At 48.4% G+C, this 240,567-nt stretch overlaps 12 protein-coding genes across 48 annotated transcripts; 8 read left to right on the top strand and 4 right to left on the bottom strand.

Annotated features, from left to right (window-relative positions):
• The first annotated feature begins 6,535 nt into the window (after window positions 1–6,535).
• LOC129503233 (pepsin F-like) lies at window positions 6,536–14,970 on the top strand. Its single transcript, XM_055315224.1, has 9 exons — window positions 6,536–6,588; window positions 7,656–7,818; window positions 8,707–8,824; window positions 8,912–9,030; window positions 10,397–10,596; window positions 12,614–12,730; window positions 14,045–14,189; window positions 14,278–14,376; window positions 14,818–14,970. Exons 1-9 carry the CDS (start codon window positions 6,536–6,538, stop codon window positions 14,968–14,970), a joined length of 1,167 nt encoding a protein of 388 aa, XP_055171199.1.
• A 15,833-nt stretch (window positions 14,971–30,803) lies between these two features.
• Window positions 30,804–39,309, top strand: LOC129503141 (pepsin A). The gene is made up of 9 exons (XM_055315114.1): window positions 30,804–30,859; window positions 31,295–31,451; window positions 33,450–33,567; window positions 34,073–34,191; window positions 34,903–35,102; window positions 36,566–36,682; window positions 37,731–37,875; window positions 37,968–38,066; window positions 39,160–39,309. The coding sequence occupies exons 1-9, from the start codon at window positions 30,804–30,806 to the stop codon at window positions 39,307–39,309; spliced, it is 1,161 nt and encodes a 386-aa protein (XP_055171089.1).
• A 6,252-nt stretch (window positions 39,310–45,561) lies between these two features.
• On the bottom strand, window positions 45,562–72,217 carry VWCE (von Willebrand factor C and EGF domains). 4 transcript variants are annotated; one of them, XM_055315190.1, is made up of 21 exons: window positions 71,851–72,217; window positions 66,714–66,808; window positions 66,500–66,589; window positions 66,044–66,172; window positions 63,613–63,729; window positions 61,215–61,331; window positions 60,189–60,317; window positions 59,007–59,440; window positions 58,832–58,925; window positions 57,556–57,638; window positions 55,869–55,956; window positions 54,846–54,875; window positions 54,532–54,617; window positions 53,310–53,427; window positions 52,982–53,067; window positions 51,645–51,741; window positions 50,507–50,589; window positions 49,371–49,461; window positions 49,208–49,290; window positions 48,827–48,917; window positions 45,562–46,521 (listed from the first exon to the last, which is right to left on the bottom strand). In XM_055315190.1, exons 1-21 carry the CDS (start codon window positions 71,865–71,867, stop codon window positions 45,920–45,922), a joined length of 2,760 nt encoding a protein of 919 aa, XP_055171165.1. In that variant the 5' UTR covers window positions 71,868–72,217; the 3' UTR covers window positions 45,562–45,919. The 4 variants fall into 4 exon arrangements, with proteins under 4 accessions (XP_055171165.1, XP_055171162.1, XP_055171163.1 ...); XM_055315187.1 differs by lacking the exon at window positions 71,851–72,217 and adding an exon at window positions 69,281–69,399; XM_055315188.1 differs by lacking the exon at window positions 71,851–72,217 and adding an exon at window positions 69,281–69,399 and having other exon boundaries at window positions 51,645–51,737; window positions 53,002–53,067.
• A 1,470-nt stretch (window positions 72,218–73,687) lies between these two features.
• Window positions 73,688–105,184, bottom strand: DDB1 (damage specific DNA binding protein 1). Its single transcript, XM_055312692.1, has 27 exons — window positions 104,984–105,184; window positions 103,658–103,806; window positions 102,182–102,298; window positions 101,608–101,829; window positions 98,550–98,664; window positions 97,508–97,605; window positions 96,581–96,739; window positions 95,865–95,948; window positions 94,977–95,093; window positions 94,267–94,369; window positions 90,740–90,815; window positions 90,536–90,644; window positions 88,686–88,864; window positions 88,425–88,588; window positions 88,241–88,348; window positions 87,882–88,089; window positions 86,860–86,955; window positions 86,625–86,736; window positions 85,529–85,652; window positions 85,031–85,195; window positions 84,258–84,352; window positions 77,420–77,590; window positions 76,937–77,046; window positions 76,504–76,673; window positions 76,176–76,278; window positions 75,128–75,251; window positions 73,688–74,507 (listed from the first exon to the last, which is right to left on the bottom strand). Exons 1-27 carry the CDS (start codon window positions 105,042–105,044, stop codon window positions 74,424–74,426), a joined length of 3,423 nt encoding a protein of 1,140 aa, XP_055168667.1. The 5' UTR covers window positions 105,045–105,184; the 3' UTR covers window positions 73,688–74,423.
• Window positions 105,185–105,352: 168 nt separating this feature from the next.
• TKFC (triokinase and FMN cyclase) lies at window positions 105,353–118,675 on the top strand. Of its 8 annotated transcripts, none has more exons than XM_055312753.1 (18): window positions 105,353–105,423; window positions 106,764–106,880; window positions 109,646–109,835; window positions 110,947–111,057; window positions 111,131–111,312; window positions 112,987–113,065; window positions 113,398–113,487; window positions 114,256–114,290; window positions 114,369–114,453; window positions 114,545–114,634; window positions 115,172–115,288; window positions 115,608–115,727; window positions 115,905–116,042; window positions 117,097–117,203; window positions 117,308–117,411; window positions 117,549–117,582; window positions 117,693–117,782; window positions 118,121–118,675. In XM_055312753.1, the coding sequence occupies exons 2-18, from the start codon at window positions 106,878–106,880 to the stop codon at window positions 118,280–118,282; spliced, it is 1,737 nt and encodes a 578-aa protein (XP_055168728.1). In that variant the 5' UTR covers window positions 105,353–105,423; window positions 106,764–106,877; the 3' UTR covers window positions 118,283–118,675. The 8 variants fall into 8 exon arrangements, with proteins under 8 accessions (XP_055168728.1, XP_055168724.1, XP_055168730.1 ...); XM_055312749.1 differs by having other exon boundaries at window positions 105,360–105,430; XM_055312755.1 differs by lacking the exon at window positions 105,353–105,423 and adding an exon at window positions 105,437–105,455.
• A 1,354-nt stretch (window positions 118,676–120,029) lies between these two features.
• LOC129501646 (lysosomal membrane ascorbate-dependent ferrireductase CYB561A3) lies at window positions 120,030–129,588 on the bottom strand. Of its 19 annotated transcripts, none has more exons than XM_055312852.1 (9): window positions 128,380–129,317; window positions 127,474–127,566; window positions 127,129–127,233; window positions 126,703–126,811; window positions 125,483–125,681; window positions 123,995–124,203; window positions 123,183–123,337; window positions 122,290–122,446; window positions 120,030–120,251 (listed from the first exon to the last, which is right to left on the bottom strand). In XM_055312852.1, the coding sequence occupies exons 5-9, from the start codon at window positions 125,664–125,666 to the stop codon at window positions 120,099–120,101; spliced, it is 858 nt and encodes a 285-aa protein (XP_055168827.1). In that variant the 5' UTR covers window positions 125,667–125,681; window positions 126,703–126,811; window positions 127,129–127,233; window positions 127,474–127,566; window positions 128,380–129,317; the 3' UTR covers window positions 120,030–120,098. The 19 variants fall into 19 exon arrangements, with proteins under 19 accessions (XP_055168827.1, XP_055168871.1, XP_055168852.1 ...); XM_055312896.1 differs by having other exon boundaries at window positions 127,515–127,566; XM_055312877.1 differs by adding an exon at window positions 129,404–129,588 and having other exon boundaries at window positions 126,703–127,566; window positions 128,380–128,981.
• A 29-nt stretch (window positions 129,589–129,617) lies between these two features.
• Window positions 129,618–138,517, top strand: TMEM138 (transmembrane protein 138). 5 transcript variants are annotated; one of them, XM_055312987.1, is made up of 5 exons: window positions 129,618–129,692; window positions 131,430–131,691; window positions 133,187–133,358; window positions 134,900–134,975; window positions 135,253–138,517. In XM_055312987.1, exons 2-5 carry the CDS (start codon window positions 131,564–131,566, stop codon window positions 135,360–135,362), a joined length of 486 nt encoding a protein of 161 aa, XP_055168962.1. In that variant the 5' UTR covers window positions 129,618–129,692; window positions 131,430–131,563; the 3' UTR covers window positions 135,363–138,517. The 5 variants fall into 5 exon arrangements, with proteins under 5 accessions (XP_055168962.1, XP_055168944.1, XP_055168964.1 ...); XM_055312969.1 differs by having other exon boundaries at window positions 135,250–138,517; XM_055312978.1 differs by lacking the exon at window positions 129,618–129,692 and adding an exon at window positions 129,700–129,771 and having other exon boundaries at window positions 135,250–138,517.
• Window positions 138,518–151,297: 12,780 nt separating this feature from the next.
• Window positions 151,298–157,184, top strand: TMEM216 (transmembrane protein 216). 2 transcript variants are annotated; one of them, XM_055312993.1, is made up of 6 exons: window positions 151,298–151,324; window positions 151,639–152,137; window positions 152,684–152,785; window positions 153,091–153,183; window positions 156,128–156,329; window positions 156,614–157,184. In XM_055312993.1, exons 2-6 carry the CDS (start codon window positions 152,125–152,127, stop codon window positions 156,627–156,629), a joined length of 426 nt encoding a protein of 141 aa, XP_055168968.1. In that variant the 5' UTR covers window positions 151,298–151,324; window positions 151,639–152,124; the 3' UTR covers window positions 156,630–157,184. The 2 variants fall into 2 exon arrangements, with proteins under 2 accessions (XP_055168968.1, XP_055168971.1); XM_055312996.1 differs by lacking the exon at window positions 151,298–151,324 and having other exon boundaries at window positions 151,329–152,151.
• Window positions 157,185–160,566: 3,382 nt separating this feature from the next.
• Window positions 160,567–184,279, bottom strand: CPSF7 (cleavage and polyadenylation specific factor 7). Of its 4 annotated transcripts, none has more exons than XM_055312788.1 (10): window positions 184,206–184,279; window positions 183,479–183,597; window positions 176,308–176,526; window positions 175,381–175,484; window positions 174,862–175,007; window positions 171,624–172,038; window positions 170,569–170,687; window positions 168,174–168,342; window positions 167,356–167,523; window positions 160,567–162,622 (listed from the first exon to the last, which is right to left on the bottom strand). In XM_055312788.1, the coding sequence occupies exons 2-9, from the start codon at window positions 183,530–183,532 to the stop codon at window positions 167,361–167,363; spliced, it is 1,389 nt and encodes a 462-aa protein (XP_055168763.1). In that variant the 5' UTR covers window positions 183,533–183,597; window positions 184,206–184,279; the 3' UTR covers window positions 160,567–162,622; window positions 167,356–167,360. The 4 variants fall into 4 exon arrangements, with proteins under 4 accessions (XP_055168763.1, XP_055168755.1, XP_055168773.1 ...); XM_055312780.1 differs by having other exon boundaries at window positions 174,835–175,007; window positions 184,206–184,278; XM_055312798.1 differs by lacking the exon at window positions 184,206–184,279 and adding an exon at window positions 184,133–184,190 and having other exon boundaries at window positions 174,835–175,007.
• Window positions 183,531–184,242, top strand: LOC129503193 (serine/arginine repetitive matrix protein 1-like). The gene is made up of 2 exons (XM_055315163.1): window positions 183,531–183,964; window positions 184,047–184,242. Exons 1-2 carry the CDS (start codon window positions 183,531–183,533, stop codon window positions 184,240–184,242), a joined length of 630 nt encoding a protein of 209 aa, XP_055171138.1.
• Window positions 184,280–184,285: 6 nt separating the features above from the next.
• Window positions 184,286–199,982, top strand: SDHAF2 (succinate dehydrogenase complex assembly factor 2). The gene is made up of 4 exons (XM_055312953.1): window positions 184,286–184,471; window positions 187,978–188,198; window positions 188,279–188,388; window positions 199,075–199,982. Exons 1-4 carry the CDS (start codon window positions 184,301–184,303, stop codon window positions 199,203–199,205), a joined length of 633 nt encoding a protein of 210 aa, XP_055168928.1. The 5' UTR covers window positions 184,286–184,300; the 3' UTR covers window positions 199,206–199,982.
• Window positions 199,983–220,512: 20,530 nt separating this feature from the next.
• On the top strand, window positions 220,513–227,580 carry PPP1R32 (protein phosphatase 1 regulatory subunit 32). Its single transcript, XM_055315162.1, has 12 exons — window positions 220,513–220,621; window positions 221,046–221,163; window positions 221,427–221,580; window positions 222,583–222,711; window positions 223,312–223,375; window positions 223,827–223,939; window positions 224,299–224,358; window positions 224,506–224,592; window positions 224,926–225,039; window positions 225,133–225,227; window positions 226,897–227,061; window positions 227,511–227,580. Exons 1-12 carry the CDS (start codon window positions 220,513–220,515, stop codon window positions 227,578–227,580), a joined length of 1,278 nt encoding a protein of 425 aa, XP_055171137.1.
• Window positions 227,581–240,567: the final 12,987 nt, after the last annotated feature.

Raw genomic sequence — 240,567 nt, 5'->3', positions numbered from 1 at the left:
GCTTTTTTTTTTTAAAATTTATTTATTCATGAGAGACACAGAAAGAGAGGCAGAGACATAGGCAGAGGGAGAAGCAGCCTCCATGCGGGGAGCCTGATGTGGGACTCGATCCCATAACTCTGGGATCACACCCTGAGCTGAAGGCAGATGCTCAACTGCTGAGCCATCCAGGTGTCCCAGCAACCAACTCTTGATTTCGGCTCAGGGGATCCCTGGGTGGCGCAGCGGTTTGGCACCTGCCTTTGGCCCAGGGCGCGATCCTGGAGACCCGGGATCGAATGCCACGTCGGGCTCCTGGTGCCTGGAGCCTGCTTCTCCCTCTGCCTATGTCTCTGCCTCTCTCTCTCTCTCTCTCTGTGTGTGTGTGCCTATCATAAAAAAAAAAAAAAGAATGATTTCGGCTCAGGTCATGATTTCATGGTCGTGAGCTTGAACCCCATGTTGAGCTCCATGCTCAACCAGAAGACTGCTTCTCTCCCTCTGCCCTACCCACCCCTTCTCTCTAAAATAAATAAATAAATAAATAAATAAATAAATAAATAAATCTTTAAAAACAGGGAGTGGGTGGGGGGTCAATTATCTTATAGAATGTCCTAAGTATTGGGTTTAAATGATTGCTTCCCTTGTCCCTTTATCTACATACTTCCTAAAGACTGACAGTCAGATTCAGACTTGGGTTGAAAATTTTTTATTGGAATACTTCGTAGACAGTTCCTTGAGTCTCTTACTACATTATTTCAGTAGGCACATCACTGATAGATGCTGGGGTTCATCAGATGTTATCGACTTTATCTGTTGGACTTCCCCCTTGAACCTCTTGTCTTATGGTCCCAATATCCACTGATGCTTTTCTCCTAGATCCTTTGTTTTATTAGGAACTGCAAAAGAATGATTTCCTCATTCTACCATTCCTTCTGAATTTAATTCTGGAATTCTTCAATAAAGAAGAACTTTCATTCAGCATTATTTTTAGTTACCTGGAATATACTTCACTCAGACAAAACTAGCATAAATATTAACCATTATTTCCCTTTCTCTATCAATGTTCAGAATAAGGCAGTGCCCTAGCAATCCCCTATGGTGACAAAGTAGATGTTACATGATATTACATGGAACTCATGGCTTCTTTGTATATTTAGTTTGTTTCTTTTAAGTTGATGTGATGCTCAAAATGTCCCACACTTGGCCAGTGGAAGCTTCTTCCTACTGATTCCTGAGCATTTAGATAGGACTCCAGTGATCTTTGGAGGCTCCCAACTTTCTGGACTTTCAAGACGTGCTAGGCTCACCCTATGCATTTCTCCACCCAGCCCTGGAATCAGTCATCTCTTCAAGAATCCCTGATCCTCTAGTGGTAAATGGTATCTAGAGGCCACAAGCTGGGCCTCCAGATACTCTCTGCTATCACATTTATCATGACTTCTAGGCTTTTTGGCTGCCAGAGCCAGGAGATATGGTCAACTCGTGAGTAGCACAGGTCTGAGCTGTACAGGTCCACTTACACACAGAATCCTTGTAGTACATACGGTGCAGTGCTGTAAATGTGTTTTTCCATCTTTATGAACTTTTTAATAACATTTTCTTTTCTCTAGCTCACTTTATTGTAAGAATACAGTATATAATATATAATATACATGGCATACAAAATATGTGTTAATCGACTTTGTGTGTTATTGGTAAGGCTTCTGGTCAACAGTAGGCTGTTAGTAGTTAAGTTACAGGGGAGTCAAAAGTTATATGCGGATTCTTAGCACCATCGGAGAGGGGGTCAGCCGCCCTAAACCCCACATTATTCTCAGGTCAACTATACATATTTTGTTAGAAACAGAAAAATAATGAATTAGTACAAACTTAGACTTCCAATTCAAGTTTGTAGATGGTGGGGTTTTACTTCAAATTTTTTGTCATGGACTTACATCTATTTTTTCTTCCACTGAAAGTCTTGCATCAGGACAATATTTGCAAAATTAATTACTCACTGGCTTTGACCTCTAACTTCGGGGTTTCAAAATAACGGTGGCAACATCACCAACAATAAGGTTACTAGATGCAGTTCCAGATTTCTTTGGTTTTTTTCCTTGCTGTCCTTATTGATTATCCTTAGAAAGTACCCCCCAGTGAATGTAGAGTTAAAATTCCGCATTTTAAAGCCACTTGAGGGGCCCCTGGGTGGCTCAGTGATTGAGCATCTGCCTTTGGCTCAGGTCATGATCCTGGGGTCCTGGGATCGAGTCCCACATCAGCCTCCCTGCGAGGAGTCTGCCTCTCCCTCTGCTTGTGTCTCTGCCTCTCTCTCTCTGTTTCTCATGAATAAATAAATAGAATCTTAAAAAAAAAAAAGTTAAAGCCATTTGAGGGGCACCTCGGTGGCTCAGTTGGTTAAGCGTCTGCCTTCAGCTTGGGGCATGATCCCAGGGACCTGGGATGAGCCTGAGGTCAGGCTCCCTGCTCAGTGGGGAGCCTTCTCCCTCTCCCTCTGCTGCTCCCCCTGCTTGTGCTCTCTCTCCTTCCCTCCCTCCCTCTCTCTCTCTTTCTCTCTCTGTCAAATAAGTGAATAAAATCTTTTTTAAAAAAATTAAGCCATCTGAGGTAATGTTGTGCTCTGTGTGGCTATGTCACCAACTTGATAACCATTGGGTTCATTTGTTTAGTTTGTTCTCAATTCTGAGAGATGTCTTTCTGACTGATGGATTCTGTAAAACATTTACCTGGTTGCAGAGTCAAACTATAAAACAAGAAAAATCTCACTTCTATCCCTACCTTCCCCTATTAATAATTAGTCTTATTAGTTTTGGGTTTCTCTTTCCACTGATTCTTATTAAAAGTATGCATGTCTTGGGGCACGTGGGTGGCTCAGTCAATTAAGCATCTACCTTCGGTTCAGATCATGATATGGGGTCCTGGGATGGAGCCCCACATTGGGCTCCCTGCTCCACAGAGAATCTGCTTCTCCCTCTCCCTCTGCACCTCCCCCTGCTTGTGCTCTCTCCCTCCCTCCCTCTGTCAAATAAATAAACAGATTCTTAAAAAAAAAAAAGAGTATGCATGTCTGTGTATGTAAAAGCAGCAAGCTATAAATACTGTTCTGTTCCGCCCCCTCTCTTTTTTTTTTTAATTTTTATTTATTTATGATAGTCACACACACACACAGAGAGAGAGAGAGGCAGAGACACAGGCAGAGGGAGAAGCAGGCTCCATGCACCGGGAGCCCGACGTGGGATTCGATCCCGGGTCTCCAGGATCGCGCCCTGGGCCAAAGGCAGGTGCCAAACCGCTGCGCCACCCAGGGATCCCCCCCTCTCTTTTTTTAAACAAACAATATACCCTGGAGATCTCGACTATCCCCTTCTTTTTTCCATCTGCATTATACCCAGTTGTGAGACCTGCTCTGTAGCTTATCTGATTGACATCCCCAGTTGACTGTCACTTCGGGCATGCTGCTAAGTCTTTGCTTTTGCAAATAACGTTGCAGTGCAGAGCTGGTACATACATTTTATTAAAAAAAGAATCACAGGCCCAAAATGGCATCACTTAGGCCAAGTCCCCAATGGTAGCTTTAATACATAATCTAACTGTAGTTTCAACCTCCCCTAGAAATGTAATCTTAACCAGTCAGTCAGGAATTTTCTGATTAACAAATGGGCCCTCTCCATCCCCTAAAGGAAGACGAGGTGATCTGTATGATAAGACAGCTTGGTTTTCCCCCCAAGGGAAAGCGGCCTCACCTGGAACAATTTCTTTTGCTGGTAACTCTCTTGCCCAACCCTACTTCTATGAATTCTTTCCATTTTGTACAACTCAGGAGTTCCCCTCTATTTGCTAGATAAGATGCTGGCTGATTCATGCACTGTATACTAAAGTCAATTAGATCTTAAAAATATATGGGGTTGAATTGTTTAACAGTAGTTTTATGTTTTTGCCAACATATCTTTGGATTCAAAGCCTAGAAGTAGAATCGCTACATTTAAAAAGAGCATGTGTGGGACACCTGGATGGCTCAGTGGTTGACCATCTGCCTTCTGCTCAGGGCATGATCCCGGGGTCCTGGTCCCTTGCATGGAGCCTGCTTCTGCCTCTGCCTGTGTCTCTGCCCCTCTCTCTCTGTCTCTCATGAATAAATAAATAAAATCTTTAAAAAAAAAATAGCACATGTGTGTCATTTGCTAGGTGCTATCAAATCCCTTCCATAAGTCTGGGCCACCAAAACTAAATTGCAGCAATGTGGAGAATTGAGGGGTAAGATGCAGTGCCCCCACTCCTTCTATACCACCCAGCCTGGGCACCGGGCCCACCTCCCATTGTTCTACTCAAGACTCAGACCTAGAGAGAACTCACAGAGGAACACCAGGTCCCCAGCAGTCTTGGAAAGAGCTGTAAAATTCCCATTCTCTTTACTTTGGCTGGAATCATACCAGTTTAATGGGTAGCCTCATACATCTCAGGCTAAGCAGAAGCTGTAGGTAGTCTTTTTTTTTTTTCTTTTTCACCTTCTTTGATTGACACGCTTATTCCTTTGTGTGTTTGGTTTGGCAGAAAAAGCGTTTCAAGCCTTGCTTGGATCCTTTTGGGGAGTTATGTCAGGTGCTCAGCAAATGAAGGTTAATGGTAAGTCTGTTGGTTGATTTGACCCTGGTTGGTGTTTCTTTACAAATGCACAGAAAACTCACATGGCTAGGATGCATTCAGTCTCTTACTCATCCAACCAACACGAATTGAACATCCTCTTAGTCTGCACTGTACTCTTGCCCCTAGGCTAGAAATAAAAACCTGTACAGCCTACATGTTGAATCCAGCCCACAGCTGCTTGAGGTTTGGCTCACACTGTTTATTATGGGTCTGTTTTGTTGTTGTTGTTTTTAATTTTTTTAATTTATTTATTTATGATAGTCACAGAGAGAGAGAGAGAGAGGCAGAGACACAGGCAGAGGGAGAAGCAGGCTCCATGCACCGGGAGCCCGACGTGGGATTCGATCCCGGGTCTCCAGGATCGCACCCTGGGCCAAAGGCAGGCGCCAAACCGCTGCGCCACCCAGGGATCCCTGTTTTGTCGTTTTTTAAGAAAGTAGTTGCTTACATTTGAAAATAAGGATTTCACATAAGCATCCAGACTTCTGACATCTCTTGAAAACTTGGCCAGTCAGGGTAGAGGCTGCCTCCCTGTCACAGGCACGTGCTGCCCTTTGCCCATGCTGCCCATCCAGCCTTTCCATTCATCTCCCTCACCTCCTGGACCATGAGTTCTTGAGCCCTGCCCTAAGCTTCCCAATGGCAAGGACTGCTAGTGTCTTTTTTTTTTTTTAAGATTTTATTTATTTGTTTATTCATGAGAGACACACACACAGAGAGAGGCAGAGACACAGGCAGAGGGAAAAGCAGGCTTCCTGCAGGGAGCCTGATGCAGGATTCAATCCCAGGACCCCAGGATCACAACCTGAGCAGAAGGCAGACGGTCATCCACTGAGCCACCAAGGCGTCCCTTAAATGTATTTGTTTAGGGGATCCTTGGGTGGCTCAGCAGTTTGGCACCTGCCTTCGGCCCAGGGCATGGTCCTGGAGTCCCCAGATCGAGTCCCACATCGGGCTCCCTGCATGGAGCCTGTTTCTCCTTCTGCCTGTGTCTCTACCTCTCTGTCTCTCTATATCTATCTATCTATCTATTTATCTCTGTCTCTCACGAATGAATAAATAAAATCTTTAAAAAATGTGTTTATGTATTTTTTTGGTAATCTCTACACCTAACATAGGGATCGAACTTACAACCTCCCGGGATCAGGAGTTGCATGCTCTTCTGACTGAGCCAGCCATGTGCCCCAAGCACCACTTGTGTCATATTTGACTTTGACTTTTTGACATCCAGCCCAGACCTAGCACACAGTGAGTTCTCAGCAAATGTTTGTTGTGTGAATAACAGGTCTCTTGGATGCATGCATCACATTTCTTCTAACATTAAAATTATGTAAGTGTAATACTGCTCTAACTGGATCTTTGGAGCTGACTGGCATCATGAATGCCCCTGGTCTGTGCCATCCCACCACCTAAAATCATCTGTATGCCAGTGTGCTGTACTCGGTGTCTTCACAGTGACACTTGACCTCCCTTCCTCCTGGCAATCTGCTCTCCAAATGAGGACAGCAACACATGCCTCACAGGCCTGGGGGGACTACACCAGATCAGCAAAGCCAAGCGTAGCACCTGGCACTTATTTTTAGGACATTATTAGCAGCACCTTTATCTCCAAGATAGGAAGAGTCTACCCACTCTTTGTTAGAATTTATGGTTTGGGATTGTTTGTTTGTTTGTTTGTTTGTTCCAGTCAAGCCCCAAGGAAGAGATCATAACAGAAATCTCTGTATTCTGTGAATTTTCTAAATCCCCTCCTCACAAACACTGATGAGGATAGAGATCTTATCAGAGAGGTTCATATGACTTATCAGGTCCACTTAGCGGCCCTCAGGGGGACAACTAGGGCAGGTCAGAGTACATATAATGAGCAACTCGTGCTGGCCATTGCATGCTCGGAACCCAAGAAGAAAGCATGAAGTGGTTTGGGGTCCTCGGGCTGGTGGCCCTCTCAGAGTGCTTAGTCACGTAAGTACAGGGACATCAGGTGGCATCCACTCTTTTTCTGGACTCTTTCTTGCCCTCTTATTCTCCTGCCCCACCATGGGTAGAGAAGAGCATATAATCATTCCCAGACTGTCTTAAAGTTCAAGTATCTATTTATTGATCAGTAGCTTACCACGTGCACCATGGGGTCCAGGTGTCTTGAGGCAGCCCTGCAGGGTTGTACAACTCCAGGAGTGCCAGTCATATCATGAACTATGTGAAATGGCACCCCTTGGAATTGTTCAGTGCACAACCTGTGCAACTGTAAGCATGGCCCTGTCTAGGAACAGCATTTCTCCTACATTTGTTTCTAGGTCTTCTATTTGCTCTCCCTGCTCTCTCTCCATTTCCATATACATATCTATATCTCTATCTATCTCTTTGTCTTTGTCTCTTTGGATGTCTCTGCATGCAAACTCTGTGTTTTTCTAGTTTGTGTCCTTCTTGTTTCTCTGTCCTCTTAATTTCTCTAATTTATTCCCCATCTCCTCACTTCCTCCATAACCCCTCTCTTCTGGTTGAGCCCTGAAAAAAAGATCAAGAGAGCTACTGATAGGCCCAGTTTTGCCTCTAACAAGCAGTGTGACCATGCCAAGTCACCAACTACATATAAAGAGAGGATGATTTCCACTCTACCTCCCCTCACCCCCACCATGGCTTCTTTGGGAAAAACACAATGAGATGACAGTAGCAAGAGGGATGGCTGCCTTTGTTGAGACCTCCTATCGGTCAGATGCATGATAGCCATCATTTTGCTTAACCCCAAACATTCTATGTGAGGGAGTTATTGTCATTCCACCTTTTTGCAGGAACAACAGAGGCACAGAAAGGGCATAGGGCTTACCCAAGATCATACAACAGAACCTGTATTCAAACCTAAGTTTATTGCCATGGTCTTTCCTTTCTGTTGGGTGGCCTGTCTTGATGATGATATCATAAAGATGCCTAGAAAATACACGGTAGGATTACAGAGTGAGATGTGGCAGTTACATGTAACATGGGCAATTACTGTCTCTCATTCATTTCTCTTTCCCAACGCTGGCTTACAGAATCCCTCTGACAAGGATCAAGTCCATGCGAGAAAACCTCAGGGAGAAGGACAAGCTGAAAGATTATCTAGAGAAGCATCCTTACAACCTGGCCTACAAGTTTGTTGAGTCTGTAGATCCAGACACAGGGGTCTATTATGAATCCATGAGGAATTACCTGGATGTAAGTGCAGTAGGCAGAATGGCTCCACAGAGCACACCCTAGGCTCCAGCCAAGCGTTGGGGTTCACATGACTGGAGGTGTGAGCAGGGATGCTGGGGCTGGGGCTCCTGCAGGCAGAAATAAGGGGGAACAGGAACCCTTCCCAGAGGAGAAGGCACCCCCACCCTCAACTCCTGGTCTGTGGCAACCAGGTCTGGCAACGATCTGGTGGCAGGTAAATATCCATTTCAGCACCAGCGATACTTCATTGGGCACCCATGAACCACAGCACTTGGCTTGAGGGATTTTGTTCTTTCTGAACTAATGCAAATCACTGAGTTATAGTTGAAGGGGAGCCATGTCTGCTTAAACGACAAAACCCACTGTGAACCAAGTTTGATGCCCCCGGCAGAGGCAGTGCAACCTCCACAACCCCAAGAATGACACCAGTAAAAAGGTTATTAAGTCCCTACGGTGTGTGAGGCCATAAAAAACTAACATAAGATCATCATTATTGTTAACAAGGGGTCTCATCTCTTCTCCAAGAATGTACAGTACTACCTGAGAGACAGGCAATAAATAAGTAAATGAATGTAAAAGGGTCAACTACATGTTATTGATATTATGTTTTGAGTTTAGAAGAAGGGGCCTGGAGTGACATTAGGAGGGCTGCCTGGAGGGGGAAGCACTCAAGCTGGGCCTTAGAGGGTGGAAGGATTTAGTGAGCTACCGGTGACACTGAAGAGCTTTTCAAACAGAGGCACTAGTCTGAGTAGAGGCTTTAAGGGGAGTGGTTGAAAGCTGATTGCAGGAGACACGAGACACCCAAAAGAGGCAGAGGCACTGGGAGTCAGAGAGGACGAGGGCCTCGTCCAGGCCTCCTTCAGCACCCCTTCTTGGCCCCCGCAGCTAGCCTACGTTGGCACCATCAGAATTGGAACGCCCCCACAGGAGTTCAAGGTCATCTTTGACACGGGCTCGTCTGACCTGTGGGTGCCGTCCATCTACTGCTCCAGCCCTGCCTGCGGTGAGTGCCTCCAACCCCCTCTCGTGCACCACCATCCCTTCCTCTGTCCTTGGCATGCTGACAGACACTCACCTCCTGTGTCTGCAGCTAATCACAACGTCTTCAACCCTCTGCTGTCCACCACCTTCCGGGTCTCGGGACGGCCCATCCACCTCCAGTACGGTTCTGGGACGATGTCAGGATTTCTTGCCTACGACACTGTTCAGGTAAGGTGGAAACCCAAAGGTAGGGCAGGCTGGTCCAGGGAGCAGTGACTGCTTATAGGGCCAGATGTAGGGTCGGGGGGAGCACCTGTCTTTCCCAAAGCCTCCCAGCAGCTGGCTGCCTGCCCTGCAGGGCTGGGTCCCTAGGAAGACAGTACTCTCCCCCCGGCCCCCCTCCAGCTGACACACAGACTCCTAGAACAGCTACCCCAGAGAGCAGGTCATCGTGCTGGTGGACCTTAGGGCCAAGGATTTGCAGCTTCTTTCCCCTCGATTAGCTCAAGGCTGATTTTGCTGGGAACAGGGACAGCAATGCGGAAAACCACCTGCTTTTATATTCTCAGACTGTGCCAGGCATGGTGCTGGGTGCTTTCATTTTAAGAACTTGTTTGACCCTGTGTCAGCCCAATGGGCAGCCACTGCTACTGCCATGAGGCAGATGCAAGCACCGAGGTATGGGGAGAGTGAGTGCCTTTCCCAAGGTACTCCAGTCACGCACCTGCTAAGAGGCAGAACTGGGATGCGAAGCAGGACTCATACCCTTGGAAGATACTTTGGGGGAGAGGGCAGAGAGGGCTCCAGGCAAAAAAGCAGAGGCTGGGGCAGCCTGGATGGCTCAGCCGTTTAGCCTGCCTTCGGCCCAGGGTGTGATCCTGGAGACCCGGGATTGAGTCCCACGTCGGGCTCCCTGCATGGAGCCTGCTTCTCCCTCTGCCTGTGTCTCTGCCTCTCTCATTCTGTGTCTCTCATGAAAAAATAAAATCTTAAAAAAAAAAAGAAAAGAAAAGAAAAGTGGAGTCTGCAGCAGTGGAAGGGCCCTGAGAAATGGGTTCTTACCTTTGGGGGACTTTGAGGCTCTAATAAAAACTGTGGGCTGCCTCCCCTAAAGTGCCTGAACACACACACACACACACACACACACACACACACACAGACAAGCATATTTCCCACACAGAATTTTCATAAAAGCCCTGATGGCTGCATGGTATAATAAGCATGTCTATGTCCTTGGTGGACACAGAATCCACAACGAATTGCAATGAATTTGCTCCATTTCTGTCATCAGAGTAATGCCCAAGAGAAGACTGTCCTCCTCTCTCTTCCTTTTGTCTTCAAATGTGAACAACTTGGCCCCATTCTGCATCTGTTTCTCCACCTGTAAAAAGGGGATGATGTCAGCAAGAGGAGTAGTGTTGGTTAAAACCCACACAGTCCACGCAGACAGAGCCTGTACCTCATGCCAGCGGAGGTCCCGGAGGGCACTACCATGCCTGGGTTTTCCTCTGCGGTGTTCATGGCACATGCCTGCCCACCTCCACCCAGCCCCACTTTCTAGCCCTCTCCCTGGTAACCCTCTCTTCTCCTATAGTTCGAGGGCCTCGTTGACGAGTCTCAGGCATTTGGCCTGAGCCTGAGGGAACCTGGCAAGTTCATGGAATATGCAGTTTTCGATGGCATCCTGGGCCTGGCCTACCCCAGCCTCAGCCTCCAAGGGACCATCCCCATTTTCGACAACCTGTGGAAAAAAGGTCTCATTTCTCAGGAGCTCTTTGCCTTCTACTTGAGCAAGTAAGTCTGGGCTGGACGAGCCTTTTGTCCAAATCAGCTTAAGATGCTTCCAAGTTAAATTGATAGATTGATAAATTGTAGATTACTTGATCTTGAAGTTTCTTGAGACCAGGGGTCAGCAAACTATGGCCTGGGGGCGTCTGGCCCACCACCTGTTTTTGTAAATAAAACTTTATTGAGATGCCACCATGCTCATTTTTTCCCATTCTGTCTGTGGCTGCCATTGCTCTACAGTGGCAGCAGGGAGCAGTCACAATGGATATCATGCAGGCTGCAGTTCCTGAAATCATGATGATCTGGCCCCTTCTACAGGAAGATTTTCCTGGCCCCCTTTTTCCAAGTCCTGCATTTGACCAATGGGAGAACCCAGGCTCAGAGAAGAGCTTGGTACAAGGTTGGCCAGGCAGGTGCTTGTCGTGGCAGGACCTGATCTCAGCCTGTAGGATTCTCCCCCATGGTGGGTGGTCAAGTCATCAGCAGATCTCTGGCCCTGGGCTCAGTAGCAGGAAGAGCTGAAGTCCCCTGTCTGGTTAAGGGTCTGGGGCAGGGGAGAAGCACAGAGTAGAGGAGGACCCTTTTGACAGGCTGTACCTTCCTCACCAAAGGTGGAGTTTGACCCAGAGATATGTGTAGGAGGCAGAGTGTGGTGGAGGCTCTAGAGGGACCAGAGTTCAAACTTCAGCTATATACACGAACAGAAACAAGCTGCTGAACCCCTCTGAGCCTCAAGAATACTAGCCCCAGTCAAAGAAGATTTGTTCAACAAGTATTTATTGAGTGCCTACTATGTGTTGGTGAAGGAGACAGGCAAGAGGCAGAGGAGGCAGGGAATAAATAAATACATGAGTAAAGGGAAAAGATAACTCTGGATAATACTCGATTCTGTGGCCGCAACAAGCCAAGGTGATAGAACAGATGGTGATAAGTGTGGATGTAGAGGGGCAACAGCAAAGGCCTGTCTCTGAGCTGAGTGTCTGTGATGGGAGAGAGCCCGGCTGCAGAGGCAAAGTCCCAGGCAGAAGGGAAAACCTGTGCAATGGCCTGAAGGAGCCCCCAAGGACCAGCAAGGGAGCCAGTGCGGCTGGAACAATGCAGGAGGAGGGGAATGGGAATGGAGCATGGGGGGGCGGGGGCTGGGGCGGGGGGGGGGGGGGGGGCTGGTATTGCAGGGGCGAGGCTACTCTGGGGTTTTGCTCTGTGTAGGAGTGGAGGCCTGGCAGGGATTAGGCCAGGAATAGACAATTTACATTTGTGAAAGCTCACTCTGGGTGTGCCCTGGAAAATGATGCAGTGGAGTGGAGGCAGGGAGGCCAGGGGAGAGGCTTCAGCAGTCTCTTTAGGAAACAGTCTCTTTAGCGTGGCAGCTTGGTCCAGCGAGGTAGAGGGAAGAGGGAAAATAGTGGACATATTCGGGATACGTGTTGGAGGAAGGGGCAACAAGACTTGCCCTTAGATTTGCTGTGGAGGGAAGGAGAGGGGTGGGCAGAGATGTGTCCTCCCTCACTAACATATTAGCGTGCTCCCAGGACCTGCTCCATAATTTGTAGGAATGATGCAAAACAAAAACAGGAGGCCCCAGCAGAGAGGTGGGAACTTGCTAAGCCTGGGGCTCTTTCCTGAAAGAGGCTTTTCTGAAAGAGGACAGGCCAGACCTCTCTGGCTGCTGTGCCCTCCAACTGCATGGCCGAGTGCTCTGATGGCCGAAGGGGACAGGCAGAGGGGGTGGTCAGAGCCAGCCCTCCTGCCTGACTGTGCAGGTTCGAACTCAGCCTCACCGTCCACTAGCCAGGTCCTAACCCCTCCGTGCCTCAACCTCCCTGTCTGTAAAGAGCAGGGGAGCACCTACTCCACAAGACTTTGTGATATGTGAACAAGTAAGCTGTGAGGAGTGAAGGGCACAAGGGAAGAGTGTGCCCTTAGATGGTGCCTGGTGTGTTTGCTGAGCTTGGGAAAAGCATCCTGCCCCCTCCCCCCATCATCTTGCCCACCCAGTGAGCTCTTCTTCCCCCACCCCCAGAAAGGAGGAGGAGGGCAGTGTGGTGATGTTTGGAGGCGTGGACCACTCCTACTATAGGGGAGACCTCAACTGGGTGCCCGTATCCAAACCCTTCTACTGGCAATTATCCATGGACAGGTAAGTTCGTCCCCCTGAGGGTGGCTCCGGGTGATCCTCACACACGCACACACGTGCAGACTCGCGCAGACAGACACACGGACATAGCCCCCTGCCTCATGACAAGGCCCTGACCAAGCTGAGGGCTCAGTCCTGAATCTCGGTGCATGAGGAGAGGGGAAGTGGAGGCCCTACAGACCTGGGAAGCTGAACTCCCTCTGGCAAGAGGGACAGGTGGAGGTGCGCATCCACCTACTGGGAGCGGGCGGAGGTTGAAAAGGGGATGGGGGGGAAGTCCACCAGCCTGACAGGGTTCCTAGTACACGGGACAGGCAGTTTGAAAGCAGGGAAAGTCCTGGGCAAACCAAGATGGCTGGTCACCCTAGGGAGAGGCTGCCCAGCCGGGGAGAGGGGTCATCTTCATTCTGGAGGTCTGAAAGCAAATCACATGAGGCGCCGCCCCCACCACCCCCTGTCTCGGCCTGAACATACAGTGCAGCAGAGAGCATCAGAAAGCAGGGAATCAACCTGAGAACAAGGAGGCAATAACTAATGTGATTCTGTGTGACACCAGCATACAAAAGCTTAAAATGTCCTTTGGAAGCTTCCACAGCTGGTGTCCTGCCCCCTGAGCTAGATAAGGTGTTTCCTGGCCAGGGCCCTGGCATGTGAGCTGGGAGCTGGCGGAGAACAGCCTGTGGCTCTCTTCCTGTCATTCTGAGCACCTGCAGCAGGAGAACCTCCATCTGCCCTGTGTGACCCCATAGTGAGCCAGACACCAGATACAGAGCTCTCACTGTCCCTCTCTCACTTACTAGTTCATTCGTTCATTCAATAAACTCATGTTGAGCATCTGCTATGTGCTAGACACTTGAGGGAGGCCCTGAGGATAGAAATTGCTCTTACATCTAACAGGGCAGATGTACATGAAACAAGTCACACAAATAATGAATTACTGTCTTGATATGTGCCAGAAGTGAGTATAAGTATGCTGAGGTGACCAAGAGAGGAGGCTGATTTAGTCTGGGGATAAGACTTCCCTTAAAAAAGTGACAGTGAAGCTGGAACCTGGAAGACGAGGAGAAATTAGCCAGACAAAGGGAGTGGGGATGGTTCTAGAAAGGGACACCAGCCTATGCAAAGGCCCTGAGGTACCAGAGAGCTTGGGACATTCAAGAACTGAAAGAAGTCAAAGAAGATCAGTATGATCAGAACAAAGAGAAACAGCTGGAAGGCCTGAGCTGAAGGGCTGCTCTGGATCCAGCCAGGGAGGGGGTGGTAGTGAAGGGAGCCCCAAGCGTGATACTGGAACCTGCTTTATTCTCCGTCTCTCAGCATCTCCATGAACGGAGCAGTAATTGCATGCAGTGGTGGCTGCGAGGCCATTATTGATACGGGAACCTCGTTGCTGATTGGCCCATCTAGTGTTGTCCTCAACATCCAGAAGATCATCAATGCCAAGCAGTCCTACAGTGGCGAGGTGACAGGTCATGCCGCAGGGTCCTCTGGGGTTCTCCATACACTGAAGGACCAGTTGGGCCAACCTTCTCTCTCCCTTTCTCTGACAGTACATGATTGACTGCAACACCATCAATACCCTACCCGACATTGTCTTCACCATCAATGGCATCAACTACCCAGTGCCAGCCAGTGCCTACATCCGGGAGGTGAGGGGCCAACCCTGGGGCCAGGTCCTCAAATCTGGGACTTGCAGGAATGTTGGGGTAGCAGCCAGAAGGAGGAGCCCCCTGGAGCCCAAGCCACACCATAGCAGATGTGGCCGAGTGGCAGAGGAGGGCCACGTGGGTCTGGGAAGGCTGCCTAGAGGAGCTGAGTTCGGTCTTAAGGGGTGGGTAGGGGGTGAGGGTAGGGGTGAGGAGAGAAGGAAAGGCCGTCTCTGTGGAGGGAACAGCCGAGAATGTGAGTCACAGGAAAGACACAGGACCCAGGCAGTCCTGGTTCCTGGATGGGCACCCACTTTTCAGTTGCTGGGAGAGCCAACTGGCTCAAAGGAAAGGAGGGAGAGGAAGCGGAGAGGCACTGGTGGTTGAAGGGGAGGCTGCAGGTGTGGGCGCAGTCTGACTGGTGAAAATTTCTGTCTCCTCCAGGGTCAAGAGGGCACCTGCTACAGCAACTTTGATGAGGGCAGAGGCGGCTTGTTTGTCTCAGACTCCTGGATCCTGGGTGATGTCTTCCTGAGGTTGTATTTTACCGTCTTCGACCGAGGGAACGACACGATCGGCCTGGCTCCAGCGGTGTAAATGCTGGGACTGCTCAGGGAAGCAGCCACGCCGTCCCCAAACACACACACACACACACACACACACACACACGGGGCATTCCTGCCCAGGTGCCCGCCTGAACTCTGTCTACGGCTCTGTAAAGCCCTGCTCTCAGTAGAGAATAAAAGATCTCATTTTCCGTGGAGCACCTCTCTCCGGATCGGGGAGGTGCCTCAGAAACAGGCAGGACTTCAGAATCTAGTCTGGACCACGAGTGAGAGGAGCCCAGAGCCAGCTGGCCTCAATGAAGAGGGAGACTAACGCCTGGAAGGCTACTGGGGACCCAGGATGCGGGAATCAGAGCAGGGCCAAGGGCTCGGGAACCCAAGAGATCAAAAGCTGTCAGCTCATTCTTTCTCTCCCTTCCCTCATCTTTGATCCTCTTCTCCTGGCAAGTTTCTTTCCTCAGTCTTCCATGTGTCCTCGGGGCTTTCTAGCCTTAAGGGATGCAGACCGAAAGGAAGAAACCCTAGAAAGGAGCTGAGTACCCAGGAGGGCTCAGATTGGCCCACGTCAGGCTGTGTCCGACCCTGGACCAGCCACTGTGGGCAGGCTCTGGGGTACTCTGACTGGTTCTCCTTGGTCACGTGGCCTCACCAGTGCCAAGGGTGTGATCGACAGTTTCATACCCAACCACGTGGCCCCCTGAGCTGAGGAGGAACAGTCCCCGAAAGAAGGGGCCGAGGTGCATTCTAGACAGCTGGGAGAGAGTTCATGCCAACACCTCCAATATCCGCCACCTCCACATCCAGAGGGATGGTTGAGGATAGTAAAGGTAGATTCTATTTTCCGATCGCAAAAGCCTAGTTGGCAGTGGCCTTCTGCCCCCGGGGGCTCTGAGTGAGGTCCTTAAAACTCAGATGGTCCCACTCTGGCCACCCATGAGTGCCAGGTGGAGAAAATAACAGGCATTAGTAGGAGGCCCGAGGACTATGGGCTTTCTCTTTGGGGGAGTCAGGGAAGGTTGGGTGAGTTGGCATTGACCTCAGTCTTGCCCCAAACCCTGCAGCTACTGTCTGTGTGAGATCTACTCTATGTCCACAGTTCTGTCCTAGTCCCTTCAGGATGGCAGAGGAACATGATGTGAGCTCGTGGAGGGGGAGGCCAGACTTGGTAATGTTTTCAAACAAACAATAAAAATTATTAAAAACTGGGCTCAATGAAGACTCAGGCGAATAGTTTGTAAAACTCATGCTCAAGGGAGTCTTCAGGGACTATAGGCAACTTCTCTCTTGGTCAGAAGCCACCAATAAGAGCAAGAGTAATAGGTCTAGTTAATTACATGTGCTCACTGTCTCCCCATGACCCCCCACAAGGCAGAAAATGTTGCCCCCATTGTACAGATGAGGGAGGCATCCGAGCTCCTGGCTCGGATGGGCTCCAGCTCCCAATGACAGACACATAGTAGACCCTCAGTAAACACACGCTGAATAAGCGAATAGATGAATTAGTAAGTGCTCCCACTAGGGCACACTGCTGCATCCATGGCAGGAGACATGTGTGGTATCACTGTGGCTTCCGGCCACTCCATCAACCATAAAAGGTTGGGCTTTGCTCCCCTAAACAAGCCCAAGATCAAGGCTGGAACTGGTGCCTTTTAATGAACTAAACTTTCCTTAAGGTTCCTGTATGTGTAGCCTGTGCTACCAACATGACCATAAAATCTGATCTTCAAAGCAAAAAGCCCTCCACCACACCCCAGCCCTCCACTTTTATTCTTTGCCAGTTGCATACCGAAGGGATGTATCCAGCCTCTGGTGAGAGAGAATGTAGAGTAAAAGGAAAAAGCTCTTGAACACTTCTTAAAAGAGTGCAAATTGGTACCATCTTTTTAGAGATGATTTGTCCTTAAAGGAAAAGGGGGGTAGGAGCTAAGCTTTATTCTATGAAAGAGAAAGTCTTCTAACAGAGAGGAGATGATGCGGTTGCACCCAGCAAATCCATTCCCATAGAAAAGCCCTCCGGGAACGGACTGTGACGTGCTGTCACCTGGTGGCCAAGATGGGTGTTGCACACGCGCTCTGCGTCCTCTTTCAGGTCGCGGGTGGACCTGCCCCTTGGTCCCAGCTGCTCTGCAAGAATGGCTATTTAGTAACATGAAACCACTGTCATATCAGCTCTCCCACCTTTAGACCTGACTTGGGTCTGACTTGTCTCTCGATAGATCCCCAAGTGCCTAAGTTAGGGCCCGGGACATGGTGGATGCTCCATAAATACCCTGGGGATGAATGTTATGTGAAACCAATGTTAAGAGGACGCCTGGGTGGCTCAGTGGTTGAGCATCTGCCTTTGGTTCAGGTCATGATCCCAGGGTCCTGGGATCTAGTCCTGCATCGGACTCCCCGCAGGGAGCCTGCTTCTTCCTCTGCCTGTGTCTCTGCCTCTCTCTGTATCTCTCATGAATAAATATATAAAATCTTAAAAAGAAAAAACAAAAAGAGGGCAGCCCGGGTCGCTCAGCGGTTTAGCGCCGCCTTCAGCCCAAGGTGTGATCCTGGAGACCCGGGATCTAGTCCCACTCGGGCTGCCTGCATGGAGCCTGCTTCTCCTTCTGCCTGTGTCTCCGCCTCTCTCTCTCTCTCTCTCTCTCTCTCTCTCTCTCTCTCTCTCCTCTCTGTGTTTCTCATGAATAAATAAATAAAATATTTAAAAAAAAAAACAAAAAGAAACCAATGTTGAGAAAACCACATCATCAGTTCACACTGAGCATAAGTGCAAAATCAAGAAATGTGGATGCTAACAACTACTATCAGTTTACTCAGGCTGCCATAACAAATACCATAGACTAGGAGTGTGGTGTGGGGGGTTAGTGCAAGGCCTTACACAATTGAAATTCATTTTCTCACAGTTCTGGAGGCTGGATATCTGAGATCAAGGTGTTAGGAGGGTTGTTTCTTCTGAGGCCTCTCTGCTTGACTTGGAGGTGGCCACCTTCTTCTGGTGTCTTCTCGTGGTCCTTCCTCTTTGTGTGTCTTATCTCAATCTCCTTTTTTTTTTCTTTTTTTTAAATTTATTTATTTATGATAGTCACAGAGAGAGAGAGAGAGAGAGAGAGAGAGAGAGAGAGGCAGAGACACAGGCAGAGGGAGAAGCAGGCTCCATGCACCGGGAGCCCGACGTGGGATTCGATCCCAGGTCTCCAGGATCGCGCCCTGGGCCAAAGGCAGGCGCTAAACCGCTGCGCCACCCAGGGATCCCTCAATCTCCTTTTTTAAAAATTTTATTTATTTATTTATTTATTTATTTATTTATTTATTTATTTATTTGAGAGAGAGGGCTTGAGCAGGATGAGGGGCAGAGGGAGACGAAGAGAGAGAGGATCCCAAGTGACTCCCCGTTGAACACAAAGACCAATGCAGGGCTCAATCTCATGGCCCTGAGATCATGATCTGAGCCAAAACCAAGAGTTGAATGCTAAGCTGACTGAGCCACCTAGGTGCCCCAATCTCCTCTTCCTGTAAGGACACTGGTCAGATTGGATGAGTGCCACCCATATGACTTCATTTCATCTCAACCATTTCTTGGAGGACCTCATCTCCAGCTACAGTCACATTCGGTGATTCTGAGGGTTAGGACTTCAACATATGGAAATACTGGGGAGGGGGGATGTCACTCAGCCCATTACACAGATAAACACAAGAAAATGCTGGGATGTGTCAAAAGAATACAGGAGTCAGCTGAAAGGGGCTTCCAGGGGCCAAACCCAGGCCAGTCTAGGCATGAAAAGTAAGAATAATAATACTGGATTTTAACTCATTGAATAAAACAAGAATCTATGAATCCATATTGATCAATAAATACAAACAGATAAATAAATACATAGGGTGAAAGGATAGCTGTTCCTCACCACAGACTGCCAATTGAAAAATGTAAATGAAAATTACCACTGTGGCCATCACTTTAATGATTGATTCAGGCACATATCCTCAAGGGATGCTTCAACTCAGGTGAAGGTCTTTGGGGGGGGGGGGAACGACAGCTTATCTGCACCATTTCAAAGCACCTCCCCACAGAACACCTAGGAATCCCAGCTTGAGAACCACAGTGGAGGATCTGAGCAGTAGATGCCACCTTAAAGTGACCAAAGTCAGCACCCAGAGTAGGACTGATCAACACCCAGTGCCTCCCGTGACATTCCTGTGAAAAAACACACAACCTGAATCTAAAAATATAAATACCTCAAACTCAAATCCAGGTACATTCTGCAAAATCAGCCCAAACTTTACAACTGCCCATGTCAAGAACAACAAAAGGCAAGCTAAGGAGCTGTTCCAGACTAAAGGGGGGTGAAGAGACCAGGCACAAAATAAGGCATGAGCCTGAATTGAATCTTGCATCAGGAAAAAAAAAATCACCTAAAGGAACAATCTTAGGATAGCTGGTGAACTTGAATAGGTGCTATGTGTCAGATAATAAGATTGTGTCAAAGTTGAATTTCCTAAATATAATCATTGTACTGGGGTTACGTAAGAGAATGTCTTTGTTCTTTGGAGATACACACTAAAGGTTTAGAGTAAAGGGTCATGATGTCTGCAACTGACTCAAATTATTCAACCAAAATAATACTCCGTGTGTGTGTGTGTGTGTGTGTGTGTGTGTGTGTGTGTGTAGACAGAGACAAATGGCAAAATAACAATAAGTTGAATGTGCATGAAGTATATGCAGGAGCTTATTGCACTAGACTGGCAATTTTTCTGGAAATTTGAAATACTTTCAAAATAAAAAGTTTCAAACTTTAGAGATGGTTTCATGTTTAGTGCCAGGGGTAAGGCAGCCCCAGGACAACAGGGGAAGGGAGGGTGCCTTACCTGAGCCAGCCCCGGGATGGAGAGAACATGTGGGATTCTGCTGTCCACCTTCACAGGCACACCTCCGGCTGAGAAGGGTGACAGGTGCTGGGAGCACACCAGCAGTGTGATTTTCAAGCCTCCAGCGAGGCTCTGAAGACTTCTCTACCACCAGTGATCAAAAGTTCAATCCAGAGGGTCCATCAGGAGGCTTAATTCACCTGACATCTACTCTGTGCCAGTTTCAAATATCTATAAAAAGTTGATTCCCCCTAGGAGGGGGAAACACATTCTTAAGCTACTCTCATAAAGACAGCTCAAATGCCTCCTCCCCCATGATGACCTCCCAGATGTTCCCTAGAAGTGAGCTCCTTTTTCTAAATGACCTATAGCGCCTTGGCTCTTTTTGGTATCCTGCTCTAGCTAACTATTGTGATGGTTTTCTGCCCATTATTATAGTGACTTAAGTCTGGGTCTTATTCCTCCCACTCAAATGTGAACCTAATGGAGGCAAAATTAATGGCTAATTTGTCTCTAGAGGGCCTATTGACCAGCACATGGAATGAATGAATGAATGAATGAATGAGGAGATGGACCAGGCAAAGGACTCATGGGGAATCTGGGTGCTCAGGAACCAGGCCAAAGTGGGTGACGCAAAGCAGTAAGAGGGTCTAGAAAGATGGCAAAGGCTTCCACAAGCATCCGTGGCCTCACAGCCCACCCCTAGGCCAAGGCAGGAGGCCACCCACGCTGTTGCTGCAGATCCTCTGGTTGGAGGCCCCTGCTGCTTCAAGAATGTTTTCTTCATCTGGAGCCTAAGGCCCAGGTCAAGGGTTTTAAATACCCTCCGGCCACTTCCCCAGCTCCCTCCACTGTAACCAAACATGATAAAGTCACAGGTCAGAAGCCAGGACCCAGGTCACTGCCAGAAAGAACAGGGCCTCCATCAGATCAGTTTGGATCAGAACAGACAGAGGGTCAGGTCCAGAGGCGTGCTCACCAGGGAGTAAGTAATGTGGCATTCGGAGGATGAAAGAGCTGGTGCCCTATGGGGCGGGACTCATTATCAGTGACCTAGCCCTCTGTCCCCAGCAGGAGTTCACCCCAGGCCACCAGCTCCAGTGAGTTTCCACTGCACCCTCCACCCTGGGCAGATCCAGCTCCAGGGAGGCACCCTGAGGGGGAGCGGGGGGGGGGTGGGGGCTGTGAGGGGCAGAGGGGCTTTCTGAGAATCCCTTTGTCTCTGCTGCGGGACTCCAGGCAAACTCCTTGGTTACACTCCAGCTCCCGAGAATTTTCCATACCCCGGTTAATAACTCCATCCTCTGCCAGCCCACTCCCAGGTTCCAAACATCACCTTGTCTGCTTCCAGTTAACCCTTGTATTGCCCAGTTCCAGATGCCTGCCTCCCTCACGCTCCTCTCTTGCATTCTCCCCAAAGCTGGGTTGGAGGCTCCACATCATGCTTCAGCCTTCTCAGGATTCTGCATGAGCACATCCCTACCCCCAAGGAACCACTACCTCCTTTCTGCTTCCTGACTGTGCTTGAGAGCCTGACCACAGCGCCCAGTGCCCTCGCTGCTCAGGGAACACAGAGTTGGGGCTATAGGGTCCCCATGGTCCTAGCCCCTAAAGGCCAGTGGGCTCCTGCTGCCCTGGGCCAACTCACTCACTCATCCTTTCATGTGTTCATTCACTTCATCTATATGGAAACATCAATTCTGCACCATCTGCAGGGGGCATCCCAGCTTCAGCTTGCATACCTCTCATGGGGCAGAGCTCACTACCTATATATTGCCTTATCCACAAGCAGAACTTTTCCCCAGGTTGGGCCCAGGGACAAGCCTTGGGAGCTCTGAAATTGGGTGTGTGTATTCCTGGGAAAGTGGCAGTAAATGCTTACAAGTGTGGGCTCACATTCCAGACAGCCTGGATTTGAACCTCAACTCTGCCCCCTGCCAGCTGCGTAACCTGTGTAACCTTGAACCACTGAACCTCTCTGCATCCTACCAGTGACACATAAAGAGGAGGGGTACCTGACTCATAGGGTGGTGGAAATGAGACTGAATTCCCAGCACACACTTGCCTTTATACCTGCTAGTCAGTATCATGCTCCCAGGCGTCTATGCATTACTGTCATGCCACTGATCTGCCTCCTTGTCCCAGGGGCTGGTCTGGGTGGGAGGGGCTTGGTTTCACCTGCCCCAGGGAGATGGACTGTGCCTGGACCAGTGTCCTGTCTCCTGTGCGCCATTTGCCAGTCCTCAGAAGTCTGGAAACCAAACCAAACCAATTAGAAATTCACTTTCCTTAGTGAATAAGGAGGATCCAGAGCCAGAGTGAGGGGACTACCTGCTTTTTCATTTTTTTCAATTGTGAAGCATCACCAACATGTAAATAGGTTTAAAGCATAAATACACGATTTAGCATATTGTTATGAAACATTCAAGTAACCCCATGCAGGCCAAGAAATAGAACACATCAGCTCCCAGAAGCCTTGCACATGTTTCCATTCAAGAGAATTTTCACCCCTACTATCCCAAAAATCTCAGGTCCAGTGGGGCAGGCACAGTTGGCATTAGACCCTCTTAGCAGAAGAGTCAAGGTTGCCTTCCACTGCTCTGAACCCTAGGCAAGCTGCTGAACCTCTCTGAGCCTCAGTTTACCAGCTGAGGTAAGTGAAATGGTGCCATATAGTTCAGGATCTATCTCATGGGAAGATCTCATGCAGGTGTATAGGTACCTGGCATGACACAGGTAAGTACTCGACACTTGCAGGCAATTACTTTTGCTAACTTGGGTTGGGACAGCCATGGGGGAGAGATTTTCTAGGGGAGATTTCCTCTGCTCCTGCAAACTCCAAATCTGTAAATGAGGTAAGACACCTAAGAGGTAAGAGTGAGAAGAGCCTCTGTTTCAGGGGTTTTTCAAACTGTAAGTTCAATTTCCAGGGGTTCCATAGGAATGTCTTGTGGAGTTGGCGAGTCTTCATCCCCTCTGCTGCCAAGGCAATTCAGCTTGTTCCCCTTTTCCTATAATGGCATCATATGCATGTAAGATTTTATTTTTTTGTTTTTTAAGATTTTATTTATTTATTTGAGAGAGAGAGAGAGAAAGACAGCATGAGCAGAAGAGAGGCAGAGGGAGAAAGAGAAGCAGACTCTCCACTGAGCAGGGAGCCTAACATGGCACTCCATCCCAGGACCCCAGGATCATGACCTGAACCAAAGGCAGACGCTTCACCGACTGAGCCACCCAGGCACCCCACATTTTATAAAGATATTTTGTCCTTAAACAATTAAATTACTGATGTAAAACTCCTACAAGTTATAATAAAAGACTAGCAACCTAATGGTCTTTTAAATGAGCAAAAGACTTGAGCAGGCACCAATGGCCAGTAAGCACGTGCTTAGCATTACTATTCAGGAAATGCAGATTAAAACCACAAGACGGTACCTTCTTACACCCACTAGAGTAGCTAAAATTAAATGATGGACATACCAAGTGTTGACCAGAATGTGGAGCAACTGGAACTCCCACTATCTGCTGGTGGGAGCACAAAATGGTACAACCACTTGGAAAACTGCTTAGCAGTTTGTACTAGAGCTGAACCTGCCCTATGACCCAGCAAGTCCACTCCTGGTCTACAGCCAATAGAAATGCTACTTATATTCACCAAAAGGCATGTATTGGAACGTTAATAGCACCATGGTTCCTAAGACCCCCACTCTGGAAGCTACCCAAAGACCCATTGACCAGAGAAGAGGTCCAGAAAATGTATATTTACACAACAAAACAATATACAGCAGTGAAAATCACTTATTTGCAGCTGCCCACTATCCTGGGGTAAATCTCATGAACATAATTTGGAGCCAAGAAGCTAGACCCAGAGAGTAGATGTTAGGTGGTGTGGTTTCCCTGAAGTACAGAAACAAGCCAAATTAATCTTTACTGTTTGAAATTAGAGTGGTGATTATGCTTGGTTTGGGGGGGGTGGATCTAGAAGGGGGGCCTCAGGGAGCTCTGTGGGCCCTTGCAATGTTCTATTCCTTGATCTGGGTAGCGGTTACATGGACTTTTTCAGTTTGTGAAATTGCATGAAGCCATTCCCTATGGTACACACCTTATAGTTCAAGAAATGCTTTCAAAATGATGAGGTAGGGGCACCTGGGTGGTTCAGTCAGTTAAATGTCTGCCTTCAACTCAGATCATGATCCTGGGGTCCTGGGATGGAACCCTGCATCAGGCTCCCAGGTCGGTGGAGAAACCTGCTTCTCCTCCCTCTGCTCCTCCCTCTGTTTGTGTGCTCTCTCTCTCTCTCTCTCCAATAAATAAATAAAATCTAAAATAAAATAAAATGATGGTGTAAACTGACATGAAATCACCTGGAAAACGCATGAACATTTCATTTCATTTTTCTTTTTTTTTTTTAAGATTTTATTTATTTATTCAGGAGAGACACGGGGGGGGGGGGGGGGCGGGAGAGACACAGGCAGAGGGAGAAGCAGGCTCCATGCAGGGAGCTCAATGTAGGACTCCATCCGGGGTCTCCGGAATCAGGCCCTGGGCTGGAGGCGGCGCTAAACCTCTGAGCCACCCGGGCTGCCCCTCATTTTTCTTTCAAAAGCAGGCTACAAGAGTATTTTATTGTCTGGCCTCATTTTCGGAAAAAATAAATTTATTCATTTACGACATTAATGGGGGGATCATTCTGGGTGCGGTTGAATCCCTTTAAAACTTTTATTTGCCTATAAGTAATCTTACAAGGGACATGCATTATTTGTAGACTCGGGCCCCAAAAATGTCATTATAAATTTAATTGTAAAACATGTGCCCATCCCTAGAGCAATTCCGCAGGGCTGAAGCTGGGGAGTGGAAGTGTGTGGTCAGTGTTGGAAGATTGTGTGCCTGGGGCAAGGCCTTGATTGAAAGCCCCTAGGGGACCAGCCAGCCCAAAGCCTATCACGCCAGCTTGATAACACTTATCTTGCTTAAATGCTCCATTTCAGTCTTGCCAAGACTGAGTTCTTTAGATCTCATTCCATTGCTTGATTTGATATGTTCACGGAACGTTTCTGAACACCTGTGCCCTTGGCGGGGGGTGCCCTGCCTTAGTGATGCCGTTCTGAGTGCCCCTTAAAGCCAAGTTCAGGGCAGGGCTAATGGCAGTGTACACAGTGTTGTCTAATCTTTCTGCCAGGCCAGTCTGGCACAATGAGATTACCTGGCATCCCCCTTGGCAGCCGAGGAGCGGCTCTGGCTGCTGATCAGACCTGCTCATGGAAGACACGTGGTCCTAGAATCGGGGATCTACTGTCCCTCCCAGGAATTCCTATGGGGACTGGGTGGAGGGAGGAGACTGTGGCCATGATGGAACATCCACCTTACGTTCTAACCAATGGGCAGGAACTAGGTGGGGGGTAGGGTGGGCGCAGAGCCTGCCCACGGCAACGGTCTCCCCAGACCACAGACTTCTGTGACACAGATTCTAGTCCCTAAATAGTGTCACTGTCTGAACTGTGTCAGTAGGGATAATTCAGAGATGACAATAATTCTTAAAAGCCCCTGTATCTCAAAGCACTGAGAAAAGCTTGGAGAGCCTCAGAAGCACAAGCCTTACTGTATGGACGGAGTTTCATATGTCAGCTCCCTTCTTGCCCAATGGCTCACGTTGCCTGGGCAGAAAACTGCCAGGAGGGCTCTGGAATGGCCCCAAATGGAGAAAAGCAGAGGTGGTTATGTCATTCTTAATGGAGTTTTCAAGGGGGTTTATATTGTATTTGTTTCTTTTTTTTTAAGATTTTTATTTATTCATGAGAGATATGAGAGACATATCTCTCATGAATGGGGAGCCCGATGCGGGACTTGATCCCAGGACCCCGGGATCACAACCTGAGCCAAAGGCAGATGCTCAACCACTGAGCCACCCAGGTGCCCTCTATTGTATTAGTTTCTACTGTTGGTGACAAATTAACACAAATTTAGCAGCTTGAAACACATTTATTAGCTCACGGTTGCTGTGGGTCAGGCATCCAGGTTCATTCAACTGGTCCTCTGTTTCAGTGTCTCAGGGTGCTGCAGTCAGGGTGTCAGCCAGGGACATGGTCTCATCTGGCATTCGACTGGATAAGGGTCCACTTCCCAGCTCACACGGTTGTTGGCAGGATCCAGCTCCTTGTGAGTTGTCAGACTAGGGGCCTCAGTTCTTTGCTGGCTGTTGACTAGAGGCCACCCCCTATTCTTTGCTGTTTGGGCCTCTCCATGGGGGCAGCTTGTTCCATCAGAGTGAGCGAGGAAAAACATCTATACAACTGGGTGTTACACTGTATGTTGGCAAACTGAATTTAAATAAAAGAAAAAAGAGAGAAAAAAAGACTCTACTGGCAAGACCGAAGTGATGATGATCCCATATAATATAATCACAAAAAAGTGACATCCCATCTGTTTTCCCACATCCTATTGCCTAGAACAAGTCACAGGTTCTCCTGCATGCATTCAAGGGAGGGGAGCAGGAGGGGCAAGGGTAATTGGGGCTCATCATAGACTGAGACATAAGCTGGGGATTGGTGCCACCGAGCAGTTCAGCCTCTCTCAAGGTGTTAAAATCTCTAATATGGGAAGACTCAACTATCTTCACCCATCTAAGAGCTTCTCTTTAGTGCGATCCAAAGACCTATCCAGGTGGGAAGGAAAGAGCTCCCCACCCCTATCTGCCCTCTCTTGACTTGACTACAAACCCTTGAAGGCTTGGTGTATTTTCCTTTTGCTCATGGATGTACCCCCAGCCTCTTGAACATGCCTGCCCAGCACGTAACAGGTTCATAGTAAAAATGTACTAAACGAATGCGTGAATGGCTCCCTTGGGTTTCTGCCTGAGGAGCCTTCCTTCTGCTTCCTGAACATATTTCTCCTCTATCCAAAATTCCCATGTGGGTCTCACAGACAAGCTATGCCCCCCAGATAGATGCCAGGGAAGCCTGGACACTATCTACCCCTCCTAGATGGACCATGGCCACCCCACTCTCACCCCCAGGATGGCGTGAAAGAGCCAGCCAGCCAGTCACTCTGAGGAGTTTCGGTCCTCACTCGGTTCCCCAGGGCTTCACCACAGTGGACCAGCTTCATCACTGTCACCATTCGATGTGGAAGAGAAAAGCAGGCTGTGACAGGTATTACTCGTGGTTCTGAAGGACCGAAATGGAAGCAGGGGTGGTGAACGCATTGTTCTTTTCTTTTGTGTTTCCTTTAATGGTATTACAACATCTTATTTCAAAGGAATCAAATGGGTCCTCACCAGGGCACCCCCACAAGCAGAACCTAGTACCCAATTTCCCTTCACCACCCCCCCACCCCAGCTTGTGTGGCTGTTACTGGCTGAATGCATCACCTGCTATAAAAGTCAGGTGCATCACGTCTGTTGTAGAGTGATAGAGTAAAGCATTCCTTTTCTTTTCTTTTCTTTTCTTTTCTTTTCTTTTCTTTTCTTTTCTTTTCTTTTTTCTTTCTTTTCTTTTCTTTTCTTTTTAAGCATTCCTTTTCAAGTGTACAATGTAGAGAGTATTTCCATCTCCCCAAAGCCAACCTCTTCCTCTGGACTCTCACCTGTTTTCTGTTCCCATTATTTTGCCTTTTCCAGAATGTCATATAGGTAGAATCTTACATAGGTAGCCTCTTTGAGTCTGACCTCCTTTATTCAGCATGATGCTTATGAGATTCAACCAGCAGCTCTTTGTTTCTGTTGCTGAGGGCTCTTCTGTCAAGTGGCTACACCACCATTTGCATATCCAGGGAACAGCTGAAGGACTTCCAAGTTGTTTCCAGTTTTTGACAATTATGAAAAAAAGCTGTAACAAACATCTGTGTACAGGTCCTTGTGGGGACATATGGTTTTCATTTCTTTTCAGTGAATAGAAACCCAGTATTTCAGTGAATACCCAGGAGGAAGATTGCTGGGTCAAATGGTAAGTACATGTTTACTTTACAAGAAGCTGCTAAGTCATTTTCCAAAGGGGCTATGCCTCTTGCATGTCCACCTGCAATGGTGGCCCAGCATCCCCACCAGCACCCGTAGTTGACAGTTGCTTTCATTTTAGCCATCGTAAGAGTGTGGCTGGTTAGGGGCACCAGGGTGGTGCAGTCGTTTAGGCGTCTGATGCTTGGTATTGGCTCAGGTCATGATCTCATGGTGGTGGGATTGAGCCCCAAGTCGGGCTTTGCACTCATCATGGAGTCTGCTTGAGATTCTCTCTCTCTCCCTCTGCCCCCCCACCCCTGCTCATGTGTGCATGTGCTGTCTCTCTAAAATAAATAATCTTAAAAAAAAAGTGTGTGGCTTGTTAGCACTCCATGTTTTATCCTCACAACGATCCCATGAAAGTGGTAGGACTATTATCCCCATTAGTCCCAGGTCTTACAGACATTCAGAGGCAGTACTAAGGTCCTTACCTAGACCCTGGATCCAGAACTCTTCATAAGATTCACCTATAGCCTGCAGTAAGCTCCAGTCCAGGGACTGAGGGAGAAGGCACAAGGAGCAACAGAGAAGGGCCAGGATTCAAGCTCCCTCAGGCAAGTGTCACAAATTTTCTGTGCCTCAGTCTCCTCATCCATCAAACGTGGATAATAATATTACTTAGCAGAGTGAGCTAAGAGTAAGAGATCAATAAATCCAAGCTCCTTGGTGTCTTCTAACTGCCAATGGAGAGAAACACATGGAACATGCTGCCCCAGGTCAGTTAGCAGAATGGCTAAGTACGGAATCATGACCCCACTTGGAGCCACATTCCCAACCTGCTCTTTTTTTTTTTTAAGTTTTATTTCTTTATTTATTTATGAGAGACACAGAGAGAGAGGCAGAGAAACAGGCAGAAGGAGAAGCAGGCTCGATGCAGGGAGCCCGATGTGGGACTTGATCCCAGGACCCAGGATCACAACCTGAGCTGAAGGCAGCTAGATGCTCAACCACTGAGCCACCCAGGTACCCCCTACAACCTGCTCTTAACTAAGCCCAGCTTTGCCTGGGATTCATCAAAACATGGTGATGAACACTCCATGCACCATATAATCTACTGAGGGAAATGAAAGATGAATAAAACATGCATGATCTTCATTCCTTCATTGCATCTCAATCCTGATGGTCCCTGCTATCGCCCACCCACATTTCCCTTCATGTCTAAATTGAGAAGTGGGTGCAAAAGGCTTGATCCTCCTTTCTTTTTTAAAAATTTATTATGAGGGCAGCCCCAGTGGCACAGCGGTTTAGTGGCGCCTGCAGCCCAGGGCGTGATCCTGGAGTCCCGGGATCCAGTCCCGCGTCGGGCTCCCTGCATGGAGCCTGCTTCTCCCTCTGCCTGTGTCTCTGCCTCTCTCTCTGAAAAAATTTTTTTAAAAAATTATTATGAATGGTTTCAGATACATCAAGTATAAAGAATAATGAGCACCCATGTACCCACCACCCAGTGCAAGACCCTCTTGAAGTCCTGATGAGTAGCCCCCAACCCATACTCCCTCCTGGCCAGTGGCAGCTTTGAGCCTGGGGTTTTATCTAATGCTTCCAGAACTTAGGCAAGCATCTGTCGGACCATAGGCTTGACCACATAAGTGCTGAGATCAGTTTACAAGTCAGGGTGAGAAAGTCTGGAGGGGGAAGAAAGAGAGAAGACAGGAAGCAGATATCAAAATACCTGAATGTGGAGATTATGGTGCAAGGATCCACATTTGGGGCACAGAGATGTCTTAAGAGGTAAGTCTGAAATGCAAGTGTGCTTTGGACTAACCACCCCTGGTCCCAACCTTGATCCACACTGCCCACGGCTCCACACTCACCCAGAGGCACTGGGGGATATTTGGAGCTTTCATGAAATCCATGTCTCCTGATTTGGAAAAAACAGGGGTGGCCCAGGGAATCTGATTTCAAAACAAGACCCACAGATAGGGCTTGCTGCTGACCTCCCTCCCCTACAATTTCTGAATCAAAATTTTCTCTCCATTTTGTCAACTGAATAAATCCCACAAGGTAGAGAATCCTGTGAGTTGGTAAGTATCCTCTTCTAATAAGAGGATCCTCTTTTTTTTTTTTTTTTTCTTAAAGAGGACCCTTTTTGAAGTCATTCACGTGCTAGTATGAATTTGCCCGGATAGCTTTGCTCCACTGTAGCTGATTCGATCATATTTTAAGCATGGAGCACCTGGGAGACACAGACTCTAGATCTTCAAGATGGAGGCTTCCAGCCACCTGAGAGGGTGAGAGAGGAGCCCTAGGGAGAGAAGGGGTAAGAATGTGGAAGGTGCAGATTCCAATGACAAACCCAGCCTGGTTCAAGCTTGCTTCCTCCAGCAAAGGAAGGCAGTATTCTCCCACTTGTTCCTCTCCCTCCTCTTCCTCTGTGCTGCACACACCACTTTCCCAAGAGTCAGCCCAATTGCCATGAGAAACAAGAACATAATAGGGCCGTAGGCTAATTTGACACCCTATATTTCCATATGAGGACATTTCTATGTGGAAATGTGTCCTGAGGTCTGAATCACTGACCTAGGCCCGTGCTTTGGGGTAGCAGCTCCAGAAACATGGTTCATCACTGAGTGGGGAACTGTCCTCCGAGAATCCCACCGTCCATCCCACAGGGGCAGATCAGGGTACAATGAGCCCCCCTTGCCATCTGCTCAATGTTAAGTGCACTTTAGACCAATTCTGTCAAAACATTCAGCTTGTCAAGTTTTAATGAATTCCATTATTTAAGTAATAAGCCACCGCTCCATAGCTTGCTCTCTGCAGGTCCATCCCAACTGTGGGGTATGGTTACAATGGAAATCTACTCAACTGGAAACTTCTCAGATCAGAGCTGAGGGGCGGGGACAATCTTATCGGGAAATTTTCTGTTTGGGGTTACAATTATGGGTGACATTTGAAGGCTGATAAGGCTGATCCCTAAGAACATGGACTGTATATAAGGAGCAACTCCTGCCTGCTTCTGTACACTTTCCACCCATCTACCCTTCTCTGGAGATTGGGACCTGAGAAGAACCATGAAGTGGCTGCTGCTGATCACCTTGGTGGCACTCTCTGAGTGCACTATCATCAAGTGAGTCTGGGGGACTCGCAGCACCCCGAAGAGCTTCCATAGGCTCTTCCTTCTGCTGCCTGTCACCTTCCTTTCTTTTCCCTTGCATTTGTCTTCCTTCTTCCCTCATCCAAATCCTTTCTGTTTCACCACCTCCAGCCTCCCTTCTTGTCTCTCTGCCCTTTGGGAGAGGCAGTGCTGCTGACACAAGTCTAAAGTCCTTCCCAGGCTGGCTTCTCAGCTCCAGCACCGGGCTGGTGACTCTGGGCAACCACTTCACCTCTTTGCATTAGTGTGCCCAAAAGGGAAGCATCTCTCCTCTTGGCTTCCCTCCTTCTTCCTCTCTTGGGCCAGCTTCCTTTTCTTTCCGAGGCTTCCAGAGTACCCCATGAGCAGATTCCTTGCCTAATTACTCTTCCTCCTCCAAACAACCTGTTTGCAACTGCTTTGCCACAGGATTCCCCTGGTCAAAAAGAAGTCCTTGAGGCGGACCCTGATCGAGCATGGCCTCCTAAATGACTTCCTGAAGAACCAGAGCCCCAACCCAGCCAGCAAGTACTTTCCCCAAGAGCCTACTGTGTTGGCCACTCAGTCCCTAAAGAACTACATGGATGTGAGTCCCCAGGGATGGCAGTGGGGCAGCTCCAAGGACGCAGCCTTGGAGGAGAGAGGGGCTCCCAGGGGTCTTGGAGGATGGGCTAGGGTTCCCAGGCAGTAACCTAGGTGGCTGCTCCCAGGATCTCAGAGGCATGGGGGTTGCAGGAAGACTTGCAATCAGAGCCATAGCTTTCATCTGTTCTTTGGTTCATTCATCCAGTGTCTATGCGTCCAGAGCACCTCCTTATGTGTCGGGCACTGTGCTTGGCCCAGTGCAGAGCAAAACCAGGCACAGCCCCTGCCCTCATGCTGCTCACACTCGTTCTATAAGGAGAGACAGACAGTAATCAGGGAGCCTCACAAACCATGCCAAGTAAAGCAGGCCGAGGGCTGCTCGGTCAAACTATGATCTCACTCAAACTTGAGGGTCTCACTCAAACTATGGGGAAGTGGTTAGAGCAAACAGCAAAGGTAGAGCAGGGCTTTCTAGGGGACAGGAGAGAGTCCCAGAGGGTTGACAGCTTGTGCCAGACCCCGTGACAGAGGGGAACAGAGTGCATTTGAGGAAAGGAGGCTGGAGTTCATGGAGAGCAGAGAAGGAGAGAGAGGCACAAGCAAGCCCTGAGGGGTGGGTGAGAGGAGCCAAAGACGAGTCTCATGATGGCTTGCTGCTGAATTGTCTTAACCAGGAGGGTTGACACGCCCAGATTGGAGCTTCAGAAAGATCACTCTTACTCTTTCATTTGAGATTCAATGGCCACACCTGTCCTTCAGTAGATATTATGTGTCCCTAGTGTGAATGGCATTAGGCCCAGGGTATGAAACCAGGTTGCCTGTTGTTGAGAGTTTAGCCTACAAAATCTGCCAGACCTGGTGCAAAGCCAGGCTCAAATGTTTCCTGCCCACATGTCCTTGGGCAAATCATTTGAATTTTGAGTGAGCCTCAGCATCTTTGTAAAACAGAGCCACTCATATCTACCATCAGGGTGTCGCTGCAAGTGAATAAGGCAATAATGTTTTCTGGAGTGCTCAGCCCAGGGCCTGACCCTTAGTCAGAGCTTGGTAAAGTCAGCCCACTTGGTCACTTAACAAATATTTATAAACCACCTACTATGTGCCAGAGGCTCTGTGCAAGGAGCTAAGGAGATGGTAGTGAATAAGTAAAGTTCATAGAGCTTATATTCTAGAGGGCAAGACAAAGAAGAGACAAAGAAATATGTAAGATAATTTCTGGTCATGACAAGGGTCACAAAGAAAAATTAATTAGAGTAAAAGGAAGAAGAAAAATGAGGGAGAGGCAAATTTAGGTAAAGTAATCAGGGAGGGCCTCTTGGCAGAGGTGACATTTGACTGGGGCTCTGAATGAGTGACAAGTAGGAGCCAGCCAAGGAAAGATCTAGAATAAACTTTGCCTAGCACAAGAAATACCAAGTGCCGAGGCCCTGGGAGGGAAATGAGCTTGTTATCATCAAAGAATAGAAAGACCAGTGGGGCTGGAACAGAGCTGGCAAGGGAGATAATGCCACCCCTGAGACCAACAAACCTGACTGTGTCCTTTCTTGAACCTGCTACACATACCTAGATTTAGGAGGCAGACATCTCGAGGGGTTCCCATCATTAGGTGACTCGTTTATCTCCCCACCAGCGATTCAATGAAAAGGCATTTCAGCATCTACCCTGATGGGTACGTGGGGTTCTAGCCCTTTCTGAGAACGTGCATCCTCTAGGCTGACGAGACTAAGATACACAAGACAAGAGCTGAAGAGAGGACAGCAGATTATTATTGGGTGTTTGTGGTGCTTAAAGGAGAACAGAGGGTAGCAGGGGAGCAATCGGGGAGACTCCCAGGAGGAGGGGAGGCCAGGCTGGGTCTTAGAGGATGGATGCGTTGGACAGGGAGAGAAAGGCTAGGAGAACAGTGAAGGGCAAGGCAAGAGGGTGGGCCAAGCAGCAGACCCGGCAGAGTCCCGGGGGAGGCCCCAACCGCGAACTGTACGCTCCCCCGCCCTGACAGATGGAGTACTTTGGCACCATCGGCATCGGCACTCCTCCTCAGGAGTTCACCGTCATCTTTGACACCGGCTCTTCCAACCTGTGGGTGCCCTCAGTCTACTGCTCCAGTCCTGCCTGCTGTGAGTGTTTGGACCTGCCCTGCCCAGGGGGCTCCCTGCCACCACCCCACCTGGGAGCCCAGAACACCCAGGGGCTTCCAATAGATCCATCTTCAAGCCTGGGGGGGTCACTCAGGGATTCACCCAACAGGCGTTTGCTGAGCACCTACTACATACCAGGCACTGGGCTTAGGTGCCCAGGGATAAGGGGTAACTTACACACGGTCCCCGCCCTCGGGAGTTCAGTCCCCGGCAGAGAGAAGTGTGACAGTGCTTAGCACCATGGGCAGCTGGGAGCCTGCTCTGCTCACTGTTTGCCTGGGGGTCCTTGGGAGGACTGGCCCAACGAGCCAGAAGTGGTACCTGGGAACACTTAGGCTCTAAAGTCTGGGGGAAAGGTTACATTTCTCCTCCAAAGCCCCCACCCTCCCACCCGAACCAAGGCACCCACCCTAAGAAGACATTCTCAGCCCATGAGTCTCATTCAGCTTTTCAAGTTTGACTTTGTTACTTCTCTTCCTGGCAGCCAACCACAACCGCTTCAACCCTCAGGAGTCCTCCACATACCAGGGCACCAACCGGCCAGTCTCCATTGCCTATGGCACCGGCAGCATGACAGGCATCCTGGGATACGACACTGTCCAGGTGAACACCTGCCAGCTTGCCCTCCCAATCCTACCCAGCCCTGAAGCCATCTTCCCAGGACCCTGGTCACCACAGCGCACCCCCTGCCGAGCTAGCTTATTCAAGCAACATGGGTCTCAGTGACCACAAAGTAACCTGAGAGGGATCGCAGGAGGGGAAAGTGGAAAGGACATCACAGACATTTTTAGGTGGGGCAGTAGTGGGTAAGGGGGTGGGGCACCAGAAGCCATAAGCCAACCTCAGTACCCCCAAGTCAAGTGTTAGGTAGGGGAAAGGAGCAGAAGACAAAAAGTCTCAGTTCTCTTTCAGCACCTCCTCCCCCACTCATTCTCCTACCTGCAGCCCCCCTGAGTCAGGAGAACTCCAAAGGGCCACCCCCTGCCCCCACAGGGTGCAGCACGGGTCAAGGGCTCTCTGACTAGTCTGTAGTCGGCTTTGCATCCAGTCATTAGAAACATACACATAGAGACCATCTGCAGCAAATCCTCACTTTGCGTCGCAGACTATGGCCATCTGGAGATCCATCGCAATGGTTACTTCCAGCAGAATAACAAGCATTCCCAGGGCCAGTCCTTCTCCCTTCCAGACTGCCACCCTGGAAGCTGGGTCCTACTTGAAATGAAACAGGGACGCTCTGAGCCCAGGGCTGGCACTCCACTGCGCTCAATCAACATGTGCTGATGGTGAAAATCTTGGTTTCCCCCAATTCAGGTTGGAGGCATCGCAGACACCAATCAGATCTTTGGCCTGAGCGAGACTGAGCCCGGCTCTTTCCTGTACTATGCTCCCTTCGACGGCATCCTGGGTCTGGCCTACCCTCAGATTTCAGCTTCTGGAGCTACACCCGTCTTTGACAACATGTGGAACGAAGGTCTGGTTTCCCAAGACCTTTTCTCAGTCTACTTAAGTGGGTAAGTTGGGCAGGGAAGTCATGACCATAGCACGGGGCTGTCCAGGGCTGAGCAGGTGGATAGGATTTCGGCAAGCAAGGGATTTGAAAGGTCAATGTCTAGGTCTCAAGAGGTAAATCTTAGAGACGGTGCCAAATCCCTCCCTGATGAACTGTCTCCATTCATCTTGTTTTACCAGTGTGAGTTTTGTCACCTTGACTTACACAATTGAATGTCATTAGCCGTTTGCTCCCCAGCACCAGTCCTCTCATTGCTGGCCCCCAGAAGTGGATTTAGTGAATCCACTTAAAATGGAGGCCAACATTCCATAGCAAAAAAAAAAAAAAAAGAAAAGAAAATAGGACTTATATCCTGAACAAGGGAACTTTTAAATGATGAAAGCAAATTTCTTCTGTTAGTTAACAAAACCTAGGTTCTGCCAGTGACTTTGAGTTAATTCTAAGGATGAATAAAGAATAAGCCAAGGGTTGGTTGAGTAAAGGTTTATGCAAGAATATAAGAGGGTGTCATCAGTTTTCTTGAGACACTCAGTTTTCCTCTGACAAATCGTTCTCTCTTGAAGCAATTTGTCATGCTCGACATTGTTCTTGAGTTGCTAACTGTTCTGCTGTAATCTCGACCTCACTGGGTTACATTGTAAGGTCAGACGTTTGCAGGGAGGTAGGGTGGGGTTAAGTGAGTGGGGATTGTTTTATCCGTGGCCAGTTCTTCCATGGTTTATTTCTTATCATCACTCACCTTTGCTTCCCTATCTCACCCCAAACTGCAGAGATATAGAAAGTGAATGTCCCCGTTCCAAGAACTCCTGCAATTTACAATAGGAGAAGCCATTCATTTGTTTTTCCTCTTGCCCACTTAATATTCCAATCTGCTCCTACACATAACCTGCCTTTATGGATACTTAGGCATTTCCTTCATCTCTCCACCCGATCAGGATTTTCTCTACCACAGCACTCTGGACGTTACAGACCACAGAATTCTGTGCATTCACAGAGGCTGTCCTGTACATCGCGGGATATTTAGCAGCTTCCCTGGCCTCTGTCTACTAGCTACCGGGAGCACCCCTGTACCCGGCAGAACCATGATGATCAAAAACATCCTAGACGTTAGCAAATTGGAAACTGCTCCTGGCTGAGAGCAGACAAGCGGACACTGCCATGCATTCACTTCTCTCATTGAGGTCCTCACAGCAATGAGAGTGAATATGCTATAGAAACCACACATGTTGGAACCAGAAGGACCTGGGCACTCCCTGGCTGTGTGACCTGGGGCAAGTTGCCTCATGTCTTTGAACCTCACTGTAAAGTGGGAATAAAAATAATGACTCTGTCTGTCATACCCTCGGCACAGCTCTTGGCACTAGCAAGAACCCAATCGAGGGTGGCTCTCAGGATGCACCTAAGAGATGTTCAGGTTGATGAATGAATGAATGAATTTCTATCTCTTACCCCCACTTTCCATAGCGATGACCAGAGTGGCAGCGTGGTGATGTTTGGTGGCATCGATTCTTCTTACTACAGTGGAAACCTGAACTGGGTGCCCGTTTCTGTCGAGGGTTATTGGCAGATCACCGTGGACAGGTCAGAGCACCATGGATGACTAACATCCTGACATGGGCAGATCTCTTTTCCATATAGACTCGTAGGTAACTGAGCTTTCCAGAATCACCCCCCAGAACAGCCAACAAGAGAAATGTACCCCAAGGGAAGAACATACAAGTTGACCAAGCCAGAGAGACCGCAAGGAAAGTAACTCACTGGAGGAGCAGAGCTGCCTGGGACCCCCAGATGCTCTGCAACAGTGAGACAGCCACTTCCCTTCTGGTCAAAGACAACCTACCAGCATACATATCCACACATCCCAGCACTTAAGGGACCTTGAACTGATACATGCCCCTCCCACCCCAGGGTGAAGGGGCTGAATTGTTTCAGGGCATCCTTTCCACTTTCCCCTTTGGGGCCTGCCCCTCCCCCACACAGACTCCTTCCCCAACTGCTCATCACCCAGCTGGCCTGCTGGGGGGACCAACTGCCCAGGTTTGCCCAGGAATGAGCAGTTTCCTGGGATGCCAGACTTGTAGTACTAAAACCAGGATGGTCCTGGACAACCTGGCACATGCTGGTCACCATGTGTCTGCCCCAGCCATGCTAAAACTTCATCACCTCTTTCACCTCCTGCCTGTGCTCCGTATCTCCATCACTCTCTGCCCATGATGTCCTCTTGCAGCTCTGCACCTCCTTAGCAGCCTCTGGGGCTCTGCTTCCCTGAGAAGCCATCCCTAGCCACTCAGCACCACCACTCTCCCCCTGGATTATGCTTCTGTTGCCCTGCCATGTGTCCTGCTCCTCCTGTTCCTACTCAATCATAACCTATCTTTCCAGCCAGATTGTGTGTTCTCTGCAGCCCAGAACCATGTAGCTGTCTGGTTTTGCATCTCCCATGCCTAGCTCAGAGCAGGCACTCAGTCAATATTTGTTGAGTAACAGAATGCATGCATGAATAAGAGCTGCTGGAATTTCATGTATTGGCCAATGGACGGAAGGAGGGACCCTCTGGGGACACCTGGTTCCTCCCTGGGGAGATATACCCTGGGGACTCAGGGGACCCTTACTTGCATCTCATCCTTAGTGTTACCATGAACGGACAGGCCATCGCTTGCAGTGGTGGCTGCCAGGCCATTGTTGACACAGGCACCTCTCTGCTGGCTGGCCCAACCAATGCCATTGCCAACATCCAGAGCTACATTGGAGCCAGCGAGGACTCATACGGCCAGGTGAGTCCAGCCCTGACTTTCCTGTTCTAGACCCAAGTGGTAGGTCTGCCATGTAGAAGAAACAGAAGTCCTCTAACCATCACTCTTTCTAGATGGTGATCAGCTGCTCAGCCATCAACAGCCTGCCTGACATCGTCTTCACCATCAACGGCATCCAGTACCCTCTGCCTCCCAGTGCCTACATCCTACAGGTAAGGAGGCTCTGGTCCAGGCACCACATGTGCCTGCAGAGACTGTGGCCACATACCACCGCACCCTTCTACCCCCAGACTTCGCACAAGAGAAAGTATACTTCCACAGGCTGAAGCTGACTTCTGTTCTGGACAGCCTCCAGAGAGAAAGAATGCATTTAAAATGAATGTATGAATGAAAATGTGGACGCAGGGCCCCCCAAGGGAAAAGGGGAGGCAAAGGCAGGTGGCAGGAAAAGAGAATTTCTGGTTGGACACCTGAGTCCAAGCCCTGGGTCTCAATAACTAGCTCATTGATTCCAAGCAAGTTGCAACCTCTCCCGGCCCTCAGTTTCCTGGTCTAGAAATGAGAGATGTCAGTGTTCTCCACCCTCAGAATGTGGTTAGGGTAACTGAGAAGGATCCACCACATCAAAGCTACAAAGTGTTGAGCAAATGGAAACCATACATTCCATAGGGTCAGGGTTTATGATGCTCCCACTGTCTCTACCAAGTAACAAATCTTTACTTGGTAGAGTATGAGCCACAGGACAATGCTTCACTGACCCAGTGGGTCAATGTCATTCAGCAAGAAGTATGTATTACCAGGCTGTCCCCCAGGGATGCTGATTAATTAGCAGGGGTAGTGGTGGAGGGGGTGGTTCCAAAACTCCCCAGGTGGTTCTAACGTGCAGCCAAGGTGGTGGCCCGTAGGCAGTAGTAAATGAAAAGGACGAACAGTGATCTGTTTTGCCACTGGATGGGGTCAGAATGGGAAAAGGCTGTGTCATCAGGGCTTCCAAAATTCTTCACAGTAGCTGACTTCTCCCTAAACCTCTTAGCTCTTACGCTAATGTCAAGGTTTGGACATCCACCAGAAACACTGAAAAATGTCTAGTAGTACCTGGAAACCAATAGGAGAGAAAACAGCTTATACAGGCAGACCCCCCGCCACCCGCCCCCGGCCAATAAGAGCCAAGTCCCCGGACACAAGCCAGGAAGCTCTTCCGTGCACGTGCCTTGTGGTGGCCCGCCGGCCCTGATGCTCTGTACTCAGCACCTTGTCACTGCTGAGTCTGTGCCCCATCTCCAGCTTTATCCTCCTTTTCTCCAGAGCCAACAGAGCTGTGTCAGCGGCTTCCAGGGCATGAACCTCCCCACCTCCTCCGGAGAGCTGTGGATCCTGGGTGATGTCTTCATCCGCCAGTACTTTGCCGTGTTTGACAGGGCAAACAACCAGGTTGGCCTGGCTCCCGTGGCCTGAGCCTGCATCTCTCCTGCCACGTCCCAGGAGGAGCTAGCCTTAGCTGCCCACTCTAGATGTATATAATTCTCCCGATTATTCTTCCTATGGGATTGTGGAGGAGGAATCTTGACCCAATTTCCTGTCATTACCAATAACGTAGAATAAAAACCTCACCTCCTGAAAAATGTTCTGTGGAGCTGCTTCTTCTTCCCGTACCACCAGGAGCAGAATGCCAGCGCAGGGGGACACAATGACCATGTCCGCTTGGACAACACCAAACAGTGACAGTGGTACCCGGCCCGTAAGAGAGCCAGGGAGATGAACAGCCCTCAGCAGGTCTGGCCGGGAACACCATATATGAAGACGGGCACCAGAAATGCCAGGCCTGTTGCCTCCTGGAAGAACAGGGCCTCTGGGTCCTTGGCAAGGGAGTCAACTTCTTATTTCTCCCAAAGGCAGTAAGGGATAGGGAGAGGAGGAACGAGGGCAAGGGGAGGCAGCATTGCACTGATGGAGATATTCCCTAAGCAGACCAGGCAGGGGCCAGAGGGGCCACCAAAGCTGACACTCCCAAATCTACCAGGCTGCCATCTGTGATTAGCTGGTTGATCCAGATTAACACTTGAAGATCCCTCAATGTTCTGGGTGTAGGACACCGAACGGATCCATTTCCCTGTCGGTAATTTGAAGAGGATGGTGTTCCAGTTCCTGGGGCAGAGATTATGAAAAGGAAGTGGGCATGCCTGTTAGCAAATATGCCCTAGCCCAGCAAGCAGGAAATACTTAGAGCAGTGTTTCTCCCAGTGGGTCTGGTAGCAAAACATCCAATGAAATACAAAGTTACAGAATAAGCATGGAACATGTGGCATTCTGGGCCCTTCTTAGAGGTGCACGAGGTCTGTTTCCCAAGGGCTCTGAGCAGTGCTCCCACAAAGTCATCTGTTTCACCTTGACCCAGCTCAGCCTGATGCCAGAGAGCTGGATTCCAGGCTGAGGGCTGGGCCGGGCCTCCCTGCGGGAAGGGAGTGACTTTGGGGTGCCCAGAACAGGATGGCTTTGGAAACTGTCTTGTCACATCCTCTTCCAATTTGTCATCTGTCACTCATACAAATACTAGATGTTGGACTCTAGGATGCCCTGGGTCTCCCCAATGTCACTGGTACTCTTCCTAGCCCATTTTCCAGAACTGAACATAAACATAAACCTGAAACATAAACCTGATCACATGGCTCCCTTGCTTAAAACCTTCAATCAAGGGACACCTGGATGGCTCAGTGGTTGAGCGGCTGCCTTTGGCTGGGGGCGTGGTCCCAGGATAAAGTTCCACATCAGGCTCCCTGTGAGGAGCCTGCTTCTCCCTCTGTCTGTGTCTCTGCCTCTCTTTCTGTCTCTCATGAAAAAAAAAATCTTTAAAAACAAGAACAACAACAAAAACCTTCAATCAATACCTTGCAATTGCACTTGGAATAAGACAATCCATCTTTCAGGCCCTGGGCGCTCTGGTCCCCGAGCTCCTCCCCTACCTCACCTTGACCCCTCTCACCCTGACCCCTCCTCCAAGCCTCTGTCACCTCCACAAATACCCAGACTTCTTCCCCATCTCTGGACCTCTGTACACACTGTTCCCTTTGCCTGGGTTCCTGCTGACTTTTCTTGACCTTCAAGTAAAAGTCATCCTGCAGATCTCAGCTCACACAGCACTGACCTGCAAAGTGTTCCCTCACCACCCTCTCGTGGAGCCTGGCCCCCTATCTGTTAGGGCACTTGACGCACCCTGCAATCATGTATCTATGGGACTGCCTGTTTTAGATCCATCAAGGCAGGCACTGCTAAAGCCCCGGCATCAAGGGCAGGGCCTGGCACATCGCAGGTGCTCAATGAATATTTGCACACCCAGTGATGAATTCAAGACGACTTTTTGAAAGGGAATAAGGAAGTGGCTCTAGTTTCACTGAGGACATGCTTGACACAGCAGATGGGTCTGCCTCCATCTCCACCCACATTCTGTCCCAGTCCTACTTGGTCCTGAGACAAAGAGGTGGACTTCTCAGGTTTCTGAGGAGGAATTTCACACTGTCTTTGCTGCTCTGCTGTGTTTGTGTTTCTGGCATTTCTCTAGCACTTCCCATGAGCCAGGCAGCATGCTAGGCTCTGGGGAGGCAGGCCCTGTTTTCCCAGACCTCTGCTCCTGCCCCCCGCCCCCCACCAGCTGCAGTTCAGCCCTTCCCTCCCTGCCCCTTTTCCCTTTCCTCGCTCTGGGATTCCTGGATCCAGACAGAATCTAAAAAGACTCCCCTTTAAACAGACCATTTGGACTGGGAAACCCAGAGCTGACAGGTCTGATCTGACTCTTTCCACTCTGCCCCTCGAGATAGATAGGATAGATTCACATTCCCACTCTACAGTCTGGGGCTCCTCCTCTATTCATCTTTCTCCATCACCCGCAGGCCTCGGGGGTCTAAGCACAGCTTGGTCCATCCTTCCCCTTCACACTTGTCCAGGAGTGTATTTTCATCTCTGCAATCTCTGCTCCACCCTCCTCAGGCACGGAGGGTCTCATGCAGTGCTGGTGAGAGCAGAAACTGGTACAGCTCCTAAGGAGCGCCATTTGGCAATATTTATCAATGTTAGAAATGCATATGCCGGGATCCCTGGGTGGCGCAGCGGTTTGGCGCCTGCCTTTGGCCCAGGGCGCGATCCTGGAGACCCGGGATCGAATCCGTCAGGCTCCCGGTGCATGGAGCCTGCTTCTCCCTCTGCCTATGTCTCTGCTTCTCTCTCTCTCATTCTGTGTGATTATCATAAATAAATAAAAATCAAAAAAAAAAAAAAAAAGAAATGCATATGCCTTCCGGCCCAATGACTTCACCTCTGGGAATTTATCTTAAAGCCATACACTTGCACACGTGCTGAATGATATAAGTACGAGGTTATTTTTGTAGCATCTTCTCTGTAAGAGCAAGATTTGAAACGACCCAAATGTCCACCCATGGGGGGATGGTTAAGCAGACTAGGATTAAAAATAAGTGTGCTCACCAGGTACTGGGAAAGCTCTTGAGAAGAGATTGTTAGATGAAATGAATACACACACACAAACAGGTGACTACCAGGCTCATACAATGCTATCTTTGCATTACAAAGAAAGAAAATAAGATTTGCTCGCACTTAGATATGGGAACTGAAAAAGGACATCCAGAATCAGAAACCGTAAAAGGAAGAAGAGGGGGAGCAGGGTAGACATGGGATGGGGGAGAGGTCTCACTGAACACAATTTTACATGACATAAGCGTATTACACATTAGAAATAAGTTAAGGGAGGACATCTAGGTGGCTTGGTCTATTAAGCCTCTGACTCTTAGTTTTGGCTCAGGTCATGATCTCAGGGTCATGAGATTGAGCCCTGTGTCAGGCTCTACACTGAGTGTTGAGCCTGCTTAAGGTTCTGTCTCTCTCTCCCCCACTTCCCCCACCCCTCTCTAAATATATGTATACATATATATGTATATATACACACACACATATATATATGTATATACATATATATTTATGTATAAAGGGAAGGTACTCTTCAACCTCTGAGTTATCCTAATTTGAAACCTACTATAGTTTGTCCTTGAACCTGTTGATCTAAAAATCTCCAAAATCAGGTCTCTTGAATGGGGTCTGGAGAACTCCCTATGCCCAGTGAAACTGGATCACAGACCGGGCTTCCAGGATCCTGTCTTCCACATCCTCTACTGCTTCTCAGAAAATTCCCTAAGTGTGGAATCCCAAGTAAGGGACATTGAAGGGTGTGTTCACCCAAAACCAAACACCTGAGTGTTGAAGTCTGAGAATTCAGACCAGCTGGGAGAATTCAGACCAGCTCCTCCCATTCGTTAAAAGCAGCCCTCACCCATCCTAGGGTCTTGAAGGCAGTCCCCCAGCCTGCTGCAGCCAGTGAGCCCTGGACAGGGGCCCTAGCATCCTGAGGCTTCTTTCAGGCTGGACATGTTCCTCCCAAGTTGGATCCCACTGGGCTTCCCAACATGTCACATCAACCCTGCCTGAAGGAGGACAGCTCTGACGCCCACCCCGCCCCTGCCCAGGTGACCTGGGAAGGGACTACACTGATCACAGTGTGAGGTAGTGAGGGTCTTGGCCAGCCTGGAGGCCCTCTGCAGACAGCTCCCTCACCTCTTCCCTGAGTGCCTGCATGTGGCTGGAAACCAGTGGAAAGGAGACAAGCTCCATCCTCAGCCCCAGGCAACTGGGCATACTGGAGAGCCAACAGCCTGGGAGCAAGAGAGGGACAAGAGTGTGGCATCCTCAGGCCCTTGGGAGGACAATTCTGAGGCATGCGCTACATGGTCTCCCAGAGGGTCTGCAGAAGGACTGGGTACCAACTGCCCACAGACGTGACCCACACTTTAACACCCGGTGATTGATTTTCTTCCTGTCTCTATCTCACCGCCCCCTCCCTCACCGTGCTCCCTGGGATCACTTTCCAGGGCAATGACTCTCCCCCAGATATTTATCTCTGGTCTGCTCTTGGGGGAGCCCAAACCAAAATAGGGTAATCACACTGCCCTACCATAAACTATCTCTGAAACCCCACCAGAAGAATCCAACCAGGAGTGATGTGAAGAGACAAAGCCCAAGCTGGCAGTCAGAGAAACAGGGCTCTCCTCCCAGTTCAGACTTCACCATCCACGCAACCTTAGGGCACTTCTTCTGGGCCTCTGTGGTCCCCACTGTAATTGGGGAGAGGAAGTCTAGTAAGTGTTTTTTATACTTGGACCACCTTCGGGAAAACGTTTACAGCTGTTGTCCTGTCCTTTGTTTTTCTTTTTTTTTTTATCATTCAAAATAAACATGATTTTCTCAAGCTCAAGAGAGAGGGAAACTGGTATTAAAACTCAAACTGCACTTTACTGAATAGCAATGAGAAAATTGGCACTGACTCTCAGCCACTACCACATTGACAGCTGGGTTGTTCAAGAGGTGACAACATGGAGGCAGCCAATATTTCACACTTCCATCCTGAAATTAGATCCCAGAGGGCATGGTGAGGTGGGCAGGCTGCCCTGGATTGCAAGCATAAACCACTGAGACATATGAAGGCACTAGTGCATGCCATTGTCACGGCTCTCTATGGCGGGAGGGTTAGGATCCCCACTACAGAGGTGAGGGAGCCAGACAGAACTAAGGTCCCTGGGCTGGTCACAGCTGAAGGGCATCCCAGCTCTCACTCTACACCACACACCTTAGGTCTTACTGGACAAAAAGATCTCTAAGTCCTCTGCATCTCTCAAGGCTTGGGTTTCCATGCTCCTAACTAGAAATTCATTGTTCCTGCCACCACGCTGGGATTAGGACCTCACAGGCTCACTGGTGTCTGGGCGGATGCTTCACCCTGGCATGTGCTGAGTGGCAGGGCAGAGAAGAGCTAGTGGGGAAGGGGGCAAGCGGGGCTAATGGCGGTGGGGCTGTGCCCCAGGAGGTTGCAGAATACACGGTTCTCAGTGGTAGCAAGCTTGTGACCCAGTGACAGCACAGCTCCCTTCTGTCTTCTGTCTCCATCCAGCCCCCATTAACAATAGCACTATCCTCTTTCCATCTGTTGTGTGAAGTGGGCTCCACCGCCCAGATCCCCCCACCCTTTGGACTGACGATTTTTTTCTTTGGGACTGACTTATTTTCCCAGCTGCTGGGTAGGCTGTCGGCTAATAGGTCTCGGCCTTGGGCCTCTAGGGAACAACCTGGGCTGAAGGGAGCTGCCCTGCCACGGTCACGCCCCTTTCCTGAGGCAGCCCAGTTAGAATTACCGGTCAGCACGGGGCAAGGGGTGGGGGTGTGGCCACAGAGCCAACTCAGGACTACTCAGGACTACTCTGAGGGGCCATCCTAGCTTCCAAGGGGGTTGGCTGAGGCTTGCGATCCTCCCTCGCTGCTGCACTCCCTGCCTTCCACCCACAGGGGCCACTGCTGAGAGGGTGCCCTCAGGAACTGTCGGCTCCTGTCCCATACAACCCCCCACCCAAGGAACCCAACCTGCAAAGCCTCCTCTGTCCAGCTTTTCCTATTTCCCTGGAGAGCCCCCCAGCATCAAAGGTAGCAGGTGCCTCCACAGGAGCCCACCCCACTCCAGTTCAGGTGCGAGTTTTTCTCCCAAGCTGGGAATGGGGGGTTGAGCTGCGGTGCTAATTTACCACCTGGGGTTCGGAGTGAAGTTGCCCCACCTCTCCGAAGGTGAGAAGTGAATGAGCAGGGTAGCCTGGGGGAGACTGAGACAGCCTTTAATCAGGGAACCTCAGGGAGGGACACATGATGGCTGGTGGCACAAGCCCAGGGGAATCCTGGGTCCTCTCAGGCTCTCCTCCTCTTGAGCAGGATCCTCAGTGGCCCAGACCTTCTTCCAAAGGCTGGCCGCAGTGTCCAAGGAGGATCCTGATCGTGGAGAGGGCCGATTGCCTCTTCTCACAGCACATTCCAAATGCTTCTTGGGGACAAGGCTGCATGGGGCCATGCAGAAGCGAGCCCCCTGGTCTCTACCAGCCATGCCCCAGAGCCTCCCTACCAGCCCCAGGACCGCTGGCAGTTTTCTCTGTCCGGCGTGTCCCACGCAGAGTCCTGATCTGGAGGCTGCTTAGCTGGGGGACTCCTCCTCCCGTGAGGTCCCCGCAGCAGTCCACTGAGGGCTGGAGGTGGCCGAGGCTACAAGGGCTGCAGAGAGTCTGGCAGTGGCAGGAGAGAGTCTGCGAGGCCTGAGGAGAATGGCAGGGGTCTCTGAGGGGCTGGGGGCCCTCATGGAATGGACTGAAGCTTCAGTCAGGACAACAGCAGGTGAAGAAGGCCTTCTGGTCAGTGTCTGGGCCCCAGAGAAGGAGGATGAGGGCTCTGGAGTAACAGGAGGAGGCCCAGGAGCCCTAGGAGAGACTGGAGGTAGACTGGAGGCTCGTGGAGGGATCAAAGGCCCTAGTGAGGGCTGGGAGGCCCCAGGGTCCCCTGGGAATGTGCCCCTGGGTCCCAAAGGGGATGAGGGTGAGGTGTGGGCTCCTGAGGGGCTCATGGGTGAAGTCTGTGCGTCAGACAGGTTCGTCCTGAGAAGTTGGAGGACACGAAACACTGGCTTCTGAGCCAACGCTGCTGGGGTGCCCGGGCACGAGCTACAGTTGACCGGGGCCTCTGCATCTCCACGGGGGCTCCGAGCTGCTTTGCCCACCTCCACTGCCTTTCTTTCCAGGGAATCTAGAGAGAGGCAGAGGAAACAAGATGCACAGTGGCTCTGTCAGATGGCCAAGGCAGCTCTGGGATGAGCTGCACTGGGGACAGAGGTCTCTCTGCCCTGGCCAGGACCAGCTGGCCCCTGCCTCCAGGGAACACCAGAAAGGAACCATGAGCAGAGGAAGGCAGTCCGCCAAAGTCACTCTGCTGGGCATTGGCCATGTGACCTGGCATAAGGCATGGAACTCTGCTGGGCTCCTGCGTCCTCTTCTGTAAAATGGGCATCATAAGGACCTGCAGGGCCACTCCAAGCATTGAATGAATGGTGCATGGGAATCTCAGCCTAAACCTGGATGTTAACAGGGGACTTTGGGTGATAACCAGGTGTCAGTGTGGGAGGCTCATTGATTGTAACAAACATCCTATCTAGTGCAGGACGTTGATCATAGGGGAAAGCTGGACCTTCTCACTTTTGCTGGGAATCCAAAACTGCTCTCGAAAATAAAGTCCATTGGAAAAAAAAAATTCTTTTTTAAGTCTCAGCCTGGAGCTGGCACATCATTAAGGGCTTGATGCATGGGAGGAGAACAAACAAAGGAAGAACCTAAGCAAAGAGAACATGGAGAGGGAATAAGCACGAAGGAAGAGTACTGGAGAAAGGTATGGTCAGGAGGAGACAGAGGATGTCAAGCCCAGGAAACCTAGAATGATTTTATATTTCTAAAATCATCCCAAGAATGGTCACCCAACTCTGCATATACTGAAGGCACTGGATTGTACACTCCAAGCCTGTGAGTTGCGTGGTATGTGAATTATACCTCAAGAAAACTATTACTTTTATTAATTACCAAAAGGAGGGCAGCCCGGGTGGCTCAGCGGTTTAGCATTGCCTTCAGCCCAGGGTGTGATCCTGGAGACCCGGGATCGAGTCCCACCTCAGGCTCCCTACATGGAGCCTGCTTTTCCTTCTGCCTGTGTCTCTGCCTCTCTCTCTGTGTGTCTCTCATGAATAAATAAATAAAATCTTTTTTAAAAAAGTACAAAATAGCCACAATGAAGGTAAATTATGGACATGTTAAATCAGAAAAATTAAACTCAAGACACAAAGCACAGAATTGGCAGGAGTATGAGGAGCCAGCTACATCAGGGGGAGTTTCCTGTTTCCAAGGAGCCCCATCTGGTGATGCACTGTCATGCTTAAGGAGGTCCCACACAGCTCCCAACACCCCACGACCCAGTACTCCACCTGCTAACCACAGGGCCCCAATGCAACCCATAAATATTGAAAAATAAGTTGTCTGACCCAAGATTTCTCACAGTAGGTCCATTATGGATGGAAAAAGAAGAAGCAAGAAACTACCTAAATGTCAGCTTAAAAGTTAATGGGTGAGCAAACCAGACTAAATGGGAGCTTTTGACAACAGGTGGCCGTGGGCCTCTGTCAGTACTTCAAAACCACATGTTACAGCAAGTTGTCCACATCCTATTTATACCTCTGCCAAAAGATGAACGTGCGTGGCCACTCATGATGGAGAAAGACAAGACGAAGACAATGGTCAAGACAATGTAGGAAGAAAAAAAAAAGACAATGTAGGAGCTGAAAGCATCAACTTGGGGCACCTGGGTGCCTCAGTGGTTGAGCATCTGCCTTCAGTTCAGGTTGTGACCCCGGGTTCCTGGGATCAAGTCTCTCACTGGGGTCCCCACAGGGAGACTGCTTCTCCCTCTGCCTCTGCCTCTGTCTCTACCTCTCTCTCTCCCTCTCTCTCTGTGTGTGTGTGTGTGTCTCATGAATAAATAAATAGAATATTTAATAAATAAAAGCATCAACTCTGGGCTTAAATCTGGCTCTACTGCCCATCCGTGGTGTGACTTGAGGTCACTTCATTTCTCTGTGCCTCTGCTTCCTCATTGGGAAGACTGAGATGATAATAGGACTGGAGCTGCTGTGAAAAGGAACCTGGCACCTAAAGAGTATTCACATATTAGCTATCACTTTTCTGCAAAGTTGATTCATTTCCTAAACTGTAATTAAAAAATAGAAGAAGAAGAAAGCAGAAGAGATTAGGAAAAGAAGTAAAGAAGGAAAAGGAACAGCAAATAAACACACTTGTCACAGTGTGGCATCGGGAACACTGGATGAGGATGAGCAAGCCCAGGCACAGGCTTGTCCTCAATACAGGCTGGCTGTGTAATCTTGAGCAAAACCCCTTCCCTTTCTGAGCTTGGGTATCACAGTTCCAGCCCTTTATAAGTTCTAGGTTTCTGGGAAGAAGAGCAAAGTGCAAGAAGCCCGTGGAGAGGCTCCAGGACCCAGAGGCCTGCTTACCTGGGCAGGAGGAGCAGCAGTCCCCAGGGGGCTCAGAGGGGTCCAAGCAGGCCAGTTGGCAGGGGACCTTCTCACAGCTCACCTCTCCCAGCTATGGAAGCACAAGGACGCACATGAGGCAGCCCAGATCATCTCCCCTCCTGAAACAGCGCCCCTGCGCATCTCTTCCACCCACAGAAAGGTCCAGGGACAGAGGCTGAAACAGCAGGGCCACTTTAAGGAAACCACAAACCTGAAGGTGTTCTGGCAGATATTTAACGTTGGGCAGGCAGGTGGAAGATGGGCTTACACTGGCTAAGGGGACTCAGAGTTTTGCAAAGGGACAGAAGGCAAGAAGCAGTGCCTGGCGGGGCAGCTTCTGATTTGCCAGGCCCGGCTTACCTGGCACGTGCACTGGGTACAGGGCTCATCGTCCAAGGTGAACAACTGGCCATTCACTACCTTCCTTCCCTCATAGTTGCAATCTGCAGGGCAGAGGAGATGGGGCCGTGAGAGCCATGGCGTGCCTAGGAGCCTCAGATGTGGGGCAGCGGGTCCCACTCACCTCTGCACACCGGGCAGCACTCTCCGTCAGGGTGGAAGGGGTAGGTGCAGGTGATGGGGCAGTCCACGGGGGAGCAGGCCACTGAGCCCAGCTGCACGACACAGAAAACATACAAAGCCCTTTGTTCTGGGCAGCTGATGGGGCGCTTGGGAAGGGCCATCACAGAACCACCGAGTGACCATCAGAGCCCCCATAGGTGGGGGAGATGCTCACTCAGTTAGAGGCTATCTCCTGACAGAACGCAAACCCCACAAAGCCAAGGGCCTGGCCACACCCATGCAGCACATCTGTGAACAGGCCCCAGCTGACCAAATCCATGAATAACCCAGGAAAGGTGAGCACCGAAAACCAAGGAGAAAGAAGGAGCCTGAAGCTTCCTGAAGCAGGTGAATGAACAAGGCCACTCAGAGGCCAAGATGCTCACTCTGAATCTCTCTGATCCTATAGATCTTGTCCTTTCCACTCTGCACGCACTGCCAGCCAAGAAGCTCCACTGGCATCAAATGTCGCCATCATGATAAGCAATAGGGACTCTCCCCCCCAACCCCATTTTCCAAATCCTGGGTGATATTAACAATCTCACATGCTTTTTCAGGCTGAGAGGCAGCCTGGCTTAGGGGCAAAAGTGCACTTCCAGGAACACAGGATTTAATTCTTGGCTCTACAGCTGACCAGTCTTGATCATGATCTTGAAGGAATGACTTTATCTCTCTGTGACTCAGTTTTCTGACCTTAGCAGATGGAGATGACAGTGGCACATACCTCATAGGATTCTCCTGAAGATTAACTGAGCTCTTGCAAAGAAAGGGCAGAGAGCCATACGGGCTCTGTAACGTGAGTACACTAAAGATTCCAGCACAGACCCTGGGCTTGAGTCCCTCATCCACACCCTCAGGGAGCACTCACACGTTAAGTTACAAGGAGCCCCCAAGATGCCCCCAGAAGCAGAGGACTTTCACCAGGCAGGTTTAAAAATATTTCTCTGGCCCTGGATAAAGATTCACCCTGAGGAGGGCTGGAGGGAGCCAACTTTCACCGTGACCAGAGTGACCTTCCTCTTGGAGGGCTCTGGATCCAGGGGCTGGTGTCAATCCCTGGGTGGTTTCCACAGACGGGGTAGGTCTGGTGGTCCGTACCAGACAAATGCAGCTTAGACACGGGTCCTGCACTGACGGGAACGTCTGGTTGTTGTAGAAGATTCTGCCCGTGTAGGTACAGCCTGCCAGAGAGAGCATGGGGGTGAGCGCCAGCCAGGCAGGTGGCTGGTGACCAGGCTCCTTCCAAGGGTGAAGATCTGAGAGTTTTCTGCATTGCAGAGGGCAGGCCAATTGCTTCCCCAGGCAGTCATCCCGGGGGTTTAGGGAAAGGACAAAACACAGGTCTGGATTGGGTGCTGCCTTTTTTTTTTCTCCCTGGATTTAGCTGAAGGATCAGAGTGTCTCCACTTCCAGGGAAGAGAGCATTTCCTTCTCTGCCCCTCACCGGGCAGGATCAAGTCAGAGGGACTAGGAGACACAGTGCCCAGGCACCACAGCCGTCCTCTCTGCTCCCCCACCCTACCCCTACACAGCCAGTCCCCACCTTCCAGGACATTCTCCCACACCTCTGCTTTTGGCTTCCCCAAGCCCGCCAAGGCCTGATCTGAGTGCTGCCACCTTGATGACATTCATCACAGCCTAGTAAGTATGAAAGCAGGTGAGAGCACAACAGGGACATATTTTAGAACATTCATATGTTATTTGTTAGATAGGGATACATGTTACAGATGTGTGACATAGAGATAGAGCTACTTATTTCATGAAAAGAGATTAGGAAAACAAACCAAGAGGCTAAAAGTGATAAGGGGCCCTTTTTAATTGTTTTTATTTTTGCTGTCTGCACGTTCTTCAATAAAATGTTACTTCTGAAATCATGAAAAAAGAGGAAATTAATATAAAAAAATGAAGTATCATTGCTATGTTCTCTCGCTGCCCACTAATTGTTTCACAGGTATGGTTCCTTTGTCACCACACCCAGGCTATAAGCTCAGCATATCTCTGTATCTGCTTCCAGCACCCGCACAGGGCCTGCCTTGGGCAAACTGCTTTACATCTCTGAAGCCCTCATCTGTAAAATGGGCTTGCCCTGTGTGGCAGTGGGGATGAAGCCTGTGTGGCCCATCCTCTGCATGGAGGAGCCTGGTGTAGGGTGATCCCAGATGCGTGGGGGGGGGGGAGGCGGAGGGCGGCCAAGGATCCCCACCGAGGGGAGCAGGGGTGCTATGCAGAAAATCACCTGCAGAACAGTCCGGGCAACACTGTCCAGGGATCCGAATTGGGTGAGGGCAAGAGTCCACGCAGTCTGTCCTCTTACAGCTCACTGAGCCATCTGCCTGAAGGAAGAAAGAACTTCACCAAGACCCCACCTGTAACATCAGGCCCTGTGCCTCCCTGCCCCATTCCACCCTTCTAGCACCATCCCCAAGAAAGGGCAATGCTGTAAACTGGCTGAGGCTTGCCCAAACGGCTCCATGATGTAGCTGGGAGGTGGGGGAAAGGGGGTGGGAGCCTTTCATGAGAACTCCCCTATCTAAGGAGAAGGAAGGTCAGAGCGGGGTTTTGGTCTCTGTGACTTCCTGTCCCTCTCCAGCAGCAGCCAGAGCTCACCACCACCCCATCCAAATTCTTCTCTCAGCCATTCCCTGGAACCCTCACTCACCCCAAACCTATGGAGTACAATAAAATCTTATTTTTGTAGAAAGCTATTCCACCGGAAATGTCTATTTCAGAAGACAAAGGCACCACATATGGTTTCTTTTTTTTTTTTTTTTCTCAAAGAATCTGAACGTCGATGAAGGTTTTGTGTTGCTTTCTCATACTACGAGTTCTCTGGATCAGTCATCAAGGGGAAAGGCGGAGGATGTGCCCTCCTCCCAACTGTAACTCTGATGAAATGCTTTCAAGTTTTGCAAGGGTCTATGGCTTTTTAACAAATGCTGCATCTGGGAGACACTTGAAGGCTGTGCCTCTCTAACACCAATGTGCACACGAGTCACCCGGGATTAAAATGCAGATCCTGAGTCCAGACTCTGCGTGTCCAGCAGGCTCCAGGCATGGACCTCATTTTGAGAAATAAAGCTCTAAGATCCAAGGGACTAAATGCTCTTCTAAAGCAGAAAAGAATGCCAACGTGTACTTAAATGATGAGCTGCAACAATAGCGTTTCTTGGTAAGTGGCTGTGTTTGCAGTTTGCATCTGGGTCCATGTGACTCTCACACCTGTGCACCGTATCCTTATCCACTTCAGATGAGCTGAGGCCACAGATTCAGGCTCGTGAAGGAAACCCTGCAGTATTGCAGGGAAGCCCTGAACTCCAGAGCCTTGGGCTGTCCTGCTCCTTCAGTTACCCATGCCTGGGGAAATCCTGCTCTTGGGACCCCTGACTCCTCACAAGCAGTGGGTCACACCCCATTCTGTACAAATGGAACCTGCCAGCATAGGAGGGAGACAAAGGGCGGGCCAAGGCAGCCCAGCTTCAGGAGCAGCAGGGATGCCTGGCCAGGAGGGCCTGGTCAGGGGTGAGGCAGGGACAGCCTGGGGGAGCAGCCGAAGGCATGCAGGTTGCCATTCACCTGGCAGATGCATAACTCACAGGGGTCACCAGGAGACCAGATCTGTCCAATCGGAAACTCAACCCCGTTGTCATCGAGAGAGCAGCCTGGCCAGGGGACAGTGAGGGAGAAAGGGCAGGTGGGCACAAGTGCCAAGGAGGCCTGGAACACCTGCCAGACCTACAGCACACCTCCTCCCACACCAAGAACAGATGCTTCCACACGTGCCCGGTACACACAGCAGGCTCACACAAACATACACTTACCTGCAAAACCATAAACATATACATTTGTACACAGGCACACACACACTCACAGACACACACGCACGGATGCTGGGGGCCCTCACCTGTCATGGGTGTGGACTCCCGGCAGGTAAAACAGCACTGTCCAGGGCCCAGCCACCACTCCTCGCGGGGGCAGTCCAGTTCTGGACATGGTGTGAAGGAACATTCCACCTCCCCATTCTGGAAGAGAACCGAGGGCACAGGCCAGTGAGGGCAGCAACCCGGGCCTGGGCCATCTGAAAGCTAAAGAAGAGGCTGGCTGGCTGCTGTCCCCCTTCTAAAAGTGACAAAGAATCTCAAGGGAGGGGATGGAGGAAGGGGCAGGGGAGGCCGGGAGCACGTTCTGAGATGTCCTGTCTGTTGAGCTGGGGGCCCCTGCCCAGTTAAGCTGGGGGCCCCTGCCCACCCGGGCTGCAACTCCTACACCTCTTCCCCTCACTTCTGCAATAGCCTCCTGCTCTCACTCCAGTCTGCCCTCACTCTGCAGCCAGAGAACGTTCTCATGTACCAATGTGATTACATGGCTCCAAACCTAAAATCCATCAGCAGCTCTGCCAGGTCCAGAGCCCTCAGCCTGGCCGGCAAAGCCCTTCATGACTTAGTCTGAGGCAGAGACTATAGGGCCCCCTCCTCCCCAAGTCCTACCTCTGGTTAACAGGGACCGAGCCCTCCAGGTACCTGGACGGTTCCCTCCCGGGCACTGCACTCCCCGGGGAGCAGAGAGAATGTGTATAACTGACGATGCCCAGCTCCCTGGCCTCTGGGCACACCCGTCTCTGCCGTGCACCTCACTCCAGAGCTCCCTGTGGGATCTTCACCGGGCTCCCTTCCCTGCCTATCCTGCTTCCCTGGCCAGCTTCTCCTGAGAGCATTCAGAAAATCACTTACGTGAGAATCCTGCACTGAGCCCTGCTTCTCAGATCCCAACCCAAGCACCATCCCTGTTTACAGCCTCTTCTCTTGCCTGACGCCCACATTCTGCGCCCCAGCCAGAGGGACATCTTTAGGCCCTTACAACAGGCCATAACAGAGGGAACTGGGGCTGTCCTGTGTCCAGCTGTGTCCTCAGCACTCAGCATTGCTCCAGGCACACAGTAGATGCTCTATAAAAAGCTCTGCAGCAGGGTGACCTTCAAGGAGACTGTGGGCCGGCCTTGGTGAAGGCAGGTCCCGTTAATGCCTTTGCTGCCTTAGTGTCCCTTCTGCCACATGGCAGCTCCTATTCTCCTGGTCAAGGCATGCTAGGGAAGTCCTGTGCCTGGCCCCCCTCCTGCAGCCACTTACCTGGCAGACACAGGTGGTACACTTGTCACCACCCCCACTGAACACAGCTCCGTCTGCATACCACCGGCCGTGGAAATAGCATCTCACTGCAGAGGAGAAAGGGAGAGGCAGCTCAAGGGGCTTTGGGCTGGGGCAGCTAAAAAGAAAGGGGAACAGTGGGCAGCGGGACCCTCGGGAAGCTAACATATTCCCACCATGTTCCACAGCTTGCCCCACTCAAGGAGCCAATCACTCCCCTCCAAACCCTTGATGAAAACTAAGCTGTTGCTTAAAAACTGATGGAGAATGAATCACATGTAAAATAATGTCCTTACCCAAAAAAAGGGAGGGGACTCTCCAAATAACTAAAGAGTAAGAGAAAAGCAGAAATGAAAAAAGACTGCCCCAGATACCTAAGGCAAGGACTGGGACCTATGCCACCCCTCGAGGCTGGGAGGAATCAGTGAAAGCCTCTCATCTGAAGATCTCCTCTCCAACCCCACTCCAATAAAACAGCCCGAAAGCTGGCTTAGTCAGACGCCCCTGGGTTCAAATACCAGCTACACAACTCACTAGGGACAGATTTGGGGCAACATACTCAATTTCTCTAAGCCTCAGTCTTCCCATCTGTAGATTGGGGTTGATAAGAGATGATAACAGTTCCTACTTCATAGGCAGTATATTACTATTAAAAAACGTCTTAGCAAAAAAAAAAAAAAAAAAAAAAAAAAAAAAAAAAAAACGTCTTAGCTAAAAATAATATTTAAAGGTTAAGAAAAGCATTTTTTGTTTAAAGAACACCAGTTTTGTAATTAGGAGGCTTGATTTCAAGTTCTGTTCTGGTATTTACTGGGCAGTCATCACTGACCTCAGTGAGCCTTGGTTTGGTCATCTATAAAATGGGGCTGTGAATAGTACTCCCTCAAGGCTGAGCCACACAAATGCAGTGAGATCAAGGGCTGGCAGGCAACAGCACAGAGCCATCAGGGAACATTCATGATGATGATGAGGTCATCCCAGGAAAAGAGAACCACATTTTAAACAAAGGACAAACTCGTTAGTGGGGAAAGGGAGATGCCCTCCCAGTCTCAAGACAGAGCCATGCCAGGAGTGGACTCATAGCCCTTCCTGGCTGTGTGGAAGGGGGGGCAGGGCACTGGCTGGGCTGGGAGCCCAATCAAGCTTCCAAACAACTGTGTACATAGTAGGTGCTCACTTAAACTGGCACTTTGAAATGTTTCGCTTGATCTGAGTTTCCGAAGCAAAAATCAATCTCCTTCCTCTGCTCCACTCACCCTGCTCCCAAAATCACACCAAAAAGCAAAATCCTCCCACCCAAAGCCCGAAGAGTCACTGACCTGGAACACAAGTACAGCAATCTGACTTCAGGGAGGTCTGACAGGGGCCCGGAGGACACTCTGGGGAGATGCAGGACACATTTCCTGCCTGAGGAGGGAGACATGGTGGTGGGTGGGGGCAGAGGTGGGGAGGAGGAGAACTAGGTCCTACACCCCATCAGCTCATTCCCTACTTCACACCATCCCTCAGGTCTCCTGTGCAACACCAACGCCTCCTAATGGAAGCCATCCCAGACTGCTGAATGCCACCATGGTGACACAAGGACAGTGTGCAGGGACCCAGGCGCTAGCGTTACATCCTCCTAAAGCATAACAGAAGCTCTGGAAGGATGCCAGGGAGAGGTGAACAGAGATTGCTCCACCACTTCCCTGTGCATCCGAGTTTTGAACCAGGTGACTCTACTGGCTATTCAAAGAATTAAATTTAAGACCAGATTTTAAGTGCACCTGGGTGGCTCAGCAGGTTAAACATCTGCCTTCAGATCAGGTCCTGATCCCAGGGTCCTGGGATGGAGCCCTGCATTGGGCTCCCTGCTCCACAGGGAGCCTGCTTCTCCCTCTGCCTCTGCCTGCCACTCCCCATGCTTGTGCTCTCTCACTCACTCTCTCTCTCTCTCAAATAAATAAATAAATAAATAAATAAATAAATAAATAAATAAAATCTTAAAAAAAAAAAAAGGTAAGCTTTAAAATTTAAAGTTAAGGCAAACTCCTCTCCCCCTCCCACCAGCCCCCAAGCCAGCCAGAGCTGAGCTATAGTGTTTGCTCCTTCACTAATGAGTCCTGGGATTCTGGCCAATGTTCGTCAGCTCACTGAGCCTCGGTCTCCCTATCTGTAAGATGAGCTGGAAACGACCCTTCCATCGGGGATTGCTGAAGATACGTGCTACAACAGGATCCATGAAAGTGCTCAGCCACTGCACATGGGTCCCCATGTGTGGCACCCAAGGGGACCTCGGTACAGGGCGGCGCTTGCTGTCTATGTGCCCTACCCCCTGTCCTGCGGCCTCTGCTGTCACCACCAGGCCAGTGACAGTCAAGAGGATGGCAGTGAGGAGTGGTGGACAGAGCCCAGGCCATGGACGCAGACAGACCCCGGTTCACATCCCAGCTCATGCCTTGGTCTTTTCCTCTGTAGAACAGGGCCAGGAAAGCTGACCCAGAGGAGCTGCCAGGAGCCTCGGGTGAGGCAACAGAAGAAAAGCCCCAAGCCCTGAGCCTGGAACTCACCAAGTACTCCTAGTCGAATCTGTGTGACAGCACCTGGCAGTGTCCGGAACACAGTAGGTGCTTAATAACTACTCTTAGAGAAACGAATTTGCCACAGCAAAATAATCCTCTTAATAAGCTGAGTCTGGTAATAAGCCTCCTCCCTCCCAAATGTGGATACCTTTGTGCTGGCAAATATTTTGCCTGGAGAGGAAAACAGCCTCCCTGGTGGGAAGTTTCCGAGGGAGTTTCATCCCCTCCCCTCCCTAGATGGATGGATCCTGTTTGCCTGCTGGCTCCTGGCTCCTCAGACCCCCATGCCTTTAAATGTGACAGGTTCCGACCAAAATTCACAACCTGGGAACTCTTCCTCCATTTGACAAGCTCACCTTTAACATCGGATGTTTCCCTCTTCCTCTAAAACCCCCAAATGGTTAGGAAAATACCCGCAAGGCCTTGAGGCTCTTGTGATGCTCACCAGGCAGACACAGACAGTGCAGTTCTCGTTGGGAGGGGAAAACACGTCCCCTTCGGCTCGAATGACGCCACTATGAAAACAGCCTTTGAAAGACAAACAGGAGTGGAGGCCTTAGACATCTTCAAAGTAGAGGAAGCCTGAGGTCTCATTACTCTTCCAGGCATAATGTACCTAGAATCTTCTCTCACCGGCCTGGATGCCCAGGAGTGGCAGATCTAGATACCCAGGACTGTGTGGTCCTAGGACCCATGGAGAAGTAAGCAGGAGATACTCACAGAATATGGCCTAGGAGAGGGTCCCATTCATGTCTGTAAACCCAGAACTCTATTGAGAACATGGCATTTTTATTCCCATAAGGCAGGAAGGCCAGTCAGGCATCCCTGGGTTCCAAACCCCGGTCTGTCCATTCCGTTACCTGAGTGACCTTGGGTATGTCACTTAACCTCTATGGACTCAGTTGTTTTTATTGTGAAATGGAAAAACCACCATGTGCCCTTCAGGGACCTTGGGAAGACCCACAGCCTCAGATGTAAGGTGCCTAGGCATTCACATTCAGGGCTCAGGACATAGTGGGAACATGGTAAAAGGTCATGATTATCATTAAGTCTATTCTCATTCTAACCCTTTGGAACATGTCTTTGCTGCTGCTCCACCTGCAGCAGCCTCAGCATCTTATCACCAGGAGCTTCAGAGAACACAGAAGTTTAGGCCCCTTCCCAGATCTACTGAATGGAAGTTGTGTCTTAATAAGATCCCAGGGATTCCTGTGAAGAGCAAGTTTTGAGAAGCTCTATCCAAGGACTCGTTAAGATGCAGGGTCTTTATTGTAAGCAGATTATAGGAGTAAATTGGAAAGGGGGACAGAATTTACAAAGAACTATTCCTCTGGCTGTAGGAGGGGAGATGGGGGAGGGGACGGGGACCACTGGGTTGATCTGGAGAAACTCAATGAATGAATGAATGAAGCTCAAAGAGAATCCACAGATGATGAAAAGTTCCCCTGAGGGATATCACAGCATAGACCAGTGGTTCTCAAAGTGTGGTTCCTGGACCAAAACATCAGCATCACCTGGGATCTTGTTAGAAATACAAATTCCTAGGCCCTGCCCATACCTGATAAATCAGAAGCTCTGGGGGTGAGGCCCAGGAATTACCCTTCAGGTGATTCTAATGTACCCAAAAATTGGAGAACAGTCTTTCAGCCACAGAAGGACTAGGGAAGTGAAGAAGTAGGACCATGTGGGGAACTCACAGCCTTCCCCAGACCAGCTCCCACCTGCACACGACGGACAGCACCCCCCATCTTCAGAGGGAATCGGGTGGGAGCAAGCAGCTTCACACGTCACCTTTTCACAGGTCACCTCCCCATTCTGCAAGCAGAGGCAGGAGTTCTAGCCATCACAAGGTCCTGGATGCCAGACCAGGGCACCCCCAGGGTCTCTCCCACCTACCTGGCACCAGCACTGGAAACATCCAGGCTCTGTCCAGTGGCTCCCTGATTCATACATGGCTCCCAGGTGCCAGCAGGCAGAGGACCTTGGTGCCATCTGTGTGGCTGCTAGGCCCCTGGGCAAGGACGGGGTCACCTCCTGTAGTTGTGAGGGAGGCCCGAGGGTCCCCGGGAGGGAGGCACTAGGTATAGGGATAGGCACCAGGGTGGCCGGCAGCTGAGTTGGGGCAGAGGACAAGGACGTGAATGGTACAGGGGTGGGAGAAGGCAGACTGGTGGTCCTGACCCCAGTTCGGGGCCCCGGAGCCCCAGAAGGGGGACTGTGTCCAGGAAAGAGGGCAGGCCGGCCTGCCTCTGGAAGCAGCAGAAGCATCTTGGGTGGGTGCTGCAGGGGCTGCAGGATGGCCGATGGGGCTAGAGCGGCTTTCGAAAAAGCTGAAACAGAAGCACAGGTGTCTCTTGAGGGAGGCAGTGGAGGCAGGAGGCAAGACAGGGGTGGGGGCGGGGGGGTGTCTGAACAAAGCTCCTCCACCACCAATCACTGAACGTCTCTGGGCCAGGTTCTTCAGCAGCAAAACGGGTCTAATACCACCTGTTTGACCCAAGACCACAGGGAGGGCCACAGTGATGATCACACAAGGTGGATGGAACAACACCACAAGAGCCAGCCCAATGACAAGTTGGGAGTAGGTCCCCTGCTGCTCACCCAGAGGTGGCTTCCCAGGAGGGGATGCTAAGGCCTGGGATGAAGGAACAGCCTGGGGAAAGCTTGCCATGAACTAGAAAGAACACGTTCAGTATCTAGATGACCTTATATGCATGTTAACAGGCACACCACTGATGGATGGCAGTGAGCTGACACCACATTGTCCTAAGTGTCCCTGGGAGCCCAGGTTCCTAGGAGTCCTGCCAGTCACATGCTCCTCTATCATTTGTTTTTCCTTTTTACCATTTGAAAGAAAACAAAAGGGTTAGGGAAACAGTAAAATGACAAAGGATGACGAATGGATAAAAAAAGTGGAAGAGGAAGTGAGAAAGTGATGAGTTGGAAACAACAAGATGAATTGAAAAAGAACCATGGAAAAGGAAGAAGGCGGGAGTGGGCACAGGGTGGGCCGGGGTGGGGCCTGTTGTCGGGGCAGGGCCTGGGGCCAGGGGCCAGGACGGCAGGCTGGTTGCTCACCTTCACAGGACACGCGGTCAGCTCGGAGCCTGAAGCCAGGTCGGCATGTACACAAGAAGCTGCCCACGGTGTTATGGCAGGAGTGGTGACAGACTCGCCTTTCCAGTGGCCTCCGACACTCGTTTACATCTGTAAGAGAGCTTCGCTGCCAACAGCTGCCTTGTTGGGGCTGCCGACCCCTTTTTTCTCCATCCCTGAGCCCAGAAGCCTGGGGCAGTCTCCTCGCCATGTTCTTATAGGGTCCATCCCTGCCTCAGGGTATGGGACGTGACTCAGATGTCTAAGAGGGGCTGAAATCTACGGCTGGTTCCCTTGGAAGGTTCATACACCCAGTTGGCATTTAACGGATGCACCAGGGACTCATCTCCCAGCACTACTAAGGGATGGTTACCTGCTCGCTGGTGGGGATGAGCCCTGCTGGGAATCTCATCTCCAAACCTTCCACCTTCCCACGTGTAAGTAGGGGATAGTGTGGCCCCCTCTGAAAAAGAGTCTCAAGAATCACTGCACTAGTCAACGTAGACTGTGGAACAAATACCAAACTCCGCCAGAACAAGGTCTGTTTTCAGGCCCATGGGACCCCCACCTTCAACTCATGAGCCAAGCTTAAGCCAAACATGCCAATCCCTTTCTGGAAATTTCTGCTAATGGGCTAAGAAAACAGGGGTCTCCTTCTAAACCAGAGGAACCAAGACATAACATGCTTTATTTACCAAGGGGAGCAAAGGCAGCCAAGAAAATGGGTGAGCAGAGAGGAATCCTTGGGGTGTATCTGGGAGAGGGGTAGAAGAGAAACATAACAGGATGAAAGTGGCATGTGGCCAGGAAAAGTCCAAGACAGGGTCTTACATGAGGAGCCACGCCAACCCCAGGGAAAGGCAGGCTCTGAGCAAAGGCTCAAGTGCTTACAGGCTCCAGGCGGCCAGGAGGTCCAGACCGCTGGCCTTTCCCTGTCCCTGGGCTCGCCCTGCCCATCCTTCTGATGGGCAGCCTAAGTATGAAGACAACAGGGTCCCCCCACCTTACCTACACAGGAATGCTGGTTGCCATGGAGATGGAAGCCAGGTCTACAGGAACACCTGTAGCTGCCTACGCTGTTTTTGCATCTCTGCTGACAGGGGGTCCCAAGGCATTCGTCAGTGTCTGCAAGGGACCAGGGCAAGACTGCAGCTCATTTCCCCATGGAGCGTCAGAACTGTGTGCTCCCCTCTTCTTCTGTTGCCATCCCTCCCACTCAGGGCTGTGGGGGACCCTCCTTTTTTTAAAACTTTTTTTTTTTTAATTTTTTATTTATTTCTGATAGTCACAGAGAGAGAGAGAGAGAGAGAGGCAGAGACATAGGCAGAGGGAGAAGCAGGCTCCATGCACCGGGAGCCCGACGTGGGATTCGATCCTGGGTCTCCAGGATCGCGCCCTGGGCCAAAGGCAGGCGCCAAACCGCTGCGCCACCCAGAGATCCCTGTGGGGGACCCTCCTAAACCCTCTCTTTCTCACCACCCACATTCCGCATATTAACGAAATCCTCCCTGGACCAGCCCTCTTCTCTCCATCCTCACTCTCCTACCCCAGCCTGGGCTTCCTTTGCCTCTCTGATCTGGAGAAGAAAAATGGCCTGGTGCCTCTCCTTGCGCTCCTCCCAAGCCATCCACTACACTGCATCCGGGATATTCTGACCAAACATCCAGGCCACTCCCTGCTCTCGCAGACGCCAATGCCACCCCACAGCTCACAAGCCCTGGGCAGCCTTTCCCACATCCTTCCCTCTCCCTCACCTTTGTTCAGCCATCTTGCAAATGCACCATGTCCTTGTGGGCCTCCCTCTTTGCCCATGTTCTTTTGTCTGCCCAGAATGCCTGTCCATCTTGTCTGGGGGAAAACTCTTATACCTCAAAACTCAGCTTGCATAGCACCTCCTTGTCAAAGCTTCCCCATGCCACTGTTTGAAATCGTGAAAAACTGGAAATAATCTCTATGTCCATCAACAAGAGAAGAGTTAGTACACTATGGGATATTTGTGCTGCAGAGCACCAGGCGGCATTTTAAAAAGAGCAAGGCAGGTCTGTTTACCCTGATACGGAGAGATCTCCATATCAGCTCCATTGCTGAGAAGAAGATAGCAAGCAGAGGAACAACTGGATTCAAACCCCCAACTCTAACATGATCTTGGGCAAGTTACTTAATTTCTCTAATCAGGAAAGTGTAAATAAACAGTAGCAGTCTCACAAGATCAGTCTGAGAAGGAAATGAGAACATGCACGTAAAGTGGTTGGCATGATGCAACTGTCAGCTACTCATCCTGTCTCTGTGAGTACATATGTGTGTATGGACATATCGTGGGGACAGGCAAGGAGGGCATGCATCAGAGCAGTAATAACCAGGTGCGGGGTGAATATGTTCAAGTCCTAACCCCTAATGTGATGGGGGGGGGGAGCCTTTGGGCAGTGATTGGGTTTGTTTATTTATTTATTAGTGATTCGGTTTAGATGACGTCACGAAGGGGGATTCCGCATAATGGGAGTAGTGCCCTTATAAGAAGAGCCATCAGAGCTTACTCTCTCTCCCCTTGAAAACACAGCAAGAAGGCGACTGTCCACAAGCCAGGAAGGGGGGGCCTGAAAGAGAATGGCCTGGCACCTTGACCTCAGACTTTTGGGATTTCAGAACCACTAGAATAAATTCTGTTGTGTAATTGGCCCATTCTGTGGGATTTTGTGATAGCAGCCCAAGCAAACTAAGATACCAGGCTTAAAGGGCCTGGAGGTAGCAACTTTTAAAATGTATTTTACAATTTATGACTATTTCAAACAATAGAAAATAATACCAGATTCATAGGGAATCTTTTTCCTTATCTGCCTCAAGAGAGAATGCTTCCTCTGTAAGTAAAAGTCATCTTAAAGGGATAGGTAATTATATTAAAAGATCTCCCTCATCCTCCTCACTCAGGAGCAGACTCCTTCTCTTTCCCAGGCTCCCCCAGCATTTACCCCTCACCCCAACCTAATTCTGCCCTCCCCACCAGACCCAGGCAGCTCAGCCACCGGGGCAGGTGGAGCTAATGAAGGCAGCAGGTGATGGACTGCAGCAGGCATATCCCTTCCATGGAACCTCCCTCACCTCAGTGGCCTCCTCCATCCTGTCCTTGGCTCTCCCCTCAGCATCTCTGGCTGTATCCCACCACCCTGCAGCACCAGTTCAGAGCAGGGGCTGGACATGCCAGGATTCAAGATGACTCCAGTGCTTCCTCCTGGGATGGCCTTGCGTGAGCCCCAGTTTCCCAGTCAGTAAAGTACAGATGATAACAGTATTGCCCACAGAGGACCATGAAATGCAGTAATGCATGGAGTGCACCTGTTGGGCTGGGTGGGGCCACGCCTTCGACTCAGAGCCTGGCCGTGGTGGTATTACCTGTCTCTGGGCCACTCACCTTGGCAGCTGTGGCGGTCGGCAGCCAGCTGCATGCCTGGCCCACACTCACACACAAACCCGCCTTCCGTGTTCACGCACTGGCCCTCGCAAGAGGAGCTTAAGCATTCATCAATGTCTGGGAAGAGAGAAAACATCCTTGCACAGACCAGTCTGCACGTGGTTGGGTTCAGGGGAAAAAAATTGACCCCACAAGGACACTGTTTCAGGAGAAGCCTACCTTCAGCAGGGTGGAAACCACCCCGCCCCACAACACACACACATACCCCGAGGAAGACCAGGCACCACCGGGAAAGTCATTGGCTATGAGTGAACGACCAGATAGCAGAGGTTGAGGGCTGGGCTCCTTTGTGACCCACAGAGACTGGAGGACAGAGAATAGCTAAGACAGAACCATTTCCAATGGCCCCACCACAGGGCAACCCTAGAAGGGCAGAGGAGAATGAGCAGGAGGGCTGATCCAATTCCATTAAAAGTTTATTGAGCACCACTTGTATGTGGCAGATCTGGAGGGGTGCCATGGAGGACACAAATGTGACCAAGACATGGCACAGACTCTCCAGCTGGTTACAGTCTGCTCATGGCACACGCCCAGATGCTGGAGCCCCACCAGGTAATACATGCCCCACAGGGAAATGCCTGGCCCCAGAAGCTGGAGAACAGATGGGTAGAGGACCACGAGGCATCAGAAGGAGGACCACCAGCAGAGGGAGCCTGAGGAGCTTCCTCCTGCCGGCCTGGGCAGTGAGAGGCTGAAGCAGTGGGTTGAGGTTCAGCTGTAGAGTGCCAAGGAGGCCCCAAGGCTTCTGCCCAGGGCAGGGGGACCAAATCCAAGTAGTCCTTTGGGGAAGTTCAGGCCTGTGGGGTGAGGAGTGCCAGGGACAGAACTCCCCACCCCTGGTTCATGGCATCCCTTCTCTAGGAGCCACAGCAGGTCTTAAGGACCTACATAATCTATGCCACCCACTGCGGTCTGCATCTGAGTCTCCCACCCCCTGGCCCCATGCCTGCTGGACACCTCCATCCTCCCCACTTGCTCTCCTCACAGCCAGCCCCTGGGGACCACATGAATGGCCTCTAGAAAGCCCACCCTGACTAAACCCCATCTCACTGGCATCCCTTGTGATAGTGGCCAGTGTCCCCCACCCCCGCTCCTGCCTGGTGCTAACTTTGACATCATTCTCTGGCTCTTCCAGGTCCAGTTTGCCTCTGCAACAAGAAGTGCGTGCAGAAAGTGCTCCCTAGAAAACACATTCATGGGAGGATTACTGCTTCAGCCTTCCCGAAGAGGATGTGGCAATGCGCCCCGAGCACTAAAACTCCTTAGTGAGACCCTTGACCCAGTGGTTCTCCTTCTGGGAATAATGGGAGAGGCCCATGAAAAGCCTCTTTACTGCAGCATTACTTGTCGTAGTGAAGCATCGCAGAGAACCTACACAATGGACAGCAAGTTACAGCAACCACAGACACGGCCGCTAAAAATTACGTTGTGAGGACTGTTCCCCACCCACAATATAAAGTGAGAAAAAGGATGAACAAAAACTTTACATAAGGTATAATTCCAATTTATGAAACACACAGATATACACGCTTCATACACACACACACACACACACACGTGCATACACAAACACACACAGGTGCACACACTCACAAACACATATACATCCAGGGAAAAAAGCAAAAGAAACGACTTCATTTTAGTAAAGTATCTCTGAGTAGGGGCTTTGGGGATATGTCTGTTTTTACCTTCTACCCTTCTTTTATACTTTCCAAATGTTCCAAAGTAAGTTATTTTTTACTTTCATATTTGGGGAAGAAACATTATTTATACAAAGTCAAAACTCAAAAAAAAAAAAAAAAAAAGAAAAGAAAAAGAAAGGCTTTCTTTCAGCTCTCTGGAAAGATACTCAAAAAACTGGTCCCAGTGGTTGCCTCTGAGAAGGCAACAGATCTGCCTGTGAGAACGCTTTTAAAATCACAAACAAATAGCACTGTTACAAAATAATTATTGAGGTTGGCTTTTCTGGTCTTTCAAATACCAGGGTCCCGAGGGAACGTTCCGTGGTCAGCCCGGTCTCCAAGTCCTGGTTCCCTACTCCTCTGTGGGTCTGGCTCCCCGCACTTCACTGGTTACGGCCCCATTATGTGGTTATCCTGACTTGTCTCCCCTCGCCTGTTCAGGAGCAGGGATGGACAACAGCAGGAACCAAGCCACCACTCGTCACCCCAGCCCCTAGCTCCATTCCTGGCTCATAGCAGAAGAGACCTGTTTCTTGTGTTGGCCTGCCTCCCTGCCCACACTCCAACCAGAGCTCGGCCTCGCTCAGCCTGGCCTGGCATCTCTCTGGAGGCTGTACTGGTGGGAGGGATGGAAGATGAGACAGGATGCCCATTCGCCTTGCAACCCACACCATGCCCAGGTCTCTCACCTGTACACCTGATGCCGACAGCTGTCTCTGTCATGGAGAAGCCCACAGGGCACACTCGGGCCACCTCCTGACAGCCGCCATGGTTACAGGTAAGGTCACAGCCATACTCGCCACAGGGTCCATGGACTTCTAAAATGGATCACATCCATGAGCACACACCCTTACCGCAGTGCCAGTTGCCCCCACCTCACCGGGGCTCCTCCTAAATTCTGTTGGTAAGGTGGCTCTAGAGGGAAAGACTGGAACTTAAATCCAGCTGTGCCACTTGCTAGCCATGTAACCCTAGGTGAGCCACTAACTTCTGTGCCTCAGTTTCCTCATCTGTAAAATGGAGATGAGAAGGCCTACCAAGTGGGTTGTTGGAAGATGATACTCTGAAACAAAAGCCCTGAGCCTGGAACATAGTCTCAGTGTCAAAAGAGTATTTCCCACCAGCCACGGCCCACCCCCAGTTACCTGGGCAGGTGGCTCCTTGCTCTCCATCCTGGCAGGAACAGACATTGGGAGCAATGCAGATGCCACTCCCACAGCCAAAGGAGCAGAGGGCTGAGAGGAGAAACGCAGGTGAGGGAGTGGGGGGCCGGGGACCCCAATCTGCCCTATATAGGCCAGCCCAGGGAGTGAGCACCCTGCTGTGGAGGATGTCTGGGGCACAGGGGCAGGCACTTACGAAGGGTACAGTGCCCACTGCCCATGGAGGGTGCCCAGCCAGGGCAGCAGCCACTCCCGAAGCCTGAGAGGCAGACGTGGGGGCCCAGCCGGCGTCTACGAGAGAGGAGAGAGCACTTTCCATATTTCTGTGCTGGCTGAGGGATTGGTCTGCCATGCAGTGAAAGCCTCCCAGCTAGTCAGTAAGTCAGTCAACAGTTCTTGAAACCTGCCAGAGGAGGAATGGGAAGTACCCCTCTCCCCCTGCCAAAATGAGCCAGATGGTCTCTCCTGAAGGCAAGACAAAGACAAAGGTAGCAGAGAAGAGCCACCAGCTTCCTACAGACACCACATGAACACAGAGCAGCAGTTCCCTCTATCAGGAAGGTTCTTCCTCAGAAATGTACCCAGCTCAGGGCACCCAGCTCAGTGGTTGAGCAGCTGCCTTTGGCTCAGGGCATGATCCCAGGTCCTAGGATCAAGTCCCACATCTGGCTCCCCACAGGGAGCCTGCTCCTCCCTCTGCTTGTGTCTGTGCCTCTTTCTCTCTCTGTGTCTCTCATGAATAGATAAATAAAATCTTAAAAAGGAAGGAAGGAAGGAAGGAAGGAAGGAAGGAAGGGAGGGGAGGGAGGGAGGGAGGGAGGGAGGGAGGGAGGGAGGGAGGGAGGGAGGGAGGAAGGAATCCAGGTCACTCGCTCTTTTACCTGGGTCTCTCTGCTCATGCACCTTCTCAGAGAGATCTATCTTACCCACCCTTATCTTGCTTTATTCTTCTCCATAAGAAGAAGTACTTCCTGGGACATTCAAGTACTTATCAATTTGTTGATTCATTCATTGTCTGTCTCCCCTCTCATTCTCTGAGGACCAGGGCTTCATCTCTTTGGTCCACTTCAGTGTCAAGAGGAATGCCTGACACATAGTAGGTGCTCACTAGATGGGTGTGGAGGGAAAGGCTGAGAAAGGAAGCCAGGAGAAGAGACAGAGGAGGAAGGCAGCCCCAGAGATAGCATTCTCCAGGTGACATCTCTGGGGTGGAGGTGAGGGTGCCAGGAAAGGGGAGCCAGTTTGCCTGACACTGGGTGAGGCCTGGCAGTACAGCCATGAACAGGCCTCCCTACCCTGAAGGGACGCTGGGCAGATGAAGAACCAGGTGATAACAAAACAGCGTGACTGGTGCCACAATGGGACAGGCTTTGGAGTCCTGAGGAGGGCCAGGGGAGGTTTTCTGGAAGGACGGAATCTGGGATGAGATGGGCAAGAGGAGTCAGGGCAAGCCATGAGAGTGGAGGAAGGGGGAGGGTGCTGGAGGCAGAGGGAGCAGGTGCTCGTCCTGGAGGGGACCGGTGGGGACTGCAACTGGTTCTGTGATGGGCTGGGCAGAGAGGGGGAGTCCAGCCGGGTTTTAACTGGGAATCCTGGCACAAGGGGAGAGGAAAACCCTCCCCAACTGCACTCTAGCCCTGCCCAGAGGCTGTTGCCCTGCCAGGCAGCCTCTACAGAGCGCCCGTCTGGGGCCAGGTGCCGCAGCAGGCACCCACTGACATGGATGGCAAAGGCCTTCACTGCGCTCCGGGAGAAGAGCTGTCGGACGCGACAAGCGCTCTGGGCAGGGGAACTTTGGGCACAGCGCGGTATGGCGCCTCCGCAGCAAACCGCGCCCGGGCCCCTAAGAGCCTCTCCCTTCTCTGAAGTCCTCACAGAAGCAAAGAAGCCGCCCGGGGGGGTGGGAGGTGTTCCCGGCCGAGCTGTCCCGCCCACTGCCCTTGCTAGAGCGATTCTGGCAGCAGCTGGCAGAGGACCCGGCGGTCCTGCTCCTGGGGCGGGGCTCTGAAGGGGGCGGGTGCCACCAACGCGGCGGGCGGCGACGGGGACGGCGACGGGGACGGCGACGGCGACTGGGACGGGGACGGCGACGGGGACGGGGACGGCGACGGGGACGGCGACGGGGACGGCGACGGCGACGGGGACGGGGACGGGGACGGCGACGGGGACGGAGACGGGGACGGGAGGCGGGCGGCTGGAACGCCGCGGGGCGCCACGGCGCGGGGCCCATCCGGGCAGGGGCCGGCGGGGGCTGCGGAGCGCACGTGGGAGCCGCGAGCCCGGGGGCGGCCGCGTTCGGTCGCTCGGAGCGTCACGCAAGCTCGCGCTCGGCCCGCGGCGGGAGGAGGCTCTAGGGCAGCGCGGCACCAACCCGGAGGGAGCCAAGGGGCAAACACCGCCCCCGCCCGCGCGCGGGCGGGCGGAAACCCAGACGTGCCCCGCGGGGAGCCGGGCGGGCGGTTCAAGGTCCGCGGCGAGCGTGCAGCCGGGACGCGGGAGCAGGGGGCCCGCTCGCCACGACGGCCCTCCCCGGGGCGCCCTCCCAGCGGTCGGCGCCGCGGGGCAAGCTCGGGGGGCTCGGCCGGCGCCTGGGCCCCGCCGCCCCTGCCCCCTTCCTGCCGGGACAGCCCCCGCCCGGGGCGCCGACCGCTGCCCCTTTGTCCGCACCGCCCGGAGCGCCGCCCCCGCGGCTGCCCGAGCACCGGTCGGCCCCACGCCGGGAGCGCCCCGCGGCGGGACAGGGGCCGGGCGCGAGGCGCTTACCTCTCGGCCGCGAAATGCCCGGGCGGCTTCCTCCCGCTGTGGCTGCGGGCCGGGGCCCCCGGCAGGAGCAGCGCGACGCAGGCGGCGCGGAGGATCAGTCCGGCCCACATGACCGGCGGCGGCGGGTCCCCGCTCGGCTGGGCTCGGGCGCCGCGCGGGGGGAGGGGGCGGCCGGCCCTCGCCCCTCCTCCTGGCGCCGGGGGAGCGCGCCGGAGAGCCCGGAGCTGGCGCGCAGGGCCGAGCGGGGCGCCGGGGCTCGGGCAGGAGGGGCCGGGGCCGGGGCCGGGGGTCCCTGGCACCTCGGAGCGAGGCGCACGAAGGCAGCGCCGCTCGCCGGGCGGTGGCCTCTCGAGGAGGCGCGGAGCCCGGGGCGGGGGCAAAGATCAGGGACCCCTGGGGGCGGGGCTTCGGCCTCGGCCCACACCCCCGGCCCGGGCTCTGGAGTCGGCTTCCTGCGAAGGGTTGTGGGCGTCCGACCGAGGGCCGCGGAGGAAAGACTCCCCGAGCAAGGCTGGCGCTGGAGGCCGGGCGCCGGGGCTCGGCTGGCCTCGGGGGAGCCCGAGTTGCCACGGTTGTCCCGAGGAGGTGAAACGCTGGGTCATTCCGCTGCGGGGCAGTTCAAGGCCGGCTTCCCGCCTGCCGGCAGGTCCGCACACTGGTCCAGGGTGTGCGGGTCATGGATCCACCTGCGCCCTGGCCAGAGGACACTAGCGAGGCTTCAACCCAGAGGCTCCTCTTTGCTCCCCTCTGTAGCTGCCCAGGCTGCAACCAGAGACTGGTAGGCGGGGAAGTGGGGAGCAGGCAGTGGAGGGAAATCGGACCGTCCAGCTGGGAGGAAGCAGGAAGGATACCCACACTGTATCCTCTGCCTTGTGCAGGAATCCTCCCTAGCCACCCAGATCCCGTGAGTCAAGCTTTTGCTTGAACACTTCCAAGGATAAGGAACTCACCTGTCAAAAGGTAGCCCAAGCCAGTTTTGAGTAACTACATTTGTTAGGAAGTGCTTTATTTCCCAGCTAAATAATTCCAGTTCCTTTGGTTCTGCCTCTGCAGCTGCCCACCCACTGGCTACCTTAAGCTGTCACTGAGATCCTTAACACTGGTGACCACAAATGACCACGGTGTACCAACAATGGTCTGGACTTTTGTCTCCTTCCATTCCTTGCAGATACCAAATTTTTATTAACACAGCCTAATAGGACTTGGCTTTTCCGGCAACCATATGATGCTGGTGGTTCATAGCGGTTTCCATTACTGGTGTTTCTGGCTGTCCTGCTTTCACGTTGTTACTCTTGTTTCCTGAACTCAAGCTGCTAAACCAATCTCCCTACATGAACCTGTGCACTTGAGTTTTCCCAGATGTTCAGATTTAGGCCCATTATCTCACCTTGTTAGTCTTTTTTTTTTTTTTTGAAGATTTTTATTTATTCATTCATGAGAAACACAGGGAGGGGGAGAGAGGGGGAGGGAGAGAGAGAGAGAGAGAGAGAGAGAGGCAGAGACACAGGCAGAGGGAGAAGCAGGCTCCGTGCAGGGAGCCTGACGTGGGTCTCAATCCCGGGTCTTCAGGATCACGCCCTGGGCTAAAGGTGGCGCTAAACCACTGAGCCAAACGGGCTGCCCTCACCTTGTTAGTCTTGATCCATCTTCAAATCTAAGCAACAAATTCTCAGCAACTAGGTCACCAAAATATTCTGTATTGTAAGATGAGTGCAACTTTCATATTAATGTTCATCCCAAGGGATCTCTGGATGGCTCAGCGGTTTAGCACCTGCCTTCGGCCCAGGGTTCACGTGATCCTGGAGTCCCGGAATCAAGTCCCACATCAGGCTCCCTGCATGGAGCCTGCTTCTCTCTGCCTGTGTCTCTCAAGAATAAATCAAAATCCCCCCCCCAAAAAAATGTCCATCCTGAGTCCTAAGGACCCTCAGGATCCTACAGCAACTTTGCTTTTTGCCTCAGACATCCAAAGGTGCGCTTTCTCTCTGCACCATTCATACCGCATTCCTCGCTGTTACTTAATCTAAGCCTGAATTATTCAAGAATAGGGCTAAACATAAAGGCCTTCCTTCACTTGAGCCCACGAAATCTACCACACCAGTGCCTTTATTATACCTACCTAGGCCACCACTCAGTGTCAAACAGGTGCTCCTTCCCAATCCTGGAAGCTACCCACAAATGCTCAACACAATTACACAGGACTAAAAGTCCCTTTTACACACCTGTCACACCTTGCACCATCTTTTCACACACTCCAACACACCCCAGCTACCTCCTCCCTGAACTCCACAACTCTCTGCCACGGCCTCCAGTCCCGTCTTCTGGCTCACCCCAGAACTATGGCAGGGTTTGCTCCACACTGGCCAGTGAGCACCTGGATAGTTGAGATGCAGCTCTGTGCTTGAAGAAAATCCTCATTTTCCCCTCAAGAGGAGCTCAGGGTATTTAAGACTTAGTAAATTTCTACTGGTCAATTTAAAAAAAAAAAAAAAAAACAACAAAACAACTTTCTAAATAGTCTCTGGCATTTCTTTCCTTTCTCTGGTTCATTTTGACCTGATGGCACTCACCTTGCTCCTCTTACCATCAGTTTGCTTCTTTTGCTTGCTGTTTGCTTTCTTTTTCTTGGCTTTTGGTTTGTTAGACCTTGAGGCTTCTCAGAGTTTGAACTCTGACAGCATCTGACTTAATATTATTCATCTTCAAGAACTAGTTTAGGCATATCCCCTGGTTATATATAGTTCCTCCGTGTTTCTTCCCCGCTTCTGTGGCCTGTGGCTTCTCCATAACAAAAGGGACCCTCCGCTGAGGGCGGAGGATCCAAGTTGTTGTTGGCTGTAGAAAGGAGGCCTCTGGCTTGTGACCCTTCCAAATGGTCATGTGATGAGTCAGTGTTTCTATTATTCTCCCAAAGGTCCACTTGTGCAGAGGCCTGGAGTGAGTAGCTCATCAGCGCCTACATGGAAAGGAGCCATTCCAGCTGGCTGTAGCAAAGCTCCAAAGGCAACCTTTCACCCCTGGAGAGGTGATTAACGGTTTTTAAGAGAGGATGTGGGAATGTGGCAGAATGTTAGTTTCCAAAGGATTGCTGGAATTCAATCCTGACTGAATATACTCAAGATTATAGGAAACAAACAAACTGCAAGGACTCTATGGCTCCCAAAGCCCAGACTGAAGCCACGGATAGTAATAACCTTCTACTCACTGAGGTCTCCATGCTGCAGGTCGGACCACAAAAAAGCACCAGAATAATCATCCTACCACATGCTCTTTCTGATCTTAGCACCTTATATTCAATCCTCCAACTAGGATTAACATTTTAAAATAATCACAATCTGGAGACTGTTCGTTGCTTTGCTGCCTCATTAAAGTTGGTCTCTGGCATGGGGGCAAGCCTTTTCAATTCAAACCATGACTTGAAGAATTCAAATCACAGTATTGAGTTTCAAGTTCAAACTGTGGTTTTTGAGAGATGCTGATGATTTTTTCCCCTTAAGACCCTTAGCTCCCACCCTCAGAAATTCCAGAAAAGGGGGAAAGAACAGTAATGAAACACAAGGAATAAAAAATAAAATAAATACAAGGAACGCTTCTAAGGAAGGAAGCTTATTCCAGAAGACCCCCAAAGCAGAGATGCTTCCTTGCCCTTTCTCCTTTAAGCTAGAATCTCTCAAAAGCACAGTTTGAACTTGAAACCACAATTTTCCTGACACTGTATCAAAGGCTGATTTTAAAGGAGCCTGCCAATATGCCTAGGATCAACCCTACTCTCCGCTGTTGGGACAGAGCAGCCTTTATTCCCACTGGATCACTGGTGGAAATGTGGGTGCAGGCACTCTGACCCACTGAGCTGAAAGAAGACAGGCTCTGTTTGCTGTAGAGAAGGGTGAACCCCAAATGTGTCCTACTCCTGTATTTTCAAACCAAAGGCGCCAAAGGTTTACTTGATTAAACCAGAGGAAATAAAATCAGACTCCAAAGGGCATGTGGCAACAGGAAGCTGAGAGATGCATGAAGAGCTACTTGCCCCAGCCAAGGAGCAGCGCCTGGGAGCTAGTTGGCCAGACATTGTATTCACACCTAAAATGACATAAGGAAAAGCAGCCCAGGCAACTCCAAGGCTCGCCAGGTTACTAACAGAGGCAACTGGGAATCACATGGTGGCTAGAGTCAACAGCAACCAAAGACCACTGAATTTTAAAAATTACCCCTGGGATCTCACCAAAAATGATTACGTGGCAAAGGTGACACAGAGGTCATTTCACTACTCAAGAGGAGCTGTTGTGGCAGCAAAGTGCCTTGCAGCCACTGCCCTAAAGGAGGGAGACAATGGTGCCCTGAATTAGGCGTTGTGTGACTGGGATGCTGGGGAGTTGGGCAGCAAGAAGGAAAGTGGAAGCAAATGGATCTTTCTTCTTAGATTCTACTTTATTTGGTAAAACTCAGAAACTAACAACCAATTCACCGTCCCCACCTCCTTCCCCCTGAAGAAGGCAGTTCCCCAGAGACAAAAAGGCTGTGGCGGCTTGGGTATCACCCACCATCTTCAGGTTTCAGACTCGGGCAGCTCATGGCCTGGTGGTCAGGCCTCCAGACCCAAAGTTCTCAGGCAAGACAGAAAGCAAAAGGAAGCTCTCACTTCAGAGACAATGAACCCGTCCCGCCCCCTCTTCCCTTACCCACAGCCTCCCTGCACCCCCAATCTAAATAAAAAGATAGCAGAGGACAACATGAGTGTGAGATACACACCACACACACACACACACACACGCACGCACGCGCACACACACACACACACACACACACACAGCTTCCTTTCAGCCCAAGAGCTGCAAAATCCCTCCCTGGAAGGAGGACAACTGGCAACACCAATCAAGACTCGGTGGTCCAAAGTGATGGTTGGAATCCTCTGAGACTGGTAAAAATCCAGGGAGAAAATATTCCACCTTCACCCCATTCCCAGGTCTCCAGTGAACTGGTTTTAGTTCAAAGAAATCCCCATTTCCACACAGGTACTGTGGCTTCTGGGACAGCTGGCTCAGGGAAAGGTTTCCCATGGCCAAGAAGACAATGGTGGGGGAGGGGAGCAGGGCAGAGAGCAAAGCCTTCGGGAAGGGCCTGGATAGGGGATCCCAGCCCTGGGCTAATGGATCCGTGTCAGTTCCTCCACAACTTTGATCAGGTCGTCTGCAGTGGCCTCTCGCTTCATCCCGCTGCCATCATCGTACTGCAAGGGGGAAAGGGGAGTGCTGTGAGGGCCACAAGGCTACTCTTTCCTCCCCAGGGAAAGGGGACAGTCAGGAAGAGGCACCTAGCTCCAATGCCACGGCAAGGAGGAAGGTCTCTTCAGAAACCCATACCCCTCTTCTGAAAGGTTCAAGTCAGCAAGACCTACTTACTGACAGCAAAGCTGGCTCAGAGGCTACCATCTGGCATACATTTCTCCCCCTCCCAGGATGTTCCCCAGAGGCACCATCTCCAGTTAGCAATATCCCAAAACTCCACATTGTGGAAATTTCTCTTCCCTGCAGGATCCTGACCTGATCCAAGAGCCTCCCATCTGTGAGTTGCCAGAGATCCCGCACATGCCTGAACATGCCCTTGCTGCTCCAGCACAGAGGTCACATGCGTAAAGTTCCTAGTACAGTGCCATGACCCTCGGCTACATTCCTTTGCCCTCAGACTCCACCTTCCCACAGGGGAAGGAAACAACTTAGAAAGGGCCACCAGCATTTAAGGATCAAGGCAGGAGGCCCCAGTGTTCTGAGACCCTCCAGCACGCCCGGCCTTGCCATGGACTTGTGTCACAGGCGTCACAGGTGCAGGGCCAAGTGCCACACAACTCACCTGCAGGTTTGCCACAACCTCCTGCATCTTGGGCCGGCTGATGTCCAGGAAACTCTCAATCAAGTCTCCATCAATGAAGCCTGTGGCTGGTTCTGTTTTTCGCTCAGTATGAAAGGATCTCCAGGTGGACGGGGGAGTTAAGGAATGTGTGAGATCTGCAAATAGCCTTACTCTCGGTCACCCCCACCTCTGCAAAGACCACAATCTACAGCAATCATCAGATGAGAACAGGAAACATTTTCAAAAATCACATTGCTTTTTGGACAGTTTTGGAACTAAAAGACATTAGGTAAAATTATTATCCAAACTAAGGTTTCTCAACTGTTAATGTTTTTAAAGCTACAGATGAGACCCTCCTTAGCACAAAGCCTGGACATATGTGGACATTTTCTACAAGCGCTCCAGGTAATCAGACATGCACATCGGGAAGAACCATGCTCTTAAGTCTAGCCTGGATCTTCACAGATGAATAAACTGAGGCTTAGTGAGACAAGAGGCATGCCATCAGTCCATCACCTCCCTCCCAGGCTAGAGCAGGAGCCCTCCCACCTCCTGCTTGGAGAGGACCTTTTCCATCTCCTGGAACGAAAAAATGTCCAGCAATACTTGGATCCTGAGTGTCCCGAGGGGGCTGATCCCTGGGCTTCCGGAAGTTTCCAGCTTCTTCAGTCTTCCCCTTCTTCCACTTCAGTCTTCCCCCTCTCTCATGAGGATTCTCAGATACTGCTGTCCCCAACATCTCCCGAAGTATGCTCCTAAAGAAGTCATCTAAACTGCCTATTTGACATGTAAGGCCAGAAAGACCAAAAGCAGATATATTTCAAGAACACAAATATGTATTTCCAAGATGAACCAGGTAAACTGGATGGTAGTACATGGGGATTCACTATACTATTTTCTCTTCTACTAGTCTTTGAATTTTTCCATGAGAAAACTCTATTAAAAAAACAGAACCAAATACATTTCCTAAGTGGATAGCAGTTTCCAGAAGCAGCTTAGGATGATGCGTCAGTCTACCTGTGCTGGGACATGCCTCTGGGAAGGATATAAGGAGTGCTCAATCTTGCCCACACTCTTGATGACTTTATTGAGTCGATTCTGCATATCCAACAGGAGGTTGTACCAGCTCTCTGACAGCGAGGTCACCAGCCCTGAAGAAGCAAAGGGAGCCGGGAGCTACAGAACATGCAGAGCCCACAGCAAGCATCTTCTACCAAGGGCAGCCCAGGAAAGCAGCACGAGGAAGGACGACCTTGTGGCAGCCTCTGCTAGTGAACTCCTAGGTGGTGTCCAACTGCTCTTCCTCACCCCTCAGAATGGTGAGGCCCTAGAAAAGGGGCCCGTGTGGGAGTGCACCCTGCAGGGGCTAGCCTTACCAATCATGCCATTGACTGTGCCAAAGAGCACCGAGCCCTGTGTAGGAGTGGAAGTCTCGCCCAGATTCTGCATGACCAGAGAGCCATGGCAAAAGACGTTGACAAATTCACCCAGATGGAAGAGACCGACCTCCTGGAGGTGTTGCCGCTCCTCATCAGTGGTGGCAGCACTGAAAGGCAGTGGGAGAAACTCATTCCCTGCACCTCCTGTCCCCACCAGTGGACACTGTGTGCTCAGCCTCTCTGGTGAGTTCACAGTGGCAGAGCCTGTCTGAGAGGCTGCCTGTTGTGGCTTTGATTCCCTTGTGAAAGAATTCTACCTCGTGAAGAGGAGCATCGATGCCTGAAAGAGCACCCAATCACCTGAAAGAGGACGCATCACCAGACCCAGGGATGCCTCCTCCTCCACACTATTCCCAAAGCCGCCACTCACCTATCCTTCTGACACACAAACAAGTTAAAGGCATTTTCAGCCCCCAGGAAATTGTCATCATCCAAGATTTCAACAGCACTCATCCAGTTGGGATTGAAGTCTCGAGCAATCTTAAAATAGATAAGGTATAACAAGAAAATATATTCAGCAGTTACATGGAAGCCAGTTCTGGGACCATCTTTTGGCCAAGGCTGAGAGTCTGCCCTGCAGACGATGCAGCTCTGTGTTTTACAACTGCCACTCTAAAGGGATTCTACCCCCAATCTCTGGCCAAAACATCCCATTTGGTTGTAACTGACCAGAAATGGAGCCTACTCAAATTCAAGTTGAGGGGAGGGAGGTCTCTGAAAATACCTATCAATGCAGAATGTACACCCCAGGGAAAACCTTCTGCCCCCACTGGACTTGATTACCCCCATCACCAGAGAAACACTTGCAGGGGCCAGATCCTAAATGAGAGGTCTGCTCCCGTCCCCCAAATACCTCTTCAAAGTTCCCCTCCATGGGCTTGTAGGCAAGCAGCAGCACTGATCGCATCAAGTCACCCACCAGGATGAAGTCGCCCTTGGTCTTCAGGTAGAGGGCCATGATATTGTTGTAATGATTGCACTCAGTGCGAAGCTCCTTTTCTGTTGTCCACTCATAAAGCCGAACCTGGGAGGGACATCTTGTTTCTCTCAACCTGAGGGGCCCAAACTCTCGGACTGACCACTGTCCCCCTCCTCCACCCTCCATCTGCAGCACCATTTATCAAAGGGCACCACCATGGGATGTGATATGGTTTGCTGTGGTATTTGCATGAACATTTTTTATTTTAGTATTATATATTTACGAAATACGAAAATAGAGCGAGCACATCAAAACAATAATACAAAGTTTTCCTTTACATAAAAATATGAGTCAGTGTAAAGAAAAATGCTAAGTAATAAACAGCGATGCTAAGGACACAACAACAAAAGATGGTCTTCTCATGACTGAAGGGTGATAACTGACCAGAAATATTTCTGGAAAAGGAAGATCCATCTCCAGTTTCCTGATCACAAAGGAACAAGATGGCCTCCCAACAAACCGTTTTTTCTGAACCCTTTTGAAAACATACATTTCCAGAACATTCTGATGTGAACGCAACAAGAAGGGAAAATAGAATGGAAAGTCCAACAGATACATTGTCAAATAACTAAAGGACTCTTCAAGCATTAGTCTGTGGCTGCCCAAGGGCTTTCGTCCTCTTTCTGTCTTCTCCACTGCAATGTTTCTTCAGTTACAACCATACTTCCAAACAAACGCAGATGCTTTACAACTAGCATACAGATGAACAGATATTTGGCACAACCCAGTCAGAAAAAGAGAGACTCAACTCCCTGGAGAAGCCTCCACTGGTAGACCCTTCAGGATCCCGGTGGTCCCATCCCTGGCTTCTGCACACATAAGAACTCATGGGCAGAATATATTAAGCCATGATTTTTCGGGGTTGTGTAAAGAACCTGACCTCCAAGATTTATGCATGACAATTACATTGACCACCACACCCCCACTGGCAGGGTCAGGGGTGCCTAGAGCCCCCCATATTTGTTAAGCCCAGACTAACAGAGGAATGAAAATGGGGCCAAATGTTCCATGTGCTACTGGCTACACCCCCTACCCTTCCACTCCACACTCCCAGTCTCCCAATCTGCTGTGAAGACAGTCAAGGCCAAGGTAAGACATCCTCAAAACCCAAGATGCCCATTCTTAACCCAACAGGCTCTACATGACTGCTGTCTAATATGGGAGCCATTAACCACATGTGGCTACAAAACACCAGAAATGTGGGGTGCCTGGGTGGATCAGTCAGTTAAGCATCTGACTCTTGATTTCCACTCAGGTCATGATCTCAGGTAGTGGGATGGAGCCCTGCATCAGGCTCTGCATTCAGCAGGAAGTCAGCTAGAGATTCGCTCTCTCTGTCTCCTCTCTCCCCCTCCTCCTCCCCTTCCCCCAGCACATACTCTCTCTCAAATAAATGAATCTTGGGACGCCTGGGTGGCTCAGCGGTTTAGCGCCTGCCTTCGGCCCAGGGCATGATCCTGGAATACCGGGATCGAGTCCCACATTGGTCTCCCTGCATGGAGCCTGCTTCTTCCTCTGCCTGTGTCTCTGCCTCTCCTTCTCTGTGTCTCTCATGAATAAATAAATATATATTCAAAATTTGAATGCCCTTGGGCAGTCACAGACTTTAATGCTTGAAGAGTCCTTTAGTTATTTGACAATGTATCTGTTGGACTTTCCATTCCATTTTCCCTTCTTGTTGCGTTCACATCAGAATGTTCTGGAAATGTATGTTTTCAAAAGGGTTCAGAAAAAACGGTTTGTTGGGAGGCCATCTTGTTCCTTTGTGATCAGGAAACTGGAGATGGATCTTCCTTTTCCAGAAATATTTCTGGTCAGTTATCACCCTTCAGTCATGAGAAGACCATCTTTTGTTGTTGTGTCCTTAGCATCGCTGTTTATTACTTAGCATTTTTCTTTACACTGACTCATATTTTTATGTAAAGGAAAACTTTGTATTATTGTTTTGATGTGCTCGCTCTATTTTCGTATTTCGTAAATATATAATACTAAAATAAAAAATGTTCATGCAAATACCACAGCAAACCATATCACATCCCATGGTGCCCTTTGATAAATGGTGCTGCAGATGGAGGGTGTATATATATGTAAAATAAATAAATAAAAGGGGGTGCCTAGCTGGCAGTCAATTGAGCATCTAATTCTCGATTTTGGTTCAGGTCGTGATCTCAGGATCATGGGACTGATGATCCCCATGTTGGGCTCTGTGCTTGGCAGAGTCTGCTTGGGATTCTCTCTCCCTCTGCCCCCTCCTGCTCATGTGTGTGCACACATGCTCTCTCTTTCTCTCTCAAATAATAAATCTTTAAAAAAAAACCCAAGAAAACAAAAAACACACTTGAAATGGGCCTAGCCCAGATTGAGCATACTTTTGAGTGTAAAATATAAATCAGATTTTAAAGTCTTTGTATGAAATACATTCACAAAATATCTTCTAATAATTTTTATATAAATCACATGTTGAAATAATAGTTTAGATATATTGGGCTACATAAAATACATTCCTAAAGAATGTATTTATGTATTCCATAAAATACATTCCTCATTTAACTTCATCTGCTTTTTACTTTCATTCACATGGCAATGAGAAAGTCCAAAATCACACCTGTGGCTCCTATGGTATTTCCTTTAGACAGCAATGGCCTAAACACCTGCTACCCTACCTCGTACCCGACCCCTCCAACTCCTGCCCATGAGCTCTGACCCCCCTGGTGCACAGTCACTGGGTAGCCTCTCCTCTGGCCATCCCCTTTCTCTAACTCAAGGGTGGCTTTTTCACAAGGACTCCAAGCCATCTCTCTCAGCCTCCCACTACGGCTGGGACTGGGGGACAGATGTCCTCCCTGCACTTCCTGCTAGCCCTTTCTCACTTCCATCTTGCTTCCTCCCTAAAATACCAGTCCCGAAGCTCACTCTACCAGACTCTGCCAGCACCACCAAGTCTGGAGCAGCTATGCACACCCCCACCCAACATTCTCTCCAACACAACCTCTTGTAATTCTTGGGTGACTTCTACATTCAGAGAAGACCCAATACTGACCTCTTTCCGTTCCTGACCCCCTTCTCCCCACATTATCTTGTCCAACTAGTGGTCACCCCTCAGAGCCTGTCACTAAAAACAACTCCAGAATCTTGTGTCCTCAGTTTCACTGTTTCTCAGATGCCTCGAGTCCCTCAGCATAAACTTTGAAGATTCTCGACCCCATTGCCCACTCTCCCTTGATCCTGCTCACCAAACATAACCCAACTCTGGCATAAGTCTAGTCTTCAACAAAAGTAAGGAAAAACAATGGGAGCCCAATGACTGGTCTCACTTGAACTTCGAGACCACTCATGACAGTGAGTTCCTCAGACTTCCCAGTAACTGGATACTTTCCTGGTCTGTTACACTCCAGGTCCTGAAACAAGAAGCCATACCTCCTCAAACCTCTACTACCTCCACTTCTACCCTTCCTCTCAGCTTCTTCCCAGAGGACGGACACAACCAATAGAGGACCTCCGGTGCTTTCACCATCTGCGGCCCACACGGCGTAGTGGGTCCCCCCTCTCATAGGTCTATTCAAAAACACGGCTCCAGCCCCTCCTCTCTTATAGACCATTTTCATCAGCACAGAAACATAGTCATATTTCCACACTCAAAAAACTAACAACGCCCTTGTCCTGTCCCCCGCCTTCCCCCTCACCCCCCCCCCCCTGCAATCACCAAGACTCTTCTTCACTGCAAAACTTGCCAAGAGCATTTTCTAGTTTTCTAATGCTAGCAGCCCTCTCCTCCCAGTCCTGGTCAAGCCCTCTTCTATCACCCTCCCATTCTACCGCTCAAGTAAAGGAGCACTGGTCCAGGGCAGTATCACCTTCCCTGTTGCTAAAACCAGCGGCCAACTCCAATCCTTAGATTACCTTCTGGCAGCACTTGCCATCTACCAATTCCCTCCTACCTGATAATGCTTTCTTTCCATAGCTTCCAGCTTTCTCTCTTGGTCCTTTTCCTACTTCACTCGTCACCATTCTGTTTGGTGTGATCTTCCTCATCACTCCACCAGGACTCCCCTCTTCCCATCAGCCTTCCCATCTTTCCTCTACCCACTCTCAGTGCGTGGGTGAGCTTACGGCACCCCCATCCAGACTGGTGGCTTTAAATGCCATGTCATAACCACTACCCAGCCATCCTCAGCCCAGCCCTTGCCTGGATTCCAGACCTCTCCTCCAGTAACCACCCTGACATCTTCACTAACCCTGACTACTGAAACTACTGACACATGTCCAAAATCAGGCCTCTGATTTCCCTACTGACACACAGTAAGAAAAATATATTTGAGGATGTCTGGGTGGCTCAGGTGGTGATCCTGGGATCGAGTCACACTCTCACTCTCTCTCTCTCTCTCTCTCTCTCTCACACACACACACACACACACACACACACACACACACACAAATTTGGTCTCTGCCCCCAGTTCTTGACCCAGAGCTCCTAAAACCCTTGTAACTTCCTAGGTGTGAACAGTATTTTACATTGAGCTCCTAAATCCTCCAGAATTTCTTGGGTGCTAGGAGTCCTTTATTCTGATGAGGTGGATCTTGGTGGTTCCTGGATAGTTCAGGACATGGGCTAGTCACCATGACGAGAAGCCTAGACCTGTATGCCCTCCTCCCCAATCCTCTGGGGAAGGGAGAGGCTAGAGCTTCAGTTAGTAGTTGATCATGCTGGGGCACCTGGGTGGCTCAATGGGTTGGGCATCTGCCTTTGCCTTAGGTCATGGTATCAGGGGTCTGAGGATCGAGTCCTGCCTCAGGCTCTGCTCAGTGGAGAGTTTGCTTCTCCCTCTTCTTCTGTGCATTCTCTCTCTCTCTCTCTCACAGATCGACCAATTGATCGATTATGCCTTGGTGATGGAACCTCCATAAAAATCCATCAAGTACAGGTTCAGAGAGCTTTCGAGTTGGTGAACACACCCACACGCTGGGAGGATGGCATACATCAACTCCACAAGGAAAGAAGCTCCTGTACTCAGGGCCCCTGTGGACCATGCTCTTATGTTCATCTGGCTCTTTGTATCCTTTATGATAAGCCAGTAAATATAAGTAAACATTTCCTTGAGTTCTGTGAGCTGTTTCATCAAGTATCAAACTTGAGAGGAGGCTGTGGGAACCCAACTTTGTAGCCATGTTGGACAGAAATTTGGGTACCCTGGAGCCCCAGTGCTGGGGATAATGTCTGAAATGAGGACAGTCTCGTGGGACTGAGCACATAAGCTGTGACATCTGACAGCAGCTCCGGGTAGCCAGGGTCAGAACTGAATCACGACAGCACAGTTGCTGTCTTGAGTCAGAAAACTGGTTGGTGTGGGGATAAAAACCCTACACATATGGTGTCATAGTGTTGAGTAAAGAAACATTTCTCTTTACCTTCCAAACCCACTCTATTCAGTCTCACCCTGTCAATAAATGGCCATGCCACCCACCCTTCCTGTTGCTCAGGCCAAAAGTCTTGGCCCTTTATTCCCCCCAACACATAGGTCATCTTCCATGCAGCATCATAGCCTCTCCGTGTTCACCTCTTCCATCAGCAATCAGCAACCTCCTCCCCGCAACAAGAGGCTGTTGTCTCCATTACCACTACAGCCTCACAGATGTCACCACTCCTGTCCTTGGGCCCCTCCAGCCTTTTCAAAGGTGTAAAGTGATCTTTCCAAGACCAAAGTCTAATCACATCCAAATATTTGCTCAAATCCTCCAGAAATTTCCAACATTCTCAGAGTAAAACTGAAAAGTCCTTAAACAGCCTGTGCATTCGATCCCCTGGCTGCTCCTGATTGACCTCTCTGCATCCTCTGGCTCACTCCCACCTCCGACTCCTTGCACTTGGCTTCTCCCAGACACAGGCATGGCTTATCCCTCACTTACGTCAGGAACCTGCCTGAAGGTCACTGTATCAGCAGAAGCCCTGACCCTGTGATCAAACAACCATCTCCTCCTCCCACCCCATGCTCCTTTTGACACTCCTCCAGTCCCTGTCCCATTTTTATTTTTCACCATCTTGAAAACATATATGTACTATCTGCTCATAAGCCCCAAAGGGCAGCTCTTTGTCCATTTTGTCCACTGCTCTATCTCAACACTGAAATATGCCCAGCCCACAAGTGTTCAACGAATAGGTTGTGAATAAAAACAGCTACCGAAAGTCTTGACTTAATTGATGCTTTTTCACTCGCATACTTCTCAGCACCTTGAACAACCCATGATGCATTGGGGGGCTCCAAGAGGGGACACAGGACACAATATTTCCCAAATATATTTGACTACAAAACTGTTTAAAACTTTTTTGCAAGGGAGGAGGAATCACGGCAGAAGAGAAGCAGACTATTCCACAGGATCAGTATTCTGGGGATATACATAGGATAACGCAGTTTGGCTCACCTTGTTCCATAAGGATGAAATAGTCCCCTGTCACCACACATTTGGGAGTGGTTCTCACCCTTTCCTCAATATCCACAGCACTTAGGATCTGATATGCAAGGGGGCTTCCCATAACGGAGGCTAACACCTGAGCCAACCTGAGTTCCTCCCTGGACTCCCAGTTCCACCTCCCATTCCCAATCTCCGTCATTCCTAAAATCTGTCGCATACCCAGCCTCAGGGAACATAAAGGGGACATGCTCTGTAGACGATGGTGTGCAACCTAGGGTGTGATTCCAAGTGGTGTGGGCCTCACCGTGCTGTTGATGCTGGCTAACAGCTTCCCATTAAATTCCACCATAGAGTACACAGCTCCTTTCACTTCCTTCTCGGCCACAGTCTGTAGCTTTCCTAAAGGGAGAAAGACAGACTCTGAGACTCCTTTCTTAACTCATCCAAAGAATCCTGATTCCCCCTGGCTCGAATTCCTGCTCCCAAACCACACATCAGAATGCAGGAAATGGAGTCAGTGTCCACTGGGGTTAGCCACCACCACAACTGTGAGCCCCAACATGATGTGCAGGGACTGCAGACTGTGCCTAAGATCTGCCTGCCCCCCAAAACTGCTGATCCAAAGTCCAAGATGGAGACCAACTCTCATCTTGGCCATCTGAGCTGAGGTTTTTGGCTTGATAGTGAGTCTTTAGAACCATCTTACGTGGGGGAGATGAGAAGAGATGGATAAATGAACACGCACTAATACTAAGCAACCAAGGGGAAAGCAAATCTAGGACTCCTCTTATCTTGGCAACTAGACTTTCTTACTTATAGTTTACATCTCCCCTCATCTGCCTTTCAAAGAGTAGAAAAAGAAGAAGCACAAGCCAAATTTTACTTGTGTGTCTGCTCACTCCCCTCCCCCAAAATTTATTCCAACCATCAGCAGCCTGAGTGGAAGGAACAAAAATGCTCAGGTCGTAGCAACTAACCCAAGCTCTTCTGCTGCTTAACTAAGCAAGCTCTGAAACCAAAATGGTTACTTTCCCAGAATTTCAAATATCTCAATAGCTGGGGACTGTGCCCACTCACCGTCAGAATACTGAAAGACCACAATTCGACCTTGCTTGGGCTCTGCCTCTTCGGGATACACCATGGCTGTGCCCACAATGAAGTACGTGTTGGGGTCTTTGCCCAGCTTGCAGGAGACCAGGCTTAGAGCATACTCATTCTGCAGAAACTGGTGGGCATGAAGCACTGGAAGGAGAGCCGGAGAACATGATTAGCTGCTACTGATCCCCACACATGTGACCCTGTACTCCAGGGGGGGCCCCAGCTTGGGTTCACGCACAGTGTCCAGCTCCTGTTCTTCCTGTCTCCTCGGCCTGTCCATCCCTCACCAGCCTGTGCTGACAGGAGGCGGCCCAGCACCCTGGATTCCTGGCCAATCCAGAGGCCCCACCCCTCCTTTCTTCTCCTCCTAGAATGGTCTACCACAAGGTCTATCACACTGTGGAATCGATCAGAGCCCAGAATAGACTGGTTCAGGGAGGTCATAGGCACAAAATGAGAGAAAAAGCTCATCTGTACCTTCAAAGGTATGCTGGTCAATGATGAGGAGATTGTGCACCTCCACCTCTTCTCCAAAGGAGGTCTCATGTGGTGCTGTGCTGCTGGAAAATAGCTTGCTGGAGCTGACGCTGCTGGACAAGGCCTGAGAACAGAGAACACACAGTCGCTTTCAAAAGCAGACCAGGCACTGGAAGCATCCAGGTGATGGAGTCAGCCAGGATCAGGGAACAGAAGCCGAGTCTGAATGAGGAAAACTGAAGGTTGGCAGCTCAAGTGGAACCTGAAGAACAGAGAGCTCTGGAGGAGAAGGTTCAGGGATGGAGGATATGGAGCCAAATTCCGTATAAAATTGACACAGCAGTCCAAAACAGAACAATCTAATGGCTACTAATTACCATTAAAACAGTGATGCCAACTCAATCAAACCAAGCTAATGAGGAACTAAGGTAACCTAATAAGGGGAGAGACTCCATATCTCTCAACGGAAAGAGCAGGGTGCACATGAAATAGAAAGGTGTAAGAATCATATAACCTGGATTAAGGAAAGAAGTCTCACCACAGATGTTTGGGAGCAAGAAAAGCATAGAATATGTAATGTAAGACAATCAGCTAATATCTCCAATAAGTCTATTACATGGGGCTGTAAATTGTCCTACTATCCTCTGTATTTCACAAATGAGAATTTTGAAGTTTAGATTTACCCAAGGTCAAATAGGCAGCGATAAACCTTGAAGCCAGTTCTGTCAGACTCCAAATCTCACTTCTTACCTATTATGCTATGCTGTCCCCAATTATGCACATCCCACAAAGTATCCAAATTGATGATGAAAGAGAATTATTCATCCTGCAAGGAAGGCTACAGAGTAGCAGAATCACTGACCACCACACTTATCCCCAGTTCTTTCCCCAACGCTCCGAGGGGGCCAAATCCAGCTCACTACCTGTGTTCACACTGGAACCCAACTACCCTACCTGCTGTCTGTGGCTGTTTCTTTCATGGCACACTGGAGTAGTTGCTCCCTATGGTTGACAATGCTATATATATTACATGATCCTTTCCAGAAAAGTTTGTCATCCCTGCTCTAATGCTATCTTTCTCTGTCTGTGCCCTCACCTGGGTGCTAGCACTGGGCCTCAGGGCCGTTGTGCCGCCACTTGTGTCTTGGACTTCGATCCGGCTGGAGAGGACCCCAAAGCACTGGGACACTTCCTGATAGCAGATCTTCCTGGAGGGCAAGTGCAGACAGTGCCTCTGAGAACAGGTCTGAGAGGGGAAGCACCCCACACCAACAACCAGATCACTGTGTTCTGCGGCCCTCCTGCCCTGGCCCCCCGACCCTGGCCCTCACCTGGGAGACTCATAGAGGGGAACTGTGCGGATGTGCAGTTTCTGGATCTCGTCGATGGTGCCAATGGTGAGAGTGCTGTTGTTGGCCAGTGCCAGGCTGGAAAGAAGGGTCTAGGTTTAGACTGAGTAGACCCAAGAAAAGAAAGGACACTACAAGGTAACTCCACAAGGGGAAGAAAAACAAGACATAATTACACTAGCTTCCTGCGGGCAATGGTTCTCCACCTGGACTCATGCTAAAAATCACCTGGGGAGACATGACATATTCCAGTGCCTGGTCCCACTGCCACCCCCATCTTATTTATTAACAGGTCCGGCTGAGGTTTTTAACTGCTCTCCATTTAATGCTCTTGTGTAGGATTTGAATCTAGAACAGTGATTCTCAAATTACCATTTGCATTAGAATCAGCAGGAGGGCTTGTTAAAGCAGACAGCCAGCCCCTACCCCTCCAAGGTCTGAGTTTAACATTTCTCTTTTTTTTTAAGGACCTTATTTATTTATTCACGAGAGACACACAGACAAAGACAGAGGGAGAAGTAGGCTCCCTATGGGATCAAGCCGTGAGACAAAGGAGAGGCTCAACCACAGAGCCACCCAGGCATCTCCCTGAGTTTACATTTCTAATGAGTTCCCAACTAGTGCGGTGGCTGCAGGTGAGGGACCATACTTTGACCAAGTCTTGCTTTAGGGGAATACAGAATGATCTCTAAATCAGGGATTCTGAAACTTGACAACCCTTTGAATAACCTGGGAGGTTTTCCTGAAAATACAGATTCTATGGTCCAAACCCCAGATCTACTGAATCAGAATCTGAAAAGGATTCAAAAAAATATATACCTTTTAAAAAGTGTCCCAGGGATTTCTAATGGGTAGCCCAGATGTGAGAACCTCTGCTTTACATTTCCCATCTCAGCTACTTACACTGATTTGACTTTGGGAAAAGGCTAGAGAGGAGGGTTTGAGGAAAACACCATGATGTCCTCAATCAATGGCTCCTGCTAAAGAAAGAAAAAGAGGCTCACCTGTCAGGATACCCATCCGAGTTGAGGGGACACATGTAGTTGACCTCCTTGAGGTTGACATTGGAAAAGACCAACTTGTGGTTGCTGCTGTAGATGACAGTGGGGCGGTCAGAGCAAGCAAAGACGTTGGTGGTAGAAAGAGAACGGAAAGTCCTCAATACCGTGGGCTGTGTGCCCAGAGTCACCTTCTTACGGTCGCTCAACAGGCCTATAGAAAGAATGGCATCAGGAGAAAGAAGGAAGGAAAGGAAACAAGACAAACAGCTGGGTTGTGAAGGTTCAAAGCAGTACCCAGAGGCTACGGCAGCTCTACACTCCTTACTTCTCCAAAAGCCCTCCATTCAAAGTGTTATTCTTACCTGTCTCAATGTTGAGCCCGAAGTAGAAAAGTGCCCCATCTCCCAAGGCACAAAGGAGATAGTGGCTACTCTCAAAAGTGGTCATCAGGATGGAACGAGGAATGATCTCTGTGGGAAAGGGGCACATTAAGACTTGCTCCATTTTCTCATTCCAACCTTCAAAAGATCCTTACAAAACACCTACCTCCACCCAGCATCTCTTTGTGCAGCAGCTCAAAAGACGGCAGCTTCAAGATACGTGCAGAGATGTCAGTCCACAGGCCAATGGCACAAAGAGGGGACAGCCCATTGCTGTCTCCCAGTGGCGTGATGTCCAAGCAGGCCACTTCATGTTCCATCTCTGTGTGGCTGAACAAAGATGAATATGGCAGAGGAAGGACCCTAAGGATGAAAGAAGCCCCAGAGAATAGGAGAGGAAAAAAAGAGCAGACAGATAAACACACACCTGATCTGTCGGAGCTCCTGAGGATGGATCTGCAAGTAGTAGAGGGCCCTTCCCACAGCTACTACCACCTGGCTGCTGTTGCAGGAGGCCACACTGATGTTCTTGCCCTGAGGCTCCTTCCACTCACTGACCAAAGCTTTGGGTTCCTGAGAGACCAATCTCACAGATGCTGAAGTGATCTAGAAAAAGAAGAGCAAGGTCTCCCAAGCATCTGCTGGGATCCATACACTAGTGGGAAGGTGGTAAACAGTGCCCTAGCGGAGCCCTAAAAATAGACTACAGAAGTCCTCTCTGCCATATGTATTTTTTCCCTAAACTCCTGCAACGATTAGTTCTGATAGATGCCATTTTTAGTTGAAGCCCCAAATCAGACAAGCTGAAGGCTGCTTCCAACTTACCTACCTGCAACCAGAAAAAAGGCAACTTGTTTTATTCTGATTAAGTCTTGGGAGAGGTAGCAATGGAGGAAGACCCTATGACTACCAGTCTAGCAGTTTTTCTCAACCCAAAATTCAGTCCTCTAAAACAGCCAAGTTCTTTACTGTGCATGAACCATTAAAATTATTTAAACCTTGCAGGTGTCTGGCTGGCTTAGTCAGTGGCATGAGTGTGTAACTATTGAGCTCAAGGTCATGAGTTCAAGCCCCATATTGGGTGAGGTGATTATTTAAAAATAAAACCTTAAAAAATAAAATTCTTTAGAAAAGGCTATGAAAATATCTTGAAATATACTTTAAAAAATCTATTTCATCACTGACATAAAACAAAAAGCAGATTGTTGACACTGTAACATATGTATCAATTCATCTTAACCTATCAAAGCTGACCTCCTATTAATAATAGATACATGAACTGGAACCAGTCTTCAGGCTTTAATTAGAAAAACTCGCAAAGCAATGAATCAGTATCTGGGCACCTCCCACACTTGGTCCACAAACCAAAATAACCTTCCCTCTGGCTTTTATCAAATCTACCACTGCTAAAAGGAAGACCGAAGTGGATAAAAAGACGGAAAGAAAGTGCCATACCTGACACTGGCAAACATGGACTTTGGCCACAGTTAAGAAAAGTCAAGAGTTGAGAAGGGTATGCAGAAGTGAAGAATGCCAGGGGTCATTCCAAACTAAAATCAACCGGAGGTGGGCATGGTGCTAAGAAATCAGGCTCTCATGGCTAACAAGTGTCAAAAGGATATGTGACCCCATACTGCATATAGAGATTTAAAGCAAATTCAAAACAAAGTAAGAGCTCTGGTTCTAATAATTAATGTGAACATGCTGTCAATAGTCAAATATGGATGGGAGCACTAGGCCTAAATAGGTATATATTATTACAAGGTAAGAAACGTGTCTCAGAAAACAGATCATGGTTAGTGCTAAAATGATACCCCAAACCATAAAAAATATTATGATCCCATTCTGTAAGAGAATGTGAATAAATACAACATATGTATATTTGTACAAAAAAAAAAGCTAAAAGGAATAACTCCAAAGTTAAGAGCTGTTGTCTTCTCTGAGTGGTGGGTTATTGGGTATTTTAATTTTTTTTCTAGGATTTGTTACTTTCAGAGGCATAAAAATGGACTGTTGTGAGGCACCTGGGTGGCTCAGCGGTTGAGCATCTGCCTTTGGCTCAGGGCGTGATCCCAGGGCCTGGGATCAAGTCCCACGTCGGGCTCCCCACAGGAAGCCTGCTTTTCCCTCTGCCTGTGTCTCTGCCTCTGTCTCTCCTAAATAAATAAAATCTTAAAAAAAAAAAAAAAAAAGGAACTCATAAAATCCTGCAGTGCTCTATACTGCACTCTAGATCAAATTCAAGTCCATGGAGCTTGCCCCATTCTCAGTTACTACCTGGATGAGTTGTTGATGAGCCACGTTGCCACAGAAGAAAGTCTGCTGATCATCCACAAAACCCATCAGTTCGGTTTCTTCTACTTCCTCTCCGTTTAACATGAGGACTCTGCAGGAGGAGGGAAGACTGGGTCAGCCAGACTTGCTCTCCCACCTTGCAACCTTGACAGGAGCATCTGGAGTAGGTGCCAGACTCACCCTTACCTTGTCTGGCCCACAAAAGAGAGCACCAAAGTGTCATCAGTCTCCCGGTTTGGGTCAGACCGCAGTGGCCACAGACCTGAAACAAAGATCAAGGATAAAGATGCAGAGCAGAGCCCAACACTCGGGTCGCCACATCTAAAGAAAGGCAGCCTGGCCTCAAGAAGGAGCAAGAACTTTGTGGAGTCCACACTGAAGCGAAAAGAGCCACTCTCTTCTTTCCTGGCTTTAAGATTCTGAAGAAGCTATTTTTAAAACTGTTTTGAGCTTAATATTTTAAAGTTTTTCCTTTGATTCCGGATAGGATGATACATTTCTAGGAGTAAAAAACAAAATTTATCTTTAAAATGTGTACATAGAAGTTTCACTCCCTGAAACCCATCCCCCAAATAAGTCATCAATAGTCTCTTGTTCAGGGCAGCCTTAGTGGCGCAGCGGTTTAGCGCCGCCTGCAGCCTGGGGTGTGATCCTGGAGATCTGGGATCAAGTCCCACGTCAGGTTGCCTGCATGGAACCTGCTTCTCCCTCTGCCTGTGTCCCAGCCATTCTCTATCTCTCTCAATAAATAAATAAATAAATAAATAAATAAATAAATAAATAAATAAATAAATAAATAAATAAATAAACAAACAACAAACAATAAATAAAATAAAATAAAAAAAGGAAAAAAGGGAACCCTGGGTGGCGCAGCGGTTTGGCGCCTGCCTTTGGCCCAGGGCGTGATCCTGGAGACCCGGGATCGAATCCCACGTCGGGCTCCTGGTGCATGGAGCCTGTTTCTCCCTCTGCCTATGTCTCTGCCTCTCTCTCTCTCTCTCTCTCTCTCTCTCTCTCTCTCTGTGAGACTATAATACATAAAAAAAAATTTAAAAAAAAAAAAAAGGAAAAAATTAGTCTCTTGTTCATTCTTCAAAAAAAATTTTTAATTTTAAAGAATTTGGTAATCATTGTTTTACAAATACAAATATAGGGGCGGCTGGCTGGCTGAGTTTGTGGAGTGTGCATGTGTGTGGGTCCAAGCCCCATGTAGTATTTAAAAATAAAATTTATAAAAGGTTACACAAGGACACACACATATAAATAAAACCTATCATATACTGTTCTGCACTACGCCTTTCCATTTTATACTAAAGCCCTTATCACAAAGGTACCTTGTTTTTGACAGTGACACAGCATCTAATTGTACAGATGTACCAGTTTTAAGTCTCCACGGATGGGCACTTTTTCAGTATTTTGCATACAACGCCACAACAAATGATCTTGTATTTACATCACTCTGTCTATATGAAGGTCTATGGGATTGATGCTTAGAATTAGAAATGTCCGTAAATCACTAAATTAAATGCAGGTGCAGTTTTGGCAGAGTTTACCAATGTATGCTTATCTCCTCCCAGCCTCACCCACACAGTGTTGTCAAGCTTTTGGATTGGATTCTGGTCACCTAGTATATAAAGAATGGTATCACCATTTGTTTTTTACTTTTAAAGATTTTATTTATTCATGAGAGACACAAGAGAGAAGCAGAGACAGGCAGAGGGAGGACCCCAGGATCAAGCCCTGAGCCAAAGGCAGACACTCAACCACTGAGGCACCCAGGCATCCCCACTATTCAATTTTTATTTGCATCTCCCTTAGTACAAGTGAGGCCTGTTACCTGTCTATGCCTGTCCTTTGCCAATTTGGGGGCAAGAATTTTGGTGATCATGGGATGCCTGGGGGGCTCAGTGATTGAGCAGCTGCCTTTGTCTCAGGGAGTGATCTCGGAGTCTAGGGATCAAGTCCCACATCGGGCTCCCTGCATGGAGCCTGCTTCTCCCTCTGCCTGTGTCTCTGCCTCTCTCTCTCTCTCTGTATTTCTCATGAATAAACAAAATCTTTAAAAATTAAAAACAAATTTTTGGTGATCTTCTTTATAGAAATGTTTCAACATTAGGGAAATGAGGCCTTTATCTATAAGATGGACTACAAGCATTTTTATCTGGATTGCATTTTCTTATGACTTAGCTTTGAGCATTTTGTTTTTGCCGTGAAGTCTTATGTTGTTGAATTAATTAATGTTTTCCTTTGCTTCTGTGCTTTGAGTCATAGTTTAAAAGGCCTTCCCCATTCTAAAATTATAAAGGGGGGGCATCTAGGTGGCTCAGTCGGTTAAGTATCTGCCTTCAGCTCAGGTCATGATCCAGGGGTCCTGGGATCGAGCCTCACATCAGGCTTCTTGCTCAGCAGGGAGCTACAGCTCCCCCTGCTTACGCACGGGCATGCTCTTTCTCTCTGTCAAATAAATATTTTTTTAAATAAATAAAATTATAAAGGAATTTGACAACTTTACTTTCATATAACTTCCTTTTTTTTTTATTTTAAAGATTTTATTTATTTATTCATGAGAGACAGAGAGAGAGAGAGGCAGAGACAGGCGGATATTGCAGCAGGCTCCATGCAGGGAGCCCGATGCGGGACTCGATCCCAGGACTCCAGGACCACGCCCTGGGCCGAAGGCAGGCACTAAACCGCTGAGCCATCCAGGGATCTCCATATAACTTTCTTTTTATATTAAGTCTAATCCATTTGGATTCTAGCAAGGTATATAAAGTACAGTATGGATCCAAACTTATCTTTCCCAGTTGATAACTCGGAACACCATTTATCGAACAATTTATTTTTTTTAAAAATCATCTTTACGGCAGCCCAGGTAGCTCAGCAGTTTAGCGCTGCCTTCAGCCCAGGGTGTGATCCCGGAGTCCTGGGGTCAAGGTCGCCATCGGGCTTCCTGCATGAAGCCTGCTTCTCCCTCTGCCTATGTCTTTGTCTCTTTCTCTGTATCTCTCATGAATAAAATCTTAAAAAAAAAAAAAAAAACTTTCACTATATAGTCTTTCTTTGATCTTTTTGATTAGTATAGCTCTCCTGGAATTTAGGTTTGTATTTTTGTTCCAGAAGTTACTACCTAAAAAAAAAAAAAAAAAAAAAGAAGAAGAAGTTACTACCTTTATACTTACACCTTTGTATGATATTTTATGATATTCTCAGTCTCCTCTTTTTTCAGGGATTCTATCAGTTCCCTTATAAAAATATTAGACTTAACTTACAAATGTTTCCTTTCCATGTCTCTACTCCTTACGCAATTTTGGTCAACAATATATATTTTCAACTTTACTTGCTTGGCACCTTTTTAACTTTTTTAGAGATTTTATTTATTTATTCATGAAAGACACAGAGAGAGGCACAGACACAAGCAGAAGGAGAAGCAGGCTCCCTGCAGGGAGCCCAATGTGGGACTGGATCTCAGGACCCTGCGATCATGACCTGAGCCAAAGACAGATGCTCAACCTCTGAGCCACCCAGGCATCCATTTGCACTTTTAAATATGTTTAAGCTTCTACCATTTATGTCTCATTAAGACTTTTTTTTAAATTCTTCATCTGACCTGCTTTCCTCTAAGCTCTCACTCATGTGCCTTTACAACACCTAATGAGGCCAAAAGCCAAGGTCACTTAAATAAGATTTGCATCCTATGTCTACCAAAAGGTTACCTTTGATGCCTGGTAAGTCAATGCTGGCATGCTCATGGATTCCGATTCCATTCCGGATGATCCGCAAGGAACCTTCCTTGAAAGCCCCAGAGCAAGTAACCAGCTGCAAGCAGAGAAAAGGTTTCTAAAAAACTACCTTCAGAGCCTGGGGCCATCATACTGATGCCTAGAAGATAAACGAGCTATACCTAAACCCAAGGACCCTTTCAGCAGAGCTAAGTTTGAGGAAGCCGACTCAACAGAGGCTGATTTCCAAGTCTCTCAAATTTACCAAGCAGATAGGACATTCTAGTCCAAGAAGCAAAGAGCAACTACCACTGCTCCTAACAAGCAGGCTTCCATCCTTGAAACCTAGTCTACTAGAAAGATCACAGGATCTGGAGTCAGACACACCTGCCACTTGGGAGGTTATGTGACCTTGGGGACAAGTTACTTGATTTTTTCCTGCCCCAAGCCCTCTCACTTCTTAAATGGTCAAGAATTCCTATCTAATTAGGGTACTCATGTGATCACAGACGATGTATATATCAGTATCACAGGCCAAAAGATGCACTCAATAAAAGGTAGTTATCCTTGCATCACTGGGATTAATGAGTTATGCTCTTAAAAGTTATCTTCAGTGGGCATGCCCTACTCCAGACAGGCAAGTCTTAGAGAACATGGTTTGAGTGGGTGTATCAACTATCCATTTCTGGGAATGATCTTCTTACCTGTCCCTGCCCCTGCCTCTCCAGGTCCACCACACACATATCCACAATGGGTCCTAAATTGGTAAAGGTTTCCATGGCCACCACATAGGAGCCTTGTTCATTGCTGTCAACATTGAGCTAAGAAGAAAAAAACAGTTAGTGCTGGAATGCTCCTAAGAGAGCCACCCTAAAGAGGTTTTCATCCAAAAGAAACTCTCAATCCTTTTAGATCTGCCCTTCTTGTCCTCCACTGGATGCTTCAAGAAGGGGAATGCTAACTAAGGAACATGGTTGGCCTATAGGAGATCCACTCATTATTCAGGAATTTCTCATCTGTGAGTCCCATGGATTATTATTATTATTTTTTTAAGATTTTAAAATTTATTTATTCATGAGGGACACAGAGAGAGGCAGAGACACAGGCAGAGGGAGAAGCAGGCTCCCTGCGGGGAACCCGATGCGGGACTCGATCCCAGGACCCCAGGATCACGACCTGAGCCAAAGACAGACACTCAACCCCTGAGCCACCCAGGTGTCCCCCATGGATAGATTTCAAAGCAGCAGGTTGGAAATTAATGTGTTCTCATGCGTTTTTTGGCAAGAAAGGTCCAAAGTTTTTGTCTTCTAGACGGGATCTGAAACATTAGACTATGATCTACTTGAAGCTAGAAGTTGGGTCCCATTTATCACTGTATCCACTATGCCCAGCACCTTGCCTGGCACATCTATTGAATGAACTTTTAAGGCAAAGAGCTAGTCAGGGGAGGATGTGAAATCAGCCAAGGAGAAACCTGCATAGTACAGATGTGGATGAACCGAAGAAATTCTGAGAGGCTCCAAACATAGGAGAAACTTAAGGAAGAAGCAGTGGAGGTGCAAAGAAGCAGCCAGAAAAAAGTGTCTTCTCACCTTCACAAGCTGGGAGTCCCCGAGGCGAGACCCAACAAACACAACACCATTATCGAGGTATGTCAAGCATTCAGCAATAGAAGTCTAGAAGAGAGCCAATGGAATGAGAGACATTAGAACCAATACCCATGACGCAAAAGCAAAATGTCCTACCACCTCGTGAACATCTGCTAAGAAAATGAACAACTGCAGCCATGAGTCCCAAAACGATTCTCCATTTCAAAACCTCAGTTCATACTAAACAAATGTTCCTAAATCTCTGAAGTTTGTGACTCCATTTACCACCTCCTTACTGTCAGGAAAATCTATACTTTATCTTGTAGATACCTGCTCCAAGTCATCATTTTAATCCCAATGGTTCCAGTCTCCTCAAAATAATTAGATACCTCTAAAATTCACTGCATCATTCATAAACTTTGGGGGGAACTTCTTCCTGGAATTGAGTATCAGCATTAGATTAATCTTTAATTCTGAATGGGATCCTTTTTATTTCTCTTCCTTTTTATACTTGAGATAGTGCTCAGCTGTCTGTGAAATTCTTTAACATCTAACTTATTCAAAATCCAACTTCCACAGCAGGACTGACCATTTGTTTGCTGGGTGCTAAGGAGTACAATTCCCAGTCTCACACTGCTCACATTGAGTCGCATTCCCAGACTCACATCTGGGCTCACTAGGCCCCTAGGAGAATGTAGCAGAGCAGGGACAATTCCTACCTCTCCGAGGAGCTCCACACGGAGATCTTTGAGGGTGACAGTGCCATCCATCTGTTCCTCCTTCTCCAAAAGCAGCATGAATAGCCTTCCCTCCATGTCTCCCAGCAGATAGCGGGAACCATTGGGGTCCACACGATTGTGACACACAATTGTGCTTTGCTGCCAAGAGGGAAGACATGGTCATTAGACATTATATCTACCACAACCAAAGAGCAAACCCTCGTGAACCACTCCCTTTACCAAACCCATCCATTTCACGAGCAAGGAATCCACTTAGCTAAGACTACCTGTGTGAAGACAATTTATTCTGAAGACAACTTTCTGAGGAACTCAATATACCTTAAATGTTTATTTACATCATTTCACTGGAAAATGAAAATATATAGAAAGTAGGAAGCAGCCTGAAGTACTTATTGGACTATGGATACTAATTCAGATTTTGTTATTTATCCTCACTACTACTGATTACCTCCCACTGTTAATGTTACCATAGATTTTGTTACTTAGGCTTTAACTTAATCTTTTTATTAATTCTTAAAACTTGAAACGTTAAAGTTTAAAACTTTTATAACTAATTTTTTATGTCTATATAACTTATTGCTACATTATCTGCACATGACTTGAGCTCTGAAAACATTGAACAAAATTTGCAAAATTCTCCCCTCCTTCTTAAAGTTGCCCCAGTCAATGGAAAGGGTAAACCTACTTTCATTACTACTTCTTTCTCATAGTTAGCTAGCAAGCTATCAGTAAGCAAAACCAGGCCAATCTCTTTGTATTCCCAATGACCACCACAGTATCTTTCACACAGCAAACACTACGACAGACATCTTTAAACGTCCCTTTGACGAATGAGGAGAAAGAGAGAAGCAGGGTAAGAACAAGGGTGAAAAACAGAGGAGGGAAAAGTAAAAGACCACTGCTCACCTTGATGATAGGAGGAGCAATTGCCAGGTATTTGTCACCATTGTGATAGGTGATTGATTCCTGTCCAATGATGATGGCCCCTCCGAAGGGCTCTGGGACTGCAGGAGGAAGGGCAGCATTAGAATGCTCAGCACTTTGGACCTGCCAAGCCCTACAGCAACAAGGGCACTAATCCAGCCAGCCATCTCTGAGGCAAACCTTCAGACAATTATAATTTTTTAAAAATACAGCAAAGTCCAGGGAACATGATAGCTTTAACTGAGATTGCTGGCTGAGAAATTTTAGGCTGGCATTATCTAACCTTAGTAGTATTTTAATTGTCACTCTATTGGTGCTTCTGAGTTCCTAGGGATGAAGAGTCTTCTCTGTGCTCTTCCACCTGCATTCCTCCCCTTTTCTCTCCGAAACTTTGATCCTTTCCAGCTCGAAGCTTTTATTTTTCTCCTTGTTCCTTAGCTTAATTTCCCCCATTATGAGGGCCACCATGTAGAAAAACCAATTTTCACTTGAGAGTTTTAAAATTTCTCCCCTAGGTGAGCCACATAACATAATGTTGTGACGGGGATACAGGATAAGAAGCAAAGAGGCCTGGAGTCGGGCCAAGGCTTTGTCAATGAGGCACAGGCATGGGCAAGCCCCACAGGCCAGGCTTCCTCAACTGTGAAACAGTCAAGATTAGATGAGTTCTACAAGGCCCCTGCAGTTTTTAAATGTTATGCCCAACAAAAACATAATGAGAACAATTTCTGCAAGCCACTCTGCAAATCAAACTCAGGGTTTTGTAGCTAATCCCTCCACCCCAGATAAAGGAAAACTGTACTTTTTGGAAGAAGTAAAAAACAGACAATCCCAAAGACAAAAATGGGAAAAGCAAACGAAAGTACATTTAGAAAAAGGAGACCTCAGGACTGCTGAATAATGCATGTGCATAATAATAATAGCACTTGAGCACTGAAATGAAGCAGTGAAGGTGAGGCAGGAACAAGGGTGAGGAACAGGCCCAGACCTTGTGTGGGGGCACATTTCCAAAACCCCAACCAACCTGCAATCACCATGGAAGCTTCAGCTTCTACATTTTCCTGTTTCCAAGGGCCCTTATTGAACTCCTTCTCTCGGAGAGACACCTCGTAAGTTTTCACATGCCGCCCTTGAGGGTCCTAGGAGAGGAAAGGTGGAGGGTGAGTCCTTAGGACAGGGGAAACCTAAACTGGAAAGGAGTCCTGAAAAGGACAGACCACTACCAGCCAGCATCTGACCATCCCATCACGGTGGCCTTAACCATCCCGACCCACCCGTAAGTTGACAGCCACCAACTAAGGCTATGACTGGGTAGACGGAGACTCAGACCTATTGTTTCTAACAATTCAACCAACCAAGACATACTTAAAAATTAGAAAAATCAATCTGGCATACCATACTAATCACCATAAGAAATACAATATACGCACTTATATATGTGAGTACGTACAAGATGTATGTATGGTCTATATTCCTTGGCCTCAAAGAACATATGAAGTAGCTTTAAAAAAAAAAATCCACTGAGAAGCTAACTGCATCTAAGAGATTAAAAAATTTGTTTGAGGGGTGCCTAACTGGCTCAGTCGGTAGAGCTAGCAACTCTTGATCTCAGGGTCGTGAGTTTGAGACCCATGTTGGGTGTAGACTACTTTAAAAAGTTTGTTTGATACGATTCTTAAAAGCATTCTGACAGGATGACAGTAGGGAACAGAACATATTGCTCGTCTACAGTTAACTAAAACATCCAGTCCTAACTTTGTCAACACCATCTTCTCTTCCCCCCTCTCCTTCTGAATCATGACTCAAATCAGTGCTAAGGCTGTCAAAGTCACTTCTGAGAGACTGAAAGAACAGAGAGAGATGGCCTGCACAAAGGCCAGATGAAAGCCTAAGAAGTTATGGAAAGAATTCAACAATGTGTTTCAGGGCAGGGGCCACATCTTAATCACTGTTTATAGCTCCTGACACACTTAGAATGACTGCCTTTCACACAGTAAATCCTCAAATATTTACCAATATTTGACTTTTTTCACAAAACAGGAGATACTCATTTTTAGTTGATGAAAGATCTTCCCATCAATGACCAAGGGTAAGACTGAACTTCAGGAAAAGTTCAAGCTGGGGGTTTGATTTGGGCCCCTGAGAGAGAGAGAGAGAGAGAGAGAGAGAGAGAGAGAGAGAGAGAGAGAGAGAGACCCACACAGGAATGAAGATCGGTCACAAATGGCAGCTCTGAGGCTAGGAACACAGGGTCAGCCTTGAAGAGCCAACATCAGTATTTTAATAACCTGGTATTTACAAAACTGAAGAAGGTAAATTCTAAGTTGTTTTTTTTAAAAGATTGATTGATTGATTTATGATAGACATAGAGAGAGAGAGAGAGAGAGAGAGAGAGAGGCAGAGACACAGGAGGAGGGAGAAGCAGGCTCTATGCAGAAGCCTGATGTGGGACTCAATCCCAGGTCTCCAGGGTCACGCCCTGGGCTGCAGGTAGCACTAAACCACTGCGCCACTGGGGCTGCCCAAATTCTAAGTTTTTATTTCAGCTCTATTTTTTTTATTTATTTATTTTATTATTTATGATAGTCACACAGAGAGAGAGAGAGGCAGAGACAAAGGCAGAGGGAGAAGCAGGCTCCATGCACCGGGAGCCCGACGTGGGATTCGATCCCGACGTGGTATTCGATCCCGTGTCTCCAGGATCGCGCCCTGGGCCAAAGGCAGGCGCTAAACCGCTGCGCCACCCAGGGATCCCCACTGCAGGGGATTTTGTTTGATCTTGCTTACTGTGTTTTAACAGTCAGAGCTGGGGATCCCTGGCTGGCGCAGCAGTTTAGCGCCTGCCTTTGGCCCAAGGCATGATCCTGGAGTCCCGGGATCGAGTCCCACATCGGGCACCCCGCATGGAGCCTGCTTCTCCCTCTGCCTGTGTTTCTGCCTCTCTTTCTGTGTCTCTCATGAATAAATAAATAAAATCTTTAAAAAAAAAAAAAATCCCCTGCAGTAATTTCAACCTCATTCAAATGAACTTCATTTCAACCAGCCTCTGAACTCTTAACACTTATGGTTGACACTAAAAAACATACAAAAATACATCAGTGTTTTCAATACTTAACACAACTATCAAACATACCCACACACACAGCACTTGGATTCGGACTAGGTTTCCTTCCACCATTTATTCAACCATATGTAAGTGAAATGACCTCACGCTGTATGGCTCTTTGTTTAAAAGGGTAAGATTTTACCAAGATACAAGTAAGTTAGTCTGATGCTCTGCCACCCCGCCCCCACTTAACAAATCTGGCTCAGAGAACAGCTGCCCAGGATCAGCTCTGCTAAAGTTTTAGGCACAGACTAAAATAGAAGTCAACAGCCAACAAGTCACCAGAAAGGGAATGCTGGACAAAATGCAAACCTCTCCTTAGAAGACATAAGTAAGGCATGACTGAAACGTTTTTATTTTGTTTTAAGGCCAATTTCTTTCTTTCTTTTTTTTTTTTTAAGCTCTTCAGAGGATTTTATTTTATTTTTTTATTTTTTATTTTTTTTATTTATGATAGTCACACAGAGAGAGATGAGAGAGAGGCAGAGACACAGGAGGAGGGAGAAGCAGGCTCCATGCACCGGGAGCCTGACGTGGGATTCGATCCTGGGTCTCCAGGATCGCGCCCTGGGCCAAAGGCAGACGCTAAACCGCTGCGCCACCCAGGGATCCCTATAAGGCCAATTTCTAGATCATTTCTCTACAGTACGTTTTAATAATCCCCTAGCATGCCGTTAAGAGACTCAAAGTATAAACTGGGTCACCCTATAAAATCTCCAAGATCCACAAGAATGTAATCTCGGGATTAAAACCTGCTACCAGCGCCAGAGAGCTTGCTGCCTCATTAAGTACTACTGCACTAGAGACACAACCGAAATCGGACCCATATTAACTATACCACTTAAAACATTTCTATACGAATACATTAAACTCTCTGCCTACCCTACTACCAAATCCAGACAGTCCAATTAGCGAAAATCAACGCCCACTATGCAAAACCACATAGCTTCTCCCTCTCTCTCCTCCGGCTCTGTACCTGGTAGACAAAGCAGATGGTAGGTGCTTGGCAACCATATAGGAACTTGACATCGATGACATGCAGCTCCTCGAGGCGGATGTTAAAGGCCTTGAGCTCTTTATTGTCCCGGTCTAGCGGAATAACCTTGAAAAGGCCATCATAGAGTCGCAGGCCAATCATCCGGCACTCAGGGTCAATGATGCCAATAATGCCAGTCTCTGAGGGGCGGCCAATACGGTCCTGAGAAGTAAAACTGGGGTTAGGGAAGAACCTCAACATTCAGAGTAATAGAAGATACGAGGCATCTCTTCCCTAAGATGATTTTCAGGGTGGGAATAAAACTAGTGGCATCCACTTGACATGCCAAGGAGCCCACATGTTAGTGCACATCTTTTTGCAAAAACACTGAGTCTCAATGAATTAGTACCCTGTCCCCTGGATTCTTCCTTTCTTTGTAAAAGCTCAAACCCTTAGTGTTATCTCTGTTTCTCTGATCACAGAGAGAGCTGCCCCTAGCAGTTCAAGTTTCTTTTTTTGAAACATGACAGCTCTACCCCCAAAAACTCTCATCAGTTTGAAGCAGCCACCTCACCTGGACATTGCCATGGGCTCGCGTTATGATATCAATGCTCTCGCCACTCTGCTTATATTCCAGGATGCAGGCATTGTATTTAGCTGTCAGGATAAACAGTAGGTCCTTGCTCTCCCCCTGGAAACCAATGTAATATCATCAAAAGAAGTTCTTTTTCAAACAAGGATACCTACCCAGCCTCTAAACGTCTTTCTTTAAACATGCTAAATTCTTTAAGAACTTTCTTTTCTCCCTAAGAGAAAAGTCCATAGTGAGTAGGTAACACACACCCTTAGGGTGTGTGCAAAAGGCCAGAACTGAACCTGGTAAACATCTAGTCTGCACTTTAATGACTGTGCATCTCTGCCCTACCTACAATAATGTCTTGTCTATTTCCATCTCAAGCTAATCTCATTCTGAAAGATGAATATAATGCCTCCTCTAATCTTCTCCAGCTATTTGAAGAGAGAAAAAATAAAACATGAAAACCAAGGGAAGCTAAAATGGACCTAGAAAGCCTTACTTAGTTATTAACAGAGCCCCAAAAGAGTAAGTATTTTGTCCAAAGGGTTAAAATTAAAATTTTGAATCCACTGCTTACTTGTCAGATTCAGTTAGAATACAATGAAGCAATACGGGTGAAAACATTTGTATTACAATAATGATAATACTGTGATAACCACACAAATGCTTGCTATGTAATAGCTCCTGTGTTATTAAAATATTTCATCCTCACAATAACCCAGAGATTTTCTACTGTTATCCTCATTTTGCAGACAAGCAAATAAGGCTCTGAAAGGTTAGGTGACACCTAAAGTTAAAATTAATAAGGAGGAGCACCTGGGTGGCTCAGCAGTTGAGCAGCTGCCTTTGGCTCAGGGCATGATCCCGGAGTCCCGGGGTTGAATCCCACATCAGGATCCTTGTATGGAGCCTGTTTCTCCCTCTGCCTATGTCTCTGTCTCTCTCCCTGTCACTCATGAATAAATAAATTAAATATTTTTTTAAAAAATTAAATAAATAAATAAAATTAATAAGGAATAAAGCTAGGGCTGCCTTAATCTAGAGCCTACTCGCCCAATCAGTATGGTGACCCACATTTCAAACTGCTTTGATTTCCCCTTCTTTTTTAAAAAAATATTTTATTTGTTTACTCATGAGAGAACCCAGAGAAAGAGTCAGAGACTCAGGCAGAGGGAGAAGCAGGCTCCATGCAGGGAGCCTGACATGGGACTCGATCCCTGGTCTCCAGGATCACACCCTGGGCTGAAGGCTGCGCTAAACCGCTGAGCCACCAGGGCTGCCCCATCAATTTTTTCTTAGTGACTCTCTTCTACTTCTAGGAAGCTTGTTCAAGTATACAAATTGAAACCCACCAATCAAAAGAGAAGCTTTTCTCTCCTAAACCTCATTCCACTCATCCCAAGCAAAACTGTAAAACAACATAAAACCATCTAAAACAGTTCTTCATTGCTGGGCCCAACCCAGAGCACTTACCTTGGGCCTGAAGAGCTCCATGACTGCAATCTTCCCATACATGCCCACCTCTTTGACGGGCCGAAGCCCCTCAGCAGTGACCACATAGATCTCCAACCTCGTGTTTTTGGCAATCAACAGGTTCAAGTCTTCAGCTGAAGTAAAGTGTCCTGAAAGGAACAGATCCTCTAACTTTGGAAGCCAGAACAGTATCTAAATAATCCTATCACTTCTACTTAAAAACCTCCAGAAATCTCATTTACTTCATATATTTCTCTAGCTCCCTCCATTCACTTCCTTCTTGCCAAACCCAGCACCTCGGAAGAGTTCACTTCGTACATTGAAGAAAGCTACTTCCCTAATCAGACTAAGAAAACTGGATTGGGCCTGAGGGCAGCATGTCCTTCAGCTGACAAAGACTGTGAAAACCTTTCAGATTTTACTTCTGTGCCCTCACATTTTACTTCTCCTACTGCAGCGGCAGACGCTGGGAAGTGTTCATCTCCACTCAGTCCTTACTTAAATCCTCACAAAATCTTTAACAGCAGAACGAATGCAAATTCTGAGCTTTATATGAAAACACTGTTTTGTCCACACCTCTTGCCGTCCCCACCGGCAACTAATACCCCATCCACACTCCAGAGCTTCCCACTCTCCAAAAGCAGAGTTTCGTTTTGGAATCATGATTAGAGTTCACCTAAACATGCAAATCTGAAGTCTTGGTATTCTGCTAAGACCGTGATCAGGGTGATTATTCCCGGGTTCTGGATATCTGTGTCCTCTGTAATCCCTAAAGAGTCAACAGGCAAACCCAGCACTGGGCTGGGCCATCCAAACCCTCTTTTCCAGCAGCTCCCTCGAGTAAACAACAGCCCCAGGCAAGGAGGACTCCTCTCCTTTGGGTGAAGGCGCGCATTCCTCACATCCCTCCACCTCCTGCACCTCCCAGGCTCTCCTACACGAAAACTCTGACCCTCCAAGGCGCCATCACCCCGGCCCCTTCCCCTGACCACACGAGGCCAACCTCGGGGCCCAAGCACCGGCGCACAATCAACTCACACTTCGCTCTCTGTCCTAGTGGGCCCGTCCCCGTACCCGAAGGCCAAGTGACCTCCCAGAACGAAAGGGGGCCCTCAAACGCAGCTTCTGCCCCCCAAAAGGCGCGTGCGGAAGACAGCTTCTTTAAAGTCGTGGGCCGGGGGGTGCGGGGAGAGCTCGGTCGGCCGCCAGCACCTTCCGGTCCAGGGACTCGGCCCCGCCCGGCCGCCCCGGGGGCCGCGGGCCTCCCTAGGCCTCGGTTCCCCCCGGCTCCCTCCCTCGCGAGGTCTCCGGCCCCGGCAGCCTCACCGGTCACGCAGCCGTTCACGGCGGTGGGCTTCTGGGCCGTTACCACGTAGTTGTACGACATGTCGAGGTCTGGGGCGGCACTCGAGCGCAGCGACAGAGAAAGGGACACAGGCGGAGAGACGGCGGCCCCCACCCGCGCGCGACGAACTCCACTGCCTCTGCCTCTGCCTCTGCCTCCGCCCCGGAGACACGTCGCGGGCCAGAGCGGCCGCGTCGCGGGGCATCACGGGACGGCCTCCCCTGGCCTCTTGGAGGACTCGCGGAGCCCGAGGCGACCAACCGAAGGAGGCCCCGCCCCGGAGGCCCCGCCCCGGAGGCCCCGCCCCCCACCCGAGGCCCCGCCCCCGGAGGCCCCGCCCCGTCTCTTACCGCCGGAGCCCGGAGTGCCCGGATGAGAGCGCGCCGTCGCGGGTAGTGGAGAAGCTGCGGCGGCTACGGAGGTGTTCGGTGCGGGCGCGAGCGGGTGGGGGAGGTGCGCGGGCTTCCTCTCCGCCCTCGGAGCCTACCCGCCACCCTCAGCCCCAGTCCGCGGCCCTCGCTCATCCATAGATTCTGTCCTCTCCGCCTTCCATTGCTCCGGGAGCCGCCGAGGCTCTGCCCTCCTTTGGAACCGGAAGTGCTGCAGAGGTCTAGAAGGGGACGGAGGTGACAGCAGTCTGTGCGCCTCCCTGGCTAGAACCGAGGTCCGGGCCTCCTCCTCCTTAGCACCCTGTTCCTCCAAGCTCAGCCGGTACCTCACCCGACCCTGGAATGATGGATGACCTGGCCCACCTCGAAGGACTCTAGGAGGCTCGCCTCTCCCTTTAAGACTGTTCTATTTTTCTGACTTAGAAGAGCCCACCGGGCCCTTTGCCCAGCAATGTTAGCGTCCCTGCTGCTGTACCAGATTCCGGCCTCAAACACAAAACTAGAATGTTCCTGGTTAATGTTCCAGGAAAGCAGTCAGCCCCGCAATCTCCAGGCCGCTCCACGTCAGACAGGCTTTGCAGAGAGTAGGGGAAACCACGAGGCCTAGAAAAGAAAGCAACCTCCCTTTTACAGATGAGGAAGCTGAGGTTTAGGGGACTTGGTTTACCTAAGATCGCCCGGTCAGTCCGAGGCAGAGCTAGGTGGGGAATCTAGTGCCAACTCTTTCTGTTGCAGACACAGCAGAAGTTCCTGGATGACCCCAAGATACCTTTGCACAGGCTGAAACTGGAGGGAGCTAAGATGTCTTTGTAGTTTATTTGTGTGGTTTCCCACACCAAGGACTCTGCTTGACTTTGGAGGCCCTGCATTACTGGTAGAAAGAACACAGGCTTTGTAGAAAGACTAGGCTTGGTTTTGGGTCCTCCTTCTTACCAGTACGACCTTGGACACGTCACTAGAGCTCTCTGAGTCTGGTCCCCAGAAGTAAAATAGAGTCACAGCTTCAGTTGCCTCCTTCCTGGTGTGGTGCCAAGACCAAGTGTGTGAAGGTCTTCGTAAACTAATTCACTGCCCACAATACCCACGTAAGAGATGAAGTTACTCTGTGGGTAACGGCTCTTGTGATGAGATAGGGTGCTGCTCCCGGGCATAAAGGCAGCCCTATGCCCAACATGAATCAGTCTGTCTTCTGGCAGCCAGGCGCAGGTGTGAACCTTGCTCAGCCCCACACTCTTCCCCATCCCCAGTGCACGTACTAGAGTTTGGACTTGGATCAAAGTCTGGGGCAGCTCCCTCATTACTAGAGCCCTGGAAGCGTGACTGCCAGTAGGCTGCCAGTGCCTCCAGCAGCTCATACTGTCACCCTCTTCAGGTGCTGCTGCCACCTTCACTGTGAGTAGACCCGGAGAGCATCCACAGGATTTCGAATCCTCTGGCAGTTCATTGCGAAGGTGTGGATTCAGCGTGCTTTAGAGCCTTCCCCACCATGGTGAGTGCCCATGAGGGCCAGGGCAGAAGAAGGACACTGTGGTCTTGGAGCAGTGGAGGTGCCAGCTCTAGGCATGCTGAAGTTCCCTACACCCTGACCAAGAGATGCTGCTGCCGCCTGTGATTCAGAGAGGTTAAGAGAGAAGGTCACCCTCCCTCTTAGGGCTAGATCCCTACTTCCCTCCACTGCCCAGGGCTGCAGCTCCTGAGTCCCTGCAGGGGCCATCTGGTCCTGGTCTAGGTAATACATTTAGATTAGAACCTTAGATTACAATGTTAATAATTACTTACTCTGCAATAGACATTATATCAACAGCAGAAGGAGCCATGAAGGATCTGATGCCTGTTCCTGAGCCGGGGACAAGTGTGGGCTAGTCCCAGAGGTAGGATCTACACTGTGGGAGGCTCAGCATGCCCCTGGGCATTGTTCCAGGCCCACTCTAGAACTAGATCCAAACCAAAGCAGGCCTTGGACAGCCTTGGGTTCAAATTTCAGCCTGTCACCAACCAGAGACCTTCATACAAGAGACTGTCTTCTCTGAGCCTTTCCCCACCCGCACCCCCACCCCCATCTGCAATGTGAGGCAGATTAAGGCCCAATCTCCATGTGACTGTGAGCTATTGATCAGACTAGAATCCTGGGGTCCTCACTCAGTGCCTGATCAACTTTTCCTTTTCCATCCTGTCAGGCTACTGAGAACCAGAATTGGTCCTGGTCTCCGAGCCCTCCTCTGACTCAGTTTCAGAAGTGGTTGCAAATCCCAGGCAGGACTGTCAGGGATGGTGGGGGTGGGGGACACATTCTTGGAGGGGATGGCACTGGAGGCTGGGCTTGAAGTTAAGACCAACTCACAATTTCTTTGCATATTCCAGTCCCCGGAGGGCTCTCAGAGCTACAAGCCTATGCCCTTACTAGGCCAAGACCTCTGCCAGTCTCAGCCTCCCTTCAGCCCCTGGGGAAAGCAGCATGATAAGGCTAAAATGGAACTCTCTTTGGAGCCAGGCCGACCTGGACACTTGCTGTCTGTGTGACCTTTGGCAAAGTCATTAAACTATGCCTTGGTTTCCTCTCCATGCCAATCTTTCCTCCATAGGTTATTGGGAATATTTATTGAATGAAATATGTTCAAAAAGCACTTAGACCCCGCACCTGGCTTTTAGTCAATACCTGGAAACAGAGCCAGGAATAACCGGGTTTTTTTTCTGCTTGCTTCCTGCTGACCTGGGCTGCTCTCCTTAGCCCAGAGTAAGTGGGCTCAGCCCACTTTCCTTAGCCCAGGAAAGGCCAGAATTTGCTCAAAGGAACCAAGTGCCTGCAGGGAAATGCCCCTTGACAGGCTCAGCTGTGCTGCCCAGGGCCACCAGGCGGCGCTGGGAACCTGCCCTCTGGGCCTCTGTTGGGCTGCTGTCTCTCTTTGGGACAGAGGCAGAAGCTGCAGCCTGCTCTACAAACCTCGTTCAGCTCACACCAGCTCTTCAGGGCCTGTGTGAGAAAGGGAGTAACCGTCGTTTATTCAGTTCTTTTTCCATAACAGGTATATACTCTAGTTTATTAAGTCAGCGATTCACTAAAGAAGACAAAGGTCAGAACAACAAGGTGGCTTCCCTGAGTTCTCACAGCTGGTGAGAGGCAGACAGGGGATTTGAACCCAAGAGCTCGTGACCGCAAAACCCAAACCCTGTGCCACTCTGGCCCCAAGGCTGCCTACTGCTGTCACCCTGTGTCAGCTCAGCTCTACCTTCAGGCCAGTTGCTCGAGACCCTCCCACCAGAGTTTCGCCATGGCCAGGTTCCACCTTCTGCTTCTGAGGACCTGCCCACCTCTTCCTCGTGGTCTTTGGTCGCTCAAGTCATTCTAACTGGCTTCCTGGCCCGGCTACCGTAGGATTTCACCACCATGGTGTGTACTCTCCCTCTGCTTAGAATATCCTCTCCTTTTTCCCTACCACCCCACACCATGGCTCTCACATTCTTTGCTTTCCTAACTCCTACTTATCCTTTGCAGAGACTCCCAGGATCTACTGAGGAGGTGGTACAAGTGCATTCCTCTTGTGTAGCACTTCCCATAGCATGTGGAAATGATATTTGTGTTTCCATCGAGGGCAAGGCCAGCATTCTGTTATGTCTTCACTCCCAGTGCCTAACACTAGGAACCCATAGAGGCTCAGGAAGTGTTGTTTGTCCAGTACCAGAGGCCCTAGTTGGAATAGCAAATGAGTGTGGGGTCTCTTGTGTACCTTCTGGCACAGGTGCCTCAGGGTGGAGCTTCTCCTCTGACAGGAGAAGGCTGTTGGGCCCTAATTTTATTAATTCTTTCTAGACTCAAGACTCTGGTTCCTTTCTTTTTTTATATTGAGGCTTTTTTCCAGGTAAATTTAAGCCACGGTCCAAAACATGCCATACGTTTTGCTGTCATAAGTAGTCCCAAATATAGAGAACTCACAGAAACATCCAGCTAATAAAGTCATGCCCAATTCAAATTACTGGTGTGTCCCTGGAGTCTTTATGGCTGAGGAGTCTTTTTTTTTTTTTTAAGATTTTTTATTTATTTTTGAGAGAGACAGAGAGAGGCAGAGACACAGGCAAAGGGAGAAGCAGCCTCCATGCAGGGAGCCCGGACATGGTACTGGGCTGAAGGCGGCGCTAAACCACTGAGCCACTCGGGCTGCCCTAGTTCAGGAGTCTTAACCATAGCATTGTGGCTGGGCAGCATGGGAGTGTCCCTGTCACTATACCTGGAACTTCCTCCTGACTCTTCTCTTGTAGAACTCCAAGAAGCTGGTGAACACAGTGGCAGACTGTGCTGATGATGCCCTTGCTGGTCTGGTGGCCTGCAACCCCAACCTGCAACTTCTACAGGGCCACCGTGTGGCCCTCCGTTCTGACCTGGACAGCCTCAAGGGCCGGGTGGCACTGCTGTCAGGTGGGGGCTCTGGCCATGAGCCTGCCCATGCTGGTGAGTAGTCTGGGCCAGAGGTGGGGGCCAGATGCTAGGCAGAGTGGATGGGGGCTCCCAGAAGATCCTCACTGCTGCTAGGACAGAGCCCTGGTCAGGTCCTGATTCCTTTTTGTTTGTTTATTTTTTAAGATTTTATTTATTCATAAGAGACACACAGAGAGAGGCAGAGACACAGGCAGAGGGAGAAGCAGGCTCCTTGTGGTGAGCCCGATGCAGACTTGATCCCAGGTCCCTGGGATCATGACCTGAGCCAAATGTAGATGCTCAACCACTGAGCCACTCAGGCACCGTGGTCCTGGTTCCTACTGTCTCAGTCCCTCAGGCTGTGATCTGGGGCCAGTCATGGTCTTTCTCTGGGTTTCAGTCTGTATGTCTTTAAAAACACAAGGTTGGGCCAAATCATCTCTGAGGCCCTGCCAGTTCTGTGAATCCTGGCTTTCCAGGCCCCCACTGACCCTTTCTCTCCCTCATGAAGCCTTCTTGACATTTCCAACCTAGGGTGGTATCCCTCTTCTGAATTCCCACCCCACATTTTCACATGCAACACAGACAGTCGTGGATTGCTTCCTGTTCAGTGCCAGGCGTGTGAGCCTTCTCAAGAACTTCCGGGGGTGGGGGCAGGGGGGGGACACCAGGCTTTGTCCCCTGTAACCTTTCCTATCTCCCTTGACAAATCCATCCATCCACTAAGCAACCTTACCTGTTGTTACCTGGTACTGTTTGGGGCCCTGGGGGTCTAACAGCAAACCAGAAAGATAGGGGTCCCTCCCTCACAGAGCTTCTATTCTCCTTTGGGGAGACTGTAACCAGGTAAACATGTAAGTGAAAGAAAGCATCCCGAAGCATGTGTAGTGAAGTAGCAAAGACAAGAGAACAGGGAAAAGGAACAGGGAGTTGCTAGGGATGGGGTGATGACTGCCTCAGTTGGGAGATCAGGGGAGGCCTCTCCAAGGAGACTTCTCTTCAGGAAAGGTCTATGGAGGGCGACCCAGATGCTCTTTCAGCACCAAGCACACAGTGGGGCTCACCAAACCATGAAGCCCAGGAGCGTGGGAAGCCCTGAAGATGGCAGGCACAGGTCCCCAGCCAGCATCTCCTCCATTTCTAGGTTTCATAGGGAAGGGGATGCTGACAGGAGTCATCGCAGGGGCTGTGTTCACCTCCCCAGCAGTGGGCAGCATCCTGGCAGCCATCAGGGCAGTGGCCCAGGCAGGCACAGGTAAGCCTAGTGTGTGGGAGGGCTGCTGTGGGGAGGGCAGGCACTGATGGGGCCCTGCTGGCTGCTTCTGCAGTGGGGACCCTCCTCATTGTGAAGAACTACACTGGGGATCGGCTCAACTTCGGCCTGGCCCGGGAGCAGGCCCAGGCTGAGGGCATCCCCGTGGAGATGGTGGTCATTGGAGATGATAGTGCTTTCACCGTCCTGAAGAAGGCAGGCAGGCGGGGACTCTGCGGCACAGTGCTCATACACAAGGTGAGATTTCCCACCTGGGACGCTGACTGGCCAGCACCCCTCACCCCCAACCTTCTCATTCCAGGCAGCACCTGGACCTTTCCAGCCACCCCATCCCCCCAGGACCACTCCTTCCCCCGTGCTCACTGATCCAGGAAGGCCCACCATCCCCTGAACTACCTAAGCTCAGAACCGAAGCATTCTTTCCAGACCCTTCCCTCTACTTCCCCCACACCGAGCCAGTTGCCCTGTCCTAGTGATCTGACTTCCGAATTGCCCCTAGAATGCACATGCCTCTCGGAGCCCTGCCCTTCCTGTCCCAGCTTTCGTTCAGTGCCCATGTGCTCATGCCCAGCTGGCTGCAGCTGCTCCTCCCTGGGCTCCCCACCTGCTTCCTGCCAGGCTCCTCCAACGTGTGTGTTCCTCACACTGCCCCAAAGGTGTCTTTTGAAAATGGGCATCTGACCAGGGTTCTCCGCCTGCTGAAATCCCTCTAGGGTTCCAAGAGTCAACCTAGGCTTCTTGGTCAGGCGCCTACCACACTCTTTTTTTTTTTATTTTATTTATTAAAAATAAAATATTTTATTTATTTATTCATGAGAGACACAGAGAGAAACAGAGAGGCAGAGAGAGGCAGAGGGAGAAGCAGGCTCCATGCAGGGAGCCTGATGTGGGACTCCATCCCAGGTCTCCAGGATCACACCCTGGGCTGAAGGCGGCGCTAAACCGCTGAGCCACCAAGGCTGCCAGCGCCCACCACATTTGTCCCTCCTCCCTGATTTCTTTTTTTTTTTTTCAAAGATTTTATTTTTATTTATTTATGAGAGTGAGAGAGAGGCAGAGACACAGGCAGAGGGAAAAGCAGGCTCCATGCTGGGAGCCTGACGCGGGACTCAATCCCGGGACTCCAGGATCGGGCCCTGGGCTGAAGGTGGGCGCCAAACCGCTGAGCCAGCCAGGGATCCCCCTCCCTGATTTCTAAATCCTTTCTTGTCAGCCCTCATAGGCCCCAGTAATACCAATTCACTCCACACCTGGCTGCAGCTCTGGGACTTTGCTGATACCTAGCCTAAGACTATGAAAATCCTTTCCCTGTCCAACCCCGCTTTGGCCTGGCTAACTTCCACAGTTCCATGAAGGGCCAGCTCTGATGTCTGTCATGCGGGGAGGCTTCCCTTCTCAGTGCTCCCATCCTGTTGTGATGTACCCCCTCCCAGTTAGTGTTGGGTTTGTGTCTGTTTCCCCAACCTCACCCTAGATTCAAGTTTCTCCAAGATTGGGACTGTCACAGTCACCTTTTTTTTTTTTTTTTGGCACACACTAAATGCTTGGTAAAAAGTGGGTGGGTGTGCAGGTTGGGAGAAGCTGCTGCCATGCATGTGCCATGGAGAAAACTCTAGGCTGGTCATCAGGAAACTGGCTGCCAAATAGCTGTGTGACACTGGACCAGTCACCTCCCTTCTTTGGGCCCCTTTCTACATTTGCAAAGTCCCTTCTGGTTCCAACAGATTGGGGTTCTAGAAAATTCCAGGCAGGTGCCCTGTGAATGCAGAGGCTGCATTGTTCTGCCCAAAATAGGGTGGGCCAGGCTGATGGGACAGAACTGGTATGCCTTCTGCCCAGCTGGAAACAGCCCCGGCCCCTTCTCTCCACAAACAGCACACTGACTCCTTCCTCTGATCTGTGTGGGGACAGGTGGCTGGTGCCCTGGCTGAGGCAGGTGTGGGGCTGGAGGAAATCACAAATCGGGTGAACGTGGTTGCCAAGGCCATGGGTGAGTGCCAGCCCAGGGATTTGGAAGGGGAAGGTGGAAGGTCAAGGCTGACCTTGGGACAGACTAGGTACAGGTTCCCTGCAGGTGCATAGAAGGACTTTCTGGGTGATTCCCTGGGGGCTGAGGGAGTCTCCCTGGGGCCATTCCTGGGGTCCCGTAGCCTTGGGTCCCCAAGCTGTGTTTCTCCCTCACCAGTGAGGTGAAGAGTGTGGCAGCCTTGATCAGTGAAGAGGGCTGTGGTGGGCAGGGCCCCCAAGGAATGGCTGCTGCCCAGCCTGACGCCTGACACCAAGAACAGAGTAGTCACCCTTTCCATGCCTCACTTCCCACAGGGACCCTGGGAGTGAGCTTGTCCTCCTGCAGTGTCCCTGGCTCCAGACCCACCTTTGAGCTCTCACAGGATGAAGTAGAGCTAGGCCTGGGTAAGTTTGGGGCCACCCTTGGCCTGGCCCTGCCTGTGCTCTGATTTTCCCTGTATCTTCTACCCTGGGAGCTGTCTTCTTTGTTCACCTGGACCTGGTGCCATAGCGCTCTTAGTATTTTTTTAAGCTTTTTTTTTTCCAGTTTATTTAAGTAATCTGTATACCCAATGTGGGACTCAAACTTACAACCCTGAGATCAAGAGTCATATGCTTTTCTGACCAAGCCAGCCAGGTGCCTCATTGTATTTTTAAGTGGGCACTTGGAGGCCCTTCTGGCGCAGCCTGCGTGGTCTCTTTACCTGCTTTGCTGTTCATACCCAGGGCTCTGGCCACAGGGGCTCTGTGCCCCACCTACCTCCTTGCCTTTGCTCACACCATTTCTGGGCCCTCATGCCCCAGCCAAAATGCAGGCCTCCTCTCAAAAGTGGTTCAGAGGCCACCCATCTCCCCTCTTCCTCCCCATTGTGCTTCCAGAGTGATGAGCAGAGGCCATGGGGCCTCACTGTGATTGCTTCTAGTTAAAGCAATCTTAAGTAGTTAAACTTAACTAGTTAAAAGGTAAGTAGTTAAGGCTCTGGCTGTGTCCACCACCCAGCTATAAGCTCCCAGGGAGTGGAGACTGTATCTTTTTCATTATTCTGCCCATTGCTCCCCACACTCCTCACATCCACGGCGCCTAGCCTAGTGCTGAGCACTTTGTAAATCCTTGAGAAAAACATGATGATTGAATCCCTCATATGGGCCGGTGGTGACTGAGTCTATCCACAGGGATCCACGGGGAAGCTGGTGTGTGCCGCATAAAGGTAAGTGGACTCCCTGGCCTGGGCTGGTCTAAGACCCAAGGCCTTAAAGCACCTCACTCCTGGCTCTCGCTCTGCCAGATGGCAAGTGCCAATGAGATTGTGACGCTCATGCTGGACCACATGACAGCCTCCTCCAACGTGTCCCATGTGCCTGTGCAGTCTGGTGAGGGGTTGTTCCGCTGTCTCCCAGCCTTTCCTCCTACTCTGGGCAGGGCACCTAGCGAGTCTCACATGGGTGTCGTGCCTGCACACAGGTTCCTCAGTGGTGCTGATGGTCAACAACCTCGGTGGCTTGTCGTTCCTGGAAGTGGGCATCATAGCTGATGCTGCTGTCCGCACTCTGGGTGAGCCCCACACCCTGGAAGGGGACTTCCCCAACCCCTGGCATGCCTTTCCCTGCAGCCCTGTGAAGCTGGACAGAAGTAGCCACGATGGGGTCTTGTGATGGCCCAGAGCAAGGACTGTGTGGGCAGACTAGCCCAAGCCAGACCATCATGGTGCCAGCTGATTGCTGGGTGCCTTGAGCCTCTCTCCTCATCTGTGAAGAGGGGACAACAGTAGTTCCTGCCTTTTAGGGTTGCTGTGAGGATTATGTGAGATTACACAGACATATCCCACTTAGCAGCAGGGCCTGGCACCCAGTTAGAACTCAATAAAGGAGACTTGTGATCATCTGTGTGCCCTATAGAGGGGCACCTCCAGGGAATGTGGTTGTTCGGGGCATCCTTGAGGGACGACCTGAGGGAATCTGGCCATCTCACTAACTTTGGGTCCTAGTTTCCAAAGTCCTTGTTTTCCTCTGTTTCCTTCTCTGATGCTCTGAGGATGATCGCCCATCCTCCCCTCCTACCCTCATGGATTCCCATGCTCTGGTATTTCAGAGAGCCGTGGGGTGAAGATCGCCCGTGCCCTGGTGGGCACCTTCATGTCAGCCCTGGAGATGCCTGGCATTTCTCTCACCCTTCTGCTGGTGGATGAGCCTCTCCTGAAACTGATTGGTGAGACCTGGAAGTTGGGGTCATCCAAGCCAGGCCTCCTTTTAGCCAGAAGGAGCCTTAGGGGACTTGGAGATACCTCATCAGGGCTGACCGTGACCTCTACAGAGACACTCTTTGTGGTTTCTCCAGCCTTCAGCTCTCACTTGAGTTGGTATTAGGATCCTCCCTAGGGACCCTCCACGACACTTCCCTTATAAATAGTAGGCACTTGGTACTTGCTTATTGATATGGAGGGAGCCAGACACCAGGTCGGGAGTCCAGGCCCCTTTTGATCCCTGACTGGCTGACCTGTGTCTCTGAGTCATCCTGCTGTCCCTAGATGCTGAAACCACGGCATCAGCCTGGCCTAATGTGGCCAAAGTCTCTGTGACTGGGCAGAAGCGGACCCGAGCAGCCCCTGCTGAGCCTCTGGAGGCCCCTAATTCCACGGTTGCAGAAGGTAACAAGGGTGTTGCAGAAGGTACCTTGCTGTTGTGGAGGGTGGCCCTGGGGCTTTGGCCCATGCCCCAAGGGTGCAGGATATGCAGGGGCTCTTGTACCCACACATTCCCACACTGGTCAAGGTGGGCTGTGAAAGGGCCAAGTGGGCCTCTGTCACACTGTCCTCCATCTGCAGGTTTGGCCTTGAAGCGGGTGGTGCTTGTGATGGAGCGGGTGTGCACCACCCTCCTGGGCCTGGAGGAGCATCTGAATGCCCTGGACCGTGCTGCTGGTGACGGGGACTGTGGTACCACCCACAGCCGTGCTGCCAGAGGTTGGTGCTAGGGTCCCTCTGGGGTGGAGACAGGGGTTGGTGTAGAATATGGGTTCTGAGATTTTGGCATTTCATGAACCAGAACAATTTCAAAAGCATGGGGAGTGTTCACATGGAATGGCCAACATTTATTTTGCCAAGAGATCATTCATAGAAACTGGCACCCCTTTCACTTTTTTTTATTAGAAAAGACTCTCCTAATGCTACAAATGTAGCAGGGTGGTCATTGCAAAATAAAATGTAATCTTTTTAAGATTTATTTTGTGGGGAGAGAGAAACTCAAGCTGACTCTGTGCGGAGTGTGGAGCCCAACACTGGGCTCCCCATCCCATGACCCTGAGATCATGACTTGAGCTGAAACCAAGAGTTGGTTTGCACCACCAGCTGTACCGCCCAGGGGCCCCAAATGTAATATTTTTAAAATTACGTATTTATGTAGGTATATGTGTATGTATATGCCCCAAGATCAAGAGTCGCATGTTCTACTGACTGAGCCAGCCAGGCATCCCAAAATGTAGTTTTATAGTGAATAACTTTAGGTTCAAGGGAAACTCAATATAATTGTCCTTATTTTTCTCAGCTGAGACTAATGAAAAGCTCTTAATTATCCAGCATAGTTCTATCAAGAATTAGGCCTACCCCAGGCCTGGCACAGCTCTCTATGCTCTGAATAAAACAGTGAGCAAAGCAGATAAAACTCCCTGCCCCCGAGGCTTGTGGCTTATGGTCAGGTGGGGGAGGCAAACAGGCTACAGGAAATATCAGTAACTAAGATAGAGGATGGCGGTACAAAGGGCTGAGGAGAAGAAATGAAGCAGGGAAACGAGGCACAGAACATCTCAGGATGAGGGTGTATGGGGGAGGCCTCACCTCCTAGGTGACTGCCAAGGTCCCTGTCATTCCCCATTTCCCAACCCTGCCCAGACCGCACACAGGATGTGGAAAGGGAGCTTTGAGAATCTCCTGGGTTGATTCCCTCAGTCTCTGCCAGTGAGGTCAGGGCACAAGCAGATGGAAGGGAGGCGTCTCTGAATTCATTTTTCTCTGCCTGCAGCAATCCAGGGGTGGCTGAAGGAGGGTCCACCCCCTGCCAGCCCTGCCCAATTACTCTCCAGATTGTCCCTCCTGCTCCTGGAGAAGATGGGAGGCTCATCTGGGGCGGTGAGTACAAAGAGGCACTGGGACCAAAGGGCTGACACAGTGGGCTGCCAGGCTGCCTGAGGCCCAGGCCAGACCCACATGCTCAGTGTTCTGGTCCTCCCCAGCTTTACGGCCTGTTCCTGACTGCAGCGGCCCAGCCACTCAAGGCCAAGACAGACCTGCCAGCCTGGTCTGCTGCCATGGATGCTGGCCTGGAGGCCATGCAGAAGTGAGCCAGAACCCCATGCCTTAGACCAAGGGTGGGCTGGGAGCAGTGAATGGTGTCACCTGCTCCCAGCCAGGCCCTGTCCCTACCCCCAAAGTGAGTCCCTGCAGGGAGTCTTATTCATCCTCCTTCCCTGCCAGGTATGGGAAGGCTGCTCCAGGGGACAGGACTATGGTATGTATTCAGCCCAGCCTTTCCCTCTCCCTTTCTTGAGTATAGAAGCCCTGGAGGCCACCGTCAGTGGCAGGGCCTATCCTCAGTCCCCTCTCCCTCACCTTATCCAGCTGGATTCCCTGTGGGCAGCAGGGCAGGAGCTCCAAGCCTGGAAGAACCCAGGGGCCAATCTTTTCCAAGTTTTGACCAAAGCAGTCCAGGTGAGTGAGGCTGGACCCAGCGACCCAGGAAGACAGACTTAGAGCCGCCAGGCTCCCATATCTGTAGGACTTTGAGCAAGTTAATATCCTTCCTGTCCTGTTTCCTCCTCCAAACATGGAGAGGAGTACCTGTCTCTGGGTAGCTCTGAGGCTTGAGATATGTGGAGCCCCAAGACAGAATCTAAGACATTGCAAGCCCTCAGTAGATGGTAGTCTCTTGCCTTGCTAGAGGTAGGCGACAGGTGACCTCTCTACCCTGATGACAGTACTTAGGGTGCTAATAGGGCTGGGACAGGAGGGTAAAAGGTCCTTGAACCTGCTCCCACACTTCCACCCAGAGTGCAGAAGCTGCAGCCCAGGCCACCAAGAACATGGAAGCTGGAGCCGGAAGAGCTAGTTACATCAGCTCTGCAAAGCTGGATCAGCCAGACCCTGGGGCAGTGGCAGCCGCAGCCATCCTCCGCACCATCCTGGAGGTCCTGCAGAGCCAGGGTGTGTGAGGGCCTTCTGGAGTGCCTCCTGGGCGGCAGGGCCTCACTGCTGTGCATAGGTGGCCAGTCACTTCCTCCTGTTTTCCCACTGTTACCCTCCCCCACCCCTTGTCCCTGTAGCCTGTCCTGAGTTCAGCAGAGAACCCTCTGCCAGCCTCCAGAATTCCTACAGGAATGCAGGCTGAGTGGGTCATGTACTGCTTTAGCCCTGCCTTTTCTCACTTCTGGGGTCATGCCGCTCTGCCCCCAGCCACCTTGGGGCCTCCGTGATATGCATTTTCCTAGGGTGGCAACATGGCCTTTAACTGGCCATGCTAATTTGGCTTTAAGGCTCCCTGAGAAAGGCCTGACCATGAGTGAGTGTGGAAAAGCAAGCGAATAAAAAACCAGATTGAAACAAGAGCTTCTGGGGATCCCTGGATGGCTCAGCAGTTTAGTGCCTGCCTTTGGCCCCAGGGCATGATCCTGGGGTCCCGGAATTGAGCCCTGCGTTGGGCTCCTTGCAGGGAGCCTCTTTCTCCCTCTGCCTGTGTCTCTGCCTCTCTCTGTGTCTCTCATGAATAAATACTTAAAAAAAAAGAGAGAAAGAAAGAAAGAAGAGCTCCTGCTGCTGAGGGACCTTTTTCCAAGGGTGTGAACCAGTAGGTCCACTACTGCCCCAGGTGCTAAGGCCTCAGCCCCTGGTTGGAAAAATCATGACACATCCACTACCACCCCACCCAAGGGCAGGGTCGCAGCTGGGCTGGCTCTACTGGGATCCCTAGTCCTGGTTTCCAGTACACACACCACACCTGAAAGGTGTGCTTTTCTCAGCACTCAACTGACAGAATTCACGTATTCTTCAGGAATCAAATGGGCAAGTGCGACGCCAGAAGGTATCACCACATTCTGAAGCTCAGTGGTTGAAGAGAAACTGCATCCAAGCAAAACCTCTAGTCTCTCTAGAGCAGTCACTGATGGCATGTGGGCAAGTGGGAGGGGGCTGCCGTGTCTGGTGCATGGTGGAGACAGTACAGCACACGCCTGGCGTGGGCATGATTGAATCCTGATTTTGCTTCAGACCAGCTACATAAACTCAGGCCTACTTACTATTTAGCCTTTTGGAATTCGTAAAATCAGGACAGTATCCATCTCAGGGATGTGGACAAGCACTGAAATGAACCAATGGACTCAAGTATGGTCCAGGTGCTTATTTGCTGAGAGTTACTATCATCACCAGTGTCTGCACCCAACTCCTTCTGGGTCATCTGCTCCACTGCCAAGAGGTGTCTATAGCTGGTCACAGTAGGAAGGGGGCTTTCCATAGGTTTTGGGCTTTGCCCAAACTTGGCTACAGGCCCCCTCAATCCTTGGGCTTCTGTTCAGGACCCCCTGTCCCCCCGTGGATGTGCACCATGGGTTTCCAATCACTACCTGTGGTGATTGGGGTGCACAGATGCACATACCCGGCAGCTGAGAAGGGGACTGGCATAAACATCTGGCCTATAGATCCCAACTCTACCATTTCCTGACTGAGTGACCTCAGTTACCAGTGACCAAGTCACTTATCCTTTCTGAGTTCCAGATTATAAAACAGGAAACATTTCCTTCCTTGTGAGCTATACAAGTACCCAGAAGCTTTTTCATTACTAAGGACATCCACACACACCACAAGCTATACCATTCCAGGAGGATAGTCATGGGATCTTTGGTGCCTTTTGGTTTGTTCCTCCCCAGAGGCTTTTACAAGTTTCCCAGAGCTCATTTAACCACAATGTCATTACAATAGAGGATGCTTTGTTTCTTAAAAACATGATAAATGGAAATCAAGCTTCAGGTTACAGGCCTACCCATGTGGAAAGAGGGGGCGCTGGTCACATGACCGGTGTCTGGCAGTTATCCCAATGGCTTCAAAGGGTCCATCACTCGGAAGTTCAGTCACAGTCCTGCTGACACCGGGCCGTGTGGGGTTGGAGTGGACAGCCAGCCTCCTCTCCACCTGCCAAGGGTAAATGCATCCCAGCCCCCAGGTATTGTGCCACTTGTCATTAAGCACAGCAGTATGGAGCCTGGGACCTGGCAGGGCTCATTTGGAGAGGGCAGGAAAAGCCACAGTGCCATCACTTAAGAGAGGAACAAGATTTCTCCCGTCCTCACCCTAACCCCAGCTTCTCCTCAAGAGGCAAGCAGCTGTTCACCCTCTGGCATAACAGGAGACTGGGTTTGGCCAAGCAAGTCACCAGAGGGGGAGATGAGGCAGTCTGATACTCAGCACCTTGGAAAGTGGCTGTGGCCCCTGGGGGTCCGCTGGGCACAATGTACCACAACTTTGGCTTTTTTATGGTGAGCGGGAGAGTGAAAAATCAGCTGGGTTGGCACTTTGCCAAAAGAGCGAAGCTGAGCCTGCCCGGGACAGGCAGAGAGGCCCTGATCTGGTGAGGGGCAGCAAAGGAAATCTGAAGCACCCTTGAGGATCATCCCTGTTGGACAGGATGTTGTTGGAAAAAGAGGCTACCAGGGTTCATCAGGCTGCCTGACCGTGACGGGCATGTAAGTCATAGGGGAGGCCAGGATCTAGGCCAGAGCTGTAGCAGAAGAAGCAGAGCCACATGGTCACAATGTTGGCAGACAGGGAACATGGCAACATGAAACAGAACAGCAAAGAGCAGTCAGCTGCTCAGCTTCTCTGCAGAAGCTGCTCTGCTGCCATTCTCCCCCCATACTTCCATCACCTCAAGATGTTTGTGCCCAGCCTCACATCTTGGTGGGCTGGATGGAGATGATGGCTGATGATGCCCACCCCACGGTGGGGGCGGCTCAAATGAAACACATGCCTTTAAGGGAAAGCTGCTGGACACCATTATCATACAGATTGGTGTAGATACAGATACCTCACTCTTCACATACAGATTGCCCTTGACTCCTGGCTCCTTTGAGCTGTCAAGATTTTCTGTCACATCCTTGGGGTCTAAAGGGGGAATCAGCCTGACCACACAGAAAGCAGGGGCAGCATGAGCAGCTGTGGTGCAGGGAGGAGGCCACAGTGAATGAGGAACCCAAGAAAGTGACGCCAGGAAGGAGTACAGAAGCCGAAGCCACCAAGCAAGGAGGGTGGGCAGCAAATTGGTGGAATGAGCAGACTCCCCCCCCACCCCCCTCCACCACCACATGGAGGCCAGAAGAGATTGGGGCCCAGAGCCCAAGGCAGGTCTGTCGCTGAAACCAGACAGGAGCCCCAGGCAGAGCAGAGCTTCTGAGGGGAAGCACCTCCACCTGCTCCTGGGTGCCCCTTCCTGCTTCACTCCCCATCACGCAACAGGGGCTGGAAAGACAGGCAGAGACAGGGGTTAATGGCATCACACCTTAATGTGCAGGCCTGAGTTCTTCAGAAAAACCCCCAACCTGTAGAGCGGTCCCCAGGCAAGCCACTTCATCTTTCAGGGAAGCCCCAATGTCCCTTGGCCTGACACACACCCCATCTCACCACAACCTTTGCCTGAAGGTTGGCCAAGAACAGGCAAAACCTACTCCAAGCACTGCACCCTTCAGCAAGCACCTGCTAGATAAGCTCCTACCCCTCAAGACTAGCTCCAAGACTGGAAAAGTAGAAATTACAACACCCTTTCTTCATGCTCAAGCACTTTCTTGGGGGAGAGAAGGCCATATTTTCCCCTCATGAAACCACAGAAATTTGAGGAGGGGACTGGCATAAACATCTGGCCTATAGATCCCAACTCTACCATTTCCTGACTGACCTCAGTTACCAGTGACCAAGTCACTTATCCTGTCCACCTGTCCTCTCCCAAGAGGCAGGCCCCAGGAGCTGCTGAGCCCAAACAGCTATGTTTGTCACAATGGCTGGGATGCGCTTTCATATCTGTGCTCCCCATTAGCCAACCCAACCCCACCTTCAAGATACTGGGTTTCCCACAATGTTACTGAGTGGTCTTCCTAGCAAGGCCCAAGGCTTTCCTAGGTGAGTCTTCTCTAGACTCGGCCCCATCCCAAACTGGAAGGGGGAAACCAGGACGCCATACCTGTCCCTCAGTCAGGATCCCTGGTTCTGGGCGTTTCCAAGATGAAACCAGGAGGATATAGAGCACCAGTAGCCCAAAGACCACCACCAGCATCCCAAGGCTGTTGGCAAAGATAGCCTCACTGGGCAGATTGGTGTATGGTTCAGTGGCATTGTTCCTGAAAATGACAAAATAATGTGGGCCCCTGAAAGATTTTTCACCTGTTTTTGCCCAATAGGAGACCCAACACCATTAGCAGATGGTGAGAAAAGCTTCCAAGGACCATCTGTGACCTGAAGCATTAACGTACTAAGTCCCTACCACCACCACAAAAAAACATCTGCAGACTGCTTTTTACCTCTGACAGAACTAAAGCTCTAAGAGGCATGATGACCTTGCCCAGAGTCAGACAACTAGTAAATGGCACAGCCAAGGCCTAAACCCAAGTCTGACTTCATATCTTATTTGCTTTCACTACCCATACCCCTGCTTTAAAAGAATGGGGAGACGGTAGTGGCTAGGCATGAAGGCTGCAATCTTAACTGAAACCCCGGCTCTGCCACTTCCTCACTGTGTGCCCTTGGGTAAGTTACTTAACCTCTCTGTGCCTCAGTTCCCTTATTCGCAAATGGCAATGACAACAGTATCTACGTTATAAATGATTAAAGGATTCAATTTAAGGTACCTAGAATAGTTTCTGAGAGATAGTAGGCACCAAGTCAATCTGAAGGTAAATAAATATTTGCTGACCAATTTACCAATCTCAACCTAAAGACTTCATGACCCTCCAGATCAGGAACAAGCTCAACCCCCAAATCTCCCCTCCCTTGGCAAGGTCCTACGATCACAGGGTGCATCTTTTGAAGACCCTATGCTTTCCCGTCCATGTTAGAGTTGCCCCCCACCCCACTCACAAACTGAAGAAAAGCTTCTCGTTAATGCCAGAAATGACAGATGCGATGGACAGAGACAGGATGATGACTCCAAAGAAGACGTGGATGGGTTTAAGGAGGCTGCGCAGCCACACGGACATCCAGGGCAGCAGGAAGACAACAAAGCCCAAGAACCACTGTGGACACAGGGAGGAGGTGCCTGACCACACTGTGCTGTGCCCAGTGGTGCCCCAGGCCATCCCACAGCCCCCTGCCCTGGCACCTCCTGCCCTGCGGTGGTCCCTCACCCTTTGTTACTGGCTCAAACCTCCCACTAGGTGCCTGCCACTCCAGCTTTCATGCTGTGGTTGGCTGCTCAGCCAAACCAGCACATCCCATGAAATGCTTAGCTATGAGCCCAGTCTCCTAAAATCCCAGCCATCCCTGTGTGTCTCTGCTTCCTTCCAGTCCTGGCCCCTAAGACTCCTTGCTCATACGGGGTTGATGTCAAAATGCAAAAACCGCTTCCAGAATTGCTTCCAGTTCAAAGAAAGGTGGGAATGGGAAAGGTGGAAAAGACTACCTAGAGTCAGTGTGGCACATGCTGTGATGAAGTTAGCTCAGCATACTCCGGAATGACAGAGGAGTAGTGTGATGGGTAAGAGCAGGAACGGATGAGTGTGGGAAGCAGCAGTGTCCTATGGCTATTTAGGCTGCCACTGTTATGGGGATGTGGCCTGTGGGACTGTGTCCAGGCAGTGAGCAGAGGGAGTGTGTGGCATGGGTGCAAGGAAAGCCCCAACCAGAGCCCATGGCCACCAGCCAGTAACAGGAACCCAAAGGGGAGAACGCACCTGGCAGGCAAAAAGGAAGACGGTGACAATGCCCAGCCAGCTGTGCAAGGAGTAGAGATTGGTGATCCTGGAGCGGCGGTGGAGCTGAAAGACGGCCACCAGCCCCAGCACGGTCAGGATGAAGGCCAGCAGGTGCAGCATGGCGTGGCCGATCTTCCATGGCAGCTTCGGCCCCACCCACGACTGCGGCAGGCGGTACAGCAGTGACGCTGCGGGAGAGAATGTCCCAGGGCCCAGACTCTTCCCCTCGTGCTCCCCTCCACACTGGGGGAACTAACCTGACATGGCCCCACACAGCTTCCCAACCAGGGGAGAAGGAGATGCTGGGATGCAGCACCCCCTCCTCAGCATCTCCTATCCCTGCGTCATTGCTGGGATAGCAGTTGGCCATGACACGGGAAGAAAACATAGTAGTAAAAAGGGAGGAGTAGGTTTATCAATCTGCCAGTCTGTCGTTGCATCATATATGCACTTGTGTGCAGCTCTGCAGGTAAAAAAGCAATGTCACATTCATTATTTTTTTCTAAGTGAATACTCACAACTGTTAGTGGTCACAAATGCAGGCTTTTAGCAAAGTTAGATGGCCTATGTCCACATCCTGGCTCTGCCTCTTGGCTATTTGACATCTTGTTTCTAAATCTCAGTGTCGGGCAGCCCCAGTGGTGCAGCGGTTTAGCGTCGCCTGCAGCCCGGGGTTTGATCCTGGGGACCCTGGATTGAGTCCCACGTCAGGCTCCCTGCATGGAGCCTGCTTCTCCCTCTGCCTGTGCCTCTTCCTCTCTCTCTGTGTGTCTCTATGAATAAATAAATAAAATCTTTAAAAAAAAAAAAAATCTCATGTCCTCATCTGTAACATGGGGATAACAGCACAGCCCATCTCACAGGCTTCTTGGAAGAACAAAACAGGATGATGTATCTGAAGTACACAGGATAAGCTGCTATGATCCATGTTGTCATTGTTCCCATTTTACAGGTGGGGAGATGAGGTTCACCAGGGCCCCAAGGCCCAGCTCTGAATGCATGGGGCACAGATGAGTCTGGCAGAGTAAGCAGTTCCCTCATGTAATCCTGACTGGGGGACGAGAGGCTTCAGTCTTCCTCTCCCTAAAGCAGAAGTTGGCAGACTACAGCTCACGGGCCAAATCCAGCTGTTTTTTTAAGTAAAGCTTTATTGGAACACAGCCACATTCATGTTTTCCGGTTATCTATGGCAGATAGATAACCAGTTGCAATGCAGGTCATATGGCTTGCGAAGCCTTTACTCTCTGATCCTTTATAGAAAAATATTGCCAACCCCTACCTTAGAGTATCTGTAAAGGCACCCTTCTCAGATGCCCCCATTCTCACCACTTTTTCCTACAAATGATACCTGGGCTCAGAAACAGCCCAATCTGTCCTACTCTCATAGCCCCAATAACTCAACAGTGACAAAAGCTCTACCACAGCCAGGGCTGGGCCACAGTATGTCTCCCATGACCTCGTACTCACCAGCACTGTAGAGTACCACTGAGCCAACAACCATGAATACTGGATGATAGTTGAACATGAGAAGGGTGCCATCCCAGGCAAAGCCACCATGCCACAACTGCACCCAATAGATGGTGAGGATGATGCACATCAAGCCCAGGAACCACAGTGAGTAAAAGGACAAGTAGAACCATCCCACAGCCATTCTGATTAGGTGCTCCTGGAAGAAGCATAAGTCACATGTCCCTGCTGGCTCTGCTGGCTTGAGTGTATCCCACATAATAGCTAAAGGAGGTAACACTGAGCTTGCTCTTGCTGGAAGTGTGGACACTTTTCACTTTAGCTCTCCTGCTACCAGCCTGGGCACTGCCCCATGAGACTTGGAAGTCCTGATCTCTGGTTATGGACAGTAAGGATGGCCCCACCCCAGTACCTGGCAGCTCTGGCTCAAGGCTCTTGGCCCAAAGCCCTGGGATTAGCCTCTCTTCACAGGACCAAAAGGTAAAGAATCCACCCCACCCTATCCCACTGAAAAGAAGGGGCAGGAATCCAAACCCAGGCTAGATCACACAAATGCCTAGGCCCTCGGTTCTAACAGAAGGTGGAAAAATTATAATCTACAAGGAGCAAACACCCTGCTATTAGGCCAGCTGACAGGAAGTCCTATGATCTCCCACTTCTATAGGAAAGTTCTTCAGCAGCTGGTGAACTCTATGGGGCTAACCCTCCTATTGAGGAAGTAAGACCAGGCCTTCACTCTAGAGTCCCCACACTCTACACCTTGAATTGGACAAGCCTCAGATGTCCTAGGCCTGAGACTTCTGCTTTCTCTTCCTCTGCGGAAAGTTCAGAGGAGAAAAGAGGAAGCAAGAACTCATGGTCTAGAAAGCATGAGTTTATTTTGAGATTTTTCTATGTCCCTGATAAAGTCAGAAACCAGCTCTGGTTTCAGACAAACATCTAGAGCCCTGAGCAGCTGCTCTTACAAACCAGGCAACTGGGCATGAGGGCTAGCAGGCAAATACACAAAGCCACAGGACCATCTCTGCTCTCAGCTAACATGTAGGCAGTATGGGCCCAGTTCTCAAGGCAGTCAGCCTGTCCCACGGACTAACACCAAGGAGGAGACACTAGGACATCCTGCAGTTGATACCTCTCTATCTGAACCAGCCAACAGAAAAAAAGGCAGGTCCCTTAAACAGCTAAGAACTCCCAAGGAGATAAGACACTTGATTCCTCACCCTGTAGACTTAGTGGCAGACTGACAGAGTGATGGCCAAGGCTCCAATTCTTATGAAGTGGGGCACCTTGAGCAAATCACTTAGCATTGGTAGGACTCATTCTTCTCATCTGAAAGAAAAGCATGGTAATGAGAATACACTGAAGAGCAGCCATGAGCAGACACCCCACTAGAACCCATGATCTCATTTGCTCCTGTGAGAAGTTATCATCTCCATTTTATAGATGAGGAAACTAAGGCTCAGGAAGATTAAATGCCAGCATTAGGACCCAGGAAATGGGCAGGAAGTTTCAAACCCTTGTCTGTTTGGCTTTAAGGCTCCTGTTTTTTCCTTGACCATAGACTGTCAGAAGAGCAAGTGAGAAAATGTCCATGAGGACCTTGTAAGGGCAAAGTATTCAACTATTGTCACAGCAGTCCATCCTACCTATAAGCTACAGCCTGAAGCTTGTGGCCTCCATGCCAGGCCAGGCCTCTTGGTAGCCCTGATACTATGCCATGCCAACTCACTCCATGGCAGGTGTCCACCTAACTAGAAACAGAAACAGACACTGAATGCTCAATGTGACCCAAGTTGGCAGTAATCACTGAGAAGAGAAGACTCGAGGGGCTGGGGGAAAAACAAAGTTCCATAAGGCTGAGGGTAGATAACACCATAACACCACCATCTTCATAGAAGTTTTGTGGCTCAACTACAGAGCTCAGAGATTTGCCACCCAGCTTCAGAGGTGTCCCCTTAGTCTCTGTAAGAGCAGAGAAAGTTTCAAGTCACCAGATGTTCAGTCATCCCCCAGTGAAGTCAGCATGAAGCACCTGGTCAGCAGGTTGGATCCATCAGACAATTATCTTTCATGACTTCCTTTTCCTTCGGAGAAGAAAAAACAAAAGTAAATATAATCCAAAAGGGCTGTATCCACCCTTCTACAACAGAGTCTGGATTACTGCTCTGGGACAGACTTAAGAGTTCACCATGGGGACACTTTTCTGACAGAGGGCTGTGATGTTAGACTGTTCACAGTACACAGATGAGCCCTTCCTCTGCCAGAGAGTACGAAAGAAGAGAAAAAAAGAATGCAGTGAAAACTGCAGCCCAAACTCTGAAAATGTTCTCTCATTTATTCCATGAAAGTAGGCTGTGCTATGATTTCAGGATGGGCTCACCATAGTTTGGTCTCTGATTCTGCCCTCACTTTGTAAAGCCCCATTCTAAGGCAGATCAGCTCCTCTTCTATCAAGGGCCGGAATGGTAAATACTTTAGGCTTTGCAGGCTGTAGCCTCTTTCATGATTGTGTCAGCAACTCTTCTGATGTAGTGCAAAAGCAATCATAGACAATACTTTCACAAAAGAACACAGCCATGTTCCCCAAAATGCTTATTTATGGGCACTGAAATTTCAGGTTCATATCATTTTTATGCATCACAAAATATTATCCTTCTTCTTTCTGTTAATCAGTTAAAAACGTAAAAACCATGCAGGCGGTGCATCAAACTTGGTCGACCACAATCTAAGAGATGTACTCTCCAACCTAATACTCTCCTCGGTCCCTTGACAAAAAAGGGTTCTGCCTGGTTGCAGTAAAACAGATCAGGCCCCTGCGCAGGAAATGAGTAAGTTTCCATTCAGCCATTTCCATCTTAGGAAAAAGGACTCTATTCCGAATTCTTAACAATACTTACTTTTAAAATTTAGAACTACAAGTGGATGAAGGAACAGAAAGCCAGTTTGTTGCCCCCACTTCCCAGATGAATGGTGGAGGGCTTGGGAATCCTGAGAATCAGACTTCGGGTTCAAGTCCTAAACTCTTCTCTTACAGATCAAAATCACTGGGACCCAAAGAAGGAAAGTGGCTTGGCCACGGTGAGTGGCACAGCCGGTACAGGAACCCAGGTTCGCTTCCCTCAGCTCCAAGGACTCCTCGAGTCCGAACGCAGCTTCTGCAAAGTCGGGTTCCCTAGATTCCAATCGGGAGGTAGAAAAGCAAGGCGCTCCTTAGCGCCGCAGGGATGACAGCCCCGCCCTCCCGGACTGCGGACTGCTCGGGCTGCTCGGGCTGCTCGGGTCTGGCTCTGGTGCCCCGAGAACGGCTCCGGGAGCCCGGATCCCCTACCCCAGAGCCCTCTGCGGGGACGAAGGGCCGCTTACTGGTCCCAGCTAGCCTTCGGGTGACAATTAGGGCGACGGGCTCCGCTTGCTGCCAGCGACTTCCGAAGAGCTTTCGTGCCCGTACAACCACACCACACCTGCAGGAGGAAGGGCACAGACGACGGCGTCCCGTTTCCTACAAGGGAAAGCTGAGGCCAAGGGAAGGGTAGCGAGCGACCGCGCAAGGCAGGGCGGTAGTGGACCCAGCACTCGAGCTCCCCGAACTCCCCACTCGAGCTCCTTCTCACCCCCGAACCACGGTGGGTCGCAGGGGTCTCCGAGGCCCGCCTCCGTCGCCACCCGGCGCCGCGGCTACCGGGACTCCAGGCCCAAGCAGCCGGGAACCCTCCGCGCCCCGCGCGCCCGGCACCGCCGCCGCAGGGAAGGCGAGCCGCGCCACCTTCCTCTTATAGACGCACGGCGCTTCCGGTCGCGCCCGCGGCCGCCTGGGAAATGGAGTCCCAGGCCGCCGGCTCCCAGCCCCACGCTCCCAGCCCCACGCCCTCCGAGGCGTTCCCTCCCCGGGGAGCGCCGCCACCGCTCGGCCCGGTCCCTCACCCCCATGTCGCGCTCGGCGGACGCCAAACCTCTCGCCGGGGGCTGGCCTCCAGCGAGGCCGCGGGCAGCCGCTGGGAAGGGCAGGGGCTGGATGCGGCGACGCTGCGAGGGCGCGAGAGGGCCCGCCCGAACCCGGCGGCCCGGCCGACCGCAGAGCGGAGGGGACGCCGAGGGCCGGCGGGCGCGCGGGGCCGACGGAGCCCGCGGCCGCCCCCTACTTCCGGGATTTAAAAGCGGTTTCCGGAAGCCGGGACGGCGTCCCCATGACAACCGACGTCGGGGCTCGGAGGTGAGCGCGCCGGAGGAGCGGGTGGGACGGCCCGAGTCGGAATTCCTGTCGCTGCCGTGCGGGCGGGTTTCTTGCCAAGGTAGCGCCCGTACGAAGTGGATGCGGAGGCCCGAGAGGAGGACTGCCCTGGGGACAAAGGGGACGCGGGGAAGGGGGAGCTGCGGACAGACCCAGACGGCTTGGTCACCGCGCGAATCGCTGCTGCCCTGCGGCGGCGGCGGCGGCGGTGGGCGTGCTGCGGGCAGCCAGCCGGGCGCGGGGGCGTCGTGGCTTAGCGCGCGGGCTGGGTGTCCGCCCTCGCTGCGAGGCGACCCGGGGCGGACTCGAACTCCGGCCCTGTGCAAGTGCTCTTGCCTGGAGAACGGAGGGAATCATCCTTTCTCCCCTTTGCCGAGTTGTCCTGGCCGCCACGTTTACCATAGAGCTGGTAGTAGGTGGTAGCTGCCAGTGCCGCTTGATGGATGAGGGAGCTGGGCTTAGAGACAGTGTCGCCCTGCAGCCGTTCCGGGGGCGCTTCTCCACCAGGGGAGGTGGATGCGGTTCCTGAACCTGTCAGAGCCTCTGTGTGACGCCGGGGATTACAGTCACTCCAATGGCTGGTGCTCAAGACGGGTGTAGGATAAGGAACCTACCTCTTGAACAGTAATTGCAAAACGTCTCACAGATGTTAGTTTAGTCTTGTGCTCTGACGCTTCAGAGCATTTTGAAATTTGCTTAGAGATTTGACCGAGGTGGAAGGGTCCCAGGACACCCCCAGAGCAATTTCTGGGCCTTGGAATACGCGAAAGCAAAGGCCAGGCTCCCCTGATATGGTGCCACCCTGTTGTTGCCACCTTAAACAGAGTCTCGCAGGAGAGCACTATTTCTTGCTCACCTCCTGCACCCCTTCCTACTTCTCTGGCTCCGACATCTTTCCCACCTAGCTACCTATCAGCCCATCTGTTATGTGAGAGGCAGCTTTGGGGAGTAGTTAGGAGCACAGACTCTGGACCCAGGCTGCCTGAATCCCAATCCCAGCTCTGTGAGCTGGGACAAATTATTTTACCTCTCTGAGCCTCAGTTGTCCTAACTGCATAAGGGGTAGAGTGATAATAGTGAATCTTCTACTTCACACGGTTATTGTGAGATTTACAGAATTTTAGTGCTTAGAATAGCCCCAGGCAGGGGTGCCTGGCTGGCTCAGTTGGTGGAGCATGTGATTTGATAACGGGGATCAGGGTCAAGAGTTTGAGCCCCGCTTTGGCTGTAGCGATTACTTAAAATAGTCCCTGGCATATTGTAAGTGATATATAAAGGCTTGCTGCTGCAGTTAGTATTAGAGTTAGTATTAATTGCACAACCAGACAGACACTCCTTGTAGTACTCCTAGATTCCTTTGAACTCAAAAGTGGTTAGAAAGATTTCTGCATTGGGGCGCCCAGCTGGCTCAGTTGGAGGAGCATGTGACTCTTGGTCTCTGGGTCATGAGTTTGAGCCCCACATTGGGTGTAGAGATTACATAAAAAGAATAAACAAATTAAAACTTAAAGAAAAAAGAAAGAGCTCTGCATTTAGAAGTTTCCAGGCATGGAGAAAGTTTGAGGATAACGCTCCCCAGAAGGAGTGACTAGTTGGGTCACTTGGGACATGGTAGTGGTTTTGGTCATTGACGTATCCCAAGCACCTACACCTGGCATGGATTAGAGCCTCAATAAATATTTACTGTATTAATGAATTTCTCCCCCCCCTCCCCAACAGGCCCTTGTCTTCAAGGTAAACAGCTCTGATCTGAGGAACTAGTGCTTCTCCCTCAGTGCTGGGGAGAAAGCCAGGAGCTTTCTTTTGGGAAATTGTGGAATGTGCCCCTGGGGGCCCAATAAAGCAAAAGGAAGATGCTCCAGACCAGTAACTATAGCCTGGTGCTCTCACTGCAGTTCCTGCTGCTGTCCTATGACCTCTTTGTCAATTCCTTCTCGGAGCTACTCCGGATGGCTCCTGTCATCCAGCTGGTGCTCTTCATGTGAGTTCAGTGGGTGGGACTGGACAGCTGACAATTGTGATTTAGCATTTTAAAGTTATTAATAGAGAAACCTCAGGGAAAATAAAATTTTGCATGTCTTGGGTACTCCATAGACATGTCAAGGGTCCTGTATTTATATACCTCTAACAAGGGTCTGGGATCCAGGGAGCAGTCAGAGGGTCATTTTCTCTATCTGTGAGTAGAAATATTGTCTTACATTGTCATGAAAGAGGATTACAGAACCACAGGTTAAAAGGGCAGTTCTATCAGTTATATATATGGGTTAGAAGCTGTTGGCATTTTTCTTCCCCAGTGGCTTACAGACTCCATGAGGCTAGTTATCAATAGAAAACTGGTGTTTGGGCAGCCCCGGTGGCTCAGCAGTTTAGCGCCTGCCTTCAGCCCAGGGCATGATCCTGGAGACCCGGGATCGAGTCCCATGTCAGGCTCCCTGCATGGAGCCTGCTTCTCCCTCTGCCTGTGTCTCTGCCTCATTCTCTCTCTCTCTCTCTCTCTCTCTCTCTCTCTCTGTCATGAATAAATAAATAAAATCCTTAAAAAAGGAAAGAAAGAAAGAAAGAAAGAAAGAAAGAAAGAAAGAAAGAAAGAAAGAAAGAAAACTGGTGTTTGACACTGTCTTCCTTCATTCAACAAGTGTTCATTGGCCTACCAGACAGTATTCCAGGTGCAGCAGTAAAGCTGACAATTTCCTGCTCTCATGGAGTTTCCACTCAAGTGGAAAGAGACAACGAATACATTTTTTTATTTTTTATTTTTATTTTATTTTTTTTAAATTTTATTTATTTATTCATGAGAGACACACACACACAGAGAGAGAGAGAGGCCGAGACACAGGAGAAACAGGCTTCATGCACGGAGCCCGACATGGGACTCAATCCTAGGTCTCCAGGATCAGGCTCTGGGGCAAAGGTGGTGTCAAACCACTGAGCCACCGGGCTGCCCTACATTTTTTTTTTTTTAAAGATAATTTTGAATAGTAACAAATGTCATACAGTGGATGGAAAGCGGATGGGGTGGAGAGGGGAGGGCTACCTAAGGCAGTAGAGTTAAAGGAGGCCTTCTGAAGAGGGGACATCAGAACTGAGACTTGAATGGCAATAAGACACCGGCCGTGCCAAGATTAGGAGAAAGGCATTGCCATCTCACTAGATGGAAATGTGTGACAGGTGGTACTGGCTTTTTTTAGACATAGGGAAGAAAGCAGCTTCTCCTCCCAAGTGTCTAGAAGGTTAAGAGCATCAGAGCAGGGAAGCCTTGTCTGTGGGCTGCGCCTCACTGATGGGGCCTGCAGGTAGTTCAAACCTCATGTCATTTGGGCCCTAAAGGCCCATAACACCTGTGTGTGTGTGGGGGGGGGGTTCAGAGTGCTAGAGCACAGGGGGACCAGACTTCATGGTGTCCCTTAGGACTCAGAGCCAGCTCTTGGATCATCACACAGACCTCCATTTGGCTGTACTTTGTTTGATGTCCACAGCATCCAGGATATCGCAGTCCTCTTCAACATCATCATCATTTTCCTCATGTTCTTCAACACCTTCGTCTTCCAGGCTGGCTTGGTCAACCTCCTATTCCACAAGTTCAAAGGGACCATCATCCTCACAGCTGTGTACTTTGCCCTCAGCATCTCCCTTCATGTCTGGGTCATGGTAAGAGCAGAGCTTAAGGAGCAAGGAGTATCTTTTCCCTAGGAATTCAGCATCATTCTTTTATATCTCACAGAATCCTTGACAGGAAACAGGTGTGTTTGTGGTGAATGAATGTGGTGCCACCTGGGCTTGGGAATATGTGAGTTGCATAAAGCACTTCTGCCCAACCTTTCATGTTAAAGGATTGCCTTATCCAAGAGTTAGGGGACGCTTCTGGAATATTCCATTCACCTTTGCCCCAAACAGTCCTGCCAGAGGTAAAACAGGAAGGGGACTCTGTTTCATCATTAGCTGTTTGGGCAGGTAGGTGTTGGGACAAGATATTGTTAGATATCAGTGTCCCGTGGGAAATGACTGTGCCAGGAGTGCCACTTGCCCTTTAGTACCTCATGCCCTCTACTCTGTTCTCATCACTTATACCAGAAGGACTCCTCTCCAAGGTGCCAGCATGGCCTCACAGTAGATCCCAGTTTTCATGGTTCCAGATTTCTCCTGCTTCATGAACTGTTCCATCTCTTTGGAAACATCACCTATGTTTCCCAAGTACTCCTCTTGATCCAACACAAGAAAAGCCCAGGAGGCTTCCCTAGTCACTTCTCTACTAAAGCCACCTTCTGGGGCAGCCCGGATGGCTCAACGGTTTAGCGCCACCTTCAGCCCAGGGTGTGATCCTGGAGACCCAGGATCCAGTCCTATGTCAGGTTCCCTGCATGGAGCCTGCTTTTCCTCTGCCTCTGTTTCTGCCTCTCTCTCTCTCTCTCTCTCTCTCTCTGTCTCTCATGAATAAATAAATAAAATCTTTAAAAAAAAATAAAGCCACCTTTTTAGACTAAACCTTCTTAAGTTGCCCTTGTTATTCCACAGAGAGAAGTAGGGCTCACAGGAAAGAAACAGCAGTGCCAGAGTCTCTCTAGGTGCTTCCTGAAAAGGATTGTCTCTTCTCTGGGTCCTGGGACCAAAATAGGTCCTGGCTTTGTGCTTTGTACTATAAAGCTGTTAATCTGATTAAATCCTGAGTACACTAAGCCTTAATCTGACAGGAACTGAGCCTGAGATCTTCAAGGCCAGACAGTGACCAACACTGCAGTCCTGAGATAATGTGTAGCACTTCTCCTTGGAAAAGGCCATGGAATGAAAGGGAATAAGTAGCTAAGTTCAAACTTCCTCCTTCAGAGTTAAAAGGATATTTCCTTTGCACAGAAAAGGGAGTTTGAAGCTCCTTTGAGAAATACTCCTGGGAGTTGTGGGAAGGAAGAAGGAGGGTGAGATTAGCCTGTTTTTTTTTTTTTAAGATTCTTATTTATTTATTCATGAGAAACACAGAGAGGCAGAGAGACCTAGGCAGAGGGAGAAGCAGGCTCCCTGTAGGGAGCCCGATATGGGACTCAATCCCGGACTCAGGATCATGCCCTGAGCCAAAGGCAGATGCTCAACTGCTGAGCCACCCAGGTGTCCCGATATTAGCCTGATTTAAAACCAAGCGGCATTTCTGCAGCTCATCTGGTCACTAAACTTTCCCTTTCTACTCATGTCTCCTTCAGAACTTACGCTGGAAAAACTCCAACCGCTTTGTCTGGACAGATGGACTTCAAACGCTATTTGTATTCCAGAGACTAGGTAAGGACCAGAGCAACCTCAGGCCTCACTTTGGTCTCACCTGTGGCTCAGGCAGCTAAGGGCCTTGGTCCTTGCTTTCCCAGTCCATCATTGCCAGAATGGGATGAGTGGAACAGCCATGACAAGAACAGGAAAGATGATGGCCCACTGCCCTTGCTAGTAGTCACTGGGAAATCATGAGGCAGAGCTCCTTTGCCCTATTAGGTTGTGTCCTTAGCCTGTAATGAATATTCAGGAGCATCCCTGAAGTTTCTTTCCTATTTATTGTTCACAGCAGCAGTGCTATACTGTTACTTCTACAAACGAACCGCTGTGAGACTGGGTGATCCTCGCTTCTACCAGGACTCTTTATGGCTGCGCAAGGAGTTCACACAAGTCCAAAGGTGACTGCTTCTTGTCACACTGATGGGTGCCTTTCCTTCCTGACAGAGGCCACATTTATGGCTCTGTGGGGTGGGGTTTACCCTATGCACAGGAAGCAATGTGACTTTCGTAGGACAGGCTCAGACCACTTGTGTTTAGTAGTCAAGAAGGAAGATCTTCCCTCTTGCAAATTAAAGTGTTTCCCAATACAGGCTTTAGTACACAACCCTCTCTGGCCTCCTACCTCAGTTCTGCCCCTTTTCCTTTCCTGCTCTCTACTTCTCTTCCTCATAGAAGGCTGTGAGGCTTGATCCTTAGGAAGCTATCACTTAGCCTGGTACAGGAGGGGCTCCTGGCACCTGGTTTCTTTGCAGCAAACATAATTAATGGATGCAAAGAGTGATATTTTTGAGCTCCTAACTCATCACACTGTAGACATTTAGATTCTATACCCAAGGCACTTTTTTAACACTTTATAAATAGGAAATAAATTGAATTCTTTTTCCATAAATGGTGGAGTCTGTCTAGTGTCGCAGATAAGAGGTATATCAAGTCCTGGCCTTAGCATTTGCTTGACCCAGTGGGCAGCTTCAGTCACAGAACAAACACAGGTATTACTGAATGCCATTATGAGTACAAGCTATTTTTGTAGAAATTCAGAATGCATTCTGATGCCCCGCCCCAACCCTTGGAATTCCAGATTTCTGTGCCTTTGTTTTTTAAAGATTTATTTATTTATTTTTACAAATGAGAGCAAGAGAGTGCTCGAGTGTGTGTACATGCACACACAAGCAGGGGAGGAGGAACAGAGGGAGAGAGAGACAAGCAAACTCCACACTGAGCATAGAGCCTGACATGGGGCTCAGTCTCAAGACCCTGAGATCATGACCTGAGCCAAAACCAAAAGTCAGACACTTACTTAACTGACTAAGCCACTCAGATACCCCTGGACTTTTGTGCTTTATTCAGACTCTCCCCACCATCAGAGCCCTAAACTGCACTCAGAAGAATAAAAATCCCTAACCTGTTTTGGCAAAAAAAAACTTTTAAAATTCATGTGTTCATGGTATCAGTTTTCTATTGCCAGAATAATATGTAACAGACCACCACTGAACTTCAGTGGCATGTGACAATAGTTATGTGGCTCTTGAGCCTTGGGGTTCAGCTGATCGGACTGGTTTAGATGATTTCTGCTAGGCTTGCTCATTTGTGTGTCAGCCAGGCAGCTGTGATGATCTTGGGATTTGGGGCTTTTGGCAAACCTAGGCTGACCTCAGCTAGAATGACTGGGGTGTTCTGGTTCTCATGAGTCATCCTCCAGGGACTAGCCTGGGTTCATTCACATGACAGTGGCAAAGGAGCAGAAGAATAACCCCCATTGTGCAATACTTACTTCAAGCCTCTGTGTTGTGTCTCTTAGACTCCCATTGGTCAAAGCAAGTCATATGACTGTGCCCAGAGCCCAGGTAGGAAAGCACTACAAAATGTCCTGGTAAAAGGCACAGATACAGGGAGGGCCATGAATTGCAGCCTAACCACATCAGAAAGCTCCTCTGTGAAACATCATTCAGAAGTATTTTAGCAGGGTTTGGCAAACTTTTTCTATGAAGCACTAGATAGATTTTGAGGGCTATGTGGTCTTTGTTGCAACCATAAGCATACCTTGCTTTAGTGCACTTCACAGATACTGTGTTTCTTACAAATAGAAGGTTTGTGGCAACCCCGTGTTGAGCAAGTCTATTGGCACCATTTTTTCTAGCAGTATTTGTTCGCTTTGTGTCTGTCACATTTTAGTAATTCTTGCAACATTGCAAACTTTTTCTTTGTGGTTATATTTGTTATGTCCTCTGTGACCAGTGATCTTTGATGTTGCTATTGTAATTAATGGAAGCACAATGAACCACACACACGTTAGGGAGAAAAGTTAGGCCATAGATGTTCAGCATGTTGTGACTGCTCCACCGACTGGCTCTCCCCCATCTCTCTTGCTCCCCTCTGGCTTCCCTATTCCCTGAGACACAACAGTGTTGAACTTAGGCAAGTGAATAACCCTACAATGGTCTCTGAATATTCAAGTAAAAGAAGAGTTGCACGTCTCTCACTTAAAAGCTAGAATGACTAAGCTTAGTGAAGACGACCTGTCAAAAGTCAAGATGGGCTGAAAGCTAGACCTCTTGTGCCAAACAGCCAAGTTGTGAACGTGAAGGAAAGTTCTTGAAGGAAATTAGAAGTGCTGCTCTGGTGTTCCCACAAATAAAGCAAAGCAGTCTTGTTGCTGATACAGAAAAAGTTTGAGTGGTTTGGATAGAAGATCAGACCAGCCTCAACACTCCTTATAAACCAAAGCCTAACCCATAGCAATGCCAAAACTCTTCAATTCTATGAAGGCTGAGTGGTGAGAAAGCTGCCCAAGAAAAGTCTGAAATTAGCAGAGGTTGGTTCATGAGGTTTAAGGAAAGCAGCCATCTCCATAACACACAAGTGCATGGTGAAGCAGCGGCAGGACTGCTGAGGCAAGACCCTCCTCCAGCAAAAAGATTATGGCTCACTGAAGGCTCAGATGATTTTTAACAATTTTTTTTCATTTTTTTAAAGGATTTATTTATTTGTGGGGAGGTGGAGAGAGACTCTCAGGCGGACTCCCTGATGAGCATGGAGCCCAAGGCAGTGCAGGAATGGCCCCCACAACCCTGATATCATGACCTGAACCCAAACCAGAGTCAGATGCCCAACCTACTGAGCCACCCAGGTACCCCAGCAATTATTTTTTAATTAAGATAAATATGTAGGGTATTTTAGATATAAAGGTAGTGAACACTTTGTAGAGTACGGTACAGTGTAAACATAAGTTTTATGTGCCCTAGGAAACCAAAAAATTCATTTGACTCACGTTATGGCAGTATTTCTTTATTGTGGTGGTCTGGAATCAAACCTATATTATCTTTGACATGTGCCTGTACTCCACTTGGGCATTGTAGTATGAAAGGAGCCATAGATGATTTGTCAGTGAATGGATGCAGCTGTGTTCCAGTAATACTGAGGACAATTTGAATTTCATATCATACTCATGTGTCACAAAATATTTTTTGTAGATTTTTTTTAACCATGTAAAAATGTAAAGCTATTCTTAGCTCAAGGGAAAAACAGGCTAGATTTGCCCCAGGCCATAGTATGCTGAGTCCTGGTTTATTTATTTTTTTTTTTAAATTTTTTTTTTTTTTTATTTATGATAGTCACAGAGAGAGAGAGAGAGAGAGAGGCGTAGAGACACAGGCAGAGGGAGAAGCAGGCTCCGTGCACCGGGAGCCCGACATGGGATTCGATCCCGGGTCTCCAGGATCGCGCCCTGGGCCAAAGGCAGGCGCCAAACCGCTGCGCCACCCAGGGATCCCTAAGTCCTGGTTTAAAAGCCTAGAATAAAGTTCTAGGGAAAGAGAGACTATAGGTAATCAGCTGCACTGTCAAGATCTTAAGAGTTATTAGAAAAGAAAAGGTACAATGTTTAAATAAACCATGTAAGACCCCATATCCTGTAATTGGAACAAGTGATCTAAAAAAACCTAACAAGGGCAGCCCAGGTGGCTCAGCAGTTTAGCACTGCCTTTAGCCTAGGGCCCAATCCTGGAGACCGGGGAGACCGGGGATCGTGGGACCGTGGGAGTCCTACGTCGGGCTCCCTGCATGGAGCCTGCTTCTCCCTCTGCCTGTGTCTCTGCCTCTCTTTCTCTCTGTGTGTGTTTCTCATGAATGAATAAATAAAATCTTTAAAAATAAATAAATGAAAATAAAATAAAAGTTAAGCACCTGCCTTTGGCTCAGGTCATGATCCCAGGGTCTTGAATGGAGCCCCATGTCAGGGTCCCTGCTCAGCAAGGAGCCTGCTTCTCCCTCTCCCTCTCTGCCCACTGCTCTCCCTGCTTGTGCTCTCTTTCTCTGTCAAATAAATAAATAAAATCTTAAAAAAAAAAAAAGATTTATGTGGTTAATCTTCCCACTGCTCCCACTGCTGTATTTCAGCCATTGAGTTCCTTCTCCATCCCCTCTCTGATGACCTACATTTACTTGTATACTTCTTATAAACAATGTAACATTTCAGAAATATTTCCACCAAAAGCAAACAAACATACAGTTTGCCATAATCCCATCCCAGTCATTTCAAATATTTGACAATATGTATATATATTTTATATGCAGCTGTGAATATGGAATATGCCATAAAACAGTTTGCTCCTCTCCTACTTAGCAATAGAAATGTGTTTTTAAGATGGAATGTTAACTCCTTGGGGACAGTCAGCTTTCAGAGTTCAGAGGAAAGAAAAGTATTTTACAAATGCTTGGAGACTTTATTAGTAGGATAAGGTTGCTTCTGGCTGAGTAGTGCCTCAGTAACTAAAAAAAAATATAAAATATAAAAATTAAAAAAAAATAAAAATAAATAAAAATAAAAAATATCATTTTAAAGGGCCTCAGAATTACTGAAGGAAAGAGGACTGGGAGACCTGAAATTCTAAAGTAGAGAGAGTCATAGAGAAGTGAGCCGACAATTTGCAGCAGATTTTTCTCTGGGGGTATTTGCTGATTCTGGGTTTGAGCAAGAAGCTAAAAATCCATGCATTGCCCAGATAGAGGGTTATAGCCAGGAAAAAGTCTGCTGAGCCAGGTTATCTGATAACACTGGAGAAACAAAACTGAGGGCTGGAGGAGCTTAAAACACAAAACAATCATCTTCTCAAGATATTTACCAAGTCTTAGGGCCAGAGGCTATCAAAAGCTAAGCCTCAAAGCTCTGAAAAGCAGAATAGAATTTTTGGCAGGTATATGGTACTGATAATTAGAATTCAGGACCCACCAGTGGGAGGGAACTGTGAACAGATAAAAAGCTCAGGACTCCTTACTAGGAACAAGATGAAACAGGTAAGCTGACACTTATCAAAATTGCCGTAGCCTCAAACCATTTAGTTCCCAAGTGAGTTGACACTATATTTTTATACATAATTTCTGGATCTAATAATTACTGGCAGTCAAGAGATAGGCCCATATTATTTTTATTTTTTTATTTTATTTTTTTAAAGATTTTATTTATTCATTCACGAGAGACAGAGAGAGAGGCAGAGACATAGGCAGAGGGAGAAGCAGACTCCAAGCAGGGAGTCTGACATGGGACTTGATCCCGGGTCTCCAGGATCACTCCCTGGGCCAAAGGCAGGCACCAAACCTCTGAGCCACCCAGGGATCCCAGGCCCATATTATTTAAAACCAGAGTAAAAGAATAGAGAAGGGTGACCCAAATACTGAAGAAAGCAGACAAGGAGTTTTTGATTGAGGGTTGTGCTCTCTTTCTTTTTCTCTCAAATAATAAAATCCTTTTTTTTTCCTTTTAAAGATTCTATTTATTTGAGAGAGCCCAAATAGAGCAGCAGGCAGAGGGAGAAGGAGAAGCACTGAGCAGGGAGCCTGACACAGGGCTGATTTCAGGATCCTGAGATCATGACCTGAGCCAAAGGCAGACACTTAACCAACTGTGCCACCCAGGTGCCCCTAAATAAAATCTTTAAAACTAACAGGGCAGCCCCGGTGGCTCAGCAGTTTAGCGCCACCTTAGCCCGGGGTGTGATCCTGGAGACCCAGTCCCCTGCAGGGAGCCTGATAAGGGACTCGATCCCAGGACCTTGGGATCATGACCTGAGCCAAAGGCAGATGCTCAAACACTGAGCCACCTAGGTGCCCTATACCCAGGGACTTCTAATAATGGCTGAGATCCTGTTGGAATGAGGAACAGAGCAGAAAAAGCATTTAGGAAAACAATAGTCAAAAATCTCCCTAATTTGATGAAAGAGAGATTTATAGATTTAAGATACTTCACAAACCTAGAGAAACACAGAAAGGCCATCACTAGGATATCCTGGTCAAATCATTGAAAGCTAAAGATGAAAAGCAAATCTTGAAAACACCAAGAGCAGACAACATACCTCATATAGAGGAATAACAATTGATGGTTTGCTTTTCATTAGAATTTGGAAGCCAGAAGAGAATGTAACAACATCTCTAAGATACTAAAATGAAAAAAAAGGTCAAGTCAGAATTCAGCATTCACCAAAAATATACTTCCAAGAATGAAGTTGAAATAGATATTTTCAGATAAAAGAGAATTAGCTGTCAACAGTCCTGCACTATAAGAAAGGCTGAAGGAGTTATTTGGCTTGAAGGAAATGACAGATGGGAATTCAGATTCTCAGAAAGGAATAGAGCACCTCAGAAATAGTAGCCAGTTAAAGACTTTCTTTTTGTCTTTTTTTCCTGTTAATTTCTTTATAATATATATGAATTTAGAATGCAGTTTTTTTCCTAGTATACAGAATATTGATCAGTATATGGTAAATATACTGGGCCATAAAGCAATTCTCAATTTAAAAGAGTATGCTCTTTGACAATAATGGGGCTGAGCTAGAAATCAGTAACAATAAGATAGCTAGGTGGTTCAATCTAGGTCCAATCAGGAGACAAGCTATACAATCATTTAAACATAAAAAGGGTATTACTATAAAGAATTATTAAATTATGGCAAAAGAATAACTACAAAGATGTAAATAAAGAGAATTCTAAAAGGGGACTTGAGGACCGAGGGAGAGTACTCAAGAAAGGACAAACTTGGCAAGGTCCCCCAACCCCAAGGCGGGGGTTCAGACCTCACTGCAGCCCACTGGATGGTAGACAAGTTCACTGGTTTAGCTAGGCCGGAGCTGCTTCACAGTTGTCAGGCAAGACACAACCCTCTAAACACAGGTAAGCTGAGGCTGGTGAGCAGGTGCAGGGAGTGTAGAGATACCATCTGCAGGCGCCAGGCCCAGAGCATACAGTATCCACATTGGAAAGATTGCAGGAAACAACCTTCAGGCCACAGGTGAGCCAAGGCTGTTGGGAAGGTGACCAAAATAGAGGAGTGTCCTGTGTGATGAGGCCTGGAGTGCATGACCTCCACACAGGGCATGGAGGGCCATGGGAATTAACCCTCCAGGGAGAAGAGCCAAAGTTGGTGAACAGATGTAGAGAGCGAGTTGGGGCACTGCTGTGGGTATGTGGTGTCCATGCCTAGAGGGGTCTGGGAAAAATGATGGTCCAGGGCAAAGGTAAAAAAGGCTGAGGGTACAGATGCAGAGAGTTAGGGGGCTGCTCCAGGTGCAAGGCCTGGAGCATGCAGTATCCTTTTCAGGAGGGCCACAGCAAAGTAGTTATTGGGGCTGGACCAGGTCTGCCAGGTTGCTGAGGGAGTGCCTGCTCCTGGTGTGTAGCTGGAACAGAGCACCACCTGATGGCCCCTGATGGCCCTATGCACCTGCACTGCTGAGAGACCATGGCACTGGAGCATGGAAAAACAAACCAGAGCTCACTGGAGCCAAGAAGACAAATCCTTTCCTTCCTTGAGTGTCCCTCCACTGCCCTCTACTGACAAAGCTAACATCATGCTCACTGTAAGGAAGGAATGCTTGAGTCCAGTCCATTATCAAAGAATAGGTACTAAAGGGTGAACCTGGAGCCGAGGCAAAAAATAGGTAACAAAATCCATCTTTTTGACTACTCAGATTCCATATGTGCCCTTCGATACATATTTGAACTTCCCTATCAGTTACATTCCTACCAATAAGATATATCTATCCTTAAAAGTGATGTTCTCACCTTTCTCACAAATGAGAAGACACTGTCCCAATAGTCACTGTATCCAGTACTGACTGTAGTAATTACTCCACAATTTTAGTCATAGTTCCACTAAATATTCTATTACCTAAAGATTAAATTATAAAGTTGACCTCCTACAATTTGTACATTAAAAGGGAAGTAAAAAGGAGAAAACTGTGTGTACAAATAAACACAAAAATAAAAGAAAAACATGCAAAGCTATTGTAGTCTTCATTTTTCTAGTTGGTCATTTTTGTAGCTAGTCCAAGGTCATAGTTGGGATCCATGGCTTTCTTCTTCAACTACCTATTCCATATTTCCCTTGTCTTCAGCTGAGCTTCTGCTGCTCTGGGCTCTTTACCTGGTAGAGGAACCCAAAGTCTCATTCTAAAAGATCTCGGTCCTTAATTGCCCTGCTTTTTGGGTAGCATGGATGCACTCAGAGGTGCCCCAGAGAATCCTCTGGGTTCCAGACAAAGTCTTCCTAGCCTTCATTGTATAGCAGCAGTAGAAATTTCCCTTGAGAATCAGCATCAATTACTCCAGCCAGTAGATTGGACCCCCTCCCTTTTCTTCACCCAGTGGTTTATGTGTGGGGCATAAGGAGCCCCATATGGCCAAGTGGCAATCCTATCTTGTAATTCAATGGTGCCATTGTTTTATCCCTTTGTGGAACATTCCTCACTTGAGAACTAAGATTTCCAAATCAGCAGGCTCAGATTTTTCAGGATAAGAGGCAAAAACTCTGGATTGGTACAGTGTAATAAGATGAGTCATTCCTACTCCCACCTCGGTACCTGGATCAACTGTATGCTGGCCAGGGGAATGAAGCACTATATAATGGTCTCTGATTCAAAGATGTACTTTATTCTGTAAATCAGCCATCATTCTTTCATGGATTGTCTCCCACCTGGTGCTATAACTGAGTCTTCAGGAAGCTCTTCCACTTTTTAGTGAAGCCCCCTGGTTCCAGGTGATGAAATATGTGTGGGAAGTTCTGTTAAGTCCATGGGCATAAGCCCTTTGCCACACTTCCTTTGCTGTGAAACGAGTATCTTGATCAGATTCAATTTTGGAGAGTACGTGGTGAATGTACATGGTGTCTCTTTTGGGAGGGCCCCTGGGAAATGACACCGCAGAGCGTGGGTGGGCCAAGGGTAGTGGGTGGGTATGCAGAAGAGTTGGGGCACTACTGCAGGGGTAAGATCTGGAGCCTCTGGTGTCCATATCAGGAAACCTCTGGGAAACACCCTCTGGGATGCAGCAAGCTGAGCTGGTGGGCAGGAGTACAGAGGGAGCTGGATGCCTTGCAGGTGGTGAGGCTTTGGCAAGTTTGTCGCCAAACCTGGGCTGGAGCTAGAGGATTGCTGCAGGACCCTCCACTCTTGGCACACAGCTAGGGCAGAGCACCACTGGATGTCCCCCCACATACACATCTCTGACAGACTGCGCAGCAAGAGCAGATGCATACTGGAACCAGGAAAGCCCCTTTCTTCCTGCAGTATCCTAGTATCATCTTACCATCATGCTCACTGCAAGGGAGAAATTCTTAGAGTCTAGTCTGCTACCCCAGAATAGGTGCTGAAAGGTGAATCTGGAGCTGAGGGGCATATATTGATAGTTGCCACACTGGGAAAACACTAAATATTTAGCAGTTAAATAATACACTTGTAAAGAATCCATGGATCAAAGAAGAATTCATAAGGTAAATTAGAAAGTACTTTGAATAATAATGAAAAAAACATTAAAATGCCTACAATGCAGCTTTTATTAGAAAACAAATTTTTTTAAAGATTTATTTATTGGAAAAAAATTAAAAAAATTAAAAAAATTAAAAAAAAAAAGATTTATTTATTGGGATCCCTGGGTGGTGCAGCGGTTTAGCACCCAGTGCATGGAGCCTGCTTCTCCCTCTGCCTGTGTCTCTGCCTCTCTCTCTCTCTCTCTCTCTCTCTGTGACTATCATAAATCAATAAAAAAATTTTTAAAAAGATTTATTTATTTATTTATTTATGATAGACACAGAGAGAGAAAGAGGCAGAGACACAGGAGGAGGGAGAAGCAGGCTCCATGCCGGGAGCCCGATGTGGGACTTGATCCCAGGACTCCAGGATCGCGGCCCGGGCCAAAGGCAGGCACTAAACCGCTGAGCCACCCAGGGATCCCCAGAAAAAAAAATTTTTTTAAAGATTTTATTTAGAGTGAGTATAAGTAGGGGAAAGGGGCAGAGGAAGAAGCAAACTTGCCCTTGAGTAGGGAACCTGACAGGACCCTGAGATCATGATCTGAGCCAAAGTCAAGACGCTCAACTGACTGAGCCCTGAAAAAAAAAAAGATTTAAAATCAGTGTCTTGGGGCACCTGGGTGCCTCAGTTGGTTAAGTATCCAACTCTTGATTTCCGCTCAGCTCATGATCTCAGTGTGGTAGGACTGAACCCCTCATCGGGGTCCGTGCTCAGTTCAGTGTCTGCTTGAGATTTTCTCTCCTCCCTCTCCTCCCTCTGTCCTTCTCTCCACTCACCTGCTCACTCTCAAATAAATAAAATCTTCTAAAAATTAAAAAGTAAATAAAATCAATGGTCTATCACTTTATCTACAACTAGAAAAAAAAGAGCACAGTAGAAAGAAGAATAAAACCTGGGATGCCTGGGTAGCTCAGTGGTTGAGCGTCTGCCTTTGGCTCAGGGCATGATCCCAGGGTCCGGAATCAAGTCCCACATCAGGATTCCTGCATAGAGCCTGCTTCTCTCTCTGTCTATGTCTCTGCCTCTCTGTCTTTCATGAATAAATAAATAAAATATTTTTAAAAAATGAAAGAGGGAATGTTCCTATAGATCTTATGCATATTAAAAGGATCAGAAGGTTATCGATAGTCAATTTTATGCCAATAAATTTGATAAGTGTTATGAAATGAACAAATTCATCAAAAGACACAAATGACCAAAACTGGCTCAAGAAAAAAAGAGAAATTGAATTCATAATGAAAAACCTTCCCATTAAAGAAAACTTCAGGTACAGATGACTTAATTGATGAATTCTATCAAACATTTGGAGAAGAAATAATAATCCTACATAAACTCTTTCAGAAAATAGAAAAAGAGAAGCATTTCCCAATTCCGATCACTTTATGACACCCTGATATCAAGATTGACAAATATTTCACATGGAAACAAAACTATAGATTAATATCCCTCAGAACATAGATGTAAACAGTTTTCAAATTCTAGCAAATTGAATCCAGCAATGTAAAAAGAATAACAACATATCATGACCAAGTGGAATTTATCATGGAATGTAAAGTTGGTCTCACATTTAAAAATCAATACGTGAAATTCACCAAATCAATAGAATAAAGGAGGAAAGGCATTTGATCATTAAATAGATGTAGCTGTGATGAAATTCACACCCATTCACGATGAAAATTCTCCGTAAACTAAGAAGAGAAATTTCCTTACCTGGTAGAAGGCATCTCTGAAATACCATACTCAATGGTGGAAGACTGAATGTTTTCTAGAATTGGGGAAAAGGCACAGATATCCACTCACACTACTTCTATTCAATATTGTACTAGCTGGCCCAGAGCAGTAGGAGAAGGAAAAAGAAAAAAGGCTTATGTTTTTTTGAAAGTAAGCTCTAGGCCCAATGTGGGGCTTGAACTCATGACCCAGAGATCAAGAGTCACATGCTCTACCATCTGAGCCAGGCAGACACTCCAAAAGGCATACATATTGAAAAAAAAAAGAAGTAAAACTGTCCTTAATTGAAAATGATCACCATGAAAGATGCCTGAGTGGCTCAGTGGTTGAGTGGCTCAAGGCGTGGTCCCAGGGTCCTGGGATTGAGTCCCACATTGGGCTTCCCACAGGGAACCTGCTTCTCCCTCTGCCTATGTCTCTGCCTCTCTCTTTCTCATGAATAAATAAAAGCTTAAAAAAAAAGAAAAGAAAGAAAATGATCACCATGAACATAAAAAATCCTAAAGGATCAACAAAAAGTCAGTACAATTATACGTTAGTTTGACTTAGCAGGACATTGGATTACAAGATGCAGCCATATTAGCATGTAGAGGGGAATTTCTAACCTTAAAACACAAATATTAGAGAAGAAAGACTGAAAAGGTAAGCTTTAGGTTTCCATCTCAAAAAGAACACCAAGTAAAACCTGAAGAAACTAGGACAAAGGAAATGAGGACGAGCAGAAATCTATAAGAGAAAACAAATATAGAGTGAAGAAAAACCAGAAGTTGTTTCTTTAAGAAAGATTACTAAAATTGATAAACACCTATAAAAAATAATCGATAAAGGGGCGTCTGGGTGGCTTGCTTGGTTAAGTGTCCAATCCTTGATTTCAGCTCAGATCCTGATCTTGGGGTTGTGAGATTGAGCCCTGCGCTGTGCTCCATACTCAGCTGGAAGTCTGCTTGTCCCTCTCTCTCTGCTCTTTTCTCTCTGATAAACAAAATATTTTTTTAAAAAATTTTATTTATTTATTCATGAGAGACACACAGAGAGAGAGGCAGAGACACAGGCAGAGGGAGAAGCAGGCTCCATGCAGGGAGCCTGACGTGGGACTGATCCCGAGTCTCCAGGATCACACCCTGGGCTGAAGTCCGTGCTCAACTGCTGAGCCACCCGGGCTGCCTTTTTTTTTTTTTAAAGAACAAACAAAATCTTAAAAAAATAATCAAGAAAAAAAGTCAGGAAGAAAAAGGGGCTATCACTATATATCCTGTAGGCATTAAAAAACATGAGGCTGTTATGAGAAACTTCGCATCAACACACCTGAAAATGTATAAAAATGGGAAGATGTTTTAAAAACACAAATTTTTCCAAACATTACTCAGAAAATAGAAAATCTGAATCTGAAATCAAGTATACATTAAAGATATTTGGTTATGATAAAATCTCCTACAAAGAAAATCCAGGTTTAGGTGGCTTCGTCAGCGAATCCTTCTTCTAAAGAAATAAAGTATTTTACACAATTTCCTTCATGTAACAAAAAGAAGAAATATTTCTCACTTCATTTCAGGTGCCCAATTTAACCTTAATGCCTAACTTGACAAGGTCCTTACAGGAAAGTAAAATTACAAACCAATCTCATAATGTATGTAAAAACCTGAACAAAATATTAGCAAATGAAATTCAATGATATATAAAAAGTGTACTATAGCTACTAAACATCCCCAAGACCACCTCCAGACTCACTGATTTGCTAGGAGAACTCACAGGACTCAGCATACTTTGGTTATGATTTATTATAATGAAATGATACAAAGCTAAAGTCAGTAAAAAGAAAATGTGAAGTCTAGAAGAGCAAGCTTCCAAGAATCCTCTCCCAGTGGAATTACATAAGATTTGCCTAATGTCTCTAGCAATAAGTTGTGATAACATGTATGAAGTGTTGTCTACCAGGTAAGAGACTTGGGTGTCCAAGGATTTTATTGGACGATAGCTACATAAGCAACCTCTATTTAGCATGTACTTACCAAAATTTGACTCCCAGAAGGAAGCAGGTGTTCAGCATAAACCACATAGTTTGTACAAACAGTTTAGGCACAGTGAGCCACTTTGGATAGGTGGAAACACTTCTGAAACCAAAGTTCCAGACACCAGCCAAAGGCCAATCTTTCAAGTAGGACTTCCTAAGGATAGTAGTCTCAGGCCTGCTATGTCAACTCTTTTCTGCATAATATCATAAGCAAATGAGTTTCTTCCCAGGAATGCAAGCTTAATTATACCCTTGAAAATCCATGTAATTCATCCCATTCACAGAATAAAGTGGAGAATCATAGGATCATCTCAAGGGCTGCAGAGAAAGTATTCAATAAAATGTATCATTAACATTTCAGTAAACTAGGAAGAGAAGGGACTCTCTTAAACTGATAGAGTATCTGCAAAAAAAAAAAAGTCCTTATTTAACATATTGATGGTGAAATCTTTTTCTTTTGAGAACTTTTAAGATTTCTTTTTTTTTTTTTTATTTACGAGAGTCACAGAGAGAGAGAGAGAGAGAGAGAGAGAGAGGCAGAGGGAGAAGCAGGCTCCATGCACCGGGAGCCCGACGTGGGATTCGATCCCGGGTCTCCAGGATCGCGCCCTGGGCCAAAGGCAGGCGCTAAACCGCTGCGCCACCCAGGGATCCCACTTTTAAGATTTCTTAGCAACTTTCAAATTTGCAATACAATATTATTGACTATAGGTCATCATGAGGTACATTACATCCCCATGACTTATTTGTTTTATAACTGAAAGTTTGTACCTCTTGATGCCTTTACCCATTTTGTCCTCCACACAGCCTTCCACCCTCCCCTCGGGCAGTCATCAAATTATTCTCTAGGAGTTGAGTTTTGTTTTAGATTCCACATGTAAGTGGAATCATATGGTAATTGTCTTTCTCTGTCCTATTTCCATTTGGCGTAAAACCATCAAGGTCTCTCCATGTTGTTGCAAATGGCAAGATCTCATTTTTATTATGGCCAAGTAATACGCCATTGAATATATACAGCATATCTTCTTTCTCCACTCATTGGGAGATGTCCATTGATGGACAGTTTGTCCCCATGTCTTAGCTATTATTATGAATAATGTGGCAGTGAACACAGCGATGCATCTATCTTTTCAAATTAGGGTTTTGTTTTCTTGGGATGAATACCCAGTAGTGGAGTTACTGGGTCATGTGGCATTTCTGTTTTTAATTTTTTGAGGAACCTTCATGTTTTCCAGAGTGACTGCATTAAGACACATTCCCACCAACAGTGCACAAGGGTTCCTGTTCCTCTACATCCTTGCCAATATTTGTTATTCTCATTCTTTTGATAATAGCCATTCTGACAAATGTGTGGTGATATCTCACTGTGATTTTTTTTCTCACTGTGATTCTGATGTGCATTTACCTCATGAGTGATGTTAAGCATCTTTTCATTTGTCTGTTGGCTATCTGTATGTCTTCTTTGGAAAAATGTCTATTCATGTCTTCTGCCCATTTATTGATTGGATTGTTTTGTTTTGTTATTGAGCTGCATAAGTTCTTTATATATATATATTTTTAATTTTTTTTAATTTTTATTTATTTATGATAGTCACAGAGAGAGAAAGAGAGAGAGGCAGAGACACAGGCAGAGGGAGAAGCAGGCTCCATGCACCGGGAGCCCGACGTGGGATTCGATCCCGCGTCTCCAGGATCGTGCCCTGGGCCAAAGGCAGGCGTCAAACTGCTGCACGACCCAGGGATTCCAGTTCTTTATATATTTTGGATATTAACCTCTTATCTTATATATGACTACACTGTAGGGATCCCTGGGTGGCTCAGCGGTTTAGCGCCGCCTTCAGGCCAGAGCGTGATCCTGGAGACCCAGGATCGAGTCCCACATCAGGCTCCCTGCCTGATGGAGCCTGCTTCTCTCTCTGCCTATGTCCCTGCCTCTCTCTGTCACTCATGAATAAATAAAAAAAATTTTTTTAAAAAGACTACACTATAATTGCTCCTGCCCCCGGGGACCCTGGCTTATCAGCTGCTTGCTTTAAAAGGTGCTGAGCCCTTACGCTGGGGTTTTCAAATGTGGCATCATCCATTGTGTGCATCACTCTCATTGTCACTCATAGGACTTGGGTGCAGGAGAACCAGGCTGCTGTACTGCCATTCCTGCTGTTTGCTGTGCTAGGAGGAATTCGGTCTTACCATCTACTTTGAGTTGTGGCAAGTTTACCCCTAACCATCCTTTATGAAAAGGGTGAGCAGGGCCAGATGGTAGTTTTCAAGGCTACAAGCCACGTTGTTTCTGTTGGCGACTATTGAGCCTAACCAATAGCATGACAGAGGCTGTATGCAATATGTAAATGAGTGGGTGTAGCTGTGTTTCCCCCTGAAGCACTTTAAGTACAAGAAAGAGCAGCTGACCCGTCTTCCTTTTAGAGCTGGACCATTTGAGGCTCAAAGTCGTAACTTGCCTAATGTCTCTTATTCCACGGGTAGTGGAAGTGCGTAAGGGGAGGTAAGGAAGGCTGTTTGCCACCAGATCCCTTTCCACCTTTCCCCACCTTACTCTGTTTTGCTCACTGCTACTAAAGAAAATCGGCTTGCAAGTTCTGCCAAGGATGGGAGGCGCAGGCGGAGCTAGGAAGGCGCAGAGGAGAGGGGAGGGAAACCAGGTGGTTTCTCAGCTTCTCAGACTGTCGCCGCCTGGGGGTAGGACTTCTCCATCCCTCTCTCCAGGTGCCTGGAATTGCTTCTGCTCCTTACCTTTTATGCCTAGAAGAAAAAAGTTTCCGCCCACCTCCGTTCCAAGCAGCTAGGAGTGCAGCGCTGTCCTTCAGGTTAGCCTCTCTATTCCAACGACCGACCGGCCGCCTGCCCTGCCGGGACCCTCCGCCGACTGACAGCCAAACTGGCCCGGGTCCACTGAAAACCCTTTCCCTACACCTCCCCTGCGGGTAGCAAACCCCGCTTTTACTACTCCAGATGGTTTTCAGGCCTCAAAACCCAGTGCACGGTCCATCCCTTGGAAACTTGTCCCAACTGCCACCCGGGTACTGTGTCCTCGCAGCTCCCGTCCCCTCCTCTCGCACCCCCACGTTATGGGTCACGGGCTGATCACGCTCCCTCTTTGTGCCTTGCGTGCCCCGTACAGGGAGCCTCGAGCTCTGGCTCACTTTGGTGTCCGCCGACACCGAAAGGCCGATTCCAATCGCCATCCTCATTTGCGGAGCACGGCGGCGCGAACCATTTCTCACGGTAAAATCGTCCTTAGAAAAGAGAACCGTGGGGCTGCGGCCTGTTTACCGATCCTGCGGTCAGACGGCCACAACTGACCGCTTCTACCAGTGTACCGTCCGCGGGCTGGGGGAACTCGGGAACTGCCCCTGCCCCGAGCCCCGCGGGCCACAGCCTCGCGCGCCGGGACTGGTCCCGATCACCGCGAAGACCGCGTACGCCCATTCTCCTCCCCGCGCAGGCGCGGCGGGCCTGGAGGCGGCCCCGGACCTTGCAAACCATAGAGCGCCGCGGGCGGGCAGAGGGGCCAGAAGCGGGGGTCGCTCCATCCCCCGCTTCCGGCCGGGCCTCGCTGCTCTGGGAACGCCTGTGGCCGCGAGCGCAGTTTCCATGGGGACAGAAGATGGCGTCGCGAGGTGAGATTCCGGAGGTGTGTGTCTCTGGTCCCGTTGCCTTCAGTGTCCCTCTCTCCCCCGTTAGAGCTCACCTAAACTCTTCATTCTCGGGTGTTAGGGATGTCGCTCGTCGCTTGTGTAGAGTGGGGTTTCGCAGCCTCACCCATCGAGTGCTGAGGTCTCGAGGTGCAGGTCTCAGCAACCCCCAAATCCTGGGCTGGGCCTCTTCTAGGCCGGCTCGGTTGCGAATCCGCTGTGTGTCGTTGAACAGGCCAGTGCTGGCCTCTGCGCCCTAATTTCCCAAATAGGGCGCAGCGACGGGATGAGATCTTAGACTTTCACCCCGGAGCCAAGAGTCGGGTTTGGCGTGATTCCGGGGAAAGAAGCGGATTAAGGAGGCCCCCTACACACGCACACACCCTCATTATCAGCAATAAGAAGTACCCCCAAGAGGCCTTTCCCTCCAGCTGCGACCTCGTCTCCTTCAAGTTAGGCACAAAACCATTCGGAGGGCGGAGATTGATACGCCGTCTCGCACATCCTTCTCACTTGTGCTCATCTTTTCAGGTAAACGGCTGTCCTCCACCCCGCTGGAAATCCTGTTCTTTCTGAACGGGTGGTATTATGCTACCTATTTTCTCCTGGAACTCTTCATATTTCTGTATAAAGGTAAGGCCTGGGGCTTGACTAACCTTGTCCCAACATCCCTTCCCCACTTCAGCCCAGAGCCAACTCCCATCAGGAGCCTATTTTCCATCCTTTTCGTTGCTCCTTTTTACTGCTAGTTAGAGAAGTGTTTTCATCATCAACACACACTGAGTTAACATACCCTGCAGCAGGCTAACAGATCCTGTCCACATCTCACTAACTAGTTCATGGAAAGCTGATAAGACTCATGCCCTCTTTATTCCCAAGTGTGGGGGAGTTCTTGTGGGTGCTCTTATGTTTGCAAACTCTGGCTTTTGTGTCGGCAGCTCTCCTCCTACCATATCCAACAGCCAATCTAGTACTGGATGTGGTGATGCTTCTCCTTTACCTTGGAATTGAAGTAATTCGACTGTTTTTTGGTGAGTGTTGTCCAGAGAATATTTCCATTCCTTCTCAGACAGACTGCTATCTGTAACTTAACAAGAGGTACATAACCTAGTTTCACAATAAGAGATTGGATCTGATGGAATGTCCCATTACTCCCTCTCTGAAGTTTCAAGCTGCTTCATTTTCTGGGTCAGGCTTTACTAGTTTGTTGCTCTGTAGAGACAGAAGTGGGCAGTAACATGAGTTTTTTTTTTTTTTTGTTTGTTTGTTTAAGATTTTATTAATTAGAGAGAGAGAGAATGAGAATGAGCAGGGGGAGGGGCAGAGGGAGAAGCAGACTTCCTGCAAAGACCTGACTTGGGATTCAATCCCAGGGCCCTGGGATCATGACCTGAGGTGAAGGCAGATGTTTAACCAACTGAGCCACCTGAGATTTTAGATAGGTTCTTCCTAACTTCCCAAGTGCTATGAGAGCCTGCCTGGTTCCTATTACTAGCTTGCTTAGGAGAATAGATTTGACTATAACTCCATGTTCAGGGCAGTATATGTCACACAAGAAAGCACTAAGGTCCCCTCTTCTCTCTGAACAGGATTTCTTTAGGACAAGTTTTTTATCCTCCCAGATCCAGAGTAGATTCCTTATTAGTTAGAAAATATCTCATCCCAGGAAACAGTGTTAAAACACAGGCTGAGAAGAAACAGTATTTGCAACATATGTAACAAAGATAGAAGGCTCACAGGAGTAACTAAAGATGACCTAATTTTAAAAATTGGTAAGGGACATTAATAGGGAGTTCACATAAGAATAATTACAGAGAATCATTAATCATGATAAAATGTCCAAACTCATTAATAAAAAGCAAATTGAAACAAGGTAATAATTTCATCCATCAGATTAGAAAGATTTCCGAATACCCAGTATTGTAATGGGTATGAGGACCAGGTCTTTCTATTCCACACTCTTTGGGAATATAAATTAGAATAATTGTTTTTGCTAAAGTTTTGTCATGTGAAATTTGTATTATTTTTTAAAATATTTATTTATTTGAGAGAGAGGGCATGAGTGGGGTGGAGGGGCAGAGGGAGATGGAAAGAATTTCAAGCAGACTCCTCACCGAGCACAGAGCCTGATGCAGGGCTCAATCCCATGACCCTGAGATCATGACCTGAGCTGAAATCAAGAGTCGTACCCTCAAGTGACTAAGTCACCCAGGCACCCCTAAAATTTGTATTTTTTTCTGAGACATAACAATTACGCATCTAAAATTGGTTGGTAAAGAAACAAACACTTCCACAGATATGCAAAGGTATCTATAGGAGAAAGTTTATGGCCACGTATTTTGTAACATCAAAACATTAGAGGGGTGCCTGGCTGGCTCAGTCATGGAGTGTGCAACTCTTGATCTCTGGGTTGTAAGTCCAAGCCCCAAGTTGGTGTAGAGATTACTTAAAAAAAAAAAAATCTTTAAAAAAAATTAGAGGGTGCCTGGGTGGCTCAGATGGTAAAGCATTTGCTTTTGGCTAGGTCATGATCTCAGGGTCCTGAGATTGAGCCTCATTGGGCTCCCTGTTCAGCATGGAGTCTGCGTCTCCCTCTGCCTCTGCCCCTCCCCACCTCATGCTTGTTCACGCTCTTTCAGATAAATAAAATCTTTAAAAAAAAAAAATCGGAAACAACTTAAACATCTGGCAATAGGGGATTAGTTAAAATATGGAATTGCTTCCGTGAAATTGTTCATGGCCATTAAAAAAAGAATAAGGTAGTTATATGGGTAGTTATTTCATATGTATATGAAAAGATACATTAAATGGTAGTTATTTAATATGTATTAAATAAGAATAAGGTAGTTATTTCATATGTATATGAAAAGATACATTAAATGGGAAAAAAACAAGTTGAAAATAGTATGTACAGTGTGATTCTATTTTTATTTTTTAATTCTATTTTTGTAATAATAAAGAGTAATATGTAAGTATACAGACATAAAAAAACCTGGAACAGTATGCATCATTCTATAATAATGGTTATCTCCAGTGGGGAGCCATGGGGTCTTTTAGTTTCTATATTTCTTTTTTTTTTTTAATATTTTTTATTTATTTATTTTTATTTATTTATGACAATCACACAGATATAGAGAGAGAGGCAGAGACACAGGCAGAGGGAGAAGCAGGCTCCATGCACCGGGAGCCTGATGTGGGATTCGATCCCGGGTCTCCAGGATCGCGCCCTGGGCCAAAGGCAGGCGCTAAACCGCTGCGCCACCCAGGGATCCCAGTTTCTATATTTCTTAAAATTATTTTCTGTATTTATGTTAGTTGATTCTTTTTTTTTTTTTAAAGATTTAATTTATTTATTCATGAGAGACACACAGAGAGAGGCAGAGACACAGGCAGAGGGAGAAGCAGGCTCTATGCAGGGAGCTTGATGTGGGACTCGATCCCGGGTCTCCAGGATGAGGCCCCGGGCTGAAGGCGGTACTAAACCACTGAGCCACCGGGGCTGCCCTAGTTGAAAGATGCTCAATGATTATATATTGTAATTAAAAATATATATATAGGGACGGCTGGGTGGCTCAGCGGTTGAGCGTCTGCCTTCAGCTCAGTGTGTGATCCCAGGTTCTGGGGATCGAGTCCCAAACTGGGCTCCCTGCGAGGAGCTTAGTTCTCCCTCTGCCTCTCTGTCTCTCTCATGAATTAAAAAAAAAAAAAAAAAATTCCCTGAGTAAAGAAGCTGTTGTCCCTTGAGTGGGAGCCAGACTTGAAGCAGGACCTTTGGAGTGAATGACTCCGTCCTGTGGCACCTCCAAAGCCCTTCATTTTTAGCACGCTAGGACCCTCTTTATAAATCTGCCCATCCCCATTCAGGATAATTTTTCTCTGCCTTGCCAGTCCACCCCATCCCATCCCCTCAACCTTTTCTCTGAGCCCAGGGAAAGCAGGCCACATGGAGGTGACTCCATGGGCTGTATCTGACAGGTACAAAGGGGAACCTCTGCCAGCGAAAGATGCCACTTGGTTTTAGCGTGGCCTTGACCTTCCCATCTGCCATGATGGCCTCCTATTACCTGCTGCTGCAGACCTACGTGCTCCGCCTGGAAGCCATCATGAACAGCATCTTGCTCTTCTTCTGTGGTTCAGAGCTGCTGCTTGAGGTGCTCACCCTGACTGCTTTCTCCAGGTACTGCTGCTGAGGGTTCATTTCCTGTCACCTGAGGGTTGGGTTCCCAGCTCATCCTAGGGAGGGATTCATTGTTCTTCTGAAGCTTGAGGGGTCTGAAGGACTTTCAAGGGGAAAGGGGATGCCTATGGGACTGCTTTTTCTACTAGGGTAGATGGTTACTTAGGGAAGACATTCTCTTTGTTCTTTGGGGCCAAGAGGCTTGAAATACAGAACAGTTCAGGCCAGCTGCTCTTGTTCACTGGTCTTTTAACATTTTCTTTTTTTTTTCTTTCTGCCATCAGTATGGACAGGATATGAAATACAAAAATTTCAACCAGCAGCCCTTATGGGCTGAGACCACAGATTCTTCTGGTCTTTAGCCACATCAATGAGAACTGGTGGGTCAAGTTGTCCTGGGACAGGTTGCAGCTTTTCCTCAACACAGACATTTGGGCAGCAAACAGCATAAGGCCACTGGGCATCATCTTCTAAACCAGGACCATCAACCTAAGAGACTGTTCTACACTGCAGTGTAGGGAGGGGCAAGGTTGTCCTGTCCTGGCCCTTCTCAGAACCAGTTCTCTGCTGACCTCAAGTTTTCTTTGATCCTCGTGGCCAGAGCATCTTGTGTGGACCAGGGAGGCTCCTTGGGCTTCCAGCAGAACCAGAGCCACATCCTCCCCGTGTGTGCTGTGCCATACCTGTCACATGGGCAGAGAGCCTCCGGATGCTTTGCTCCCAGGGTGATGCAAAAGCCTCTCATTTCAGTCCTGAGACTGAGCTCCAGAACTTCTTTTAGCAGCTCATAGTGTTATTTTTCTACTCTCATCATGAAACAAACATTATTTTATAATAAATGTATATTTTCCATCATGGGAGTTGAAGCCTTTTCCTTCTGGCACCTATCCCTAGAATTTCATCCACTCCAAGGGAAGGTAGGGACTTTCCCAGCCAGTGGTTTGTTTTCAGGCTGTGCTTAGCAATCCTATGCAGACACGAAGGCAGTGATTTTCTCCTCTCAGCTCTAGCCTAAATTAATCCTTAAAGGCACTGTTAACTTATATATCTTCTTCAGGCCTGTCATCCGGTAAAAGACTGCTTATATTCTTCACCTCTGCCTCAAAGCCAGCTTTTCTCTCATTCCTCTTACAGATGATTGTCAGCTTTCCAGAGTGAGGCATGAATAATTAGAAAAAGCATATTCAAAACTTACCAATATTTTTTTTTGTCATTTATTTAAAAATTTCAAGTTAATGTAAAAGGAACTTTTTTTTAAAACTGGGGAAATGGGGATCCCTGGGTGGCACAGCGGTTTGGCGCCTGCCTTTGGCCCAGGGCACGATCCTGGAGACCCCGGATCGAATCCCACGTCGGGCTCCTGGTGCATGGAGCCTGCTTCTCTCCCTCTGCCTGTGTCTCTGCCTCTCTCTCTCTCTGTGTGACTATCATAAATAAATAAAAATTTAAATAAATAAATAAACAAGCAAACAAACAAACTGGGGAAATGTTGCCCCACATTGAGCATATAATTCATTCATTCCCTTCCCCAAGTAACCATCTTTTTTTTTTTTTTTTTTAAGATTTTATTTATTTATTAGAGAGAGAGGCAGAGGGAGAAGCAGGCTCCATGCAGAGAGCCTGATGTGGGACTCGATCCCAGGTCACCAGGATCACGCCCTGGGCTGAAGGCGGCACTAAACCATCAAGCCACCGGGGCTGCCCCCCAAGTAACTGTCTTTAAAACTATTTCTCATCTTGGTTGGTAGTGGCTTTTTTTTTTTCTTTCCCCCCAAAAAGCCACCAGGAGCCATGACAGACTCCACTTTAGAAAACCTTGAGCCATATGGCCCCTCTGCTGTCAGGGGAATCCTAGACTATCTGCTCTTGCTCAAAGTCAAAAGTTAATTGGTCTTTAAGCATTTCCATGCTGGCTTTTAATTCTGCTTATTTCCCGTGATGGAGCTCATTCTCAGCCTATGAAGGTCTCTACTGGCCAAAGCGCTGATAATTTTGGTTTCCACAAATTCTGTGTTCTTGACTCCTGGCTGCTTTTGGGGTCTATCCAAGAACTGTAGTAGACAGCTGTAATCCACTACGAAACAGTAACCAAAAATCCAGTAGGTACTTCCCTGATACTTCAGTCACAAACCCTTTCTGCAGCTCATACTGCTGCTTTCTCTAGCTTTTTTTTTTTTTTTTAGATTTTATTAATTTATTCATGAGAGAGAGAGAGAGAGAGAGAGAGAGAGAGAGAGAGAGAGGCAGAGGGAGAAGCAGGCTCCATGCAGGGAGCCTGACATGGGACTCGATCCCGGGTCCCCAGGATCACACCCCAGGCTGAAGGCGGCACTAAACTGCTGGGCCACTGGGGCTGCCCTCTCTAGCTTATTTTAAATACGTTGCTAGCATCTAGCGAGACAGGAACTTGTTCTCCATGGCCTCCCCATTTCTTTTGGAGGTTCAGTAGTTAAGGTCACTCTGCTGGCAACACAGATAAATGACTGAAAGGCTCAGTTGGAAGTTTAGAAGTGACCTAAAATTAAAAGGGACCTTAGAAAGGGATCTAATCCCCCACTTTACAGGCTTAGAGAAAGTAACAGCCAGGTAATCATACTGATTACCAACTGAATCTAGAAATCTTGTCGTTGGAGTCTCAGTCTAGATCAAGTAAATTCCACTCCTCAGCAGGTACCACTTGAGGATGAGAATGAGTGGTTGGAAACAGGTTTAGAGCAGAAGTCCTCTTGTTGATTTCATGGTTCTCCAGGAGCTTAGTGCCTTGTGCTTCTTGCAGATGGTTTCATGGGTGTTCATTCTTCCTGGTGCTTGCTGGAGCCACCATGTGAAGATAAGAGTCAAACCAGGGTAGAACGTCCTACAACAGAAACTGAGGCAGCAGAGGATGGGAATGAGCATAGTCTTTCAGGGTTAATGTGGTCAGATGCTATCTTCACTGAATGCCAAGGGAAGCCACTTTACAGTCCATCTAGACAGGATCAACATTCTGGAACAGTAGAGAGGACCTGAGTAAAGGAGCAGGCCTTGGTCACACAGGCTGGTAGAGATATTCTAGACCTGCTCAGATATTCACTCATGGCTAGAACTTCTCTAGAGGCTGAGGTCTGGCTCTGTACCATGGCAGCAGTGTGTAGGAGACGAATACTTACCCAGTGCCTGGCAGAGTAGACTTAATCCATACCATGATCCTACAAGGCAGAAGATCAACTCAAATGTTAAGTCAACCTGTATCTGAGGGCATTCAGCTTAATAAGAGTTGGGGTTTGAACTAAGAGTAACACAAAGATCATTCCCTTTGTTACACCATGGTAACTCTTCAATGAAGAATGTGTTTACATCTCTAAACTACCAGTCCTCACAATTTAATTTACATGAAATTCATCTAGAACATAAAAAGTAGATTTCTAGACTTCATGTGGATGTGGATGCAGCCCAAGAACTGGCTTTTCAAAAAGCAAGCACAACATGTAACCAAGATGGTTGGAACCATCAAACTTGCCTTGAGAGCCCACTCTTTATTTCCCATATGCTGCGCATGGTCGTAGAGCTTTGGGGGCTTTCTCTCCCTCTGAAGGTTTCTTGCTTTTATGCTGATCTTGCCTTTGTTGGCCCCAGTACACATTATATATCACCTGGTCTCTGGTTCATCTTCTTATACATGTAAGCTCTTTAGTTACAAGAAGCTTTCTGGAATTCCAAACTCTCCCACAACACTCTGCTAAACTTTCCCAATGTTTAGACCATAGTCCAATTTCTAAAACCTGCTCACATTTGTTTGCTCAGATTCTTAAAACAATGCCGTGGAAGGCAGAACAGCTATGGGTGGGTCTCAGCCCACAGTCCACAGGTGGTGTCCATAGGTGGTGTAAGCAGGCAGGGGCAAGCATACCTCCTGACTCCAAGCAGAGTCCTCCCACCCAGAACTTGAGAACATCAGAACTGAACCCTAAGGGGAGGACACTTAACTCAGGGAATGAATCTTAGGAATCTTGAAGCATAAAGGACGACTTGGAATTTTTCCTCCCTTAGTTTAGATGGCTAAGGAAGCAAGCTAACCCACAAGGGGGCACTTGCAAAGATCTGCACCAGAGGGCCCCTAGTGTACCGCAGGCAACCACATACCCGACCTTGACCTGCGATTCTAGCTCAGAACTCGGGGCTTCAGCACCATCCCATAGCCTCTACATCAGTCCCAGCCCGTGTCCCAGACACCTCAACAAATCTATTCAATGCGGAATCCAAAAAACAGCTCACACCCCATTTATTATTTAAAAATATTTTGTTACAAAAGGAAAAAAATACAATGCAGTATAAAAGATTGACAGCGTCATCAAGTTTATTACACAATTTTCAACCTATCAGAAAGACAAACAAATCACCGACAACAGGGGGACGGGGCCTTGGCCTTTTTGAGGGCTGGGTTTTTCTTTCCTTTTGCTATCAGGAAATAAAACTAAAATTTTTGTCATTGAGTAAAAACAAAACAAGAATGGGGAGAAAAAAATTCTCCGGGTAAACAGCTTTTCTGGTATTCTCTATTTTTTTTTTTCCTTAAACTGTCACCGTACTTGGTTTTCTCTACATTTTAAAAAGACACCCGGAGCTGCTCCCGAGGATAAGCACATTACTTAACGCTTGGCCAGTTGGGCGGGGGGCCATGTTCTGAAGTAGAGGTGGGGATGGGGTTGGGGGGACAGGGGGAAATAGCTACAAACTGTAGCCTCTGTCCCAAGGGAATGTGCCTGTCCAACCCTGGGGGCCCCCTCACTGACTGACCATGGGCTAGGTCAGAAACGTGCAGGGCACAGAAGAAGGGTTGGGTCCAACTCGGTCTCTCCCGTCTGAGCCAGAAGGGTCTCCAGTGGCCCTATGTCTCACACGCCGTCTCATCTCCTGTTAGATGTCACATGCCCTGTAAATGCATGCAGAAGCAGCAGCCATCGCCCTGTGGGTACCGCAGGACCCTGTTACTGCTGCTTCCATCAGCAGCAAACACACAACTTGGATGTTCTGTGAAGAGCAATTCCATTGGCCTGTGTAGAAAATGACCCCGAGTGGTGGTCCGTAGGACTCTGAGCTGAGCTCGTTCAAGTCAGGCTCCACTTCCTCCTTGCTCCTCATCAGAGGCAGGAAGTACCTCCACATAGAGTGAAGGAAACTATTAATACGTCAATAGTCCAAAGGTGGAAAGACACCAAATTTATGACTACCTGCCTATTAGTGCCAGGTTATCCCACAGTAAGTAAAAGTATGTACCTGGGGGATGCAAGCGCATGCTCACATTGAATCTGAAGAAAAGCCTATATGGAAGTAGGCCTAGCCTGCCCTAGCTTGCCTCCTCTCCTACCCCTCCCGGTACTTCACAGGGCTTCTTCAGTGCTGAGGTCCGATGTCCCCATCTCCCAAGGGCAGCATCTTCCTCTAAAACAAGGAAGCAGCCTTCTTGGGGGAGGGGCTCCATGTGTGAAACAGAAAAGCCCCAGGAAAGGGAACACCTAGTACAGCTGGTTACTGCAAGAGGCAACCAAGCACGAAGCAGCAGTGGGTGGTAACTGGCTCTGCCAGGCTCCCAGCAGCAAGCAACCTCATGGCCTTCTCTGCTTACGAGGGGCAAGTCCAATGAAGTGGCTGGGCAGCAGGGAGGTGGAAAGACTCAGTCCTCTGGGAGGTCAGGGAAACAAACTGTCAGTATGGAAGAGGGAAAAGCAAGAACAGGAGAAGCTTTTCATATGGGAATTTCTGTTCTCAAGATCCCTCTTCAAAGGGCTGAGAAGGTAAAGGAGTTAAACAAAGAAGTGGTATGTTAGCAAGGGGATTGGACCCTCTTGGCCCCATCAAACCTAATGCTGAGGGCAGGACCCTGGGCTTATTTTGGCACACCCAGTCACTTCTCCTAGATCCTGCACGGAGGAACCGTTTTCTGTGGGAAGAAAGTCTTCCCATCAACCTCACCACTGAATTCCTCCTGGAGAATCAGAAACTCCTACGTTTCCTTGGACAAAGCACCATTCTCTATGGAGACCAGGGGCCTAGACATGTTTTCTTCCTGTCTGCCACCCCTTCCAACCACATGGAAGTCTTTAGGTTCCTTCCCCTGACAAACAGGAGGTGTGGGATTGGGAGGGCTGCCAGGCAATCTTCCAATCTGTAGGGCAGAGGGTATTCCCTGGGTGTCTGAAGGGAGTTAGGGGTTTGGAGGAAGGGAGAGGGGTGGAGTGGCCTCCGTCCTTTAGTCCTGATCAAGGTGAGGAGATGCAAGTCCATTAAAAAAACATTTGCTTCCAACCAGACTCCTGCAATGAGAACATCAGAAGAAAAAGAAAACACATGTTAGAGATTATCTTCTGATTGATGTGTTTACAGGAACTATACTGGCATTGTCTAAAGTTACAATGTATGAAGTGGGGTATATACACAGACAGAATGCAAGCCTGGGAAAGCGAAGGAAAGAAAGCAGGATTGTCTGGAGGTGTCTGGGTACTGTCCATAGTGAGGGATGGTTGCAGGAACTACAGTGAGTAGAGAGAAAAAGCAGTAACATCTCAGTTTATGGTTAGGGAGAAACAGACAATGAAATGAAGTCTCAAAGCAGTTTGACTAAAAAGGAGACTTTGGCTGGAGAAATATGAAACTACGACAATCCAAAAAGAGTTGCAATAAGGGAATATAGGGAGTTGAAATACCATTTCAGAAAATATGTTCTGAGCAACTCTGAGCTTACCTTAAGGGGTAGGGTAAAAATCTGGAAATGGGAGGTACAAAGGTAAGAAAACAAATGTGCACATAACCAAATCCATTAACCCACAAACACCCAAGAGGCCCTAGCAGGGAGCATGTACTTAACACAGGAACTCCTAAACCCTCAAGAAGCCCTGTTTAACACATCCTTATGCATCCGTGTGCGCGCACACACACACACACACAGAACCAAGGATGTACTAAGCTATACTAAAACTCAAGGGATTTTAAATCTTTCCCCAGACGACAGCTTTGAGTAAGGGGCCAAGTAGCAGTTTCATATCAAGCAAGAGTTATCTGGCCAGGCCAGAACAGAGAGCAGAGCGTGGAAGTGAACGAATTCGTAGTCACAATTAAGAACTTCCATAGAACAGTAAGGCACTGTTCAGCCCCTCACCACATCTCTGCCAAACCTAAGGCCCCTAGTATGCCCAGCCCTTGTTCCAGGGTTGCAGTTATCAGTCAGCGGGGAGCAGCCTGATCAAGCTGACCGCATAAAGGAGAATGAACAGCGAACAGGAAAAAGAGAGATTAAATCAGGCTTAGGACTTCTACTAATGGCCAAACCCATAATATAGCCTCCACACAAATGCTCACTCTTTATGTATGCACTTCTTTTTTTTTTAAAAAAAAAAAAGACTATTTATTCATGAGAGACAGAGAGAGAGAGAGAGAGAGAGAGAGAGAGAGAGAGAGAGAGAGAGAGAGGCAGAGACACAGGCAGAGGGAGAAGCAGGCTCCATGCAGGGAGTCTGACATGGGACTCGATCCCAGGTCTCCAGGATCATGCCCTGGGCTGAAGGCGATGCTAAACCGCTAAGCCACCCACGCTGCCCTATGTATGCACTTCTGTAACCTGGAGGAATCACCTAAGTAAAAAACATCCACAAGCAGCCTGCTCCTTCTACATTCTACTATTTCGGCTTGGGAGCCTCAGAATCTGTTCTAGAAGTTTCTGCCTTCCAGCTTCTCTAAACAGCTATGCTCACAGCTACTTGTCTCATTTCCTGAGAAAACTCTGAAGCCCGCAGTGCCTCTCCCCTTCAAACCATTTGGGTTTCTGTATCTTTGCATTGGATCAAAATTGAACAGAATGTTTAGTTTTCATTGGACTGGGAGGAAAGGAATGAGGTGAGAATAATTATATTTTAAATACAATAATATCCCCAAATAATGAGCCAATAGCTGAGAACTACAATAAGTTGAAGCCAAAGCCACACATTACCTAAGAATATCCTCAGATTCCAAAGCATACACACATATACTCCAAAGGAGATGTAATTTGGAAACTGTTCAAAACAAAACAACAAAGGATAACTAATACATCAGGAGAAATCAACTGTTGCACTCAATTCTTACAGGTTGTGGTTACCTTTGGTGGTAATGTTTGGAGGCAGGCAGAAAGGATGGATAGAAAAGCTTGCTGTTGTATTGCTGCCTCGAGATGGAACAAATCCTTTGGCTCTCAGGAACACTCATCCAACAATATAAACACTAGTATTTTTAACTAAAATGTGTCATACACAGAACTTCCAACAGTTCTCCAGCTAAATGGACCCACATACCATCTCCCCAACACGGAACCTCCTACATCACGACTTGGTGACTGAAGATAGAATGCAAAGTTCTTAAGATGAGAATGTGAGCAACTGACATTTTTTGGGTTTCTGATTCAGTTCTTTTGGACTAGCTATCTGGATGGAATAACCAACATACCTAAGGGATAAAAAATGGGAACCTGGAAAACCTTTTTCCTCCTGTTGTCATAGGCTCACACCAGCCAAATGACTGTTTTCTGAGAACTACAGGGTTACAGGTTCTTCAGAGTTATGGAGGAACACTTTATGAGAAACACTCATTTATGACATTAATGAGAAACACTCATTTTACAGTTGGAAAAAATGATGCAAAATGACAGCCTCAGGTTCAGATGTTTAGTACCCAAAATGCTAGTCTATCAGTGGATCTCGCAATTTGTCTTTCAAAAGACTGTTAGAAGGAGAGCCACCAGGAATGGTGACATGCAGTTACATGCTCTAACTGCTAACCCAAATGTGGCCTTAGAGGTTATAATTCATGCTCTGCATGGACAAGTACCTCCCTGGTCACTATTCTTTAGTCTTTTCCAGTATGAAGGACCCATGCTGTGAGCAGCAGGATTAGGGGAGAGGGGACACTCAACTCCACAGCAACACTAGCAACTGTGTTAGCTCAAACAAGAGCAGGGATGGGACAGGAACAAAGGTCTACCCTAACACCCACCCTCCTTTCCACTCCAAGGCCGAATTAGGCCAGAGTCCACTTCCCCTGGAGAAATATGGGTACCTCCCTAAACTCAGTTTGTCGCAAAATCTAGAAGTATCTAGCACCCACAGCCTGTTAGTTTTATATAGATTATCTCAGATTTCAGTGATACCATGCACTTTAAAATTTTGTGGAATTGAGTGTTTTAGAAACAGAAGGGAAGCAGGTAAAAAAATGTTAGTTAACCTTTCATTTTCCCACTTACCTCCTACAGAAGACAACAAAAAGTAATTTCCAGCTAGAACCACTTTTATCAATGCAGATAATGCAAACAATAAAGTCGAGGGCAGCAGCCAAACATAACTGAACTCCTTTCTTGTTAGTAGGTTATCAGTGGGCCAAACATGGCACTTTCTGACTGTTTACAGTCCAGCTATTGCTAGTGAACTACGGGCATTCCCAGGTAGCAAGAGGGTCTCTCTCTTTTTTTTAAATATTTTATTTATTTATTCATAGAGACAGAGAGAGAGGCAGAGACACAGGCAGAGGGAGAAGCAGGCATCATACAGAGAGCCTGACGTGGGACTCGATCCAGGGTCTCCAGGATCACGCCTTGGGCTGTAGGCGGTGCTAAACCGCTGCACCACCAGGGCTGCCCAAGAGGGTCTCTTTTCTCATCTTCATTCAGTTACCCATCTAGCCACCTCCAAAGAACCACCGAGAGCCCTTCCTAATCCTCACCCTCCTGGTTCAATTACCATTACTTTGGACCAACCAAATTGGCCAAAAAACACCCAAAAAACAAGGACATTTTCGTAACACACTTGATGTGAATGAAACCATAAAGTTGAGAAGAGACCCCAAAGAGATCTGGGTCTTGCAGTGGCCTCCAGGAACCATAAACAGATCATCCTAGCCAGAATCTAGACTACTTTTAAAGGCCTCCATAGAAACAGAATAAAAAACACTCTTTGGTTACTTATATACTAGAAACCATACAAAGTTCTGAGGAAAAAGCGGGAGTCCCTGGATCCAGCCAAGCCTAGCTCAACTTCTCAATAACCTGAGTTAATATAGCTCCCCTCACAATTCTACTTTTGTTTTGCTAAAAAAAATAAATAAATAAAAATAGAAAAAATCAATCACTGTCAATAAGTTTTTCATTCCCAAAACAGATCCTTCCACTGAAGTATCCTCTTTACAACCTCTACATTATTAAATATGATTTTTTCAGATCAGCTTTCTCCTAAAGTATCCTGAGTTTCAAAATCCTAATAGATACTAATTCTTTTTTTTTTTTAAGATTTTATTTATTTATTCATGAGAGACACACAGAGAGAGAGGCAGAGACACAGGCTGAGGGAGAAGCAGGCTCCATGCAGGGAGCCCGATGTGGGACTCGATCCCAGGACTCCAAGATCACGCCCTGAGCCAAAGGCAGGTGCCAAACCGCTGAGCCACCCAGGGATCCCTAGATACTAATTCTTAAAATTGTTAATGTTGCACCTTGAAAACTAACAAGTAGGCAATGGTCTTACTTTTTTGTCTTGGTCAATTTCCTAATTTTGTACTTGAAAGTTTGGCGGGGTGAAAATATAATTGGCTATCAATACTGAAAACTCGGTATGTGATGAGTACCATGAGTGCTAAATGCTCTAGACAGAATGTCTCACTGAATTCAGCAATTCAACGAAGACAGCTGCGTTTACGGTCTTCATTTACACATGAGAAAACTTAAGAACAAAGTAATGTGGCCTGCAGACACTGTGCTCTCATCCCAGATGTCATGCTGTCTCTCAGATATCGGGTTAAGGCAGACAAGACACAAACAGAACCAGCTCAATTTCAGGTCCATTTCAGGATAAGACTTCTCCAAAGGAGCAGGAAGAGCAAGCAATCTGCCCTCCTCAATTTTCTGTTACCTAAGTCAAAAGTCCTCCCTTTCCCTTTGACTGCTTTAAAAAGAGAGCAAAATCTTCACGATCACCAGTATTTTGTCCTTTGTGGCAGGCCACCCATAGCCAGGAACAGGGCCCCGTCTCACCTGTCTCAGTGGTGCCGGTCCCGCTCTCTATCCCGGTGTCTCTCGTGCTCCCGGTTCCTTTCTTGGAAATAATCATCATGCCGATCTTCGTTATGAAGCAGGTCCCGATGCCTCCTGCTGCTTTCCCGGGACCGGCTAGGTGACCTCTCTCGGGACCGATGTCTTTTCCTATTAGAAAGATCCTTCAGCCTCACTCAGAGGACCTACTACGTGCCTTCCAAGAGTGTTGTTTTCTGGTGTCTTCCAGTATTTGTCTGAACCCCTTTTCTATTATGGGCCCAATGTCTGAGGATGTCAGCTCTTTGAGGACTAATCTTTTTTTGGGAAAAAGGAATAATCAAATGTGTTGAGATCTTACTAATGAATCAGGCACAGTGCTAGGAGCTTTACATGCTTATCTCATCTCATCTCTACAACAGGGCTGTAAGAGAAGTACTATTATTGTCCCTTTTTTAAAATGAGAAAAATGAGGCTTAGAAAGCTGGTGACTGCCACACTCAAAGCCGTACAGGTACTTTGGAGTAGAAATGGGACTCGAATCCAAGCACTTATGGCTTCAAAGCCCATGTTCTTAACTATGCTGGTCTAATCTTTATTCCTAAATAGCCCACTGCCTCACTGAACAACGGATTGCAGACATTACAACATTCATTAATGCAGATGTGACTAATTCCTTCCCCTTAAATAAGATAGCAGAGGTAGGCCTGTTCTTTCAGCCAGGGCCTTGCCACATCCCCTGGGCTCTCTTCCTCTCCCTGCCAATCCCTGGAAGAGTGCTGCTCGGGGCTGGTAGGCTGCTGAAGCAACCAATAACTCACCTGGACGAGCTTCCGCTGGCACCCACACTGTAGGACTTGGCTTCAATGCCATGAAGACAGTCCTTAAGAGAGGAGATGAGGACACGGCAACGCTCATCATTGGCAACCCGGGACTGTTTGATAACAGCAATGGCTGTGAGCAGCGTCTCAATCGCGTCACTGTAATCCCCTGACAGGGGACGGATGGGAAAGGCCAAGAATGAGCAGAGGCAGTAGATTAACTGGACCAAAAGGAGAACTCAAGAGGGCACAAACAGTAACTAGTTGTCTCACAGAACCACGGTAAGATGAATGAGGCAGAAGTGGCAGGTATAAAAGTGGACGGCATCTATATTTCAACAGTCTGCAATCAGGGATTCTCAGATGTTGCCAGTGGATATACAAAGTGGTGCAGGGTAGTCTGAGAACAATCTAATATCCGTTACAATAAACAATGTGCATACTTTTTGACCCAGAAAGTCTAAGAACAGTTCTACTTCTGTTCACAAGCATGTAAGCTTAACAGTGTTATTTTTCAGCATTATTTTATCAAAAAATTAGACACAAATTAAATTTCCTTCAGTGGCATCTGGCTATATAAATTATGTGATGCCGGTTTTATAAAATATTACACAGTTGTTAAGAGGCACGTGATAAATCTGCACGTAACAAAGTAATCCACATAAAGCGCTTAGCACAGTGCCAGGCACACAGTAAGGGCTCAATAAATGTTAGATATTATACACTGGTAGATGTCCAGAACATTAATTTTTTTAAAGTCGCAAAACAGTATTCCGTTTTTGTAAAAGGAATAAAAATTATATTTATGTTGTCATATGCACAGAAAAAAAATGAGGGACACTAAATTGTGGAAGGTGGTCTTGGTGGTGGGCCTTGCATAGAGGACTTTCATTAATTACCACTGCACATTTTTTTTTAATTTTTTAAATTTTAATTTTTTTCCACTGCACATTTCTAAGTCTGAATTATTTTAAATCTATAATCGGATGTGTGTACACATATACATAACATATACCTAACATGTCTGTATGTAGAGTATATTTATATATACGTGTTTTTAAATTTCGCTGCCATGAAGAACTAGCCCCTTCATTCCCCAAATGTGCACAGTGCCTGGCTCAAGGTTTGTGGTCATGGGGTAGGTACTTGCACAATGCTTTTCCATGCTAAGTCAAGTGCAATACAGACAGAAGATAATGCAAGGAAAGCATGGAACCAGACAGGAGTCCAGTGAAGAGGACTGGCAGCTTCCTCTGTGCAGGGCAATAAGAATAGAACGGAAACTGTGGAGGAACTGTGATTCTGTAGAGATCCAGGAACACCAGGATGTCAGCTCTACCAGAGCAGGGAATTTTTGCTTATTTTGTAACCATTCAGTAAGTATTTGTGGTTTGAATGACTGGAATGAGAACAACAAAAACGGACAGAGATAGAGATTCAGTTATTGATCATCTTAAGGTGCAGGAGTTTGTAAGGAAGAACAATGACTATTTCCTTTATACTCCTCTGTATACTGAACTTGTTAAAATGAGCACAGATTACTTTCTAATTAAAAAATCTTTCAGAAAAAAAGAATCTTTCAGATGTCAGTTTTCTGGAGGAAAAAATAAAGAGAGAGAATATATGTATTTCCTGTCTTTAACCTACCCTGTGGATTCAAATTTTGCAGCCAGAGATGAAAAATTACAGAAAACAGATGGCAATATTTAGTGTTATTTCCTAGGAGATCTGACAATCTACATTTACATCAGTGTGGGAAACTCACAAGAAAGAAGTCTGACTGATACCATAACATGAGACTCGGACCAAAACCCTATAAAGAACCAAAGATTCCATACTAGGGCTCTCAGAGTTACAGCTTCTGGTTCTGCCCACTTAATACTGACGGGGGCAAAAGTTAGCTCTAAGGGCATATATTATGTCTTACAATGACACCCAACAGACTTGCATCTTTCTAGGAGAGGCTACAGAGAGGTCAGCAGTTCTGTCTAAACCCCCAAATACAATGAAATTCCATATCAAACCATATCTAGTCCTAAGAAACCTGCAGTCTACACTAGGACTAGACACTAGATCCACTGATCAACCATTGAGATCTCCATGAGGGCAGGAATTTCATTCTACAACAGATACTACAATGAGATACTATTTGTAATCTAGGCACTAGGTTTGTTTTCATGAGGCAGGTCTGGATACAGGCTTAATAAATTAACATCATTAGAACTTCCCCCAAGCCACAAAACCACAGTATCAGATTATATACTACTGAAAATGTGCCACTCATGAGAATCTAACAGTACTCCAACTTTATCTTGCTGAACTTCTTCCCAAAGGAAATGACAAAACATGGAAAAACTAAAGGTAAGGTGAACACAGCAGAGGTAAGGTGAGTTACCTGCACTGGCTCCAGATACCGCTTTGGAAATGGCACTGCTGGAAATTGCTCTATTTCGCTTCATGATCTCTTCAAATTCTGCTTCACTCACTGTAGAGGGCGGAGGGCCCGAATCTCGGCTGCACAGAAATAACACCATTCCTGATTGCCCAAGCCTCTTATCTTTACCATAATCTACACTACAGTGTTACTTAATCATGTTCTCCTATATAATGTCTTAAATGGTTCTCAGCCTGTTCACATTATATGTGTTCACATTCTCTTCAAGGACAGAATTTACAATATATTCTTTTGTAATTTTGGCATGACCCAATGGCACTAGACATTTGCAGCATCCCTAACAGACACGTGTGGCTCTCAATTAATTAATTAATTAATTAAAATATTTTATTTATTTATGCATGAGAGACATAGAGAGGAAGGCAGAGACACAGGCAGAGGGAGAAGCAGGCTCCACACAGGGAGCCCAACATGGGACTCGATCCCAGGTCTCCAGGGTCATGCCCTGGGCGGAAGGTGGCGCTAAACCACTGAGCTACCGGGGCTGCCCTGTGGCTCTCAATTTAATCAAGCTCCTTAAAAAAGGATTACGAGGGATCCCTGGGTGGCGCAGCGGGGTTTGGCGCCTGCCTTTGGCCCAGGGCACGATCCTGGAGACCCGGGATCAAATCCCACATTGGGCTCCCGGTGCATGGAGCCTGCTTCTCCCTCTGCCTGTGTTTCTGCCTCTCTCTCTCTCTCTCTCTCTCTCTCTCTCTCTCTCTCTCTCTGTGACTATCATAAATAAATAAAAATTTAAAAAAAAAAAAGGATTACGAAAGACATGATTAGGGTCAAGAGACTAAGATGCAAATGAAACACCAAATAAAAAAAAAAAAACATTATCTAACAGATGGTTAACTATTTCCCAGGACTCAACACTATGACAACAGTTTCTACAAGGGAAAACACAAGAATTCAGGCTTACTTACTTCCTCAGGGAGAATAAACTACATAACACATGGTCTACACTACTATAGCTGGCTCAGATCTGAAAGAAACAAGATAGTCCTTACCTGCCATGGTGGTTATAGGGTGCTGAGGCCTTCATGTAAGTATCTGGTGGAGGCCCCACTGTAGCATTTGGTGGGGGGAAGAAGGCTGGATTGAGGTGAAGGGCAGGTGGGATGGCCCCAGGGGGAGGTACAGCCAGATGAGGAGGTAATCGAGGAGGAGGGGGCATGAGATGCTGGTAGTGGATGCCAGGAGGAGGAGGAGGGACCCCAAAGCTTGAGGAGAGAGGAGGTGGGGGCGGAATTGGGGGTGGGGGCAGACCCATCAAGGGGAGGGCTGAAGGAGGGCGACTGAAGTAGGGCAGCACACTGGGGGGCTTATCCACACGGGCAGATGAAGGTACAAGGTTCTCAGAGGGTGTGGCCCGTCCATCAGCAGAATCACTAGAATCCCGTGAATGGGCCCGTGGAGGTATTCCTATGAAGCAAAACAGAACTAACGTTACTGCCCAAGGCTTTACACGTACCCATGGGACCAGCTCATCCCTCAGCAAGAGTCCTCAGATACCATACTGAGGAAGGTGACAGGCAGCTGAGAAAGAAGGTAAAATCATCTATTCCCTTTTCTTTGGCCTCAGAAAAAAAGGGCTGAGGCAAGTTAGTTAAGTCATAAATCCAGAAAGCAGTATCACTCCAATTCCATGTCAGAGAATGCTCTTTATCTAGAACTCTCTGTGGTTCACACTCAATTTATCCTTAGACTTGTTTTCTATTTCTAAATGCAGGATCCTGATTAACCCAGGAGAAAATCACAGTGTTGAAGTTTGTTCATTACTGTTCAGCTGGAGTCAAGTGGATGTGGAATCCCCTTCCATGATTAAGAGTTCAGGGCCTCTCTCCTTAGACCAGTACTAGTTTACCTGAGACCAGTATTATGCTACTGTACACCTGCAATGTTCTCTCTGCAATGACATTTTGGCCAGAGAATTTGGGAGAAGTGAGGGAAGGGGAGGGGAGAGATACTTCCTCCATCTACATAACAAAACTCGTCACTGGGATGGGGAAGAGACATACACCACAGAAGACTAGAGGTCAAGTGAGAAGTAGAAAGAAAACGGGAGGTAAGCCAAGAGAAGACATGTCCACAGATTGAGCAGATGGTACACAGCTGACGGCAGGGACTCCTAGTAAAAAGCAACCCTCGTATCTGGGGAACTCCCACTATATTTCAATGGCCCAAACACTGTACCCCACAGGAAAATCACCACAGCACTTTGGTATGGTGGTGTGCACAAGGGCTCACAAATGCTTGTACACAGCTGGAAATGTGGCTGTACACTGTAAAGTCACTCAGTTAAACTTGTTCACTCTCTCCAATTTAATAGTCTACTCCAGGCCTGGTTAAGGTGGAACCCAACAGAAGAACATGATCACATAACCTTAGAAGTCTTGGAAGCAGAGAGATGCTGTTAGCAGTCAAATGTGGGCAGAAAGGAGAGTGCTCCTTAAACTAACACTTGCTGATAAACTCAACTCCAGGTTCAAGCATGCAGGGACCTATTATCTCAGCAAACACCTTACTTTCTCCACCATAGCCTATCACCGGTGCCTATCATGGCATACTTGTGCTTCATATCTTATCCATATGGCAACTTGCTTCTTCCCTGAGTTCTCTCAAACCAAAGAAAAAGGTATCAGTAAATGGGATCCTCTGAAAGTTAGCCATCTTCCCACTTTTTCAAAGATTGTTTTATATCTATGGCTACAATCCCAGAGTAGCAACATTTTTAAGCAGAGGGAGTCTACTAGCTGTACTTAGTGAATTAATAGAACCCATGTCTGTCAACATGACAGAGCAGAAAACAGCACTCAGTCACCACCATCATTTCAGCAAAGAAATGGAACACTGAGGAGTACATAGCTAAGCAGAAGTAGGAATGTTATCCCTAATGTAACTGTACCTTTATGCAGCTTAGGAAAATTAGAAAAGGGTTGAATTATACAAAGACTCTGAAACAGAGGAACTTGAAAATTCAAGTTGTCAAAGAAAAGCATGTGCCTTTTAACCCAGAGCAATGGGAGTTCACACTATATCCATCTAGGCTCTCAATCTAGTTAAAAGAACAGTTGTTCCTATGCAAATAGAGAAGTGGCCATATCTTCACCTTCAATCAATCAATTCAAGGTCCCAGTGGACCACCCAATCAATACAAGACACTATTTTGAGAGCAGGACCTAAGAAATGACAGAACACAGGTGATGAACCCCCCCACCCCCACCCCCATCAGAAAAGCAAAGAAAAGCAGCTGGCTGCTTCAGGCAGGGCATTGCAGGGTGGCTGCACTTTGTGAGGTCAGGATAATCCAAGGTCTGGTCCTCAGGTTTTGTGGGTTCAGAAACTCAACTTTAATAGTTCACCCAGGGTGATTGTACCCTAGGAAATGGATTCAACGCTAACCAAACTCACAAGAGACTGATTCATAAACCAGAATGCCAATTTATTAATTTACAATGAGAAATATAACTGCCAAGCAGACTGGAATACTTGTGTCAGCTGGTCAGCGCATTCTCTTCCCAGTAGGAGAGCCTATTTGGGAAACCAAATTAGTATCAGAAGGTGGCTTGGTGAGTACAGAATCAGAACAAAGGGAGTAAGGTGAACTCAACGGATGCTATCATCAAGCTAAGATAGTATAATGCAGCTTTATTAGTGGGAAACACTTGCCAAGCAGACTAAAATATCTGGTAATTGAAAGGGCACTCTCTTCCCCTGGACAATGCTGGAGAAACATTGTTAAACTCTTCTTTTCCAGCACTCCTTTTGGTTGATTCCTTACAGAGCACCCTTCCAACATATGTTTATTTCAAGATTATAGCCATATTTATAAACATTACCTGTATATTAAGGTGGCTGCTTGTTAATTTATACATGTTACAGTTAAGCCCATTCACTATACTGATTTAAGACAAAACCATATAATTTAGAGTTGACAGGAACTTTAAACATCATGTATCTACTTCAGAGCAGAAATAGTACAGTGACTTGACCAAGGTCACACAATGAGTCAGTGGCAAAACCAAACTATAATCTGAACCTCTCAGCACAGTGCTCTCTCTTATACACAGCCTCATTTTTGGGTCTACTAATTAACCTTGCCAACACTCATAACCACCACCACCCTCCCCCAAACTCCTCCACATTGTAGGCAGAGCCCACACCACAGAAAACAAACCCACAAATTTGCCCCCCTTCATACAGATGGTCTCCACGTACCCCCTCTTGGGACTCGGACGCACTCACGTTTCCGAGCCTGTGCCTCAAACTGTGACAGGTTCTGCCGGGTGGCCGGCCTCACGTCCACTTTTTCTCCATTAAGAACCTTTCCTGGCAAGAGTTCCAACAATTTGTGGACAGAGTTTTCAGAGGCTACCACCACCTCAGCATACCTTGAAGAAGAAAAATTAAAAATGAGTGAGATCTATTAGCCAATCAAAAGAACAAAGAAACTCTCTTCCACTTTTAGTGAAAGCTGGTAAAATAAAAGATATCTTGCTAATAACATACACAAAACTACCATCAATAAAAAGGTGTCAGCCTATAATCGTCCTATTTATTTGGATCAGAAATCAGCTCTTTTTGCCCCTCACGGATGGACATTGTTACATTGCAGCAAGGTCCCCATTCTAAGGCAGTCTGTCAAAACCAAGGCAATAACCTGGGCCAGGGGTCAGAGGGATTAAAATCCAGGGCCAAAATACAGTGTAGATCTTTATCCTAATGATGACAAACTAAAAGGGGCTTCTCAAATCCAGACCTCACCCTTTGGACTGGCCATTTGCTCGATTCTCAGCAAATTTCAACTCCACCACATCATAGACTCCTATAGAGCGAATAACCTGGATCAGCTGCTGGTCTGTGGTCCACTGGGGCCGGCAAGATGGAAAAGGAAGAAATGTCAAGAGCTACACCCCCTCCCCACCTAGAATGTCCCAAACCCTTTCCCCAAATCTAGGATTCTAGTCACAATCATGACCTCCCACAGAAATCCAAGAGCCCACCAACATTTCAATTATTGCAGGCTTTTATTATCCTCACCCATCCAGCATTCCAAAACCTCCCACCACTCCACTTGAGATTAAGAAAATTAAAACCTATTTTAACTTTGACTGCCATTTGGGCTGGCTGGTCATCAGTTCAAACAATGATTACTAGCAGCTTTTAATTACAGACCTGACAGGCTACAGTTTAACTAATGTCAGGAACTTCCCCCTCAGTATGTGCATTTCCTAATTTGGACCCTCCCTCTACCAGGCCCAAAACATGTCTATCACACAAGAATTTTTGCATAAGAATCACCACCTACCCTGAGTGTACTAGAACTATCAAGGTCTTTGATCCTGTCACCAATCGTTATCAAAGAACCAATGAATGACCCCACCAAGAGTTCAAGCTGTTCACTCTGAAATCTCATCCCACAGATGACCCTGCTAGACATAAAGCCCCAGGGTCAGGGGCATTAACAAGATGGCAGAAAAAGCAACTACCCACTTAATCATTGCTTTCTTCGGCACCAGTACGTCCTCAGGATAGTTCTCTTTCAGAGATCAATCCAACCTGATCCCAGGAAAAAGAAATCCAACCCCATCAGAGCACAAAACAGTGCAACAGTGGTTTTTGAAAATGCCATCACCTCCCAGCACTCTCCCTCCAGCCTACCCAGGAAGCTTTTTGGTTCCCCATGCTCACCCAGGAGAAGCTGCCCACGTATACAGCAGCTCGCCTATTGCGGAGGCCACTGTACGTGTACAGGATCGCAGGGCTCTTGTTATTGGGCTTGGGAGATGGCTCTTGGCGTACAGGAGGAGGTGGCTCAGTGCTGCTGCTTCTGTCATCTGAGGGCTGTGAAGTGGCTGTCAACACGTCATCATACAGGTCAATCTGATCTGTATTGTTGAACTCTGGGTCCTAAGAGATGAAGGGTTGGCAAAGGTGGGTTTGCAGACCTCCCAATGGGGTTCATTCTATATCATTCCAGTTTACTTAGAATCCACACTCAAATATTTCGTAAAATGTACAAAACTTCCCTGTCGTACCCTAGGAAGCTAGTAAGAATAATTTCCTGGTAAGAATACTTTTTCACGTAAAACCACTTCACTGAATTATGCTTCTGTAGCTTTTTCTCTCAAGACCCTCTTAGAAGTCTGCAATGCTTTCAGCTTCAGCCAACTGTGAGAATCAAAAGGTACATGATGATTACAAAAGCAAACTAAGAACACATAAAGATGCACCTGCTACTATTGTCAATGAGGTTAGCTTCTAAAGACATCTAAGATACAGTAATGAAAAACTTATTTTCCACAACTTGTACTATTTCCAAAATCACGAGTTACACAAATCTTCTTACTCTATTTAATAAGAAAAAGAGTAAAGAGTATATTCACTTAAAAATAAAAGGGAAAAGCATATTCAAGTGGGAACCCAGAATGCAAGGAATAACTGAAATTACTGGTTTAAACTTTTATATTTACACAAATGATTCAGAGAAGCTCTAAAACTCATAGTATGCAATCCTATCTTTCTATTAAGTATCCATCGAAGAAACATTTTTATTTTTGTTATTTATAAAGATTTTAATTTATTTATTCATGAGAGACATAGAGAGAGGCAGAGACATAGCCAGAGGGTGAAGCAGGCTCCATGCAAGGAGCCCGATAGGAGACTCGATCCTGGAACCCCAGGATCATGCCCTGAGCCAAAGGCAAATGCTCAACCGCTGAGCCACCCAGGCGTTCCAAAGAAACATTTTTAAAAGAAAGGAAAGGAATAACTCTGGGAGATTTTCCCTTAATATTTTTTAGGTGACAATGTAAATCCAATACATGATTGTGACACTTATAAGAGATTTCTGGGAGCAATGCCAAAGATGTTTAATGATACCACAAAAACAGTGAAGTTCTCTCAAAATATTAAGGGTCAGAAAACAGGACAAGCACCCACATCATAAACTATGTCACAGTAAGCATTTACAACATGAACATGTACTCCGAAACACAATGCAAAATATACTTTTATCATGTGTTACGTTTACACGTTTATTATTGTTATGGAATAAATGTGTTTGTCCCCCCCAAAATGCAGATGTTGAAACCCTACTCTCCACTGTGCTGTATCAGGAGGTGGGGTCTTTGGGAAGAAATTACAATTAGACCAGGCTTTAAGGGTGGAACCCTATTGAACAGGATTAGTGCCCATATAGGAGCCAAGAGAGAGCCTGCATGCTCTGCTCTGCATCCCATGAGGATACAAACTGGCATTCTGCAACCTAGAAAAGGGCCCTCACCAGAAGCCAATCTGACTTCAGCCTTCTAATCTCCAGAACTGTGAGAAATCTGCTGTTGTTTATAAGCCACTCAGTTTTTGGTATTTTGTTATAGGAATCAAGTTAACACTATATACCTCGAATCTTAAAACCACGAAAACCACCAGGAGACCTTAATGTTTCAGATTTGCAATGTCAGTTATTTCAGAGAGCTCTTTTTTATGTTAAGGATCAGAAAGTATTTTTTCAGATAACATTCTAAAACACCCTAACAGTGCTAAAGATGATGCTGCCAAAATGACAGAAAGAAGTTCAAGGTGTTTTAGGGAAACTACAGCTCATTCATGACATTGCTTTTAAAAAAAATAAAGGAAGAACCTATGTTAAGTAACTTTTCTAGTTCCCTGAAGAAACAGAGCACTTCCTCTAATGCAACTCAGGACTGGAAGCTCTAATAGCTTTCTTTGTTCAAGAACTGCAGATTCTAAGGTGACACTAGAGAGGGAACTCACTACAAAATTCATTCCTAGATCTACATACCATCACATAGTTCTGGAAACAATCTTTTAGTTTCTCAGTTTATCTGAAGTACAATAGAAGAACATGCACACAAAGCATTATTGGGCTGTTCTGATACTGAATAAAAAAGGATTCTACTTCCTGAGGCATGTAAATAATTTCAAATGCTACAAATACTCTAAAAAAATCCCACAGAGAGTTTATACCTTGTAAAAATATTGGAGAGAATTGCAAAAGAGAGTACCCTTTTTAGAGGGAACTTAAGAAAAGGGGGGTGCCCAGGTGGCTCAGTTGGTTAAAAGTTCGACTCCTGGTTTCTGCTTAGGTTGTGATCTCAGGGTTGTGGGACTGAGCCCCAAGTCAGGCTCTATGCTCAGCGTGGAGTCTGCTTGAGATTCTCTCCCTCTCTCCCTTTAAAGTTAAATAAATAAAATCTTTTTTTTTTTTAACAAGTGTTTTTTTTTTTTTATTATTTATTTATGATAGGCACACAGTGAGAGAGAGGCAGAGACACAGGCAGAGGGAGAAGCAGGCTCCATGCACCGGGAGCCTGATGTGGGATTCGATCCCGGGTCTCCAGGATCGCGCCCTGGGCCAAAGGCAGGCGCCAAACCGCTGCGCCACCCAGGGATCCCTAAAGTTAAATAAATAAAATCTTAAAAAAGAAAAAAAGAAATCAATGTGACAAAAAAGCACATGAAGACTGTTTTAGATAGTCAAAATTATAAGTAAATAAGCGTCTTGTATAAAAAGAATATATATGTAAAGAACAGGAAGAGAAGCTAACATTGGAGAGCACAGGGTAGATAATAAAGTGAGTAAAATGAAGGGCTAAAAACCTGACAAACATAATGGTGAAAAATACTTCATAGCCCTTATGTTTCAAAGAACTGCAATTCTAAACAAAATCATTTACTTATTTATATAGTAGGTATGGTAATATGCTCTTATGGTTCAAGATAGGAAGAAGATGGAAACCACTTGAACCCCTCCCATGTTCTAATCCTTAGAGAGCACTACTTTAAAAGCACCACGGTGCTTTTTCAATTTAAATCAAAGATTCTGAAATAGAACTTATGGGGAATGAGTACTTCATTACTTCAGTGAGTACTTCAGTACTCCGTGGAACCAAACTTAGAATTCCTTCTAGGCAGTATCTGTGATTCAGAAATGTACATCTCAAATTTTTAACACAGGGCAGCCTGGGTGGCTCAGCGGTTTAGCGCCGCCTGCGGCCCAGGGCCTGATCTTGGAGACCTGGGATCGAGTCCCACATCGGGCTCCCTGCATGGAGCCTGCTTCTCCCTCTGCCTGTGTCTCTGCCTCTCTCTGTGTCTCTCATTAATAAATAAATAAAATCTTTTAAAGAAATTAAAAAAAATTTTTAACACAAAAATTACCACTAATATTGGGCAGTGAACTAACATGCAGATTCGTATAGCTCAGAAACCACACATTACCAGGAAATCTCCCATACTGCAAGCCTAGGCAATCTACTCTTTCAGGGACCCCCTAGAGAGCAGATAGACTCAAGTCCTGAAAACCCTTGTTTGTATATGGATTACCTTACCACTTTAAGAAGCACAAAAGGATTCAATGAATCCAAAATTGTCACAAGATTCAAATGGTTTCTCTGGGCCATAAAACCAGGGTTCAAAAAAGCTGGTGGGAACTGTTCTGATTCACAGAGCAGGCCTGTTGAGGAGTTTATTGAAGAAACAACGTATCAAGTTGTTTTTGGATTTAAATCTACTAGCAACACCAATTCATTTTAACTTCTTCAGCTGGTCAGACAGAAAAACAGGCCTGACGTTTTTCTGATTACCAAATGTTGAATTAGGTTAAAGCAAAATCTAATTCTACAAATTAAGTGAAAAATACAATGTTTTATGTGCATTGATGCTGAAGGTTTCATTCCAGGAAGATTAAAAAAGTATGTATTTAAAACTGAATGAAGATCTCATGAAAAATTTTGTTTAGTACTATAGGAAGAACTATGACTGTCTCTTAAGCTCTTAGAGAAAAAAGAACTTGTATGATTTTGAATTTAAATAAGGACTTCTCCACCTGTACGCTCACTGTTTCTTTCTACCCTCCAATTCCCTTTTCCTAATTTCTGAGGGAAGAAAGGCTATGATTTATTTTTTCAAGGCCACCTACTCGATACCAAAGTTTCTTTTAATTGTAACTAAAGCTCAAAGCTTTTGGCTTTATAATGACAATCTCTAGTCCTCAGCTTACGCCCTCCTTCCCTGCCACTGTCCACTGCTCTCAATCACCAGGAATGCAAAGTCTTTTTAACACAGGGATCCATTTCTTCCCTGTTCCCTCCCTAGCCCTGACACTGTGCCTAGCAAAAAGAAATTGCTTAATAAGTACTTGTTGATGGAAGCAGCGAACAGTGTTGGGCAATATGCAAAGAGCCTTGCTTTGCACAAGGAACAGAGGCAAAATACTCAGCAAAGCGACAGCTCATGCTTACTTTTCCAGAGTACCTTTCCCCAGCCCAAGAGAGCAACTGTGAATTTTGACTCCCAATATGACAGGAGTAAAGCAGCTCTACAAAAGAATTTTTTACAGCTCATGTTGTAAGAGATCAGAGTCTCAGCACCCTAAGGTTCCATCCAGGAACTGCATTCATTTTGCTTGGGGGGTAGGGTACATGTGATAAGGTTCTCATGCCTGGATCAGCTTGGGATGAATTCTTAATATTCCTTAAAAAAAAAAAAAAAAAAGATTTATTTATTCATGAGAGACACACACAGAGAGAGGCAGAGACACAGGCAGAGGGAGAAGTAGGCTTCCCACAAGGAGCCCGAGGAGGGACTCAATCCTGAATCCCAGGATTATGCCCTGAGCTGAAGGCAGATGCTCAACCGCTGAGCCACCCAGGCGTCCCTTAATATTCCTAAAACATTCTAAAATACAATCTGTCCTGGCTGCCTTCAGGTCTAACCTTGCTTTTAACAATTCTTCCCAAACAGAACTTTAATATTTCTTTAGCAGCCCCCAAATTACACTAAAAGCAGCTCTACCAAAAATTAACTCATTTGGCGGGGAACACAGAGACAGAGACACACACACACCCCTACCCACCCACCCGTCTCCCTAGACCTTCCACAAATGGACATAAAATATTCAAAATCGGCACTTCTTTCACTTGCCAAGCATTAAATATTGTGTTTAGTATAAACGTCTACTAGATACCACATACAATCTTTGGCCTTAGACCCATTAAAAAAAAAAACTTTTCTAAAGCAACAGGACAACAATTAATTGTTGAGTCCAGTGACTTCTACCCTAACAAAGCAGTGACCACTGGACAAGGCCTGTGTCTCATCTAGAACCTCCAAGCTATACAGCTTAAGAAATTATGGTATTCCATTTTGTTAGACCAAATGCGGCTAGACCTGCGTGTTCTGCGCACTTCTCAATGAGCAGCATTGCTTTCAACCCACAGAGAAGGAAATCAAGGGGGGAAAAGGGTTTTTATCAATAATAAGAACTACGAGAACCTTCTTCTTTTCTTCCTGTCTTGCATTAAAAATAAAACAAAAACAACCCACAACTTGTAAAGAGTAGTAAAGATCCGATTCAAAGTAATATGGACAACTCAGGAAAATAATGGTGTGTAACTAAACTAATACACTAAAACCTTTCTTTCCATCCATAATTATTTGACTTGTTTGGGCTTAAAATTTTTTTTCCATGTATTTAGGTCAATCGGCAGTCACATGTAGAGGACTCCAGTTTACCTGAGTACACATGGGAAAATGACTATTAAATATTCTACTTCAGGAGGCTGTATAATGGGTAGAAAGTCACTATACTATTCCACTTAGGTGTTCTAAAATCTCCATGTTAGAAAACGGCATAATATGTTAAAAAAAATTAATATAACTTGTGCCAAGTGAAAAAAAATGACATGTATAAAACCTTTGTTGCCTTGTATAAAAGTCAGGGTCCAACCAGGGCACCTTCTTTAATCTGTCCTTTTTATCCTTTTTCCAGTTCCTTACGTGTACCCACGTAAGATGCTAATGAAAGGTGCTAATGGGAAGAACCAGTTTACTCATGTAAAATAGTGCTGAAAACAATTCCCGCAATATATCACTAACTTTTAAATACAGAGTACGGCACATTCTTGAGATTGACTTCAATGTTAGATTATCACTTCAAGGAATATCACTGCATAATGTTCCTTGAGGTAATATAAACCGACCGACAAATCCAGGGTATACCAAGGGGTCTATATACGCTTTTTAACTGGTGTGTCCAACACCCTTACCTCTACCCTCTACACAGCTACATTCATCAATAAAATAAAATTTATTACACCAAAATGCCTATGCACCTCTCAAAACTAGAGGCAAACTACTTACAGAAGGAAGACCCAAAACAGGCAGAATGGAGCTGCAGTTAAAGTATCTTTTACACTGTATTTTTGTACTGCCTTATGGAGGAGGGGACTACATTTCCCCGGCTGCCCTTTCAAAGAACTGCAAGGGGGAAGGGCGCCTGCGTGGTTCAGTCCATTAAGTCTCTGACTCTTGATTTCAGCACAGATCATGATCTCAGGTATGTGAGACCAAGCCCTCATCAGCTCTGCACTGGGCATGGAGCGCTTAAGATTCTCTCGCCCTCTCCCCTTCCACCTCCTTCTCCCTCTCTAAAAAGGGGGGGCGGGGGGAGAATAACCGCACAGGGAAAGGTATGAACACTGTCCTCATGAATACTACAGCAAACCTAAGTGTGATTTTCTTAAGTGTGGCTAGTCTTTGAGGAGACTGACACCCAAGTTTGGCCTCCTGGGGGAGCAAGTTCCACAGGTTGATTCACCATTCTATTATATCTAATTTTTATTTGCTCTTAAAGCTTGTAAAATTAAGCCTTGGCAGCTAAAAATCAACATAAAACGCAATGGTCAGACGTCTTTAAAGTCTGTGGGAGAGTAAAAAATTTAGACCCGGCAGAAGGATGTTCAGGCCTAGCAAAGACTGTCAATGCTTGAAACCCCTGCAAGTTTGGTCAAAGTGACTCAGCTGAGCCCAGAAAATCCCAGTGCTAACGACCCCTCACCTGATTGAACTCCTCGTCAGCATATATATCAATCAAGTCCACTCCTTCCGACATGGCTCCGGAAGGAAGATCGCGAGCCCGGAGAACGGACAAAGTAAGGAAGATGCCACTGCGGTCTCCTGAAAGAGGCAAGTTAGAAGGCATGAGGGTCCCGGGCTGGGAGGAGAGCAATGGTTGCCAACCTCCGGTCTCCAGAGACGCAGCCTCCCGGCAGCCCAAGCTCGGTCCCACCCGCCCCGCCCCGCCCCCGGCCTCGCGCCGCCCCTCGAACTCCCAGGCCGCCGGGGCTCGCGGGGCTCGCGGCCCATCGCCCTCGGGCCTGACCCGAGTTGCGCCGCAGCTGCCCGTGGCGCGACGGCAAAGCCCAGGCCTCTGCTGCGAGGGGCCCAGGGACGGCGCTGCCAAGAACGCCCGCGGAGAAGCCCGCAGCGCCAGCCCGCCGCACCTGCCTAGGCCCCAAAGCGTCCCCGGCCCGAGTCCCCGCGGGTCTGGATTTCCAGCCGCTTCCACTCCCCACCCAGGCCCAGTCCTCGCCCCCAACTAGGCCCGCCCCGCTCCCTCCCCACAGATTCAGCCCGGCGCTCTCGGCCGCCTCCTTCAAAAGCCCGCACCTCCCACCGCCCGTCGACTCCGACTGCCCCAAACGCAACCGACCCCCTCCCAGCCTCAGCGCTGGCCCCGAGCCCTCTTCCGGCTCAGCCGGCCCCCGGCCGCGCGCCCCCGTTACCGGGAATATGGCGGCGGCGGCGGCGAGTCCGGACTAGGCCCGAAGCGCGCGAACCGCTCTCGGCCCCAGGTCCCGCCCCCTCCGCCTCTGGCGTCATGCGTACAGCCACTTCCGCCGTACGCAGGGACGCATCTTCCGGCTCAGGCCCTCAGCGCCGAAGTCCTCAGTTCTGGCGTTCGGAAGTTCCCGGAAGTGGCCAAGCTGTAGGTTTCCGGCGCGGGTCGGGAAGGATGGCGGTGGCCGCCACGTTCCCGCGTCTGGCACGGGTGAGGCGAGCGGAGATTTTAGGGTCCTGGGCAGGCCATAGTGGGGGCTGGGGGCTGAGTCTCGTCTTACGACGCAGTCATGGAGACTGCGAGGAGCATCCAGCTGCCTGACATCCCAGGGCAAGGGCAGAGCCAAGGAGAGATGCGCCTTGCAACGTAGGAGATTCAGGTCACGTTCACTCTTTCCTGAGCCCGCTGTGCCTGTCTCGTGCGAGACCCAGTTCAGATTTCACCTGTTTCCCCGGTGGAGCTGGCTGCACCGCCTCTGCCAAATCTGAAGTCTGTTCTATTGTCTAACACCTGTTATGATTGTACGACTTCAGATCATTCTGTTGTTGTTGGAGGCTTTTCGTTCACACTGTAAACTTCTCTCAGTACTACTTTTTTGCTGCTTCTCATAATATATTTGTAGGTTGCGTTTTCGCTTGTCTCGAGATATTTTCGAATTCCCCATTTGATCTTTGACCCATTTGAACTATTGGTTACTCATGAGCTAGAGTGTTGGTGATTTTCACATATTCGTAAATTTTCCAGTTTTCCTCCTGATGTTGGTCTCCAGTTTCATTTCATTGTGGTCATTTGTGGCATTTTAATCTTTTTTTAATTTGGTAAGACTTACTTTGCATCCTAACGTGATCTGTCTTGGAGAATGCTCCTATCCAAGTGTGCTTGAAAATAATGTATTCTGCTGCTGGTTGAAATGTTCTGTATGTGTCCATCTTGGTCCATTTGGTCTGTAGCTGTTGTTCAGGGCTTCGGTTTACTACATTGACCTTTTTTTTCTGTCCAGGAGTTCTGTCCATTACTGAATGTGGAATATTGAAATCTATTTGTATTGTGTTGCTGTTTATTTCTCTCTTCAGTTCTGTCAGTGTTTGCTTCATATGTTTGAGTGCTCTAATGTTGATTGGAAATCTATGACTGTTAAATATTCCTGGTGCGTTGACCCCGTTACCACGATATAATAAATGTCCCTTATTTCGTGACGGTTTTTGACTTAAAGCCTGTTTTGACTGACATAAGTAGGGCCATCTTTGCTCTTTGGTTACCATTTGCATGGGCTATCTTTTTTTGTCCTTTTGCTTTCAGCCTATGTATTCTTATATCTAAAAGGAGTCTGTTGGGATCCCTGGGTGGCGCAGCGGTTTGGCGCCTGCCTTTGGCCCAGGGCGCGATCCTGGAGACCCGGGATCGAATCCCACGTCGGGATCCCGGTGCATGGAGCCTGCTTCTCCCTCTGCCTGTGTCTCTGACTCTCTCTCTCTCTCTCTCTCTCTCTCTCTCTCTCTCTCTCTCTCTATCATAAATAAATAAATAAAAATAAAAAAAATAAAAGGAGTCTGTTTTAATAGCATAGAGTTGGATCTTACTCTTTAATCAAAACACTAGTGTTTTGATTGGAGAGTTTAGTTCATTACATGTGAAATAATTACTGATCCAGAACTTACTGCCATTTTGTTCATTGTTTTCTATTCGCATTGTAGCTTTTGTGTCCTTTTTCTCCTTCCTTGCTGTTATCCTTTGTGTTTTTCTTTTCTTTCTTTCTTCTTTTTTTTAGAGACAAACTTTAATCCCTTTCTCATTTTCTATTGTGTATCTCCTATTCCTATGGATATTTTCTTTTTGGTTACCATGTGCCTTACGTAAAGCGTAATTTATTTGAGAGAGTGCAAGCGCACAGGGAGCAGAGGCAGAAGGAGAGCATCCCAAGCAGAGTTGGCATTGAGTGCAGAGCCCAAGGCAGGGCTTCATCTCAGGACCTTGAGATCATGACCTAAGCAGAAACCAAGAGTTGTTTGCTTAACCAACTACACCATCCAAGCACTCCCACAATTACATATTTTTTTATATTGTATTAACTTATGTTTTTCTATTTTAACTTCTATATCAGAATTAGGGCAGCCCGGGTGGTTTAGCACTGCCTTCAGTCCAGGGTGTGGTCTTGGAGACCCAGGATTGAGTCCCATAAATAAAGTCTTAAAAAAAACAAAAAAAAACAACTTGTGTATCAGAATTAAGAGTGATTTACATATCACTGTTACAATATTACAATATTCTGTGTCATTTGTTAATCTTTACCAGTGATCTTTATGTTTTCATAGGCTTTTGTGTTTCTTTTTTTTTTTTAAGACTTTTTTTTTTTAATTTATTTATTCATGAGAGGCACGGAGAGAGAGAGGCAGAGACACAGGCAGAGGGAGAAACAGGCTGCATGCAAGAAGCCCAACGCGGGACTTGATCCTAGGTCTCCAAGATCACACCCCAGGCTGAAGGCGGCGCTAAACCACTGAGCCACCGGGACTGCCAATAAGCTTTCTGCCCCTTTCTCTTTTCTTCTTCTGAGTTCCCATATTATTTATACTTGTTTACTTGATAATGTCCCATAAGTCCCTTATGTGCATTTCACTTTCTTTCGTTCTTTTTTTAATTCCTCTGATTGGGAAATTTCAAATGACTTATCTTTGAGTTCACAGATTCATTCTTCTGCTTGATCAAGTCTGCTAGTTGACCCTCATAGTAAATTATGTTTGTTTGGTTTTTATATTCTTTGGTTCTAAAATTTGTTTAGTTCTTTTTAAATATTTTTCTGTTGATATTCTCATTCTGTTCATGCATTGTTTTCCTGAGCCGATTGAACATCTTGAAGACTGCTGTTTTGAGTTCTTTGTCAGGTAATTTATATGCCTGTTTCTTTAGGGTTGTCTTTTACACATTTATTTCATACTTTTGATCGGGCCATGTTTCTTCTTGTCCCTTGAACTTTATGTGGTGTCTACACTTTTGAAAAAACAGCTCTCCCAGTCTTTTTGGACTGGCTTTGTACAAGGAAAGACCTTTGTCACCAGTCAACTTGGCTAGAGATTCCAGGAGCCTCTCAGACTTTTGTCTTCTCTAGGCTTGTGCATGTAAACTCCAAGTTGGAAGGATTTCATGTCTTCTTTTTTCAGGAGCCTCTTACTTGATTTCTGGGTTTCTCATAAAAGGGAATTGGTCCATGTGTTGTTGAGTTGGTGTCTGTGTGAGAGAAGGAGAATGTGGGACTTCCTGTTCCATCATCTTGCTGATGCCACTACCTTATAATTGCATCTTGATAGGTTTTGCCCTTCTCCTGATTGGGAGCCTTTGGGAGATTAAGGACCATGCCATCAATGTATGCTCAGATTTTAACACAAACAAGCAACTAAAATGTATACCATTCCACAAGAATTTTAAGGGAATACAAAGGAAAGAGAAAATATTTCTATTGAAGAATTTCCAGAAAGATACTTGTTAAGAACATATTTGCAGTTAGAGCTGGATTCTAGTCTTAACTGCAATTACTGTTTAGGTGACCTTGGTTAAGTTGTTTAACTTCTCAGAGCCTCCACTTCCTAAGTTATAAAGTGGGGACAGTATCAACATAACTTCTTAAGAACTAAATGAGATCGAATGCATTTAACACCTAGTAAGTATTGAGTGGATGACTGAGGGTAAGTCCTCATAAAGATGTTTGTGGTTTATTTCAGATGCTTGCTCTGTCAAGGCGCCACCTAGTGTCTCCTTTGCTCAGCACACCATCCAACCGGTTCTACAGAGGTGATAGCCCAACAGACTCCCAAAAAGACATGATTGAAATCCCTTTGCCTCCATGGCAGGAGCGAACTGATGAATCCATAGAAACCAAAAGAGCCCGGCTGCTCTACGAGAGCAGAAAGAGGGGAATGTTGGAAAACTGTATACTCCTTAGGTAGGGAGATATGAGATTTGGTGTCACTTCTCTTTCACTGGAGGTAGCCTTTTCAACTTTGTTCTTTTTCTCATTTTTAGCCTCTTTGCTAAAGAGTATCTGCACCACATGACTGAGAAACAGCTGAACCTCTATGATCGCCTGATTAATGAGCCCAGTAATGACTGGGATATTTACTACTGGGCCACAGGTACTGGCATGATCAGCAAGCAGCATGATGTGAAAAATAGGATGACTTGCACCGATTTGAGTCTGGAATATTTTTTTCTTTCTATTCATGCAGTCTACTGAGTCCAGTAGACCCTCAACCCCAGTAGCACTCCAAATTTTTCAAAGTGTGCAAAGTTATTTTATTAGTTAAAGTTCTTTGTTTGCAAGTAATGGAAACCCGTCTAACTTAAGCAAAAAAGGAGTTTAGTGGGATGGTGTGGAAAGACAGTTGTTATAGATAAAACAGGCTGGCAGTGGTATGGAACCTGACAACTGTAGAAGGCTACATAGGAAGAGTTTCTTGGTAGTCTCACTTCAGCACTGCCTTTGGGAAGAATGGTTCTTACTGTACATAATGAGGATTAGCTTTGGCTGTGAGTAAAACAAACAAAAAAATCCAAAACAATAATAGCTCAAACAAATCAGGATTGTATTTTTTCTTTCTCATAACAGAAGTCCAGAGGTAGGCATTCCATTCAGAAGCCATGAACTCCAGATTCCTCTTGATTTACTTCTTCATCCTCAGCATGTACTGTCTTCCTCATGGTCACAGGTGGTTGCTGCAGGTCTATTCATCATGTCTGTGTTTCAGCCAGGAGTAAATGTGTAGCAGCACATGCCTTATTCTTACGGATCCTTCTCAGGAGATTTTATTTATTTATTTATTTATTTATTTATTTATTTATTTATTTATTTATTTATTTATTTTTATTTATGATAGTCACACAGAATGAGAGAGAGAGAGAGGCAGAGACACAGGCAGAGGGAGAAGCAGGCTCCATGCACCGGGAGCCCGACGTGGGATTCGATCCCGGGTCTCCAGGATCGCGCCCTGGGCCAAAGACAGGCGCTAAACCACTGCGCTACCCAGGGATCCCTCTCAGGAGATTATATACCACACTTCCACTTATTTTCCATTGTCCACAGTTCAGTCACATGGCTTTGCCAGTCATGATGAAAATATAGTCTATTTCATGCATCCAGCTACAGTGGGAGTTCTGTTATCAGGAAAAATGGGAGAATGGATCTTAGAGCATATCTCATTCATTTTTGCTACACTCTGGGTCTTCTGGTGTTATGTTTGCAGTCTATATTTGAGTCATAAAGTAGAAACCATTCTGTAGGTTCTGAGTATAAAGTGACATAATACAGAGTCCAGAGGCTTATATAAACATTGGAAAGCCCACAAAGTGTAAAATGTTTACTCTCTGGCCCTTTATTGTTAAGTAAAATTTCATCATGTGGATGTACCACAGTTTGTTTATCCATTGACCAGCTGAGGGACATGAGGGTGTTTCCGGTTTGAGGCAATTATGAATAAAGCCACTACAAATGTTTGCATATAGCTTTTTGTGGATGTAGATTTTAGTTTTTCTTGGATAAATACGCAGGAAAAGCATCGCTGAGTCATATGGTAAGTGTATGTTTAGGACAAATTTTTTTTGTAACAGGACAGGTAGTAAATATCTTAGGTTTTGCAGAGCATACAGTCTCTGTCATGAGTCTTCAACTCTTGCTATTGAAGCATGCAAACTGCCACAGACCGTAGGTAAACAAGTGTGGCTGCATTGCAATAAAATTTTGTTGACACTGAACTTTGATTTCATATAATTTTCGTGTGTCATAAAATATCCTTTTGACTTTTTTCCTCAGCCATTTAAAAGTCATGCTTAGCGGACAGGCCCTACAAAAACAGGCAGCAGGCCATAGTTTGTTGACTCCTCTGCCAAGTGAAAGAGGCCAGGCTCAAAGACTGGCCATATTTTTATTGTATGATTAAATACATTGCCTGCCCTGAGCTGAAGGCAGATGCCCAACCACTGAGCCACCCAGGCATCCCCAAAGAGCAGTTTTTAATTTTGGTGAAGTACAATATTTTATTTGGTGACATAGCTGATTGCGCTTTTGATACTATGTCTAAAAATTTGCCTTGGGACGCCTGGATGGCTCAGCGGTTGAGCGTCTGCCTTTGACTCAGGGAGTGATCCCGGAGTCCCGGGATTGAGTCCCACATCCGGCTTCCCGCAGGGAACATGCTTCTCTCTCTGCCTATGTCTCTGCCTTCTTAGTGTCTCTCATTAATAAATAAATAAAATCTTTAAAAAAATTTTTTTTTAAAATCTGCCTTATCTGAAGGCAAAGATTTTCTTTGTTTTCTTCTAGGAATTTTATAGTTTGAGAATCACTTGTTCAGGGGAGCCTGGGTGGCTCAGTTAAGTGTCTGCCTTCGGCTCGGGTCATGATCTCAGGGTACTGGGATCAAGTGCCACGTTGGGTTCTCTGCTCAGCAGGAAGTCTGCCTCTCCGTCTCCCTCTGTTCTCTCTCTCTCTCTCTCTTTCTCTCTCTCACTCACTCACTGTGTCAAATAAATAAAATCTTTAAAAAAAGAATCACTGGTTCAGTTTCTCAAAACATTCCTGCTTGGATTTTGATTGGAGTTGTGTTAGATCAAAAGATCAAATTGGGAAACTTAGCAATTCAGAATTGTCTGATCTGTGAACATGATATATCTCTATTTTTTGGTCTTTTGACTTTTAAAAAAACTATTCTTTAAAAATTTATTTGAGATAGAAAGAGAGCATGAGCTGGAAAGAGGGGCAGAGGAAAAGGGACAAGCAGAGTCCCCACTGAGCAGGGAGCCTGACATGGGGCTCGATCCCAGGACTCTAGGATCATGACCTGAGCCAAATGCAGATGCTTAACCAACTGAGCCACTCAGGCACCCTTTAGGTCTTTGACTTCTTTAAACAGCATGTTATCTACTGTTGTATAACAAATTACCCCAAAACTTAGTGGCTTAAAACAAACCTACTTTTATTATTTCAACTTTTCTGTGGGTCTGGAATCCAGTCATGGCTTAGTTGGGTCCTACCCTTTACTCTGTCACAAAGTTATAATCAAGGTGTCAGCCTACAATCTGGGGCTTCATCTGAAGGCTCAGCTAGGAGAGGATATGTTTTAAGTTCTCATATTGGCACAAATTAAATTCCTCACAGGTTCCCCACCTGCAGGCCTAAGTTCCTTGCTGGCTGTTGCCTACAGGTTGTCTTCTGTTCCCTGTCCCTCTCCTGCTGGGAAGCTTGCTTCTTCAAAGTGTGCAAGCCAAGAAGGCAAGAGAGGAGTCTGCTAGCAAGATGGAAGCCTTAGTGTTTTGTAACCTAATCACAGAAATGACATTCTGTTATCCTTGCCATCTTCTGGTGGTTAGAATCAAGCCATTAAGGTCCAGCCTGAAGCAGTGGGGTGGGGTGAGACTCATACAAAGGGCATGATATCTGGAGGTGGAGATCATTGGGGGCCATCCTAAAAATCTACAGTCCATGTTTTGTAGTTTTCGGCATATTGGAGCATATTTTGCTGGATTTATACCTAGGTATTTCATATATTTTGGGACTGTTATAAATGATACTTTAAGAAAAATGTTCAGTTTCCCATTGTTGGTAGGATATAGATAGAAAATTGATTTTTGTATACTGCTATTTTGTAGATTCTTTGGGATTTTTTCTATGTAGACAACCGTGTCATCTGTGAACAGAGAAGGTTTTCTTTCTTCTTTTCCAATCTGTCCCTTATATCTTTAATTTGTTTTATTGCATTGTCTGGGATCTCTGGTATAATGCTGAATAGCAGCAGTTAGAGCAGCATCCTTGGCTTGTTACTAGCATTGGGGGAAAGTAGTATTTCACCGTTAATATAACGTTCACTGTAGGTTAGTTGTAAATGCCTTTTATCAGATTGACAAAACTTCCCTCTTTTTTTAATATGTTGAATGTTTTTTCATAAATGTTGAATTTTGTCAGGTGCTTTCTAGGCATTTCTATAGAGATGATTGTTTGGTCCTATGATTTTTTTTTCCCCTTAGTTTAGTGATATGATGAATTTTTGATTGATTCTTTTTTCTTTTTTTAAGATTTTATTTATTCATGAGAGACTCAGAGGGAGAAGCAGGCTCCCTATGGGGAGCCTAATGCAGGACTGGATCCTAGGACCTTGGGATCATGCCCTGAGCTGAAGGCAGACGCTCAACCACTGAGCCACCCAGGCGACTCTGATTAATAGACTTTCAAATATTGGATCAACCTTGCATCACCACGATAAATACCACCTGACCTGGATATGTATTGCTTGATTTGATTTGCTAATAGTTTGGAGTTCTTTGTGTCTGTCTTCATGAGGGTACTGATGTGTAGTTCTCTTATAATGTCATCTGGTTTTGATCAGGGTAATGCTGGCTTCATAAAATGAGTTGTGAAGTGCTTTCCTCTTTCATTTTCTGGAATAGTATGTAGAATTGCTGTGATTTCTTCCTTAAATATTTAGTAGAATTTCCTAGGAAATTCATCTGGATCTGAGGTTTTTCTCTGGTGGAAGTTTTTAACTGTAAAGCCTAATTATTTTTTTATATAGCTATGGAATAATTCAAATTACCTGTTTCTTTTTGGGTGAGGTTCTTTAGTTAGTGTGTTTTTAATAAATTTGGCCACATTAACACCTAAGCTGTTAGTAAGTCTGTGGATATAAAGTTGTGATCATATTCCCTTTTCCTCTGAATGTCTGAAGAGCTGTAGTGAGGTCCCTCCTTTATTTCTGATATTGGTGATTTGTGGAGTTTTTTCTTTTTTTCTTGATCAGTTTGGCTAAAGGTTGATCTTGATCAATTTTATTTATTTTTTCAGAGAACCATAAAAATTTTGATTTCATTGTTTTTTCTGTTTTTTTCTAATTTCATTGATTTCTGCTTTTTATTTCCTTCCGCTTGCGTTGGGCTTAATTTGCTCTTATTTTTTTAGTTTTGTAAGATGGAAGTTGAGCTCATTGATTGAAACCTCTTTTTCCAATGTAAGCATTCAATACTATTAATTTCCCCGTAAGTGCTGCATTGGCTTCATGTTGCAAATTTGAATGTGTTATGTTTTCATTTTCATTCAATTCCTAATTTCCCTTCTGACTTCCTCTGACCCATGAGTTGTGTAGAAGTTTCATTTAAAATATTTCCAGATATTTTTCTGTTACTGATTCCAGTATGACCACAGAACTTATGTTGTGTAGTTTTAGGTCTTTTAAGTCTCTTAAAATTTGTTTTGTGGCCTGAACTATGGCTGTGATACCTGATAAATGTCTCATGTTCACTTACTTGAACATAATGTGTCTTTTGAACCTGTGGATGAACTGTGCTATAAATGTCAACTAGGACAACTTGTTTGATGCTGTTCTTCATGTTCTCTATATTCTGACAGGTTTCCTCTGTCATTCTGTTAATTAGTAAGAGAAGAGTGTTGAACTCTCCATTTATAATTGTGGATTTGTCTATTACTCCTTTCAATTTTCTGTTTTTCTTTCATATATTTTGAAGCTTTGTTTTGTGAAAACATTTAGGATTGTTGTATCTTCTTGATGAATTGTACTCCTTTACCATTTTTATGTAATGTCTTTCTTTATTGCTGATAATATTCTTTGTTCTAAAGTATCTGATAGTAATTTAGATACTCCAGCTTTCTTTAGATTAGTGTTTGCATGGTATGTATTTTTTCCACCTATGTTAGTTTTTCTATGCTACATATTAAATTACTAGAAACTTAGTGGTTTTAGATAACATAGTTCATACATATTTATACATATACTCATAGTTCTATAGGTGAGAAGTTCTATAGGCCTGTAGCTTAGTCTGACATTGGTGTCAGCTATTCTGCAATCCTGTCTGGAAGCTCATTCAGGTTCTTAGGAGAATTCATTTCTTTGTAGTTGTAGGACTGAGATTCCATTTGTCTTGCTACCTGTCGATCTCTTTCACCTCCTGGAAGGCACTTGCAGGTCCTTGCTACATGGTTCCTTCCATCTCAGCAGTGGAGATTCTCCCTCACATGGAATACCTCTCAACACTTCAAATCTCTCTGGCTTTCCTTCTACCACCAGCTGGAGAAAACTACCTTTGAAGAGCACATGTTGGGGCCTCAGTAGGTCATTTGGTTAAGCATATGACTCTTGGTTTTGGCTAGGGTCAAGATCTCATGGTTCTGAGATTGAGCTCCGTGCTGGGTGTGGAGCCTGCCTTAAGATTCTCTCTCTCCCTCTCCCCCTCCCCCTTTAAAAGACTAAATAAAGAGCACATGTGATTTGGTCAGAACCACTTGGATAATTTGCCTTTCCTGAGGTCAGCTGTGCCATGTAATGTAACCCAACCATGGTAGTAAAAATCATGCTCACAGTCCTGAGGATTATGCAGGGCTTATATATCAGGGGAGTGGGAAATACTGAGGGCCAACTTAGAAGTTTGCCTCCCACACCATCCTTTTACATTTAACCTATCTTTGTCTTTATATTTAGATCGAGCTTCTTATAGATAACATATGTAGTCTCTTTTATTCGGTCTTATAGTCTCTGTTTTCATTGGTGTGTTTTGGCTATTTGCATATATTCAGTGAACAATGTGGTTGAATTAAGATCTATCATCTTTTTCTTGTCTTTTCCATCTGTTCTTTTTCTCTTTACCTCTCTAGTTCCATGGGGTCTTTTTGGATTTAAAAAAAAATTTTTTTTAAAGATTTCATTGATTTATTCATGAAAGACAGAGAGAGAAAGAGAAGCAGAGGCAGAAGCAGGCTTCCCACAGAGCAGGGAGCCTGATGCAGGACTCGATCCCAGGACTCTGGGATCATGACCTGAGACAAAGGCAGATGCTTAACCAACTGAGCCACCCAGGCACCCCTCCATGGTTTTTTAATTGAGTATTTTATTTTTTAAAAAGATCTTATTTATTTATTTATTTATTTAAAAAATTTTATTCATTTATTAATGAGAGACACAGAGAGAAAGAAAGAGAGAGAGAGAGAGAGAGAAAGGCAGGGACACAGCCAGAGGGATAAGCAGGCTCCATGCAAGAAGCCCTATGTGGGACTCGATCCCAGGACTCCAGGATCATGCCCTGGACCAAAGGCAGGCACCAAACAGCTGAGCCACCCAGGGATCCCCAGATTTTATTTATTTGTGAGAGAGAGAGAGAGACCACATGCATGAGCAGGAAGAGGGGCAAAGAGAGAGGGAGCAGTAGACTCCCCACAGAGCAGGGAGCCCAATGCAGGGCTCAATCCCAGGACCCGGGATCATGACCTGAGCCAAAGATAGATGCTTAACTGACTGAGCCACCTAGGCATCTCTTAATTGAGTAATTTAAATTTCATATGATCTCCATTGTTGGTTTATTATTTATTACTTCCTATTATAATCTTCCAGTGATTGCCCTTGGCTTTACATATACATCCTTAATTAATCAGTCTCTCTTCAAGTACTATTAACTGTATCACATACGATGTAAGAACTTCGCATTAATATACTCCCAAATCCTCCCTCCCATCTGTTGTCGTAGTTTTTACTTAAGCTGTAAGCCTACACTATATTTCTTTAGTTTCACTTTAGACAGTCATTTTTAGAACCGCTTAAAATAAGGAAAAGAATATATTTTACATTTGTATATATAAATTATAACTTTTAGGGGATCCCTGGATGGCTCAGCCATTTGGCACCTGCCTTCGGCCCAGGGCATAATCCTGGCGTCCCGGGATTGAGTCACATGTCAGTCTCTTTGCATGGAGTCTGCTTCTCCCTCTGCCTGTGTCTCTGCTTCTCACTCTCTGTGTGTCTCTCATGAATAAATGAATAAAATCTTTTAAAAAATTATAACTTACATTGCGTCATATATATATATATATACACAAAAATATATAACAATGTATCAAATACACTAACCTTTATTTTAATTGTCTAGAGATTTTCATTTCTTTGTATTTCTTTTCTTTGTATAGATCCATTTTTCTATCTGTATCCTGTTCCTTCTGCCTGAAGAACTTCCTTAAATATTTCTTGTAGTGCAGATCCACTATTATGAATTATCTCTGTTTTTGTAATTTTTGGAAGATATTTTCACTGGGTGTAGAATTACAGGCTCACAGTATTTTCTTTCAGCACTTTACAGGGACATACTTCTTTTGCTGTTAGTGTGCAGGATTGAGTCAGTCTGATTGGGAGTTGGCACTGGCTTCGGGTTTGCTGTCTTGGTTACCTTCGTTGTACCATTAACTTCCAATTCCCATCGAGTTACCAGGTTCTGTTTCCTGGTTTGTGTAGCAGACAAGAGGTCTGCTATGTCTTTACTCCTGTATATGTAACATATCTTTCCTGAATGTTTATAGCATTTCATCTGTGGTTTCTAGCTGTTGAATACGATGTGTCTTGATGTTTGTCCTTGGTATTTTTCCTGCTTGGGTTCCCTGGGCACGTTGGGTCCTATTACACAGTTTCTTATTACTCTACAGCTTTTTGATTCTGTTTTGTGTCTTTTAAGTCTTTTCTTTATATGTATCAGGTTGGGGAATTTCTATTGGGTAAGGCCGATTGATTTGTCTTCCAGTGGCCAGTTCTTTCCTTGACTGCAGTGTTGAGTCTCTTGGTTAGCCTGTTGAGGTCAATCTGCTTATTTGCTACTGTATTTTTTTTTTTTTAACATTTATGTTTGACTTCTATAGTTTCCAACTCTACCGAAGTTGCTCATCTGTTCCTACATTTTGTTTACTTGTTCTGCTAGAGCTTTTAACATATCAGTTCTTTAAATTTGGTAGTAGTTCTAAAATTGGTGTCACCCCCAAGGTTTTTTCTGTTGACTGCTTTGTCCCTTTGCAGTGTGTGTTTGTCTCCTTTTGTGTGCATGTGTATCTCATAATTTTTGATTGAGTGTTAGACATTATGAGCAAGACAGTAAAGACTGAAATAAATAGTATTCATGCCTGAAAATGGGCATGCTTCCAGCAGGCTGTTAGTATGGGGATGGAGTCAGTCTAGTTAGGAGTTAAGCTTGCCTGGATTCTGTTAGGGCTTTGCTTCTCTTCACTGCACCACAAGCCTCTATTGCTACCATCTGCTTTGAGTAGGGGCTGAGTTTCCGGAAGGTATTTCTCAGTGTTCCTGTTCTACCCTCAGCATTCAGCCTTCCTTCTATTTTTGTGCCTCTCAGGGAATCTCTGTGCTCTTCTTGCTTTTCCCCAGCAGTAAATTACTGTTGCTTCCCACTTAGTGCTTCCCTCCCATGGGGCGGGGAAGGAAGGCTGGGAGAACATTTTCTGTTATCCTGGTTCAGTCCCTGGGGCCCTGCTTCTCAGGGATGGGCTTTCTCTGTGGCCCTGCCTATCCCACAGGAGTAGAAGTTTGGTTTGTTTTGTTTTTCTATTCTTTTTTCACCATCCCAAAAAGGTCTCCTCACATGTGTTCAGTAGGAGACAGGATTTGCAGACCTACTCCCAGTTTCTTATGGCTTTTGTTCTGTAGAGAAAAGGCCAGGCTGGACTTTATGCTTTTTTTGCAGTCTTGGCTGCTCCCCTGCTTCTGACCTGCACCGCTCAGGGAGGTGTTCTCACACCTCCTGACCTGAACTTACCATGGATCAGGATCCAGGAGCAGGAGCATACTCGGGAGGTTTGTTGAGAATAGTCCACAGGATGTGCATTCCCCCAGTGTCTGTGGCTAGCCCACACTTGGCTTGTAGCAGTTTGTAAAAAATTGTAGCCAAACTCTTCTTCCCTGCCAGATGGTCTCTAGCATCTCTTCTTCCTGGGCCCTGTCTCAGGCAAGCAGATGCTCATGTGCAATTTCTCCTTTGAGGGCCTTCCCTTAGATCTTATTCTACTTGGTTGCCCCATGACCTCAGTTCTCAGATGACTTCACAGAAAGTCATGCTGTTTATGGTTTTGCTGGCTTTTCTTGTGAGGATGAGCACAGTGTTCTTTCCAACTTGTACCATCCTTAGGGGAAGCCTAAATCTCCTGGACTTCATTTCAGTGATCACAGAAAAAGAAAAAGATGACAAGCCCACTAGATGCTGGGCTCAGTGCTGAGTGAGGGGGAATTCAGCTTTGTTTTGAGAAATTCTCTCTCCTGGCATTGTAGTCTTGATAGGAGAGTCATTCTCAAACACATTACCTAAGCTTTCCCCGGGGAAGGCTTTGCTTGTAATTGGAATCTTATTCAAGTGTCTTAGGGTGGATAGAGAGAGGTGGGAGGTAAACAACCATACTGGGACCCCCTCGCACACTCCTAAGACACACTCTCATGGTCTTTGCTCCGTGCTGTTGTGGCCTCCATCCAAACCTGGTTCTCCAGGTTCACATCCATCTTGTGTTCCTCTAATAGCCTTCTAAGAAATTCCTTTTTGCTGAAGTTAGTAGAGCCACTAGTTTGTCATGTACAACCAAGGACTTCTGCCTCTGGAAATGTATAAGCTGGAAGAAGAAACACGATACCCAGAAAACACTGAGATGCCAAGTGCAAAGCAAAATGATGCCACCAAGCTTGGACAGGTCAGGGGTCGGCAGCCTTGTTCATAAAAGACCAGACAGTAAATATTTTAGTCTGTGGCCACATGGTCTCTGTTGGAACTATTCAGCTCTACCATCCTAGGTAAAAGCAGCCATGGACAATATGTAAACAGATGGGAGCAGCTGTTCAATAGAGCTATTTACAGTACAGCTCCTGCTGTAGGCTACCATGTATATTTAGAGGAAGAATGGAGACAGTCTATGTATCTACTGGTTCTTTGCAGAGGCCAGAGTTTCAAGTTTCAGGGTCCTTATGCCTGAGTACTGACTGACATAATTCTTTCTGCCCATTCTTCTCTTGCAGAAGCAAAACCAGCCCCAGAAATATTTGAAAACGAAGTCATGGCACTGCTGAGAGACTTTGCTAAAAACAAAAACAAAGAGCAGAGACTGCGTGCCCCAGATCTGGAATACCTCTTTGAAAAGCCACATTGAGGGCAGCCTGGGTGGCTCAGCGGTTTAGTGCCGCTTTCAGCCCAGGGCGTGATCCTGGAGACCCAGGATCAAGTCCCACGTCGGGCTCCCTGCAAATAAAATCTTTAAAAAAAAAAAAAAAAAAGTGAAAAGCCACTTTGAGCTGTGTACCACTGCCTGCCATGGGGGCTCAGTCCCTGGACTCTAGGTTAGACAAGACACTAGCCTTGACCTCCTGCTTCTCCTTAGAAACTCAGTCAACCCAGGCCATTTGTCTTATCTCAAGTGATGGTCCCATCTCGTAGGACACGTCAATGTTAAGTGTGACTCATTCAAACACTTATTTTGCTCAGTTTTAATCCTCAGAAGGGGTTGCTGGTGTTGCCACCACTCTGACCTATTCCCTGGCTCCTCGCTCTGGAGGCAGGCCTCTGCCACAGGAGGGCACTGTTGGGGAAGCAATTGTGCTGGCTCATTGCTTTAGCCAGTAGCATATGCCTGGTGAAAAGAAGCAGCCAGCTGCTGGTGCTGTGTGTTGAGCTTCCCTGAGCAGCCCAGGGCTTTGTTCAAGTGAAATCTCCCCGACCACCTTCCAACCTGGTATGGTTCTTCCCGCCAAGGGAGGTGGACCCAAGCCCCCTGAGCCAAATCTTTTAGAGGCACAGCAGGCAGAACGAGGGCAGCCAGCAGGAATGTGTGGGTATGCTGCTGACGAAGTCCACATCCTCATCATCAGATTTTCTCCAAAACATTCACTGTAAACTGAAGATAATTAAATATTAAAGAATATTTTACAAAGGAAAAGTCACAGTTCCTCAGCCCTCACACAATTATTGTCTGTTTTCATATAATCCATAGTGATTTATCTCTAGAACTTCACAAGGTGACAACAGGTTTTATTCCCATGTAGCACAATAGCAAACTTTTCTGTATTTCCACAGTCTTCCCAATTACCGTAGCTGACAAATTGACAACACGCAAGCAGTAACATCTTAGATGAATCATTTGGGAGTACTGAGCTCTGGGACAGGAAGACTTATGTGTGGCTAGCAGTGGTCTCCCCAGCAGGATTTTGCCCTCAAAACCATAACTGAGTCAGAGCAGTCATCACCCAAGGCTGGGTCAGGATCATCCGACGGTGTGGACCTCAAGAAGGCAGGCCAGGAAACGTAAACATGTGGTTGATGATCACAGGAGATGCACGCAGAGAGGAAGGGCCTGCTTCCAGGGTTCTAGACCTCAGGAGTTCCCAGAGAGCCTCTTTCTGATCCTTCCTGCCTCTCAGTGTCCCTGGCTAGGGAGAGAGAGGAAGAGTAGCAGCCTTTGCTTACATGACCTTGTGAACGCCTCGTAGCACCCATATGGAAACATGGTATTATGCTAATTTTATAGAAGAGAAAGTGGGATCAGTAATTTGTCCAAAGTCCTGTGGCTATTCAATCAGAAAGTGACAGTTCAGTTTTCCTCCAAAGCATGTGAACTTTCCACTAGAACTGTCTCCTTTACTGGCAGAAGCTTAGTAGAAATTCATGCTTTGCAGTTAGGGCAAAGACATGATGTTTCTGAGACATGAAACTGTGTGTCACAAAGAGGGCACATAGCTGCCAGAGGGCTTCCCAAACGTGGTGATCGAGGGCAGCTCTCAGAAGCGAGGAGGCAGTGCAGGCTGTGGTTTCAAGTTCAGATCCTGGTTCTGCTGCTCACTTGCTGGCTAAATGCACAGGCCTGAGCCTCAATTTCCTCATCCATAAAATGGAAATGACTCCTTATCTTAACTGGTTGTGAGTGTCAGATGAGAAGAGGAAAAGCTCGTACATGTCTTACACAGCCCCCAGCATGCTCTGCTCTTAGTAGATATGAGGTGTTGGCGCTTCGTCATGGCCTCAGCCTGAGACTTAAAAGCCATCTCCTGACACCAGTCGCCTGGCATGTCCCAGGTCACCAGAGCTCATGTTGGGCAATCTCCTGTCTAGGTGGGAAAGCGGAGCCTTTAAAGGAAGGGGTGGAGGGATGGGCAGGAATCTTACCAGCCAGAGGAGACAGAAAACACCCTGGGGGTGAGAAGCACCATACCTAAGGGGGTGCTGACAGTTGGGAGGGAGAAAGCAGGACCCAGGAGGGCTTACCTCAGACTGGCCGCAGACCTCCTCTGGTGGGCTGGAGGGAGGGCATTAACCAACTGGAGGGTTCGTGTAGAGAGACCTAAACCACTGCAGGAAGTGCACAAACTGGGCAGCTACTTAACCATCGGTTCTGGATGCTTATGCAACCCACCCTGACAGCCTAGTATGCAATTTGGGCTCCTTCTTGCCCCCTGGGGGTTTGTAGTCTCCTTACCCTGATTTTGTCTCATTTAACATAATGCTCAACTGTCACCACTGTCACCTGGGACTGGCATGCTTCTAGATGAATTGTTTTCCTCCCAGACTGCTGGCTTGTGTCATCCCTGAAAGGGAAGGATCTTGCTAACTTCAGCTACTCAGTGTCCACACCCAGGGGTACTATGTAAACAGTTTTTACCTTTATTAGGCATTAACTAAAACTAGGCTGGCCACAGTACATTTTTCAAAAAATAATAAATAGCAAGGGCCAGCAGCCCCCTCAAGGATCTGTGGTGGACAGGAGCTGGACCCATTGCTCTCAGTGTGACACATCTCTGCTCAGTGACCTCATTCCAAGCCTGAGCTGGGCAGATGAACATCTGGCTCTGCCCTGACCTCTGAAGAGTGGTCTCGGAAGCCCTGCTGCTCAGGCTGCCTCGTGACACATCACTCTGGGCTGTAAAGTCTGTTCTCTTCCCATTCTTCCCTCTCAATAATTTTAAGGCTTCAGAATGCACAAGCCAAACCCCTTGGCCCAAGCTCTGTGCCAGAGTGGACCTGTTGGGGTCATTGCTAGGTGCCTCTTACTGGCTTTGGGCATTATCTGGAGGTCATCTGGTCTGTCTTGTAGCTCCAGCCAGGGTAGTACACTCACAAACCTGGTTCATATTTTTAAACTTCACCAGGAAAAGAGATTCACTTGGCAGAGTTAAGAGTCTCACATTTATCCTTCAATCCATCTGTCTCTCTGTTGTGGCTCGATGAAGAGGAAGGATCCTTGATATGGAAGCGGGGCAGCCTTAAGTGGCCAGCAGGTCTGGGAGACCTCTGAGCTGACAGCCCCCGATAGCACAGCCTGCCGTGTCTAAGGGGGCGGACTTGCCATCCTGCAGCTGTCAAGTGAATGATGCCAATTAGCTTCCAGTTAGGCCACCTCGTGACACGTGAAGCCCTCTGGGAGTGAGGAAGGGTGCAGAATCTTCCCTAGTCAGCTAAAAGGGCATTGGTGGAACAGGTGGCCTGAAAGGGGTGCACTTTCTGCTTTAAGAAACACATGTCTGTTAGCAGTCTGACATTTTAAGGTGGATTACAGAAAAGTGGAAGCTACCCAAGATAAGAGCTTGAAGGGGGAAGATGTGCAGAGAAGAAATCCACCACCTCGTAACCTATAAATCGCAGAAGAAGGGTCAAAGTCCTTTGCTGGTTTCCAGGTCTTGCTGGAATCTGGATACTCCTGCCAAAGAGGAGAATGTTCTCTTTAGAAACTAGCACTGTGAACACGTCTTACATAACTACACATCATGGCATGTAGTTTTAAAGAAATGATGGTATTAAGATGTGCATTTTGTCTGCCAGTGGATTCAAGTTATTTAGTTAGTATCGAGTGAAATGTTCACATTTGGCGAGGCCTCGGAACACACGGTGAGGGCAAATAGAGCAGCGCGGTTAAGGGCAGCTGCTTGACAATCATACCTAAGTCAGACTCCTGGATCTCCCATTGATCAGCCAGGTGGACAAGCATGGTAATTTAAGTTGTCCACGCTTCTGTGGAAAGGTTCTTTTACAGGGGAAAAAAAAAAGGAACCTCCCCTCACGTGTGGGTGTAAGGACCCAATGAGGTCATGCACATAAGGTGCTTATTAACAGGGCCTGGCACCTTAGAAGCGCTCAGTGGTAGTCCTAGCAACAGTACTCTTTGCTGGTGGTAGGCCCAGCCCTGCTAAGAGTGTCGCGTGGACTCTTGCCGAATGCTCATGATGATAATATGAGATGTGTACCCTGGGCATTTCCCTTCCACAGATGAGAAAAGTGAGGTTTGATGAGATTAAGCTACTTGCTCTAAGTCACAGATGGGAACTAGCATTTGAAGACACGCCTTGGGGAGGCACCACATGCCACACCGCCTTAAAACAAATGCCATCACCAGCCCCCTTCTGTTACTGGCTTCTGGTCTTGGATCTTCCATTGATCTGTGGAGGACTGCTGCACAGACTTCACAGAGACCCTCCCTTGGTTCCCTACAGGAGCCCTGGGCCCTGACTCCTGCAGAAATGATGTCATGGCCCCAGCAGCTCCAGCCTTAACCACCAGAGCCCTCCAAATAGGACACGTGCAACCTCCAGATGGTGGTTTGGAGTTGAGAGACACATTGGATTTCAGGGGGCATTCAGAGGGCAGGGCTCAAACTGCCCTGTTTCAAGGGTTTTGTCCTTATCTCAAGCAGCCTAGATGAGGTTTGAAGCTTTCTGGATCTTCTGTCATTATCCGTCCTTTCCCTCCAAGCTGGAGGGCTGGATGCGGCTGTTTGAGAAGGCCACTCGAACCCCATTCCGGGTACTGAGATGAGTTGCCCAACCTCCAGCACACTACTGCCTCCAGTGTTTTTGCTAACAGGCCAGTACTGGCTCCTTCTAGCTAGAGGCCCTGAATGCCAGGCCTCTTGTGAGCAGGACCCTCACTCCCCTGTTTCTTTCTCTCAGCTCCCATTCCCTTGTTAGGGTCTTATAAAGGTGAGAAATTGCACTAGATAATGTGTTTCCAAGTCAAGTAGAAAAAAGGCAGTTGAGTTGGTTCAAAAAGGAAGTGATAACTCAGAAATTAATTAGATGCACTGTAAGAGTCTTCACTATGTTTTGCATTAGCAAAATGTTCAGTGAAGCTATTGCCTTCTCTAACTCAAGAGGAACCGCATGTGCCTTCCATGCTGGCAACTCATGGGAAAGAGGTTGGAAAGCTAAAACCTAGTCACCTCTGCTGGCTACTTTTGTCTGCATTTGGTGAGGATTCGCAAGGAAGAGGTGAGCCCAGGAAAGAATTACCTAGTGGTTAAGTAGTAAAGAAGGAAAATAGAATCCAGACATCCAGGGTTGAGAAATCTTCTATACCCCAAGGAGAAAAAAGACAAGATATAAAAAAGTTAGGGGCAACAAAAACCCAGTAAACGTTTTCCCTTGGATAAAGTGACTCAGGACAGGACCGGACTGGGGCATGCCTCCTATTTATTATTAAAAATAGCCTCTAGGTAGCCATTGAGGAGAACAGGAGAGGTACGGAGGTGAACCAGCAAGACAAGGTAGGTTCTGGAATTGTCTAGGGAAAGATTGGGTGAGTGTGGCTGTGGGCACACAAAAGTGACTAAATACAAATAGGTTAGAAGCCAACATTGTGTTGCCAATGGAATCACGAGCCGGGGCTCCCTCCCCTCACAAATAAAAGTCCTCGACAGTTTTCAGCTGTAAAAGGACCTTTGGCTCTCCAACCATCCATGAGCAGGAGGGAGACTATGCAGCTGCCAAGGAAGACAGGCTCTGCCTCATCTACTTCAGAGGTGGCCGAGGAGGAGCCCCCCAGAGGGAAGAGACCAGGCCAAGGCCAACGGTGACCAGGCGTCTCCTGCGAAGTGGGACCAGTGAAGGAGGGAGGCCCCCTGCAGTGCCATACGGTGTGGGCCAGGGGGTGGGGAACACACCTGCCCTTCCAGTCCATGGGTCGCTGGTCCAGGAAGAGCTCGTTAGATGAGAAGAGGCTGGAGTGCCAGTGTCACCAGAGACACCAGGCCTTGAGAGCCAGGATGCAGGGACTCTGGACAGGACTTTGGGTGGTGTCTCTTGAGGAGAGCGTGAGATGGTGCCGTGTGTAAGGAGAAATACTGGCCGGCTTGGCAAACAAGGTCGGTTGCGGCAGAGACCGCAGTATCCACCCCCCCCCCCCCCCCCCCCCCGCCCCCAGCTGCTGCCTCTCCCTGAGCGGCAGGAAGAAGACGAGCGCCCAGCCTGCCTTCAACAAGGCCCCTGCTGTGACTGGAACTGGCAGGCAGAGGTTATGAAAGCCACTTTCAGGCCTGGCCCTTAGCAACACCCTGAGTGGTCCTCAGCCTGCTGCAGACACTTGAGACATGTGCTCCAGATGGGGTGCCTAAGGAGGAAGGTCACCCAACCTCTTTCAAAGCGCATAAATGAGACCTAAACCTTTACTGTGTCAAGTCAGGGTGATTTTGTGCTTTATTCATTTCCTCGTTACGGCCTATCTTGTCACTGGCACATTTTATTGTGCCAGACACAATGCAATTGGCCTTTGAACAATGTGAGGGTGAACACACACAACCTTTGACTTCCCCAAAACTTAACTACGAAGAGCCTACTGTTAACCCGAATCCTTATTGATACTAAACAGTCAGTCAACATACATTTTGTATGGCATATGTATTATATACTATATTCTTACAATAAAGTGAGCTAGAGAAAAGAAAATGTTATTAAGAATATCATGAGGGGGGGATCCCTGGGTGGTGCAGCGGTTTGGCGCCTGCCTTTGGCCCGGGGCGCGATCCTAGAGACCCAGGATCGAATCCCACATTGGGCTCCCGGTGCATGGAGCCTGCTTCTCCCTCTGCCTATGTCTCTGCCTCTCTCTCTCTCTCTCTCTCTCTCTCTCTCTCTCTGTGTGTGTGTGTGTGTGTGTGACTGTCATAAATAAATAAAAATTAAAAAAAAAAAAAGAATATCATGAGGGGGACGGGCGCCTGGCTCTAGAGCAGGTGACTTTTAATCTCAGGGTTGTGAGTTCGAGCCTCATATTGGGCATAGAGCTTACTTAAATAAAAAAAGAGTATCATAAGGAAGAAAAAATACATTTACAGTACTGTATGTATTTTTAACAAAAAGATTTTATTTACCTATTTTGAGAGAGGGAGGGTGAGCAAGAGAGAGAGAGCATGAGCAGGGGGAGGAGCAGAGGCAGAGAGAGAAGCAGATCCCTGGCTGAGCAGGGAGCCCAATATGGAGCTCGATCCCCGGACCCAGGATCATGACCTGAGCCGAAGTCAGATGCTTAACCACTGAGCCACCCAGGTACCCCAGTACTATACTGTATTTATGGGGAGAAAACGACCAAACCAAGTATAAGTAGACCCTCATAGTTAAACCTGTGCTGTGCAAGGGTCAACTGTATATCACTGCCACTTCTTGGACATAAGACTTCATCTTGGCCAGTCTCTCTCTGTTTCTGTGCTCCAGCCTTCAAGATCCTCCTTCAACCTATTCTCTCCACAATCCCTCCCACCACAGGGCCTTTGCACATGCTATGTACCTGTGGTCAATCTGCCATCTTACTCTCCACAATGACTGGGTTAAACCTACCCATCCTCAAACCTGTGACTTTTCATTTCCCTCCATTCTCAGGGAAAGTTGACTTCCTTCAGGGAAAATTAGAGCCATCAGATAGCTACTCCCTTATCTTCCCACATCTGCACCTACTGTTCTCCTATTCCAACACAGGAGCTGTCCCTCCTCCCGTGTGCAGCCAGTTCCTCTACCTATACTTTGGATCCCATCCCTACCTTATTCCTTCCTTATCATCAAGCCACCCTAATGTGTTCATGTGTCTCACTCAATGGCATCCAGACTTCTTTGCCAGGTCCTTCCCCTTTCCTCCCCTTCACAGCCCAGCTTCTCTGAAGGTTGATGGTACCGGTCTCCATCCTGTCTGCTTCATTATTCAATGAGAACATCTCTCACCAGGTCCCCTAGGAGCTGCAGGTAGCAGTTGACATGATGCAGAGTTGTGCTACCACCTGTGCCCAAGAAAAGAAACCTCCTTGTCCCCCGTTTTCATGACGCCACATTTCCTTAGTGTTCCTTCGGCCTCTCTAGCCACACCCCTGCAGCTGTAGAGGCCCATTGCCCCCTCTCCAATCATCAGATGTGAAGCTCCCCACGATGCTGTCCTAGGAGCCCTCCTCTTTTCCCTCAATACTTCCTCTAGTGATCTCACCCACAGTGGGGTGCCCAATACCAACTGTATGTGGGCAGTTCTGGAATCTATGTTTCAAATCCACTGTTTCCTTTGAATTCCAGCCTACATATATAACTACCAGCTTGGCTCCTCCAGTGGATCTCAAAAGTCCTTCAAACTGGTTCCTTCACAATGGAATCAGGCTATTCCCCGTCCCTCTTCCAGGACCCAACCTTCTCAGCTTTTCTCTGTAGTTTCTAAGCAAATGGTGCCAGCATCATAGCGGCTCAAGCTAGGACTTGTCCCAAACCTCCCCCTTTTGTCCATGACATCGCCGAGGCCTGCAGACTTACTTCCAGAATAGCTCTTAAATCCACCCACTTTTTCCTTCCCTAGCATCATCACCATGATCAAAATTGCTCACAACCTTCAACTGGACAACTGCTACAGCCTTTTGACTGTAGCCACCTCAAATCTGTTCTCTGCCTGTGACCCTGAGATCAGTGTATTCCAGTATACTTTTCTGACCATGTCTTCCACCTCCTTAAGACACTTCCATGGCTGCCCACTGCTCTTAAAAAAAGGAAAATCCTTACCTTGACCTACACGGGTCCTGCATCTTGGCCAGGCTCTCTCAGGCATCTCTTCTAGATGTTCCTTTAACCTCATCGTACCCCAACCCTTCCCACCACAGGGCCTTTGCACATGCAGCTCTCTCTGTCCAGAATGCTCTTTCCTCCATTTCGTTCTTTACCTCTTGCCCTCTTTTGAATCTCAGCTCAGGTGCCACTTCCTCAGAGAAGCTTTCCTAACCTCTCAATTTTAAATCCATCTGGTGATTCTCTAATTAATGACTGCCTCCTCACTAGATTTTTTTTTTTAAGGATTTGCTTATTTGAGAGACAGAAAGAGAGAGACAGAGCGTGAGCGCATGAGTTGTGGGAAGGGCAGAAGGAGAGAGAGAAAATCTTAAGCAGGCTTCCCGTTGAGCACAGAGACTGACTGGGAACTTAATCTCACAACCCTGAGATCATGATCTGAGCCAAAATCAAGAGTCAACGCTGAACCAATTGAGCCATCCTGGCACCCCCTTCTTCATCAGATTTTAAGTTCCATAAGGACAAGGATTAGATTTGTGCTCTTCATATCCCTAGTGCCTGGCACATCACTTGGCACATAGAAGGTGTTTCTAAAGGGCGCCTGGGTGGCTCAGTCAGTTAAGACCTTCAGCTTGGGTCATGATCCCAGGGTCCTGGAATCATGGACTCAATGCTTTGGGCTCATTTGGGCTCAATGGCTTCCTGCTCAGCAGGGAATCTGCTCTTCCCTCTCCCTCTGCCTGCCTCCCCCTCTGCTTGTGTTCTCTGTCTCTCTCTGTCAAATAAATAAAACTAAAAAATAAATTTAAAAAAAGGTGTTTCTAATTATTTTAAGAAATGAATTAAAAAATTGATGTGTAATCACACTGCAGAGTTCAAAGCAAACTTTCCAACAGGAAGAGCTGTAGGTCAGCAGTCAGAGCCCTCTTGGGTGTCCTGCTGTGTTGACATATTTTTCTCTCTCTAGTTCCAATGGTTCAGTGTGCTTGAAGGAATGATCCCCAGCTTTCCAGGTGGCTGCATGCCCTTGGACTGGGGAGAAGGGTTTTAAAATGAGTGAGATCAGTCTCTCTCACTGTGGAAAGTGGAAAGTTCTTGGTTCCCTGCCAAGGCCTTTGGAAGGGAGCAAACTCCCAAACCCAGGCATGCTTTGGGAAATAGAAACTCCATGGAGGGCCCTGAAGCTGGGGGCACCTGGGTCCACCCACCCTTGCTGAAGGCGGGCGTTCTTACCAATACTTTTCCCAGTAGCCATCTTGTCTGCCCTTCTCATAAGCCAGGACGGAAGATGGGCTCGCTGTGGCCTGCCAAGCCATGCTTTCCCAGGAGGTCTCATTCATGCTCACAACATGCCCTCTTTTCAGAAGAGATTGCATTATCCCATTTCTACCTGAGGAAATTGGAACTCAGAGATGCTTGCCTGCGGTCACACAGCTGGGAAGCAGCGAGACAGGGCTGAAATCCAGATTTCCCCAGATCCTGGCGTGCACTTCCCAACACCCTACTTGTCCCAGATGTACCCTGTACCTTGCCTTCCTGAACTTTGCTATATCTGTGCACCACCTATACTAATATTTACTTACTGTCTTCCCTACGTTGAGTCCCTTCTTTATTTAAACAAATTAATTTTTATTTTTTTTAATTTTTTTAAAGATTTTATTTATTTATTCATGATAGTCACAGAGAGAGAGAGAGAGAGAGAGAGAGAGAGGCAGAGACACAGGCAGAGGGAGAAGCAGGCTCCATGCAGGGAGCCCGACGTGGGATTCGATCCTGGGTCTCCAGGATCGTGCCCCGGGCCAAAGGCAGGCACTAAACTGCTGCGCCACCCAGGGATCCCAACAAATTAATTTTTAAAAGGAAACTTTACGTCACCACTGTAAATGGGAAAAACCGTTATCAGTGGTGTCACTTGCCCAAATTAAGAAGGTAGCTATAAAAACAAATGCATTGGGGGTGCTTGGCTGGCTCAGTCAGTAGAGGATGTGACTCTTATTCTGAGGGTCATGAGTTCAAGCTCCATTTTGGGCATGGAGCCTACTTAAAAATTTTTTTTAAATACATAAAATGTTATGGAATTTTTCTAATATTTTATTATTATTTTTTAATTTTTATTTATTTATGATAGTCACACAGAAAGAGAGAGAGAGAGGCAGAGACATAGGCAGAGGGGGAAGCAGGCTCCATGCACTGGGAGCCCGACGTGGGACTCGATCCCGGATCTCCAGGATCGCGCCCTGGGCCAAAGGCAGGCGCTAAACCGCTGCGCCACCCAGGGATCCCCCTAACATTTTATTTATAAAAATATCATATATACAGCAATGTTGAAAAGAGTCTTACAGTGAATAACCGTATGTCCTGTCCACTATTTGGATTCTACCATTAACTTTTTACATATTTGTTTCATTGACTATCTGCTCATCTTTCCATCCCTTTCCACGCATGAATCCATCTACTTTTTGATTCCTTTCAAAGAAAATTATAGATATCAGAAGGCTTCCTTAAAATCTTTCAGAATACATACCATTAACTAGATGTATACATTTATTTAAAATTATTTTCTTGGGACGCCTGGGTGGCTCAGCGGTTGAGCGTCTGTCTTTGGCTCAGGTCGTGGTCCCGGAGGCCAAGATGAAGTCCCAAATCGGGCTCCCTGCAGGGAGGCCGCTTCTCCCTCTGCCTATGTCTCTGCCTCTCTCTCTGTCTCTCATGAATAAATAATTGTTTTAAAAAAAGTTGTTTTATTTTGCTGTAAAATTTACATCCAATGAAATACCTGAATCTTAAGTGTATATGTGCTGCATTCTGGCAGATGCCTACACCAGACTTCTATCGGGATACTAGAATTACCATCACCCTAGAAAGTTCTCTCATGCTCTACGCTGGTCAGTCCTCATAACACACAGGTAACCATATTTATAATGTTTTCTTTCACCATAGATTAGTTTTGTCTGTTCTAGAATTTAATAAAGATGGAATCATACTGTATATACTCTTCTGTATGTGTCCGCTTTCACTCAGCATACTGTTTTTGTCACAACCTACATCTATGTTTGGTCCTGTTTAGTGTTGAGTCAAATGCATCCCATTGAACAACTCTACCACATTGTCTATCCATTCCATTGATGGGCACCTGAGCTCCTTCCAGTATTGGTCTATAGATGATTCCTTTTGTGAATTAATATTTTTATTTCTTAGTAAATATCTAGAGGTAGAATCGCTAGGTCATAGGTAGGTGTATGTCTAGTTGAAAAGCAAGTGCCAAAAAAAAAAAAAAGAAAAGAAAAGAAAAGCAAGTGCCAGAACTTTCTCCAAAACAGACATATACCATTTTATACTCTCACAGACAATGTATGAGAGATCCAGCTGCCCTATAACCTTGCCAGCATTTGGTGTTATGCTTTCAAAACTTAGCCATTCTCATGCATAGGTATGGACACCTCCCTATGACTTTAATTTGCAGTTCCCTGATGATTGAATATTTTTTTCACGTGCTTATTGGCCATTCATATGTCTTCTTTTGTGGGGTGCCTATTCAAGCCCCTTGCCCACTTTTAAATCTGGTCGTTGTCATTTTATTACTGAATTGTAGGAATTCTTTATACATTCTGCATACCAGTCCTTTACTGATATATGTTTGCAAATATTTTACCTAGTCTGGGAGTTATATATTCATTTTCTTCAGTGTCTTTTGAAAGGCCAAAGTTTTAAAAAACTTTTTAAATTAAATTTTTTTAAAGATTTTATTTATTTATTCATGAGAGACACACAGAGAGAGAGAGAGAATGAGAGAGGCAGAGGGAAAAGCAGGCTCCACGCAGGGAGCCTGACACGGGACTCGATCCAGGGTCTCCAGGATCACACCCTGGGCTGCAGGCGGCGCTAAACAGCTGTGCCACCAGGGGTGCCCCGAAAGTTTTAAATTTTGATGAAATCGAATTTACTAGCTTTTTCCTTTTATGGTTATTGCTTTTTGTGACCTGTTTCAGAAGGCTTTGCTTCTCCCTAAGTCATGAAGGTATTTTATATCTTGAATGAAGTTTTAGATATGGTGTGAGGTAAGGCTTGAGGCTCTTTTCTCTTTCTATAGAGATGCCCAGTTATTCCAACATATTTATTAAAAAAGACTTCTGTCCTATTCGCTTGCTGTGACATCTTTGTCAAAGATCACATCTGTAACTGTGAAAACAAAGCCACGTTATTAAATTTAAAAAGATTTTAAATAAAATGTTCAAATGAAAATTAAATGCAGCTAAAAGTAGTCTAATTGAGCTACAAAAAATCATATTCAAAAATAAGTTCCTCACTGAGAAAAATGAGACTGGCAAGGACGAGTCTGTCATAAAAGATTACTTGGTTTTGTAGTATCATTTATATCTAAAATGAAAATAAAGTTCTCCATCATAAAGCAATTCTCTTTTTAAACCATGATATTAAAAAATAAATAAATAAATAAACCATGCTATTAACCAGCTTCTAGAATGCCAACAGCCCATATGTATGTAGGTGGTGAGAGCAAAAGACTTTAACTGTTTTTCTAATACAATTATTTATCAGTTTGTCACATAAAAACTGGTTGTCAACACCCAGGAGTATTTGTTGTGGTGATGTGTGTATAAATTCAGTGCTTGAAAACCCACACCAGCCATCCCCATCACCTACAGTGCCTGTCAGCTATGTGGCCAGAGGGTCACGTGGTCACGTGGTCGGTATCCTGGTCAGGAGGACAACCAAGATCCTGCTTCTTTTAGTTTTATCCTGAGACTAATAATAGCGAGATGTATAGCTTATTGCGTAAGGCACGCCTCTCACTTAGCTCACTTACTTTTCCTAGAGAAAGGCAAAAGCTCTCTGGTCATCCCGCTTTTAATGGGAATCAGAGGTGCAGAAAAGCCATGCCACCTGCCCAAGGTTACTCAGCTGGTGAGCTGCAGAGGTCCCACGTTCAGCCCAGCAGCCCGACTCCACGTGTGCTCTCCCAACCCCTTTGCAGTTTGGCCTTCTTGTAAGAAAAGAGTTTGGCCTCCTGCCTATATGTACTGTTCCAATTACCCAGTAATTTTGGTTTATAAATTGTTAAAAACCTGTCTGTCTCCATCGTAAAACATCACAGAGCATGTCCCCTTTGGGAGCACTATGCTGCTCCTCAGGTGCCTGCCACCTGCATCCTCCCAAGCACCTACTGGAGGCCACTGTGGGGGCCCGGGGGGGCACAGCTGCCAGAGTACCCCAGAATCCCTCTCACACTAGCCTTGCTGTCTAGTTGTGACTCCCAACACCGCTTAATGACATAGCTTTCATCTCTGACAACAACACCCTCTCATTCAGCTTGAGAATGATCTCCTGAATAGTTCTTGAAGAACTGTCTGAGAGATATTAACAGAGAAGTGATCTGGGCAGATCTATGCTTTAGGAAGTAAGTGCCCAGGGCAGGGAAGGACGTTCCAGGCACAGGCAACTGTATGGGGGAAAGTTGCTGACAGTGCAGGGCATGCTTGGAGAGTCCCAGAATGGCTCATGGTGAGGCTAGAGCAGAGAGGCACCTGGCAGATTAGACTATGATCATGAATAGACCTCCAAATCTCAGTGGCTTAACACAGCAAAGTTTATTTCTCACTTGGGCCAAGTCTAGTGTGAATGGGGCAGCTCCTCATGGGGTGACCAAATGACCCAGGGTTTGCCTTGTCAGTGTGTGGTCTCCACACATCGCGAGGGTTAGCAATGAGGCCTGGAAGAAAGGAGGGCAGATTTTGGATGTCATGATGAAATGTTTACACTTCATTCTAAAATAATAGTGTTTATTTTATTTTTCATATTTTATTTATTCATGAGAGACACAGAGAGGCAGAGGAAGAAACAGGCTTCCCACAGGCAGCCTGATGTGGGACTCAGTCCCAGGACCCCAGGATCACAACCTGAGCAAAGGCAGATGCTCCACCACTAAGCCACCCAGGTGCCCCTGAAATAAGAGTGTTTAAAGATGATAATGCCTCAAAGTTAGAATGGCCTAAGTTGTGCTGTGTTAACAACTAGCCCCAGATCATGGTGGCCCCGGACAGCTTGCTCACACCATGTGCGTGTCAGGCCAGTGAGGAGGTTGGTGTGACAGCTGTGTCATCCTCGTGCCTGGCCTCACACTGGCAGAGCAGCCCCTTCTGGAAGACTGCAGGTCACAGTGACAGAGGTGGCTTAGTGGGCCCGAGCTGCTGGAACAGAGCACCACAGACTGCGTGGCTTAAACCACAATGCTCCGGGCAGCTAACTTCCCTGCCGTGACTCAGTGACGCAGGCTGCTCCCATCTTTTGTTCCTCTGTCCTAACATGGGGTCTCTACCCACCGAGAGTGGAACATGCATAGCCGCTTCTAACTCCCTCCAACTGGGAGTAACAGTTCTCAGTCCTCCAGAACTGGCCACACTGTGTTTATCTAACCTCAAGAGAGTCTGGGAAATGTAAAATAATCCCAAGCACTTACTGAGAGCTTTCTCTGTGCCGGCTGTGTTTAAGTACTTAAATGTCTCTTCTGAATCCTTGGCCTCACTGTGTGAATTCTGCTGTGTGCCCTCACCACTGTGACCTCATCACACAGCTTTCAAGAAGATAAGGGCGTCCAAGAGCCCAGCCCTCAGAAAGAAAGGGCTGGAGATTTGAACCCAGATCTCTGTGTATCCAGAATGCTTGCTCCTCTTGACCCCTACCCTGACTTCCTTGCTGGTCACTGCTGAAAATACTTTTGTCCCATTGGAGCACTGGGATTGGATTCTGATTTTCTGCTCTGTTATTTCATCTTCCCCAGGAGTCATTAAAATTTTTTTAAAGATTTATTTATTTATGATAGACAGAGAGAGAGAGAGAGAGGCAGAGACACAGGCAGAGGGAGAAGCAGGCTCCATGCAGGGAGCCCAACATGGGACTCGATCCCGGGACTCCAGGATCGCGCCCTGGGCCAAAGGCAGGCGCCAAACCTCTGAGCCACCCAGGGATCCCCTGGAGTCATTAATTTTTAAACCTGGTGCAAGATCACCCAGTTCACCCAGAAGAGAAGGTAGAAGAACAAGAACGGGCGGAAACAGAAGAGCCATCAAATAAGCATGACCAAGTTCTTCCAGGAGATGTCTACCAATGGGGGGAATGAACCAGAAGTAGTAGTGCTGGCGACGCGGGAGGTGGAGAGATTGTGCTCAGGTCATGAAGGGAATTGTTGCCTTTTAGACAGAGAGAGTAGACGTAGGCCCTCAGACTCGGGCTCTTTCAGTTTCTCGTAGTGAGGCAGGACCTCAAGAGAGAATGAGCTTGGGGGTACCGCTATGGCAGATGACGAGGTGGAGGAGGAGGCGTGGAGCCAACCATCATTCCCGTCTGTTTGAAGGAACCAGTTCCAAAGTCCTGAGGCCAAAACAACACGTCTCATACTTAAAACAAGCCAAACCTCCTGTTCTAGACCAGCCCCCTCTTTCACAGGCAACCAGGGCCAGAGAAGGGTGGTTAATTAGGGAAAGTCACCACCATTTGTGCCAGAGCTGGACCTCAAACCCATGTTCTAGAAAAGGCTCAGGAAGGAGCAAGGATGTGACCTGGTCTCATTCAAGACAGGAGACTTTTGCCCCTTCCTCTCACCTAAAGGGCTCCGCTCCACCCAGGCTTTTCCTGGGGGCAACACCTGATCCAATCCCTCTGCCCCCAGCACCGCCATTTCTCAGTGCCCACCTGAAGCCAGGCAACATCCCCTTTGGGTCTGCCTGGGCCTCCAGCACAGGGACTCCCAAAGTATAAATCTAGGGACATCTGGGTGGCTCAGTGGTTGAGCGTCAGGTCATGGGCCCCAGGTCCTGGGATCAAGTCCCGCGTCGGGCTACCCGTGGGGAGCCTGCTTCTCCCTCTGCCTGTGTCTCTGTCTCTCTGTGTGTCTCTCATAGATAAAATCTTAAAAAAAAGTTTTTAAAGTATAAATCTAATATGATCCAGCAGTTCCACGTCTAGGTATCTACCCCGAAGACATGAAAGTAGGGCCTCAAAAAGATATTTGTATGCCTGTGTGCATAGCGGCATTATTCGCAATAACCCAAAATGGAAACAACCAACGGTCCGTCCATGGATGAATGGATAAATAGCATGTGGTAAATCCACACAATGGAATACTATTCAGTCTTTCTTTAAAAAAAAATTTTTTTTTTGATACCTACTACAATGGGGATGAACCCTGAGGACATGATGCTAACTGAAATAAACCAGACACAAAAGGACAAACACTATATAATTCCTCTTATAGGCGTCCCCGAGAGCAGGCAAATTCATAGAGAGAGGAGAGTAAGACAGTGGTGCCAGGGCCTGGGGGGATGAGGGAGTGGGGAGTGAGTGTCTCATGGGCATGGTTTCTGGGGAGATGAAAACATTCTGGAGATGGACACTGGTGATTGTCATGCAATATCATGAACAGAGTCAATGCCACAGAATGGTGCACTTTAAAATGGTTGAAGTAGTAAACTTTATGTGTATTTTACAATTTTTAAAAAAGGATAACCAAGTCCCCTCTCCCCACCACCCCACTCTCCCGCTCAGCTGCACCCCAGAGGCCCATTTCTCACTTCTTAGTCATCTCTGCCATTTGGATGATTTTAAACCTTTCTTCTGTGGCTTTTCACCCTGAGGTGCCCAGCACCAACCAAGGAGTGAAGTACAGGCAAGGAGAAGGGAGGCACAGACTTCTAAAAAGAAAACTGAACCATCAAAGCTCAGATTTTGAAAATAGCTTGGAGAACCTTCAGTTCAACCCAGGAGGCAACATCAGAGCAGCCACCAGCTTGCCCTCAGTGCCAGCCTGCCTGGATTCAAATAACAGCCCCTTCCCCCTTAGCCGTGTGACTACGCAGACGACTTACGCAGCCTCTTGGTGTCTCAGTTTCCTCATCTGTAAAATGCAGATGCTGACGCTATCCCCCACCCCAAGGGAACACTCCTCACTGTGGTGAGGTTTGAGTGTGTCGATACATGTGAAGCACTTAGAACAGTGCCTGGTACCAAATACAGCCCAATAGAGTTTGCTATTATTGTCATCCAGATTCAAGTGATTTCAAACTTCTGCTTGAATGCCCACTGCATTAGAGAGCTCACTGCCCGCCAGGGCACCCTGCTCCCCTGTTAGAAGGTTGGGTGTGTTAGGAAGCTTTTCCCTCCTTGAACCTGCATGGAGAAAAGCCTGCATGGAAAATGTTTAATAAATGCAAACAGTTATGGGGAAAGGGTCTGAAGTGGGCCCTGGATTTCTCACTTAAAATCCGGAAGGATCATTTAGTCTGCTGCTTCATTTTACAGATTAAAAAAACTGAGGCCTCAAGACAAGAGGTCAAAAGTCACACGGCAATTCAGTTACCGCTGGGACCAGCACCTGGTGTGCAGCCCCCAGGCTCCTGCCCCTTGCAGGCTCCGGCCCTTGCCCTTCCGGGGCACTCCTTGCCAGGTGGGGCCCCTTGTGCTCTGGAGGCAGGCGAGGCAGGGTGCTCTGTGGCTGAGGCAACAATGGTTCTGCCCCTCCCTGGCTCCCTCCAGGAGCCCCGCAGCCTCAGGAGGCTACACCTGCGGCATCTCCTGCAGTTCCCCGTGATGACCGCTGGGTGTCGCCGCACAGCAAAAAACCCCCAAACGAACAAACAAAACAAAACCCAAAAACAAACCCCATGATGAGCCCCTGGGAGCCCAGACCTAATGGGAGTTGAGTCTGGGAATGGACACCTTCCAGAATTTCTCCCCATCCTCTATGGGCTTCAGCCCAGGCTGTCTTCAGCAGGTCAAGAGTTTCTGCCATAGCGCTGCCGGCTATTTCAAACTTTTCACCGCCTCCAGCTGCTGAAAGGAAAACCTGGACAACTACTCCCAGCTGAGTGCCTTCCCACACAGTGCTCCAGGCACCTGGGACCCATCACCGTCCCCAGCATGCTGGCGCTACCCATCTTTGCCCTTGAGGGGCCCTCCAGGTGGCGAGCCCTCCATCCTCTCCACCTGCTAGACACTGTGAGCAGAGTATTTCAAGGGCTTTATGTGTACCACCACGCTGTTGGTAGGAATCATTTTCCAGTAAGGGAAACTGAGGCATAAGTCACACACATGGAATCTTAGTTATTGTGTGATAGAGCTTCAGAGTCTGAGCTCTTGCATGGAACCACTTTTCTATGCCTAGGCCTCTGAGCCCAGGGCCTCTCTGTGGGAGTCAGGTGTGGCCACAAGCTCTGTCCCTGGCAGGCCCAGGCTTTTCAGGCTGAGTGCAGCCAGGGCATCTCCTGGGAGGGTGGTCCCCCCTTCCCTGGGTACCCTCTTCATCCACATTTTGCTTTCCCCTAGGAGTCGGGGTGCTCTGGAGCCGACTCACACCAGCTCGTGAAAGTTGAAGGCAATACCTCCAGGAAATTTGTGAACTGGTTGTTAAATTCTGCCATTGGTAAAAATCAAATTATAGGGACGTCTCGGTGGCTCAGTCGGTGAAGCATCTGCCTCCAGCTCTGGTCGTGATCCCGGGGTCCTGGGATCGAGCCCTGTGTTGGGCTTCCTGCTCAGTGGGATGCGTGCTTCTCCCTCTCCCTCTGCCTGCCTCTCCCCCTACTTATACTCTCTCTGTCTCCATCAAATAAATAAAACCTTAAAAAATCAAATTATATAAACTTACAATTTATTAAATTATATTAAAAACAAAGGTAACAAAGACTTCAAGGTCATCACCTCCTTGTTATGGTACTACATTTGTCATCCATGGTCTTTTTTTTTTTTTTTAATTTATGATAGTCACAGAGAGAGAGAGAGAGAGGCAGAGACACAGGCAGAGGGAGAAGCAGGCTCCATGCACCGGGAGCCCGATGTGGGATTCGACCCCGGGTCTCCAGGATCGCGCCCTGGGCCAAAGGCAGGCGCCAAACCGCTGTGCCACCCAGGGATCCCGTCATCCATGGTCTTGAGGTCACTTCTGACTATTGGATCCATATGATGCAAAGTCTACATAGTGGGGGCTCCAGAGAGGCTGAGTATGACTTACCAGCTCCCTGCTTGGTGACCTTGCCTTGGTAGTTTGAAAGCAGCCATGATGGGAGCACAGAAATGTGGCCAATGCTACATATCAGGGCTCCCCACTCCCACTCTGCCCCCCAGAGATCCATAGACATCTTACATGCCTTAAAGCTCCTGTGGAGCAAATGGGCCAGCACAGGGGGAGCAGGGGCCATGAGCTGGATCACTCCCATTTGAATCCTTCACTGACTCTGAGGCCTGGGCAGTGTCCTTGGGCCTCACCTTTCCCATCTGCAAAATAGGCTGAGAACAGCAGTCTTGAAAAACCCAAGAGCTGAATCCACTCAGCCCCACAAGGCAGGTGCTGTTGCAGTCCTAGGTGGAGAGGAGGGATTGGGGGCCAGAAGAGGCTGGGCCCCTCATCAACAGGGACCCATTAGCCTTGAGCCACTCGCAGCTGCTGGGGTGCCCTGCTGGAGTGCCCTGCTCACAGGGTGGCTGGGGGGATTGTCTGAGGTAACAATGTGTGTGGAAGACCTCAGCACCAATCTGGCTCCAGCAGGACACAGGAAACAGGATCACTCACTGAGAGGCTGTTACAGTGGGATCGGGGCCCACCCACGTTTGAGTCTTGGCTCCTCTCTTTATGTTTTCGAGATCTCTGGCCAGTCAAGACACTGCTAGTCTAAGCCTCGTGTTCCCCATGTGAGAAGAGGATAATAGTAGCCACCCGGAGGAGCCACTCAGAAGACTGCCCGTAAAGATGTGAAGTGTCTGCTGTGAGAAGTGGATACTTAATAAGTGGGAGTGATTGTTCGAGATTATCTTTTATTTGTTGTCACTCACACAGCAACTCTGCCCAGCCCTGTCCTGGGAAGCCGACAACTGGGGCAGGGGCCGGGAACACAGGACCTTGCCTGGGCAGCTGCCCTCGTCCCCGCCAGGTCAGCCTCTCAGTGGGCCCTGGCCCTGGAAGGCCTTCAGAGGCGTGGGGACGCTGTTGCTAGGCACCAGTTGCTAGGCAACACACTGTTTCTCCAGGCCTGGCCACCTCCCAGAGGGCCTGGGCTTCTCTGGAGCAGCTGCCTCCTGCAGCCTCTCTCGCCAGACCTCAGAGCCACAGCAGAGGGCAGGTGAGGGTGGGGCCGGCTGTGGTTGGGCCCCCCACCCAGGAGGGCAGGCCCAGGAGCTGAGGGAGAGACTAGGAGCCTGAGGTTGGGAGTGAGCTCCAGAGCTGGCGAGGCTAGGAATTGCCAGATGGGAGGGTATTGGTCCATTCAGCCCCCAGAGGAGGCCATGAGGGGATTAAGATCAGGAGCTGGGAGACAGATACCCTGGACCTGAATCCTGGCTCTAGTGCCAATTATGAGCTAATCCTTCATCACTTGGAATCTTACTTTCTCAGCCATAAACTGGGGAGATAATAAGGTGGAGGGGAAGGTGGGATGAGTTAGAGGAGTTGTGTGTTGACAATGATCAGTCCTTCCTTTAGTCTGGGGTGTGGGTATCTTGGTGGAGAGGGACAGGCCGAGGGGAAGGAACTGGCTGGGTGGGGTTCGAGCTTCGCCTCCGTGGCCTCTGTAGCCTGGGCCTGAGACAGGCTCAGGGTCTTTGGGCCACTGAACTAATGGGGGTCCTGGTGCTTCCTTCCTAGGCGACCTCCGGGCCCTGCCCCACGGCATCATGATGGGGAAACTCCCCTTGGGGGTTGTCTCCCCTTATGTGAAGATGAGTTCGGGGGGCTGCACGGATCCCCTGAAATTCTATGCCACCAGCTATTGTACAGCCTATGGTGAGGGCACCTTTGTGCAGGAGCCATCCCGGGACACCGGCAGGATGCAGGGAGGCCCTCCTGCTGAGTGAGGAGCAGCCCCTCTGGCCTGTCACAGTCAGAGGGACCCCAGCACTGAAGTGATCCATCCCCTGAGCCTCCCGAGGCCCGTGCCCACGCTTGTGCTGGCAGGCTGGGTTTGTCCCGCTGCCCCATCCGTGATTCTGCCACACTGACCTTGTGCCTACCCTGTCATTTCCACTTCTTGCTGCCACAGTGTCCAAGGGCCAGGCTTGTGCTCCAGCCCCTGGCTCTATGCCTTCTCCATCCTGAGGACCTTGGGCCCCTGGGAGGTTTGCCAGCCCTGCCTGGGAAGTCCTGCTGACTGTTCTTCCAGTCTGCTGCCCCATGGCCCTGTCCTGTCTCCTGGCTTCCTCTCTGGCAGGTCGGGAGGAGTTCAAGCCCCGCGTGGGCAGTCACGAAGGCACAGGCTACAGATCCAATTACCGACCTGTGGTCTCCTACCATGCCAGTCTCGATGCCCTGGACAACCCAGCCATGGGGTACAGTCTGTGCAAACCCTTCTCCCTCCCTGTCCCCTGCTGAAACTTAGCTCTCATGGGAGCTCATCCGACCGACTGCAGGCTCCTTGCATGCAGACCCAGAACCTGGCCTGGCCCAGGTCTGGGGCCCTGGGGCACTCGGGTCACAGTGCCCACCTGGGGCCCCAAGGGAGGCAGACTCCTGAGGCATCTGTGGGAGGTGTGAGGGCACTGTAGCCTCCAGGTGGCCCTGGTAATGGGTCCTGCTCCTGCCTCACCCTCAGGGAACAGGTCCGCCACAATTTCCAGTCAGTGACCAATCAGAGTTACCGCCCCCTGGAGGTGCCTGATGGCAAATACCCACTGCCCTGGAACATGCACCAAACCGACTCTGGCTACTCTCGGGAAAAGCCCAGCGCCACGACCCCTACTAAAGAGGTCAGTGCTGGGCTAGGGCCAAGAGAGGGGGAACCCAAAGCTGGGGTGGAAGAAGGAGCGTGAGGATCCCTCCAGCTGGGTGGAGCTGCACTGCCAAGAGTTGGTCAAGGCTGAGCTGCCTGGGCACAGAGGAGCCATATGCAGGCTGGGAGCCTACTCCCCGTATCACCTCTGTCCCCATCCTTGTCTGCACCATCACCTTCCCTCCACTTTTATCCCTGTCCCTGTTGCTGCCATCACCTCCACCACCCTGACTCCCATTCCAACCACAACCCCTACCCCAACCCCGTCCCATGGTCTCCAGTATCCCATCCACATCCCCAAGCCCACATGACATCCTCACCATCAATGTCACAGTCACTTTTGTCATCGTCATCCCTATCTTCGTTTCTATCATCATTATGACCATTGTCATCAGCATCAGCAGCAGAATGGATACTAAGTCACTCCACTCATTCATTCATTCATTCATTCATTCATTCAAGCAATATGTTCTGAAATCTATATAAGAAGGTGCTATGTCCTGGGGAAAAATTCAACAGGGAAGAGGCAAGGGGTGAAGTTGCATTGAAATGGTTGCAGCTACAAGCCAGGAGGGTGGGGAAAGAGCTGGCTGTGGAGACATTAGTCAAAGACCCAAGGGAGGTTAGTGTTCTCTAAATGTAGCCATGTGAGAGAAAGAGGGTTCCAGGAAGTGCAGACAGCAAGTGCAAAGACCCTGAGGTGCCAGTATCTGATGTGACAAAGAACAGTGAGGAAGTGGGTGGCTGGAGCCAAGTGAGGAACTAGGGTCCTTGTGGGTCACTGTCAGGCCATGGGGTTCCACTCCAAGTGCAGTAAGAAGATTGCAGGGCTCTGAGCAGAGGAGAGACAGGACCTGACTTTCCTGTAAAAGGACCCCTCAGGCTACAGATTCTCTGTAGGGGTCAAGGGCAGAAGCAGAGTCAAGAAGTGACTGCCACCCCCTCACCTGGAGTGTGATTGGCCATTTCCTCCTCCCAGGTCAGGAAGGTCCATTTTGATACCCAGGACTATGGGGCGCAGGCCATCACAGGGCTGGAGCCCAAGAACATGCCCCTGCTCCACCAGCAGCAGGGCAAGGGCTCGCTGGAGTGGGAGAACGCTGGACATGTGAGTAGGCAGCCCCCAGTAAGGGCTGTGAGCTGGGCAGAGGGGCCGACCCACCTCCTTCCCCTCCTAGAGATAGGTACTGCTCCGACTCACCCAAGAAGCCAACCAAGAAGCTCAACATACCTAGAAAAGCTGGGGAGAGCCAATGGGACTTGGTGTTTCCAAGAAAGCATCCAAGTGGTCGTGACGGGCTTCCTTACCCATGTTTTAGGAGTGAAGCCCAGAGGCCCCTTCTCTCCCCTCACCCATCCAGGCTCCCCAAGCTTTGGGTGGTGAAGTGTGATGTGAGCATTTTATTCCCATAGCTTCTCTCCTTGCATTGGGCCCCTGCCTTGTCTGGGTCCCTAGGTCCCAAGTTCATTACAAGGAGTCCAGTGTGGGATGTGATGGGCTTCATTGTCATGTCCCACTGCGTCCTCCTGGTGGAATATATGGTGCTCTGCTGCCCCGTCAGAGAGGGGTGAGTGCTGGGGTGCTGTACTGGCCCTTCCTTTGCAGACTGTATCGCACAGGTCTACCCGGAGCACAGATGACTGAGGAGCTGCCCCCTGGGCCCTGGTCTACCCTGTGGGCCCCATCCCTCTGCCTTCTATGTTCCAGGGCCCGCGATTCATGACCTCTGAGTATAACTCCAAGTATCTCAAGGAGCCTCCCAACCAGCCAGGTAGGCACATGTCTGAGCTCATGCCTCCCTCCCACTATACTCTCCTACCCCTGACCATGGGGAGAGACACTGGGGGTTCCAGACAGCTGGCAGATGACAAAGAGGGCACCAGTGGAAGAAAAAGGATGTAGAGGCAGCCTGGGACCTGTGCCTTAGTGCCGACCCCCCAAAAAACAAGTCACTGGCTTAGGAGGGCTGTTGGTCCTGACCACAGCTGCCTCCCAGCCTGCCAGTCCCTGCCCTTTGCCTCTCCTCTTCTCTTTTCCTGTCTTGTTCTCTGTCCTGGACTCTGAAGTCTTCCTGCTGCCCACGATCCTATAGTTCGGGTGTCCAGATCCTTGGGGCCAGCTCCTTCCCCACTGGCAGGGATGCTGAGCCTTTGGGGGCCATGTGGTTGGGCCGGTGGCCAGGGTCAGGGAAGGGGTGCAGCACAGGGGTATGTCTTTTGCAGATCCCTTGCAGAAGAAATCAATTGGCGCCAAGGAAGAGACTGGCTTCACTGAAGAGTCCCCCAAGAACCCCATTGTCTTCCAGCCGCCCTCCCAGACCCTCCTTGGGGACCCAGTAAGTCAGGTTGGGGCCACTAGCATCTCAGGGTGACTTCTGTCTTTTTGCAAAATATGAGCTGCAGAGCCCTGTGTTCAAACAGATGAAGTGTGGATAAAAACCACTGCTTTGGTCCAGCCATACCCAGCTTATGGATGGGAAGACTGAGGTCCAAAGAGGAGAAGAGGCAGAGCCAAGGTTATCCAGAGTTCGGACAAGAGCCCTGGCCTGCTTGTTCTCAGCACTGTTTCTCCCCAGACTCTTCCCTATCCTCTGTTACCCCAATTATGCCCACTTGCAGTGAGCCCTCCTTTGCACTCAGGACACGGGGCGGCTGCCTCTGCTGGGCTGACACGTCTCTGTGGTCCTCTTTCCAGGTCCTCCTACCTGGCAGGAGTGTCACCAGGTCCGACTTTCTCCCCATGACCCACCCTCATGTAAGCTGAGCCCGGGGCGGGGTGTGGTGTGGAAGGCTATCTGACCCCACAGCCCGGGGTCCTTCTGTGCTGCAGTTAGGACAGCACCCGGAAGGCCGCGGGAGGAGGAAGCATGCTCTGGTGCCAGCGGCTGCTCTGATGCCCTAGGGGGACGAGTTCCTGCCTGTGTTGGCCAGAGGATCCAAGCGGGAGACGGGCTATAGCCGAGTGAATGAGAGGATGCTGAACCTCAGGGTGAGTGGCCTTTTGGGTGGCCTCTCAGAACAGCAGCACTCCCACAGGAGGGGGCAGGGAGTTTCCTTGGACGCAATGGCATTTGTTCGTTGAAGGATGGGAAGAATCAGGAGATTTGCACCACCACCACCCCCAGGGGAGGGGCGAAGGCCTAGTTACTGGCAAGTGATGGGTGTCTTTGAACCAGGGAATTCTGTGTGCCTGGAAAGGGAAGGACGAGGTCCAGGGGCTGGAGGCAAGTTAGGGCCACATGTGCCTCTGCCTGCCCTCCCTCTGTCCCAGCTGCCTCATCCTGGCCACTCACCACCTTTCTTGTGGCTCCATTCCCTGCAGGTGTTGCCTTCAGGCCCAGAACCTAGCAGCATGAGCCACCAGCAGTTCCAGCCCCCACAGCGGGTACAACAGACAAACATTGCCCTGCTGGGCCGGGAGACCGTGGGGAACAAGGTGAGGCTGGGGTGCCCAGCACCCCCGCTCTTCTGGGGCCAAATCTCCCACCTGCTCTGGACCTGACAAGTCCGCTCCGTACCCCTTGTGCAGGAGCCCACGGGGTACAGTCTTAACAACCGCAGCTACGTCCGGAGCCCCTATGACCCCGACATGGATAATCGGTACCTGAGCACCTACAACCAAGGGTGAGCACCCCCTTCCCCATCCAAACCCAGGGCTGGGAGCTGGCATGCATTTTACAGACAGACTCTGAGACAAGTGATGAGCTCAGAGCCTGTGAAATAGACCAACACTGAATTAATGTGTGTTCCCCCAGAAGCAGCCCCAGAGCCAAGGATTTGAGTGTAAGCCTCTTCCGGGGAGTGTGGGGAAGCTGGAAAGTTGAGTGGGGAAGGGAAGGCAGCCCAAAGCCAACATGTTATTAACCAGATGTCCCAAGGGAGACTCTAGAAAACAGTGCAATCACACAACTCAGAACGATCCCAGTTGAGGGGAGAGAGCTAGGGTCCTGATACCCTCACGTCCATCTGTCATTAATTAACGGCTGTCCCCACGGGCTGTCCTAAAAATCCCAGGCACTTCCTTGCTAGGAAAGCAAGCTCCAGCAGCCCAAGGGCAGCCAGCCTTCCTGTGTACTTCTCTCTGATGCAGTGCAGGCCACTGATGCCCAGGCTGGTGGGCAGGGGAAGAAAAAGGGGGCTGACGGGGTCAGGGTGTACAGTATGGCATCTGCTAAGATATTCTGTGCAGTCCATGGTGGGATCCCATGGTGGAGTCATCAGTCCCCAGAAAGTAAGCTCTTTGCCGAGCCTCCAGGAGGGCTTCCAGGAGGAAGTGGCCCTAGAACCATGGGGAGGGCTCCCTGGGCCAGAACTGGATGGAGACGGCGTTATAGGAGTGGGCTAAAGGAGGTATAATTAATTACTCTGTCATCTGTCAGCATGTGTCACCTGTTCCACACTGGCTCCCAACTCCTTGGCCTCCCAAGTTGCCTCCATCCTTGGGGCTAGCCTCCCTCTTTGGGATGGGGACCTTGAGGTTCAGATGGGAGAAGTGGCGCCCGAGCCACGCCGCAGAGGCGTGACACACATGGCTGCTCTACTTCCCATGAGGAGCGAGGGGGAGGCACAGAGACTCTGTGGGGTGTCAGGGGACAACTGTGTCCCTGCAGCTCCCTAGGCAAAGCCCCCTCCTGTGGCTCTGGCAGACCCTCAGCCCCAGCCACGTCTTTGGGGTCCTTCTCCCACCAGCCCCTCGGCTTTCTGGAGCTCCTGCCAGGTGTCAGGCAGTGCAGCTCCGGCCCTTGTTTCTCTCTCTGCAACGCCCCCTTCATAAGCACAAGGGCGAGGCCCACATCTTACTCGTCTTGGCCCTTTCAGAGCCCAGCCCAGTGCTCAGTGAATAGCAGCAAAACAGAAGCAAAGTGGAATGCCTAGAGAGAAATGAATGAGACAGGGTCTCCCCTCCTCACCCCTGAGAAGTTCACAGGCCAGGGAGGGAGGCGGCCCACAAGCAGTTCTTTCTGCTCAAGAGTGCAGGCTGGCACAGCACCAGGCAGGCCCATGTAGCTCAGGGGTGGGGGGTGGGGGGTGGAGGGCGGGGGGTGGGGTGGGGTGGCAGGCAGAGCCAGGATGGGCTTCCCGGGGAGGGTCCGCAAAGGGAGGGGGGCTCAGGGAGTGCCTGGCAGAAGGCGCAGCACAGGCACGATCAGGGAGGCCATCAGGGAGGCAGGAGGATCTGAGGCCACCTGTGCTCTGCTGGAGCCAAGCTTCCTGCCCAAGAAGGGCAGAGGCTGCAGAGATGGGCAGAGGCCAGCTGACAGCCGGCATCCCCCCACCCCCTGCTTTGCTGCAGGTACTTTGAGAATATCCCCAAGGGTCTGGACCGAGAAGGCTGGACTCGAGGTGGCATCCAGCCTCAGAAGCCTGGCGGCTATGCCCTCAACGAGCCAGTCACCCGCATGGAGCCCACTCCCAACCGTATGGAGAACCTTCGGCGCCTGCACCCCCACGTGGGCAGGTAGCCGGCCCTCCCTCCTACTCTGTCCTTTGTGGCATAGGCTTCTCCCTGGCTGTCCAAGAGGCCCATTCCCTCTCTCTGGCTTGTTTGCTGCTTTTCCTGCTCCTCCCCTGGGCTCCCCAGTGCCCCCTTCCTCTGCAGGGCTGCCCCCTACACACCTGTGCCTCATTCCTGTCCCAGAGGCCTGCTCCACACCTGCTCCCTGCCAGGCTGCAGGGCGGGTGGAAACAAGGCTGAGGACACTGTGGTTCTGCTCCACTCTGACTCCTTTCTGCTCAATTCAGTTCCTCAAAAATGACATTTCTAAGACAATGGCCCAGAGTTGTCAGGCAAAGAATGTTTGCGGCTTGGCTGACCTCGCTGAGGGCTGCCCCAGGGGAGGGGCAGGCAGAGGGAAGATCCAACTTTGCCCCACGTCCCCCTCACCTGCACCCCTCTCCTCCCTGCAGACCCCTGATCTCTGCAGACCCCTTCTACCGAGCTGAGCCTCATAGCAGCTGCTTCACAACACCAAACTGAACCCGAGGCTGGGTAAGGGGCTCCCTGCATGGGCCCTGGGGCAAGCAAGGTCCCCAGCCTTAGAGCCAGGGCTGGGAGATGAGGGCCTGTTGGGGTGGGGGAGTGAGAACCACCCTGGAACACATCTCTGTTCCCCACAGGTTTGCTAACCCAACAGACAGGAGCCAACTACTGTCCCATCCCCATCCTGCCCTGCTGGGACTCCCCTGGCTACTTTCCTAATGAAATAAAGAGCCATGAAGTGGACCAGTGTGTCTAGTCACTGGCAAGGGGACCTGGGAAAAGGAGGGGGTAGTAGGGCGAGAGTGCAGGAGTGGAGGGGCCGGGGCCACTTTTGGAGTCAGGGAGGTCAAGCTGGACTCACCATGACATGTGGACAAAGATGCAGATTCCTCTCCTGTCAGGGGGTCTCCTACAGTCTGTGCTGGGGAAGGCAGGAAGCCCTGGCAGGAAGCAGGGGGGACAGAGTGGAGAGTGGTAGAGGGGGGTAGAGGGGGACAAAGGGGGCTCGAGGGGACTCAGTGTGTATTTATTTATTTGTTTATTTATTTGTTTGTTTATTTATTTATTTATGAGAGATACAGAGAGAGAGAGACACAGGGAGAGAGAAGCAGGCTCCCCAGAGGAAGCCTGACACGGGACTTGATACTGGGACCAGGATCACGCCCCGAGCCAAAAGGCAGACGCTCAACCGCTGAGCCACCCAGGTGTCCCATCAGTGTTCTGTTCTATAAAATGGGGGCAGAGGGATCAGAGTGGTACTTCCAGGTCCCTTCTGGGTCCCATGTTGATGGTTTAAAGGAGAAAGAGGACAGAGGGGCAGGCACTCACAGAGACCCCTCTCCAGAGACAGACTGACAAAGGTCTGTGATGGATAGACACCTGGACACTGACTCAGGGAGGGGTGGGGACTGGTTGAAAGGGCTGGTGTTAGAGAAGCCCTTTTGTGAGAATTAAAACAAGGCATCGCCCTCCCCCCAAGCAGAGTATCTAAAGAGTAAACTTCTTGTGGGAAGGATGCATCCCTTCCTCCAGATGCTGCAGCCAGACACCAGGGCCTCGGCCTACAAGGCAGAACCTGGGCTGCCTCTCAATGTCTTCCGTCACCTCTACCGGGTGCATTTACACAGTGTACAACTACACAACTGTATGCTGTGGCCCTGCCAGTGCCCGCTCCGCATTTTATAAAGGGGAACCTGGACCCAGAAAGATCCCACGAGTTGCTTGAGGTCCTATGGGCAGAGAGGCAGCAGTCACCCAAGGCTGAGATGTCTTCAGCACCTTCCAGGCCAGCCTGCCTGCAGAGGGGCAGCAGTGGTCTAGCTGCTTCCCGCCCCCCCAGTGGGTGTTTGTGGAGCAGTGCTGCTGGCCCCCGGGGCCCAGGTGTACCAGCCTTCTTGAACGGCAGGCCTGGGGGCTGTCCTCGCTCGGCCTGGCTGGGGCTCCATGTGGGATGTGGGTGGCTCCAGCTGGCTCCAGCCCTGGAGGAGGGGGAAGCAGGGGACATAGAGTCTCTCGGTTGCAATCCCAGCCAGACTCAGGACCCAGTGACAGCCCCACAGACCGTGGGTGGCTCCTGCTGCTCCGTGGCCTCCAGCACTATGGGTGAGTTACCCAGTGAGAGATCCAGAGATCTGCCCACTGGGCCAGGTCCCAACAGTGGCCTGGCCACGATGAACTGGGGCAGGGGCAGGGGATCAACCAGCCCCTCCCCTGCAGTCACACACACACACACACACACACACACACACACACACACACAAACAAGTAAAGATGGACACAGACCCCTGGAGATGTGTGCACACTAATCCATTTGGACACATAAATGCCCCCGCTTGAGCACATACAATGCAACACACACATAGACAAATGCAAACATACACAGATGCGCAGATCTTCGCATAAACACTCAAATGCTGGTCTGTACAGATACACACACACAGAGGCAGACCTGCGGATACGGCAACATGCTTAGACACACCCAAGCAGACATACAGAGACAGGACAGACAGACAGACACGCACACCCCCCACTTGACGTCTCCATGTCCTTCCACCACTGTCTTGTTATAGCTCATGTTTCTGCTCACCTCTCCTCTGTCTGGCTCAGTAGAGGATAGGGTGTCGGGGACACAGGAGCCTCATACAGCCTTTCTCAGTCCCCTCCCCCTCCCATTGTCCTGCACTCTGTTTCCAGGCCATGTGAGCTGGGCTGCCCCATGATGTATCCTGAGTTGGAGGGACCCCACTGGAGGGGAAGGTGGGGCTGAGCAACACCCTTTCTTTCCTTTAGCCCCTGCCTTTGTCCCCTGTGGCCTCTTTCAAGGCAGCCCAACCTCGCCTACCTGTTTGGATCCTGGGCCCCAACCCAAGGGACTGTGTGAGGACCCGGTGACCCAGGGCATGTGGGAGCAGGAAGGGGAGCTGGGAGGGGCCAATGCCTATCTTAGGCAGTTCTGGAACTCCTGCTTGGTGGGGTTGGGAGTCGCCTCTGAGTCACACCTGCCTTCCTGACCTCTGACCACCCCACTGAGTTAGGGCAGGCCCTGTGGGAGAGGGCAGGTGTGAGCCAGACCTTGAAATGGGCAGCATGGTCAGTTGTGGGCGCTGAAGAAAGCCAAGCTGCAGGTGAGGACTCAGTACAGGGGCCAGCTCAAGGCTTGGCAGGATGCCAGGGGGCAGGGGACAAGTAAGGCTGTGAGGTGGGCAACCCCACAGGGAAAGGGACTTGGCTAGGTTTCAGGGGTCTTGACTACCACCAGGAGGAGGTCTGTCCTCCTCCCCGGCTATGGGACTCAACAAGGCACATGTCTGTCTTGTTCACAGTTGTGACTCCAAAGCCCAGACAGTGGTTGGCACATTTGCAGGTGTTGAGTAAATATTAGAGAAGGAAAGAAAGAAGGAAGGAAGGAGGGAGTGAGTGAGGGAGACAGGGAGGGAAGGAGGGAGGAAACAACAGAAGGAAGGAAGGAAGCCCCAGATTTGGGCTTCTAGGTGTCATCAGCCTTGGCCACAGGAAGTCAGCCATGCAGGCTCCCTGCATATGCACAGGCTGGCAGCTGAGGCCCTGCTGTGCCCACCCCGACTTGTCTGGATGTCACAGCTGTGACCCCACAGGACCCTGTGCTTCAAGCCTCCAGGCCACCCCTTCTCTCTATATGTGCCCTCTTGTTCTCACATCATGCCCAGCCTCTGACCAACCCCAGCCACACACACTTGTAGGGTCCCAAGGGCCTCACATCCCAACCTTGACCCCCACAGACCCCTGAGACCAAGACAGGGTTTGTGCAATCCCCTCTGTGTTCCCACAATAGGAGGGATGGAGACTTCCCATCCTGTGACCACTCGGGTTACTGAAACCCCAAGGAAGTGAAGGCCTCTGGCCTGTCACTCCCACCCTGTGCTGCAGGTAAGTGGGGACATGGATACTGTGGGCCCCATCCCCTTGCCCTTCTGAGTCTCGAGTCCTTGGTCTGGCCCCAGCCAGCATCCACCCAGTGTCCTTTCTTCTCCCTGCGCTCTGGAGTCAGACCGCCTGGGATCACTCCTGCCTCCAGCTGTGGAGTCCCCCGGACCAGTCTGAGCTGCCGTGAATAGCAGGACCCACGCCTTGGGTGAAATAAGATGATGGGTATAAAGTGCTCAGCTGGAGACTGGTGGCTGCCTTGATGCTGGAGCAGAGGCAACAGAGGCCCAGGTAGGAGTGGGGACCTGAGATAGTCACAGGGCCTGGCCTTTGTCTCCTGCTTCACCCCAGACAGGCCTCCTCAGGACCCTTGCCTGGGAGCAGTGCCCTCCTGGGTAAGGTAATCCATGGCCTAGAGGCCAAGGCTGCCCTGTCATGTCTCTGAAGCCAACTTCTGTCAGGTTCTCCTGGAAGCAGCCTGCCTCTGCCTTCACCTAGAAGCCAGGCTTGGGGCGTGGAGGTGAGTGGGTGCTGATCGTAGCTGCTACCAAAAGCTGCTCCTCCTCCCCACAGATACTTTGAAAACTGTTCTGAGGTGTACAATGACAATGATTAGCTTTATTAAGCCCCCACAGCCTGCTGGGTGCTGGGAATATTCCGTGGGTCTTCCTCTTTTCTGCAAGAACACGGAGGGGGCTCCCTCCGGGGGAAGTTTTGGGGACACAGGTGGGTGCTGCACTGACAGCAGAGGTGTGGGGGTGTGGAGCCCCGGGGGCTGATGGGACAGCAGGATGGGGAGAAATCTGAATGCCATGCTCTTGGGCCCCACTTCTGATGCACACAGATGCATGTGAGACTGCTGCCTGTCACAGCGTTGTGGCAGCTGATGTTGACAGGTACCATCTGGCCCAGGTCATGTGGTGACATGTGGTGCCACCAGCTCATGGACTTGACAGCTGGCCAGCTGAGGAAAGGCATCTGTCTGTGGACCTGGAGGCCCCAGCGTGTATGTATGGAGGGTAGCAGGAAGCCTGCATGGGGAGGACGGTGGGTTTGCCACACCCAGACAGATGGAAGGCCTGAAAATGAAAATCTGATCTCCACTTTCCTCTCTGACCATCTGGAAGGCCACCCATTCTCCTGGAAATTTTCCGAAGAGCCAAATATGCAAGGGTAGAGGAGGAGTCAGATCCAGGAGATTCCTCCCACTGAAGGCCTCAGTTCAAGGTCAGAGGACAGTCTGCTGGGCCTCCCTGGCACTGAGATACTCTGTGCATCTCAAGAGACGCTGCTACAGACAGGGCTCTGCCAGGGAAGTTCTTGGAATCATCAAACTTCACTCCTGGAAAGACCTTTGTGATCACCAGTTAATCTGGGCCAGAGATGAAGCACCCTCCAAAGCCACACAGCTTGGTGTGCTCATACTCAGGTGTCTGTGCTCTAAACAAAGGTCTTTCCCATCATCACATCGCTGAAATGGGGCTCTTGAGCAGGCATCAGTGGGGGTCCAGAAGCTTGCCTAGGAGAGCCAGTCATCGCATTGGCAGTTAGCAAAACAGGGTGCTTTGTTTTCTTTTCCTGAAGAAGGGATGTCTGTGAGTGTGAGTGTGTGTCTTCTGAGGTCCCCAGGTAAAAGGACAAGGACAGGTCAGAGAGGCATCAGTCTAGCCCACCTATCCTAAGAGAGAGAGACTGGGTGAGATGCTTCAGCATACCAGGAGTGGTATTTAGGAGAGACTAAGGGGCTCTGGACCCCAGCATCCTTACTACAGCCTCAATGACAAGGTACAGTCTCTATGGTAAGAGACTTGCAGCAGAGCCATGTTCTCCCGGAGGGCTCTGGCACCAGGGGTGGGAGGCTAGTTCTGAAGAACATAGGCAAACTGAATTCTGAGCATCTACAAGGCACCTGGCAGTGTGGGCACTCCTAAGTGCCACAGTAAAGAGCCTGTGGCATGGGACAGTGGACCCTCCACTGTGATCATGTGGCTCTCCTACTGTTCTCAGGCTGAAGTCTGATCACATGCGGTAGCGGTCAGAGCTCTTTGCAAGCAACAGAGTTTAGCTGATGTAAGCAGAAGAGGAATTTATTAAAAGGATTTCAGAGCTCACAGATCTTCAGGTAGAACTGAGAGCAAAGCTGAGAGGCTATCCAGCCAAAGATGGTGACCACAATTGTCCCATGAGCCTGGGCATGTCTCCCCCACCACTGGCCACTGGACACTAGTCCTGCTGCCCCCGGCCCCCACCCAGCCTTGGAAGGGATCCTGCTCAGTCGGTTCTGCTCTGTGTCTCTCATTGCCGATTCCACATCAGGGGTGGGTGCTTCTGATGGGTGGCTCCCAGGTCCTACATCTGCACCCAGCTTGCAGGGTGCACAGCTGTGTGTACAGCCACTGTGGATTTCACGGACACATAGTCAGGAGCTCAGGAATGTACGCTGGTCATTCTGTACCTGAACTTAACAAAGACATCCACCAACTTCCTCATCCCATTTGAATTTAAGTTATTCATTCAAGACTCAAATCCCATGAAATCAGGAGTTCTGCCCCTCTTCCCTTTCAAGTCCTTCTCCCTAGGATGGTGTGGATCTTGCTCTTGAGGGAGAGGCATCTATCTATGTGGAACCCCCCTCAGATGTGTGATCTTTTTTTTTTTTAAAGATCTTATTTATTTATTTATTTATTTATTTATTTATTTATTTATTTATTTATTCATAAGACACACACAGAGAGAGAGGCAGAGACACAGGCAGAAGGAGAAGCAGGCTCCATGCAGGGAGCCCAACGCGGGACTCGATCCTGGGTCTCCAGGATCACGCCCTGAGCTGAAGGCAGATGCTCAACTGCTCAGCCACTCAGGCGTCCCCAGATGTGTGATCTTCATAGGCTGTGGTCAATCCACAATGTGTTCTCCTGGAAGAAACTATGACCCTCTGACCTCTGGTTGCCAGGGTAATGCAAACAACCTTCTAGCTGGAGCACATAGGCAGCCCCTCCAGGTCCATCAGCTGCTGTCAAGCACCCCAAGTCCATCCCAGAGGTGCAGAAACTTCTGGATGTTCTCCTTCATGATATAGGGGAGCGTAAAGGATTCAGAGGAGAGGCTAGCTCACCTTAATTTCTACTCTATTGAGGCTTTTCCATAGAGGCAGGGGGGTTTATGGGAGGCCTCTTGCATTCTTAGGCCACATGTCGCAAGGAAAGGACAGATTCCTTCTGCCCTGGTGTCCCCTATGGGTACCTGGGATGTTTTTCATGCCACCTTCTGCCTCAGTCCAGAGCAGGTGGTGCCCAAGCTCCTTGACAGGCTATCCATCTGTAGGGGTGTTGCTCTGCCTCTTCTTTTCCACCTACCAGTTAAGACTTTATCTCTTTTTGGGTGGGATCCAAGCTCCTGTGATGACACGTTTCCCCACTCTAGGGCTTATAGCATTAGCTCTCTTCTCTCCAAGTTCAAAGCCAAGCTTTTGGACCTTCAAAAAATGTGTCTCTCTCAACCCCGCTCTGGCATGGCTAGAGTCTGAACTCTGGGTTTCAAAGCCTCTTTAGCAATTCAAAGCCAAGGAATTGACTCTGTTCTGATTTCCCTTGGAGAGCTGGAATATAGGAAGCCAACTTAGTGTCTGACTGATGGGAATGGATATGTTGAAAGTTGTCCACAGTGGAGCATCAGTTAATATCTCAGAACGACAATCCCCAGGTCCTGTATTACTCACTGACGCTTCATGATAACTCTTCAAGAGCGGGTGACTGACCCTGTTCCAGGGCCAGAACTAGGGTGAGGTGAGGGAGGCCTTTACCAGGCACAAAATTCAGAGAAGTGCCGAAAAACTCAGCAATCAAGATAATAGTTTAATGCAATTACTTAAAAAAAAAATAAGAGTGAATGCAAAAAATTCACAATGAACAAAATATCAACATTTTAATAAAGACAGGTTGACTACTACTAATTGTTCCTTTTGCCAAAGGCTCCAACACCGTTCAGCACAGCACTGATACTGATCCTATCTTCATTTAAAATTTTAATATTTTGGGCAGCCCAGGTGGCTCACCAGTTTAGTGCCGCTTTCAGCCCAGAGTGTGATCCTGGAGACCTGGGATCGAGTCCCATGTCGAGCTCCCTGCATGGAGCCTGTTTCTCCCTCTGCCTGTGTCTCTGCCTCTCTCTGTCTGTGTCTCTCATGAATAAATAAATAAAATATTTTTTAAAAAAATAAATAAAATTTTAATATTTTGGGGCGCCTAGGTGGCTCAGTTGGTTAAGTGTCTGAGTTCACCTCAGATAATGATCCCAGGGTCCTGGGATCTAGCTGCACTGGGCTCCCTGCTCAGCGGGAAGCCTGCTTCTCCCTCTGCCCCCTAGTGCTCTCTGTCTCTCGCTCATAAAAATAAATAAAATCTCTTTAAAAAACTGTATTTCTCATTCACCTGACACTTTAATGTGGGTCAGGTCACTCAGCTCTAAGTGGTGACTTGAGGATCCAGCTTTTCCACCTTTAATACTGCAGAAAATCAAAAAGTAGGATTGTGTATGGATGTGGCATATATCACCTGCCCACCTCCACTAGCCCAGTGAGGGTCCAGGCCCCACCTCATTGGCCTGGGAGAAGTAGTTGGGCTGAGTGCTCGGGAAGAAGAGGAAAACAGAAGTTGAGACCCTCAGCAGCCCATGCCACAGGGAAGGGGGGGGGGCATGCAAGTATTTGGCAGTCATGATTGAGACCTGGGTCTATAGTCAGTTTCAGAACAAAAGATCCAGCCTGCACTTGACCACAGGTCTAGGAATGTATTAACATAAGGGCAGCTGCTAGCCATGACCACTGTGGCTTCTTCTTGGGAAAAGGAGCTTTCATGGCCAGAACCCATTAGAAAGCTCAGGTTCCTGTCCATGGCAGGGAGGTGCGGCCTTCGCTCTCATGGCCTCTTTTGCTCTACCTCTGGTGTCCTTGGAAGGGACAAAGGAGAAGTCTCACCTTTCAACAAACTAGGCAGGTCACTCTCAGAGCTCAAGTTCCAGGGGAATGTGATCCTCAGGGCATGTCTAGGCTCTAGTTTCAAGGGAGTCTGGGGAGCAGGTTGGCAATGGCTGAGCTACCCTCATGAGTTTGGCTACCTATTGACGGGCCCTGATCTAATAATGGGTCAGAGACTGCCTGGAATTTGCTGATAGAAAACCCTGAGCCCAGATCACAGTCCTGGGGTGCCCCTGGACTTGGGGACCTCTTTGCTCTGTCTTCTTGAACCTGTTTGAAGTTCCTCGGTTTGTCCTGTGGGTTCTAGGATGCTCCCAGTTGGTCAAACACATGGATCCCTGGAGCCTGGGATCAAGATCTCCAAGTAGGGCAGTCCTGGAAGCCTTTTTGCTGTTTGCAGGATGGGGGCAAGCATTTGGACAACCTTGGTGGTTTCTCCCAATTTCCCCCAGCCGAGAGATATAATGAGACATAGTAGGAAAAGCCCAGATGTTGCTTTAGGATGGCCTGGTTTTGCCCCTTCCTAGCTGGGTAACCTTGATCGAGCTACTTGTTTGAATTCATCTCCTCTTCAAAGAAGGGAGATTTAATACCTGCCTGGCAACCCTGCGTTGGAAGGCAGATGAGAAAACCTACAGGTGATCAATAAGTGATAACCAGCATTTTTCTGTGGAAGAGAACCAAGATGAGAGGGGTACAAGTTGCACAAACTCATTCCCCGCCAACACACACACACACACACACACACACACACACCCCACCCATTCCCTGCACTCCTGTCCCAGGGTGTCAGCACTGCCCTGGAGTACATTTCCCCTAGACATCTGCCTGCATGATTTGCCCCCTCTCCTCCTTCCCATCTTTTCTCTGAGGCCATCCTGTCAATGAGGTCTCCCTTGCCACTCTGTTTTAAATGGGGTCCTCCACCCTCCTCCTCTCCCTTGCTTCATTTCCTGCATCACCTGCCTAGCACCTGACAGACCGTGAATGCATTTTGTTGATTATCTCCACTCACAGGGATAGACATTCTTCAAAGTCAAGGTTTTTTTGTCTATAATGTTCACATTCACAGTAATCCCCAGTGCTTAGGCATACAAGTAGGGGCTGCATGTTTATTGAATGAATGCCTGAGTGGAGAGGAGAACTCACATTGGGAGGAGGTACAGGTCAGGGGAGTGAGCGGTGGAATGGAAGACATGATCGATCTCCTCTTTCTCCAAATGAGAGAGGTGGACTAGACCCCAGGAGACCATAAACCCCTGGGAATTGTGCACATCGGTGGTGAGTTCCCGCCACCAGGCATTGTTTTGGGATGAGGGTACCTAACTTCTTGCAGACATTTAGCAGAGCTAAGCATCGTCCCTGCTTTCGTGTTTCAGGGTTGGATCTAAAAGGCTCAAATCCTTGCTAAGAACCTATGATACTGACAATTCCATGATCTTATTCTAGTCTCAGCAGTGACCAGTCCTGCTAAGCGATCCTGGCCCCAAGGAGGGGAATGGGAACCAGAGGGGGCCTTGGCAGGGTCAGCGTAATGGGGAAGAGGTACCCATGGGGACATGGGAAGGCACAAAGGAGACTTATTACTGCATGTGTGGCTTTCTTCTTATTATTTGAAAGAAAATAGATATATAGCAAGTATGACAAAATTTGAACAATAGTCAATGCTGGATACTGGGCACAGGGATGTTTATCACAGAGAGCTTTGTACTTTTTCTATATTTCAAAAACCTCACAGATTTGGAGGTGGGCAGAGCAGTCACAGCTCATGATTAGGCATAGAAAAGTCGTTTCTGGGGGGCTGGAGAGACTTGCACTTCGGGCATTTTTCTGGTGTGTGTGGGGGCAAAGGGGATGGCCAGGGTCTGAGCCCATCCCTGGAGCAGCTGGAGCCCTTTCTTCCCCCCACTTGCTCCCTCTTCTCTGGTCTCAGTTTCCTGCCTTCCTGGGGAGCAGGGAAAGGCTGAGAGGCCCGGTGCTGGGGGTGAAGCTAATTCATTAGTGACGCTTGACAAGGACTGGGCGCCTGCAGTGCCAGCGTGATTCATCAACATGATTGCCCTGCTGCCAGCCTGCGTGGGCCTGGAACACCAGCACATTTTACCTTTACCCACTGAGAAGGGCCTGGTGGGAGGTGAAGTTACATGATTTACTCAGAGCAAGAAAAAGACTCAGAGGAAAAAGAGGGCTGGTCCCATGTGCCCTTAAACCCAGGAAGCTCTGCTAGGCTTGTGCGGGAGTTGCAGGGGCTCCTGTAGCTCCTGCCACGCCCACAGAGCTCCAGAGGGCTGCCTGGTGCTGGAGTGCCAGCTCCAAGCATGAGCATGTGGCGACTGGGGGTGGGGCTGGTTGGGCTTCCTCCTCCACAGCGAATGTTCCCTTAGGGAAACTGTTTGGGGGGTGGTGGTGGGGGGTGCTCATCCTCTTCCCCAGCAGCCTGGCTGGGTTTTCTTCAGCTTTTTGGTCTCTTCCAAAAAGTTCTCCCAAATGAGTAGAAGAGAGAGTTGACTGGGGTTTAGATGAGGCCCAGAAGGAACCCAGAACCCTCTTCCACCCCAGGTCTGGTGTCTGGGCTCCACTTACTCTCTGCCTGAGTCCCCTGCCTCAGCTCAGAGTCCCACCTTCATTTTGTCAGTGCCCCTCCCAGGACAGGGGTCTGTGGCTGGGTTCCCAGCTCACAGCGATACCTGCCTCTGTCTCCCATCACTTGTTTACCCCATGCCTTCTCATTCCTTTATCTGACAAATATATATTGCACATCTGAGCAAAAGAAGTCAGAAACAAACAAACAAACAAAAGGCACTGAATAATCTCATTTACATGAAATTCAAGCACAGGCAAAACTGATCCATGAGGATAAAGGTCAGACTCATGGTTGCCTCTGAGAGGCGGGGACTGACTGAGGGATGCACAGGGGATCTCTGAGTGATGGAAACATTACACGGGTGTTTACCTTTGTCAAAACTCATCAAACCATACACTTACCATCTCAGCATTTCACGGTATATAAAGTTTGTTCCCATTTAAAAGATGTTAAAGTTTTTCATTGAATACCTACTAGGGGGACGCCTGGGTGGCTCAGCGCTTGAGTGTCTGCCTTTGGCTCAGGGCATGATCCCGGAGTCCCAGGATCGAGTCCTACATCAGGGTCCCTGAATGGAGCCTGCTTCTCCCTCTGCCTGTGTCTCTGCTTCTCTCTCTCTGCCTCTCTCATGAATAAATAAATAAAATCTTAAAAAAAAAAAAAAGAATACCTACTAGGTGCCAGACCCTGTGCCTGCCAGGAAGGAGATAAATTTGTCTGCCCCCAGGGGAGCTGACGTTCCAGCTTACAAGGGGTTCTCATGCTCACCTTGCATTGGCCACTGCTCTCTGCCCCTGGGCTGGCCTCCCTCCCTCCCTGCGGTGGGGATGAGAGGATGTGGGTCAAAGGTCTGGGTCCTTGCTGCCTGGACAGGGTCAGTTACAGGGTCACACCAGCCAGGTTCAAGGGGAGGTAGGGTGGAGGGGAGGAGGCACAGAGCCTGCAGATGCTGCTGCCTGGCTCTAAGTTCTACTCGCTGTATGACCTAAGACAAGTTCCCTAGTCTCTCTCAGGCCACTTTCCCACCTTTCATATGGGACTAATGATGCTCTCCTTGAAGTTTTGGCAAGAGAGTTAAATGCATCATCATGAGAAGATTCATTGTTTCTATTTATTGGTGTGGTACGTGATTAAGAGCACAAATTCCAGCCACTCACCAGCGAGGTGACCTTGGGCAAGTCACCCACCTCGAGTCGAACCCTCGGAGCCTTAGTTTCTCCACCTTTAACATCGGGGCGATGAGGGTGCCTACCTCAGACGTGTTGCCGGGATTCGGTGCAACGCTGTTGGTACAGCGCTGGGCACATGGCAGCTGGGAGTAAACGGGAGCAGGAGCGAGGGTTTCTGCCTAGAGCGCTGGCAGGAGAGCTCCGAATGGTAGGCAAGGAGGCCGGGGCACACAGCTGTTGGGGAGAGCTACACAATGACCGTGGTCGGCCTTGGTGGCGCTCAAAGGGGCTCCCGGGTCCTGGTCCTCTGCCCACCGCAGCCACTCACAGACCTGGAGGGACGCGCCGGAGCCCGGAGGTGAGCGCACTGGCGAGGAACCTGTAGGCCCTGGGGGCGGGGCCTGAGGACGGAGCCCAGCCCCGCGTCCCCCCAAATCCCCAGATATGACCCTCCCCAAAAAGGGCCGGAAAGTGGCACGGCTCCGAGTTACCATCGTAAAGTGACCCCGGCGGGGAGTACGGCGATGAATGGCCGAGAGCCACTTTCCTTAGGTCCTCGGTGCCTTCTAACTCGCGGCGCCTGGTCCACACTACTGGTCGCCACACGGCTCCCGGTGCTGGAGGTGTAGACGGCGTCGGACGTCGGGCCAGTGCGGCGCAGTGCCGGAGCCTCAGGGCGCGGCCCTTGAGTTCCCCCGCGAGCGCCTGCTCCCGGGCGGGCCGCCGGGACCCCACTCGGGTGGCACCCAGGCCCCGCCCCGCTCTGCCCCCGTCCGCCTCATTGGCGGCCGCACGCGCGTCGGGGTTGCCAGGGCGACGGGCCGCGGAGCCGCGAGTGCCAGCGAGCCCGAGTC

Source organism: Nyctereutes procyonoides, unplaced genomic scaffold (assembly GCF_905146905.1).
Source record: "Nyctereutes procyonoides isolate TBG_1078 unplaced genomic scaffold, NYPRO_anot_genome, whole genome shotgun sequence".
NCBI lineage: Eukaryota > Metazoa > Chordata > Mammalia > Carnivora > Canidae > Nyctereutes > Nyctereutes procyonoides.
The sequence above is the reverse complement of the archived record's forward strand: the minus strand, read 5'-3'. Positions and strand labels throughout refer to the sequence as shown.

Coding starts and splice junctions, on each gene's coding strand:
- LOC129503233 (XM_055315224.1), top strand. CDS start 6,536: ATGAAGTGGTTTGGGGTCCTCGGGCTGGTGGCCCTCTCAGAGTGCTTA. Junction 6,589..7,655: donor CTCTCAGAGTGCTTAGTCAC/GTAAGTACAGGG, acceptor GCTGGCTTACAG/AATCCCTCTGACAAGGATCA. Junction 7,819..8,706: donor CCATGAGGAATTACCTGGAT/GTAAGTGCAGTA, acceptor TGGCCCCCGCAG/CTAGCCTACGTTGGCACCAT.
- LOC129503141 (XM_055315114.1), top strand. CDS start 30,804: ATGAAGTGGCTGCTGCTGATCACCTTGGTGGCACTCTCTGAGTGCACT. Junction 30,860..31,294: donor TCTGAGTGCACTATCATCAA/GTGAGTCTGGGG, acceptor GCTTTGCCACAG/GATTCCCCTGGTCAAAAAGA. Junction 34,192..34,902: donor TGGGATACGACACTGTCCAG/GTGAACACCTGC, acceptor CCCCCAATTCAG/GTTGGAGGCATCGCAGACAC.
- VWCE (XM_055315187.1), bottom strand. CDS start 69,390: ATGTGGGCCGGACTGATCCTCCGCGCCGCCTGCGTCGCGCTGCTCCTG. Junction 55,957..57,555: donor GCACTGTCTGTGTCTGCCTG/GTGAGCATCACA, acceptor CTCCCTCCTCAG/GCAGGAAATGTGTCCTGCAT. Junction 46,522..48,826: donor CTGCTGCTCCTCCTGCCCAG/GTAAGCAGGCCT, acceptor GCCTCTCTCTAG/ATTCCCTGGAAAGAAAGGCA.
- DDB1 (XM_055312692.1), bottom strand. CDS start 105,044: ATGTCGTACAACTACGTGGTAACGGCCCAGAAGCCCACCGCCGTGAAC. Junction 88,349..88,424: donor CAAAGAGATGCTGGGTGGAG/GTAGGTGTTTTG, acceptor CCTTTCCCACAG/AGATCATTCCTCGTTCCATC. Junction 85,653..86,624: donor GGCCCAGTGCTAGCACCCAG/GTGAGGGCACAG, acceptor CTCTGTTCTCAG/GCCTTGTCCAGCAGCGTCAG.
- TKFC (XM_055312753.1), top strand. Junction 111,313..112,986: donor GCACAGTGCTCATACACAAG/GTGAGATTTCCC, acceptor GTGTGGGGACAG/GTGGCTGGTGCCCTGGCTGA. Junction 116,043..117,096: donor CCACAGCCGTGCTGCCAGAG/GTTGGTGCTAGG, acceptor CTCTGCCTGCAG/CAATCCAGGGGTGGCTGAAG.
- LOC129501646 (XM_055312877.1), bottom strand. CDS start 125,666: ATGGCTGTGGGATGGTTCTACTTGTCCTTTTACTCACTGTGGTTCCTG. Junction 124,204..125,482: donor AGTGGTACTCTACAGTGCTG/GTGAGTACGAGG, acceptor TCTCTCCCGCAG/CGTCACTGCTGTACCGCCTG. Junction 122,447..123,182: donor GAGAAGCTTTTCTTCAGTTT/GTGAGTGGGGTG, acceptor TGTCATTTTCAG/GAACAATGCCACTGAACCAT.
- TMEM138 (XM_055312969.1), top strand. CDS start 131,564: ATGCTCCAGACCAGTAACTATAGCCTGGTGCTCTCACTGCAGTTCCTG. Junction 131,692..133,186: donor ATCCAGCTGGTGCTCTTCAT/GTGAGTTCAGTG, acceptor TGATGTCCACAG/CATCCAGGATATCGCAGTCC. Junction 134,976..135,249: donor ATTTGTATTCCAGAGACTAG/GTAAGGACCAGA, acceptor TATTGTTCACAG/CAGCAGTGCTATACTGTTAC.
- TMEM216 (XM_055312993.1), top strand. Junction 152,786..153,090: donor CTTCATATTTCTGTATAAAG/GTAAGGCCTGGG, acceptor TTGTGTCGGCAG/CTCTCCTCCTACCATATCCA. Junction 153,184..156,127: donor AGTAATTCGACTGTTTTTTG/GTGAGTGTTGTC, acceptor TGTATCTGACAG/GTACAAAGGGGAACCTCTGC.
- LOC129503193 (XM_055315163.1), top strand. CDS start 183,531: ATGGCTCCGGAAGGAAGATCGCGAGCCCGGAGAACGGACAAAGTAAGG. Junction 183,965..184,046: donor CCCGGCCCGAGTCCCCGCGG/GTCTGGATTTCC, acceptor CCCTCCCCACAG/ATTCAGCCCGGCGCTCTCGG.
- CPSF7 (XM_055312780.1), bottom strand. CDS start 183,532: ATGTCGGAAGGAGTGGACTTGATTGATATATATGCTGACGAGGAGTTC. Junction 172,039..174,834: donor CGTCCGAGTCCCAAGAGGGG/GTACGTGGAGAC, acceptor TTTGCTTCATAG/GAATACCTCCACGGGCCCAT. Junction 168,343..170,568: donor GGTATCTGGAGCCAGTGCAG/GTAACTCACCTT, acceptor GTCCCCTGTCAG/GGGATTACAGTGACGCGATT.
- SDHAF2 (XM_055312953.1), top strand. CDS start 184,301: ATGCGTACAGCCACTTCCGCCGTACGCAGGGACGCATCTTCCGGCTCA. Junction 184,472..187,977: donor CGTTCCCGCGTCTGGCACGG/GTGAGGCGAGCG, acceptor GGTTTATTTCAG/ATGCTTGCTCTGTCAAGGCG. Junction 188,389..199,074: donor TATTTACTACTGGGCCACAG/GTACTGGCATGA, acceptor CTTCTCTTGCAG/AAGCAAAACCAGCCCCAGAA.
- PPP1R32 (XM_055315162.1), top strand. CDS start 220,513: ATGATGGGGAAACTCCCCTTGGGGGTTGTCTCCCCTTATGTGAAGATG. Junction 225,040..225,132: donor GGGAGACCGTGGGGAACAAG/GTGAGGCTGGGG, acceptor CCCCTTGTGCAG/GAGCCCACGGGGTACAGTCT. Junction 227,062..227,510: donor CTGCACCCCCACGTGGGCAG/GTAGCCGGCCCT, acceptor TCCTCCCTGCAG/ACCCCTGATCTCTGCAGACC.